At 37.9% G+C, this 288,358-nt stretch overlaps 1 pseudogene; it reads right to left on the bottom strand.

The window, feature by feature from the left end:
- Window positions 1–32,167: 32,167 nt before the first annotated feature.
- LOC149229023 (subtilisin-like protease SBT1.7 pseudogene) lies at window positions 32,168–35,221 on the bottom strand (annotated as a pseudogene).
- Between the last annotated feature and the right edge of the window lie 253,137 nt (window positions 35,222–288,358).

Here is a 288,358-nt window from a genome sequence, read left to right as displayed (position 1 = left end):
TACAGGATGAGGGGCCTTCAGGAGGTCAGGAGAAAAATTTTATTTAGGATGATGACACCGATTTGGGCTCACAAAGCTCAAAGCTTAGAGAGATCATCTAGGAGAAAAGAGCTGACATTCAGCATTTTCCTCTCAACCTACAAAAAGCCAAGTGGATATTCAAATATCTGGAGCAAAGAAACAAACAACTAGAGGATCAGCAAACCATAATGGAGCTACGAAACATACGAGAAAACTAGCCAGCTACCAAAAGGAGGAAGGTCAAGTTCACAACACTTGAACAAGAAATCAATGTTGATCGTGAATATTGGTTGTAGAGGATAAATATCCACTTGGAGAGGATTTTGGAGAACGCCATCAATGAGAAAAATATGTTGAGAAACATGGCATACCACTACTTGTCAAGAAATATGGTGTGCCAAGCAAGAATCAGGAACTTGAACCCCAAGTTGAAAAAGGCATCAAGGAGGAAAAAGAGCAAGATAAACTTCAGATCTTGGCCGAGGCTTCCTTGGCCCAACTTAGAACCCAATGGAGGACACTCAGCCCAAATTTCAAAAAATTTGGGACACTTTTTGCAATTTTGGAATTTTTGCCTTAAAAAACAGAGTTTTCTGCCCAATGTGTCGTGCCACCTGGCGCTCACTTTTGATGGAGACATCCTTTTGAGGAAAAATCAACATATTTGGATTTTTCATGAAAAAATATGCATTCTCACAAATGGCCAAGAAATTTTGACAGGTTTTGGGCTTCCAAAAAGGTCAAAAACACCCCAAAAATGACCTTTCTGCCCCTTTTTTGACACACAGGAAGCAGTCTTGGGAGAACTTAGTTTTGGAGGGGAAAATGGAGGCCAAATTCAAAAAATCCACTTGCGCTAGAAAATATATAGGTATACCTTTCCAAAAAGCCCACTTGGAGAAAATTTTGACACCGGAAAGGCCTCCAAAATCAGTTGCAAAAAGGCGCTACGCATAGGGAAATCGGCGCGGTGCATTGGAGGAATTTTGCTCATTTTTTGTCAAAAACTCTGTTTTTCGCCTAGTTTTTTTCACAGTTTGATTTTTTCCTTTTAAATTTTCAAATTCATGATGTAATTTAATGTGACATGATGGATTTTGATGTAATTATGCTAAATTTTCACTCATAGAGGTAGATTCATCCATCTAAAGGTAGTTTGCAACTGAATGAATCAGTTTCCTAGTTTCTAGAGGCAAGTTGTTCCACTTCCTACTTTTTAGTTCTCAGTTTAGATTTTGCTGGAACAACTCCTAATCTTATGAGATAGACCCCTAGAGGCTAGGATGAGTTGTTGGTTGACTATATATTGTAATTTTTCAGTCATTAGCATGGTTGGACTTTTGGGAAAGCTTGGAGCTTATTGTATACTCATTTCAGCAATTTGGCTAAGGAATAGACCAGTGGTTTGCAGCACTTTATGGGATTCATGTGGCATCTTGCTTTGGTATTGTGTTTTCTTCTGTACTTGTAAGTCTACATGTGTTTTATGTATTCCATAACTTTCTTTATTTCATCTTAACTAAATCAAACAAGGATAAAGGTAGAATACATTGAAAGTGCAGTACTCTACCTAGGGTTTGCTTAGTTATCTATGTTTTCAGTTGTTTGAAAAGGATCCCTGAGTTTTTCATGCCCTTTTCAACTCCTCGTCTGTCTAAAACCTCTCCATCTCATTCAATTTGAAGTACCAAATCACTTTCCTACCTTGCCCCATAGAGATTTCTGCAAAACTAAGCGTCATTCCCAGATCCAAATCTACCTTTCACATATGAGCCAACAAAACATCATCAAATTCAATCAAACACCTCTGTACACACACCTAGCCTAAAATCAGTCATTACATCAGTCATCTCAAGCTTTCATTAGCCATATTTTCTGAGAATGACAAGGAGAGAGCCATCTCCCAACCTAGTAGGGTTAGCTACCAGGTTAAGCGTGGTTTGATGTTACCCTAGATCCTACCTTTCTCAGCCTGAGGTAGATTTAGGCACTAACATACTGAAGGGAACCCACCAGAACAACTAGAATACATCAACATCCTCTTGTGTTACAAATATTTACAAGGCATCAATGGTTGGGATTCTTCGAGCTACTTAGGGGATATGATGATGATATAGCTAGGGAATTTGCAATGTCACTCATACCTCTAGCTAGAGTCAACGCCATTGTTGTAGTGAGGGGATTGTTAGTGACAATCACCCCTGAATGAATTAGCAAGATCACTACATTTCGTCTAGGTTTGCAATGGAGAAAGGAGGATAAAGTTAGCAACATACTTTCCAAGAAGAATTTTTTTCTTGGAAGGAGAGGGACCAATTGAGGACAAAAATGGGATTAGGAGGGGGAGCATTCCATATCCTTGGGATGAAGTAAGATATCACATTCTCAAGTATATTTCTTGTGAGGGTAGGATCAGTATAGTCTATGGTTACCAATTTAGACTCCTCCATGATTTGATATCTGGAGAAGAGTTACCTCCTCATAAGATACTTAGCGTGCCTTACTTTTTGTTGCAATCAATAATAAACATGAGCATCAAAGTACAAGAAGGGAAGCATCGACAGCTGGTACATCATGGACTGATCAAGCTCATACTAGAAGATGACCTAAACAAATTAAGAATCCCTATTATGTGGTCAACATTTACAGACATGAATAGAGAATATGTAATTCAAGCCATTAAGTATGAAAGAGACCCTACTTCTAGTGGTGAAGAAGAGGGAGAAGAGCCTGAAGAATAGGAAGAAGAGTCTGAAGAAGAGAAAGAAGAACCTAAAGAAGAGGAGCATGAAGAAGAAGAAGAAGAACCATAGGCAGAAGAGGAGATAGAAATAAATGAGACAGAGGATGAAAAGGACAGTAGGGAAGAAGCAAAAAAGAATGGATCAAGTTGTGAAATACATAGCAAGGAAGGAGAGGAGTCCCAAAAAGTTTCTGTTGAGCCCATAGAGAAGGAGGTAGCTACTCCCTTAACTACTCTAAGTACACCTATAAAATCAAAAGGAAAGAGGTAGAGGCAGACTCCCCTATACTTCAGAACAAAGAGGAGCAACAAGATAAAACAAGGGAGACCTCAAACACCTACCAAGACTCCTATAATCATTGGAGACTCACCAAGAGAACAATAAAGTTACTCCCTCTAGGAATAAGAGGTGAAGAGGGCACATCACAACAAGATTCCCCAAGGTCACCAATCACATATGTTAGGAGTCTTATTACTAGGTCAACCCCAGAAAAAACAAATTAAAGAACCTTTGACCCATTTTCATAAAGGGAAAGGCCTCCTATAGGAAACACAGATATGCCTATAGGAAGAATAGACAATCCTACAGGAAACCCTATCAAAACTACAGGAAACATAAAAATAGGAGAAAGAAGGACAGTAGGGGCAAAGGGAAGGAAAAGAAGTAGCAACATAAGTACAAGGGGAGACATATACTCAATAGACAGTAAAGGGAGAGTCCCAGGAGCTACAGGGACCTAGCCCACAACCAAACCTTAGCTCCTATTACAAATTCATTGAGGGAGGTAGAGTAATACCACAAAAATTTGCCATCCCTCTATTCTTTGAGCTTGAAAAGGAGAGAGAAAGGACACATCACTAGATGCAAAGTTCTAAATCAAGAAGTGTAGAGGATGTGGGCCATATGAAAGAAATGTTGCTAGAGATGGGCATAGAGTTGAGTAGGATAAGAGATAGGGAAAGAGTGATGAAATCTCAACTAGAGGCTGAGAACACATGGTTGAGGAGGCAAATACAGGAAAAAGAGAGCCAATTGGCAACTATGTCAAGTCTCTCCATGGAGGCACTCCAGTGCAGGATGCCAGCAAAATCATATGCCTTATACCTCAAATAATAATGGTTGCAGTTTCAGATAAAAACCCTAGCACAATGATAAATTATGCCTTTCTAAGACTATAGGTAATTCATTGACCTCTATGACCAAAGCACCCTGGAGGATAGGGCCAAGATATCTTAATTCTACCTACATAACTTGGCCCTAACAGATTTGAATATTTGGGACCCCAATCCAAAGCTAGGGGACTTACAATTGATGGCCTTGGCATAATCGATGAGTCATGAGGAGGTCAGGGCTAAGGAAGTAAAAAATGGTATTGGAAAGAGAAGAAACAAATCCCCTTTACATCATAGTAGAACAGATCAACTCCATGGCTATCATTAACACCCACAACCTCATAGCCAATGATCCCTAGCTTGCACCAAGATACCTAGCTACACAAGAGAAAGCAGTCACTCATTTTGAGGGCACTTTGAGATTGCTAGGTGATGAAAGCAAATAAGCATGCCAAAGGAGGTGGAATACCTTACCCTATAGCCTAAAGATTAGGGAGTATCATTCCCCTAAAAGAATGAGGGATGCACTAGAAAGGACCCCACTGTATAAGAAGGCATTGCAGAGACTCAAAGTCAACTGGATTGGCTTGAAACTCAGTTCACTGTTTCTATTGGGTATGTTAGAAGGGAGAAAGGAAGAAAAAGAAAGAAAGCAGTGGGAGGAAATATAAAAGCATGCAAGATTTTATCCAGAAGAGGAGGATACTGCAACAGAGGCCTGGAATGTCAGGGAGGCCACCAAAGTAATGAAAGACATGGACATAGATTTAGTTGCTCATAGGGTGAGAAACACTTTCAGTAGGGGGTGATGATGAGGTTCACCAATGGGTAAATTTTATGGACCTTAATGATACTCTCCAACTTATTAAAATTAACTTTTCTCACATTTCTGTACATGTTTTGTTATATTTTGCTTAATGATAAGGGTAAAGATGAGATGTCGTGTCTTGTGGTCTAATGTGCATTGATCTCTAGATTTTGGACAAAATTTTGGCTAATTAAAGTGCAAGAACTTGAATTAGAAAAGCAATATGGATTTTAGGAGACTAGATCTCCCTCCTTAACTCTTCACTCACTCGAAGATTCCTCCGCCAGATCTCATCAGATCGCAGTTACAAGCAGTGTAGCCATTAAGATCATTGGTATCCAAGCCAGTGATAGTTGAAGACCATTTGATCTTGAGTTTGGGAGCCAAGCCTCCCTAAATTTAAGGAAGTTGTTGGTAGCTTCAGTTTTATTTATAAAAAGGCCTAGAGCCTCATTAGGATTCAATTTTTTTTGTTTTAGCCAAGAGGCATTTTCGAGCTAAGACATTGTGACTCATGACTCTTGTGTATTTTTTATATTTTAATGAAAATGAGAAGCATTCCCTTGATCCAGCACTGAGTTGACTCAGAGGATTGAAGCTCTTGGGTTAGGGCCCAACACTAGCAGCAGAGGTTCCTATTCTTGTAGATGTATGCTTAGATTACTTTCATAGTTAGTTGCTGAAGTGATTTTGATTTTGTTAATTTGCAAGTATTTGGATGATTAATTAGTTTGCTTCCATTTGTGGATAGTTAGACCAGTTGTATCAGAGTGATAGAAGACCCTCCAGAAAATCTTGTGATAGTGGCTTTCACCACATCTCCCTTATGGGATCATGACTTGAGGGTTCTATTCACACAACCCAAAAACAAATTTCTCTCTTTACTGCATGATTTACGGTTTCTTGATGAGTAGGTCATTGTATTTGAGTTTCTTAGGATGATTTGTGTTGGGTGTGGTTTTCTACCTATTTTTTGCACATTATTTACCCAGTTTTGACCTTTCTGTCCTCCAGGCCTATTACTTTACATGATCAAATTCCTTGTTTCCTCACCTTTTTAACCTATTCTATTGTCATGTTACTTTGTTGTATTTTAACGAATAATACGAGGATTTATTCCTTTTTGAGGCTAACTGAGAGAGTATTGAAGAAGTATTTTGGAAAGCTCTTCTTTTTAGGTGATGGCTTGCAAAGAAAAAGCTATGAAGCAGACAGGCAGCGTGGATTAACTTCAGAAAAGGGTAGAACGGTTCGTTGTTACACCCTGGATGTTGTTATAGGTTGTTGTTACACATTCGATGTTGTTACAGGTTGTTGTTACACATTGGAAGTTGTTATAGGATGCCGTTACACTACGTGTTGATCTAAGAGTCCATCGTCACACCAAAAGTGATGTCGTGAAATCTCGAACTGCCATTCACTTGATGTTGTTATGCCGAAGCTGGGAAATGTGGGTACTATTCCACATAATAGCTATCGGCAGTAGGGATTATTTATTTTGGAAGCAATAAGACCCAAGCGGTTTCAATCATAACTAATGTATATTTGTAATTAGCAATAGGTTGTAACTACTTTTATTTTTTATAGCATGAGAATCGTGAGATTCTCATGGCTGATCTATTTCCAATTTCGGGTTGTAATGACTATAAAGGAACTCAATTTTTCATGTACAAGGACATGGCATATAGAAAAGTATTGTTACTCTGCTTCTATAATTCTGAGTTTATTTTTAATATTAATCAGCACGGTGATGTTGTTACTATTCTTCAACTAATTTGTTAATCACTTTTGTGTTATTCCTGTGCCCTGCTGAGGAGGAATGGCCCTACTTCTTGGCAGGGATTTCAGTGATAGAGGTAGTGTACATTCTAGTTTAGCTATTTAATTTATGGTTTCTCATTGTTGTTGTACAAATCATGGATTATATTCATTGTTGTTTCCATTTATATTATGTTATTACACTGAGTTAATCAACAGAATGGTAATAACCAGCTGGAGTAGATATTATTTCCTATGTGACGTGCCTTTATTTTGATAGCTACAAAGTGTGATTGAATTCTGTAGAGTGTTTTTATGTCTACATTCATGGTTTGATTCAAAAATTTATATCAATGACATATTTTACTGTTTTCTACATTTCCTTTGATCCGGACTTAAACAGGAACGCAACAAATTACAGAGATAACAATAAACACAGATATGCAGCGGAAAGAATACTTCATTTCATTAATGTAAAATACTGAAATATGCTTACAAACGGTAATGGAAATAAACTAGCTAGGGCGATGGTAGCTTATCTCTGAGAAGAGATGTGGTGGCTACATGCCTCTGAACTCCGTTACAATGAGGCTCAAAGGCCTATTTATTGTTGAGAAACAATGGAAAACCCTTAACATTCCAAAACCTAACCCTAGAAGATGAAATGCCAAACTGTGGGCCCCGTTTGGGTAAATTGGTACACCAAATTCCCGGGGTCGTAACTTTGGCATACGATCTTCGTTTGACGCATACAATAGCTCGTTAGAAAGATCTATCTGAGCACTGCCACTTTGGGAGGAAATGGACCCATGTTGCCCTAGATTTCCCAAAAAACGTCGTTTAGGGCCTCAAAACGGCTCCGGAAGTTCAGGACCCGAAAAACTGCTAAAAATAGTATGTTGTGCTATAATTAAGGAAAATGAAAATGCTGAGAGAAACAATGGAGGGGGTCCAGGTGGACTTGGTAGGTGGCTACCAGTATCCACCTGGATCATTCCTCCCCCCTTAGGAAGCAATGGTCCCCATTGCGTTGAGTTCCTCCATGAGATGAGGAAACTTTTGCTGAACTTGTTCCCTGGTGAGCCACTTGCCCTGGTGAAGGAGTTGGCCTGCTTTGACAACTCAATACAGTTGGATATTCTGTTGGCGAGTGTTCTTGATCTATGTATCCTTGATCTGATCAGTTGTAGCTTGTTCCATGCAATCTGGATTTAATTCTGTGGGTGTGAGCTGTTCTGCAATGTCGGATGTGTCTAGCAATGGTGGAAAGTATGGCCGAAGGCGGTCCACATTGAACACTGGGTGCAGGCCAAGGAATGGGGGAATGCTGAGCTCAAATGCATTGTCTCCCATAGCCTTAGTAATGGTGTAGGGACCATATCGGAGTGGTCTTAGTTTACAATAGGCTCCAGTAAGGCGTTCCTTTTGCAAATGCAACCAGACTTTGTCACCCACCTGAAACTTGTGTTGCACCTGATGTTGATCATGTCGCTGCTTGTACTTGGCATTTGATTTCTCCAAAATTTCATGGACCTGCTGGCGAATATGTTGGATGCGCTCAATGAAGCTAGTGGCCTTATCTATTTCGGACTGGACACGAGCTGAATTTATGTGAGTAGCTGCAAGCGGCATGGCCACATCAATGGGGCATAGTGGCTGGAATCCCAAACCCACCTGAAAAGGGCTATGGCCAGTGGAGCTGTGAAGAGCTCAGTTGTAGCTGTGTTGAACATAGGGGAGGATCTCGTCCCATGTGCGTGGATGCTTTGAGTTATACATGCGCAAAATGTGCACAATCATCCTATTGACAACCTCTATCTAGCCATCAGTTTGCGGATGGAAGGCCGTGGACTTCGTGAGTTTGGTGTCCAGCATTGACCAGAGATTGGACCAAAATGTGCTGAGGAACTGACTGTCCCGATCTGAGATGATAGACTGTGGGATCCCAAAGTGCACCCACACTCGTTCAAAGAAGAGTTTAGCAGTGGCTTCTGCTGTGATATTCTTCTTGCAGGCTGCCATAATGGCCATCTTCGAGAACCTGTCGACGACCACAAAAACACAGTCATTTCCATGCTTAGTGGAAGGAAGGCCTGACATGTAGTCCATGGAGATGGATTCCCAAGGTCGACTAGGGGTAGGAAACGGGGTATAGAGGCCTTGCTTCTTGATGGTCAGTTTGGCAATGGCACAGGCAGTACATGACCTGATGTACTTCCCAACATCCTGTCGAAGATTCATCCAATAGAAATAATTTTGCAGTACTGCCACTGTTTTCTCGACCCCGAAATGCCCAGCAGCCCGACTGTAGTGTGCTTCCCAAATCATCTTGGCATGCTCGCTTGAAGGAACACAAAGGTGACCCAGGTGGCATAACAGGCCATCTTAGAGGTGAAAATCTGGAACATGCCGACCCTCCAAGAGTTTCTAGTATGTGTGGCCGAATTCTGGGTCGCTTTTGTAGAGAAGTGGCCAATCAGAAGTCTCGTGCCCATAAGAGTTGAGCACGGTGGTTAACGCCATGATCGGTGGTCGATTGAGGCAATCTGCAACATTATTGGTGCTGCGCTTCTTATACTTGATATTCAAGTGGAAATGTTGCAGGTATGTTGACCACTTCTGATGGCGATCATTCTGCAATTTCCCTTGGGTCTGTATGAACTGCAGGGGTCGGTGGTCTGTGTGGATGACCATTTCCTTCCCCAAAATGTAATGCTTTCATTGTCGGCAGGCCTCTACAATGGAGTACATCTCTTTATCATAAGTGGGGTACTTCCGGACTGTGTCTGAAAGTGTTTCACTATGATATGCCACTGGATGTCCATGTTGAGTAAGGACTGCCCCAATAGCATAGTCAGAGGCATCTGTCTCGACCTCAAATGGTTGTTGTAAATCTGGTAACGTGAGCACTGGTGCCGTGCAGAGGTGATCCTTCAACTCTATGAATGCCTTCTGTTGAGATTCAGACCAAAAGAATTTTTCTTTCACCCCTCCCTTGGTGACTTGACTCAAGGGCCAAGTAATATGAGAAAAACCCAACACAAACCTGCGGTAGAAGTTGGCAAGGCCTAGAAAGCTGCGGAGCTCTGTTAGAGTGGTTGGAGATGGCCAATCCCGAATGACTTGGATCTTGGCTGGATCGACATGCACCCCCTGTTCATCAATGATGTATCCCAGATACTGAACCTGGGTCATGCAAAAAGTGCATTTCTCCAAATTGGCACATAGCTTGTGTTGCCGCAGTGTTTGGAGAACCTGTCGGATGTGGTGGAGGTGCTCTTCCCAACTCTGGCTGAAGATCAGAATGTCATCCAAGTATACTACTACAAAGGAGTTGGTGAATGGCCGCAAGATGTCATCCATTAGCCTCATGAAGGTTGTAGGAGCATTCGTCAATCCAAAAGGCATAACCAACCATTCGAAAAGGCCATCCTTGGATTTGAAGGCAGTCTTCCACACATCAGAGGGTTCGATTGGTACCTGGTGATATCCTGACTTCACATCGATCTTGCTGAAATATTTCGGCCCCTTTAGTTGGTCCAGGAGGTCATCAATCTGCGGGATTGGGTACCTATTACGGACAATGATCTTGTTCAGCGCCCGATAGTCAATACAGAATCTCCATGTCCCATCCTTCTTCTGTACCAACATGATCGGGCTCCCACAAGGTGATGAACTCGGACGGATGTGACCTTTCTGCAGGAGCTCCTAAATCTGCCTCTTGATTTCATTGTTCTCCAGAACGGAGTGCTGATAAATTGGTCCATTGGGCAGCGGCGCACCTGGGGTCAGATCGATGGAGTGCTTGACCTGACAGTGTAGAGGAACCCCTGCAGGGGACGTGAAGATGTCCTCATACTCCTCCACAACCTTTTCCATCTGTAGTTGTCGTGTGGAGGGACCCCGTCTGGAGGTCACGGCCACCGTCTTCTTCTTTCCTTGAGGGCGTATCATCAGGAAAACAAATTTCCTGGTTTTGGAAATGATCTTACTGCATTGTTTTGCAGTAATCAAAGAGATGGCGATAGGTGGTGCTACCTCTGGTATCCTGTACAACTTATTTCCCAATGTAATAATAACAACACGGGGCCTTGATTCATACACAGCATGTCGCTTCCACAATTATGGCTATCCTAATAATACATCACAAACTTCAAGGGGAGCAATGTCACACAATACCTCATCCGTGAAGGGCTTGATGTTGTATGGAATGTGACACTGCTGGCTCACGCGAAGATCCCGTCCTTCGTGAAGCCACCCAATGGTGTATGGTTGTGGATGTGCTGTGGTCGATAAGCCCAACCCCTTCACGACCTCTACCAAAATGAGGTTCTTTTGACTCCCGCTATCAATAATGCACTGTATCGGGGAGCCCTTTACCCACATCAGGGAGTGGAAGAGACGCTCCTCCTCCTCTGGATCTTCGGGTTCATTTTTCTGGATCTTGGCAGTAGCAACAGTGGCGTTGGGATCTGCATCAATGATCTGCTTCCCTTTGTGATTCCCGTTATCGGTTTCTGACTCAGAGTTGGAACATGCATCTGATTCTGAAACCTTTAGCTCAGCCACCAGTGACTGCTTGGCCCGACACTCACTTGTGTTGTGAGTGGAGCTCTTGTGGAACTCACACCATTTTCCCGTGTCCTTTTTCGGCTTCACGGCGCTGTTCTTTGCTTGCAGCTACGGCGGGTTGTCTTGGGTTGTCCCGCCTTGGCTTTGTCCTTTGTTCTGTGGTTTAGGGGCACCTTTCCCCTGCTTTGGATTCGCAGATCCAAAGTCTCGCTTCTTTTGTTTAAACTTCTGCTCGACCTTGACGGCATATCGGTATGCTACGCCGAGCGAGGAGATGTTCAGGAATTGTATTTCTTCCTGGATGTACTTGTGCAGGAAGCCATGGTATTTGAGTATCACATGTTGCTCCAAATCCTTGATACCCAACTTTGTGCGAAGGGTATGGAAAAGATTGGTGAACTCCGGCATGTCTTGGTCCCTTCCCTGCCGCAACGTGGTCCACTTTATGTATTCATCCTCATAGCTTCCGACAGGGTAGTACTGCTCCTTGATGGCATCCCGGAATGCATTCCAGGTGGGTGCGACTGAAAATCGTGAGCCAGTACTTTCATCCTTCTGCTCGCAGTAGGTTTCCCACCAGTCCTTGACGTGGGGGGGTGCTTTGAGAAGAGCGAAAACAATCTTTTCCCGACTCGAAAATTCATGAACAGAAAAATAACCCTCTAGCAGATTTAACCATTTATCTATGGCATCTGCGTCTATCTGACCCTCGAATATGGGGATTTCAAAATTAACTTGTACCTTAAAGGGCGTGGCGTTTCCAGAGTAGCTGCTGGAAGCCGATGTGTCGCTTCTGGGTAGCTACTAAAGAATATGGGCAAAGCTATCCATCATCGCGTTCCGTTGTCGCTCGAGGGCTTCTTCGAGCAAGATTTTGATGGGATCTCCTGCCCCCTCGTCTTTCTTCTCATCCGCCATGGGAGGCCATCGGGATTTGCGAGGCTGGTCTTGCAAAGGTTCGACCAGTTCAAGCCCTAACTCCTTATATCCCGACCTTGTTGGGGAGATGCAAAGAAAAACAGAGAAAAAGCAGACCGCTCTGATACCACTAATCCGGACTTAAACATGAATGCAACAAATTACAGAGATAACAATAAACACAGATATGCAGGGAAAAGAATACTTCATTTCATTAATGTAAAATACTGAAATATGCTTACAAACGGTAATGGAAATAAACTAGCTAGGGCGATGGTAGCTTATCTCTGAGGAGAGATGTGGTGGCTACATGCCTCTGAACTCCGTTACAATGAGGCTCAAAGGCCTATTTATTGTTGAGAAACAATGGAAAACCCTTAACATTCCAAAACCTAACCCTAGAAGATGAAACGCCAAACTGTGGGCCCCGTTTGGGTAAATTGGTACACCAACTTCCCGGGGTCGTAACTTTGGCATACGATCTCCGTTTGACGCATACAATAGCTCGTTAGAAAGATCTATCTGAGCACTGCCACTTTGGGAGGAAATAGACTCATGTTGCCCCAGATTTCCCAAAAAACGTCGTTTAGGGCCTCAAAACGGCTCCGGAAGTTCAGGACCCGAAAAACTGCTAAAAATAGTATGTTGTGCTACAATTAAGGAAACTGAAAATGCTGAGAGAAACAATGGTGGGGGTCCAGGTGGACTTGGCAGGTGGCTACCAATATCCACCTGGATCATCATTATTCTTGGCTGGAGTGTATTGGCACAAATAATGCGAATGCCATTGAAAGTCCCAATCAATTAAGATTAATTAAAATAGCACTACATTTTGGCGTCATTACTGGGGATGGCAGTTGACGATACAATCAACCAAGTTGTTTGTTTGATATAGAGTGTTCCTAGTCCACAGTTGCTGGGAGGTAAGACGAGAAGTAAAAACCTGTGCATCGCTCTAACATACCTAGGTGCGCTCTCCATTGTGATTACTAGGGCACTTAGGATATTTTGATGTTTTGTTTAGCGTGTCTTTATCTCCATAGTTGTTGGGCAGTAAGACGAGAGGTAAGAACCTGCGCATTGCTCTAACATACCTGGGTGGGCTCACCACTGTTGAAGATTGAGACACTTAGGGTGTGATTTAATACACATAGGGTCCATGTGTGCAATTGTAGGAATTACAGAGATACTGAAATCACCCCCACTCTAATAAGTCACAGGAAAAACAGGTCATAAAAAGGAAAGGAAGAGTGTAGATTTCGAAAGGAACACATTTATCCAGGAACTAATCTCTAAGGTAAAAAAATAACAATCCAGCTCTAAAAGGAATGCAAGGAAAACAGGGCTGCAGGAAGTTGTTACTCCCATAGCAAAAGAAGAAACCTTTGATTCCTCCATCTCGAGACGTATCATTCTAAAGCTAGTGCCGATAACCCTAAGACCAAGAATTTGGTTCATGAGTAAGAAGGGGAAGCGAGTAGCTAGAACTTAAGGACCGGGGGGCAAGGGGAAACTAAGGGGGAGTATCGAACACCTGAGATGGAAAAGAACTTGTTGGTTTATCAATATCCAGATACAAGTAGTGCGGTGAAACAACCAGCCCCAGGGGTATCTGAGGCACTAATCACATCTACAAGGCCATCACAAGAATAGTTTGAAGGACGTCTACTACAACAAGGGTTAGAAGAATTAGTCATGGGGGACAACAATGAAAACAATGCTAAAATAGATGCTACTATCACCACCTTTGAGTTCCCAATCGGGGATATCAGAGGTGAAGCTCCTATGAAGAATATTCCTCTATCATCCTTACCATCCTTTCAAGGGATGACTGTGGAAGATCTAGACACCTTTCTATTTGAGTTTGATGTCTTATGTAGAAGTTATGATTATACCGCAGATGCTCAGAAATTAAAACTATTTCCTGCTAATTTCAAAAGGGAAGCCTTGAGATGTTTCATGGGATTGGGCTCTGATTCTATTTGAACATGGAGTGATATGAAGGAGATATTCTTATCAAAGTACCAGGACTATTGCAGAACTAGGGACTTAAGGGAGAAGATATTTAGAATGACACAAAAGGAAGATGAAAGCCTAGAAGATTATGTGGAATGGTTCGACGATAATCTGCAAAGGTCTAAACACAACGATTTAGAACAGGAAATATTGAAGACTATATTTATCAGAGGATTGAGGGATGAAAACCTTGAAACCCTAAACCTATTAGGGAAAGGAGATATATCGCAAGAGCCATTTGCTGAAATTGTAAAGCCCTGCCTAAGATGCTCTAGAGGATCGTCCAATGGGAGGAGTACAATTTGAGATGCCTCCGCCCGGATACAAATATTTGCAGGAAGGGGATTAACCAGAGTAGAAATCGTTAATTTTTTTGAAAAATTCAAAACCGATATCCTCAGTACTCTCTCTGCCTAGATAATGACAACACAGATCAAGAAGACACAAGCTAAAGCTGACACACCCCTGGTTGTGTTCTGTCCAAATTGTCGGAAGAAACATCCTTTGAGGGAATGTGAATTGAACAACATCAACCTGTGTAATATTTGTGAGCTAGAGCATTCAATGGGGAGATGTCTAGAGCTTCCTATACTAAAGCCAGTATTCAAAGAATAAAGCGAGGAGGTGGAGTCCTCTTATTTCATTGCACCAAGGAGGCCATGGCCACCATGACCTCCACGTATGTCTCAAGACTTTTCCTCTTTCAATTCATGGAACAATGCATATAGTACTCAACAATATCCATGGCAATATCCTCCCCCTCCTTCTGCACAGTTTCCTTCACCCTAGAACCAATGGTCTCCATCTTCTCCTATTCAATATCCTCAATCTCAACCGTATCCTTGGAACTAGAATTGGAGACAGAATGCCCAGAATTCAGCTCTACCTAGACTACCCATGCAACAACAACTGCAGTTACCTCCTTTCCAAGCTCCTGCTCCTCCACCACCTGTGCAACCCCAACTACCTGTGCAACCTAACCCAAACCCAAACAATAAAGCAGTTTAGAGCATAGAGGCTCTGACTACCTTCCAGACCTACCTTATTACCCCCGTGGGACTTAATGAAATACAATTTCGATCGGGAGGGGTAATTAATCCAATTCACTCCCCTATCATTATAGAGGAGGACTGTGAACCATATATAGGAGATGTCAACATCTGCAATAGTTGACCTGCGAAGAACTGTTACTACTGTAACAACCAACTTGAGGAAGGTTGATACATCTGTAACAACAGATTAGATTGTTGTAACACAGGACCCCCTGTATCCACAGAGATTGGCTGAACCTAGGATGACTTCACAGGCCAAATTTGATTTTCTTAGGGAGTTGAAAAATTTGCATGTTTGAATCCCCCTGTTACAATCCCTTAAAGAAGTACCTATTTATGCTAAAACAATGAGATATTTGTGCATAAAGAAACCTGGGAGGAAGCCTAAAGACCCTACCACCATACATGTGATGGGGAAATTATCTGAATTAATGTTTGCTCAGCCTCTCCTAACTAAGCACAATGATCCAGGACATCCTACGGTCACTATCTACATTAATGATGAGTCCATAGCCAACACATTGATTGATATCAAGGCTGCCATTAATGCAATGACAAAAGACCTCTTTATCACTTTCGGGCTATAAGGACTCAAACATACTCCTACTGTGCTTGAATTAGTAGATAGGTCCTGTGTTAAACCCAAGGGCATGTTAGAGGATATAGTGATTAAAATAGCTTCCTAAAGGTATCCGACTGATTTTCTTATCTTACAACCCAAAACCAATTTGGAGGGACATCCTTTGATCCTAGGGAGACCTTCGCTTGCCACTGCGGATGCATTTATAGGCTACAAGTCGGGATCTATGGTGATCTCGGATGGCCAGGTAAAACAGAACCTTAATATTTACCCCCCAAAACCAAATGTGGATGTGTACAACCCTTGGTGGGATGAGTTTGAGCCTGAGTCAGCTCTTTCCCTACCACTCCTCACTTCGGGGAAAACCTAGTATTTTAAAAGTGAGACAGAAGATGTTGTCATTAATGGTTTTATTAGTAACTCACTTTCTGTCACTTCTGTTAAGAGTGCGAATGAGGAAGAAGAGGTGGAAGATATATAATTTAAAAAAATGAGAACCACTCTGAATATTGATAGAAATCCAATTGAGATAGAATCAAGAAATTTTATGAATGTTAACCCCTACCTAACTGCTAAGAAAAACCAATTGCTATTATAGTTGTTACAGAAATACAAAAAGGCATTTGAATGGGACTATACAGATATGAAAGGGATCCACCTTAACCTATGCACTCACTGCATTTATTTGAAGGATGGCTGCAAACCAATCAGACAGCCACAGTGTCGCATGAACCTTGCACTAAAGGAGGTTGTGAAAGAAGAACTACAAAAACTCCCGAGCGATAATTTTATTTATCACCACTTGTCATCGTTCCTAAAAAGAATGGCAAGTGGAGAGTCTGTGTTGATTACAGAGAACTCAATGAGGCCACTCAGAAGGACCATTTTCCCTTACCATTTATAGATCAGGTCCTCGATACCCTCTCTGGAAAGAAATTCTTTTAATTTTTGGATGGATTTAGTGGCTACAATCAGATACCGATTGCCCGAAAAGATCTGGATAAAATGACCTCTACTTTCCCATGGGGAACCTATGCATACAGAGTACTTCCTTTTGGACTCTGCAATGTGCCAGCAACCTTTCAAAGGGCAATACTGGAATTTTTTTCCAACTTGTTCAATGACTACCTAGAAATCTTCATGGATGATTTTACACCTTATGGAGATGATTTTGAAACAACATTAGTCAATTTGGAAAAAGTGTTGGAAAGATGTGTACAGACTAATGTTGCCTTAAGCAATGAAAAATGTCACATGATGATGACTGAAGGGATCGTGCTTGGACACTACATTTCTGTTGATGGAATTAAGGTAGACCCTGCAAAAATAGAGGTAATTCTAAAAATTCCAACCCCCAAAACGCAAAAAGAGGTACGTAGTTTTTTGGGGAATGCAGGGTATTATAGGAGATATAAAAAAAATTAAAAGCTTGCATCGCCATTATTTTCCTTGCTCATGAAGGATGTTGGTTTCTTGTGGACAGGGAAGTGTGAGCAGGCATTTTTAAAGATGAAATGTTGTGTATCAGCAACTCTAGTTTGGTGAGGACCTAATTGGGAACTGCCATTTCACATAGCTACGAATGCATCAAATATTGTTGTAGGTGCTGTTTTGGGCCAACTAGAGGATAAGAAACCTTATGCTATTTACTACATAAGCAAAAATATAACCCTGGCTGAGCTCAACTACACAGTGACCTAGAAGGAGTTCTTAATAGTCGTGCATGCCATCAATAAATTCCGATATTACATCACCATGTATTAAGTCTTTGTACACACTGACCATTCTGCCATTTGTTTTTTAATGAATAAACCAATTACCAATGGTAGGATTACACGTTGGTTATTGTTGTTACAAGAATTTGATATCACTATTGTAGATAAGCCTGGAAAAGATAATGTAGTAGCTGACTTTCTTTCTAGGCTAACTATTGATGACAGTTTCATTCCCATTGAGGATTCTTTCCCTGATGAATATCTTTTTGCTATTTCTACTTACTCACCTTGGTATGTAGATATAGCCAATTATCTTGCTATAGGGAAGTTTCCATAGTATTTGTCCTCCAAGGAGAAAGGAAGGATCATACAACAAAGTGCTACATATACCTGGATAGGTGGGAACCTCTATCACACTAAACCAGATTTCTAGATTAGACGTTGTGTTAGAGAAGATGAGGTATTTGATATCCTTAAACCCTGTCATGAGGAACCTTGTGGAGGACACTTCGCAGATAAACAGACATGATACAAAGTCCTTTCAACAAGGTATTATTGGCCAACAATATTTCAATATGCCAAGAAGTTTGTGAAGGGATGTGATAGTTTTCAAAGGATGGGCCAACCACTACAATTAGACGAAATGTTGTTATAGCCCCAAATTGTCTTAGAACCATATGAGAAGTGGGCTCCAAATTTTGTGGGACTAATTAATCCTTCATCTAGACAAAGATCCTACATCTTAGTCTGCACTGACTATGTCATAAAATGGGTTGAGGCAAAGGCAACCAAAGCCACAGAGTAGGTTGTCTTATACTTTTTGTTTGAAGACATCTTCATCCGGTTTGGCATACCTAGGCAGATAGTCACAGAAGGAGGGCCCCAGTTCACATCTCATAAGATCCAGGAGTTGGTCAAAAAATATAAAATCCATCACAGAATCACAACACTTTATCATCCACAAGAAAATGGCCAAGTGGAAAGCACTAAAAAATTCATCGATGGGATCCTTACTAATATTGTGGCTAGTCACCTAAGAAATTGAGCTGAAAAACTTCCAGAAGTGTTGTGGGCATATAAGACTACATGGAGGAATACCATTGGATTCTCACCATATGAACTTGTGTATCGTAAGAACCCTTTATTCCCCATTGAATTTGAAATCAAGACACTAAGAACAACATTGCAAGTCAATTTGGATTTGGCTACAACAAAAGTAGAGATTGAACTAGCTCAATGAATTGGAGGAGAAACAGTTAGCTGCTATCCAACAAATAGAGATGATCTAGTAGCAGAGAGCTAAGTGGCATGGAAAATTCATAATGAAAAAGAAGTTCCAGAATGGATATTGGGCTCTATTATATGACTCAATATTTAAAGACTTCAAGGGTAAGCTCTGCACCAAATAGCTAGGTCCCTATGAAGTAGATGCAGTCTTTGACAATGGGACTGTAAATTTGGTGACCATTGACAATGCGAGGACACCATTGATTGCAAATGGGCATTGTCTTCAACTATATCACAAACCTACTTCAAGGGATTCAATTGTCAACATTGTCACAAATTCGGATCTATAGATTACAGGAACAGGGGAAAGTAATAGTTGCAAATCAACTTCGGTTGGCGGTTTTTACACCTTCAAACTTAACAATATATCTACACACACACACACACACACACATATATATATATATATAATGATAATAATATGCCTATGAAAACCTTTCCCAAGCGCAGACAGACATTTTTTGTAGTAGTTGAATACCACCTGGTGGCGGCTGTTACACACTTTGTAACAACATCTGTTATTTCAAAGCATATCTTATGATAAGTGTTGTTACATGATCTTTTCCTCTTTATTCTTTTTGTAGAAATTAAAATAATATATATGAGTCGTCTTGGTTGTTACACCTGTATCAGTTGACGAATTTTCAGGAATAAACAAGACATTTTATTGTAATATGTAACAGACATCACTATGATCCTCATCGTCAGAATTAAGTTCACGCATCTCGCTGTCGGAGCTTGGTTCGCGCGTCGCGTCGCCCATTACTTCGCCCCACATCGCTCAGGTATGTCATCAAAAGGTAATACTGAATTTGCTTTATTTGGTAATTATGGCAACTTAACATGACTTTTGATGGCCGAGGACGACTGTCATATTTAAGTCGGGGGGGACGAATCATATTGTGACATGACCGTTGTATGATTTGTGATTATTCGAAAAATCCTACAATTAAAGCATGATGACCTAGTAGTTATTGTTACTTAATGTTGATCATGCCAAAAATGGTAAGTGTACCATCAAAAAGACCTCCCCATGACTCACCATTAAGGAAAATTCATTGTGCATTACGAATCATAAGTGAAGAAAAACAATTTAAAATCCTCACCTGCGCCACCCTACCACCATACCATTTACCCCTGCTGGAAGCAATGAACCCCCATTCAGAGTGCTCGAATAATTGGAAGATAACATTGTAGGATGAATTAGCTATGTTGTGTGTCGATGACCCGGAGTGTCTAGAGGAAGGGAGAAGGAGGTTAAACAGCACTGAATTTGCATAAGCAATGGGTGGAGCAGCAATACGGCATGAGCCAGGGTCCATAGAAACCTTGGAGGATTGCCCAGAAGCATGCCAAATTTTCAAGGATGCAGGCTGGTTTGAATTCTTCTGAAGGTTAGAAGGATCAGATAATGGTGTTGCCATGGAATTTGCAAAGAATTTGGAAAGAAACCAGACAGAGGTCAGAGGGTTGAAGATGGAGGTCATGGAAGAGGTGATTACTAGAGTAACAGGATTACCAATGGAAGGGAAGAGGTGGTTCAACAGGAAGGTCAATGACCCCTCACTGAAAGGGGATTTCCTCCAAGAAGAAGAGTCGATGGTAAAGAAAGGAAGGGGAATTGATAGAATGTCACTCCCCCAGCCATAGGCTGATGTTGCCCTCTACCTCATCAAGTACATTACTTGCGAGGGAAGGGAAAAAATTGTCTTTAATTACCACTTTCCTTTGTTGAACCACCTACGGCATCAGTAGTTGGTCAACCTTCCTTATTTCTTTCTAGGCAACATTAGGCATATGGTTGTAGTTGTGAAAACAATTGTGCATCCAGAAACGTGCATTACCAACCATGGCCTTATCAAACTCATTGTGCCAGATGCTTTGAGCTGACAAGGTAAGAATTGGGAAGAATTCATGAGGAAGAGGCCCAAGACCACCCACAGGAGGAAAACCGAGACGTTTGAGGAAGCTCCAGAGGTGACAAAGGAGCAACCCCAACCCTCAACAGTAAGGGTTAGAAAGAGTCTGGTTGATAAACCGATTGATGACAAGTGGTCAAAGCAGAGGATAAGGGTTAGCGAGCACCCAGAGTCCCCATCCATGACAAGGAAGAACAAAGAAGAAATAGAGCAGAAGATGGTGGCATGTGTCCTCTCCTACATGGGGGATTTACAGTTGCGGGCCTTCCTTTCATTCATGAGGAATTATATTGAGTGGCACCTGGCAAAGAAATCAGCAAAATCCAATGAGGAGAGAACAACATTGTGGGTCAGAGATGAACCAGGGATGGCTTATGAACTCAGGCGTGAGTTTAAACTATTCCTAAGCACTCCAAAAATCAGAGAACAATCGACCGCCTATAGGAAAATGACCATGAGGATTTGCCTCAACCTGTATACAGAGATGAAAAGTCGAGCGCTAGCAGGATGTCTCAAGTGCACTGAGGTCTGTAGTGTTGAATTACAAGAAGCGGATCCTTTTGAGTACAACAACTTTTTGGCTGTTGTTACATGGGTGCTGAAATATGCTCAGATTGTACAAACACTGGGGGCATTCTGGATTGGCCTCAAATTCAAATTTCCTTTAATATGGTTGCTAGTGGAGGAGTATCAGCCGGATTACCACCTATGTGACTATGAAGAGGAATCTTGGCCATGTCAGTTGATGGCCATTCAAGGGTTTAAAGCTCCATGCGAAGACACTGTTGGTGCCTACAATTTCACAGACTTGCATCGAAGGTACATTAGAAGCAGTTGAGACTCTACATGGGGACATGCAGTTGCTTCAGTCGGGGGGAGATGTTGGGTGTGGTTTTTTACCTATTTTCTGCACATTCTTTCCCCAGTTTTGACCTTTCTGTCCTCCAAGCCTATGACTTTACATGATCAAATTACTTGTTTCCTCACCTTTTAGCTTATTCTATTGTCATATTACTTTGTTGTATTTTACCGAATAATACGAGGCTTTATTCCTTTTTTTGGCTAACTGGGAAAGTATTGAAGAAGTATTTTGGGAAGCTCTTCTTTTCAGGTGATGGCTTGTGAAGACAAAGCTATGAAGCAAACAGGTAGCATAGATTAACTACAGAAAAGGGTAGAACGGTTCGCTGTTACACCCTAGATGCTGTTATAGGTTGCTGTTACACATTGGATGTTGTTACAGACTGTTGTTACACATTGGATGTTGTTACAAGATGCTATTACACTACTCGTGGATATAAGAGTCCGCCATCACACCAAAAGTAATGTTTCCAGTGATGCCATGACATCCCAAACCGCCATTCACTAGATGTTTTTACGCCGAAGCTGGGAAATGTGGATACTATTCCACATAATCGTTGTTGGCAATAAGGATTGTTTATTTTGGAACCAACAAAACCCAAGCGGTTTCAATCATAACTGATGTATATTTGTATTTAGCAATAGGTTGTAACTACTTTTATTTTTATCAACATGAGAATCGTGAGATTCTCATAACTGATCTATTTATAATTTCAGGTTATAATGACTATAAAGGAACTTGATTTTTCATGTACAAGGACACGACATATAGAAAAGCATTGTTACTCTACTTCTGTAATTCTGAGTTTATTTTTAATATTAATCAACATGGTGATGTTGTTACTATTCTTCAGCTGATTCGTTCAACATTTTTGTATTATTCCTGCGCCTTGTTGAGGAGGAAGGGTCATCCTCTTTGGCAGGGATTGCAGTGATAGAGGTAGTGTACATTATAGTTTAGCTAATTAATTTATGGTTTCTCACTGTTGTTGTAAAAATCATGGATGACATTCGTTGTTGTTTCCATTTATATTACGTTTTTACACTGAGTTAATCAACAGAATGGTAGTAACTAGCTGGAGTAGATATTAGTTCCTATGTGGCGCGCCTTTATTTTGATATCTGTGAAGTGTGATTGAATTCTGTAGAGTATTTTTTTGTCTACATGCATGGTTTGATTCAACAAATTAGATCAGCGATATCTTTTACTGGTTTTTGCATTTCCTTATTCTTGGCTGGAGTGTATCGGCACAAACGATGCAAACTCCATTGAAACAACAAGACCGACCTTGGGTTCACAATTAAATGTTGCAGTCTCAGTCAATTAAGATTGATTAAAAAATCCCTACAATTTTCAATTGTCATTTTTTATCTCCTAAGTTTTGCATTGGTTTTAAAGCACTTCCATTCATGAACTTAGCCACTAGATAGTAATAACTATGTTTTCTTCCATTTAATAAATCTTTCCCATGTATAGATGAATTTGTGCATAAATGAAGACAAGAATGTATGTTGTTGCAGGAGCTTCTAATTTGTAGGGAGACCTCATCGAAGCCTTATCCACCCATGTTGCCAAAGTCCACTAAACCCTAAATCTGAATCCTTGTTTTGTAAGCAAAATTTCCATTTCAATTGAGTAAATCCAACCATATTGAAGCATCTGATTGAACCTTGGATAGTGTTCACCTCTTCCATGCCTTATTCCCCCATCAGATACCTTTCCCACACTTCATTCTACCTTCCCTACCATATCATAAGCTTTCGGCTTGTTTCCTATAGTAAAACAAGGCATCATGTAGTAGAACTAGGACACCCTATAGTAGTACTACATGAAACCCTGTAGCAGCCTATTTTGAGCCCGAATTTAGCAAAATTGTCATCTAATATTAGATTAGGACTCCACTTTGTTTCCATACCCTTAAGATCAGTCCATACATCTTCCTCCATACTTTTCTCCCCTGCCAAAGAACAAGTGAAGATTAACATTTGCATTCATAAAATGAAAACATCAAAAAAGGGCTTTTTCTACAATTTCTAAATTAGCACATGCATGCAACAATTATAATACTTCCTAGATCAGATTCCATGCTCAGTTATCTTAGATCATCACATGTTATAAATGTTAAACACACATGGGAAACTTAGAATAGGAAAGATAAATCATGTGAGTTCATTTTTTTATTAACATCAGATATACATTTATAGTACAACATATGACTCTTCGGTTTCAGATCCCAAGGTCTCTTGGACTGCTTTTGTCCATTCGACTTCCACACTAACCCATTTAGGATTAGGTGTCCAACATTCCCCCCTTAATCCGAAGGGTTATGTATGAGTCCAAGAAGAGAGCTGTAATACAAAATGTGCAAAAAATGCATGGCAGCACTAGGCTGAATGTGCTCTATGAAATGTTGGTATAAAGGGCAGTGGTTTAAGGATGACCACCAACACTGGAACGCTTAGTGCAGTTCCTGGAACTCTTCCAAAACTGGCAAGAAACTGAAGTTTTCTGCTAGAGGAAGTGATCCTATTGTTTTAAAGAGGGAAACCTTCAACCATAAAAGGGAGGTCTCACCCCGCAAAAAGGTAAAACTTCAACCTGAAAAGGGAAGTCTCAACCTGTGATGGTTTAAGGATGACCAACAACTCTGGAATGCTTAATGCAATTCCTGGAACTCTTCCAAAGCTGGCAAGAAGCTGGTGTCTTCTGCTAGAGGAAGTGTTCTCAATTGTGTTCCTGGAATGCTTCCGAAACTGGCAAGAAGTTGAAGTCTTCTGCTAGAGGAAGTGTCCCAGATTACCAACTGAAGGCATTTTCAGGGGCATCTTTATTGCTGGCTACAACTCTGAAACTGGTGTGGCAGGTTGTGGCTCAGGCTCGCTTGATGTGACTTTGAAGCTTGTAGATGACCATCATTTCCCCCCCTGTCAGATACAAGGTGAGATGATGGAGAAAACTCAACTGCAAGACTGTTCAATATTCTGGAACAAGTTCTGACATGTGTTTGGAATATCTTCTTGGCTTTTGATGCCCATTTCCAAGAAGCGATCCATCCAAGATGAATCTTTTTTCTTGCAGGACGTTTATTTCTGAAGCATCTGTGTGAAGAATGGCCGGTTTTATGACAGTGCTTACATGGTTGAAGATCAAAACAGTGATCTTTCAAATGGCCAACTCGATCACAGTGTTGGCATTTTACGATCTGTTGTTTTTGTTGTTGTTGTTGTTGCTGTAGAAGAGGGGCAGAGTCTGGAACAGCTGAAGCTGAACTGTCATAAGGAGCAGCTGAACTGCCATGAATGAATCCAGCACTCTGAAACTGAATGGGCTTGGCATAGTCTGGAATATGAAAGGACAAGTCCTTATCATATCCAAGACCAGTTTTGTGCTTGTTGTGGACAAGCTGTTCCCAAGGTCTGATGATGGGCTTGGGAAGTGCAGACTAAGTTTCTGCATCTGCATATACAACTGTTGCTTTATTTGAATGAACTGTAACATTATTAACATGCTGCTGATGGGTGGTTGTCTCAATGTTCTGAACAAAAACAAGTTCAGAATGGTGTCTATTTTGATGTAACTCTTCTTGCTGTAGCTGTGATTCAAGCTGCAAAAAATCGATCTTTTCCTGGGCATTATATAAGCATGTCTGAATTTCTGAGAGAGATCTTTTGCTGATTTGTAATGTGTCATCAACAGTAGATTGTATAAGAGTTTTCATAAACTCTAATACTTCACTGATTCTGGCCATTTATGCGTTAAAAACTTATCAAAACTACTACTTAATGCAGAAAAGTAATACCCACTCACAGTACACAGAATATCCTTATAAATGTCAGCAAATGATCAGTGTGCAAAAATATTACAATCAGCTCACCAAAATCTTTATGCAGCAGTGGAATCAAGGAATCAATGCACTATATTGAGTTTTAAATACAATTCCACAATTGGGGCAGCAGCAACTGCAAACTTGTTTGGATCCTTCAAGTACTCCTTCAGAAATGATGGTTATCAAAACTTCAATAATTATAACACCATGTCATGGGCATTATTTGAACTGTAATTTACAGCGGTCAACCTCAGCAAAGCATTAAACATATGAATGGCACCAGCAATCAAATCGGATCCAACTATAGGAACAGAAGCACAGAATCTCGGTTGCAAATGGAATTCGAACTATTCAACGTGTATTTGAAACCAATCACCATACCATTGGATTGTATAGCAGCTTCAACGTATTTCAGGCAGCATAAATCACAGTTTTCGTTGCATTCAATACAGCTCCAGGTCAGCACACAAATAAATCAATGAGCAATATACAAAACTGATTTCTTTCTCTGCAATAGAGACTTAATGTCCAGCACATACAGTGCACATATTAAGAGCAATAATCTTCACAAAAAGAAACGACCTTTTTTTTTTTTTTTTTAACTGGAACCTTTCCCAAACAACCACAGAAAATACCTTATACAAATTAATCTCAATGTCATCTCTCAAGTATAAAGTCTGGACACTATTTCAATGAGAGAATTCACATTTGAATTTTACACCAGCACCTTGCAGCAAATAAAGATTTGAACCCCTGACTCTATTGAACTGAAAATATCCTTCAAATCCAATTTTCAAATACACAATAATAGAAGCTTTGAAGAAGGCCGAGCAAGCAAAAACACGAACCCAAACCTTTTACTGTCTGATACCAAAACCAGCGGTACAATTACAATGTCAGTTTGCACTGTAGTGGTCGGCCATTTTCTGGGTGTCCAGCTGATGACGGCTCAACGAAATCTAGAACAGGAGCAGCCTCACTCAGCCTCACTGTTAGATGGAAATCTTGATAGTATGGACACAGGAGCGTATCCACCAAACAAAATATATATATACCACCGCCTTTTTATAATAAGATTTGACATTTAATGAAGGATGTAAACAATTGTACGCATCATTCTTCAAAATATGTGCCACTACAACATGGAATTCTCACCGCTAAACTATGAATTATTTCGGCCACCTAAAAATTCGAGAGTTGACAGGTAAGATACCAAATAGTAATTGGGATTACCATTTATGACCTTTCAGCTATCCTGCGCACGGGGATCCTGTAAGCGCATTGGTCATAGCACATGATATGATATTTGTTGTTTTTGTTAAAGGCAACGAATCGTATATTATTCCATTCGGCCAAAAGTTTCAAAGCACAGTTTACGGTCTTCAAAACACATTCAACACATTGCGAATATCAGTGAGCAGGTTGTCGTCGGATTCGTGTTCGTTCCAGCGAAAATGTCTGATCCACTATTCAGAGTTTATTTTTTAAGTTCATCCCAGACTAAAATGTCTGATCCACCATTCAGAGGCCCAAACTATCTAACAGGGATAGAGGCCCAAACTATCTGAGATGTATAGCCAAAATCAAAAGCCTCAGATACGGGAAAGTACAGAGATTATTGATGCACAGAATAGGGATTAATCCATTTTGCCAATACTTACTTTTCACAGCTACAAAGCTGACACAAATCAAGCTTGAAATCCATGTGGGTCAGCACCACTTCATAGTTTTGTCAAGGAAACCAATCGTATGAAGTTGCCCTTTTTAATTCAGACTCTATTGCATTGAGCATTCACCAGGAGGGGCCAACGGATCTCATTGTGAGCTAATTAAAACGTAGCAGATGGATAGGAGAATCCCTCCATTACGTGGCCATAATAGACTTCAAGTGCCAATCTATTCCCATTATCTACATATATATGGCAACAAAGACTCGATAAAAAACCAGAGCCTCTGCCATCAACAATAGCACTGAAATACGCTTTGCAACAAAGCTGCCACAAAGTGTTACCAGATATTGATCAGGATTCTGTGATTAGAAAAAGGAAAACTTTCTGGCCATGCTCAGTCTGCTACTGAAGTTAATTGGATAATAAAGGTTGCCAGTATATTCACGGGAAATTCATCTTTTCTTCAACGAAATCAAAAGTCCAAAATACTCGAAGAAAATTTAATAACACGTTTAATGCATCCACTTAAAACAACTAATATGTAAACTATCAAGCTTCCAGAATGTGCACTAATCTACAAGAACGTCCGTCCGATTCTTCTGCTACAGCTTTGAAGTGCGCTCAATGCAAAAATGGGTATTGATTTGACACAAAGAGAATCAGGCAGAGCTGTCATATACGTTAGGGTGGCAAGGAGAATTTTGGTGTATCTAAGCGACAGAAATCAGAGAGAAGGAACACTAATGGACCGCTGACAACACTGTAGGAGCAGGTATTCGATGGGAATACCAAGCGTTACCCATTATCACGCAGAGGGCAGACTCTGATTATCACACAGAGGGCAGATGAGTGCAGGTGCGTGTCAGCCGGACTGTTTGCAGCATGAAATAGGCATGCACACAATAATGACAATTTTATCTGCAGAAATACAGAACTGACATGCACAGAGAGGCCACAAAAAGTGGCTCAAATTTGGGCAGGGCAGAAATTCGCCTGCTGCTCTGATACCATGTTAAACACATATGGGAAACTTAGAATAGGAAAGATAAATCATGTGAGTTCATTTTTTTATTAACATCAGATATACATTTATAGTACAACATATGACTCTTGGGTTTCAGATCCCAAGGTCTCTTGGACTGCTTTTGTCCATTCAACTTCCACACTAACCCATTTAGGATTAGGTGTCCAACAATAAACAAGGTTAAGTTAGGTTTCTTTTGCAAGAAAAATGTGTAAATGAGTAGCTAGATGATTTCATGTCACTTTATAAGAATTTTACAATTCAGTTTTCTAGTCCTTGAAGTAGGAAACATTCCTTTTCTTTCATTTAAGGATAATTTTCCCTTCTCCATTTGGTATTCAGACTTCTTCTAGTCAATAGAAGATTGGTTTGAGAAACCCTAGTGATCTATCACCCCACTTGAAATGTGACAAGAGTAGACCAGTACATCTATTGTGTATACAACACTATCACCTCCAAGTTTGTATGAACCCCGGGTTGATGAAGTAAAGTTGACAGCCCCATGATTTGCAGCATTCTTGCTGCAATACTAATGCTCATCACAGATATTGAGCAACAATTGCATACTAGTTGCAATCATATACTAAGGAGCACAAAGCAGTGTTTCTAATAGAGCGGGAAGCTCAGCAGTAGAGTTAGCAACAACATATATTTCCCAATAGACAGTGCTGAGACTAGCAGCAGTCAAATGCTCAGAGACATAGTTGATTTAGAATTTTGGATGCTTCTCAGTTGCAGTTGTTGTAGTAGCAATAACAAAAATGAGAGGTAGTGTTATTTGTTCTATAATATATTCCATAGGAGCTATATTGAGATTGTAAAAAATTATTTTCTTGCTAAAAGGAAGTGTTGAAATTGTAGTAAGAAAAGGCTTAGTTTGAATTGTGCTTAGACAAACAGAGAAAATGTGATTTTCCATGTCAGCAAGATGACTTGGATTGCAGTTAGCTAGAGTATCTTGGTCTTGTCTTCTAATTAAGTCAGTGAATTCAAGTGTGTAAGCTAGAAGTACAGTTGTGCATGAGTTGATTGCTAAGATATAGCGATATAGTGGAGTTATTATTAGTTAAACTCAGTTAACTAAGCTCTAGTACATAGTGGAGTCAGTAGGAGTTCAGTTGAGTAGTTATAGCAGTTGCTAACTCACTGATCTCTTAGTTAACTAGTCAATCAGCTAAAAATAGACCCATTCATACATGGAATTCAAATTGCCTATTTGAGTGGATGGAAAAGACACATTTGTATTTATAATTTATATTGTTGAATGTACAATTCTTTTGCATTGAGTAGGTGATCAATTTCCCTTCGATTTACGCAAGGAAATAGACAATTTCCCTACCTTTTAGGAGCTTAATTCCTCTAGGATTGCACATGGAAATAGGAGGTTGGTTGAGGCTTGAATTGGCTAAGTGTTGGCCAGAGTAGGTCAGTAAGCAGGAGAACAATTTTACAGTGCAGGGTGTGCTCCAGAGTTGAGGCAAGATGTTGTAATTGTTTCTATTTCTCATCTAAATTAATGCAAAGTAGCAGAGGGGTTTTTCCCAGTTGGGTTCCCCTGTAAAATCATTGTGTTCCTTGTGTTATGATGGTTGCTTGTTATTGCATGTGTTTCTATCACGTGTTTTCCTTTCTGCGGAATAGTAGAAGAAATTTTTGTCTCTTGATTTCAGTTCAATTTCATTAGTAGTAGCAAATTTCTTGCAATTTTTACAAAATGAGATATTGGAATGATAATTTTACATTTAGTGGCATCATATGTAAATAAAATTCAGCGACATGAAATATCTCATTGGTGCTTCCTAAGGAAAAAAAGATATACTCTTGATAGATGCCTTTGTCTTGGGTTGTGTTTTTATATTGAATGAAGAATGTATTAATAAAAATCAAAGTGGAATTAATAGACCAATATTTGATTGTTCTATAATGTAATTACATTGAAGGTGTCTCTCTCCAAAGTTGGGTTGGGCAGACACTATTCATCCCAGTTCATCTTCTTCCATTAAACCATTTTTTTACAAGTGGCACGCTTAACAATGCCCACCCTGGTTTTTTTCCAATGCTCGATGCTCGTATTTCTGTTACTAGACCCAAATCCCCAAACGAGAATCACCCTCCCGTTGTTGATGGGATCCCCCTAGTTTCGCTAGGGCTTCAAATGTTTGCAATACAAGATCGACGTTGATCTTGGGGTTCTTGAACTCACACTCAAAATAGTGGAAATCCTGAGACTTGAAGCTTTGTTTGTTGCTCTTGTCCCTTAACCGACTTGAAATACACAACTAAAGACGAGGAGCTCGGCTTTGGGTGCAAATTCTTTTTGAAAAGATCTTTCACTCCCAAATTCTTGAAAATCTTTCCGCCTTGCAACTTGAGCCTTCATTTACATGCTTTAGATTACAAAAACTAGGACTATGAGCTTTACTTTGGACATCAATGATTTTCTTCACAAACACTTCCTATGTTGAACTCAAGAAAATCTTAGGGCCTTGTGATTATAACCATTGTCTACTCCTCCTTTCGCTTAATCGACCTAAATTACCAAAAGCAAGACTAGAAGCTTTGCTCCAGACACAAGTTCTTGATCTTACCCAAATCTTCCATTACCAAACCTGTGAAAATCTTACGGTCGTACACCTCGAACCTTCTTCTGCTCCTCTTTTCACTGACTTTGCTATGGAAACAAGATCTTGATCAAGCTCTTTTGTCAACGAGCGTGTGAAAATCTTATTGAAAAATTTGACAAACTTATGCGCATGCATTCGAAAATGAACTATGTTTACGATAAGATGATTTTTCCAAATTGTATATTCCTTTAATGTATCTTTAGAGATAATTACTAGTTTAGTTTGATTTAATTGATGTATATGACATCTAATAACTTTCGAGTATCTCAAAAAAATCATGTTAGCGAAAAGATTATCACGGGAGCCTTTATAAAAGGGAGAAAAGCCTGTCCAATCTCTCCTGGTTCGGGAATATAAAAAGAATTGAGACATGATAGTTAATGTAGCGTTTACAAAAGAAAAGAAAAACGCAGATGGTTCAATTTCTCAAGGTTCGGTGAATATAAAAAGGTTTGAAACCGGATAGTTATTGTAGAGTTTGATTATAATATATTTTAGAGTTTTGAGCGTGGGGATTTTTTTAGAAATTTTAATTTTAGTGTTTAAAATAGGTTTCTGAAAAATTCAGTATTTTGAAATTTTACTGAATTTTTTTTCGAGGCATTTGGATTGTGGAAATTTTTCAAATTTGCGATTCTAATTGGTTAATTTGTGATTCTAATCAATCTCTGCTCAATTCTAAATAAATTAAATTCTAAACAATTTGAGAAAATCTCTTAAACATATGACAGAAAGACTATACTACGGCTATAATTGAGACCGGCTCAAGAATGGCAGAGTCAAAGTCAAGGTGGGCTTATCGTGTATAACCCGGCTCAAGATGAGCGGAGTCAAAGTCAAGGTGGGCTTATCGCCATCCACGATGGAGAGAGCATTCCTCAATGTGTAGTGGATGAAACTGCATTTTATCCCTTCGAAGGGCATCTCTACAAAACAAACCGTTCCGGGCCCCAAAGGGAAACCCGATGATTGAAAAGCCCCATTAAAATTCTGGGGCTCCGAATTGCCCTGTCACCTCAAGTCTCTTCAGAACCTCTCTATGCATCAGATTCCGATTTTCCAATGTCCGTGAGAGAACTAGTAAAGAACTTAAGGGACATTGGAAGAATGATAATAACCTCTCTATGCATCAGATTCCGATTTTCCAATGTCCGTGAGAGAACTAGTAAAGAACTTAAAGGAAATTGGAAGAATGATAATATTGGGAACATTTTTTTTACATATATTTATATAAGCGAGATTGAATTGGCAATGAATACATATTTACAGAAGTGTGATTGTACAATATATGCTTATATTTATATAAGCGAGTTTTAAGCGAGTTTTAAGGAAATTGGAAGAATCATAATATTGAAAACATTTTTTTATATATATTTATATAAGTGAGATTGAATTCGCAATGAATACATATTTACAGAAGCTTGCTCCTACAATATATGCTACGGAACAGCATATATTTATATAAACGATTTATATAAACGAAATTGACGAGTTTTAAGCGAGTTTTAAGGAAATTGGAAGAATCATAATATTGAAAACATTTTTTTATATATATTTATATAAGTGAGATTGAATTCGCAATGAATACATATTTACAGAAGCTTGCTCCTACAATATATGCTACGGAACAGCATATATTTATATAAACGATTTATATAAACGAAATTGAATTCGCAATAAATACATATTTAGTACAATATATGCTGCGGAACAGCTGAACAAGATTGATCAACATATAAGCTGCTGGAACAGCTAGAAACATGCATCCAGGGGTTTGAACCCAGCTGGAGAGGAGGCAAGCTGCCCGTCCCGACCGCGGGGTAAATGCCCAAGTGCTTAAACATATGAAAATAGGAAATTGCTGATCTGATTACATACACTTTTCAAACTAAAGATTTTGATTGATGTCCATTAACCAACTAAATCTAACAAAGTGTGCAGCATCTTGAAGGATTGCTCATATCAGTTTTTATTTAAAAAGAGAACTGTGTATATTGGAGGCATCCCATACAATTATGGACTAATAGAATTTTTATGTGCTTCTGAGACGGTTGTTTCACCATCATTTGTCCAGGTTATGGCTACCGGACTTCGGACAACCTGCGTTCCACCCTTGATGCATTTCCATGAAATTTGCCCGAACCTTTGGCGTCCGCTAGATTTGTGACCGAATGCTATTTTGCTTTCGAATCTCACTGTAAAATTCGCCTTCTCATTTTTCTTCCGAAAGGTCAGTGTGCTCGGCTCCACGATTATGTTTACGCTTGAAGGGCTCTCAACTGCGATCTTATACACAGAGGGGGCTGCCCCCACGTTCGTCACAGTTCTGGTTGTAACGCGAACTAAATTAGGCGGTTTAAACACCACGGAGAATGATGGGTAGTTGAGATCAACGGGATGCGCTGGTAGGTTGGGGCAGGAGCTCGCCTTCCTTGCTAGAAGATGAATTTGCTTGGTGGTGTAATTTAGGCTACACAGAAACTTAACGTACTCGTCAAATCCCAGATCGTAAACGAGGCCGGGATCCAAGGCAGCATTGGGATTCACATGACCCGCGCCTATTGCGAAGGCGTTTGCTGTTCGCCCGGTGATGGCGTCGCTGATAAGGCGTTCGGTGTTATCAAGTAGCCCGCTTGATGTCATGAGAGCCGATTTTATTGCAGCGGGTGTCCACGCCGGATGCGCAGCGCGTATGAGAGCCGCTATGCCGGTGACATGAGGGCACGACATCGAAGTCCCAGATATGATGTTGTAATCTACTCTTCTCTTATCAGAAAGCAAGTCGGTTGGAGCGGCGTCGCCAGTCCACGCTGCCAATATGTTGACGCCCGGAGCAACCAGGTCCGGTTTAAGGATCTCCGGAACAACCGGATTCGGCCCTCTGGACGAGAAGCTAGCTACCACCGGAGCTCGTGCTTTACCCACCACGGTGACTCCGTCGGCTTTAATTGATGCTGTAGGATTTTTGGTGCTGTTGATATACGCTTTAATGTCTTCCGCCGATTTGAAACCGACCCTCGTTGCCGGTAACACATGACAGTCGGTCAACAAATCCTCCCCTTCATCGGGCCCGTTGGTCAGAATCATCCCCGCACCGCCAGCTCGTCGCACGACCAGTCCCTTCTCCGCCCTTGTCTCTTCTCCAAGATCACAGACCACAATTTTTCCACGAACCATAGTGGGATCAAGGCTTCCCTCCAGGCAGAGATTTGCAGTCTCATCAGTGGTCGACGCGGTTTTCCCGTATACCAAAGGCAATTGCTTGTTGCCCGCCGTCTTGCCTTTGTAAAGGGACGAGCCTGTGTAGCTTTTGTCATTCCCCAGAACGACTGGAGCCGGGAACTCTCTGTCGATGGTGCTGGCGCCTACGGTGGTTATCCATGGTGCCGTATTGGAAATTGCAGAAGGAATCGGCCCTCTATTACCAGCGGAACAGGACACAAAAATACCCTTCTCAATGGCTCCAAGAGCTCCCATCGCTATAGAATCTTCGTAATAAGGGAGGACATGATTACTACGGCTGCCAATGGATACAGATATCACGTCCACTCCGTCGGAAACTGCCTTCTCCATCCCTGCGAGCAGGTCGGAGTCGGCACAACCCTCTGCCCAGCAGACCTTGTAGACGGCCAATCTGGCTTTGGTGGCCATGCCTCTAGCCGTTCCTTGGGCGAAGCCAAGCAGACTCGACCCAGGCACCTCCGACCCGGCGACAGTAGACGAAGTATGCGTACCATGGCCCTCGGCATCTCGAGCAGATCTGATATCATTATTTTCGTCGAGATCGGCGTACTGAGCTTCATATCCTTTGTGAAAGTAGCGGGCTCCAATGATTTTGTTGTTACAGTGGGAAGCATTGAACTCGTCACCCACTTCACACTCTCCCTTCCATCTGGAAGGCACCGGCGTAAGGCCTTGATCGCTGAAGCTTTTGCTTTCGGGCCATATTCCTGTATCCAGCACGCCCACGATAACATCGTCACCGTAATGTGACAGTGGCCATAGACCATGAGTAGAGCTCAACCCCAGAAATTCTGGGGTTCGAGTAGTATGGACTTGATTAACGGAGTCTGGAAGTACAGACAAGCATCCTTCCATATTCTCCATAGCCTGAGCCTCCATGCTGGTAAACTTGGCAGCAAAACCATGGATTACTGTATCATACATATATAGCATAGCAGTGGGATCCGACCTGGATCCAGAAACCTGGTGTATGATTGAAGTGTACCAGTGTTCATGCAGACTGAAATGATCGGGCTTCATGGACTTGTCCATGAAAACAATATAAGATTTGATCTTCTGATCATCATCAGACGCAGCCAACGCGACTGAACTCCGCATCACTAATACTAAAGTAATGATGACTATAATGGGGGCATAAGAAGCCTTGGGATTCTCCATATCGTTAGCTTAATCTCTGTGCCGGTTGAATACCGATGGAGAATTCATGTTAATCTCGCCCACATTTATAGAGTCTTGAGCGTGTTTTTTGTTTCAATGGAAACTAATTTTTTTACTTTTGAGGTCAGAAACGAAGAACCATTTGTGGAAATATCCAGGGAGATTCATTTACATCAACAGGGTGTGGAAATATTCAGGAAGAAGCATTGGCATGGACCGGGTGTGGAAATATCCAGGAAGAAGCACTGGCATGGACCGGGTGTGGAAATATGAGGTCCTTATTATTTGGCGGGCATTCCATATTCCAGGACTTTATGTGGGCGTTTATAAGCCAAGTGAAATTCCTCCACCATGATGACCGATGACACTACGAAACTTCTCATGCTCTGCAGAAGTCCCATCATGTAGTGGAGGAAATTATAATTTGATTTAATGGACACAACTTTCCAATTAAATAATATCTTTAAACTGAAATTGACTAATGGGTTAATCTTAAAAGCATTCTATATGTGAGCATTTTCGGGAGCTTTAAACTTTCTTTCGGACTATTAGGCTGCGATAAATTAGGCTGCGATAAACCGGAAAATAATGTGAATTCTAACGACGAGTGTCGCATCGGCAGTGTAGTGTGAATGTCGTGTTTTCAATGTGGTTTTCCTACTTAAGTCGATAGGTGTAATAGAAACGTAAGTAGATCGTTCCTCTAGATGCAGACACATGTGATGCAATAGTTGTGATGAGTGTCTATCGATAATTATGATTATTATAGTGATGGAGGATGGCACATGGTTACTCTCTTTTCTTTTCTCTTTGCTTTTTTTTCTTTAATGATACTTCAGCTCTAGTGAGCAATTTTTTAGAAAGAAGTTGAAAAGATAACGAATGTTTTCGTTTTAACACAGTTAAATTTTTGAATAGATATTTCTTCCTCAAGACTATCTAGAAATATGGAATATGTTATATGGTAGCACACATTTCGAATTAAATAAAATGATAATGCGCATGAAAATTATAGATATATATTAATAGATTATAAATAAAATATATTTTTAAGTTAAATTTTGGGTATTGAGGAGTGTTTAGTGAAGAGGGTTTAATTTTTTTTTAGCTCGAAGGTAAGAGAGAGGTTGTTGGCACAATAAAATTACTCAATTTCATAGTCTAAACATGTCAATTCATAAGACTTCAACTTAAGTGGCAAAGATAACAACTATTCCACCCAACCACCCAAACTAAAATCAAATGAAAATTTAATATTATATATGGGTGAGCGCATGGAGCTAGGTTACACTTTTTGGCAAACAAGGGTGCATTTTGGTGAAAAAAGGATGCTCAATCGAGCAATTTTAAGCGCTCGATCAAGCAACTTGTAAGCACTTGATCGAGTTGTTTAGGCGCTTAAAAATAACTCAATCGAGTATTTAAATGAACCCTCGATCAAGCCATTTTCTAACCCGAGTTAAAGGCTCGATAAAAAATTATGGCTCAATCGAGCTATATGGTTTGATTGAGCCCTATGGCTCGGTTGAGTGCTTTAGCTCGATCGAGCGTTATTTTTTATTAAAAACCCTAGTTGCAACCAGCACAAGTCATTTTGCACAAACCGCGAGATAGAAAGGAGTTCAACGGAAGGTTTCTAAGCTCGACTGAGGTGGAGGAACTCAATCCAGCTACCCATCAAAGCTTAACTGAGATTGAGGAACTCAATCCAGCTACCCATCAACGCCGCTAACAACCTAGACACTCAAGCCAATGTAGGCTTCCTATCATTTTTGTGTTTTCTATTTAATTTTTTTGTAAAAAAGATAAATTAATATGGAAAAAAACGTACCATACAAAAACTACAATTTTTTTTTACAAAAAAACACCAAGAAAACCTTTAAAAACCACAAAAAAAAAACATAATTTAAGTTTTTTTTTCGTTGTATAAGTTATCTGCAATAGTAGCTTGTTTATTATAAATATTTTCTATGGTAAAAACATTATTTTTTTAAATTATTTTAGGTTTTAAAGGTTTTTTTTAAGAATTTAGTGAAATAAATTTTCAAAAAACATTTGATTGGAAATATGCCAAAAAAAATTCAAAACAGAAAACAATTAAATTATAACCAATAAATAAATAAAATAGGAGCTTTAGATTGACATAAATGAATATGGTTTTTCATGTTGAACCTCTATTAAATCAAATAAGAAACTTTATTTCATTTTTTATTTTAAATTTAAATAAATTTATATTTTAAATAAGATATTAACTAAATTAAAAGTCCAAAACCAATTTTTTTGTTATTTAATTAAATTTTATTAACCCCTCTCTCTCTATATATATAAAACTAACATCACTAACATATATATGCTATAACATGTAACATGTAATATATATATATATATATATATATATATATATATATATATATATAACATCTAGTATAGAGCATTTAACATAACTATATATATATACATATATAAAGTTGTAAGGTATAACATAATTATATAAATATATATAATGTAGCTATAGTTATAACATTTTTTACATACTTTTATAACTATTTAACATACTTTGCTCTTCATAATAATATAAAATAGGTGATTTCTAGATGCGGGTGTTTAAGCATGTAGGTACTTGGGTTGGAAAGTGGTGAGGCCACCTGGCCACCCACGCTTCCACTCATAAGCATATACAGCAAGCCACTACTGTTATTAATGGCACATTATGAACTGAGCGGGTCGAGGCTTCATCAATTTGGTTGTTAAGATGGCCTCTTCAGACCATCTTCCCCCGTTCCGCCTCTTCTAAACTGCAATTGTCTCCCTACTGCTGCAGAGCTGAGCTCACGCACGACAATGGGGAGATGCTGCCAAGTTCTGTGCTGCATTGAGATGGTTGATGGTGCACATTTCTTGCAGAGTATTTTATGCTGCCTACGGATTGGTTCTTCATTCTTGAATCTCTGCTCTGAACCACTGATTACAGGTCCTTCTATTCCCATTGACCACTCATTCTTTGGCACTGCTCCTTCTCGTCCCCATCCACTCAATTTTGCCCAGGTGAGCATGCCTCGTCTATGTCATTGAATGCGTTGTAGGAGGGACAGTAGCAGAGGAAGATTGCCCCCCTCCTTGTCCCTCTCTGACTCATCCCCCTCTGACTCATCCTCCCCTTCGACGGCTCATTTATCTGAAAGCTACCCAGCCACTCACAGCGGTCGGGGGCAAGCTCAGACTGTAAGTCCTTAGCTCTGTCACACGGAAAGAGTCGTTAGTGCGGACACAACCGACCTTCCTAGAAGCCTAAGACTTTCTAATGACAAACAAGACAAATAAGAGCAATCCTTCCCTAAATATGCTTTTACAATATGAGAAATCAAGTGTTTAGATATCCTACCTGTAATCCAACGCTGTTGTAGTAGTCCAGCTTCGTTGATCCGGATGAGCTCCTCCTTCCCTTCGAAACCTGCATTCACTAACAATCAAACGGTTAAATAGCACCTGAATATCACATAAAATAAAACATATTTAACATATAGGCCAAGGAGCATATGAAACAACTCATAAATAACAAATTGTTGAGAAGAATGGACTAATTTATATTAAAAAGTAACAAAAGGAACCATTACAACCTGAGCCTTGGTGTTGTGCAAGCTCCTCCCAGGGTCCACAAGAGTTCTCCTTTACTCTGATCAGCTCACCCACCTCCCAATGGAAACAAGCAAAGATGGTAATCTCTCTTCACAAGGTTCTACAAGGAAGTCCTAATTCCAGCAGCATCTACCCTTAGGAATGTTCAGCTTTCAACCTCCCCTTCCTTTGGCCCAATGCCTGTATTTATAGTGCTCTAGAGGAAGTTATTCAGGTCCACCATCAATGGGATAAGCCCCTCTTTGGATGGGATAGCTCCCCTCTTGATGGGATAAGTTCCTCTTTGGTAGGGATACATGAACCATCTGGAGGCGCTTCATACACGTCAAACAAGCTTCTAGAAGACTCTAGAAATGACCACAAGTAAATTTTTTGGAGTGAAACTTGCGCCTTTTTACCTTTACAGGAGTACGCACCTACCCCTTTACATACAGAGCGTACAAGTACGCAGGTATTGTGAACTTGGGTTGCGTACACGCAGATAAGGCTAAGAGAAACTGCGTACCCAGAGATATATAGATTTTTAATGACTTTCTCTCTTTCTTAAAGTTTGACATGAAGAGCAGAGGCATGAGACTTGCCAAGGAGGACAGTATGACAGTGGATGGAGCCATACTAACTGCAAATAGTCATGGTGATATTTTTTAGTGTAACAGATTGCCCCCTAAAGTGCGAAGCCTGTAGTAGATTAGGGTTTTTATGATCTAGGAAGGGTGAAGTACTTTATCATTTCAAGGAGTATCTTGCGGAGAGCCTGGTCAGAACCTGTAAATATTCAACACAAAATACATATATAAGATGATATCATCGCTGAGGTAGGCATTCCCATACTCAGATTGAAAACTTTAACTAACAATCTAACTACTGCTCTGATACAAGAATGATTTTGCAGTACATCACAATCATAGACTTTTGTAGACACAGTATGGACGCAGCCATCTGTTTATGATTAGTCTACTATATACTGAATACAAAACTCCTCGCAGCCTGGATGGTGGAAACTAGATCCAGGGTCTTCATTTCTACTTCCCGAATTGGTACGATTCTATCCATGCGAATAAATGAGTTGATGTCGAGCATGGTAGAAACCACTTGATTACCGGTCAATGATGTAAACCGTTAACAAGTGTGAGAGAGACCACCAGGGATGTCAATGGTTCTCAAAGTACCCAGTACAATCCATGAAATGTGAATGAATGGGTTGATGTCGAACATGTCACGGATGTAAACTGTCGTCAAAGGCGAGAAACCTGCCATTGATGCATGCAGACTTCAAGGTACTGACGATTTCTAAGTCATCTTTCTAGATAATGTGTTGATGTCGATAGAAAGCGACCCGTTGCAGGCAAGCCCACAACACGAAATCATTGTTCAAGTTGAAGAAATGTTGCTGTAAGGACTGACTCAGGGATGGTCAAATGGATAACAAGTATTTTGCATATGAATGGTTTATTTGTAGAAACCTCTTGAACACATAACGACACGACAGATGGCTTGGTGACGATTGACCCAAAGTTAATACCCAGAAACGGTTGAAGACTTTCAAAGTGGTTTTATCAGCTTTAAGACAAAGGATTTCCCAACCCAGGTGAATGAAAAGTGTCGTGTTCAAGAGCAGTGATAAGGTTCTTCTGTAACAAAGGATGACAAATAGGTTCATTCTTCTCTCTTTTCCCCCACCATTTCTGGCAAGTATCTCTTTATTTTTTACAAGCTTGAGGAGGATAACATATGCTTGATTATAAGCTCATCCTTCGGATGAGTCCAACTTAGTTTAGATTCGGACCCTAAGAAGGAGTGGTCCGTTCCTGTTTGTAATCGAACAGGTACTTTACTGTGAAATTTTAACGAGTCCAGTATAGGAGAAACTCGGCGTTTTTCAATTTTAGAGAGTCTGAAAAAACTAAAGAAGACTCCAAGGTGAACTTTTTCGTAAATTTGTGTCTCCCAAGCCCGAAAAAGTATAAAATAATACCTAAGAGAACCGCTTGATCTTGTGACCAAGGAGTATTTTCATGATTAATGCCTTTGACCTGAAAAGTAAAAAGTGATCAGAGGCATGTCGTTTTATTTCCAGTATCGAATTTGAAACGACAAAAATCCGGCAATCTTTTCGTGTTTTCACGGTCAGAAAAGGGCTGTAAGAGGACCGTCTTTTAATTTCGTTTTAACGAGTGTAAAAGAAACGCTCGGCAATCTTTTCATGTTTTAAGAGTCAGAAAAGGGCTTAAAAGATGACTCTGATGTCTTGGTTCGTAAAAAATGATGATTTTACCCTAAAGTCCTTTTGTCCTGCACAAAAACAACACATTACTCATACCTGTTTAAGATGGGCAAAAATACATTGAAAAATATCCTTTCATGGTGAAAAATAAACAAACTTAGCATTCATTCATCCAAAAAACCTATAAAAAGACTTTTTACCATGTCATTTTTACCATTTTACTGTTGAGGTTGAGAAAAGGGCTTTTGACAAGAAACTTCCCGTGGACTTTGCGGAGAATCCGACCGTCAGAATCGAGTGCCGTCTCTTTCAGGTATTTCACAACATCCTCCTCTTCAATTTCATCCGTTTAGAATTTCATTTCAAGTCTTAGTTTGATTTTTTAGAGGGTTTTGGGTTTTAGGGTTCGCTTTTCGGGGGACGCAGGTGCCCCATGGGCGACCTGCGTACCCCGACTTTTTCGTATATGGGAAAAAGGTCGGAGTACGCAGCCCACCTTCAGAACAGCTACGTACCGCCGCTCTGTTTTCTGAACGCGGGGTGCGTACTCCGCGTAAAGCGGATTTTCAAACCCCAAACACAAAAATCAACCGTCAAATTTTTATTTTATGAATTCTAATCAATGTTTTTTGGTGTGTAGACTGCACACCATGCTAGATTGGCGTGAAAGAAAACACGAAGATGTTGATTTGGCCGCAATAGGTCATCAACCTTCCATTGATGCTTTAAAGGCATGCGGTCTCTACAAGTACTAGGCCATACCTGGCATGAGGGCCTAGGTGCCATTCTTAGAGTGGCTGGTTGAAAGGTGGAACATTCAGGATCAATGTTTTTACATCGGAGAACACCAGCTCGAGATAGAGTCCTCCGACATATACTTTCTCACTGGATTGCCTAACAGGGGCGAGCAACTTTCTCTATTCGGGACTAGGCCGGGTGGCCAATCCCTTGCTAGTCTCCGGCTAGAGTGGTGCAACAATCAAAACCAGGATAAGGGGATAGAAATCAAATACATATCCCGACCTGAACTTATGGTAATTGCCTTTACAGTTACCAGACTTTGCGGCGCTGCCGCTTTGCACACAGCCACTGGTTCCCAAATGCGGATGGCTATAGATTGCTTCCGAGGCACCATTTTCAACTGGTGCGATGCTGTGTTGGCCAATATGAAGGGCCAACTAACCAGGGCAAAGAACGGACAACTGAAGAACTTTGGATATGGGCCTTTAGTTGTGAGCTTTGCCCTAGAGAGAGTTCCAATGCTGATCCCCCAGCATCTTACAGTTCCAGTTGGGCCTCCTCGGGAGCCTAAGTTGACGAGATGGGTTGCGGTAATGGCCCGGCATCCTGATGAGGGAGCAACAGTTGTTCGATTTCCTGATGGTTACTTTCACTAGCTGGAGGGCCAGGTCTTTGCGATCCAAGATTTTCCTTATGCCGGAATGGATTTTCGCAATGATCCGGACATGGTTATTCCACAGGGAGAACAATGGGACGACAGAGGTATTTTATTTTTCACAAGTTTTTAAATTATCTATTTTTTTGTTTTTTATATATCGTCTCAAAACTGACAGTGACAAATTTTCAAAATGCAGATGTAGGCCCACGGCGTCCGGCCAATCTCCGGGCTTTTGAGAGAAGAGTACCAGCTGCACCGGCACCAGCCCCACAGGATGCGGCCGCAGAGACCTTAGCCGAGCTGGAACAGGACTTAGAGCGTCTCATGGCAGGCATACCAGAGACGACTATAAACGATATTCCTGTGGTCGCAGTCCCAGGACCTTTCAGGAGGTTCCTGTGTAGGGTAGCGCGGGCAGTGGTCTCATATAGAGAGCACCACCAGTGATTGGCTAGTCACTTTTGTAGACACATATGACATTTTCGGTTTTTTGTACTTATCATTTTTGCCGATCATAAGGCGTTTTTCAACCTATGATCGAAGACGATGTATATTTTTGACACACTCCTATCTATATATATCATTATTACCGGCTTATTTTGTTAAACATGTGTGATGAAATGTTTATAAATTTGCATTTATGATTGTTACAAATGTCTATTTAACATTCGAGACGCCATTGCATCTGCTAATGTATTTAAAGACCTTGAAATATGCTGATATTCAATGTAATCAAATTCACGTTCTAAGAGACGCACCCTCAAAAACAATCTTAATAACATCGGATTTCTAATGGCATAGACTCTATTAAGCTGTAATACAACGAGTTCAGAATCTAACCTCACTATCAAACTCCGAATCCCAAATGAAATAGATTCAGATAATAATTCAATCACTGCATTGTATTCTGCAATGTTGTTCGTTGTTTGACCAAGGCTCACCCCATGCATAGAAACTAACTCGTCAGAGGGCGAATAGATAACCCAAGCTGCGGAAGAGATATTTCGTGTACTACGACAAGCACCATCAGCAAATCCAATGTACTTTTGGAGAGGCATCGACATCTGCAATATCAAGAGTAAAACCAAGATAAGCCAGAATAACGACGAAAAACACACTCTCTAAGCTAAGCAAACTGTCTAAACTAAGCAAACATACCAGCTAGAAAGAAAAATTAACCTAACTAAACTAACTGAATCTCCATAACCACCATTTAAGCATAATACCTCTTTAGGTAAAGTCCATTTTTGGGCTTACCCAAAGAGTCCCCATCAAAATCTACCAGCTCATAGGCCCCTTTTGCTAGCTTTCGCTTGACAATGTAGGGCCCATGCCACATGGGAACGAATTTTCCAGCACCTAACTTATCGTTAGCTTGATCATATAATAACACTAGGTATCCTTCCGAAAAATTACGAGGGGTCACATTACGATCATACTGAGCTTTCATCTTTTTTGCGTGAGTCTTGATTGCCAAAGCAGCATCACGTCGTGTCTCATCTAATTTAGCTAAGTATAACAGACGCTTCTCCTCTTCGGAAGTAGCTGGAAGTAATTCGGTAGCCATTTGAAGTGATGGGATTTCGCATTCAATGGGCAACATTGCTTCCAAACCATAAACTAGTTGGAAAGGAGTGAACCCTGTTGATGTTTTTACTGAGGTTCGGTATACCCAAAGCGCTAAAAATAACATGTTATGCCAATTCGACCGATGAATACCAATGATTCGTCGGATCATGATAACTAGAACTTTGTTGATGGATTCAACCAAACCGTTTGCTTGAGGATAATAAGGAGTAGAACTATCATGACGTAAACCAAGCTAGCTTGTAAGTTCTGTCATCATAATGTTTCGAAAATGGCGCCCATGGTCAGTGATTATCGCTTGTGGGACACCAAACCTAGTAATAATATGATTGAATACGAAAATCGCTGTTGTCTTGCCGCTTGCCTCGAATGTAGGCATCGCCTCGGCCCACTTAGTAAAATAATCAACCGCAAGGATGATATACGCATGCCCCCCGGCCGAGTGAGGGTTACATGTAATAAAATCGATACCCCATTTAGCAAAAGGACCAACGACAATTATAGGGTGGAGAGGAGCAGGTGGTGCGCGCATCTTGCGATCAAACACTTGACAGTTGTGGCATTTTCAGACCGCAATGATACAATCTTTAAACATGGACGGCCAGAAATAGCCAGCACGCAACACCTTTTGAGCTGTGGCATACCCAAACATATGACCGCCACATGCTCCAGAATGGCAGTCATTCAAAACCCTTTCGGCCTCTTCATGAGTTAAGCAATGACGAAAAACCAAGTCCGCCCCATGACGATAAAGAGTATCTCCAATAATTTTGTACTGTTGGGACTGGAATCGAATTTTCCGGCGTTCCGACTTTAAAGCTTCGGGCCGAAAGGATTGGGTTTGGAGATAGAAGATTATATCCCCATACCACGGATCTAAAGTGCTGATAAGAAACAGTGATCCGTCCGCAATGGGTTCCTCTGCCACAGTTTCCGTGTCAGCACGCGGGAAGTCACACATCAATTCCGCAAAAACTAAGGATTTCTTAGACTTGGACTTCTCGAACTCCAAACGAACTCCTGCAGGATAACAATCCATTTGGAGTACTTGCCCCCTAGAAATTGTTTAGTCAAAATATAGATCATAGGGTTGCAATCCGAAATCACCGTAGTTTTACGGAGAAGAATGTAATGACGAAAACGCTGGACAGCTTGAACGGCTGCCAGTGCCAACTTTTCCACATGCGAGTATTTTAGCTCAGTTGGATTCAACGTCCGACTGAGGTAATATATCACATGTTCCGTTCCGAATTCGTCTTCCTGAACTAAGACCATTCCAATGGTGGAGTGGGAGGCGGCGAGATACAAAAAGTAGTCCTGATTGTAGTTGGGAGGATGCAGCAACGGTGCATGGGTCAACGCGTGCTTAAGTGCATCAAAAGATTTCTGAGCTATCTCATCCCAAGAAAATTGAGCGTTTTGTTTCAACAACCGGGTAAAACCCTTTGTAACCTCAGCGTAGTTAGGAATGAATCGACATAAAAAGTTTTCTTTCCCCTGCAAACTTTGGAGTTGGCGCAAACTCGAAGGAGGAGGCAATTTGATGATGGCTTCGACCTTCGAGGGATCGATGCGGATACCGGCTTTTGAAACGAAAAATCCTAGCAATCGTCCCACTTCTATGCAGAAGACACATTTGTGTGGGTTCAACCGAATTCGATAATGCCGACACGTCATAAAAATAGCGCGTAAGTGGACAAGGTGATCAGCTCGATGTAAAGAATGAGCAGGCAAATCATCGAGATATGGTTGCACAATGTGCTTGATGTCGTGAAACGCATAAGACATTGCCCGTTGGAAAGTGGCTCCGACGTTCTTAAGTCCAAAAGGTAATTTGCAGTAAGCAAATATCCCCCAAAGAAAAATGAAAGCCGTTTTTGGTTGATCGGCAGGTAGAATATTGATTTGGTTGTAACCAGAAAAACCGTCCATAAAGGAAAATATTGCACTGCCGGCACAATCATCAATTATTTGATCGATATAGGGTGTGGGATAGTTGTCTTTTGGACAAGAACGATTTATATCCCTATAGTCGATGCATATTCTTATTGTTCCTTGCTTCTTGTTAACCGGAACAATATTCGATACCCAATCCGTTAACGGGATCGGATAAATGAAACCTGCTTTCAACAACTTCTCGACTTTTGCTTTAATCGCAGCCGCTTTCCTAGGGTGTATCTGACACAGACGTTGCCGAACGGGTTTAGCGTCCGGGTAAGTCTTGATTTCATGAACAACAATGGAGGGATCAATTCCTGGCATTTCCTCATAAGACCAGGCAAACACGTCGCGAAATTCTTGAAATAGGACCTTGTATGTTTGAATTTCGTTATCTGTACACGAGGCACCTATATGAATGTTTTCAATAACTCCGGTTTTAACTGAGATGTCAATGGCAATAGTTTGGGAAATGTTTCCCAAATTCAACTCTGAATCAGGATGTTTCATGGGATTCTGAGCGTCTTTGACATATTCAGCTGTAAAAATTGATGAAAAATCAGTTTCAAAGTCATCACCCTCAGGTAAAAACGAAGATCTATGATGGAGATCTTCCCATGGTAGATCGTCTACACTTAGGATTTCGCGAAGTTGTTCGTCAGATGACATGACTTCAGGAAAAGTTATCTGTTCTGAGGTTGAAGTGAAAAGTGATTCCTCACAAACCACATTCATTTGGTCAATTTGGGTTGAACGCGAGTCGGTAAAAGACTGCACAGCTTCATAAGCAATTTTATATGGACTCAAAGGCATGGCATCATCGAATGAGTCTATCTCAGATTCAGATGGGACAATCCAAGGATCATCGTAAATAATAGTGTTTGAAGTAATCATATGAATGGACGCGAATGAAGGGTCTGCATTGATCGAAGGAAAAGGAAAAGTTCCCAGTAAACCAGAATCTTTGACTAATCCTACACCAACATCCTTGTAAGGGATAGTCGTTTTACCGACATGCTGGATACTCTCTGAAGAGGCTGGGTCGGATGAAAAGTAAGCCAGCTGATCTATCATTACGATCTTACCATTATGTGGAAACTTTATAACTCTGAAGACCGATGACACGACCGCTGTCATAGCGTAAGACCAACTGCGACCCAAAAGAAGGTTGTAGTCTAGAGGGGCATCAACCACCTCCACATCCAGACTAACGGTTTTTCCCTCAACCCCTATAGGCAAATCCTATAGAATGCCAAACGGATGGAACCCACGGCCATCAAAGGCCTTAAGAATCATCGGGGATTGGTTCAGTGAAGGAGAACCAAGCGATCTCCAACACTGAATCGACATAATGCACGTAGAAGCTCCTTCATCAATTACAGTCCGATGAATAGGCCTGTTTTTTACTATCACTGGAATCTGGAAAGCCATTTGATGAGGGAGACGCGGTGTACTATTTTCTAGAACAAAGATTATCAGGTTCAGGTCCTGAATATCAACAGCTCCTATAGCCGACAAGAGTAATTTTCGTTGTGCTGGGCATGATTGCAACACTTCCAAAGCCGACATTACTGAGGGTGAAACAGCTAAATCCTCAACAATGTTATAATTCTGAGCTGCTCTCGCATGTGGATTGAAAGCAGACTTTCGAAGTATACCCTTGGCGGGCGGTTTGATTACCAAGTCCGGGTTAGGTTTCTCGATCTGTAGTGGATCGGAACCGGGAGCTGAGGTTGATGGGTAGAATGAGAAGATTCTGCTTCTTTTCCATCAACAAGATTCTTACTACCATAATCTTGCGATCGAGTCGCAATCCGTACATGAGACATCATCAATATGGGTTCTTCACTGGCACTCGAGGAAGAACCTATCATTTTACTCTCCTGCTTTGGAAATGGATCTTTCAAAACAACAGGAGTTGGGGAACCTTTAACGATTTTCACAACCTCTGCCCGATGAGGGCAATCTCTTGTGAAATGATCTTCTTCACAGATTAAACAAGGATAGCGAGGTTTGCGCTTTTCGTCGTTAGATTCCGACTTCTCTTTTTTCTCCTTTGGAGCCTTATCTGCTTTATCCTTCTTCTTGCCTTTCTTTTTACCACCGTTTTTTGATTTAGCCGTAGATGACTCTACAGCGTGAATGTCGGCGGTAATTTCAGGAGAAGACTCTCCTGTCGGGGAATCTGGTAAGGTTATTATTGGAGAAGAATTCTTTGAGGATTTCTTCTTACTTTTAGTATTCACCGTACCAATCATGCCATCAGCAGCATGAGACCCCGAAGGAGCAGCAGCGATTTGATTCGACTTAGGAAGATCTGGGATCTTCTCGTGCAACGTACCCGACTGAGTGTAAACTAAGTGAAGGTACTGGGCTTGAGCAATGACTTGCTCCTCAGTAACTACTCTGGCCTTAGCTACATCTTCAGTAATCTTCGGTAATAATGATTTTACAAACCATTCAACTAAGATTTGGTCCGGGATAAAAACTTTCACTAAACGTCGTCGACGTCTCCATTCATGAATATGATCGGAAATATAAGTGGACGTCGATTGTTTTAATGAAGTTAATAACTCAGTACCATTATCGTATTTGACCGGCAACTAAAAATGAGTTAGGATCGAGGTAGCTAACTGGCTAAAATTGTAAAAAGAGGCCCGTGGTAACTCAATGTACCACTTGGCCGCGAGACCAATGAGCGTACGCTGGAAAAGACGTAAGCGGATCGAATCATCTAAGATAGAATTCGAAGCACACCAGAGGTGGTAAGTTATCACGTGATTGGACGGATCCTCTCCAGACTTACCTTCGAACTTGGGTATATCACTGGGCAACTTATTTGGCATTGGCGGCCAGAACGGAAGATATTGAATTGGATCGTTTGTTAGGCGCGTCAAGTCGGGTAAATCCAAAGTTGCGATAAACGGTAATTTCCGGTTAGGATCTCTAAAACTCTGGGTCACAATACGAGTTCCAGGAGGAGGATATCCAGGATAACTAGGAACAGGAATCGCATTCGGGATATTATATCCTCCTGGAAAACCAGGATTAACCGAACCGTACTGGGGTTGCTGAGGTTGTTGATAAGTGTACCCAGGATACGGTTGATACTGGTAAACCGGTTGTTGGACAGCAGGATCGAATTGGTACTGTCCCTGGTACTGTTGATAGGTAAATTGAGGTTGACTTGTTACAACAGTACTTAAACCAGGCTTTCCTATAGGCATCTGGACCGTGGTTTGAATCGTAGATCCGGACAACGGTAAAGATGTCTGAGGAGTGGTTGCAGAGACAGTAGAAACGGAGCTGTCAATACTCCAGAAGTAAGTGCGGTAGATGTCGCGGTAGTTGCAGCAGTCGTTTGAGATGGAGTACTAGGTGCAATTGGCGGCTGAGTAACTACCAAAGTTACAGAAGTTTGAACATTTGACTGGACAGGTTGCGGTTGCTGGGGTGAACCAGAAACTACGGGTTGTCCAGTTTGAGGTAACAACTGTATACTTGGTTGCAACACCTGTTGACCTTGTGATGGATCCCACACTATCATTCCGGGGTATTGACCCGTAACAGGTTGAGGATACTGAGATCCATAACCGGATTGAGGATAGGATTGATAACTGAAAGGCACAGTTCCCATACCTTGAACATATGACTGACCTTGAGGTGGTTGATAACCTTGACTCGAGTATTGACCTTGAGGTTGATAACCTTGGGGTAAATACTGATACTGGGGTTGACCTTGACCTTGAGGTTGATACCCTTGAGGTAAATATTGATACTGAGGTTGACCCTGGGGTACATATTGAGGCTGGGGTTGACCTTGAGGCATGTATTGTACTATGGGTACATACTGGCCTTGAGGTTGCCCCCCAGACACGATTTGCGTACCTTGAGGTTGCCCCCTAGGTGTCAACTGAGGCTGCCCCCCAGGCGGTAATTGGCCACCGTGAGGTTGAGAAACAGGAACTGAACCTGACATCATGTAAATGTCCCCTACACCCAACGGTTTATTACCATTATTTCCAGCTAATAACCCATGATCAATGGGTTGAGGAGATGCCCCCGCAAAGGTACCAGAAAGTGACTGATACCCGGTGGGAACAGAAGGACCGCCGTGTAAGAAAGATTCAGGAGATTGAGTGAACACGGACGACTGACCAGACATATTTACAGGAGTATAAATACCTCCAGGTGGAAAAGGAGTACGAGGTGGAGAAAAACCTACCCCTGAGTTGTCTAAATAATTGGTTAACGAAAGGTACCAAGTAGTACTTCTAGGAGGACTGTAAAATATAGATTCACGCTCCCTTAGATCAATAGTAGGTTGATCTTCAAGGATAGATACGCCTAATTCTTCCTCTGGACGAAGTTCTTCAATAGCTATCAAACCAGTGGGAAGATTTTCGGTGATGACTCTTTCTACCCTAGGTGAATCTGGTACACTAGAAGTTGGAGTAATAGGTTCAGATATTTCAGGTTCTTCGCCTATATCACTAGTAGATGAAAAACTACCAGCAATCTCAGAAACTGCAACAGCTTCAGGATTATAACCTGTCTCTAGACTTTGGTAATCTTGATGGACTACCAACGAAGACTCTCCTTCTTCAGGTGAACCTACTCTACTGCCACTAGGAGGAGTTACGAGGACCTTTAAACCTTCGTAATGACTCGGGACGTCTTGAGGAGGTTCACCCCGAAGTCTACGGGATTTCCTCAACAATTCGGCCACAGAAACAACCTCAGGAGACTTGCCCCGAAGTGTACGGGACTGTCTCGGTAATTCCGCCACAGTTAAAAACTTTTAACTACTGCACACGCAAACAAAGTAAAATCTCAAAGCAAACCACCTAAAGTCTCTAAAGAACCAAACAAATTTGAATCATACGCCTAAAGAATCTAGGGCGTCAAACCAAGCACAAACAGTAACCTTCCAGACCGAAAACGCTAGTTGGAGATGAAACCCAACATCGCCGGATTCAGTACAGAAGTGGCGGGTGGAACAGTTACCCCGGCAACCTGCTTAATGAATAGACCGGCACAAGTTCCTCCACTTTAACCGTCTCGAGTGAAGTGAACCCCCTGGAAAATCCAAGTGAGTCTAGCCGACGTCTACTCCAGGTACAGTGGGATCTTCCCTCCACCGTCACCTTTGTAGAATCCTAAAGGTAATGGTCACTAAGGTTACCAACTGCAACAAATGCACCTGGGGGAACAGTTTACACTCTGACAGCACGCAAGGGCAGAGTATCAAGCTCAATCCCCTTGCCGGCTCCTTGACAATAATCCAAGGTTTACCGACAAGTGACCCCTGGCTCCTCGACAATGGTTAATCCGAGGTTTACCGTTTGTAATACGTGCATGTCTGGCGTCATTCCCAACGAGGGAGGATTGATCCCCTCACTGGTTCGGACACGAGCTCGTGCTTCTCCTTTAAGAGGAGCTTTCCCAGAGTACAAATGAAACAATTGGATTTATTCTATCACAAGATAAGCTACTTGTTTGGTTTTGTTGTCTTGGAGAGTTAATTACTCTCCTACTCCAAGACACTAGCCTGATCTAAATTGGTGTTTCAGAGCCCTAGTAAATAAAAGTTACTAAGTTGGTTTTACTTTAAGCGTTAATTTTATGGTTTTTCTTAAAGACAAAAAGGTAGTGGAGATGAAACTGGTAGTGTGTAGACTCGACTCGCAACCACTACAAGGATGCACCTAAGATGATTTACACTACTTTTCTTTTTCAATGAATCTCCTAACTAAGAGAGTTGGAAAATGCAAATTTTATAGAAAACAACTTTCTTAGTAAAGACAATCAAAGAAACAATTCTCTTTATCTTTTCAAAACACACAACTCATGACCACTAATTACTCTACGAAATTTCCTTTTTCTCCCAAAAGTCTACAAATGCTACCAAAGCAAACTTTTTCCAAAAGAATTTTTGTGTTTTTTCTATATTAATAAAGCATGTAAAAACTATTTATCAAATGAAATTTAACAAATCTAAGACAATCAAATCAAATTCACTCAAAAGCAAATCAAAAGTAAATTTACCTAAAAGCAAAAATAATGAGGACAAAAGCCTACAAGGATAATTCCCGGATGTTTTACTCAGTCAAAATGAAACTAAGGATCAGTTCATGCAGAATCATAAACTAACCAAAAAACAAAATCGAAATCTTTTTGTTCTTTTTTCTCAAGAATGGAATTCAAGGCTTTAACAAACAAACTTTTCGAGATTCGCAAAGAGAAGACACAAAGGTAGGTCTCTCACAAGGGTGACTTCTATGACAGGCCCGACTCCTAAGAGGACTGATCAAAACCAAGGAGATCCAAAGTTTGACAACCTCTAATGCCAAAGTCACTACAGGACCAGTTAAAAATCAAACCCTAAGGCAAAATCCCTATGAATTCCACCAAAACCCTCGACACTAACGGGACAAGTTCAGGTGAAGATCTCTGACAGTAAACTAGTGGATCTGGGCAGTAAAAACAAAGTAAAAACAAAATCTAAAGAGTAAAAAGAGGAAAAATGAAATTTTCTCAAATTTGACAGGGGTACGCAGGTGATCTGTTGACACAGGCGTGGGTACGCCCTGTGCACAAAGACGCATTGCATACAAGTACGCACTGTGCCTAACTCAGAGACTGCGTATTGCTGGCAAAGCTAAGAAAAATAAAAATCTAATTTGACTCTAAGCTAACCCACCCAAATACACAGTTAGACAGCCAAAAATCAGAAAACAAGCGATTTTTCTCAGACCAAAATATCAAATCAAAAAGAACTCAAACACATTCATGGATTCCCCAGTGGAGTCGCCCTTTTGTCACACGAAAAGAGAGGTTAGTGCGGACACAACCGACCTTCCTAGAAGCCTAAGACTTTCTAATGACAAACAAGACAAATAATAGCAATCCTTCCGTAAATATGCTTTTACAATATGAGAAATCAAGTGTTTAGATATCCTACCTATAATCCAACGCTGTTGTAGTAGTCCAGCTTTGTTGATCCGGATGAGCTCCTCCTTCCCTTCAAAACCTGCATTCACTAACAATCAAACGATTAAATAGCACCTGAATATCACATAAAATAAAACATATTTAACATATAGACCAAGGAGTATATGAAACAACTCATAAATAACAAATTGCTGAGAAGAATGGACTAATTTGTATTAAAAAGTAACAAAAGGAACCATTACAACCTGAGCCTTGGTGTTGTGCAAGCTCCTCCCAGGGTCCACAAGAGTTCTCCTTTACTCTGATTAGCTCACCCACCTCCCAATGGAAACAAGCAAAGATGGTAATCTCTCTTCACAAGCTTCTACAAGGAAGTCCTAATTCCAACAGCATCTACCCTTAGGAATGTTCAGCTTTCAACCTCCCCTCCCTTTGGCCCAATGCCTGTATTTATAGTGCTCTAGAGGAAGTTATTCAGGTCCACCATCAATGGGATACGCCCCTCTTTGGATGGGATAGCTCCCCTCTTGATGGGATAAGTTCCTCTTTGGTAGGGATACATGAACCATCTGGAGGCGCTTCATACACGTCAAACAAGCTTCTAGAAGACTCTAGAAATGACCACAAGTAACTTTTTTGGAGTGAAACTTGCGCCTTTTGACCTTTACAAGAGTACGCACCTACCCCTTTACATACAGAGCGTACAAGTACGCAGGTATTGTGAACTTGGGTTGCATACACGCAGATAAGGCTAAGAGAAACTTCGTACCCAGAGATATATATATTTTTAATGACTTTCTCTCTTTCTTGAAGTTTGACATGAAGAGCAGAGGCATGAGACTTGCCAAGGGGGATAGTATGACAGTGGATGGAGCCATACTAACTGCAAATAGTCATGGTGACATTTTTTAGTGTAACAAGCTCGTTGATGCCGCTCCCTAACCTCTTGCTGCCACTATATCATCTTTGTAGCCCAGTCATTCTGCACAATTTCAATTTCGTTGCTCGCTCGAACATCCCTGCATAATAGCGACTATCTCTGTGGCATTTAGAGAGGAGCCACAAAACTCTGAAGGCCCAACCTGAAATACTCAGGCACAGAACACCACCAGCAAGAGAAAATCCCCTGGAAGTAGCTCTGGGATGCACAGAAGTAGTGAAGCAGCTCGGGGATGCACAGAAGCAGCTCAGGGATGCACCAATCCAGGTCACTTCAAGAACATGGAAGAAACTCTGAGAGATAAACAGGATGTAGAAGATGACATGGAGGCATACAGGTGTCTGATAGTGGAAGAACCTCCTCCTCTTAACGACACCTAGCTGGTCAATGTTTTCCAGGTTCTGGGTTCCCAACTCCCAATACTATGGGTCTATTTTGGTGTTTTTTAATGCAATGTTGTTAATTTTGATGATTGTTCAAAAAAATGTTCCACTCTATCATTACAAGTTGTTACCCCTGCGTGGGCAGCAAACTCTTATAGTTTTGGACTGGTTTCCCCGGTGCAGACAGTCTCTTTCCAATCTTTTGTTGTTAAACATGGCATAATTTGGGGCTTGCTCTGCAGAGGCCGGTGCCTCCTTGTACTATTTTTTTTACATTAATAGAATTAGTCTAATTTAAAAAAAATATATATAAGATGAGTGATTCTCAACAACTTTTTAAGACTCAATTTGATCTGCAAATTGTATTTTTTCTTAAAATTTCCACTACTTATATTTGTAGAATTATTTAATATAATAATATGACAACTATATATCTCTTAGTTCTCACCCTTATTAAATTTATTAGTTGAGTAATGATTTTGTAACTTACACTTCCTGTATTTTTATTTAACTATACAAAGCAACACTACACAACTATATATGTGTGTGTGTGTATGTTTTTTCAAGTTTCAACAATGCATCATTTATACATACATTATATCCATGATGAAAAGTGCATTCAAAGTGAATATATAAGCATTTTGAATATTTTCTAATTTGTACCATATTGTTGCATTATATAGTGTATTGTACTAGAAACATTGTCTTCATGTGCTTGCACCTAGTACATGTCACATGTTAAAATCAATCATTATAAGAACTTGTCTTATGGAATATTTGGTTGGCATGAAGTTTTATTAGTTTTGGAAATACATCTATTTCACCTTTTTACATATATTTACATATTTATGCTCTATGAATAAAATGCATTATTTATAAATGGGAAAGAGTGTAAGTTAGATTTGATCACATTTTTTATTGTGTTTACATGGAACTCAATACTTTGGTTAATAATTTATCAAAAAAATACGCTATTTAGTTTAGGACTTCAACCTATATTATTCCGCATGAGTTTATAAATGGTTTTCTTGTCAACAATTTTTTTCTTGGATTAATTTATATGTATTATATGTAATTTGAAAGCTATCTCCCATACGCCCCCCAACCGCAGCCCATCGAAGTGTTGGGGGATCTATTATACATGGTCAACCTAGATCACGTAGCCATACTAGAGTGTGTGTTCCACTCATATTTCCTCCCTCTGACACTAGTCGAAGTGTCAGAGACAATGTTTCTACCTCTATTGATGATATTGCTACAGATAGTGGACCTTCTTCACTTTTTGTAGGTAGACATTTTCATTTTAAATCTTTTTTAAACATTATGTGTTTATGTTTTGAAATGTTCTTTAGTCTTTAAATCATCTTCATTTGATGTGTTTGAATTTAATGTATATGTTATTATGCTTATAGTTTGCTATATATACTAAATTATGTTTATGATTTGTGGACCCTCACCAGGGCGAAGACACGGATCAAGGTGTAGTGTCAATCCCTCAATGGAACGACGCTATAGCTAGTATCATAGTTGAGGATTTTAGGGCCCAGCAAACATGGATCACACTAGAGTTGGATAAAATATCCGCTAGTTCGCCTACTAGGCATAGTTTGTCTTTGATGTTGGATAGTGCCAACAAGTTGATCAAGACATACTAGAGGGCAGGTCCACAAATCCACCTCCTATATTCCATACATAAGATTAGGAGTCTATAGGTTAGAGGTCCACATACTTAGAAGGTGGTGAAATACGCCACCAAGAACATTGATGTTCATGGGGAGTTGTTTGACATCCCTCCGGACTATCGTGCTAGACATGTTGGTCTGATTCCGCTAAAATATTTTAAGAATGTTAATGCAACCCCCTTTTTTATGATCGATTCATTAGAGCTTTGGGTCAATTCCCCCACTATGACTAGGTCCCCATTTACTTTGAAAAGAATATATATGTGGAGTTTGTGCTACATATGAGGCTAGATTACATCAACACCAGATCTAAGTTTTATGGACCTAGATTAGGATGTAGTTATGAATGTGTTGGGGCTCATAGGGACCCTACGCATGTACCACAACCTCTGAGATTGTTGCCATGACCATCTCGTAGGGTGTTATTTTCGACATAGATAGAATAGTCGTCATATCTTGGCATTGAGACTAGGCATATCATTGCATATATCATGCATAGGATGTTGGTCATTGCACATGTTGCATTGAGTGGAGATATGAGCAGACCACCTTCTCTACCTCATGGTCAACCAGTTGCATTACATGATCATTCATATCTCGAGATTCTAGGTAATAACCAAATTTTTTCATAGCACGTACGTGTCATGATACTATCCGCGACACTTAGATGGTGCACGTCCCACATGACACAGACTAGGTACATATATATAGAAATTTTGAATCTTATTGTCAAATTATACATTATTTATATTAATAAGTTCCTATAAGATTGCATTTATATTAATAAGCTCATGATAACATGCATGCATAACCCAACTACACAAATGAGTTTTTGAGGTCATCTGAGGGGGCAGGTAACCAACTAGAGCAACCTCCTCTAGCACATGTTTCCATGGCTAAGCCTCCTCCACCTCCACCTCTAGCTCATAACACTCATGTGGAGGAGAGTCACTATGTACAACCATATGGACTACCAGTTGAGGTAAAAAAATTATTCCTAAGATTTCAACATTTACATTTTTTAAGTTACATGTATGCATGTTAATTAATTTGTAGACTAATTATAATTTTTCTTTTCCATTATGTACACAGGCCTAGATGCAGAGGGGTGTCAATGTTGTAGTTATGTGGACACATGAGTGGGATGTTGGGTATGGAGGCATTGAGCCACATGCAGGGGAGCACCAAACCCAAATTGGTCAGGCCCCCATCCCACTTGAATTTCATTTTCACTTGATTGAGTCACATGTAGGGAACTATTTAAATGCATAGTTCAAAATCATTTATTTCCATATTGTTTATTTTGTACAAATAATATTCTAATTAATTTGAATTTGAATATGTTATATTGTAGTACCAGATTATGGACGTTCACCCTATGCAATGAAACACACTTAAAATTTCTAGAAGTGATACTTTCTAGAGCGGATCATAGATATTTTGTATATTTTCAAGCCCATTTCATAGGGCACATTCACATGTGTTGCACATACTTTATATATTTTCATACATGGACGGTTTATGGAAGCATGAACATTATTCCAGTTTATGGATGCTTATTATTTCAGTTTTTGGATGTTCATGTATAATGTAATTTGTATATATTTTCATATTGACAATTTATTATCATACATAACTAACAATATAACAATTTTTACTTCTCCTGAAATAAACTAAGAGAATAAATACAATCTTAGACTATGATGCAAGTCACTTTGATACTTAACATGAACTAAAGTACATGTTCATGGTTCAATTAAAAAATACAAATAGGATTGAAATATGTTTTAAATTCATTTTTAAAAGATGTCTTCAACTAGTGATGTTCAACTAATAAGTTTTATTAAATTTTATTTCTTTTGTGGTCATCTACACGAGCTTAGTCATAACAAGATATAAGTCATATGTTTTGGAATTTAATATACCAAAACACAATAAATTATATGTTTTGAGATAATTTTATATAATTTTATGAACTTTTCTAAATTTAGCTAGCTATCCAAATATTTCAATAAAATCCTTAACTTAATACCTTCAATTAAAAACATTCAAGAAGTAAAATTTTACAAAATAACAATTTTGAATTCTACTTTCATAGAGTAAGGAAATAAGTACAATCTTACTATGATTCAAGTCATTTTGATACTTAAAATGAATTAAAATATATCATGTACATCAATTTAAAATTGAATTTGTAGAAAGTGTATTTTAGTGCCATCAATGTATGTTAATTTAAACAATTAATGATATGTTTCTATAATTTTATGCACTTTCCTAAATTTACTTGCCTATCCAAGTATTTCAATCAATTCCTTATCTTAAGACCTTCAATTAAGAACATTGAGTAAAATTTTACAAAATAACAATTTTAATTGTCATATTATATTGTAGAAAGTGTATTTTAGTGCACAGTCAATGTCTCTTAAATTGCAATGATTTTAAAAGATGTTAAGATGTAAACTATAAATACGTTTTATTTGATTTTATTTATTTTGACGTTATCTAAAAGATGTTAATAGTCATTACATGATATATTGCTAAATATGTGAAGTTGGGTTACACTTTTGTGCGAAACACCCTCGAAAAATTCATAATCCCAAAATTTTAGTCGAACAATATTTTTTTTGGCCAGATTATTTAAATTTATTCAGCTGAACTATTCTACTAAAGTTTGGCCAAATAATTGGTCGTTTAGATTAACTCCTACCGTTTAACGGATTTTTTTTCCGAAGGTGAAAAAAACTGCAATAAGTTTTTTCAACCAAAAAAATAATTTGGTCGAGCTAGGTTTTCGGCTGAAAATTTGTCTATATATATGATGGCCCTTAGGTTGTTGCATAATTTTTTGTGCTTTTAGTTCGTTGGTTTGCAATTGTGAGTTTGTGTGGCCATGGTGCATTGGAGGTTGGTTTGCAACTAAGAGTTCAAGTGGCCCGAGTGTGTAGGAAGAATTTATGCATTGCTAGTTCGGGTGGCCTGTCTATGCATTAGAGGAATCGATTTTTCGAATAACTCTAACCACGTATGTCCTTGTATTATTCGTTGTTGCTTTTTGTGGTTTTATTTTTGGTTTTTTTGGAGCATATTCTAATTTTCTGTTGTTTTTTTTGCAGGATTGGTTAGTGTCGGGGGAGTTCTTGCAGGATTTTTTCAGGATTGGTTGCACCTTTGTTATCGTTGGGGGAATTTTGTTGGCCGCCTTGCCCGAATTGCACAACAACTGAAAACCAAGTATGTTCGGAACAATTTATGACTACAATATGTTTTTTCTTTTTTATGGGAATTATATTCATATGACTGAATGTAAGTGGCAGGTTAATCGATTTTAGTTGAAGCCTAGGAAAGAAATGCACATCAAGAATAAATAAATAATTATTGTCTAGCTACTTGGTTATTATGCTTCACTTAATTCCTCCTTTGAAGAATGTTGTGTGTAGTTGCCTGTTGTGCAGAGAATCACATTTCTGTACAAACAATAATTTTATGCAACTTTCACATCATCATAGGTATAGTAATACATGAAAATATTTCATTGTTTATATACGTTTGTATACAACATCTTAATACATCACCTATACAATTCCCTTGATACTCATGGTTGTTGGTCATTGTGAAAATATATGAAATGCTTTATGATATGTATTGATTATCCTTTAGGCTTTATCATATTTAAATCTATGATCATTCTAAGGAGATGAAGTGGAAGGGTGAGCTTATAAAGTTTTAAATATTTTAAATGTCATTCAAACTTTTAAAAAACTCGTTTTAAAAATGTATTGGTAGTAACTAGGTTTGTGAAGATCCAAATTTGACAGGTCACTTGATAATATGTTGGGTTAAAACACTTTATTAAAAAAGTTTACATGTGTTTTCTTAAAGTAAAAATATTTTCACTTTATCAAAATAGCTGTATATATATATTTTGTTGATATAAAATTATTTTACTTCATTAAATAAAAAACACTTTTACATCAGAATTATATATAAAATCACATACATTTTAATAACTTACAATGGGTTATTGACATAATTAAAAGATAATTTTAATACCTTACCGAAATAAGATTTTGGTGTTGCGTAAATCCATAGTAGGATTTACAATTTTAAGTAGCATGTTAATCGACAAGTCACTCGACAACATAGTATGATTTAAAATTTTAATTAGCATGTTAATCGACAAGTCACTCGACAATATGTTGGGTTAAAGAATTTTATTAAAAAAATTTACATTTGTTTTCTTAAAGTAAAAATATTTTCACTTTATAAAAATAGATATATGTATTTTGTTTATATAAAATTATTTTACTTTATTAAATAAGAAAAACATCTTTTTCATCACAATTATATATCCTTGGTTATAGAAAATCACATACATTTTAATAACTTGAAATGGGTTATTGACATAATTAAAAGATAATTTTAATGCCTTACCAAAATAAGATTTTGGTGTTGTGTAAATCCATAGTAGGTTTTAAAATTTTAATTTGCAGGTTAATTGATTTTAGTTTACACGTATCAGACAAAAACTAATGGTAAGATTAACAATTAATAACTAAAACATGATTTTATATATATACATGTAGACAAAAATTAATAGTAAGATTAACAATTAATAACTAAAACATGATTATATATATATATATATATATTGTCATGAGTTTTTAGTTACAGGTCATTTTATATATATATATATATCTTGTCATGAGTTTTTAGTTACAGGTCATTATATATATATATATATATATATATATATATATATATATATATATATAATTGCAGGTCATTGTTTCCAACCTGTAGTCTATTTCTTGAATTAATTCAGTTTGGATATAGAGTTTGCAAATGCATAGAAATCAATCTGCGAAGGAAATGAGTAGTAACACATGCTTATTTCTAAAAGTCAATATGAAACAATTCCAATGCCTCTCATTTGGAAGGACAATCCACAAATATCTCTTTTTTAAGCAACTGTTGTTTATTAATATGAGACCAAATCTGCTTGTGAAACTGCTTGTGAAAAACCAGTGCTCCTTCTCTGAAAACTGTGATTATTACAATTGGAGATCTTCATAAACCTGTTGTGAAGAATTATACAGTGCTGCATATTCTTATGATGACCCTCATGTATGGTTGCTAGCGTAGTTCTTCCCGAGATCTGCAAAAAGAAAAAGAGATGGTGCTACCTCTCATTTAGAAGGGAAATCTACAAATATCTCTTTCTTAAGTAACCCGAAATGCATAATATTACCATATGCACTGGGATGCTATACGAAACAAATTATCATATATGTCAATAAATTTTATAAAACCAAGAAGTCTAGGAATCATCTTTTATAATAAGAATACAATCTTCTAAAATAAAATAATTATTATAAGGACTTATACTACCAACATATTCCAAGGGATGTTTCAATATTGCTTTGTTAAATAACATATATTTATTATAAAATTTATGGTCCTAACATGAAGTTAAGGGTTAAACTACTATCTCTTTTATATGTTGTACTAAGTATTAGATTTAAATCTGTCACCCATACAATCTTCTAAAATAACATAATTATTATAAGGACTTATACTACCAACATATTCTAAGGGATGTTTCAACATTAGTTTGTTAAATAACATATATTTATTATAAAATCTATGGTCATAGCATGATGCTAAGGGTTAAACCCCTATCCCTTTTATATGTTGTACTAAGTATTAGATTTAAATCTTTCCCTCATATTTCTCTTAAACTTCAGAGTTCTTTGCATAATTAACTTATGAATTCACTTGGTTTATAGGTTGCAAATAGTTAGTTCAAGCGAAAATGCTTAACGAAAATACCTATGCTTTACCATGGTATATACCTTATTCACTTACCTTGATATAACTTTTGCCGGACTGTATTTTAAAATATTATGTTAATGTTTGTAATCTCATACATACATAGCCTATCTTATGCATTTAAGGCGGAAATGTATGGCACTAATGGTGTGTTCCTCTTGGTATTCGTGGCCAGACTTGATTTTGAAATAGACAAAAACATAATTATATTCATCATTGCAAGTTTTTCCCATCAACTTATGCAAAGTAACCAAAGGGAGGAATGTCAATGATAACAAGTTTGCATGCACCCTCGGTGTAAATAATATGTCACATATGCATTGAAATAGTGATTTATATATACCCGGTTCCTAAAATCAATAAATTTCTAACATCATAATTTATAATTGATTGATGAAATTATCAATCACATGTATAAATTCCAAAGGAGAACATAGAATATGATCCTGAAACCGCGTTACAATGTATTGCTTACTTTGTTTACTTAGAACATGATTCATATAATAATAAAGAGAAAAGTCATTAGTTTCCATGCTAATCCCATATATATATATATATATATTTCTTTTATTGCAGGTTATTGTTTCTAGCCTGTAGTCTCTTTTTTGAATTAATTCAGTTTGGATATAGAGTTTGCAAATGCATAGAACAATCTACCAAGAAATTAGTAGTAACACCCGCTTATTTCTAAAAATCAATATGAAACAATTACAATACCTCTCATTTGGAAGGGAAATCTACAAATATCTTTTTCTTTCTCTACCTTCTTTTTAATATTTAATATATATCTATCAACTAGAAATCATGTTAATATTTCATATATATATATATATATATATATAAACTAGAATGAGAAGTCTCTACTTAGATTGATATTATTAAGTTAGGGATAGTATCAAGAATTATTTATAAAGTTGTGACATGAGTATGAATATCCTTGGGAATTTTTTAGATATACATTTTGTTTATATTTAAAGTGGAAGGATATATTGAAAATTTTTTGCAAAGTAAGTTTACGATTAAAATTACTAAAGAGAAAGGGAAAGGAAAGAAACTGGAAATGTAGAACATTACCATATGCACTGGGAAGCTATATGATGTCAAACAACTTCTCCTATATGTCAATAAATTCATTATAAGGCTAGGAAGTGTGGGAATAATCCCTTATAATAAGAATAAAATATTCTAATTGAAAGAGACAAAAACATCATTATATTCGCCATTGCAAGTGTTTCCCATCAACTTATGTAGAGTAGCCAAAGGGAGGAATGCCAATGATAACAATTCTGCATGCACCCTTGGTGTAATAACCTATCACATATGCATTTAAGCAATGATTTTATATAGATCCAATTCATAAAATCAATAAATTGCTAACATCATAATTTATAATTGCTTGATGAAATTATCAATCACATGTATAAATTCCAAAGGAGAACATAGAAGATGATCCTGGAACTAGGATAAATTCTTGTAGTATTCCATTATTCAATCACAATAGGTATTTATTTATTATCGTTCTCCCATAAACCAAGACATTTGAAATAAATAAATATATTATTCATTTTATTGAATTTGTTTATTACAGGGATAAGAAAACTCATTAAACATGGTTAAAAAATGGACACTATGCATAGACATTTCTTGTTATCCCAATCTAGGGCAAGAAGTTATTACTTATGTGATATGCAATATTGTGACGAACAAAGTCCTCCAAAGGAAAAGGAATGTACCTGAAAGAACAACAAACAATAAAGCATATTATATTGCAATGATAGAAGGCTTAGGAACAATTAGGGAGTATGGATCCAATGGAATTGTAGTCTTCACCAATTCCGAACTTGCGTGCAACCAAATGCGAGTTTTCTACCAAGTTAGAAAGGAGAGGTTAAAACGACTACATGGAGAAGCAAAAAATATTTTTATTCAATCTCAATCATTTAGCATAAGACATTGCATAGATGTTAATAGGATGTCTAGTGATCTATTGTATGGGGCAAAGCCAATTCAAGATTTTTTTGTGAAAGATGAATTGGTGTTAAGAAGCTCTCCATCAAAGTTTATTGATGGACATTGTAAGATATATTTTATATTTGTGTGTTTTTTAGTTATAAATGTGTTGTTTTTAATGACCATGAGGCTTTTTCAATTCTATACTAAGTGTGCCCCCACTATGTAAGCATAAGTTGGTGAACTTGACATGTTTTACAAAATTTCGTATTTATTTTTCAAAATGTTCACTTCAACATTTGTCTTTTTAGTCTTGAGTATATTTTAAATGAAGAATTTACACCAAATAATTTTGAAGAAACCCTCGGATATTTACATCAATTTTCTGAATTCTTAATCTTTTTAAATAACAATTTTAAGATTTTTAAATACATGATGTAACTTGAAGGGCTACATCAATTAAATGCATGAGGTAACTTTCTATATATATATATATATATATATATATATATATATATATATATATATATATATATATATATATATATATATATATATATCTATATATATATATATATATATCATGGATGAGCATTTTCCACTTGATTCTTCGAGACAAGCATCAATTGAGTCTCATGCATCTACTAGAGGGGGAGGTCATGGATCAATGAGATTATCAAATGAATCGGGGGAGTTCCATCATTCATTACGATCATGGTATATATATGTTTATGTGCATGTTTTTAAATGAAATTTGAATATAATCATATTTACATACATACGAAATTGATTTTTTTTTGTTTGTTTGTTTTAATTTAGCTTTATTATTTTATAATAAATTTCATTCTTTTAGGAGCATCTCAAACTAGGTCGAAGAGAGTATCTACTCAACCAATGGAGGGCCATTGTTCACATCATCGTGGTATGGTATATATATATATATATATATATGTTTATGTGTATTTAATTAAATGATAAATATGTAGAATCATATGTACATACATATTGTTAAATTGATTTTCTATTTTTTTTAGAAGCTTCTCTCACTATGTCGTTGCGTGAGGGTAGTCAACATTCTCCCAATGGTCAACAAGCTCAATCAACTCATGTAATTGTGCATGATGGTGCTCAACCATCTCCAAATGGTCATCAATCTCAATCGGATCATCATGACCATCTTCATTTTGGTAAATTATATATATCTATATATATATATATATATATATATATATATATATATATATATATATATATATATATATATATATATATATATATATATATATATGTTAAAACAAATTTGTACATGTAAATTAATTGTATGTACATATACATGTACATTTCTATCTTGCATGTGTATGCATACATTTGTTTACATGTTTTTATATTTATGTAGGGGGTGAAAATGTTGCTCAAAGTAAACGTACGCAAAGTAGGGAAATTCAAGAAGAAGACCATACACCAACTACCACCTATCCATCTAACATTTCTGATGAGCTTCCTTGGGAAATAAACCTCCAACAATATATGTTACAGAGGTGCATAGGTTATTATTCAAAATTGAGGAAATATCTTGGGAGTTTGGAGCTCCCTGTAGAGAGTAGAAAAAGCTTAGGAATAGTTATGCACTCTCTAAGCTCATTTCTTGATATCTACAAGAAGCTTGGGCTAACCACTAACTTCTTTATAGATATGATGAGGTGTAGAAAGAAATCAGTATTGGGTCCCGATAAATGGGCTGAGGTAAGTAAAAGGCTTACAAAATCACATGAAAAACCTACGTTCAATTTCAAAGAAGGGCTCAAAAGATAGATGCTCAAGGTGAAATATTTCAAGCACCCTGATATAGCCAACCATTTGTATGATAGGTTCCTTGCAGAGTATGGAAAGTTGCCATGGAATGATGAAGTTCCAATTTATTTCGCAAAATTATTTGATGAATTTTTTTTTGGGCATGAGACCTGATTATAATGACCCTCCATCTGAATTTAATGGTACTGGGAGGGGTCGGATACATGAACGTAAGGGTGCATTACATGATACTAAATTTCCTCACCCTCTGCCACCTTTGGTACGTCAACCTCCTCATCTGGTACCTTTGCGATCAGAGATGGATTCCACTTCTCAAATTGGTCAAGAAGGAAGGGATTCCATTATAGACAACATCCAAACTGCATTGACTGGAATTGATGTCAGTATAAATCTAAAAAGAGCACGATCTAATGCTTGTGCTAATTTTGTATATAAAATAGATGAGGAGATAGATAATATGAATATTGAGGAGCTTAAAGCATATGCAAAGGGTTGTCATTATGTTTGGCAAGACCTAATTGGTTAAGAGGAAGAGGGTGTGGGATCGATATGCGTTAATGGTTAGGGTGGATATTTTAATGTAATGTAATGTATGTGTTAATGTCGATTCACATACATTTTGTTAATTTTTTCAGAAGTTCCAATCAAGATATGTTGAGAGATGTTAGTTTTTTTTTAAGAGTTCATGTTGATACAATTATTCTACTTTTATTATATCAGTATCGTGAAGACATATTCTTAAAAGAAATAATTATGTATATATAATTAAATGTTAACAGATTCTAATCCCGTCTGACATTTTCAACATAGTGCAACCCTATTCCTCCAAGTTAGGAGATGTGTCAAATATTTGCTTGTCAGATTCTATTCTCCAGGGACTTTAGCGATGGAGTCAGCAATGAGGATAGGATCATATAAACAATTTGAAAAAGTTGTTTAACATCTTTTTTAATATTGCGAGTTTATGCATTTTCATGTGCAATTTTAAACTATTAATAATACAGGGAGTCCATGAAGGAGAAATGCAGGGGGAACACCATGAGGTACTGCATGGAATTTAAAACTTGAGTCGGTTACAAGGATTGAATCATCTAGACAATTTGAAGAAGTTGATACTTGATTTTTTTAATATTTCGAGTTTATGCATTTTCATGTGCAATTTTAAATTTTTAATATATATACATGTACATGTATTGTACAGTTTATCCATGACGATGCAATTCATGGTGAACACCATGAGGGCACAATGGAGGGGGAACACCATGAGGTGTTTCATGAAATTTGAAACCTTTTATAATTTTGTTTTGATGATTACATTATCATTTAATTTTAAAACAGTAAAATTTAATTTTAAAGTACGTAATCTTATGTATATATGCAATTACACATGTTGTGAAGGACACCCATGATTCAGATGAGAGCACGAGGATGTTGATAGATCATACATTTCAGCGAGATTCTCTTTGATGCAGCTTTTATTTGACAATCTTCTTATATTATATTTACTTTTATCATGACATAAATTTTGGACATACTTAAAATAAAACTCTTTATTATGAATTGATATCTTTGATGCATATTTTATTTGACAACTTTTTATTATATATTTACTTTTATAATGATATAAATTTTGGACATATTTTAAATAGAACTCTTTATTATGATTTAATACATGCTATTTTTTGAGTTTATGTACATTTTGCATGATGATTCTTATAATTTTTCATTATAAAACATGGTACAATTTGCATGATGCATGGTTTGATGATTAAAGGTTTTACATATTTAAGTTCATGAATATGTAGCAATGAAAGTAAATTTGCATTTAATTGGTACATTTTGCATGATCATTCTTATAATGTTAGTAAATGGTTCTTAGGTTTTGTTTAAAGTTGTTTTGTCAAGTTATTTAAAATGAATATAGTAAAATTGCAAATTACAAAACATGGTACATTTTGCATTTGAATGAATCTTATAATTTGGTGTAGATGTCTAAAACAATCATAACTTAAAATTGCATTATAAAATATGGTATACATTTTTCATTCATGTATAGAAAGGCTACTATGGATGTCAGTTGATAGTTAACTTTTAATATAATTTTTTTCATGCAAACATACTATGAAATTGTGTTATAAACCTTGGTACTAAGATAGCAATAAAATATTTGAAAAGATAAAATGATGGTCCATAAAAAAGAAAAATGAAATGCAAACATGATAGTTGTACAATCAACAACAAACAACAAAATTGTGATATGCTACATCCTTACATTATAGTAGTATTTGGGAGATCTTTGAATTTCTTTTTAACTTAACAATAAAGTTGTGCCATATTAATGAAAATAATTTTGTAATACTTAGTACTAGCTAGAATGGACAACTTAAGAGTGCACAAAAAGAAAGGCTAACAATGTACTTGAACTCTAAGTTCTCAAAGATGAATACAAGGAGAATATATTATTGGGCAGTTCAATTAAAAAAATTCTAATGGAATGCCATCCTCAATGATCTGTTCATGGTCAACTTTTGACATTCTCCATTTTTTAACTTTCAATTTTTTTTAATTGAACTTCTATCAATTTTATGTGTGTTGCACACACCAAGTGACTATATTGAAAACTTATGGCAACAGATTGATAGTCTTGAAAGTAAACATTACTCTCAATTTGATGAATTTCTTGGGAAAAACAACCTTTCAGTATAATAGACCCTCTTTCATATATAAAATCATTATCATCATAATCTTCCAATAACTTCATTGATCTAGGTGGATATTGGTGGCCGCACACCTATTCCAATTGGACTCCCACCATTGTTTCTTTCAGTTTTTCAGTTCCCTTATTTGTAGCACAATTTACTATTTTTGGCAGTTTTTTGGAACCTGAACTTTCAGAGCCGTTTTGAGGCCCTAAACGATGTTTTTTGGGAAAACCAGGATCAACATGGGTCATATATTGATGTTGCTCACTCAAAAGTTGTATTCCTTGGATAGATCTTTCTAATGAGGTATTGTGCGCATCAAACAGAGATCGTATGCCAAAGTTACGACCCTGGGAAGTTGATGTACCAATTTACCCAAACAAGGCCCATAATTTGGCTCTTCATCTCCTAGGGTTAGGTTTTTGGATATTTAGGGTTTTCCATTGTTTCTCAACAATAAATAGGCCTTTGAGCCTCATTGTAACACTGTTCAGAGGCATGTAGCCACCCCATCTATTCTCAGAGATAAGCTACCATTGCCAGAGCTAGTCTTACTTCCATTCTATCTGTAAGCATATTTTAGTATTTGATGTTAATGAAATGTAGTGTTATTTCTACTACATATTTGTATTTATGGTTATATCTGTAATTTGTTATGTTCCTGTTTAAATCCAGATTAGTGGTATCAAAGCGGTCTTCTCTTTCTCTGTTTTTCTTTGCATGTCCCAAACGAGGTCGGGATATAAGGAGTTAGGGCTTGAACTGGTCGAACCTTTACAAGACCAGCCTCGCAAATCCCAACGTCCTCCCATGGCGGATGAAAAGAAAGATGAGGGGGCAGGAGATCCTATCAAAATCTTGCTCAAAGAAGCTCTCAAGTGACAAAGGAACGTGATGATGGACAACTTTGCCCAAATCCTTCAGTGGCTACCCAAGGGCGATGCATCTACTTTCGGTAGCTACCCTAGAAGTGCCACACCATTTAAGTTACAAGTTAACTTTGACATTCCCATATTTAAGGGTCAGATAGATGCAGACATTGTAGATAAATGGTTAAATTTGCTAGAAGGATATTTTTCTGTTCATGATTTTTCCAACCAGGAAAATATCACTTTTGCACTTCTCAAAGCATCCTCCCACGTCAAGGACTAGTGGGAAACCTACTGTGAGCAGAAGGATGAAAGTACGAACTCACTATTTTCAGCCACACCCACTTGGAACTGGTTCCAAGATGCCATCAAGGAGCAGTACTACCCTGTCAAGAGCTGTACTACCCTGTCAGGAGCTATGAGGATAAATACATCAAGTGGACAAAATTGCAACAGGGAAGGGACCAAGATGTGCTAGAGTTTACCAATGTTTTTCATACCCTTCGCATGAAGTTGGGTATCAAGGATTCTGAGAAGCATTTGGTTCTCAAGTACCACGGCTGCCTACATAGGTACATCCAAGACGAGATGGAGTTCCTGGACATCTCCTTGCTTGGCACGACATACCAATATGCCGTTAAGATCGAGCAAAAGTTTAAACAGAAGAAGCGAGACTATGGATTTGCGAATCCGAAGCAAGGGAAAGGTGCACCCAAACCGTAGAGAAAAGGACAAAGCCAAGGTGGGGCGGCCCAAGACAACCTGCTAGAGCCGCAAGAAAATAACAACACCGCGAAGCCAAATAAGAACACGAGAAAGTGGTGTGAGTTCCGTAAGAGCTCCACTCACAACAAAAGTTAGTTTCAGGCCAAGCAGTCACTTGTGGCCGAGCTAAAGGCTTCATAATCAAATGCATGTTATAACTCTAAGTCAGAACCCAACAAGGGGAATGACCAAGGGAAGTAGATTATTGATGCGGAGCCCAACGCAACTATTGCCACCACAAAGATCTAGAAGGAGGAACCTGAAGATCCAAAGGAGGAGGAGCACCTCTTCCACTCCCAGATGTGGGTAAAGGGTTCCCTGCTATAGTTCATTGTCGACAACAGGAGCCAAAAGAACCTAATTTCGGCATAGGCCGTGAAGTGCTTGGGCTTACTGACCATAGCACATCCACAACCATACACCATTGGTTGGCTTCACCAAGGAAGAGATCTTTGTGTGAACCAACAGTGCCGCCTTCCATACAGTATCAAACCCTTCATGGATGAGGTATTATGTGACGTTGCTCCCCTTGATGTTTCTGATGTATTATTAGGCCAACCATACTTATGGAAGCGACATTTTGTGTATGAGTCAAGGCCTCGTGTTGTTATTGTTACTTTGGGAAATAATTTGTACAGGATACCGAAGGTAGCACTGCCTACTGCCATCTCTTTGGTTACTACAAAACATTACAGTAAGCTCATTTCGAAAATCGGGAAAATTGTTTTCCTAATGATACGCCCTCAGGGAAAGAAGAAGATGGTGGCCACGACCTCCCGACAGGGCCCCTCTGCACGACAACAACAGATGGACAAGGTCATGGAGGAGTACGAGGAAATATTCACCTCCCCTGCAGGGGTGCCTCTGTAATGTTAGGTCAAGCACTCCATCGATCTGACCCCAGGTGCGCCGCTGCCCAATGGACCAATCTATCGACGTTCCGTTTTGGAGAACGATGAAATCAAGAGGCAGATTCAGGAGCTGTTGAAGAAAGGACACATCTGGTCGAGTTCATCACCTGTGGGAGCCCAATCATGTTGGTACAGAAGAAGGATGGGACTTGGAGACTCTATATTGACTATCGGGTGCTAAACAAGATCACTGGGTGGAATAGGTACCCAATCCCATGGATTGATGACCTTCTGGACCAACTGAAGGGGGGGAAATATCTCAACAAGATCGACTTGAAATCAAGATATCACTAGGCATTGATCGAACCCTCTGATGTGTGGAAGATTTCCTTCAAAGCCAAGGAGGGCATTTTCGAATGGTTGGTTATGCCTTTCGGGTTGACGAATTCTCCTGCAATCTTCATGAGGCTGATGGATGACATCTTATACCATTCACAAACTCATTTGTAGTGTTATACTTGGATGAAATCTTGATCTTCAACCAGAGTTGGGAAGAGCACCTCCACCACATCTGATAGGTTCTCCAAAGACTACGGCAACACAAGCTATGTTCCAATTTGGAGAAATGTACTTTTGGCATGACCTGGGTTCAGTATCTGGGATAAATTATTGATGAATGAGGGGTGCATGTGGATTCAGCCATGATCCAAGTCATTCATGATTGGCTAGCTCTAACCACTCTGATAGAGCTCTGCAGCTTTCTGGGTCTTGCCAATATCTACCGCATGTTCGTGCTGGGATTCTCTCATATCACTTGGCCCTTGAGTCAAGTCACCAAGGGAGGAGCGATAGTAAAATTATCTTGGTCTGAATCTCAACAAAAGGCATTCACAGAGTTGAAACATCACCTCTGCTCTACACCAATTCTCACATTACCAAACTTGTAACAACCATTTGAGATCGAGACATATTCCTATGACTATGCTATTGGGGCAATCTTTACTCAATAGGGGCATCCAATGGCATATCAGAGTGAGACACCTACAAACATAGTCCATAAGTATCCCACTTATGACAGAGAGATGTATTCTATTGTGCAGGCCTACTAAAAATGGAAGCATTACTTTTTGGGTAAGGAAACGGTCATCCACACAGACCATCAGCCCCTGCAGTTCATACATACGCAAGGGAAGTTGCAGAATGATCACCATCAGAAGTGGTCCACATCCCTGCAAAAGTTCCATTTTAATATCAAGTATAAGAAGGGCAACACCAATAATGTTGTAGATTGCCTCAACAGACCACCGATCATGGTGTTAACCACTATGCTCAACTCTTGTGGGCATGAGACTTCTGATTGGCCATGTTATCACCCCAAGAAACTCTCCTAGGTTGTATATCAGAGATGCTCGGGAACATTACAAAATCAACAAAAAGTTGGATAAATGGTGGATGAATGAAATAAATGTTGCATATTCAAGCCAGATAACCACTTCTACTATGCTTTAACCTAGACATGGGTGAACATCCCCAGACTACAAGGCTTTAGACCACCAATTACTCACAGTTTTAAGGAAAATGTGATGATGGAGAATACTGATCACACCAGCAGATGCACAGGACCCTGTGATGGCTAGCTACAACCAATTAAAAGGTCTACAAATCTATTTCCTAATGCATAGACAGGATGACAACTCTCTGGCATTAAAACAACAAAAACTTGCATACAAATTCAATGAAATTAACTAGATTCTAACACAGAGGTGGGATGACAGCCCCTCTAATGCTAAACATCAGAAGCACATGAATAAATGCATAACAGGCCTAGCCTCGAACAAGGAAGAAGAAGTGAAAAGTGAGCAATTAACAACAAAGAAGCTTGCATTAGTTGAAAATGAAGACCAGATGTTGCAGGTCTCACAGTAGTTACAATCTCCAGAAGTTGAAGCATACAACAAAATAACATTCATCAACCTATTACATTCTATCTTCTGGATATATATAGAGGTTATTTACAAAATTTCTCTACTAGGCAATGCGTGGAGGTGTCTTAATGGACCACCAGCCACATTAATTCTTAGATATGGGCTCTGTTATGGTCTGACTATCTTAATGAACAAAATAGGCATTCTCTGATGCTCTGTAGTCCTCGTTTGAGCAGGTGAAGTACTGATTGGTACAAGGCTCCATCACTGATAAATGGTTGAACTGCTCGAGGGTGTCCATTTTGTCCTTCGACCATTCTGTCATTTAAATGTGGTTGCTGAGGATTTATGGCACAAAATGCTGGATTTGGCCTTCTTTGTCCTTTGGGAGCGCAAAACAGGTTAAAGGTGTAGAAGGAATGGCAAAGGCATGGGCGGAAGGAGCAAGATCTACCATCGGATCACGTAGATCGACGGTAGAGATCAATTTGGAGGTGCTATCGGGAGACAATATGATCACACAACGAGGGCCGTCGGATCTGGATGTAGCAGATCCGACGGTGATCGAACGCGGAAGATGCACAATGATTAACGCGCGGGAGAACAGGTACGGTGGCAGGAAGCGGTTTCCCCGCACCACTTATGGGTTGTGGTGGTTTACTTACAGGGCAGGTGTGATCCAGTCAGGGTGAGACACGTGGCCAGTGGGAAACCGCTTCCCGATGGGCTAAAAGTCATGCAAGTTACGAGAGAGAGGGCTGCGACTATCATTGGATCTTGGTGAGATAAGATCGATCGGTGCAGAATGAATGCATGGGTCCACGTTGATTTGACGTGACAGGTGAGAGCTCGCCAGTATTAAATTTCTTTGTATGGTGTGGCTATAATGAATTAAAAGGTTAGTGCTGGGGATTAAATGAAGAATGCGTTTAAACGAGGTTTAGATGGGCTATGAGGGTTTAATAGAATTATAAACAAAAAGTGCTTGGGGGCTGAGTAAATAAGGGTTTGTGAGGAAGTTTAGCGTATAACGGAGGAATGGGGAGTCATAAGGCTGCAAGTGGAGTAATAAGGGAAAAGGCAAGTTATGGTGTGAGGTAACATTATCGGGGGTTTTATAGGGTTTATAAAAGAAAACACAAATAATGAAGATAGGAAGAATAAGGAGAATGAAAGGGAAGGAAGAAACGGGGATAGCGGGAGTTATAAGGGAATAAGGCAAATGAAGGAGAAGGATATAATAAATTGCTGCCAACCCTCTGCAACCGAAACTAGCATTGTCTGATCTGATTTTATCCATCAAATGTTGCAAAATGAAGCAGAGCTAACATTGGCTCCTTCTGGGGATGAGATCCTCCCTATGAGGTCTCAAGAACTGTAGACCAATGCCTTCATACAAAACTCAGCTTTTTTTTTTAAAACTATGCCTAGTATCCATTGGGCATAGAGTCAACTAAGCCTACTCTTAAAACTAAAAAAGAAATTGCTTACAATCATTAAGGCCCGAGGACCTTAGACAACATAATTACTAAAAAATTGGCCAACTGATGGGCCATAAAATTGTTTCTCCTGCTCTCGGCCTCTTCATCATGGAGCTGCAAAATAGGATTTATTTGATCCTCTACCTCAAATAGTTTAGGACATTTGAGCTTAATAGGTAGATATGGATCAACTTTCATCTCCCTTCTTTGTATTTTCCTCAGATGTTCTTCATGGGAGCCTTTGTACACTTGCTAAATAACCATGGTTGCTGTGTACTTATCTTTGTCACTTGTGGCCTACACAATAAATATGAATGGTGTACCAATGTGTTCATGTGTGGAGGACATAGAGACATTATCTTCTCTTGAATCTTTGTTTGAACAATCCTCATGCAAGGAGGAGTCCCACAATTGTACACCTTCTACCTCTGTCGTCTGATAAGTTGCCTTTTCATTCTGTGTGGGGGCCATCTGAGCAAGCTTCAAAAAATTGAAACTGAGGTGATCAGTCTTAGCCTTGAGCAATGAGTTATTTCCGGCCTCAGTGTTCAAGGGGAAACTTGGAGGGCTTTTCTTTTGAGCAGGCAGAGGGACAAAAGATGATGGAGAAGTTTCCTCTCCCTTATTGATCACTGGACTGGGGACAAAAGCAGGTTGGCTAATTTGAAGATCTGCATAACCATGTGAAGATGAGCCTACTTCGGGCACATATTCTTGGAGGATGAAGGGGTCAGCAGCTGATTGCTCCTGCTGATCAACTTGTTGTTCTGTAGCCACAACAAACTAGTAAGCAGTGCCTCTGGATAATGCCTTTTCATAAGCAACCCTTGTTAGGAAAGAAGCACCTTCCAAAACATGGACCTCCTCCTCATGTTGCAGTTCTTCCATGAATATATTTTGTAAAAGGGGCCTCACCCCTTTGTCTTCATCTGTAATCTTATTTCTTTGCAAAACCTGCAAATGCTCCTATGTTCCTTTATAAGTGTTTGTCTTTGAAAGAGTAAGGGAACAATAAGCTCCTACTTCTTCATAGTACTGCTTAGCCTTTAGTTTGGAAACTTCAGAGGCCAAGAACTCAATCATCCTAGCTAATTCATTGATCTCAGGCTCTGAGGATGATGAGGATTCACCTCCCTGACTTCTCCTTTCACCATCACCTTCGAGTGTTTCTGCAGCAATAATGTTTGCTTCTACCTCAAAGGCTACATTTTGCATATCAGCCAAAGAAGTGCATCTTCTTTCTCTTAACGGCAGGAAGAACTGAGCATCGAAGGCATCATCATAAGAAAGCATTGCAGAAGCAAGGGTAGGTCTTACTTCAGCTGGCATTCTGTTGTACATATGACTGAATCTGTGGTTAAATTCAGATAGCAGCTCACCATCTTCTCTCTACAAGTTCCCAAATTCATCATGGTAAAAGAGCAGATCTTTATTATTCCCCCAGTGCTTTAAGAACACATCATCTAAGGCCTCAATATCTGTAATAGACCTAGGCGGTAAATCTCTAAACCATTTTCTAGCCTCCCCATCTAGGATTTGGACAAAAACCCTCATTCAGACATCTTCTTCATTGATATCTAGGTTATCAACATAGCTATAAAAGGACTCTAAATTCTCTTCAGTTGTTACTCCTTCTGCCCCAGTAAACTTTGGCATAAATTCTTGATAATCTCCTACAGGCATGGCATTCAAAGGGGTAGGCAAGACTAAGGGCCCATACCTAGCAACAACTATTCTTTCTATATTTGTAAGGGCTTGCTGGCCTGCCATGACTGAGGTATACGAAAGGGATACTGGTGGACTGAGTGGAATGGGTCAATGAAAGGAATGACAGAAACAAAGGAATATGATGGACAACATGGAATGTTTCTTTCAACTGGGGTCCGAAAGGGAAATGAATAACAAGGAGCTAAATGAATCTCTGAAGGTGACATTCACTAACAGAGATACATGGAAATTTTAAGGCTTACTTGATCCTAGTGCTCCTTACTACAATATTTTCTTCTGCTTAACGATCTTCTCAGGATCAGGCACTGATTCAGTTGATGGTTTCTAAGTATTTCACTGAACATGCCTCACCAAATGCACCAGAACTGTAATGTGGAGTCGCCAAAGGATGGTCTTCCACCAGTGGAGTCACCACATAGATGATTACAACCAAATTATGTGTCCAAACCTTGTCTATCATCAAAATCTAGAACTGTGTCGTTCTCCCAGGGAAGCTGAGCTTCAATTCTCCTCTCCCTGGCAACGACGCCAATTAATTTTATCACCCCAAGAAACTCTCCTAGGTTGTATATCAGAGATGCTCGAGAACATTACAAACTCAACAAAAAGTTGGATAAATGGTGGATGAATGAAAGAAATGTTGCATATTCAAGCCAGATAACCACTTCTACTATGCTTTACCCTAGACATGGGTGAACACCCCTGGACTACAAGGATTTAGACCACCAATTAATCATAGTTTTAAGGAAAATTTGATGATGGAGAATATTGATGACACCAGCAAATGCACAGGACCCTGTGATGGCTAGCTACAACCAATTAAAAGGTCTACAAATCTATTTCCTAATGCATAGACAGGATGACAACTCTCTGGCATTAAAACAACAAAAACTTGCATACAAATTCAATGAAACTAACTAGATTCTAACACAGAGGTGGGATGAAAGACCCTCTAATGCTAAACATCAGCAGCACATGAATAAATGCATAACAGGCACAACCTCGAACTAGGAAGAAGAAGTGAAAAGTGAGCAATTAATAGCAAAGAAGCTTGCATTAGCTGAAAATGAAGACCAGGCACTGCAGGTCTCATAGTAGTTACAGTCTCCAAAAGTTGAAGCCTACAACAAAATAACATTCATCAACCTATTACATTCTGTCTTCTGGATATATATAGAGTTTATTTACAAAATTTCTCTGTTAGGCAATGTGTGGAGGTGTCTTAATGGACCACCAACCACATTAATTCTTAGATATGGACTCTGCTATGGTCTGACTGTCTTAATGAACAAAATCAGCCTGTTCTGATGCTCTACTGTCCTTGTCTGAGCAAGTGAATGATTGACTGGTACAAGGATCCATCACTGATAAATGGTTGAACTTCTCGAGGGTTTCCTTTTTGTCATTCGGCCATTTTGTCATTTAAATGCGGTTGCTGAGGATTTATAGTGCAAAATGCTATATCTGGCCTTCTTCCTCCTTCGGGAGCGCAAAACAGGTTAAAGGTGCGTAAGGAATGGTGGAGGCATGGACAGAAGGAGCAAGATCTACCGTTGGATCACGTATATCAATTACAGAGATCAATTTGGAGGCACTATCGGGAGAAAATACGATCAGACAACGAGGGCCGTCGGATCTGGACGTGGCAGATCCGAAGGTGATCGCACGCGGAAGATGCATGATGATTAACATGTGGGAGAATGGGTACGGTGGCGGGAAGCGGTTTCCCCGCACCGCTTATGGGCTGTGGTGGTTTACGTACAAGGCGGGTGCGATCCAGTCAGGGTGAGACACATGGCCGGCGGGAAACCGCTTCCCCGCGGGCTAACAGTCATGCAAGTTATGAGAGCGGGGGCTGCGACTATCGTTGGATCCTGGCGAGATAAGATCGGACGGTGCGGAATGAATGCACGGGTCCACATTGATTTGACATGACAGGTGAGGGCCCGCCAATATTAAATTTCTTTGTATGGCACGGCTATAATGAATTAAAAGGTTAGTGTTGGGGATTAAACGAAGAATGCATTTAAACGAGGTTTAGACAAGCTATGAGGGTTTAATAGAATTATAAACAAAAAGTGCCCGGGGGCTGAGTAAATAAGGGTTTGTGAGAAAGTTTAGCGTATAACGGAGGAATGGGGAGCCATAAGGGTGCAAGCGGAGTAATAAGGGAAAAGGCAAGTTATGGTGTGAGGTAACATTATCGGGGGTTTTATAGGGTTTATAAAGGCAAACAAAAATAATGAAGATAGGAAGAATAAGGAGAATGAAAGGGAAGGAAGAAACAGGGATAGCGGGAGTTATAAGTAAATAAGGCAAATGAAGGAGAAGGAGATAATAAACTGCTGCCAACCCTCTACAACCCAAACCCACACTGCCTGATCTGATTTTATCCATCAAACGTTGCAAACTGAAGCAGAGCTAACAGGCCACTTCTCTACAAAAGTGACCCAAAATTCAGCCACACATACCAGATGTTAGGGCCTAAATCTACCTCAGGTTGAGAAAGGCAGGATCTAGGGTAACATCAAACCACGCTTAACCTAGTAGCTAGCCCTACCAGGTCGGGAGAGGGCTCTCTCCTTGTCAATATCAGAAAAGATGGCCAATGAAGCTTGAGATGACTGATGTAATGACTGATTTTAGGCTAGGTATGTGTACAGAGGTGTTTGATTGAATTTAAAATGGGTTTGCTGGCTCAATTGTGAAAGGAAAATTTGGGTCCGGGGAATGGACACAGTTTTGCAGAGATCTCTATGGGGCGAGGTAGGCAAATGGTTTAGCACTTAAAATTGAGTGAGATGGAGAGATTTTAGACTGGTGAGGAGTTGGAGAGGGCATGAAAGTCTCAAGGATCCTCTTCAAATAGCTGAAAACATAAATAACTAAACAAACCCTAGGTAGAGCACTGCAATTTCAATGTATTCTACCTTTATCCTTGTTTGATTTAGTTAAGATGAAGAAAAGAGAGATAATGGCATACATAAAACACATGTAAACTTGAAATTACAGAAGGAAACACAATACCAAATCAAGTTGCCACAAGAATCCCATAAAGTACTGCAAACCTTGGTCAATTCCTTAGCCAAACTACTGAAAAGAGTGTACAACAATGCTCAAAGCATTCACAAGAGTCCAACCTTTCTCAATGACTGAAAAACTACTAGATATAGGCATCAAACAAATCATGCTAGGCTTTAGGGGTCGAGATCATGAGTTTAGGATCTATTTCAACAAGATCTAAACTAAGAACTGAAAAGTAGGCAGTGGAACAGCATGCCTCTAAAACCTAGGAAACTGATTCATTCAGTTGCAAACTACTTTTTCATGATGAATCTACCTCTATGAGTGAAAATTTAGCATAATTACATCAAAATCCATAAAGTCACATTAAATTACATCATTATTTTGACTATTATAAAGAGAAAAGTCAAACTGTGAAGAAACTAGGCGAAAAACAGAGTTTTTTGGCCAAAATGAGCAAATTTCCTCCAATGCACCGCGTTGATTTCCCTATGCATAGTGCCTTTTTGCAGCTGATTTTGGAGGCATTACCATGCACCAAATTTTCTCCAAGCGGGATTTTTGGAAAGGTATATCTATCTACTTTCTAAAACAAGTGGAATTTCTAAATTTGGCCACCAATTTCCCATCCAAAATTGAGTACTCCCAACACTGCTTCCTGTGTGTCCAAAAAGGCACTGAAAGGTCATTTTTGAGGTGTTTTTGACCTTTTTGGAAGCTCAAAACCTATCAAAATTTCTTGGCCATGTGAGGGCATTCATATTTTTCCATGAATAATCCAACAATGCAAGCCATTTTGTGAAATTCCTAGCCAAGTGATTTCATAGCACTGGTGGCGTGGCGCATTAGGCAGAAAAACCCGTTTTTTAGCGCAAAAATCTCAAAATTGCAAAATGTTTTCCAAATTTCTTGAAATTTGGGCTGAGTGTTCCTCATTAAGTGCTATGTTGGGCTAAGGAAGCCTCAGCCAAGATCTAGAGTCTATTTGTCTCTTTTCTCTTCCTCATGGCTTTCTTCAATTTTTCCTTCAAATTCCTGATTCTTGTTTTGCACACCATGTTTCTTGCCAGGTAGTGGTACGCCATGTTTCTCAACATGTTTTTCTCATTGTTGGCCTTCTACAACATCCTCTATAGGTGCATTTTTTTCCTCTCAAGCCAAGATTCACGATCAGCTTGAATTTCTTGCTCAAGTGTGGTCAATTTGATTTTCCTCCTCTTGGCAGCTTGCCGGTTTGCCCTTATGTTTTGGAGATCCATGATAGTTTGTTGATATTCTAGCTTCTTGTTCCTTTGCTCCAAATAATTAATGATACATTTGGCTCTATCCAGGTTGAGAGACAAATGCTGAATGTCATCTTGCTGCTCCTGAATGATCTCCTTAAGTCTTGAGCTTTGTGAGCCCAAATCGGTGTCCACATCCTGAATGAGGATGAAATCCATCTCATGACCTCCTAAAGGTCCCTCATCATGCAAGGGTTGCTTACCCTTGTCCTGTACCTGCTCTGCTAATGGAGGAAACGAGACCCCTTCCACCCTGGGTGGAGATAGTACTCGTTTTGCTGATGCAAACAACCTTCTACTTCCCTTTTGATATGTGATAAACACTGGCACACTAGTGGTTTGTGTCTCATGAATCTTCTGCTAATGTGAAGGCTCTCCTGCCTCATGAAAAATTGTTGGGGGTACTTGAGGACCTGTAAATACCTCATGTGAAATGAAATCCTCCCATGAGATGTTTCAGTAAACCAAGCTGATGCAAGAACACAATTTTGATTAGTGCAAGATGATATATGTTGTTATACTGCTGTTGAGGAGGCTTCTTTTGTACTAAGGAGGTCATCTTCTCAATGTTCCAGCAAATGAAATAAGGGAGGTTCATCATCCTCACCCTAGTAAAGTGCATCAACAATCTGATATGATAGGCATATAGACAAGAAAATCTACCCTCACAGTTGAAATATCTAATTATGATTTTCATCAAGGGAGCATATTTGTCCTGAAGATACTTGAAAGGAAAAACTTTGCTGATATGTCTCTGAAACCTAGCCTTGATGTAAGGCTCATAATGATCTCTGTCTATTAGCTGCCTCTTATACCATTGCTCACCTACATTTGGAATGCCGGTTGCTTGAGCAATAGTCTTAGGTGTCAAGGTGAATGTCACACCTACCAAAGTGACTTGGCCGTTATGAAGATGGAGCACAAACAATATGGCCAACTCAAGGTGATACTTGACTCTCTCCACCATCTCACAAAACTGATAACAAGATTGGTGTTGAAAGCATGTGACAGCAAGAGGACAGGCCAACAACTCGACAAGTGAAGTAGGCTCCTCCCTGTTATGTTTTCCACCCTTGTGAGGCCTCCTTGGTGCATGCATTTCTCTGGAAGAATCACTGACTGTCTCCTCATCTCTATCATAGGAAGATTTTGACTCCATGTTTGCCAATGTTTGAGTTTTCTTAGATGAGTATGAAGAGATTTTATGGCGTCTTTAGGTTTTTTGCTACCACGGATATGAATGTGTGAGGGACTATGGAGGGAGTGTGTATGAGGGATTTTGAAATGTTGTTGATAGGTTTTTGAGGAATAGAAGGGTTTAAGGGATAATGTTTAGAGTTTGGGAATAGTAATTAGGGTTTTGGGATAATGGGATTAGAGTTTTAGGGTTAGAAATTTAGGGATATGGGGTTGAGGTAATGGGTAGATGAGAATGTAAAGAGAGGGAGAAAATGATTGAGGGAATGAAGAAGTGAGGGAGTGAGAAATGGCTAGGAGTGGAATTAGCAGCAAAAAATACAACTCATAAAACCTATGCAATTGTTTTTGACACAAAATGCAAGGAAGCAGGGTTTCAATTTTTTCCCATTAAGTTAGCAAATTTGTGAGTTTGGAAGAGATTGGGAGTAATTTTGGGCCTTATACCCCTATGCGTCGTGCCACCTCACAGGTGTGCCGCACCTATTCAGTGTGTCGCGCCCGTTATAAATTTTCACTGCAGAGCGCAGTGCAATGCGCCACGCCGGATGAATGCACCGTGCCCATGACCCAATGTGTCGCGCCCTGATTTTCTCTTGTTTTTGGCACAAAACTCACTCTTTGGCTCTTGGAAGACCAATACACTTGCTCTCTTTCTCTTGAAGATACAAATGAACTTTTTAAACATGAAAATAGTTTATATACATATAGCTTTGATTTTTTCATTTACAAAAACCCACTTTTCTAATGTTTGCCTTTAACTTGCTTTTAAAACTCTGTTTTTGGGTAGTTTGATTTATTTTTTCCTTTGATGGACTGAATGGAATTTTTGCTTTTCTTTGCAGGTGGTGAAGTTGCAGAGGCTGGCAAGGTGACCAGGCCTACCTCTAAAGTTATTACATATGGAACAAATGAAATTACATCTAATTTGTACATGAAAAGATAAACAGCTCGTTTTTCCTCAAAATAGGGGTTTGAGGAAAAATCAATCACTGAGCATGTGACTATGGAAATTATTGTTGCTAAAACTTTATTTGACCTTCTCATGCCCCTGCTGACTGTTATTGAGCGTTTTGAAGACCTTATTGACGAAACCCTAGACCTAATGAGACCTAAAACCCTAACAATGACTTTTGTAAATTTAAAGACAAAAATTGACTGTAAATGATCCATATGTATGAAAATGGGCCAGAAGGTAAAGGAAATGAGGGAAAATGTACAATATACTGCTACCATCAGATGATCCACTACCCTAATGGAATGTAGTTGATAAAGTGAGACACCTAACATGCAATGCAATAAGAGAATTTGATCACCGATGGAGGGATGAAGATACCGACACTAACACCAGACACTCTTGGAGAGTCAAGAAGTTCCATATTTTCAACTCCGAGATGCCCTATTATTCCACCCAGGACACTTTTGTGTTCCTTCAAGTGAGCATGCCAAGATGATTTGGGAAGCACACTACAGTTGGGCTATTGGATATTTTAGGGTTGAGAAAATGGTGGCTGTACTGTAGAAATATTTCTATTGGCCGAATCTTCAATAGGATGTCAGGAAGTACATTAGATCCTGCGCTGCCTGCACCATTGCCAAACCGACCACCAAGAAGTAAGGCCTCTATACTCCACTGCCTACCTAATCGACCTTGGGAATCCATCTCCATGGATTACATGTCGGGTCTTCCTTATACTAAGCATGGACATGACTGTGTTTTTGTGGTCGTCGACAGATTCTTGAAGATGGCCATTATGGTGACCTCCAAGAAGAATATCACAGCGGAAGCCACTTCTAAACTCTCCTTTGAATGAGTGTGGATACACTTGGGATCCCACAATCTATCATCATGGATCGGGATAGCAGGTTCTTCAGTACATTTTGGTCCAATCTCTACTCGATGTTGGACAACAAGCTCACTAAGTCCACAACTTTCCATCCCCAAACTGATGGCCAAACAGAGGTCGTCAACAGGATGGTCGTACACATTCTACGCATGTACAACTCAAAGAATCCATGCACATGGGATGAGAGCCTCTCCTATGTCCAACACAACTATAACCAGGCTCTCTACAGCTCGACTGGCCACAACCCTTTTCAGGTGGGCTTGGGATTCCAGCCACTATGTCTCATTGATGTGGCCATGCCATTTGCAGATACTCAGGCAGATTCTGCTAATGTCCAGTCCAAAACCGATAAGGCAAACAAATTCATTGAGCACATCCAACATATCTTCCAATAGGTCCAAGACATTTTGGAGAAATCAAATGCCAAGTACAAGTATCAACATGATCAACATCGGGTGCCACACACGTTTCAGGTGGGCGACAAAGTCTGGTTGCATTTGCAAAAGGAACGCCTTACCAGAGCCTATCAAAAACTCAGACCACTCCGATATGGTACTTACACCATTACCAAGGTTATGGGAGACAATATATGTGAGCTTAGCACTCCCCCATTCCTTGGCCTGCACCTAGTGTTCAATGTGGACCGTCTTTGACCATAGTTCCCACCATTGCTAGGCACATCAGACATTGCAGAATAACTCACACCTACAGAGTTAAATCTAGATTACATGGAACAAGCCACAACTAATCAGATCATGGACACACAGATCAAGAACACTTGCCAACAAAGGATCAAACTATATTGAGTTGTCAAAGCAGGCTGTTGGGTTGTGTTATATTCTTTCCACGACTAACCTATGTAGTGAACCGGGGGGTTAGAGGGGGGGTGGAGCCCGCCCTTCATTGCGTAACGGGGGGGTGGTAGCCCCCCCTATTCGGGGGGTTTGAGGGGGGCGGGTAGCCCCCCTCTATGGGGTCTGGGGCAGTGCCTCGAGAAATTTTTTTTTGGACCCTATATTAGGTTGGGCGAACCTACCTATGGTTTTCGGTCCATGGTTTTGGACGCAATGGTTTTTCGGTCCATGGTATTGGATGCTTCGGCATGTATAAATATGTATTGTAACATTGAAACGAATATAATGAAAAATCAAGATGGTAGTCCCGGTCTTGGGATCCAGGGGAAAATCTTTGTGTATATGTGTTTTATGTGTTATGCTCTCGCATTGTTTATTTTCTGTGTTTTAGAATTCGTATGCAGGTAATTTCTGTACAGTGTTAAAACCTACATTTGGTATCAGAGCTGTTTTGGCTTCAAGGGGATGCCTTTGTTGCTGAGGGGTTTTGCTCGAGCCTGTGGTAGACCCTGTTCAGTGGGAGATCTGCAAGATCGATTCTGGTGGTGAAAGAAGTGGCGAGCAGTGAAAAGATAGCGATCGAGAAGTTCAATGGTCGGAGTTTTGAGTTGTGGAAACTCAAGATGGAGGATCTGTTGGTGGATAAAGATCAGTGGATCATGGTAGATCCAATTACTAAACCAACGGGAGTGATCGATGAAGAATGGAAGAAGTTGGATCGAAAGGCAAAGAGCACAATACGATTGTGTGTCTCAGATTCAGTATTGCTGAATGTATCAGGGGAAGCTACGACGAAGGCTTTGTGGGACAAGTTAAGGACTTTGTACCAATCTAAGTCTCTGGTGAATAAACTATTCCTGTGGAAAAAGTTGTATAACCTGAGGATGAAAGATGGAGACTCGATGACAGAGCATCTGAACGCATTTAATACTGTGGTAAGTCAGTTAGTGTCTGTTGATATTAAAATTTCAGATGAAGATAAGTGCATCAGTTTTTTGTGTTCTCTACCAGATTTGTGGGATAGTCTGGTAATTGCAATAGGTAGCAATGCAACTGCTTTGCAGTTTGATGAAATAGTCTCAGCCTTGCTAACGGAGGAGATGAGACGGAAAAATATGGAGAGCTAGAATGGTGATGCCTTGTCTGTACGAGGACGGTCCCAGAATAGAAACAAAAATAAGTCATCGAGTGGGAGATCTAAATCTAGAGGGAGATCTAAATCTCCACGAAAACCTGTAAAGGTGGTGTGCTAGAAATGCTGAAAGGAAGGGCACTTCAAAAGGGACTGTAAATCTAAATCTCCTGATAAAGGAAAGGGATCAGATGATGCTCCTTTTGTAGATGCGAAAACCACCTCAGATGAAGGTGGGGATGTGTACTTGGCTTCTTCAAGTACACATGTAGATCATGAGGCATGGTTGATTGACTCAGGTGCATCCTTTCACTTCACTCCCCATAGAGAGTGGTTCTGTGAGTATGAGAAATACGATGGTGGTGATGTCTTCTTAGGAGATGATAGGAAGGCTAGAAACATTCGTCGCGGAAAAGTAAAGTTGAAGTTGCAAGGTGGAAGGGTTAGAACACTTCCGGGTGTTCTGCATATTCCTGCATTGGCCAGAAATCTGATCTCTGTAAGGAAGTTGGATGATGCAGGTGTAAAAACAGTGTTCGAGAAGGATACCTGTAAGATGGTTCGAGGAGCACTAGTATTGATGCGGGGAGTTCGGACTGGAACTCTGTACAAGCTGCAAGGTAGCACTGTTGTTGATGGGTGCAACAGTTCTGTAGTTCCTGAAAGTGGAGCTGAAAATCTAGTGGTCTCTGGAGAGAAGACCATGCTGTGGCATCAAAGGCTTGGACATATTAGAGAGAAGGGCCTTCGAATACTTCATGGTAAAGGTATGGTAGAAGGTATGAGTAATAGCTTTCTGGATTTTTATTTCTGTGAAAATTGTGTATATGGGAAGCAGAATCGGGTGAGTTTCCCCTCTGGTTCTAAGAGGGCGAAACAAATATTAGAGCTTGTGCACAGTGATGTGTTTGGACCTGTGAAGGTTCCATCACTGGGTAAGTCTATGTACTATGTATCATTTATAGATGACCTCTCAAGGAATACATGGATATATTTCCTTAAGAAGAAATCTGAAGTCTTTGACAGGTTTAAAGAATTTAAGGCTCTGGTGGAAAATTAGACAGAGAAGAAGATAAAGGTGCTGAGGATAGATAATGGTGGAGAGTTTTGCAGCAAGGAATTTGAAGAATTCTGTAAGAAGTGTGGTATAGCACGACAGAAGACTACTCCATATACACCTCAGCAAAATGGAGTCGCAGAAAGAATGAACAAGACATTGATGGAAAGGGCAAGAAGCATGCTCAGTGGTGCTGGTTAGGACAGGAATTCGGGGCAGAGGTGGTGGATACTGCATGTTACTTGGTCAACAGGTCACCTTCATCAACGTTGGAGGATAAGACTCCACAAGAAGTATGGACTGGTAAGAAACCCTCTCTTTCACATTTGAGGGTATTTGGATGTGATGCATATGTACATGTTCCAAAGGAGAAACGAACCAAGTTGGATAGTAAATCTGAAAAATGCATCTTTATTGGGTATAAGGATGGTTTAAAGGGTTATAAGCTTTGGAACCCAGTAACAAGGAAGGTTGTGTACAGTCGAGATGTGGTGTTCAGAGAGGTGAAATATGTTATTAAACATGAAGTCCAACCAAAGGAACCTGAGAAGATAGAGTTTGAGCTAAAGGAGGAAGAATCAAACTCTACAACATAGGAGGAATCAGAAGATGAAGAGCCACAAACTCCGGCTCTGAGAAGATCAATTCGAGAAAGAAGGCAGCCAGAAAGGTATAGTCCATCTGCTTTCTGTTCAAATTTTGCTTTGTCTGTTACTGATGATGATCCCAGAACTGTGAAGGAAGCAGTGGATTCAGAGGATGGAAAACTCTGGAAAGAGGCCATGGTTGATGAAATGGCATCTTTGCACAAAAATGAGGCTTGGGATCTGGTGGAGTTGCCGACTGGAAGGAAACCCATTGGCAACAAATGGGTGTTCAAAAAGAAGACAAATGCAGAAGGGAAGGTGGAGAAATACAAAGCTCGGATGGTAGCAAAAGGTTATTCCCAGGTGCCGGGAATTGATTTTGGTGATATTTTTTCTCATGTTGCCAAGGTAACTTCTATTAGGTTACTTTTATCTGTTGCTACTGCTTTTGATTTTGAAGTAGAACATATGGATGTGAAGACAACATTTCTTCACGGGGATTTGGAAGAGGAAATCTACATGAAGCAACCTGAAGGCTTTGCGGTGAAAGGTAAGAAAGAACTGGTATGCAAGTTAAAGAAGTATCTGTATGGGTTAAAAAAGTCACCAAGGATGTGGTATCAGAAATTTGATACATTTATACGGGGACTTGGCTTCACTAGAAGCAAAGCAGATCACTGTGTGTATTTTCAATTAATTGGTGACCGTGTTATTTATTTGGTCTTGTATGTGGATGATATGTTGCTGGTTGGAAATGACAAAGAAATTATCCAGGATTTGAAGACCCAATTGTCCTCCAAATTCGACATGAAAGATCTTGGTGCTACAAACTATATTTTGGGCATGGAAATTAAAAGAGATCGGGCAAAGAGGAAGCTCTGGTTAAACCAGAGGAAGTATGTCGAGACAATACTGCAGAGGTTTAATATGCAGGATAGTAAACCGGTGAAGGTTCCTATTCCTGTAGGTGTGAGGTTATCTATTGAACAGTGTCCCAAGACACAAGAAGAGGAAGAGGACATGTCCCGCGTTCCATATGCGAGTGCAGTTGGTAGCCTGATGTATGCAATGGTCTGTACTCGACCAGACTTTGCACATGTAGTGGGAGTATTGAGCAGGTTTATTTCAAAACCAGGGAAGGAGCATTGGACAGCAGTGAAGCGGGTTTTCAGGTATTTGCGTGGCACTAGTGATTATGGTTTGTGCTACCAAGGAAGACCAGGATTGGACAGAGTGTTGGATATTCGTGGCTTTGTTGATGCAGACTGGGCTGGAGATCTGGATTAGAGAAGATCTACAAGTGGGTCTGTGTTTAACCTATTTCGAGGTGCAGTCAGTTGGATGAGTAAGAAACAATCTATAGTGGCACTATCAACTACAGAGGCAGAATACATGGCAGCCAGTCATGCAAGCAAGGAAGCGGTTTGGTTGCAGAGATTGCGTTCAAGTATGGGGTTAGTACAGGGAGCTATAAGAATAGACTGTGACAGCCAAAGTGCAATTTTCTTGGCAAAGAACCCTGCTTATCATTCAAAGACAAAGCACATTGATGTTCAGTATCACTTTGTGAGGGATATGATAGAAGAAAAAAAGGTGTTGCTGGTAAAGGTGGAAACTTTGAAGAATACTGCGGATGCATTGACAAAATCTGTGAGCTCTGAGAAGTTCTCTTGGTGTAGAGAAACAATGGGCATTTTAGGGCTAGAAAAATGACTAAGCTCTCCTGTGGCCCCCTGTGGAAAGAAAACAATAAGTGGGAGATTGTTGGGTTGTGTTATATTCTTTTCACAACTAACCTATGTAGTGAACCGAGGAGTTAGAGGGGGGGTGGAGCCCTCCCTTCGTTGCGCCGATTGCGCAGCAGGGGGGTCACAGGGGGGCGGGTAGCCCCCCTCTACAGGGTCCGGGGTAGCACCCCAGGAAATTTTTTTTTGGACCCTATATTAGGTTGGGCGAACCTACCTATGGTTTTCGGTCCATGGTTTTGGACGCGATGGTTTTTCAGTCCATGGTATTGGATGCTTTGGCATGTATAAATATGTATTGGAACATTGAAAGGAATATAATGAAAAATCAAGCTGGTAGTCCCGGTCTTGGGATTAAGGGGAAAATCTCTGTGTATATGTGTTTTATGTGTTATGCTCTCACATTGTTTATTTTTTGTGTTTTAGAATTCATATGCAGGTAATTTCTGTACAGATTTAAAACCTACATAGGCCAACTCATTCACTAGGGAAAGTGGCTCACCAGGGACCAAATTCAACAGAAGTTTCCTCATCTCATGGAGGAACTCAATGCAATGGGGATCATTGCTTCCTAAGGGGGCAGGAATGATCTAGGTGGATATTGGTGTCCACCCGCCTATTCCACTTGGACCCCCACCATTGTTTCTTTCAGTTTTTCAGTTCCCTTATTTGTAGCACAATTTACTATTTTTGGCAGTTTTTCGGGTCCTGAACTTCCGGAATCGTTTTGAGGCCCTAAATGACATTTTTTGGGAAATTTGGGAGCAACATGGTTCATTGATTGATTTTTCTCACTCAAAAGTTATAGTCCTCAGATAGATCTTTCTAACGAGGTATTCTGCGCATCAAACAAAGATCATATGCCAAATTTATGACCCTGGGAAGTTGATTTACCAATTTACCCAAAAGGGGCCCATAGTTTGGCGCTTCATCTGCTAGGGTTAGGTTTTTTTTATTTTTATGGTTTTACATTGTTTCTCAACAATAAATAGGCCTTTGAGCCTCATTGTAACATAGTTCAGAGGCATGTAGCCGCCACATCTGTTCTCAGAGATAAGCTACCATCGCCCAAGCTAGTCTTACTTCCATTTTGTCTGTAAGCATATTTCAGTATTTGATGTTAATGAAATGAAGTGTTATTTCTACTGCATATTTGTATTTATGGTTATATCTGTAATTTGTTGCATTCCTGTTTAAATTCAGATCATTCATCTTTCATTCAGTGCATCACATCAAATAATACTCAACATTTTCTATGTTGTTAATGGGTGCAACTACAACAAAATCATCTCCTGCATAATAAAACAAGTGTAAATTCAGATCATAATTAACAAGAAATTATATATCAACATAAACTTGATTTTATTATCTATTTATATCTATATTTTAACTATTATCTAGATACTTATACACAATGATTTTAGAAGCATCAAACATATATATCTCCTTTGAAAGCAATTGAAATTTTACTTTCTCTAACAAGATCATAAACTCGATCACTTTCAGATGACACTATGGTATCCTCTGATTCCATATTTTCAAAGCTTGCAACCGACATTTTTGCCTTTGTATTTAGTTTTGTATGTTGCCAAGCTTTTACATACATATTGTTTTCACAAACATCATTCGATTGTGTGTCCTCTATGCAAATAAGAAAATAACAAGATTATTTTCTTTTATCAAATGAAAACACATTTCGGTACTCCTTTGTTTTAATTGAATGCAATTTTCGAGTCCCTTTTACTATTTCAGCTTCATATGTAATCAATCTATCTACATCTTGGCATCCAGTATGACAAAAAACCTATAGTAAATTCAAACAAGAATTTAAATATGTTATTTAAAATACAATTCTATATCAAAGATAATCAGCGTGATATTATTTAAACTATATAATTTATAAATGCTTAAAATTAGAAAATTAATAAAAATGATCATATATTAAAAATATATGCAAGCTAATGTATATATGTACATACCTGCATACCTTCTTTGATGGGTTAGTCTCATGGATTAGTGCAACAATGCACCATTGAAAAACTTATTTAGCTGAGACAAGTCAGTTTGCAGAGTGGTCCATTTGATATATTCAAAGTGCTCATTTTATGCATGCCCCTGCACCATCATGTTCTCCTTTTCCATACCAGTGTCAAAGAAATTCCAACAATGTTTAATGTTGGTTTTAATATGAATATGACACAACCAAAAGAATGATCGTGCAGATTTGAATTGACCTACACATCTATCTGACCATATCCAATGTTCATTGAACTTTATTCCAAGACCTTTCAATGAGCCATAAATCTTATCAAAGTAATGTTGTACAAAATGGGTATCATGTGTATGATCATCGTTGATATAAAAGTGATATTCTTTAATAACGTGTCTATTCTCACTGGTGCTTTTTATATGATCATCATTTTGTTTAGCATGTCTATATAGAACATGGAAAACCTTAGGGACTTGGTCATAATGATAATATTCACTCTGTATTTCATTTTGTGCCACAAATGTGTAATTCTATGCAAAATCAACTATTGACAAAATGGTCCCTGGTGGAAAATTTTCATGGGATTTTTTGAATTGCAGATGTGCCATTGAGGTATATGAGAATGCTTGGTGTATTTATAATTTTTTGTCTCATAATTCTTCAAAAACTCTATCACAAAAGTGTCCTCTTCTTGTAAATCAATCCGTTTAGCACTTGTACTACTATTTGAACCACTCGATGTATGGATATATTCATATCTCTTCCATTTCACTTTTATGTTGGAAAATGATTGATCATTCATATCAATAGGATATTTGTCATGAAACAAATTCAAATTTCCACAATGATCACATGTTTTGCCACCAACACATTTCTTTTGGTAAAATAATTCATTATTTTCTCTTCCACATATATTTCTTATATGAATCATGGAGAGTGGATGGAGGAGGTGATTTTTTCCAAAACGTTTTACCAAAATTAAAGAAGGTGTCATAATATAATTGAATTTCCACATGATAACGACAACAAAAAGTGTCACATACAGTGATAGGTTTAACATACCATGGTTTTTATTACACAAAAGTATTGATTGAGACATTAATTCCACGATTCTCTTCTATGAACTTATTGAAAAACTCTATCTAAGTGGTGTCCAAGATATGCTTTGCATGTTCTTCATATTGATTTCATGTTATTCTTTTCTGCATCACATCCCTTACTTTTGGTGAAATACGACAAATTTTCATCTAATATTCATATATTATTCTTTTTAACATCTTCTCCAAGTCTATCTTTATATGGTTTCCTACAAATAATTGTCCAACAAACCAAATCATCATTTCCATCTATTTGAAATCGAAATTTCCTATGCTTGTGCAATGTTTTTTGTAAGGTCCCTAATGCTTTATGATTTTTTTTAGTACTTGATAAAACCAGTGCCATTTGTATTTCTCTACATGCATCTAAATCACTTTTGTTTATAGATATTCCAATTGATTTTAGAGCATTGTTTATATTTTAAATCACATTTTCCTTCACCTTTTTATCTTTCATTGATTTTCGAATACCCAATAGTGTTGTAACTTCTTTTAATTTCTTTGATGTTAAGAGACCTCTCAAAATTTGAGCTTGAACTATCACATTTTTATCTTTGAAGAACTTATCAATAATGACCTTAACACGATATCACATAACATGGTAAAATTTTTGTCTCCATATGTGCCTATGTCATCATTTTATAACATCTCATCATCGATATTGATTTCATCTGTACATATGAGAATTTAATGTAAATGGGTATAAATATACATTAAAAAATTAAATTAAAAAATAGAGTTTGAATGAAATTGAAACTAATAAATATGGATCATTTCAATAATACACATGACATATATATACATACCTAATGGTGATTCAACTTCTTCACTTGAATCTTTTTCAACATCTTCAACAAAATCATCAAGCATTGGTTCATTATCTTTTTCACTTTGTCTTTCAACATTTTCAATCTCATCATCAATGTTATGAGGAAAATCTCTCTTTGTCTACATTGCAAAATATTTTTCAAATTAGTTCATCAAATAAAAATTGAATTTCAGAATACACTATGTTTCAACTTCTTGTTGAGATTGATTTGTCCTTTCAATGTTTAAGCGTTCTTCATTCTTTCTTTTGTAATAGTTTCTTGAGTATTCTCTATAAGCCTCAATGTATCTTATTTGATCAAATTTTCCCCTGTCATTTCTTTTATTTCCCATGATAATTCAATCTATTTAGATTTTTAAAATCAAACCCAAAAAAGTCAATTTCAAAGTCCACAAAAAAAAAAAAAAAACTCATTTTCAAAATCTAGCAAAAAAATTTATCTTTCTAAATTCAGCCCAAAAAACTCACTTTCAAAATTCTGCCCAAAAGGCTTACTTTCAAAATTTAGCCCAAAAAACTCTCTTTTAAAATTAAGCCCAAAAATCTCTTCCAAAATTCAGCCCAAAAGACTTACTTTCAAAATTCATCCCAAACAAACTCACTTTAAAAATTCAGCCCAAAGTACTTGTACTTTAAAACTTCAACCCAAGTGAGGAATATGAGTGCAAACATGATGTTTCGGCCAAGTTTATTTATAGTTTTTGGCCAAAACAGTTTTTCATGGGGTCGCACCATTTCAATTTTGCAGCCGGCGAAAAAATAGGCATAGTTTTTCGGTCGAACTTTTAAAAAAATCCGGCCAAAAAAGTTCCCTTTTATTTTAAGGTTTGTCTGTGGCAAACAAAAATTTGGCCTAATATTTTTTTTTATTCAGCCGAACTACTTTGTTCGGCCGAAAACCAACAACTCTGCAATAGCTCGGATCTAATCACCTTTCTCCAACTTCGAAATGGTTAAACTCCATCAAATATGGTGAATTTACTTTCAAAACTAATATCAGCATTTGCATAGTTGAATCTACTTTTAGTAGATATAAATTTTATGGAATTTCATTGATATTTTCTAATTTTAATTAATTTTCTAATAAAATGTGTGCAAAAAAAGTCTGAAGGTCATTATGATTCAGTGAAATCAAAATTATGTACCTTCCAAAATACACTGTAAAAAATTATGAAAATGTTATGGTGCATTACGTTGGTCTGTCTTCTTTAATGGGTAGTTTTTAGATTTTAAGTTTTTAACTAATATATTGTGAAACACGACGTTATGTTAAACATCTTCAAAATCTGTAGTTTTTTCATATTGGTTCAATTCAAACAATTATAGTAATTATGATGTGCATCACTTGGTTTCGTAAATATAAAAATTTAGAAGTAGAGTATGTCTAAATTGTTGCAAAACATTTTTTTCTTCAAAAACTCAAGGTTAACAGCAAATAAACTAGTGCCAAAAAACATGTCTTTTTATGAATCCCTTGATTTTTTTATTGTAAGCTTGGTATGACTACATCTTCATCATGTCCAAATTCTCACCCCGATCAAGGGGAATAGCAAAAGATTTGAACCAAGGCTTTTGGTTCGATTAGACTTCATTTCCATGACCATTTCCAATTGAGATACCCCAAGCAGGCTGAATCCCTTGATTTTTAAAAAACACATAGTCAAACCATTGTTAAGTTGACATATCAAATGTGAACAAAAAAATTCTAAAAAATAATTAATAGAAAGCTAATAAAATTTCTAACAAGTTTGCTTTTTATTGTAAAAATTCTAAACAGAAAAATTGTTTTGGCTTGTCAAAAGTTGAATAACTTCTAAAAATGATATTTTTTTCTCAAGAAAGGGCAAAAAGTGTAACACATTTTCACCCATAGGATCCTTATGTGAACCCCATAGATCTAAAATTTCATTCAAATTTAGAATCAGTAGGGATTTAGATTTAGATTTAATTAAAAAAAAAATCTTAATTTCTTTAAATGTCATGTATAGTATTCATGTTGAGCATGCAAGAAATTTTATAGATCTATATACATGTCAAACATTTGGTTTCTAGACAATCCATTTCAGTATGTAACAACCAAGTTGATGTAATATTATTTTACTTAAAATGAAAATTCAACTATCTGGGTTATGAAACAACATTGAAATATTGTTATGTTATTAATAAATGTCATGTGTGTTGGCTTGTTGCGGCCTGACCGAGGTTCAGAAGTGTTTTAGCCAAACAAATCTTGAAACTACAAGCCCTTTCGGAAATAGTCTGCAAAGCACAAACTAAGGTCTCACCCGAGGTAGTATGGGAGGGTGCTGGAACCAGGTTTCTGCACCCTAGGGATGTCTTGATGAGATCTGGAATGGTCACGAACCGATCCTGCGCACTAGTACAGCTCTGCGCAGCTATCTGACCTTTGTGTAGCTCTGTACAAAGCACGAAGGGGTTCTATCTAGATCCTCTAACCTTACTGTGTTATTATTATAGATCTGACTTTATTTTGTGGGCTCAGTAATCTTTATCAATCATTCAACATTCATAACCAGTGCGCACAACCATAAACTGTAAAGAGATGCATAAACATATAACAAAAGCATAACCATACAGATCTGCGAATAGATGCACAATATTTCAGAATCAACTTAGCTTTTATTAACTTATGTCCCATTACAATCCCAACTCTGCCATGCGAACTCAGCTGTAGGGGTCCGCGCACACAACTGCGGACTCTACCAAGCATCTACACACACAGCTGCAAAGCCTCTTCTACTACTACGACCCACGACTCGGACTTATAGACTCAAAGCGAATATCGCATTCAACAACCCATAACCCTTAAGATCAAGACTAACCAAAAATTGACTTTTACACTTAGAGCCTCGCTCTATTTATACATTCCCATGGTTAGTGGACCATGGACAAGCCGACTCACTTTACATTACCTTACATCATTTTTGGGCAGACAACCCTTTGACTTGACTCATTACAATTCACGCTCCGCACACTTCGCGGAGCCTTTACAATACCATTACCCAAAATTGTGGGCTTTAAGCCCCAAAATCATTACGTGGGGGATCCACTGCCCAACAAGCCCCCAACACAAACATCGTGACTCACCCTCGAGTCACCCCGTCGGTGTGGTGAGTTGCGCTGCCAAGGCTTCGCGGTCCACCATCCCTGTGAGTGACGCACTACAATTTGTTGCTCCGTCATTGCCTCCTGCAACGCTTCTTCAAGCTCCTGCTCCATTTCCCCTACTAATTCGTTTAACTGATGATGCTCATTTTGCTTTGCTAGGTTAACAAAAAGCGACCACTCATAGGATTTTAGCTCTAGCTGAGATGTCAAATGCGTGAACTTTTTGTTCAAGAGCAACAATCTTGCGATCTCTGGTTCAGTATACGCAATGTCTGCTAAAGCTTGTGTTGCATTTTTGCAAGAGAGTTTTTGCTTTTTGCGAGGTCCCAATCTTCAAGTTTCGTCATGGGCAAACAACCCAGAGATGAAATTTTAAATGGAATTCCATATTTTGTCTCAAGGTTCACTATCTTACCCTTATCTTTTATAGATCGCTTACCAGACCATAGGTTTGGCGGTGACATCCGGACCAGTCCTGCTTCTTGTCTGGGAATTTCTGGTACATATCCCACCATTGGTGTTAGGCTTCGGCGGCATCCTTGGCTGTCGACATTACGCTGTCTCGAAGGTCCTATGTCTCTTTTGGAAATGTTGCAAACCCTGGGCTTACTCTCAAAGCGTCGAAGTTCAATGGGTCCATACCTATTGGATAGCGTAATAACTTAATTCTGAAGATTCCACGGTTTGTTCAGTGGATGACCATCTTTGATTTATAGGCCTGTTGAAATTCAAATTCGACCATTCCCCCCTTTTCTGGCTCATTAATGCTATATTGGTGGCAGATCGTTTCAAATCTAGTTCTGACTCTGTGTCTTAATTTCCCGCCGTCTGCTCCTCATTGTCTTAAACTGACCAGATTGTCATGAACAGTGACATCAACGGTCACTTTCCATCATTTCTGCACAGCAGCGTAGCCCCTTATGTGTGACCACGATCCCTGTGACATACTAGCCCTACGCGGAACCTCCTTTTCGCGCGTCTCTCCTGCAGACTCATTTATAGTCCTGTGCCTTCTTTCAACTACTTGGAGTGCTGAGATTGTGCTTCCTACAGATAGTCAGGTGGTTGCACCCCCGGTGCAAGGCTTAGATTTTCCTGCTAGCCCGGGCTATAAGAACCCTTCAAATAACCTTACGTCTGGTAGTGTGTCATGTTCTTCTTTGTATGGTACGCTCCCTTGTTTAGTAAGGTGCGATCGCAGCCATGATAGCAGGGTCGCAACTCTTTCTAACACAGTAGTAGGGCCAGCTAGACTTGGTCCCAGTATGCGTAGTTTCTTGTGGCTCACTTGCGCGACTTCAGTTTCCAGTTCGCTAATTTCTTCATCCAATGTCACACTTTTCTTTCTCAGTCGTGCCCACTCTTCATCGAGTTCGTGAAATTTCAAGCTCCCTCGCCGAATGGCTTCTTGTAACTTCCTAATCCTTTCTCCTAGGTCCTCGCATCCTGTCCCTAATACGGGAGCTGTGGTCTGGGGATTCTTCTCTGTCCTCCTAGTTGCATCTCTTCTTGTCAATGTTGGGGTCATTTCTACGCTCCGGTTTTTGCTTATGGTCCTATAGGCCCATCAAACCGCTGGTACATGTAGGTCCCAGTCAGTTCGTCTCATCTGGTGAACTCTGTTCATGACTCCTCATAGCTTTGTGAATGCTCCGTTACAGACTGTTTGTAGCGTGTGTCGCCTTCCCTGCTGCCACGTCGGGTTCTGATTTCTGATCCTTAGTCTAGGAAGTGTTTGCACAGCACGCGTCTGCACCCATCGACACAGGTGGGCACAAAAACTTCTTCATCCTGGGTGCCTAGCTCGCGTTCGACGCTAGGGACTTCCAAACCATAAGTGTATCCATCTTCTACAGTCACGCCAGTTCCCCATAGTCTTTTGATGTGTATTCCACCATTATGCGGGTGTCGCACACAATGCCCATTCCATCGCATTGTACCGCTGCTATTTCGGTATTGCACTTTCAAATTTGTCTAAGAATTCATCCACTCATATCTCCCCCTCATATGTTGGCAGTTCCCTTGCTTCGGTCGTCACGCACCACAGTGATATAATCATCATGTCGCAATTCAACGTTGTTACTTCATGTAACCGGTTCTGCCAGCATTCTATTTCTTCATCTGAATATGAAGTACAGGAACTGTTTTGTTCCCATGAGATTCTCCCATCTGCAATTGGGTTTACCCGATCCTAGTCTTGCGCTGTTATCTGGTAAATGCAATCTAGCTCATCGTCATTTTCATCTTCGCGCATAGGTTCGGTGTAGCACGCACCTTTGGCCGGATCTAGCGAAACTACTAGGCGAAGGGACTTTTTCTCGAATATCATCTTCCGCTTCTTCAGGTTGATGACTCAATTCATATCAGTGGCCCAGTCTATTCCAAGCAATGTGGGGTAAGGGTTGCTTTCATCAACAATCTCTATCACCTCAAAGTTTGTCTGCATGATCGTGCCTTCGATATCAACTATTACCCCTTGCAATCTCCCCATGGGCAAGATCTTTTGCTGGTTCACCATCCGTAATTGAATCAAGGAACACTATAATGAGACCCATGCATTCCCATGTTTTTTTTAGTAAAACAATCGCATCTGAACCTATGTCTAGGATTACTTGATCCATTTCATATTCACCAATCTGTGCCATTAATCTCATCTCCCTCGCGGTGCACAATGTATGATTTCCTAGCTTCCGGACTATGCGTAGTTCCCGTGACCCTATGCACCTAGTTATCAACTCTTGTAGTCCTTTAACTACCTTGTTATTGTGCAGCAATTTCATGCATGTCCCTAAAAAGGTAGTAAGCATAGAAGGATCCATTCCTGGCTTTGCTTGATCGTTACTACCTGAAGTAGAGGCCTTCGTGAAGCTCTTCTTAGCTTCCATAAACATCTCCTTTGCACACTCCAAGTCAAACTCAGGTTCCTTTGTAGGAGCCTTGCGAACCCATGTATCTTCCTCGGGTTGCTTTCCCTTATCTTCCCCTGTGATCACACCACTTTTGAGCACCATATTAACATTTGGGTCTTCCTCGCGTGGTTCAAACCTCATCATTTGAATATTTTGCGTTGGAGTAGGCTAAAGTACCCCTTTCTCTCACATCTGCGCGATCAATATAGGACAACCTACTACTTCATGATGGAATTGATCACAGTATGAACAAGATAGTATTGTTGGGTTGGTACAATCACGCGCGCAGTGCCTTGGTCCTCCACAATTGTAGCAGATTAATTGTCCGCAACCCTTTCTTGGTCCCATCCCTCCTCGTCCTTGACCTTGCCCTTGAAATCCAGCATGCGCCATCCCTGCGGCTAGGTCAAGACCTCGCGTTTCTGTTTTCATTCTATAGGTTCGGGTATGGTCCATCATTAACTCGTAGCTGCAACAAGTACACTCATCGTGGCCCACCGATCTACAAAAATTGCAAAATAGCTGCTAGGGAGTCTATGTATACTTCTATAGCAAATGACAATTGTCTGTCATGTGCTTTCCTCCCACCTGATAGATCGCAAACCAAAGCGTGGGTGCCAGACTTGGCCATGCCTATGCTTTCGGTCTCAATGGCATTGGTCCCCCTCCTAACAAGTAGTTCGCGAATACTAGACAGTGATCATTCTCGTGGCCCTGGCCTTTACATTTTATGCACCACACTTCTTCGCACACCTTTGGCCATGGTGCCCTATCCTCCTTTAAACTCTGCATCTCCAAGCATAGGTTCTGCATTTGCACGTGGATCTGTTGGAATCCCAATCCCGGATCCTATATCGGTGTTTCATGCAGCCTCATTGACATTTCCAATGCTTCTGCCTGGATCGAAAGCTTCTACTCTGACAATGTCGTCCCCAGGTGGGGTGTCAAAGACGCCACAAACCACGTGCGGTGTTGTGCATCTGTTAGCGTCATATTAGCCTTGCGAATCATAATTTTCAGTCTCTGATCCAGATCCTAGGGGGTCTCGCCTGGAAGCATCATGATCTCTTTAAATCTGATGATTGACTGTGTCTCTGAATTCAGCTGGCTAAATTCTCTGTTCAGCGCATTCTGGATCTCCGCTATTCCTCCATTTGGGTGATCATTTGAGTGCTTGATATACCATGTCAGCACGCCATCCTACAGTGCACTCACCAATTTGGCCTTCTTAATGTTGTCATTTGTGACCCCTTGTGCTTCCCACACTACTCCTACCATGAACCAGAACTGGTCCGGATCCTCATTCCCTACTCCTTTGAATATGGGTAGCTTGATCACGCTCGCCATGCTGAACTGTGGGGGCGGTGGAGGTGAGGTGGGTGAAGATGGAGGTGAAGTAGGTGAAGCGGGTGAAGGCGTAAGTGGAGGTGATAACTGTGGAATGTGTTGTCTTATCAAACTGACTGTACTCCTCGGAGAAACTTGAGTGTGCTCTTCCTCGCTCTCTCGTGGAGTTGAAACTAAAGTATTATTCCCTAATCCTTCGATCCCTTTGTAGATTTTTCCACTCCGCGTCGTTCCACTCATTAATGTATTCACATAGCCCGCTTTTCACATAACAACATCTTAATCCAGGTATCCAAGGATTTGATGTACCTACCTCGCGGTCCCTTGAGAAAACGTCGTTCTGCTTCGCTATAGCTCACAGTTGTGTCTATCGCGAACTCAGTGATGAATCCCCCTATTATCTAGTCGAGCCACTGATCCATGGCCCATGCGATCTTATCTTCTGATGCTTCTAGTCTGCACACAAGATCCAGAGTCCACACTATCGATTGGTTGAGTTATACCTTCCCTAGTTGTCAGCTAACATTGCAATCTAATCATACAGCTCTGAATAGAAAGACACGAAGAAGATCTCGTGGATTTCCGTATATATGTAGCGATCTAGCCACCTCTTCTCGGATATATATGAAGTTCTGTTTTCTTGTATCATGAACTCGTGAAGCTTTTGATCCAACCAATCTTCAATTTCCTTCTTCGTAGGGTTCCAATGTTCCAACATCAGACATCCCTTAGGCAGATCTCGCTCTCGGCAACGGAACCATTTGTTTGCTTGTTGGGGCTTGACCCAGGTTTAGAAGTGTTTTAGCCAAACAAATCCTGAAACTACCGGCCCTTTCGGCAACAGTCCACAAAGTGCGAACTGAGGTCTCACCTGAGGTAGTATGGGAGGGTGTTGGAACTAGGTTTCCACCCCCTAGGGATGTCTTGATGAGATCTGGAATGGTCGCGAACCGATCCTGCGCACTAGTGCAGCTCCACACAGCTTTCTGACCTTCACGTAGCTCTGTACAGAGTGCGAAGGGGCACTATCTAGATCCTCTAACCTTACTGTGTTATTATTATAGATCTGACTTAATTTTGTGGGCCTAGTAATCTTTATCAATCATTCAACATTCATAACCAGTGCGCACAACCATAAACTGTAAAGAGATGCATAAAAATATAACAGAAGCATAACCATACAGATCTGTGAATAGATGCAAAATATTTCAAAATCAACTTAGCTTTTATTAACTTCTGTCCTGTTATAATCCTGACTCTGCCTTGCACACTCAGCTGCAGGGGTCTGCGCACACAGCTGCAGGCTATACCAAGCCTCTACACACACAGCTGCAGGCTATACCAAGCCTCTACACACACAGCTGCAAAGTTTCTTCTACTACTACGACCCATGACTTAGACTTATAGACTCAAAGCGAATATCACATTCAACAACCCATAACCCTTAAGATCAAGACTAACCAAAAACTAACTTCTACACTTAGAGCCTCGCTCTATTTAGAGGCAGGCCGACTCACTTTACATTACCTTACATTATTTTTGGGTAGACGACCCCTTAACTTGACTCATTACAATTCACGCTCCGCACACTTCGTAGAGCCTTTACAATACCATTACCAAAAATTGTGGGCTTTAAGCGCCAAAACTGTTATGCAGGGGATTCGCTACCCAACAATGTGTCAGTTTGATATAAAACATGGAAAGAGTTACACACATGCTTCATATTGGATTGTAAAAAGTGCAACAAATAGCATATATATATATATATATATATATATATATCCCTAAAAATAAAACCTCTTTGAAATTTGGTGTACTTTATAAACTTAAGGACCTCAAGGAAACTAGAGCTTATATAACATATACGTACACCATTATGAATTCATCATAGATCAGAGGGAAACATTTCTCTATTCAAATTTTTTAAATTACAAGAGTATTCAACTGTGACATCTATAAATTAAAAAAATCACGCATTTGGGATCTCTTATACTAGATTAGATTACACTTTACTGCTATAGACTCAACTTCGGGGCTTGCCAATTGTATCATCTACTCATCTAGACAATGGCTCATAGGAATGCAAGTCTCCATAATACATTCATGGTCTGATTATGTCATCTTACATCTACTTGGTTTGCCCTTCCTTATTTTGATTTCTATGAGATTGATCTGAGCTGCTATGACTAGATGAATATATTGACAAGATATATATTCAGGCCTAAAATCTCTATAAATGATGTGATTAGCATGTTCTTTAACCTTTTCAAAAAAATGGCCCATCACAACGATGTCACCACTTTGGTATGTGAATTGTTCATCTTCATATGGTCTCACCAACCTACTTTTCACCTTTGTGCGTGACATAAAATAGTAGGCCATGCTTTCTTCATTTCCTGTAGTGGCAGTGACAACAAAAACATAACCTACAACCAAATACAAAATATGTATTAGTTAAATACGTTCAAGATTTCAATTTGTAGATGAAATTGTTAATGATATATGGGTCACATATCTTCCTTTACAAGATCAAAGACTCGATCATGGTAAAGTGAAATGACGGTCTCTTCATCATGCATCTCTTGCTACATTAGAATTGGATGAGGTCTGTTTGGATTAAGAGTGGCATATTTCCATCATTTAATGTACCTCTATTTTTCACAGTGATCAAGTCTACATCCATCAACACCAATGCAAAACTTGCAAAAATATGCAAGTTTTCTTATTTCAATGGCAAATATTTCTCCCATGTTTGTGCTCCACATTGAGTGTAATTCCCTTGTTTCTTCTATAGTATTACAATACCAATGAATGGATCTATTCACATCACCAAGTTCGACATTCCCGAAGAACCTACGCACATGATTAATAGATTCATGACCTTCATGTCCTAAATGGGATATGCACCAGTTGACCACCTGTTGTGGTAAAAACACAACCCCCCCATTATTTGATGTGTTCACTTCAATAATGGGGACCCTTTCTATAAAAAATTTGGCTAAACATATTTTTGGATCTTATTTAGTTGATTGCCCTACGCTTTTGTTAATTTTCATTTTCTTTGGATTCTTGTTTTGATTGCTTTTTTAAAATCAATTTTTTATAAGCTTCCCATTGACGCTTGTTTCGTCTCATTTGGTCAACTGGTTTGAAAATGGTACTCTTTTGAAGTCTCATCATTTATCTAGCCTGGGTTAAAAATGCATAAAATGTACAATACTGCATTTTGTAAATAAATTAGTTCAATAATGCATTTATTGTAAATATTAACCCCTAGTTAGTTCTCACTAACATTTTTTTCGTTTTTTAACTTATACTGCCAAATCATGAAGCAACTGGATTTTAGTAATTTACTCCAATAAATTACTAATCTCGAAAATCATAATTTCAAAGTGGCTGTAATTTATTTTTTCATTTATTTTCAAAATAGCTATAGTTTAATTTTCATTTTTCAAGTGGCTGTAGTTTATAAAATAAAACCTCATACAATAAAACCAAATTAAAAATTGATCTTTAATATTAAATCTTAAATTAATTAAATTAATTATTATTTAAAATATAATTAATTTAATTAAAATAAAATTTAATACATAAAAAATATATAAAAAAAATTCTTAATCGCATCGGGCGATCGGATCGGAGATGGTAATCGCATCGGGACTTTTTAAATGACACAGTTTTGAAACCCTCGACACCTCCCGATGTCGATCGTCGATTAACCAAAGGACAATGGAGCATTAACCAAAATTTTAAAAAATGTGTGTTTTAAGTTTCAATACGAATGTTCCATCGCATCGGGAGTCTTCATCCTATACAAACTTTATGCCCCTGACACCACACTTCCGCCGATGCGATAAGTCAAACTTTGATATTAGTTTTGGGCTCACGTATTAATTCTATTTTTAGAAATGGTTATGTTACCATGTGAGTCGTTATGTTAATGGTCTATATGAGTATGTTACCATATGAATAAAGGAAGTAGGTAGTGCTAGTTTAATATTAGTTGAAATATTAATATTTAAATAATTAATTTTAAATTAATAAATATGTAATATTTATTTAATTTAAATTTAAATATTATTTATATTCATATTAATTAGTTTATAAATAGTTGATATTTTAGTTAGTTATATATTAATTAATAAATAGATTAATATTAATTAACAATTAAGTTTAGTTTATGATTAACCATTAATTTAGAATTAATTATTACTCTAATTTAGGATTAGATTTTTTAATTAAAATTCTCATTTTTAGTCCAGTAACAGAATTTCCAGATTCATGCCAGATTTGATCCATCAACTTTGGAGGCTCATAGATTGAGTTATACTTGGCCAAATGAGGCCCAGGACGGCTCGTTGGAAAGAGAAAATCAAGGAGAACATTTTTGAGGAGGTTTCACTAACAGATTTAATCATTTATTGGGTCAAAAATCAGGCAGAAGATCAAACTCCGAATTTTGAAAACAAAATCAATTTTCTGATTTATTTTCTTCATTTTCATTTGTCCAATGCCTCTTCTAATTGCAGATCCATTGGTTAATAATATCTTTGGCCAATTAAACCACCCCAAACATCAATAAAAATCTTATGTTTTATTTTCAATTATTTATTAAAATAGAATTTGATTGGATTTGATTTAATTGCCAAAAATGATATTTTGATTGCATCTTAATTTATTTTGATTTCTTTTTGCAGGAAAACAGTGGAAGAAATATGGAGAAAATGATCTCAATCAGTGAGAATGCTCCAGCAAGTGAAGATCAGGATTTTTGAGCAAATAAAATTGGATTTGGCAGATTTCTCTTCACCAAACTTTCCTCTCAAGAATTCCTTCACAAATAGTATAAGTAATAGATTGCAGAATGTAATAAAGGGCTACTCTCCCCTGCAATTTTAGACTTCTAAAAAGCACTATTGTAATTGGAATTTAGAGTTGTAGGAGGGAGGAGAGAAAATCTCAGATCTGGGGATTATTGAGGATTTTCCCTTTGTATATTGAATTATGCATGAAAGGCAAAGCTTGCACTATTGTGGCTTTAGCTTTGAAAGTAGAAGTTCAAGCAAAGTAAAGAGCCGTTGGAGACCAAGGACAGAGAAATGGATGCAATAAATTGGTATTTCTAATACTATTGTTTCAAATATCAGTTTCATTTTATGGTAACAGGAATGTCTCATTTTATTCATGTTTGTGCACTATTGTCAATATGGATAATTTGTCTCAATATTGTTATTAGGTATCTCTGTTCTTATGAATTAAAATCTGATTTCTGAGTAACTATTTACGTAGAAATTTGTCTTATAAAACTGATTTATTGAATGGTAATGTGTTGTGAACTATTTCCACATATTATTGTTTAATTATCGGATTTACGGATTTGATAATTAATATCATTTTTGTGAACTACTTCCTGAATGTTGTTGGTTTATTATTTCAGTTAAGAGGTCTCAATAGGAGGTGTTTTGGTAACCATAATATCAGTTAATTGAACTACTTCATTAACTTGATATTCATTATAAACAAGACATATTTAAATCCCAATACTTTAATTATATTGCTCTTAGTTGGGTTAGATCTATATCTGCCTAATTAAGATAGGATTTAGATTAGTTTCTTTTGCTTGCATCATAGAATAAGCTTGCATTTAGAGTAAATTCTACATTCTTTTAAGTCCTCTCCTCAAAGAGGGAAAATTTTAGTTGTGGCTTGGCTGAACCCAAATCAGCTTAAGGGTCATTCTCTTGCCTAATCAGCAAGAAGAAGTGATCTGATATCCCTATCTATTGGTAGGTAAAGATACATCATAAATCAATAGTAATAAGGAGAAGGTAAGTGGACCTAGTTAAACCAGTCGGAGCCACCACACTAAACGGAAAAGGAGTCGCTTTAAGGTCTGGACCGGGTGGTCATCCCCCATTGTTGTTGCAGCGATTTTCGAGGCATCAACATTTTTGGTGCTAGAAGGAGGGCCTGAGACTTTTTGTCTGTTGGAGTCTTTTCAATTTTAATATTTTATTTATTGTGATGGCTCCTCTTAAACTTCCAATTTGGAGTTGTATCCATGGACGTGCATCTTCCAATACTCCACCCGAAGTGGTAAGACTCTTGTCTCAGGTAAAGTTCAATGGTAAGAGAAATTCTTCTGCTTTTAACCATGTCTTTCAATTTATTCAAAATGTTTCAAATTACGATTTTCAAGGAATTGATGAAGGCATTTTATGCAGAATTTTTACTCTCACATTTGCGGCAAAAGCCAGAAGCTGGTGTAGAACTCTTCCAGTTGCTTCAATTCACAGCTGGGATCAATTTGTTACAATTTTCATTTGTAAATTTGACAGCTATGATTATGAACATGTATGTGAAGAAATTGAATATCTACGAAGGTTTGAAAATGAGTCTGTTAATGATTTTAATATTCGATTTCACTTGAATTGTTTAAGTTTAAAGATAAAAATAAACCTATGGAAGAAGAATCATTAGATTGGTTTGAATATATTTGTTCTCTTCCAACCATTCCCAATCCATATGAAATTAATTTAAGCTTTGTTCCATCCCCTTCCAATATAAATGAGAATCCCAATTTGGATGTGCAAATAAATTTTGATGAAGTGGTTTCACAAAGCTTGAAAAATATTTCTATTCAAATGCAAGAAGACAACATCAGCAATTTTGGAGAAAGCACTGCCTTGGAATCTGAAAATTACTCTGCAGTTAATTCAGAAAATCAGATCGCAAATCAACAAGTGAAAGCAACAATCAAAGTAAATAATAGCATGCAAACTGCTGTGCAAATTTATGAATTTTTCCATAATGAGCAAATGTAGAAATCGCAGCAGCAAAGCAGTCTTCTTCAAGAAAGCATGAGCATGCAAAGGGATGATTTACAATCTGAAATTTATAATGAGCATAATGCACAAGAGTTCTCAAACAGAGACAATTTTAAATACATTGTTTCAGGTTCACATTTTTCCCTTTATCCTGATATTTTTAATGATGGTAATTTTTCCCCTCTTAGTATTAATGATATTTCAGAAATTAAAGAGGATGATTTAAATGAATTACCAATAAATTTTTATCAAGATAAAGAAACAATAATTGATCATTCTTTTGCCACTAATGAACATGAAATTCTTGTTCCGCCTTGTTTGGATATATTGGATGAGATAGAAGGGAATTGTAGAGAATATTGTGAAGTTATTTATGATAATTACTTTGACATTGAGGATGTTGATTTCTATTCTTTTCAAGAGAATCCTCATGATAAATTTTGGATAACATCTGAGAATGGGGAACGCTTCAATTTAGAAATTATCCCAACCAATCTTCATTTCAGAGTAGCAAATTATCTTCATGATTTAACTATTCGAGAAAACATCCCAATTTATGATTCATATCAGGATCAAACTCCCATTCCTATTCATAATCATAATTCGTTTTCTATTTCACAAGTTGGAATTCAAAATTACCCAAATTTCATAATTTTAGCCAATCCTTGTGAAAGAGAAATTATTTCAAAACAATCCCAATTGTGCTGTAACATTAGTTGTACAAATAGTGATTTCATTTTAGTTTTTCTTTCACAGTTATTTTGTTTAAATTTAGATTTATTTTCTGATTTTATTTTGCAAAATTTTCACACTTTTCGCTGGCATATTGAACACCTTACTATCAAACACTCAATTGATGCATTTCTCGATTGGGAAATTGAAGTTTCATATTATAATCATGAGCATCAAAAGATATTAATATTTCAATTTCAATCAATACTAATGTTCCAACAAAAGCTTCTATTTTTTCAAAGGTAATGTCAACAAGAGAATGTATTTTTGCAATCTGGTTAGCAATTCAATTCAATTAATAATTTTCCATTTCATTTGAAAGATTTCCATCTATTTTCCATTAATTCATTTGAAAAATATTTGGAAATTTTTCTCTCAAAAGAAATTGTTAATAGCTTAACATTTGTACCTAACACTAATAGTTTTTTCCAGCCCTTTGAATTTGAAAACTCATATCCACAATTCAGCCTGTCATCTCCTCTTTTGAACGTTTCCCAATCATTAATGGAAATCCATCCAGATTTTTGTGATCCAATCGATATTGAATTGGAAAGAAAATTTCAAGAGAAGGAGATTTTAATCAAGTTACTAACAATAACTGTACATTCTGATTTCAGATTTATTTTCCTAAGTTTAGTTAGATTTGTATGTTTATTACTAACATTTGAACTGTACATATATGCGGGAATAAGAATGAGAGAATGGTTACACTGGAAATATGATTATACCTAGTCATTTTCAAGTATATGGTTAGAATAGGAGTAGAATTAAATTAGTTAGTTTGTTTTATGTAGTTAATTTATTTTCAACGGTTCTATAGATTAAAAATAAAACAAAGCAATCAACGATTCTCATACATGTTCAGTGAAAACATTTTTTCCTTATTAGAAAATTTTAATTCTTGTTTTCCTTTTTAAAATTTCTTACAGCGATATCTCTGCTTTGCCTATTTTGAATAATGTCTTGATTAAATTCAATTAATATTGCACTTGACATCAATCGCCTCAAAGCCACTCTTCTTCATTTCAGGATTTCCTTCTAAGATTTTCTTTTGAAATTTATATGATAAAGTTTTTGAGGATATAAAAGCTTCATGATCCCATTATCCCATGAAATGTGTGACTGTCTATGATAAGCTTAATTCTAATTCAATCATTATTAGTCAGTCTAACCTTTCACAGTAATCATATGAAGTTCATATTATCTTCCTTGAAATTTGCTAAGGATGTCCATTCGGTTGTGCGCACACACTCAAATCTGTGTTGATATTCTTCCACAATTTGTGGCTTTATCCCATTCTGATCTTTAGTTTATTATTTGATGCTGCAATACGCATCATATTCATTTACTAAAGGCATTATTGAACAGTCGCTATAACAATATATATTCTTTTCAAGTTATTCAGAATAAGCATAAGTAATAAATTGTTGTTTCAATTCAAAAGGGAAACCTATTTTTATATTTATTTATGATAAATTATATATTTCTTGAACATGAATAGACAGATTTTATTTAGGCTGATTGCCCACTTAGATTTAGAATAAATGATGAGATGATTTTGAACAAAGTCAAAATTCTGATAAATCGAAAGAAGAATTTGAAGATTCATAAGGTAAAATCTACAGACAAATTCCTTCTAGGTACGCATTTACAAGTTTATTCTCATCCATTATTAGTTCATCTTTTCCTTAATTTATTTTTTATTCTATTCTGTTTTATTTGCAGGTTTTCATTTTGTTTTCAAAACTTGAAGTAAGCAGTAAGCCATTTCAAATTTGCAACAGGTTCAGGGAAATTTTATTTCTGATTCATTAGAATTTAAGCATTTTTGTAGCTTTGCTTTCATTCATTACAAAACCCAAGTGAAATTTAAAACATCATCATAAGATTCATGTCTGAAATGTTTCGACCTGATTTTCATATTGCTAATAAAAGATCTCCGATGTATTACCTCGCTCATATGCTATATCACATTTCGCATATCGGAGGTTTGCAAGTGAAGTATACTTCCATTATCATGAATCGCCGATCTCCGATAAATGACTTTACCGATATTGCGATGACCACATAATTCCGGACCCGATATGAAATTCAAATCAAATTCATAAAAAATATCGCATCCGTTTAATCACAATAATGGTAGGAGCACAACTTTAAAAGGGCCGATGTCTCGGATCCGATATGTTTTTAAAATCCCATCATAAAAGTTATCGGGTCCACTCTTCATCACATATCGGCGTATCGAGAATTGTTACATCAGGTGCCTAAGATTGCCGATCGCGATCGCCGATTAGCCACGTCATTCATCGCATATCGGCATCGCAAGAAACATATTGTGTTACATCAGATGCTTAAGATTGCCGATCGCCGATTAGCCACGTCATTCATCGCAATCGCCTCCTCGCATTTTTATTTATGGCCATACCATTATTCCGAATCTGCAATGCGCAATGTGCAAAATACAAATCACGAGATGCAGTGTGCGATTTGAGAATTACAGCATGACTGTCCCCGATTCGCAATATAACAGCTCTTCAATAATGTGATTGCTACATCTCATCACACATATTTTCTTCACATGATCTCATATCGGAAATTTGCTATTTCAACCGCCAATGCGATAAACTCCAATGCATGCCTCTACATGCAATGCAAATCATCCGATACGGCGATGTGTTATTTTAAAAGCGAGCTTGGGTAACCACTATGGGAAAAAAGCAATTGATGACAAATTTGCAACATACAAAAATCATTTCGATTTCTCATATATTTCAGTTTTAAATATATAATTCCGTAATTAAAAATGGAATTCAAGACCTCTCTATCTTTATATTTAAATTTTATTATTTTGAATTTGGTCTTGATTCTGGACAATTTATAAAATCATGGAATTTATATGAAACTTATAATATTTTGAGAAACAGTCATTACTGCAAATTCTCATTCTCATTTTTGATGCATTTGTTTTAATTTCAAATCCTTTGAGCATTAAGCATTCACTTTTTACATTTTACCGCTTGCTTTAGTGTAAATAAAATAAATAATGATTTTGGGTTATAGGATTTTGGTTAGTTTGACTTCTTCATGTTTTTAATATTAATTAAAAGAAGAAGCCAGCTAGTTTGAAGGAACTGATACCTTTCATGTAAGATCAGAAGCAATTATCCAATGGTAAGATTCATGTACCCACTTTCATTAATTTCTATTTCATTACTTTAGCTTCAGTGTTGTTTTTCTGATATATAAATCTGTTTTGCAGCTCTTCATAAAAAACTTTCAACCCTCTGCCAGATCATATTTTCGAAGTCCATACTCTTCTCCGCTTAATTTCAAGAAGCAACGATAGTCTTCATCGAAATAGCTACACCAGGGAATTTCTGAACCTTTAGTTTGTTTCTTTGAGCATTCATGTTATTAAAAAATGATCAAGATGATGTTTTGAAACAAGAAGAATAATATCAGACAGAAAGGTTTTCATTGTGGCTGAATTTTATTGTCGGTGCTATTCAAAAAGCCTAAAACACTCACAACCCTGCAATGTATGATTTACCCAAATCTCGACATGAGAATGATTGATTACACGATTATTTTCTTTTTCTTCATATTGTTGATACATTGGTATAAACATTCTTGTTTGAGTTTATCTTTTGAAACTTGGATTTTCCTTTCCACTTTTAAAATTTCTTCATTTTTGTTTTGTTTGTTGATTTTGTTTCTCACTTTAGCATAAAAATTCTTTTCTTTTGGTTTGCAATTTTGATTTTGGTGACTTTACCGTGATTTATATGGAAGACTTATTTGTTACCTAACAATGGTCAGCATACATGGAGAAAAATAGTTAATAGTTATCTATTAGCTTTTTCTTAAAATCTTTTAGTAAAGTTTGATTTTCTTATTATAAAGGTAAACATATTTAAGGAATAGATTACCAATCAAGAGAAGTTAGCAAAGTATCATAAAATCTGAAAAATTTCTTTTTCATCAAATTGTAATCATTTTGAGATTTTGAAATTTCATTAGGACCTTTCAAAGTTCTATTATCAGTGAAAAAAAAAAATTTATTTTTAACCAAATAAAGACACTTTACAGCAAAGCACCTTTAACTCTGAAATTGTCATTCTTAACTCTTAAGGAGTCAATGGTTCTCCCTGCCCCAAAGAGTCTTATTTTTTTGGAGTATAATCCAGAAATATATTTAAACTTAAAAGATAAGAGGCCTCATCATGAGCCTGCTTACCATGATCATAGGGGAAAAATAGGCTGACATTACCAACACTGCTAAACAAACCAGGGTAATGGCTTATGATTGCAAACAATTATAAGACAAGGGGTCTCATCACGAGCCAGCTTGTTCAGTCCAATTTTAACCAGTTAATAACATTGTCAACTATCTGGCTACCATACCAGGACAATGGCTTTTAAGATTTACTTACAAAAAAAAAAAAAAAAAAAAAAAAAGAAGAAGAAAGAAACATATATAAATGGATTTATCTCTAGGTCAATAATTCTTGAAGAGATGAGATTCTGAAACATTGATGATTAAAAGGTAACTCTGTCGAGACTATAGATGTTTGCTGGCAACAGTGGCTCTATCTGTGACAAATGAGTATATTTTAAAAGCTAACCTGTAAAGTGACCCCCGCTTTATCTGTTCAACTAATTAATGACTGATATAGAACTTTGAAATATTTTAATTTATGAGGAATTTTAAGGAAAATTACAGTTAGATGATTCTGGCGTTTATTCAGATTAATGAACCTAGTCGAACATTTCAAACATAATTTTCTCTTCTTTAATTATTTTTACTTAAATTTTGGGGAAACATCATTCACATCAAACAGAGATAACTGGTTCTTCTCCCGTGTGTCGCCATTGTTGTGGTAAAAACACAACCCCCCCATTATTTGATGTGTTCACTTCAATAATGGGGACCCTTTCTATAAAAAAATTTGGCTAAACATCTTTTTGGATCTTATTTAGTTGATTGCCCTACGCTTTTGTTAATTTTCATTTTCTTTGGATTCTTGTTTTGATTGCTTTGTTAAAATCAATTTTTTATAAGCTTCCCATTGACGCTTGTTTCGTCTCATTTGGTCAACTGGTTTGAAAATGGTACTCTTTTGAAGTCTCATCATTTATCTATACTGGGTTAAAAATGCATAAAATGTACAATACTGCATTTTGTAAATAAATTAGTTCAATAATGCATTTATTGTAAACATTAACCCCTAGTTAGTTCTCACTAAGATTTTTTTCGTTTTTTAACTTATACTGCCAAATCATGAAGCAACTGGATTTTAGTAATTTACTCCAATAAATTACTAATCTCAAAAATCATAATTTCGAAGTGGCTGTAATTTATTTTTTCATTTATTTTCAAAATAGCTATACTTTAATTTTCATTTTTCAAGTGGCTGTAGCTTATAAAATAAAACCTCATACAATAAAACCAAATTAAAAATTGATCTTTGATATTAAATCTTAAATTAATTAAATTAATTATTATTTAAAATATAATTAATTTAATTAAAATAAAATTTAATACATAAAAATATATATAAAAAAAATTTCTTAATCGCATCGGGCGATCGGATCGGAGATGGTAATCGCATCGGGACTTTTTAAATGACACAGTTTTGAAACCCCCGACACCTCCCGATGTCGATCGCCGATTAACCAAAGGGCAATGGGGCATTAACCAAAGTTTTAAAAAACGTGTGTTTTAAGTTTCAATACGAATGTTCCATCGCATCGGGAGTCTTCATCCTATACAAACTTTATGCCCCCGACACCACACTTCCGCCGATGCGATAAGTCAAACTTTGATATTAGTTTTGGGCTCACGTATTAATTCTATTTTTAGAAATGGTTATGTTACCATATGAGTCGTTATGTTAATGGTTTATATGAGTATGTTACCATATGAATAAAGGAAGTAGGTAGTGCTAGTTTAATATTAGTTGAAATATTAATATTTAAATAATTAATTTTAAATTAATTTTTTTTTTTTTTTTTTTTGCTTGTTAAGACTAACCTACGTACCCACGGGGGATTTGAACCAGTGACCTATCGCAAGGAGTTCCTTAAGAGCGCACCCATTCACCGTCAATCCAAAGCCCCGTGGGCTTTAAATTAATTAAATTAATAAATATGTGATATTTATTTAATTTAAATTTAATTATTATTGATATTCATATTAATTAGTTTATAAATAGTTAATATTTTAGTTAGTTATATATTAATTAATAAATAGATTAATATTAATTAACAATTAAGTTTAGCTTATGATTAATTGTTAATTTAGAATTAATTATTCTAATTTAGGATTAGATTTTTTAATTAAAATTCTCATTTTTAACCTAGTAACAGAATTTCCAGATTCATGCCAGATTTGATCCATCAACTTTGGAGGCTCATAGATTGAGTTATAATTGGCCAAATGAGGCCCAAGACGGCTCGTTGGAAGGAGAAAATCAAGGAGAACATTTTTGAGGAGGTTTCACTAACAGATTAAATCATTTATTGGGTAAAAAATCAGACAGGAAATCAAGCTCCGAATTTTGAAAACAAAATCAATTTTCTGAGTTATTTTCTTCATTTTCATTTGTCCAAAGCCTCTTCTAATTGCAGATCCATTGGTTAATAATATCTTTGGCCAATTAAACCACCCCAAAAATCAATAGAAAGCTTATGTTTTATTTTCAATTATTTATTAAAATAGAATTTGATTGGATTTGATTTAATTGCCAGAAATGGTATTTTGATTGCATCTTTTGATTTCTTTTTGCAGGAAAACAATGGAAGAAATATGGAGAAAAGGATCTCAATCAATGAGAATGCTCCAACAATTGAAGATCAGGATTTTTGAGCAAATAAAATGGGATTTGGCAGATTTCTCTTCACCAAACTTTCCTCTCAAGAATTCCTTCACAAATAGTATAAGTAATAGATTGCAAAATGTAATAAAGGGCTGCTCTCCTCTGCAATTTTAGACTTCTAAAAAGCACTATTGTAATCGGAATTTAGAGTTGTAGGAGGGAGGAGAGAAAATCTCAGATCTGGGGATTATTGAGGATTTTCCCTTTGTATATTGAATTATGCATGAAGGGCAAAGCTTGCACTATTGTGGCTTTAGCTTTGAAAGTAGAAGTTCAAGCAATGTAAAGAGCTGTTGGAGACCAAGAACAGAGAAATGGATGCAATAAATTGGTATTTCTAATACTATTGTTTCAAATATCAGTTTCATTTTATGGTAATAGGAATGTCTGATTTTATTCATGTTTGTGCACTATTGTCAATATGGATAATTTGTCTCAATATTGTTATTAGGTATCTCTGTTCTTATGAATTAAAATTTGATTTCTGAGTAACTATTTACTCAGAAATCTGTCTTATAAAACTGATTTATTGAATGGTAATGTGTTGTGAACTATTTCCACATATTATTGTTTAATTATCGGATTTACTGATTTGATAATTAATATCATTTTTGTGAACTACTTCCTGAATGTTGTTGGTTTATTATTTCAGTTAAGAGGTCTCAATAGGATGTGTTTTGGTAACCATAATATCAGTTAATTGAACTACTTCATTAACTTGATATTCATTATAAACAAGACATATTTAAATCCCAATACTTTAATTATCTTTCTCTTAGTTGGGTTAGATCTATATCTGCCTAATTAATATAGGATTTAGATTAGTTTCTTTTGCTTGCATCATAGAATAAGCTTGCATTTAGAGTAAATTCTACATTCTTTTAAGTCCTCTCCTCAAAGAGGCAAAATTTTAGTTGTGGCTTGGCTGAACCCAAATCAGCTTAAGGGTCATTCTCTTGCCTGATCAGCAAGAAGAAGTGATCTGATATCCCTGTCTATTGGTAGGTAAAGATACATCATAAACCAATAGCAATAGGGAGAAGGTAACTGGACCTATTTAAACCAGTCGGAGCCACCACACCAAACGGAAAAGGAGCTTCTTTAAGGTCTGGACCGGGTGGTCATCCCCCATTATTGTTGCAACGATTTTCGAGGCATCAACACCACCTCTAGTGATGATTTGAGTCAGTTGGACACCTAATTCTCTATGGGTTGGTGTGGAATGTGAACAGCCACCGGAGTCCAAGAGACCACTTAGAATATGAATCCAAGGGTCACACCATGTACTATAAATGTATATCATGTCAATAATATATGCAATCAAATGCTTATATTTCTATTACGTTGTTTACATTCCATGTGAGTTTAACATGGTATCAGATCTGCAGGCGAATTCCTACCCTGCTCAAATTTCAGCCACTCATTGTGGCCTCTTTGTGCATGCTAGTTTTCCATTCCTTCTTGTAGACTTCCATTATTGTGTGCATGCCTACTTCATGATGCACACCGTCCAGCTGACATCTCAACTAGATTTGTGCTGGGTTCTCTATCCACTGTCTCAAATAGCAAAAATGCCTCTATCATTTCTCCATTTCTCCATTCTTTCAAGCGATGGAATATGATTAATTCATTCTTTGCACTGTAACACTTGATCTCTACATTCAAAACCTCATTATTTCGCTTATCTTATCATCTCTACAAGAATTAAATAAGATATACAGCGCACCATGAGCCAACTCACTGGAGCTTTAGACACCTAGATGATTCCATGGGAAATGGTGACCAAAGGGTTGTTTTATTGTTGGAATATAGTGTAGTCTATGCATTTTTGAACTCCAAGAGTTTTGAAAGTTTCAAAGCTAATACCACTACTCTTAATACACTTTCCAGTCCGCATACATTGTCTGCAATTATCCCCACAACATTCACAGTCATACACCCCTCCTCTCACTGCTAATTGAACCCCCGACGTCTCCCATACATCGTGCTCTGCCAAAGCTCATTTTTCTAAGGCATGTAAGCTCATTTTTCTTAGGCAAAAGAACACTCTCCTTAAGGTGGAAAAAGGTCTGAAGTATGAGGCACTGTCTCTTTGTGGAATGGAAGCTCTGAGGCTCGAATTGTCTCTGTGGAATGTGGATCTGAGGTTGTGACAATGCACAAATCTAAGGCAGATGTATCTTTGTAATAGTGTGGGTCTGAGGCAAATATATTTCTATGGAATATAGGTATGTGGCACATATACCTTTGTGGAAAAATGCACATCTAGAGGACTTGTTTCAGTGCCATTTGGATCTCATATTTTTAGCATATAACTGTTTGAGTGTGCATCCTAAGGTAGAGTTGTAGGACATCTTGGAGACCTTATGTGAAGTCTCGAAGGCCGAAATTAAGGGACGATGCTCACTAACTTGAATGGTAATGCAATAACTTTAATATCGTGTGAATGTGTTGAAATCTATCCTTTCTAGACCGTGAATGTGTTGGTCATTTCTCTACATACAATATTTTGAAGCTGACCATGAGACTGTGAATACCGTGACATGTTGCATAAGTTCATGTGTGTGTTGATGGATGGTATGTTTCATGTTGTGCAAAGATAGTGTACCTCTTTTTGAAATCCATGTGTGATTACTAAGTTCTATGTGGTAAATTCCATGCCATGAATACAATGAATTATCTATTTTGTGTGATGTATAGCTTTTTGAAGACTGTTTATGATGAACGTTGCGTTAATGGTATGGATGATGGTATATTGGCTCTGTGTTGAAATTCTTTGAAGACTGTGGGTTCTTCATTATATGCATTGTGTTATATGTTGCTAGCGTGGTTGTTTTTTATTATATGCATTGTGCTATATGCTGACCACTCAAAACAGTAATTTGAAGACCGTATGTAACAAGGAGGTCATGTATGCTTTGAATGTTTTCTTATTTGGTTTGTTGGATTTTAAATATGAATGCGTTGGCCCATAATTTTAACATGTTGATACTATTCGATTGCCAAAGATATTGTGATAAGAATTTTATGCCACATCTCTCAAACTTCAACTGTGTCAATTGATTCCACTGTCCAAAAGAATCTGGCACACATTTCAATTTGGGTGAATCGTTGATTGAGGAAAGATTTAATCTTTGAAGTTATCCGAGCTATGGTGGCAACACTTCCAAGGAATTGTTACCTATTTCCAGGACTTCCAATTTTCAGGTCCCCAATATAGCTAGGCAATTATTTTAGCTTGGTCTCTACCTTTTCTCAATGCTTTGAAATTTAAGATGCTTATGGAAAATGCAAATAGTGTGTCTAGTTCTTGATGGATGGATTAGCTCCTGTATAATTTTCAAAAGGTTGAATCCATCTTCGTGGCCAACTCTAGCTATATTTTTTTAAATTGTTGCTGGTTGTACGTCTTTCTGTTGAATTTTTTATAGTAGCACCAAAATATTTTCTGTTTAGTTGGACAAAATTTTGGTAAAGGCAGGAGCATCATAATAGGTCACCCCAAGTGAAGCAGCCACTATGTTTGTGAAAAAAAAAATACATCAAAATGTTAGTGAACAATACCAACTTCATTCCTGGAGTAATGCTTGGTACAGAGTGTGCCATAACAGAAAAATAATGAAGAAGAAACAAGAGCAACTGGATCTAGAAGTGAACAGTTTGCGTTGAATTGTTAAGTTAGAGTGTTGAACAGTCTTAAATCTCCTGCAAACAATTGTTAAATATCCTTTCTCTGCATTGTGAAGTTGTAGACATTGGCATACACAGTGTTGAATTGGTATGTGTATTGAGATTTAATTGGATTAGTTTGTTGCCTATTATACAAGTATCATAAAGATATATTTTATGCTATAGAGAGAGTAAAGTTTTGACTGCAGTGGAGATCGGAAAATCTTTGTAATCATTGTGATTGTCAACTAATACCTCTTTTCTAAAATGGCTTTGATTGCTGATATATTAGAGTTATTGAATATTCTCACTTATTCAACTGTTGATGAGATGGTGAAAATCAACAAAAAAACTCTCTGTGATATTAAAACATGTCTGCAGAATGCAAAGTGTTTCAGGGAAAACTAGTGTTGATTCGAACTGTTAGTCCCACTAAGACGGGTAGCTATCTTAGAAACAAAAAATGAAAGCTTTTCAAGAGTTCCTTTAAGTGTGATAGATGGAAGAGGAAAAAAGAGGACCAACCTGGATCTTCCACTTTGATCCTAGCTTGATTTCTCCTTTCCTTGATAGAAGTTTCCATTCCTCTCCTACCTGTCCCACTTCAAAGAGTACCTGTAGAGTCAAAGTAACAAAAAACTATCAAAAAATCTCTATCTAAAATGTCATAAACAATGCGGAATCAGAAACACATTGATCATACAATTGCATTCATAAACAATAAGATTCATAAACACACGATTATAAGGAGGAAAACCCAAAGAACTTTATTAATAGTAGTGTAAGAGAGGATTACAACCCAGCTATCTGATCTAGCATCATCCTCCCAGTTGTAGAAGCTCTCTTCACCTCATGAACAAGAAAATCACCCAACAATGCAATGTCTCTTCTCACCAACAAACCAACAACACTTCCTTACAAAATACAAAATTCCTCCCTCCACATCTCTCAGATGAGGGATCCATTTATAGATGTCTTTCAAGGGTGTGAGTTAGCTCTGGGTTTTTGATTAGTGTCATTCCACTGATAGTTCTTGGTTCCACTTGGAGATTTCAATGATCTCTTACTCATCCCTGGGCGATTCAGAGAGGCAAGTGTCACAGGAGAAGTTTTTGGAAGATTCCATGATCATCCACTTAGAAAACTATCTCTGCCATTTGTCTATTCTCTCTCATTGCACCCCACAGAAGGCCATTTCAATATGCATCCCACCTGGCTAGTTTGGCAGTTAGTATGCATTGTACCTTGCCCATGGAGCAGTCTGTATGGTCTATTTTTGGCCAGTTCTGAGTAGTTTTTCAAGTGGAACTTCTGGGAAATGACGTAATCAATTCACCTTGATCCTTTAGGGTATGAAACAACACTTTTAGGGATTTAAGGAGCCATTAGTTTATGGACATATGAGTGTGGGGCTGCAGTGCCCAAATATTTCTATAACAGCTGCCCCCTAAACCATGAGGTCATAAATGTTTTGATGTCGGGTGAAATGCTTTATCATGAGGATCCGAGGTATTCGTACTGGAAGGTGACCTATATAAGATACAATACAATACATCATCATCATATTATTTCCATGATATAGCTGAGGCGGGCATTCCCATGCTCAGCTTTATAAATTCATTTTCATGTACATAGGACAAACAATCGTCTACTATTGCAGACTGGTGATTCTTCACATGAAGATTCATCCTCCCTGGTTTAGATGACTATTTATGCAGCTTCTATGTACAATTGATGTCTTTATTTTCCTGAATATATCGCAGCCTAGATGGATGAAACTAGATCCGGGGTCTTCAAAACTCGTCGAATCTTTGCGCGATGTAGAAGTCGATCCAAGTGAAAAGATGTTCTGAAGTCGAACATGGAAAGACATCCCCTGATTACCAACCAATGATGTGAGCTGTTAATAGACACGAGAGGAGCCACCGATAATGATGATGACCCTCAAGGTACTACACTACAATTCACATGGTGTGAATATATGAGCTGATGTTGAACACCATGCAAAGTCTTTCAATCGAAGGTAATTGATGTGAACCTGTCATCAGAAGTGAGAAACTTGCCATTGAGGCATGCAAGCTTCAAAGTATTGAAAGGGTTTTTTCTAAGTCAACTTCTTGGATAATGAGCTGATGTCGACAAGAAGTGACCTGTCGTAGGAGGGCCTTCATGTATCCCACATCTACGACACGGAACATAGCAAATTATTTTTGTGGAGGTGAAAACAATCTGATGATATAAGGTTCAGGAATGGCGGTCATGAAAAATGAAGGGTGGAAGCATTGTAGTGGATGAGGTGTTTGCTGGATGGTGAATTCTATGAATGACTTCTCTTGAACATATTGGCGACACTGATATGGACTTGGTAGCATTAACCCCATGGATGGTATGGAGGACCAATGGTGATGGTGAATGGAAAAACCCAACCCAACTCAATCACAATGATGGAGTGAAAGTGTCATGTTCAAGAGCGACCTGCTACCAATAAAGTTCTTTTCTTCCCATATTTCCCCAGTCATTGCTGACCAATATCTCTTTATTTTTGACAAGCTTGAGGAGGATAACATATGCTTGGTCTATAATTTTCCCTTTGGGAAAACCTGTCGCTTTGTGTTTAGCGAGCCTAGCATCAGTGAGACTTGTTCTTGTCTGGGTGGACAAGTTTGTCACCATTGTTTTAATGAGTTTAACGACAAAGATAACTTGGTCCTTTTCATGTTTAGAGAATTTGAAAATGGACAAAAAGGAGACTCCAACAGTCATTTTTTCTAGCATAATCCCTTAAGTCCGAAAAAGTATAAAATAATACGAAAGGGATGTATTTTCGATATCTTTAACGAGCGAACAAAGACAAGCGCTTGATCCTTTTGTTTGATAATCCCTCAGGTCTAAAAAGATTAAAATATATGGGTGTTCAGGGGCTGTTGGATCGCCAACGAACTTGTTGAACCAACTGGACTTCGAAACCAAGACCTTTTCTCCGCTTTCATTTCCGTTAATATGTAACTTCGATCGAGCTTTGAATTATCTACATAGTAAAAACTCGATTCCAACCTCTTTCTGCGCTGCTGAGAGCAACCATCGAAATGAAAGTGCAGTACCAAACGACTGAATGAACCACAAGCAAGGCAATGCCAGGTGATAGAGAATTGTTTGGCTTATAAAAACAACATCACTAGTCCTATGCCTTCAATTCGATCCCTAGGATATGGGTGTTCAGCCTAACCGAAAGCATTGTTCAGATGAATTCTCTTGAACATATTGGCGACACTGATATGGACTTGGTAGCATTAACCCCATGGATGGTACGGAAGACCAACGATGATGGTGAATGGAAAAACCCAACCCAACTCAATCACAATGATGGAGTTAAAGTGTCATGTTCAAGAGCGACCTGCTACCAATAAAGTTCTTCAAGTTTTCTTCCCATATTTCCCCAGTCATTGCTGACCAGTACCTCTTTATTTTTGACAAGCTTGAGGAGGATGACATATGCTTGGTCTATAATTTTGCCTTTTTGCAAACCTGTCGCTTTGTGTTTAGCGAGCCTAGTGTCAGTGAGACTTGTTCTTGTCTGGGTGGACAAGTTTTTCGCCATTGTTTTAACGAGTTTAACGACAAAGATAACTTGGTCCTTTTCATGTTTAGAGAGTTTGAAAATGGACAAAAAGGAGACTCCAACAGTCCTTTTGTTGCGGCATAATCCCTTAAGTCCGAAAAAGTATAAAATAATACGAAAGGGATGTCTTTTCGATAGCTTTAACGAGTGAACAAAGACAAGCGCTTGATCCTTTTGTTTGATAATCCCTCAGGTCCAAAAAGATTAAAATATATGAGAGGGATGGCATTCCCTTTACTTTAATGAGCTGGAAAGGCCAATAGCTTGACAATGTTTTTATATTTAACGACTCTAAAAAGAGTTTAAAAGAGACTTGTTTTTTGAGGAACGAGTGGTATTTTTGGGTAGGTATTAGTTCTAGGTAAGTTTGGAGCTTCTCGAAACATGGCGGTGTGAAGAGGGTGGAAATTAGAATCACTTGTCGCAGATGTTCCTCGAAAGGGTAAACAATCAAGTGGAAGCGTATGGTCAGCCAAATGAATGGAGGTGACAAAAGGAACACAACCATGGTTCAAAATGGCTGATAGCAAAGCGATCACAAAGGTTATTTACCAATGGAAGGTTTATTTTTTAATGAGCTTGAACCTTGTGCTAACATGTGCTCAGTGCAGGTTAATCTTTTAACGAGCTTGAACCTTACGGGAAAATTGCTCTTGATATTGGTCAATGATATTCAGTTTACAATTTAACACGTTAGATTCTTTCTTTAGTCGTTCAACCTGCTCAATTGCTCCATCAAATTGATTAGAAATACACATATATATGACTGAAAAATGAATTAAAAACTAACATTTTACTTAAACTATGTGAATAGTAACATAGAAGTAGTTTTACCTCTCATTTTTACCATTTCATTTCAAATTTGGGATTTTGGAGTTGTGGAGTGTTTTTCTCCCTCAAACTTCATCAGCTAATTCTAGGATATCCGGTGGACTATTCTCCATGCGATCGGGACTAGGTAGGAGCTAACCCTGAGCTCTTCATTTTCATTCCAGCTTTTTCTGATTTTGAGCAAGTTTTCCCCTTTTTCTAATCCCCTGGGGTTCGAAGAAATCATTCTCCCATCATTACACCTGCCCTATATCGAAAGGTGTGATGCATACTGATCTATTCACTGGTCAGTTAGTATGCATCTCACCTAGTCCAAAGGCAGGGTGCGATGGGTGCAGAAGGGAAACTTTGCACAGTAATTTCTCATGAAATTTTTGCCTGTTTTTGCTCAAATTTGGATCCTAATTCATCTTTTGTCTGTGACTCAGATATTTGTTGGATCAAGATGGTCATCAAGTGGTGTGAACATGAGCATGAAGAAGAAGACATGATTGCCTTACATGATCAGGGTACTGTTACTGCATTGCGAAACTGTGGTTTGCTCAAATTCTTCCATATATCTAGCATGAGGCAACAAATCAGTTTGTTGCAATATTTCCTCGATGCATGGGATCCGATCAACCAGGTATTCCAGATTAGAGGTAAATCTATCCCACTGACAGTCGAGGACATCTACTTTTTGACGGGGTTATCGAGGTGTGGTGCCCCTCTTTCACTGTCAGGATCCACCCGTGGGGGCGAATCGGTGAGAGATTATATCTGTTAGCTTTGTAGAGATGGATCTCAGCCTAGTAGAGATGGAAAGATCAATATCTAGGACGTCACTGATCGGCCTCTGAGGACCATTTTATTCACCTTTGCTAGATTGGCTAGTAGTGCGACTCTTCATTTGGCAAACAGATCTTATGTGCAGTATGCTTTAGAATGCCTGGAACCAAAGGTATTCAACTGGTGTGAGGCAGTACTTCTGGTGATAAAATAACAGCTCTCTAAGGTAAAGAATGGAAGATCCAAGAACTTTGGCTACGGTTCCATTTTGACTACTTTTACCTTAGAGAGGATCCCATTGATGCAGCCACAACATATTTCACTAGGATTGCCAACACCGCGGGAACCCAAGATGTAGAGATGGGTTGATCTCATGGCCAGACATGCTGGTCAGCCATAAATTACTTTCTCTAATGCCTTCTTTGAGTGGTTCAACCATCAGGAGATGGTCTTCTCAGAGTATCCATATGTTGGGATGGACTTCCAAGGTGACCCAGATTTGGCGTTGCCAGCTGGCAAGCAGTGGGGTGTGATAGGTAAAGATTTTGACCATATCTTTGTTTATCAGTTTTTATAATATTTTTGTGATTTATCAAGACTAATTGAACCCATGTATTTGTGTAGATGTTGGGCCAGTGTGACCAGCGGCACGCCCAAGGGCGACAGCTGGCGTTCCAGCAGGTTAGGATGTAGGGAGGGCTATCCTTCATGATTTGGACATAGCAGAGACCCTGGTAGTATTGCAGGATCAGATCAAGGGTCTTACCCTTGGTATTCAGGATGTGAGACCCTGGTAGTATTGCAGGATCCGATCAAGGGTCTTACCCTTGGTATTCAGGATGTGAGGACCGACAAGTTACCTCTGAGGCTACAGCGCCATACTACTGGTGTTCCGAGTCGATGGACTAGGCTCCTGCGTATGATCGCACAGGTGGTGACATGTTATCACCAACATCATTAGTATAGGATGATTTTCTGCATTTACTTTTGAGTTTCTTGGTCACATGACCGATTTTTCCTTGTACACAAAACATTATGTGAAACTGTAAACAGTTATATATTTTTGATTTTCGAAGTTTAGTTTGGTTAAGTTATGTGATCCAGTTGCAAATTTTGATATGAAATGATTTTCTTTACAAATGCTACAAATGTTTGTCTAACACTTAATTCACTAATGAATCAGTTAAAGTGTTTAAGTTTCTGGAAATTTCTTGATATTGAATGGAATCAAACTACCTTTCCAAAATCTTGACCCTTAGGAACATACGATAGATAGCTAGGTTCCGAACTAAATAGACGCCAGTAAGTTGTAGAATGACAAGTTGCGAATCTAACCTGACAACAAGTCGACGTATGCCATGTGAAATGGCATCAGAGAGAAGCTCCATCAATGTGCTATAATTAGTGATGTTGTTCATTGATTGATTGATACATATCCCTGTGAAACTCACTAACTCACCGCTTGGATCAAAGATGGCCCAGGCCGCAGAAGATAGATTTCGTGTTCTACGACTAGCTCTGTCGACATACCCAACGAATTTTTCCATAAAGTCCGACATCTACAATAAATGCAAAGTGGATTACTTAACCAAAATGACAACTCTTAACGAAAAAAAAAAATGAAACAAAAGCATATGTATTAAGAGATTACTACACTTGATCAAGCATAGTATCACTTAAGGTACAACCCATTTCGGGGTTGCGATAGTGGAATTCCATCATAATCTACCAACTCGTAGGCTCCTTTTGCTAATACCTGTTTAACAATGTAGGGGCCCATCCATAATGATTGGAACTTGCCTGCTCCCAATTTATCAAAGTCCTGATCATAGAGTAAGACCAGGTCACCTTCTGAGAAGACACGAGGCTTGACATTTTTGTCAAATTGTGCTTTGACATGTTCCTTATGTGCTTCGTTAGCTAGCGCAGTGTCACGACGGGTTTCATCCAAGCAGATTAGTTCCAAGAAACGAGCCTCTTCCTCTGAAGTTTCGGGAAGTAGATCGATTGCGAGCTTTAGAGATGAAATCTCACACCGAATCAGTAAGATAGCTTCCAGGCCATACACCAACTGAAAAGGTGTAAATCTAGTCGCATTTATCACCAAGGTTCTATATGCCCATAGAGTTGAGTACAGGATTAAATGCCAATCTCGTTTGTGGGCTCCAATCATTCTCTGCAGCATGCACTTAAGGATTTTTTTGATCGCTTCAACCTATCCATTGGCCTGCAGATAATATGGAGTAGAACTATCATGGGACAGTCCTAATTTTGCAATCAGTTCAACCGTCATGTGATTCCGAAAATGCGATCCATGATCTATGACTATAGCTTGTGGAACATCGAACCTAGAGACTACATGATTGAAAAAGAAAAGAGCAACCATGTCGTCGTTGTTGTTTAATGTAGGTATCGCCTTGGCCCATTTTGTAAAATAGTCAACAACGACTATGATATACCCATGCCCCGCAGCCGAGGTGGGGTTAATTGTCATGAAATCTATGCCCCATTTGGAAAATGTCCCAACAACGACTACTGGATGCAATGGTGCGAGTGGTAATCTAGTTTTTCGATCAAAAATTTGACAAGCATGGCAACTTTTGATTGTTATTATGCAATCTTTGAAGATAGTAGGCTAGAAGTAACCAACTCATAAGATTTTCTGTGCAGTAGCATAACCAGATAGATGCCCCCCACATGCACCTGAATGATAGTCATTCAGGACTTTTCGGCCTTCTCATGGGTGAGGCACCTTCACAGAATTGTATCGACACCACAACGCTAAAGTGTATCACCAACGATCATGTAGTCTTTTGCTTGGTATCGAGTACGTCACTATTCGGAGCGAGAGGTGTTAGGCCTAAAGGTTTAGGTTTGGATATAGATTAGTATATCTCAGTACCATGGGTCGCTTGATGATATCAGAAACAATGTTTCATCCACTATAGATGCTTTAGATGTTAAATCGTTGGACGGCGATGGGAGGTCGCAAAGTAACTGCGCGAAGACGAGAGATTTCTTTGATTTGGATTTGGTGAATTCCAGATCAAACTCTTGCAAAATGGCTATCCAGTTAGAATACTTGCCCCCTAGCAATTGACGCGACATGATGTAGGTCATAGGGTTGCAATCTAACAAGATGGTAGTTTTGCGAAAGAGTATATAGTGTCGAAATCTCTATATTGCATGAACGGCTGCTAAAGCCATCTTTTCAACATAGGTGTACTTGCTTTTTATATCATTTAAGTTGCGGCTTAAATAATACACAGGATGTTCTATTCCATTGTCTTCTTGTACTAAAATCATTGTGATGGTTGTATCTGTGGCAACGAGATGTAGGTTAAAGTCTTTTTGATAGTCAGGAGCATACATTAATGATGCTTTTACTAAGGAACTTTTCAAAGCATCAAAGGAAGCTTGCGCAACCTAATCCCAATTGAAGGGTACTTCTTTTTTCAAAATACATGTATAACCTTTAGCAAGTTTGGCATAATTTGGAATGAAACTCCTTAGAAAGTTTGCTTTCCCTTGGAGTTTCTGAATCTGAAGCAAATTTGAAGGTGGAGGCATGTCGATGATTGCCTGAACCTTACATGGGTTGAGTCAAATTCCATCCTTAGAAACTACGAAACCACGTAACCGACCAGAACCAACACAAAACACACACTTGTGTGGATTGAGTCGTATCTTGTAGTGTCAGCAACGTAGAAATATAGCTCTCAAATGCTGCAGATGATCAGTCCATTTTCGCGAATGAGCTGGTAAATTGTCGAGATACAGTTGAACGATGTGTTTGATTTCATGGAAGGAGTAGTTCATTGCCCTATGAAATGTTTCCCCTGCGTTCTTAAAACTGAAAGGTAGTTTGCAGTACGCGAATGTGCCCCATGGACATATAAATGCAGTGTTTGACTGGTCCTATGGATGGATATTGATTTGATTGTATCCGGAAAATCCATGCATAAATGAAAAGACTTTGCATCTGGCACATTCATCAATTATCTGGTCGATGAAGGGTGTAGGGTAGTTGTCTTTTGGACAAGCTTGATTTAAATCCCTGTAATTAACACACACTCTAATCATTCCTTGCTTTTTCATCACAGGAACAATATTCGATACCCAATCAGTGAGAGGAATGGGGTAAATGAAACCATCATGTAAAAGTTTTTCAACTTCTGCCTTAATGGCAATGGCTTTCTTTGGGTGAACCGGTCGAAGCCATTGCTGTACTGGTTTGACATCTAGATACATCTTGATTTCATGTTCAACGATGCTCAAGTCAATGCCTGGCATTTCTTCGTATGAACAAGCAAAGACATCTCTGAGTTCGCGAAAGAGAGCACAGTATATTTCTAGTTCTGAAGGAGAACAAGATTTACCAACATGTATATTCTCTACAACAACTGGTTTGGTTGAGATATTAATGGTAATAGTTTCTTCAATATTGGACAGATTTTGCTCTGAATCCACCGTATTTACAGTATTTGATAGAAAATCAAAAAATGAAGTATGATTAAGGTTGTTAGATCAATCCTCGTTGTTATCTTGAGGTCGGGAATGATGGTGGTGATCTTCCCATGGTTTCTCTCCTATCATCATTGACTGAATGATTCCTTCGTTTATAGAATGTACATGCGACCAAGGATAAGAAGAGATACCATACTCTAGAGACCTATCTATCCAAACACTTGCCGAGCGTTGATTTGGGTTTGTCACCCATGCCCAGAATATGGATTGCTACAACAATTCTATAGGGCTTGGTGGCAATACCTGGCGATGATCCATGTTAACAAAATGTTCGTAATTCTTCTTAATCTTTGACGACATAGAAGATATCATGTGACAAGTTTCCACTGTCGCCACTTTTGCCAGATTACAAGGAGGCGGAAGGGAAAAAGTACCCATTAAGGAAGGGTCTTTTAGGAGCCCTACTCCAATATTTTGAAGCGATTGAGAGTTTCCATAGATCAAAGGAATGCTTCCAGTAACTTGAGAACTGTTGGGGAGGAAGGTTTGTTGGTCAATGATTGTGATTTTGCCATGAAATGGGAATGCAATCTTTCTAAAATATGTTGACACAACAGCTACCATAGTATAAATCTAGGGTCTGCCCAGTAGGATGTTGTAGTCAAGATTTCCATCAATGACATCGACTTCAATTTCTACTATCTTTCCCCCAGTTCGATTTGAAAGTTACTTAATATCCCATATGGCGTGTATGTTCTTCCATCGAATGCTTTTAATGTCGTTGAAAATCGTGACAAAGGTGGAGAGCCTAAAGTTTTCCACCAACTCATTGACATAATACAGGTAGATGCTCCCTCATCAATGATCGTTCGATGAAAAAAAAATTTGAGGGCTTTTACCTGTATGAGGAAAGCGAGATGTGCTGGTAACTGAGGTTCATATCCTTTATGATCAAAGGCCACTAGATTGGAATCCGTTGGATCAATCCCACCTATCGCTGATAACAAAGCCTGTTTTTGGGATGGGCAATTCTACAGTACTTCAAGTGTTGACATAGCGGATGGAGATTGGGCCAGATCTTCCACTATATTATAATTTTTTGCTGCTTGAGCACGAGGATTAAATGTCGATTTATGTACTACTCCCTTAGGCAATTTTATTTTTAATTCAGGAATGATTGGTGGAACAACTTCTGATGAAGTTGTTGTCGAACTGCTGGGTTGATCTGTAGCCTTGTCATTCGACGATTTCGGAATTCCATAATCTTTATTCCTTGTAGATACCAAAGCATCATTTTGTTGTTTTGAGATGCATAGCATAAGCACTTGGGATGGGGAAGCATGATCACTAGCAACTAGGTTAGTTTCTCGAATTGTAAACGGATCATTCAATACCATTGAGGTATTTGAAGTCTTTTTGGAAAACTTCTTGACTTCAGCTTGATGTGGACAATCTTTTTTGTAATGGTCCTCATCACATATGAAACATGGTTGATTAGGTTTCTTCTTTCCAGTAGGGTTTCCAGAAGGTTTCTCAATAGTCGAATCCTCCTGTTTCTTCTTTTTGTTTGTCCCTTTCTTCTTGCCCCCTGATTGCTTAGGATTTTTGCCTTTGTCGGTTGACACAACATTGACCTCCGAGGTGAGAGGTTCTTCATCTTCTTTTTGACTAGAAATCGTACGGGCTTTTTTAGATGTAGCCTTTGCAGTTTTCATGCTTGTGGTACCAATCACACCATCACCGGCATGAGAGTCCTTGTTTGATTTAGGAGGGGGAGGAACGGAAAATTCTAGGCTAGAAGCGTCGGGAATTTTGTCGTAGAGCATGCTAGATTGAGTATAAATCAAGTCTAAATATTGTGCATGAGCAATGACTTGATCTTCAATGACAACTCCTCCTTTAGCCACATCCTCTGTAATAGAGGGTAACAATGAATTTTAAATCCATTTAGCTAAAATCTAATCAGGAATGTACATCTTTACCATTCTTTGACGACGCCGCCACTCGTGAATATGATCAGATATATGAGTGGCTATTGTCTGTTTAAAGTTGGTAAGGAGTTCTATCCCTGTTTCGTACCTTATGGGTAACTGAAAATGGGTTAAAAAGGTAGTGGTAAGGGTGCTAAAGTTATCAAATGAAGCTCTAGGAAATTATATATACCATTTAGCTGCCAGACCAGTTAACGTTCACTGAAAAAGGCGAAGCCTAATCGAATCATCATTCAGGGTGTTGGATGAACACCACAAATGGAATGTCATCACATGATTCAATGGATCTTCACCTAGATTTCCATTGAATCAGATGGAAGTTTATGAAGAATTGCAGGCCACCAAGGGGCATAAGCAATTGGATCATTCATCAGCCAGCTTAGATCTAGTAATTCTAGAGTCACTACAAAAGGCAACTGTTGATTCAGGTTAGGCAAAGCATACCCAGGATAAGATGGAATCACCTGAGCAGTAGGTCCTCGTGTACCAAAATAATGTATTTGATGTTGGTAACTTTGATAAGGTTGATGGGCATAACCATTATAGTATTGTTGTTGATAACCACTTTGGGAATGTGATTGCCCATTACTTACAAAGCCCTGTTGCTCAGGCCCTTGGTATGATTGCTCGAATTGCGGTTGTTGATATTGCACCAGGCATGGTTATTGGACCATTTGCTAATGTCCAATACTGGATGATTGACCAAGATGCAGAGTGATAGTACTTGTTTGATCCTGAGTCACTCCACATAATGAGGCACTAACCTAAGGTTGTGATTGAATCGCTGAGACAAGAGGTTGTTGTATTGCAACCTGAGAAACTTGAGGTTGACATACAACAGGTAGCACTTGTACTTGCAATATAGTCACAATAGCATGTGTAGTGGGAATATTCGACATAGGATGGACTGTTTGCATTGAATATACAACCCTTGGTTGTTGAGGCAGTATTGGTACCCAACCATTGGATGTAATTCCAGTTTGACCTGAATTTTGTTGTAAACTCTCATATGGTTGTTCTCTAGGATGGAACAATGAAAAGGCATACTACCCCCCATATGATGGCAATCCAGTACTTAAAGGGTAGACTAGCCTTTGAAAACACATTGGATCAACTCGTTGAGTTTCAACATAAGAAATACTAGATGAGATTCCGAATGAAGAAATAGGAACAGAGCATGTCGTCGAAACAGTCCCTAAGTGGAATCAGGCTTGTTGTTGATAACTAGTTAGGACAGATGGTATACCAACAAACATTGTAGGAATTGTAGCAAGAAGCTCTGCCATAGCTGTGTCAATTGACATAGTCCTAGATGTTGATGGTTATTCAAACATATTTAAGCTATCCAAAATATTTCATATCGATTCGACAGGAACATGCGATGAAGGATGATTACAAGGACTAACTTCTATAATAGAGGGATGTAGGTGGATCCCAGTTCCAAAATGCACTGGAGTACTGGGTCAAAGATCCTCTACTATCTCTTCTATAGCAATCAATCCAGGTGGAAGAGGTAGACCGTCAACTCTGTTAAATATTTCTGGAGCCAAAGAAAGTGTAGCTTCTACAGTAACAAATACTAGAGGGGTGACACCTTCTGAATTCTGGAACTCAACTTCCAGATGTTCAGGCTAGTGAACTTTAGGTTCTGGAATAGTCATAGGTGGAGCTGCTTCAGGAATAGAGGTGTCTACCATTACACTAGGATCAGTTCTAATGTCCTCTTGTAACTGCGGAACTGTAAAGGCAGATGTACCAGAGATAATTGGAGTAACTGTAGTCCCTGACGATGTTGAAACACAAGTTTCAAATAAATTAGGTGAATTGGACTCATTTAAATGAGACCATTTTTCCCGGGATGGTTTCGTTTCTGGGGTCAAAGACTATTGACTCGCTAGCCTCCATGAACGACGAGGTTTGGATTGACTTTCTTCCACGATTGTGGATTACTTGATCAACTCAAAAATTAAAGGGGAAAAATGTTATTTTGATTTAAATGAATTTTAAGACACTTTGATGCAACTTGGTTTTTCAATTTTTAAGAGTCAAGAAAATGCTAAAGGTGACTCTAGTTGCTTTCGATTTTTAATGAGCTTGAAGTGACAACTGCTCAGATGGACCTTTTCTTTTAAGGAGTCGAAAAGGAACAAAGGTGACTACTATGTAAATCTAGACAGGGGGTTTACCAAACCGATCGAAAAACTGCAAAATACACCTTGGTGATAAATGGTAGAGAAATTACCAAGGACTTATGTACGGAAGTCAATCTTCCCAAATGCTGTGTTCAATGCATTGCGATCGATAGGGCGGCAGACATGGCTTCCTGAGGATAAAGGATATCAGCCTATTGTGGTCTCCCAATATATACTCGACGGTATGGGGACCACAAGTCCGTATTGGCACTTGTCATATCAAAGAGGAGGAATCACCCAACCTTTGATGAAAATGATAGTTACCAGGTTTTACGACGCTGGAACACATCTCTAGCCTAGACTTCTAGATGTGTTGCGTTAGGTTCCAAAGCGTTTTTATGTTCATTGAGGTATATTTTAGAGTTGATCTTGCTTATAATTTTGTCTTTCAAGGCTCACCGCGTGAGGTAGATGTGAAATTCCTAAATATGCAATCTAAAATAATAAACAATCGTTTATGTTCTTTTAGCAATGAAAATCCTAGCTACAAAGGACATAAGATTATGATTTTCTTTCAGCGGAGAGCATAGAGCACACACTAAATGCACTTTCCTAAATCAAATTATGCATGCAGTCAAAATGCAGATGCACATGCATGCATTTGTTTTATGCTTTCTTAATGTTTGAATTCCAAAAAGTAAAGCTAAGTACAGATCTTAACTATTTTCTTTCAAAGCGACATTTCTAACAATTTCTTTTCAAAATGAAAGGAAGACTAAGATGACACTTTTCGATTTTTAATTGAAAACTATTTTTCGTCACTTCAAATACTAATAACTCAAATCAAGTACAATGACAAAAGTACAATCAACTATCTAGAAGAGGAAGACTTTACGACACTCTTCTTTTGATTCAAAATGACAATTATGACACTTGCATCAAAAACGACAGTTCGATTAGGCTACTTTCGTCAAAGGAAGATTGTAAATGATTGATAAATACACAAAAAAAATTTACAATTCCTAACTGATGGAGGCTGAAAAATGTGAAGGAAGAAGGTTTCAACAAGAAGGTACTGATCATGAACAACAAAACTACTAAATAAAGCTGAAAACAAGGAGACAAAACCAAAATTTCAGAGAAGAAAATAGTATCACTCAATCATTGCACTTGCAACATAGGGAAACAGGGATGCATCACACCTGTAACACACGAGAGGTGTGATGCATCCAGGTTGCACAGTTACAGATAGTGTGATGGACCAGGGAACGAAATTGAGCTTAGTTTTTGCTCAAAATTTGCAGCTAAGTTCAGTGATTTAGGTTGAGTAATGATGGACAGTAAAAACAAAGCATAAGGGTAAGATTTGATAGGTTCTGAGCTACCACGAGGGCACTTAGAATGCTTTGTAAGTCAGATGTTCAGTTCATAAACCAACCTGGAGATTGACTGAAGCAACATTCATCTACTTCGCAATTGCATAGCAAAGGCATTTCGAAGGCTAGCTAGTTAACTTCAGGCTTTGTCTGTAGTTTATAAAGCAAACAAAACAAAAAAAACAAACTATTCACTCCCAAGCAGAGTTTCCATTTTTGTTTCAGGGAAAACTAGTGTCGATTCGAACTGCTACTCCCACTAAGACTGGTAGCTATCTTAGAAACAAACAATGAAAGCTTTTCAAGAGTTCCTTTAAGTGTGATAGATTGAAGAGAAGAAAAGAGGACCAACCTGGATCTTCCGCTTTGATCCTAGCTTGATTTCTCATTTCCTTGATAGAATTTTCCACTCCTCTCCTACTTGTCCCGCTTCAAAGAGTACCTGTAGAGTCAAAGTAACAAAAAACTATCAAAGAATCTCTATCTAAAACATCATAAACAATGTGGAATCAGAAACACATTGACCATACAATCACATTCATAAACAATAAGATTCATAAACACACGATTATATGGAGGAAAACCCAAAGAACTTTATTAATAGTAGTGTAAGAGAGGATTAAAACCCAGCTGTCTGATCCAGCATCATCCTCCCAGTTTTAGAAGCCCTCTTCACCTCATGAACAAGAAAATCACCCAACAATGCAATGTCTCTTCTCACCAAGAAACCAACAACACTTCCTTACAAAATAGAAAATTCCTGCCTCCAGATCTCTCAGATGAGGGATCCATTTATAGATTTCTTGCAAGGGTGTGAGTCAGCTATGGGTTTTTTTTTAGTGTCATCCCACTGATAGTTCTTGGTTCCACTTGGGATTTCAATGATCTCTTACTCATCCCTGGGCGAATTCAGAGAGGCAAGTGTCATAGGAGAAGTTTCTGGAAGATTCCATGATCATCCACTTAGAAAACTATCTATTCCATTTGTCTATTCTTGGTCATCACACCCCATAGAAGGCCATTTCAGTATGCATCACACCTGGCCAGTTTGGTAGTCAGTATGCATCACACCTTGCCCATGGAGCAGTCTGCATGGTCCAGTTTTGGCCAGTTCTGAGTAGTTTTTCAGGTGGAACTTCTGGGAAATGATGTAATCAGTTGAACTTGATCCTTTAGGGTATGAAACAACACTTTTAGGGACCTAAGGAGCCCTTATTTTATGGACATATGAGTTTGGGGCTGCAGTGCCTAAATATGTCTATAACACAAAGGAAAAGATTGTTTTTTTGCAGCTTGAATCCCAACTTCAGCAAGATGAATTACAACAACATAAGCGTCATGACACCCATCAAAAACAAGAAATGGTAGATGTAGTACCCATTTTAGAAGCATATTTTCATGAAAATGTAGAAATTTAAACTGCATTTCCCAAGCCAATCATCAGACCTTGGGAAGGGCTTGTCCATAACAAGCACAAAATAGGTCTTGGATATGATAAGGAGGTTTCCTTTCACATTCTAGATTACTCAAAGCCCATCCAGTTTCAGAGTGTTGGATTTCTTCATGGCATTTCACCTTCAGTTGTTCTAGATCCTGCTCCTCTTCCACAACAACAACAACGAAATGTTAAATGCCAAAATTGTGACCGAGTTGGCCATATGAAAGATCATTATTTTGATCTTCATCCGTGCAAACATTTTGGTCAGCATACTCATTCTTCACACAAATTCTTCAAAAACCTCCTGTAAGAATAAAGATTCATATTAGATGGATCGCTTCTTTGTAATGGGCTTCAACAACCAAGAAGATATTCTAGTCATATGTCATCACTTGTTCTAGAGTATTGAACAATCTTGCAATTGAGTTTTCTCCATCATCTCGCCTTGTATCTGACAGGCGGGGAAGTGATGGTCATCTACAAGCTTCAAAGCCACATCATGCGAGCCTAAGCCACAACGTGCCATACCAGATTCAAAGTTGTACCCAGAGACAAAAATGCCCCTAAGCATGCCTTTGGTTGGTGATCAACCTTAAACCATCTATGCGGGGTTGAGACATCTCTTCAAAGAATTGGGGACACTTCCTCTAGCAGAAGACTTCAGCTTCTTGCAAGTTTTGGAAGAGTTCCAGGAATTGCATTAAGCATTCCAGAGTTGGTGGTCATCCTTAAACAATCACAGGTTAAGACCCCCCTTTTCAAGTTGAGGTTTTCCCTTTTTATGTGGGGTGAGACCTCCCTTTCAAGGTTGAAGTTTTCCCTCTTCAAAACATGAGGATCACTTCCTCTAGCAGAAGACCTCAGCTTCATGCTAGATTTGGAAGAGTTTCGGGAACATCACTAAGAATTCTAGTGTTGGTGGTCATCCTTAAACCACCCCCCTTATACCAAAATTTCAGAGAGCACATTCAGCCTAGTGTTGCCATGCATTTTTGCACATTTTGTATTATAGTTCTCTTCTTGGACTCATACATACCCCTTCGGATTAAGGGGGTGAATGTTGGACACCTAATCCTCTATGGGTTGGTGTGGAATGTGAACAGCCACTGGAGTCCAGGAGACCACTTGGAATATGAACCCAATGGTCACACCATGTACTATAAATGTATATCATGTCAATAACATATGCAATCAAATGTTTATCTTTCTATTGCGATGTTTACATTCCATGTTAGTTTAACAAATCCACATCATGAATCATTTGGTACCTCCTAAGTATTCTCTTCACACAAGCACCTACACCATCATGGTCATGCTTTCCATGTGATGTTTCAAAGTAGCTCCAAGTATGCTGAATTTTTGTCCTCTTATGTAGTTGACTCAACCAATAAAAAATGTGTCCTGGCTTGAAATTCCCTGCACAACCATATGACAATATCCAATACTTCTTGAATGAAATGTCATTTTTTTTTAATGATTCATAAATCAAGTCAAATCAATGTTGCACGAATAATTTTTCATGCTCATGATCATCACTGATGTAAAATTGATACTCCTTAATCACATCATGTGACTTGTTAGTGCTATCCCTGCCATCGAGATTTAATTGTGCATGCCTGTATAGAACATGTACGAATATGGACACTTGTTCTAAGTGATAATGCTCACTGTGGATCTCTATTTGAGGAGAAGATGTGTAATTATCAACAAATTCGACCACTAATAAGATTGTTTGTGGTTGAAATACTTCACAAGAATCCTTAAAGTCACATGCTTGCCACCTAGACCTATGAGAGTGTTTGATATATTTATAGATCTAGTTTTGAAACACCCCCATGAATTATGAAATAGGAACCTCATCCTCAACATAGTTGATCCTCTTAGGTGCTAGAGTTGAATAAGATGGTTTATTTCCCATGGAATACTCATAATGTTTCCATGTGATGGTGACATTTGACATTCTAGACTTGTTTTGATCAATAATAAAGTTCCTAGGGAACAATGCCAAATAACCACATCCAGTGCATCTTCTCCCACCTATACATATTTTCTTGTAAAACAACTATTTTGGATCCATTTTGCATAATATTGATGAAACAAAATCACACATTGTAGGAGGAGGAGGGTCATCGTGAGAGTTCTTGTAAAATTCCCAGAAAGTGACGTAATGAAGATTAAATTCAACATGATATCGACAAAAACATGTGTCACGGATTGTATTATGCCTAATAAATGATGGTTTCAATTTCTAAAACATCCTTATGGATATCTTCACATGGTGATTTATTTCTTGAAATTCCTCAAACAATGCAACTTTTGTCATTTCTACAATGTGCTTAGCGTGTTCCACATACTCATCTTTAGCTATGTGATGTTGTTCAACATGCTTTGTTTTCGGACTAGCACGATAATGATTATCTGAAAACTATACCACGAGTGTTCTAATTCTTGTTGTAAGCCTATCTTAGTAGGGTTTCCTGTTGATAAGAGCCCAACAAGAAAATTCATCATTTCCATTTATTCAAACCTTGAACTTGGTATGCTTGTGCAATGTTTTACTCGAGACATGGAACAATTTTCACATTGTTTCCAACTTTTGTTGTTTTGATGTACTTGGTGCAATAATAGCAGTTGTAATTTCCCTACGTGCAACTCGAACATCGAGTTTTCTTGATTTGAAAAACATAATGAATGCCTTTGATATCTTTTTAGCGATTCATATGTGTTTTCTTGCTTTTAGCATCTTGGACATCAAAAAACTTTGTGGCATGTTATAGTTTCTTATGTTTGATCAACCCATGTAGTGTCTCAACTTGTGCAACAACTAAATGTTTCTCAAAATATTGTCGAATGATGTTATTGACATGGTCTCTAATAGTGCAAGAAAGGATAGGCTCCCCAAGGTCCTCTGTTGTGCTTATATCCAAATTTTCTTCAAATGGTCCACCCCTTTCCAAACCACTACAACTCTTTGTTATTAGTTAGTTTGAGAGGAAACAATTAATTTTTCTGGTGGTTGATCAACGTGATAGGGAAAATATTCTTCCTCTAGTGGTTGATTAGCTTGAAGTGGCACATATTGTTCCCCTAGTTACATTTGATCATCTTGATAGGGCCCATTTTCCTCTAGTGGTTTATCAAGTCCATAGGGAACATCTTGATCATCATCTAGTTGACCAACTTTATGGGACACATATTCTACCTCATGTGGTTTCTCAATTTACATCCCTGCATAATGGAATACAAAATATGCTTGTAATTCAAGTGAATCATTATCATAATACAAGGGAATAGTAGATCTAGATACAGGTTCTTATTTAATAAATCACCTAGGTAAAAGGTAAAATAATTCCTCTTCAATTAATAAAAATCAAATTGGAAACCATAGGGTTCTAGTCACAAACCTTAGGATAAATTTATATGAAAAACAAGTTAAGACTTGGAATCTAGGTAGCATAAGTTGACATGTACCAGGGGTTCGAAGTTGAAATATGAAAAGAAAAGGGTTTCAAGCTAAGGGAAAGATGGGTTGAAGAAGAGCGCACTAGTAAAAGTAACATTCCATGTGTCAACAAAAAAGGTGATTCATAATATGATGAAAGGTAAAATCATTCCTCCTCAATATAAAAAAAAAAAACAATTTGGAAACCCTAGGGTTCTAGTCACAAACCCTAGGGAAAAGTTAAATGAAAATCAAGTTGACATTTGGCAACTAGGTATAAACATTTGACATGGACCAAGGGTGCTAAGTTGAAACATGAAAAAGAAAAGGGTTTTGAGCTCAAGGAAACCTTGGTCAAATAAGAGGGCACTAGTAAAGGTATTGGTCCCTATGTCAATAAAAAGGGTAATTCAAAATATGATGAAAGGTAAAATCTTTCCTCTTCAATTAATAAAAATCAATTTGGAAACTCTAGGGTTCTAGTCACAAACCCTAGGGAAACGTTAAATGAAAAACAAGTTGACATTTGGAAAATAAGTATAATAAGTTGGCATGGACCAAGGGTTCTAATTTGAAACAAGAAAATAAAAGGGTTTCGAGCTTAGGGAAAGATGGGTTGAAGAAGAGAGTGGGTCAGTAAAAGTATTGACCCGTGTATCAACAAGTTGGGTGATTCAACATATATTGACATATAAAAGTAGTCAACATGTATGAAAGGTAAAATAAGTTTCATGATTATGTGAATTGTATGCACCTGAAGATGATATAATCCCTATGAAACAGGTAACCAATGACAAGCATTCTATTTTGGTAAAAAAATCAGTTTGCAATAAAGGAAATAAATCAAAAACACCTAATATTGTTGCATCTGTAATCACACATGAACACATACATTTTCTTTAGGAAAAGAAAATGAATCACCTACATAAGAAAAAACAAAAAGTAAATGGTTAATTTTCCCTTTAATTTTATTGTGTGAAAAAATCAGCAAAAAAGGTTTATCTGAGGTTTTGTGTATGAGAAAAATTCCTAAAATTACCTAACATCCTTCCACTCAAGTAGTAACTGGGCCTTGTGAATATTTCAGAATATGGTATTGGGGCCATGTGATAAATGTCATTGGCGACACTTCTAGCAACCAAAAAACAACCAAGGTATGGAGAGGGTTATAGTGGCCAAACATATTAGGGCTACATCTCAAAAGAGTTGGCGACACTTCCAATAGCTTGACCAAGATCACCTTAGGTCTAAGTTCTCCCACACCTCAACCTATAAGGAAAGATTCCCTAAGATTTGGCCACTAAGTTACCCGTGTCCAGTGGGAATGGATGAATCTCAACTTCTAGTTGTCATTTTTTTGACCCATAACCCCTACCACGTGTCGAGAGACAACATGAAGGTTAGTGATAATCTGACACCTAAGTCTTACCCCCTTCACGGGTTTCTTTCCATGTACCGGATTTGTCATTGGATGATGTAGTATTTTAAGCTCCCTAAAAGATAACTTTCTATGTTTCAATATGAAAAACAACCATGACAGCTTATGTGTTTCCTATCACCATGGTCCTAGCCTACTTTATAAATTATCTTGTGGCCCTTGTGAGAAATTTAGTGTGTTCAAGTTAAAGCTATTTTTAGAAAGTATTTTCTTCACTTAGGGTGTGCAACAAAATATAAGCTCAAATAAATTAGGTAGAAATATTCTGGAAAGAGGATGCCCTTTATACAAAGTTTAAGTGAGCTTAGTGTGGGGTGAATGTGTGTGCAAGTGAAATTGTGAGCATACAAAGTGTGAACTGATGTGGATATGTGGTGATCCTTTACAAATCCCTTAATTAAACTATGTGACGTTTGTTCCTTGCAAGAAAAGAAATTATGTGTGGATGATGGTCCACTTACTTCTTTCCTAATTATACTATGTGATCATATGTTTGTGTGAAAAAATTCAAAGTAAAATATAAGCAATTAATATACTTGTAACAGTTAGTAAATCAAATTGGTTAGTAGTGATGGTGTGTGCAAGGTGAACCTAGTGCGCATAGAAAGTGGTTGAATTGAAAGTATGTTGATGTGTGGTTCATGATCCTTTCATACAATTCCCCTAATTACATTATGTGATGTTTGTTCCTTGCAAGAAAATAAATGGTGTGGATGATGGACCACTTACTTCTTTCTTAATTATACTATGTGAGCATATGTTTGTGTGCAAAATTTCAAAGGAAAATATAAGCTTCAATTACTCTACTTGTAATGGATAGTAAAGAAAATTGGTTGGAGTAGTGATGGTGTGTGTAAGGTGAATCTAGTGCACATACAAATTGTTTAAACTACAAGGATGTGGATAAGTGGTTCATGATCCTTTAATACAATTCCCCTAGTTACACTAAGTGGTGTATGTTCCTTGCAAGAAAAGAAAAGATGTGTGGATAATGAGCCAATTACTTTTCCAAATTATTCTATATGTGAGCATAATATAGGGAGATGAAAAATTAGTACTTTGGGAAACAATATATTTCCATTACTAACTAAATTGAATTACATAACTTGATTTAGTTAAATAACTAAAATTTGTTACTTATGCATAAATCATGATTTAAATTCAAGTGAAGCCACAATTGAGAACACCCAATAGAGGAACCCCTATTTAAAGGATAATAAATTTGCAAACTAGTTGAAGGTATGCAATTTGAAAAATATTTACACACTTAAAATTTTATATTTCACGTTCTAAATATGATCCAATATTAACAATGAAAAATCGATTCATTTATACATAAAAATTTTAAAGATAAAAAATGAATTATCTTTTATGTTAAATCATGAAGTTATGTTGGCAAAAAAAAATATTATATATAAATTTTAATGATTTTTTATAATTTAAGTGTTTAAAAATTGTCATTTGAAATATGTATTATATAGTTATAATGTGTGGTTAAATATATTTCTATAAACAGTTAATAAAATACAATATTGTCAATTAATTTAAAATAATTTATTTTAAATTTATTTTTATGATTTTTCCAATATCATAATTTAAATTTATTAATTTATATTTTAATCTTATTTATATAAAATTATTGTATTTAATCAATTATTTCAAGAAAATGTACCATACTACTAAAAAAATTGGAATTTATTTATTCATTTAATAATGTAATATATATATATATATATATATATATATATATATATATATATATATATATATATATATATATATATATATATATATATATATATATATATAGATACACTTATTTCTCCATTTACTCAGTGGAGCATTTGACCTTTTTCAAAATTAGTTCTTATTAGCAACAATTTTTCGTTCTTCAAGAGAATATATAAATCCTAAACTAAAAGTGTTTTCTACAACACAGATCAAGTTTTATTTTTGTTCATACATCTCATTCACCAAACATTTGAATTAAAATTCAAGCCAACTAAAAGGGATCGTGAGAACTGAAGGAAAGAGAAAAATGATTTTTAAAACAAAAGTGTTCAGAATAAAATTAGAGAAATTGGAGAGTAAATTGTCAATATATACCTATTTCCCAAGTAATCTAGTCCCACAAGCAATAATCTCTCTTCACTCGTCCCCCAACACATGTTTAAGAAATGAAAAAATTAAAACTATTTGGGCATAGGATTGAAGGGTGTGTGATAAAGGTGATTTATTTTTATATATATCCCCAAAATTTTAGTATTGAATCTAGGTTTCAATATTTGTTTGGTTTCACAACAAGTCACATTTACCAAGTGAAGCATTTCAAGACCGTTTTCAAAATTACTTCTTCGTAGCAACAATTTTACATTTCTTCGGAAGACAATATAAATCCCAAACTAAAAGTGATCCCTACTGTAACAAGGATGACATTATAATTTTGTTCATATATCTCATTTACCAAATATTTCAATTATTTAAATCGAATATTTAAATATACTCATTTGTATAATAATTTGCAAGGTTATTGAACTAAACACTGATAGAAATTAAGTTTAAATTCTTATATCTAGGAAACTTCTAAATACATATTTCAGAGAGAATTATTACTTATAACATAATGCTCTCGCAAATCTTTTGAATTTGAGAGAATGTGAGATTCTTGAAAAATCAAGTTAGTGATTACCAAATTGAAGGGCCAAGTTTATTTCATGAGGAAAAACAAAATATATATCTATAAATCGATACAAATTTAATCAAATATAAGATAAATTGTAACTAAAAAAACCATACAATACATAAATACACACTCCATGATACAATAAGGAACCTATTCAACTAGTTTTTAAGTATGTTAATATTTGAAAGCCTACTATACAAAATAAAATTAGTTGGAAAAGTTTTCTTCATTAGAAGCACCATATCATTTAGAGTTTTAAAGCGTGTAACTAAAATTACCATAAAACAATTATAGTAAGAATAACTTTCTTAAAAGAAGAACTTATCATAACTATAAAGAATTTCACAATTCCAAATAAAAAGTGGAAGAAATGTGGGTTGAGAAGTATGAGAAAGCCAATGATAAGGAAACAAAATGAAATCAAGTGATACATGTTTTAGTGGATTTAGAGAACAAGGAATATGCTTCAAGGTCTTATCAACAATGAATGTACATTGTTAACATTTGTGGTGAAGAGGGGCACAAATGATTTGTGTGTTTTTCGGGAGAATGTGCGAAGAAATTTTAACACAACAATCAAGTAGGGCACAAGGAGGGGTCAGAGGATTTTAAAAACTATATGTTTCTAAAAGGAACTTTTTTTATGCACGTGCAAAGATGGATATACAATGCCTTTTATGTTTTCAATTATTTTCATCAAATTTTACAGAGTTTAAAATAAGGAACTCCTTTTTTTTTTACATTTGAACCATATTTGCAATATATTTCACAAGTACATGTTGAGAAACAACTAGATGAATTTAATCGACATTATATTGTCACAGTCTAAGAAGATTAACATTGTAAACATTTCTAGCATATCATCAATACATGCATGCTAATTTATTTCTTTTTTATTTATGAATGTAATATTGATTAATCGCATGAGTCTTCTATGGAGAATTATAGTTATATGCAATAATACACTGCTTTTTGTGCAAGCATTAATCTACACTACACTTTGTATGCCTTTAAAAAACTTGTTCTCTTTACAAAAGTCTCATAATTTTAATGTGAGAATTGAAAGAAGAAACTTGTGACATTTTCAAAGGTAGGGATCATCATTTAGGATTCAAGGAACCATTTGATGTTGTATATGATGATGAATGTTATGAAAATATAATGTTGTTATATATGTTTAACAAAGAATGTATTCTTAGACCATGCACATTGGAAGGAGGGATATTCTTTCTGCTTATACATCTTGACACATTTTCTCTCTTTTAACTCCTACAAGGATATCAAACATTATTCAAACTATTGTTTATAGGTTTTGGAGCACCTATGTGACAAACATTTTTGCTAATCCCTCTTGTAAATAAATTATCATGAATTGTAATTCATATAAATAATATATATAAATTGTGTTCCAATGGTTTTATGTGGTTAAATCCCATCCTTAGTTATAGTGCGTTATCCTAAACCATTACAATTCCAAGGTGGTTCATAATTTGCATGAAATCAAGTGGTTTCGGAAAATTTCAATAAACCATGGTTTCAAGTAGTTTTTCAATAATTTTCATGGTTTCAATTGGTTTTCAATAAGTTACATGGTTTCAAGTCGTTTTCAATAATTTTCTAGCTTCAAGTGGTTTTCAATCATTTGCATGGTTTTAAGTGGTTTTCTTTAGTTGTTGTTACATGTCATTTTTTAGCTACATGGTATTAGTTTCAATGCTTATTTTATCTTAGTTTTATTGTTTTATTCTCCTTTTTTTTTAGTTTTCAATCATATTTCCTAATGCATACAATATGGAACAAGTAATATGAGAAGTGAGACAATTTGAATTACTTATATTTGCATGAATTTATTGAATTTCATGATCTTCTTGTTCTCTCAATGTCCGATGTCTTTTTCTCATCATTTCTTTATCTTTTTCTTCCATTTCCTCCATGGATGGAAATTTATTTCCTTTTCTAGATCCAAATCTCCAATTTTTCATGTTTGTTCTCAATCCTTGTGTAATTTTCATGCTCTGGTATTTCTCTATGAATGAATGTTCGCTATTTTTTTACATTCGAATTTAGACTGATTTCTCTTTTTTGGGTTGAGGACAGAGGCTTGATTTAAAAATGAATAATGGATTTTTTTTAATATTCAAATTTTTAAAGTTTAACATAATTTTAAAGAAGTTTAGAAATTTATTAACTAAAATAATTGTATCTTATCAAATAACATGTCTATAAATTCAAAACGTATTTTATTTTGTCTTATATCTTATCGAATAGCATGTCTATCAATTCAAAACATTTCTAAGCTTTAAATTACTAGTATTTCAATGAAAAAATAAAAGATAATTTTTCCCAAGATCCAAATTCTCCTCCACCAAAAAAGCACAACTCCAATTTCTTGAGTTCATATATAAACACTAATTGATAAGATATTTTTTCAAAATTAAGTTGGTTGTTTTTTGTTTCATTATGATGTTGAATAAATAGAACATAAACAATTTCAAAAAAAAAAAAACTATGGACCTTATAAGCTATAACAGGGAGAAAATCTCTCACCTAATTTTCAGTGAAAATTTTGGGGAAATATTTACACCTCAAAAAATTTGATTCCTATAGAGACTTAGTAGATTGGGGGTTAAAAAAATCTATGTTTACTCTTAATAATATTATTTATAATCATTTAGAATTCCACACATGCAAGCGCACACACATATATGGGGCATCCTACCCATCTAGTCATCCCTCCCATTCCCATAGAATGGAAGGTCATATGCCAAGGGTGTTATGTCACCCCAAAAGAACTTGGTACTATGTCACCTTAGAAGAACTTTGATTGAGATATTATCCATGTCATAAAATTGTAATTCCAATAATTTTAAAAGTGTATTTTCATATTTTTTTTCTTTACTGTACCCCTTTTTTCCTCATAGCATTAAAGTCGGTACAATATTCAACCTCCTAGGGAATTATTAAGATTCCCTCTACATTTTTATAGAGGTATTACTCCTCTTTCTCACATAGATTTTCAATGTACTTTTACAAGCAATAAAATCAAGCTTTGATTCTATCTACACCTATGACTTAACCATGTGGTTGAAAAGAAAAAGTAACAAATAAATTATAGTTGAAAGATGATAACGTCAAAAAACAAAAAAACTAAATTCATTCTATCACATACATCCATTCACACAATGAGGAAAATGGATTTGAAGCAATATTCATAGACAAAAAATAATAATTATGACCCATAATTTTAGAGAGTTTTAAATGATTTTATTCATTGAAATTCATAAACTGCATATGAGAAACATACACAAGAACTCATGCGCATATAATGTCTCAACACCACAAAAAATTTGAACTATTGGAATAGCTCTTTGTGAAAGTCAAAGAAATATTAAAAATTGAAGTTCAAGTTTGAATAAAGTGTGTGCCTAACACACAACAAAATGTTCTTGATACTTAAATGATAAAAAGAAATGCATTCATCAAAGCATACTAAGAGGGGGTTGTAGTTGACCAAATAAAATAATAGTAGTATGAGTACATGAACGTGAGGAGGAATTTTCATATGCATAGAAAAACGAAGTATGGCATTCTACACATCTTGGAAAATGACTAAGTGTGGTAAATGGAAATGAACTAGATAATGGAAATAACAAATCAAAATGGAAGTTTAATTTAAAAATGGATATGGGGAAGTTGGTGATATCTTTGGCATATGACCTTTGTATTTGATTTCGTAAAATGCTAGATGAAGCTCAGGCATAGGGCTATCTAATGATAAGATGAACATAGCCAATTCCTTTTCATTTTAAATATTTTGAAGGAGAAACCATTCATATTAATATTGTATGATGAAGTATTACAACATTGAAACTGACTCAAAATTATTGAGAACTTGCATTTTCCTTCATGATCAATAAGTGAGGATCATCTATAACTTTCCATATTTCAAAATTTAGTCTCCATCTAGAGGGATATAGGTTCAAGTATGAACTAAAATCACTCTAGTTAGTGTGTGACAAGAAAACATATCAACAAATTTTAAACTTGACTATACATTGGTTTTATTTTGGTAAGCACCTTTAAACATTGGTATTAGTTGACTTGTGTGCTAGAATTCATCATGGAATTTTTTTATTCCCTATGGAATATGATTTTTTTCAGTAACCCCTATTAAATTGCATATAGTGTACCACGAATCCCCTCTTTTTTTTTTTTTCATTCCCCTTAGAATTACATGTATAATGACCATTGTTTGGGGAGATAATAATTATCCCATCCATATTTTTCATTTATAACTCACCTAGAAGTATATATTTCCCACCATGGATTCCCTAGCTTAGTGGCCTTGTTGCATATTGTGCCCATGTTTTTGCATTCTCCTAAGGATGGGTAGTCTAGTCAGTTTACATCCCAAAGTTGAGGATCATGCATCTCTACATCAAGTTGATAGCCTCATCCCTACATTCACATGGTATTGGTTGGTATTTTTTAGATTATCACATATAACAAGACCCTTGCTTCATACATAATATGAAAATTATTCATTTTTATACCATCGTTCACTAACCCATGATGAGGTTTACATTCATGCCCTTGCCCCTTTTCCCTTCCATTTGCAATTTTCACCTTCAGAATTTCATTCAGCCCATCACTTAATGGGGCATATATCTCCTTTTTTCCCTTTGTTTACCCATATGGTTCCCCCACAAAATTCCTTTTGGAATATATTTCTTGAAACAATGGTTATATTATTTGGCGAGACCCTTGACTCTTCTTAGTAATCTTTCATATCTCCTAGGATCTTATTAGAAATACCAAGAGGATCTCATGTTTCTTTGGAACATAGCTTCATTTTGGAAACATCCCCTTGTTTCCCTTATATAGAGAGTCTATGATGTGTTACCATTTTTTCCCATGAAATATATTTAGTTCCTCTTGAATCCGATTACACTTTACCCTTATCTATAGATATGGCTGTGAGTTGAATAATTTGAGCTATTTTTTAATTAAACTTCACAATACTTGTTTGTAGATAGTTGGTTTCTCTATTTTGAATCACACTAATTCAATTGATCCACACCAATTTTATAATCTTGTTCATATATTATAATCGGATATTTCCATAATAAAGGAGTATTTTTCCCTTGCTAAAAAGTCACACATGGGATCTCATTCTTATTCTTAAGGGACAAACACTAGTTCACTATTGTTGGATTGTGCAAGCCAAAATAAAAGAATAAGTGTGAATGTTATTTTGTTAAACATAATACAATATAAATACAATTTTTTTACCATTAGATTCAATTTCCAAGGTCTGTTAGACTAATAAATTTTCATATTCCACACCATAACCTTAGTGAATTAGGTGTCCAACACTCCACTCCTTAATTTGAAGGGGTGTATGTGAGCCCAAGCAGATTGTTGAGGACAATTGCTAATGGATAAATGTGTTTTTTGAATATAGTGGTTTAAGGAATACCAAAAACCAAATGGGAAGTATAATTCGAAGTCTTCCACCAATGATGGCTTAAAGCTAACCACTAACTTGAAAAGTGTAACAAAAGCCAAAGTCTTCCACCGATGGTGGTTTAAGGCTGGCCACTAACTCAAAAAGTGTATCAAAAGCCAAACTCTTCCACTAGTGGTGGTTTAAGGCTAACCATTAACTCTGGAACTTGGCGCAACGTAGTTCTTGGAATAATTATAACTATGGATAGAAACCAATATCTTTTATGAAATGGATGTTCTCCCTGATGATGGTTTGAAGATAATAATAGAATGATAAGATGGTGGTTTGAAGTTAGGCCACAAATTGTTGGAACTTGGATCTAAGGCTCAACAATTGTTAGAACATTTCCAAATCTGGCTAGAAGTTGTTGTCTTCTACTAATTGGAAGTGCTCAAAAAGCTACAACTTTGATTCTAGTTGAGGATTGATGTTGTGGCTCAAGCTCATTGTACACATTTGACTGATAGGGCTTCAAAACTAAAATATTTATTGTCAATCACTTATATCGTTCTCCCTTATTATATAAAAGTTGAATATCTTTCCACGGTGCTCTCATGGATGAATATCAAATACTATGATCCTCCATGACGCCCAATCTATGAGGGTGTTAGGTTCTAATTAAAATGAACACACTTACAATTTAGTTAAAAAATGTATAATTAAACTTACAAAATAACTATTTGCAAATTACCAATGTTAAAAATTAAACATCAAAGGAACCCAAATTTAATAAATTGACATTGTGAAATAATCCTCCATATCATATTTCCCTCCTTCCAAACTTCCATTTCCATAAACCACTTCTGATCTCCAAATACATAACACTAGATATCAAGAAATTAACAAAATACACCATTCCATTAAACGACTCCAAAAATGTGTCCATATGAAACGTTTCACTTTAGTGTGTTGGAAAACATGCAAGTGTTCTCCTTGGTGTTTCCTTTTGGAATGTATATGACTCTAGGACCATAGTATGGGTCCTACAAACTCCATGAAAACGTTCAACATAGTCATAGAGCAACATGGTCATTGAGTGGTAGTTGTTGAGCCAATTCTCTCCTCGAAGAATGTGGAAGTTGATGGCATGTTTTTTCATGTCCAGCATCTCTAGGTGCTCTATGTTGGTCATGTCTAGAAGATCTGATATGGTGCTCACCCCTTTCAAATTCTTAATGGATATCAAGCTATTTTTTCTAAGATTCTTCTCTAGTACCTCATTTGGTACCCTACTTTGATCCTAAATCTACATGCCCCATGTCCATACATCTTTGGAAATGCCACAAAACTCATGTGAGAACATAGTCCTTGGAATTTATGGGAAAAATTCCTATGGAAAAATTAATCAATTCCATTGCATCATACAAATTTTCCTCATTACCACTACCATTTTCCCTCATAGATATCAAAATAAATGGAAAAAAATTAACATGGGCCACTCCTAACAACAACTCTTTCAATATCTCAAATCCCCTATAGATTATACATGTGAGAATCTCCATGGTTAGAACAAGGCACAAAGCATTTGAATACATGGACATGATGCCCATGATTAATGTTATTTCAGTGAACTCATGGCTAACCTCCAGGACGTCCAATTCCATGGTTCTATCATATCTACATTTTTATTCATATAAATGGTGCTTCCTGCTAAGAGAATTATGTCTATATTTCCTTAACCAATGACATCCATTCTAGGGGCCCTTTCTATGATAATTAGTTGTGCATGTCTAGAAAATCAAGAAAAGAGGAAATGGAATGAACCGATGGGGATGGAGAAGATATTGTAAAATAAAGAATAAGAGATGAGAAACCTCATTGTAGATTATGTTGGAAATTAACAAGAATAGAAACTTTATTCTCGAGGATAAAATAGAGATGTAGTAAATAGAAATCTGAAGGAGGATAATATCCATGAAGATAAAAAAGCCAGTTTTTGTGAAGATTGAGGATATTTGATTTATTTCTGTGATAATGAGATGACAAGTATAGAGTGGAGGTAGAGAAAAAATGGAGGATACACTTGAGGGAATGTCATAGCAAGACACAAAAATGGCCAAGGGTTTTAGGACTACTTAGAGTGGCATATATAACAAATTTAAAGAGGTAGATCTTATGATTTTTTGAGTGAGACTTAATCTAATACCATTGTTGGAATGTTCAATATAGAATAAAAGAATAAGCATGAATGTTATTTCATTAAATATGATACAATCTAAATGTAACAATGTTCTGACCATTGGATTCAACTTCCAAGGTCTCTTGGAATCCTCGTAATGGTTCACGTTCCATACCATAACCCTAGTGGATTAGGTGTCCAATAGCTATAAATAGGTCTATTGAACCAATATATATAAAATGGATTTATTGATAAGAATAAGGCATGTAATGTGGCCAAGGGATTTTCACAAGTTTAAGGTAATGATTATTTTGAGACCCTTTTCCTATTAGAAAGAAGGATTCCACATGCCTATTTCTTTCTCTTAACATATTTGAAAGGTGATTAAATATATCATATGGATGTGAAGAGCGTTTTTCTACATGCTATTTTCGTGAGGAAATCCACCTGAGTAGCCTTGTGGTTTTGTACAAGATCTAATCTTCAATATGTGTTCTCAAACAAGCTCCTTAAGCTTGGTATGAGAAGATTGCCAGTTTTTGGATTGCTTAAAATTTCAAACATTTCTATTTTAATCCTATAGTATACACTAAGAAGTATGGTACAAATGTATTTATTCTATTTTTATATGTGGATGATTTAATTCTCATAAGCATTTCTTCATCCATGATTCAAAGCTTTTTGCAAGCATTACTGGACTAGTTTGATATGATAAACCTTGGTCCTTTGCATTATTTTCTTGATGTGCAATTCCTTCAATATTTAGAGGGGATATCCATTTTTCTAAATGGGTATTAATGTTATTTACTTTAGTGCTTTGGGTTTGCTAATTGAAAAGCTATGCCCACTACATTTAAGTCAATCATTCAACTTTCAGATAACTTGTCTACTATATGTGTTAATTCCTCACTATATGGGTAATGAATTACAGGTCTCTTGTATTTGACTCATACATTATCTAGAATTTATTTTGTATTTGGTCTTGTCTCTTGGTTCTTTCATGATTGTCATAAATCACTAGAAGGAAATCAAGCATATTTTAAGGTACAATAAAGCTATTACCAATTTTGGCATCCACTGTACTTCTAGTGTTTTTCATCCTATGGGTATCATTGTTCAAGTTATGTTGGATTAGTTAATGATTGAAATTCCACATATATTTTTATTTATCAACTTGGCTTTAGCCCTGTTTCCTAGCCTCTCAAGAAGTAATCGAAGATTTCATGATCTTCTATAGAAGCTCAATATCATGTTACGTTCTTTCTAGTCATTGGGTTCTTTGGTTTCTATAACTGATAATATAATTTGGAATTCAATAGGATGATCCCATTATTTATAATCCCTATATAAGCCCCATATTAACCCTAAAACCCCTTATTAAGCCCTTGATATTGAGTGATTGCATTTCTATTATTATATTGTTATGTAGTCTACAACCATTCATTGTTCAATTTTACTATAATTGTTCCCTTTGTCTTATATGTGTGTGTGTGTGTGAGATCCCCCTCGAAGTGAATTGTAATTTAGTATATTATCATTTCTATGATGCAAGGTTCATAAAATTTAGTATCAAAACATACAAACCTAAGTTTTTGTTTCTTTAAATAAGTCAACTTGAAATTTTCAATAATAACATTTTTTTATGGGACATTATAGATGGTGAAATTTCGAGAACATTGAGGAGAGATATCAAGGAATCTCTGGTTAAAATTTCATATTTTTGTTTGCTATAATTTCTGTGATATATGATATGGAAGTCATTGTTTTTTTATTGGTCCCAAAATATGTTTCAAATAAGTCATCTAAGCATTTTTTTTCCATAATTTGTTTTTTGGGATGTTTTAGACTATGAAATTTTGAGCATATTTAGAAGGCATAACAAAGTGCATCTAGTAAAAAAATCAGATCTTTGTTCTTAGATATACCATGTGGAAGGTAGGGTTTATGAGCGATCATGGAATTAGTTTAAAATGAGTGATGATTTTAAACTGAGAAATTGTTATAGACTTGAGGAGACATAATGAAGTAACTCATGTAAAAATTTCACAATTAGTTTTGAAGAATTAGGTGGGTGGCATGCCAAACAAGTTTTCTCTTTGGAAGAGGCCAAAACTTAGAATTTTTTTTAAAGTTACCACATCATTCACTTGCCACATCAAATTCTATTCAAACCTATGTAATTGTGTAGACCAAAATTTGATATTTATAAAAATCTCATCCAATTAAATATTCTCCAAAATAAGGTTTTAGAAGTGACATAAATTTTGACTAGAAGATTCACCTTTTTGTGATTGAAATTTGTGATAAGTAATAGTATGTACAATCATAAATCTCTTACACCAATTAAATCTTTTGAAGGCTCATTCAAGACTCATGAAGAGAGTGAAGACTTATAATTTACGTTCTCCCAATTAGAGAAGAAATTTAATGAAATAGATGGCAGTATGTTGAAAAAGGTGGATTTATTAGGTTCTCAAAAAAAAAAAAAATAGAAATGATGGAAGAAACGGAAAATAAGACAAATGAAAATAATGAATATATGGAATAAATAAATGAATTACAAACCATTATATTGAATAATATCACTAAAAGGGATATGGAAATCCCAAGAAATCATGAGCATGAGTGTAACAAACATAAATATACATTAAATGGTAATTAATTATTGAAGATACATGTCCCAAAAGATATGACTACTTGTTAAAGGGAACCTTGTCTAGTATGTAAGCAGGACCCTCATTGTAACATTCAATCATCCACACTCTAATACCAATGTAACAACTAAATTTTGTATACATTGGTATCAAAGCCTAAATAGCTTTGTTATTTACAATGAGAAGCATGGTGTTGAGACTCAATCACATATTGGGATTATTTTATCACAATTGGAGAACACAAATATTGAATCAAAGAACCATAGTAAAAAAAATTTCAATCCAAGATCCACATCTGCGGGTCATAAATTCAATGCTAAGGATGTTGGAAAATACTGAGAGGGGAGGTGAATCAATATTTTTTAGCAATTAACACTTTTAAATCTTTTCAGAGCATTAGTTAATCTTCAATTATTATTAAAGTTTATGCAGTGATAACAGTAAATAAAAGAACCCAGGAGGCACACAGAGTTTAAGTGGAAATCCCCCCCCCCCCCCCCCCCCCCACGAAGTCAAAAACCACTAAACGCTTTTCTAATAAATTCTTTAATCTTCAGCCCCAACTGAAATAAAAGCAACAAATTCCTAGAATTCTAGAAAAGCATTCATCTCTAGGTCCCACTGGATGGATGCTCCAACGCCCAAGATTCTTCAGTAGTCAACTAAACGGATTCCCCAACACCCAATGAGCTAAAAATCACCCTAGCACCACCCTACCACCCTATAGAAGAATAAAAGAAGAATGGACTCTCGTACCAGGTAAAATGGTCCACTTTACAATGATATAGAATGATGTAGAAGAATAAGACACACTAGACCATAACCCCAACTATGACACAACCACCTAATGATGATCCTAGACCTCCTGACGCTGCCTCTTCAACTCTTGGCAGATAGACACTTGTACAACTTTTACAATGAATTTGTACAATGATACTTTTACAATGATTTGTATGCAGTGCTTCCCACTTGAAGACTTCATGTGGTGAACTACTTGCTAATGTTCTGCACCTTGATTGTTGCTCTTGTCATGCTAACATTTCTCACTCTTCAGAAAATTGGATTATGCATTGAGTCTTCTCTTGATGAATATATAATACCTACAAAAATTCTTCAAAGAAATACCCATGACATGATAATAGCAAAACTTACCTATGCATCCTGCAGAACATATGTCAGTGTTAAACAAAAACAACAAATTAAAATACAAAGAAAATAATGCAATTAAGAGATGATAATGCATATACAGAAGATACTTACCTGTATCTTACCTCTGCTGCATCCTTTTTCTGCACCTTGCTCTTTGCTACCCTAGAAAGTCTAGTCCTTTACACCCCTTGACAACACTTGATCTAGTTTTTCTTTCCTTCTAGGAGCACGATTTTTAATCTAATGTATCTCTGTGATTTCAGATCCATAACATTTGATATTCAGTCCTATAGAATCCCTCTGAGTCTTCCTTCCAATTCCATAGGTATGACCTAATTTGGACTCTTCAAGGAAAAGTTATGCCCAATCTCTCACAATGACCTAAGTATGGACTAGTTCAGTAGAGCGAACTTGTACGATGTACCACGTCTCATGGTTTTCTCCTTCGGCTCTAAAATTGATATACAAAAAACTACACTCCGTGCACTATTCACCACTTTTTACAGAATTCCAATCCTCTTCTCTGAGAGAGAGTTATGACGTTTTTCCCAAGGTCACGTCTTTGAGATGAAATTCGGTAGCCTACAAAAACCCTAACTTCCACAGATCATATCTCCGAAAATATAGTGTACCAATATCTGAAATTTGGTCATGATGTTCATCAAGATTGTGAATCAAACGGGTTTTAATTTTAGAATCTAAGACTTCGTGGAAATGAAGTTATAGCGAAAATGCCACAATCACTACATTTGGAGGATACATGAGATTTCTTTTTATAGAGTTGAGAGGGTCTTCTATAGAGAATGTTGGAGGGATTTTAGGAGCTTAAAAAATTATTAATTATTGACTATTCAATTACCAAAACCAATTATGAGTTCCATGCCACAACCCCATATGGTTTTAGCCCACTAACTAGGGTTACTAACTTCAAACATGAATATCTCTCAAACCGTGAAGAATTACTTGGCGTGCCATATATCAACGGAAACATCTCGATGAGTAGAATCTATCTAGAAGATCCTTGACTCAAAATAGAGTAAGTTGTCGAGTCAAAATTCCCTTGAAATATTAGGGTATCCCCTAGTGCTGCTTGGGTTGACATCAATGACAACCTCAGATCATATTTAGATCAACAATCTCCCCCTTTAACATTGATGGAAACACAAGTACTCCCCCTGTGATCAGGACACCTCTTCCTACTGCCTTATCTCCCCCTTTGACATAAATGGCAAAGGGTAACTCCCCCAGACACACAACCATCCTGTGGACTTGTAAACACTTCCACTTCCCCTTTATTTTCTGAATAAGGAAAATCTGATGAGAACTTGGGAGAATCCCAAGCTTCTGGCGAAGATATTCAAATGCTTCATGAGGTAAAGGTTTAGTGAAGATATCAGCAATTTGTTCTTTTGTACCAACATATTCAAGTTTGATATTCTTTTCAACAACTTGTTCTCTAACAAAATGATATTTTATCAGAATGTGTTTTGTTTTTGAATGCATGACAGGATTCTTGGAGATGTTGATGGCACTAGTGTTATCACAAAACATGGGAATAGGCTCACTAAATTGTACTTGAAGATATTGCAAAGTTCTTTTCATCCAAAGGATTTGAGTACAACAAGATGTCACTACAATGTATTCTTCTTCTGCTGTAGATAACGAGATTGAGGTTTTCTTTTTCTCAACCATGATACGAGACAACCACTTAGATAGAATGCTGCTACACTAGTACTCTTACGATCATCAATGCTTCCTGCCCAATCTGCATTTGTAAAGACTTGAATAATGAGATTGTTGCCCTTGGGAGACCACAAGCCATATTATGTTATTCCCTTTAGATATCGAAGAATTATTTTGATGACAATAATATGTGATTCTTTTGGTGCTGCTTGGAATCTTGCTACTTGTCCAACTGCTTGCCTAACATCTGGCCATGAGATTGTTACATATAGAAGACTATCAATCATAGATCTATACAACCTCTGACCCACATCCTTAGATGCGTCGTTTATGCTCAATTTGCAACCTATTACCATTGGAGTAAGGATGAGTTTGCAATCTTCCATTTTGAATTTCTTGAGCATTTCCTTGATGTACTTGGCCTGATATATAAATATTCCTTTCTCTTGCTGAGATATTTGACACCCTAAGAATTATGTAAACTCACCAAGTAAAGACATCTCGAATTCACTTTACATATTTGTAGAAAAGTTCTTACTTATTCGATCATCATTGCTACCAAATATTATATCATCCACATATACCTCAACAATTGTTAAATTATATTTATCTATTTGTACGTAAATATTGCTATCAGCAGTACCTTTCTTGAACCCTTGTTGACATAGATATCCATCAAGATGATCATACCATGCTCTCGGAGCCTGCTTGAGACCATACAAAGCCTTCTTTAACCTACAAACATAGCCTTATTTTCCTTATATTAGAAAACCTTCAGTTTTTTCAATGTAAACTACTTCTTCTAATTCTCCATTCAGAAATGCTGAATTAACATGCATTTGGTAGACCTTTATTTTTCTTGAACATGCATAGGCGAGAAACATCTGGATGGCTTCCATTCTCTCAACTGGTTCAAATTTTTTGTCGAAATCATTTCCTTCCACTTGTGCATATCCTTTGTAGACTAATATTGTCTTTTTCCTGGTAACCTGTAATCCTTCAATTGTTTTGCTCCCCCTGAACCTTTAATGAAACTACCATCTTGTTGAAACTACCTTCCTGTCAATCGTAGACTTGTGTCATATATTGCTGCATAGACTCCTCTTGTACAAACATTAAGGAGTCAACAAGCCATATTGTTCACAATAGTGAGTCACCTAACGGGCCATCTTGACTTGGGTCATTATCTGAAGCAACTGCTAATTCCTCATGACCTTTTTCTTTTACAAATCCTAAAAGAATTAATGTTGAAACATTGTTATTTGCTTTGTCTTCCTGTACTTGTTTCCTTTTCCAGACCTTCTTATTCTTACAATCTCGAGCCATGTGCCCATAGTTATGACACTTGAAGCATTCAATGTTGTCCATAAGTGATTCCATCTGATATCTGCAACCACGAGCGCTCTGGACATAGTTATGGAATTTGAAACATTCAATATTTGGCCCGTATAGCACGTATTTTCTTCTGACAAAATCATTGTGGAACCTGTCTCATGATCCTACAAACTTGCTTCAAGGGTTTTGTAGATAATGATTGTACCTGTCAAAAAATTCACAATCCCTAGCCATATGTCCATAGTTAGCACATACATAGTAGTAACCATTAAATAAACGAACATACCTGGAAGATTTTTCATTCTTCTTTGGAGGCGGTGTTGTACTTTCCTTTGGTCCTTTGTTCTTGATTGCTTTGGTCTTGTTCTTTGGAGCTGCAACATTCTTCTTTGGCTTTTCACTTTGATCAACTTCATTATTAGAATCATCCTGTGAAGCTGTGGAGCTTTTACCTTCATCAACTGGAGCTTTACCATATTTAATTACCTTCATTTTCTTTTCTTCATCTATCTTATATTGTAAGTATTCTTTTTGTGATCCCTTCAGTTTTTTGATCTCATCACGAGATGCATCAAGTTATTCTTGCTTTTGAGCAAGATCTTCCTTCTTTTTCTACCTCCTCAACTTGTAGCTTGAGAAGAGTGGTCTTCTCAACTTCTTTGTTGAGAACCTATATATTTTCCTTCTGCTTCTCATTTTCAATCCTGAGCCTGCTTATTTCTATTGAAGATGTTTCTAATTCCTTTTGCTTTTGGTCAAGGCGGATATGCATCTTTGATCAGATTCCTTCCTTTCAATTTCTACTTCCTGCTTCTATTGTGTGATCCAGCTAATCTCAGCAAATGCTGTGTCAAGTTCTTGTTGCTTCTCTTGCACTTCTCTCTTGAGGTCTCATGTCGTTGTATTATTGATTTCTTCCAACTTGTATTGAAGTGACTCTTCAATACATTTGTGTTCTTCAACTTCAATTTTGATACCATGAACTTGTTCTTCAAGAGTATTGGAACGGACCTTCTCAGCCTTGAGCTCTTTTATAAGCGTGATTGCCTCCCTAGAAAATTCTTCTATGGTCAACCCTTCTTCATTATACTCAGAAGGATCCAAGTTTTCAATAACATATTGACCTGATTTCTTTTTTGAATAGATATTATGAAGCTTTTCCCAAAGAGCTTTAGCTGTTAAACATTGACCAACTTTTGTTTTCACAAAATTTGGAATAATATCCAAAATTACATTCATGGCCTTTGAATTGTAACTTTTAGCTTCATCTGTAGATGTGTCTCTAGAAACAAATTATTCTGATACTCCATGTGCCTGCAAAGATACTTCCATCCTAGATTCCCATATCCATTAATTATCTTCATCAAAATCAGGGGTTGGTACACAATACTCACTTTCTTTAGATTTTGATGTACCTGTACCTTCCTTTGAAGTCCTTGTAACCCACTTCTTTGACTTTCCCATCTCTATGCTCTGAAAAATGGCTTCCAATGGTTAAGTTGTTACTGAAGGAACCAAGCTCTGAAACCAATTGTTGGAAAATACTGGGGGGGGGGGGGGTGAATCTGTATTTTTTAGCAATTAACACTTTTAAATATTTTCAGATTATTAGTTAATCTTCAATTATTATTAATGTTTATGCAGTAATAACAGCAAATAAAAGAACCCAGGAGGCACAAATATTTTAGGTGGAAAATCCCCTTCGAGTCAAAAACCACCGAATGCTTTTCTAATAAATTCTTTAATATTTAGCCCAAAATTAAATGAAAGCAACAACTTCCTAGAATTCTAGAAAAGCATTCTTCTCCAGCTCCCACTGGATGGATGCCCCAACACCTGAGATTCTTCTTTAGTCAACTGAATGGATGCCCCAACAACTAATGAGCTACAACTCACCCTAGCACCACCCTACCACCCTATAGAAGAATAAAAGAAGAATGGACTCTCATACGAGGGAAAATGTTCCACTTTACAATGATATAGAATGATGTAGAAGAAGAAGAAACACTAGACCATAACCCCAACTATGACACAACCACCTAATGATGACCCTATACCTCCCGACACTGCCTCTTCAACTCTTGGCAGATAGAAACTTGTACAACTTTTACAATGACTTTGTACAATGACACTTTTACAATGATTGTATGCAGTGCTTCCCACTTGAAGACTTCATGTGGTGAACTTCTTGCTGATGTTCTGCACCTTGATTTTTGCTCTTGTCATGCTACCCTTTCTCACTCTTCAGAAAATTATATTATGCAAAAAGTCTTCAAAGAAATACCCATGACATGATAATATCAAAACTTACCTCATCCTGCAAAACATATGTCAGTGCTAAACAAAAACAACAAATTAGAATACAAAGAAACTAATGCAATTAAGAGATGAACATGCATATACAGAAGATACTTAGTTGTAGCTTACCTCTGCTGCATCATTTTTTTGCACCTTTCTCTATGCTGCCCTAGGAAGTCTGGTCCTTTGCACCCCTTAACAACACTTGATCTAGTTTTTCTTGCCTTCTAGGAGCACGATATTTAATCTGATGTATCTCTACGATTTCATGTTCAAAACATGTGATCTTAAGTCCTATATAAGCCCTCTAAGTCTTCTTTCTAATGCCATATGTCTGACTTGATTTTGACTCTTCAAGGCAAAGTTATGCCCAATCTCCCACAATGACCTAATTATGGACTAGTTCAGTAGAGTGAACTTGTACGACGTACCACGTGTCACTGTTTCCTCCTTCGGCTCTAAAATTGATACAAAAAAAACTACAGTCTGTGAAATGTCTGCCACTTTTTACAGAATTCTAATCCTCTTCTTTGAGAGAGAGTTATGACATTTTTCCCAAGGTCATTTCTTTGAGATGAAATTCGGCAGCCTGCAAAAATCCTAACTTCCATAGATCATATCTCCGAAAATATAGCGAACCAAGATATGAAATTTGGTCACGACATTCATCGGGATTGCGAATCAAATGGGTTTTAATTTCAAAATCTAAGACTTCACAGAAATGAATTTATAGCGAAAATTCCACAATCACTACATTTGGAGGATATATGAGATTTCTTTTTATAGAGTTGAGAGGGGCTTCTATAGAGAATGTTGGAGGGATTTTAGGAGCTTAAAAAATTATTAATTATGGACTATTCAATGACCAAAACCAATTATGAGTGTCATGCCACAACCCCATAGGGTTTTAGCCCACTAATTAGGGTTACTAACTTCAAACATGAATATCTCTCAAACTTTGAAGAATTACTTGGCGTGCCATATATCAATGGAAACATCTCGATGATTAGAATCTGTCTAGAAAATCCTTGACTCAAAATAGAGTAAGCTTTCAAGTCAAAATTCCCTTGCAATATCAAGGTAGCCCTTGGTGCTACTTGGGTTGACATCAATGACAACCTCAGATCACCTTTAGATCAACAAAGGAACTACTACATTATGAATATTAATATGAAGAAATTTGATGGTAACAATCCTATAACATGGATATTACATATGGAGCAATACTTTGATCTACACCAAATGATAGATGTAGAAAATCTAAATATTGCAACCATGGTTTTAAATCAAGATTACCATGTATGGTATCATTAGATTTGATAAAGGAAAACGTATTATATTATATCTTGGTAAATTTTTATAGAGGAATTGATAGAAAATTATGGGGACATTAAGAGAAATACATTCTTTAGTCAATCATTAAATCTTTGATAAAACTGTCTAGTTACAATGCACATTCAATAATTTTAAAGTTGGGTCTCAAGGTAAAGAACATTTTAGAGGATAAAGTATTATACCTATTTATGGGAAATTTAATAGAAAGAATCCAACATGATGTGCACCTCTTTGAACATAAATATATATAGCATGCTTTCAGTCTAATAAGGAATATTTAAAGTAAAAATATGGCTACTAGAAAATTGTTCATTTATAAATATAGAGAAAACCATGCTTCCTCTCCTAAAATGATAAGGTTGACACCTTAACAAATTGATGAAAGAAGAGAAAGGGAGTATGTTCCAACTATACTAACAAGTATAGTAAAGGACATGAATGCAGTGAGAAGAAATTATTCTACATAGACAATGAATAATAAGATGACCAAGAAGTGGAGTTGTCACAAGATCTAGATTGAAAAGATATTGGTCCGACAATATATTATCATGAATTGGTTTCATCAATACTCCAAAAACCCTCAAAATAGAGAGATATATAAAAAATAAAAATGTAATCGATATTGATTCATTCAAGTAGTACCTATAAGTTCATCTAGTACAAATTAGCAAACCTTCTTAATTACTTTATATATCTATCACTAGAATTTCAAAAAAATATTGTAGATGGAGGTACCAATTTTTTTTAAGGAAGTGGCATAGTATTAAGCTAAATATGGGGGGTGGGGTGTTGTGGGGGGCATTGGGGGGGGGGGGGGTGTGTTATTTATTGGATAATCTCATGATTATAATCCAAAAAGGCAGTGTTGGTGTTGTATTAAGTGTCCAATGCTTACATCCATTTGGAATTGCGGCCTTTAATTTTCGATATATTTTCATAATATTTTCCATAGAACAAAAGGAAATTGAGCATAGAGGTATCCAAGGGAAACCCTATAAAGTGATAAGATATAATAGCATCACAAAATTGATAATAATAATAAAAAGACACAAAGGTGTAATTGCATAATTGTGTTCATTAGATGTTTAAACAGCTATATCCCCTACTCTAATGGATCTCCAAAAAGTTATCAACAATGATTCCAAGGTATTTAGAGAGATGCTTAAGGGTCTTCCACCTACTTTAGATCATAACCATACTATTCATTTGCAACCTCAAAGTTTACCACCTAACATTAGGACATACAGGTATCCAGATGCACTAAAAAGTGAGATTGAGCATATTGTTCAATAAATGTTAGAGGTTTCCACATTCAACCTACTAAGCCATAATGCTTTCTCTTCACCAACAGTGATGATTATAAAAAGGGATGGTTCATATGCTAAAAAATATGACCATCAAAAACAAGTTCCCTATTCATGTCATTAATTAATTAATAGAAGAATTTCATGGAGAAATATTTTACTAAGTTGGATTTGTGTTCTGGATATCCTCAAGTCAGAATGAGTCAAGAAGACATATCCAAAACAACATTTAGATAACATGAAGGTCATTATGAGTTTATGATTATGCCATTTAGACTTTCAAATGTGGCTTCAATATTTCAAAGCTTAATGAATTTTATTTTCAAACCCACCTTTAGAAATTGTGTTAGTATTTTTTTATGGAATACTTATCTATATAAAAAATTGGGAAGAGCATCTACAACATGTTGACGAGGACTCAAACACTATTGGAAGAGCAACAAGTATATGAAAATCCTTCCATGTGTGTCTTTGGGTTTCAAGAAGTGGAATATTTTGTTCATATTGGATCCCATGAAGGTGTCAAAGTCGATCCTAACAAAATCAAAGCTATGAAAGAATGGTCAATCCCCAAGACGTTGAAGAAATTTAGAGGATTCTTAGGATTGAAAAGACTTTACCAAAATTTTGTCAATATGGTCAAATAGCAACATATTTAACAAAATTATTTAAGAGGGAATCATTTTCTTGGGCTAAAGAAGAAACTAAATATTTTGAAAAACTTTAAGAGGCTATGTGTGCAACTTTTGTCCTAACGACACTTGACTTCAAAAACACCTTCATTGTGGAGTATGATGCCTCATATCATGCTTTTGGTGCAATTTTTATGCAAGAGGGAAGGTCCTTTTCCTTTTTTTTTTTTTTTTTTTTAACTATAAGGTTATATTAATTATTTAAAACTGGTTGGGTCGAAACCAAAACAACCATCATTACAATATTCAAAAGTAATTTTAGTTGCAGCTATCCCTTCCTTACATAGGTGTAGATATATTCTAGATTACGGGATCAGGATCCATGTTGGTTCTTCATCATTCTTGCTAAAAGCTCCTTGTGGCAGGAGGCATGCCAGGTTTTCTTTTGCATCTCCTTCCTTATTTGAGCCACGTAGAATATGGAAAAGAAGGTAGGGGGAGAAATATTTAAGCACGTATCTCATCCTTTGAAGTGTCTTGTTAAGCACCAGATTGCTGAAGTGGTCCTCCGAATTTAATATATTTATCAAAATTTCTGAGTCCCCGATGACTTGTCTTTCCTTATTACCTTTTTCACGTGCTATCTGATAGGCTTTTAACATCCCAAGGACTTCTGCCTATTTGTTCATTCATGATTATAATCCAAATGGGTATTGTTGATGTTGTATTAAGTGTCCAATGCTTACATCCATTTGGAATAGTGGCCTTTAATTTTCGATATATTTTCATAATATTTTCCGTAGAACAAAAGGAAATTGAGCATAGAGGTATCCAATGGAAACCATGTAAAGTGATAAGATATAATAGCATCACAAAATTGAAAATAATAAAAAAAGACACAAAGGTGTAATTGCATAATTGTGTTCATTAGATGTTTAAATAGCTATATCCCCTACTCAAATGGATCTCCAAAAAGTTATCAACAATTATTCCAAGGTATTTAGAGAGATGCTTGAGGGTCTTCCACCTACTTTAGATCATAACCATGCTATTCATTTGCAACCTCAAAGTTTTTAAGGAAGTGGCATAGTATTAAGCTAAATATGGGGGGGTGTGGGGGGGTGGGGTGGGGTTATTTATTGGATAATGTCATGATTATAAGCCAAATGGGTAGTGTTGATGTTGTATTAACTGTCCAATTCTTACATCCATTTGGAATAGTGGCCTTTAATTTTCGATATATTATCATAATATTTTCCGTAGAACAAAAGGAAATTGAGCATAGAGGTATCCAAGGGAAACCCTGTAAAGTGATAAGATATAATAGCATCACAAAATTGATAATAATAAAAAAGACACAAAGATGTAATTGCATAATTGCATTCATTAGATGTTTAAACAACTATATCCCCTACTCTAATGGATCTCCAAAAAGTTATCAACAATCATTCCAAGGTATTTAGGGAGATGCTTGAGGGTCTTCCACCTACTTTAGATCATAACCATGCTATTCATTTGCAACCTCAAAGTTTACCACCTAACATTAGGACATACAGGTATCTAGATGCACTAAAAAGTGAGATTGAGCATATTGTTCAAGAAATGTTAGAGTTTCCACATTCAACCTACTAAGCCATAATGCTTTCTCTTCACCAACAGTGATGATTATAAAAAGGGATGGTTCATATGCTCAAAAATATGACAATAAAAAATAAGTTCCCTATTCATGTCATTAATTAATTATTAGAAGAATTACATGGAGAAATATTTTACTAAGTTGGATTTGTGTTCTGGATATCCTCAAGTCAGAATGAGTCAATAAGACATATCCAAAACAAACTTTAGAAAACATGAAGGTCATTATGAGTTTATGATTATGCCATTTAGACTTTCAAATGTGGCTTCAATATTTCAAAGCTTAATGAATTTTATTTTCAAACCCACCTTTAGAAATTGTGTTGGTAATCTTTTATGGAATACTTATCTATAGAAATTATTGGGAAGAGCATCTACAACTTGTTGACCAGGACTCAAACACTATTGGAAGAGCAACAAGTATATGAAAATCCTTACATGTGTGCCTTTGGGTTTCAAGAAGTGGAATATTTTGGTCATATTGGATCCCATGAAGGTGTCAAAGTCAATCCTAACAAAATCAAAGCTATGAAAGAATGGTCAATCCCCAAGACATTGAAGAAATTTAGAGGATTCTTAGGATTGAAAAGACTTTACCAAAATTTTGTCAATAATTGTGGTCAAATAGCAACATCTTTAACAAAATTATTGAAGAGGGAATCATTTTCTTGGGCTAAAGAAGAAACTAAATATTTTGAAAAACTTTAAGAGGCTATGTGTGCAACTTTTGTCCTAATGACACTTGACTTCAAAAACACCTTCATTGTGGGGTATGATGCCTCATATCATGCTTTTGGTGCAATTTTTATGCAAGAGGGAAGGTCCTTTTCCTTTTTTTCTTTTTCTTTTAACTATAACAATTATATTAATTATTTAATATCGGTTGGGCCAAAACCAAAACAACCATCATTACAATATTCAGAAGTACTTTAGTTGCAACTATCCTTTCCTTACATAGGTGTAGATATATTCTAGATTATGGGATCAAGATCCATGTTGGTTCTTTGTCATTTTTGCTAAAATCTCCTTGTGGCAGGAGGCATGCCAGGTTTTCTTTTGCATCTCCTTCCTTATTTGAGCCACGTAGAATATGGAAAAGAAGGTAGGGGGAGAAATATTTAAGCACGTATCTCAGCGGTTGAAGTGTCTTGTTAACCACCATATCGCTGAAGTGGTCCTCCGAATTTAATATCTTTATCAAAATTTCTAAGTCCCTGAATACTTGTCTTTCCTTATTGCCTTTTCCATGTGCTATCTGACAGGCTTTTAACAGCCCTAGGATTTCTACCTAGTTGTTTGTTCTCTGTCCAAGACCCCAGTTGAAGCTATCTTCTCGGATACCATCCGGGGAGTAGATCACTCTACCTGCTCTTACTGTCCCTAAATTGCCTTTGGAGGCACCATAAAAAAAGATTGTTGTTTTACCCTGTTTCCTCCACCAAGCTTGAAAATCTGGGTTTGTTTCTCGTAATCTCCAAACAAGAGTTTTAATGGGGCTAGTGATTTCCTTTATCCTGTCTCAAAATATATTTGATCCCAGCCATTTCTTTTCTTCAGGGAGAAGCAAGTTATCGTTTTTAAAGGGGTGATTGGCCATAGTCTCTAAGAGTGGTGCTTTTGCTTTTGCTACCACCTTCAAAGGGGAATTCAGAATGTTTTTGAAGATCTGATCGTTTCTGGTGAGCCATATTTTCCAGCAGACGTATTTTGGTAATGCTTTCCAGATTTTGTTCCATGTTGTCTTTCTTTGGGTCACATGGGGATATCGCATTCTCCAGGTGCTAAAAAGAGTAACTACTATGACTTGCGATGGGGCAGAGACATTGAGGCCTTGAAGGATGAAGTCCCAAACTTCTTGAGCAAATGAGAAATCCATGAACACATGCTCCATGGTTTCCTGGGCTTTGTAGCAAAGGTAACACTAATGTGGCCCGTGAATTCCTCTTTTACTCAAATTTTCGCCAGCTAGCACTTTCCCATGCATTAAAACCCAGTTGAAGAAGTTTATTTTAGGGAGACCTAGAGGGTCCTAGACCTGTTTCCATAAATATGCAGTGTGTCTCGGAGCTTGTTGTGCTTGAAGGGAGTCATATCCATGCGTTTCTTTGTAGGTTCCAGTCTTTCCCCATCCCCATTTATCCATCGAACACAAGTGTACTAGTGCCAGGCCCATTAAAGCTTCTTCCAAGAGTGTCTTTTGAATACGCAATTGCTCAGGAGCTCGAGGAATATCCCAGTTTCCCCAGTTTTTGTATTTGTCCCATGTTGAAATGTTTGCTAAGGTGAGAATTCCTTGTTGCATGAGCCAGTTCTTGATTTCTTTAATTGTTGCATAATTTCCAAGGGGCAATTGTCCCATTATACTGTCTTGCCACAGCATCGTGTTTTTCCATTGCCAAGGATACGATACAATTTCTTTTAGAAGAAAACAATCCCATGATGGTAGAGCTGCCATATCATCATCACTTTGATTCTGTTATCTATCTGAATGTTTCTTAATGTGGAGCCATTTAGATATTTTTTCTTTATAACCTGACTGACATGGTGTTTGCTATTTGAGAAGAGGGTCCAAAGGATTTTGCCTCTAAGAGCCAGATTGGTAAGGCCTGGGTCTCTTATCTGCAGGTCTGCTTCAGAGATGGGGTGTTTTACTGTGTCCTAGTTCTCTAAGTGAAATTTTCTTTGATTTCCTCTTCCTCCTCTCCACAGAAAATCCTTGATGAGTTTGGAGATCTAGTCCGTGATCTTCTCTGGATCCAAAAGAAAGGAACCATGATAAATTGGTAGGGAGGATAAAACAGATTTAATAAGGATGAGTTTTCCATTGTTTGTGAGCCATTTCCCTCCCCAAGCTGCAATCTTGGACTTAATTTTTCTTATTACCTCTTTCCACAGTGAAGATTTGTTAGAGCCCACGGTTATTGGTAGCCCGAGATATTTGATTTTATCCCAAGAAGCGAAACACAAGAAGCCTAAGGAGAAGGATATTCTCTAGATTGCATGTTGATCCACATTCCACTCGTACATTGCATTTTTCCTTTTAAAGTAGTGAAATTAAAGGAAATAACTTACACAATCCTACCTATGAGAAAATGTGTTGATCATACTACATGCAATTAAGAAATAATATCCATACCTAATAGGAAGACACTTAAAAGAAAAAATAGATCATGATAGTTTGAAGTACCTCTTGGAACAAATAATATATTTAGAATAGCAACAAAATGGTTACAAATATGCTTGGTTATGACTTTGAAATTACATATAAAAAGGGAAAATAAAATATTGTGGTAGAGGAAGAGAAAAAGGGTTTACTATGCACTATTTTCATTCCACAATCTAGTTGGGTGGAATAAGAAAGGATAGGATGGAAGCAAAATGAGAAGGTATGAAATATCGTTCAACAAATATAGGAGGAACATGATATAATAATAAAAAATATGTGAAAAAATGATTTTTTTGGTATTAAGATCGCTTATATTTATGTAATAATTTTCAACTCAAATAGAAGGTAGTCTTGGAATTACACACTTCTCCTGTAGGACATTCAACATTCTTGAAGACATACCATAAGATAAAGAAATATTTTTTGGGGTTAAGGCCTCAAATTAAATGTGTAAATTTTTTTGGTTGAATGTGTGATATGCCAACAAATTAAGGGAGAGACAAGACCTATGATCATACAACCATTATACATACCAAGCTAACATTGGAAATAAGTTTCAATGGATTTTATTACATATTTATTAAAATATAAAGGAAATATTATCATTATGGTAGTGGTAGATAAATTGATTCTCATTATTGTTCTCTTTCTCATCCCTTTAATGCAAGAACAATGAAAAAAACATTCTTTGAAACAATCCAAGGCTACATGGAATATTGAATATTATTGTAAATGATAGAGATCCAATTTTCACTAAAAATTTTGGACTAAGATATTTATTTGGGTACTCAATTGGCTCATAGCTCTGTTAGGGTAAACTTGACTCAATGAAAGAGTTAATATTATTAGGTCCATAGTAGTGGTTTTAGGCCCATGGTTTTGGTGGTTGATAGTATTAGAGCCCATGGAATACATGTGATGAAGCCTTTAAAAGCCCTAGATATTATCCCTTGTAATGTTCTTATGTTGAGCGGAGGTCTCAGTTGGCTGGGCCAAGATGTTGGTTGGCTTGGTTGCATTTAAGCCATATGATAATAAAAGATATATTTTGGATAGTTTTTCCCCAATTAGGGTTTTCTAGTTAAATCACGGTGTGTGTGGTTTATGTGTGTTGTTGTTATGTATGATTTTTTATTAATATATCTCTTTTATTATTTTTATCTCTAATGGTTGATGTTAAAGCCAAGGAGTTATGTAACCATCTCATAAAATAGAAGAAAAGATAGATCAACGACTTCAAAATTAGCCTCTTCAGGTGGGAAACCTCCTTTACATTACACAAATGAACAATTCTTGGATGATACAAATGATAAAACCTCTTTTCTATATATAGGAGTCTAAGGGGCCACAATATAATCAAATCCGACATAACAATAATAATATAAGGGCACAAAAACAACAATAGTGGGCTTCTATGGAGCACAATAATAACAATATGGGGACAATAGGGGCACAACAATAACAATAAGGGATACAATGAAAATAGTAATGGGGGAATCACTAGTATTATAGCGACCTAACATGCCCCTCTCCTTGAAAAAAGTGTTCTCCACAATGCTTGGGTAGTTATAGATGCTTTTGTATAAAATTATCATCCTCCCATGTGGAATCTTCAGTGGTTAAGTTCTTCCACTTGATGAGATACTCCGAAATTGATCGATTTCGTAGTTGTCGAGTTCTTGTTTTTGTGACTACTTCAAGTTCCAATACGATTTTTCCTTCCTAGTCAAGTTCTGGAATATTGTTTGAACTGGGAGCTTGTCACATATAACCTTCTTTAAGCATGAAACAGGGAAAACTGCGTGCACTTGGGAAGCTGCAGGAAGCTCCAATTTGTATGCCCTAGTACCAATCTTTTGCAACACCTTGTTGGACCATAATACTTTGGTGATAATTTATTATCCTTCTTAGCTTGCTTTAGGGACATTTGTTTATATGGTTGTAGTCGTAGGAATACCTAGTCATCAACATCAAAACTTATTTTGCTACGATGTTGATCTTTCTGTTGTTTCATTCTATTATGTGCCAAACTGAAGTTATCCTTTAAGAGTTGGAGAACTTGTTGTTGATGCTTGATGTGATCTTCCACTTCTTGAACCTTATAATTTTCTCTTAAATATGATGTGATGGATGATGGATGATATCCATAAAGTGCAATAAATGGGGTCATTTTTGTTGTAGTATGGAAGGAAGTGTTATACCACCATTTAGCCAGAGGCAACCATTTGACCCATTATGTATGTTTATCATATACAAAGCAATGAAGATATCCTTCCAGACATTTTTTTACTATCTTAGTTTTCCCATCAGATTGAGGATGATAAGATGAGCTATGAGCTAACTGAGTACCAAGACAAGAAAATAAGTTTGTCCAAAAAATTTCATTGAAAATGGGATCTTTGTCACTTACAATAATATTTGGGTTTCCATGTAGCATTTGAATGGTTTCCATAAATCCATCAGAAGTTGTATTGGCTTTAAATGGATGAGATAATGCACCAAAGTGTGCATACTTGGTAAGTCTGTCAACTACCACCATGATAACACTCTTTCCTTTGGACTTGGGTAAACATGTTATAAAATCCATTGGAACGTCCTCCCAACATTGGTTTGGAATGGCTAAAGGTTGTAATAGACCTGGGGTCTTAATTATTTCAACTTTTTTTTGTTGGAAAACCAAACATTCCACCACAAACTTTTGAATATCCAATTTAAGGCCATCCCAAAAAAATACCTTCTTAACCCTACGGTAAGTTTTTAAAAATCTTGACTGCCCTCCTAAGCAAGAGGTGTGCAATTCCATAAGAATATTTTGTTTCAGTTGGGAATTATTACATAGATATAAGTGATATTTGTACCATAATAAATCATTTTTCCCGTTAAATGTATTAGATGTACTAGGATCTTATTGTAACTTTTGAATGAGTGCCCTTGCATCATTTATCCAATCTGGTTGGATAATAGAAATGGCGCAAATCAATGCTTCCATATCCCCATCCTTTCTTGAGAGTGCATCTACCAGAACATTTTGCTTCCCTTTTTTGTAGATTATTTCAAAGTCATAACCCACCATCTTTGTGACCCATTTTTGCTGCTTCTTTGAAAATAATCTTTGTTATGTTAGCCACCTATTGCAATAGGTTTCATATTTCATGATTGACTGTTTTACATGCCAAATATGTCATCTTTTCATGCTGCAAGGTTCCATATTTCCAAGAAGTTCCATTTTGAAGAATCATACCATTTTTGAAGAGTTGTACAGATAAGGGAAAGCCAAACAGCTTAATCTTGGCCTCCCTAGGTTTAAATTGCTTGTTATAGAAGATAAAGAATGAATATCTGTCCAAACAGCTTAAGCTTGGCAGATGATTAGATAGGCAGAGAAACAAGGGCGATCAACTGTTTAATCTGAGCCCCGGAAGAGATAAGGGTACATTTAGATAGGAGGGCAGTCAAAAGAAAAGAAGATAATTAGGGTCTGCAAGTCTAAGTGCACCCAAACCAAAAAGAAGAAAAAATGTTAGGTAAGTAGGCTGGGTAAGTAGTTTTGAGGATGCAGAATGAATAAGTGTGATCAATTTTATATCTCAAAGTGTTATTTTACTTCAGATCACAAGTGCAAGGCAACTTTCCCTTGGAGCAACTCAAATGACTAACTCCCCCTTCTTCTTGTTACCCAAATCATTCACTAACCTCCCCAAAGAGGTCAAGATCTACTTGATATCTCTTAAGTTTCATCATTTTTCATATCATTGCCTAAGTAAAGATTTGCTTTGCTTAAGGATGCTTATATTTCTTATACAGGTCTTGTTTCCCTCTTAAAGCCTAAGATTTCTATCCTTAGCGCTTTCTTTGCAAAATTCATATTAAATCCTAACTCTATTATGTAAATCCCTCCTTATTTCCCCTTCCCATACTAAAAAATATGGTAAAAATCCCCATTATTTACATATCCCCTCCTCTGGTTGAAATATAACCATAAATATTGCTTGGGAATTACTAAGTTTACTTGAAACTTAGTAAGAACCCTCATTTTGCTCAAAAACCATCTTCCTAAGGTGTTTGTACTCCTTCCAAAACACAAGAACCCCCCTCAAATACTATCGGACCCCTTCTGATGCATTAAGGACCCTTCCTAAAAGCTTGAAAATCTTCATCGGATGCACTAAAACCCATCTCCGATTGCATTAAGCCTTCTTCCAATCGCGTTAGGCCTTCACCGATTAACAAAACATTCCTTCGATCCGTATCCCCCTCCCTCCGACGTGATATCGTTGTCGGAGGTGGCAATGACTTTGTTGGCTCATATATATTCACGCTCCAATAGCAAACCGCCGATTGCGACATCGCAATCGGCAGTCGCAAAGGTTTCTTTGCCTATATATATATGCCCCCCTCTCATCCGTCGATGTGATATTTCTATCGCACTCGAAAGCATATCGCATCGCAATCCACTCTTTATCGCAATCGCATCATTTATCCATATATACCTCCGCTTCCCCGTAAAACTTGGTTATATTGCAGAACTTGAGTTTTGCCGCTAAACTCATTTTACCTCAATATATGGCATTTCCGCAAATATTTCCCATTTTCGCACAGCCGCATGCCTTATCGCTTTTCCGATATCGGCGATCGCTCCCATCGCATCACATATATAAAAGCGATCGGCCCATGTCCCCGCCGATTGCCGATCGCCGATTTAATCCCTGCCGTACTGCCACGTCACTGCCGTACCAGGACCCACCGCTGATGTCATCACTGAAAGAAGGCGCGAAGCGCGAAAATCGTGCATCGCTAAGAAAAAATGACCAAAATGGAAGGCTTTATATTGCTCGGCTACCAGCAGGCCCAAAAATTCGCAATTTGACAAGATTTCTTCATTTTTTTCATATTCAAATCGGCCAGCGCCGATAGCATTCCAGAGGCCACGAAAAGTATTTGCGGCAGCCACTTTTGCCTTGAAAGGGCAGAAAAGGGGCGATTTGATAGCTTCAAACACATCAAGGGGGAGAAAGTGGCCCAATTCAACTGTAAAAGAGTATCAGAGGAAAGATGAAGCCCAGATTAATTTGAAGAGTATCATTGAAGCGGCAAAGAGTATCAGATCAGCAATACCAAAGAAGGTGAACATTAAAGGCCTCCAAGCAAAGTCAAAGAAAGCGGTGAAGCCATTTAAAGGCTCTCAGATCACAGTTAATGCACATCAAAACCACTCAAGAGTAGGGGATCAAAACCCAAAGCACAGTTATGGCTAAATGAACAGCACAGAGCCATAAGGATAGATTTTCAACTCATTTTTAAGGCGGCTGCCCCAGCGCAGCTCAAAAATATTTTCTTGCATTAATTCCAGGACAAGGTTAGATTAAAAAACACATTTGCCTCAGATCTGTTTAAGATCTACTGTAATAGATATTTTTGGATATTTTCTCTATATAAACCACCCTAATTCATTGTTTAAAGGGTTGGTTGGTTGATAATCTTCATTCTGGACACGCACTGTATGTTTGAAGATTTCTATAATCAAAGATTGCTGAAAAGCTTGGAGGATGGACTGTCTGTTGTGTTATTAGTGGCTGAAGAGTGAAATATAGAATTATTGTGCTGCTACATGGGCCAATAAGTGTTTCTTACCTTTGTTTTCAATTCGTATATGTTTATATCATACATATATCACCATATAAGTTACAGAAAGAAAGATTAGCTTAGAATTTGCTTGGCTGCACTCTATGCTCAGTTTCTGTGGCTTCTATATGTTTTCTTCTTATTTTAGGCATAATTATGAATTCCTCATGGCTCATATTTTCTCTATTTCATTCGTGTATGACTGGTATTTAGAAATTCTTGACTGCTCCTAGATATAGCTCACTCACCTTCCCCTTGTTAAGCTGAATGAGAGATTCTTAGTTGCCTTTCATTCCTTAGCCTTCATTTCATCCTTTTAGCTTGAAATATTGTTTCATGTGTAGCTATCCTACTCTATATTCCTCTTGTGACCAAGAAAACGCACCAGCAGCTCTACTCCATGACTCCATGCCCAATGGTTTGAACCTCTCACACTATGCATGCCTCCCTACTTGAAAACATCAATCATCCCACCAAAATTAAAACAAAACCCTTGTTCACCATAACTAGCCTAAAATCAACCCAAAACAAAGTTAAATCATAAAGAGAGATCCCTCTCTAACTGCAGGTAGGCTAGGACCTGTAGCCCAAAGATTGGTTTGTGGTTACCTCGGCCGTATCCCTTAAGGAGCCAAGGGACAACCTGAGTGATAGCATCATTGGCGACTCCGCTGGGGAACTTATTTAGAAAATTCCAAAAAAAACAAGTTAGAGTTTGTCTCCCAAAAAGAAAACACATAATACCAAGTCAAACCCGGACCCAAATCCACCAGCTGTTTTTGAAAATCCCAATTTAATCTCTAAAAACCTTAGCAAACAAAAACAAGAAAATCTTGCTGAGTCTAGTCCTGAAACAGTTCATCCAAACTGTTTGCCAACCCCTGTTAAAGTTTTGTTTCGTTCAACCCCTACTTCCCCTTGTTCATCATCCACTTCTCCAAGCACCTCCTCCACACCGCCATTCACTGTGCATACTACCACTACCACCACTGTTATTACAACTCTTCCAGCTGTTCCAGTCGTTCCACTTATCCCTGTAAATATGGCTAACAGATATGCACCCTTATAGTTACCTGCAAATCCAGGGGCTATGCCTCAGGACTATCAAACTAAAATCACATACTTTGATGCTACTGGTTCTGGCACAGCCCTGCAACATACCAAGAAAATGCAGGACTATTTTGAGAGTTATGAAATAGATGATGATAGTGTAAGAATGAAGATTTTTGTCCAAAGTTTAACAGGAGATGTAAGGCCTTGGTTTAGAGCACTTGCTGCAAATTCCATAGCTGACCCAGAGGCCCTTTACCAAGCATTTCTTAACAGATGGGAGAAGAAGAAGGACCCTCTGTACATATTATCCGAGTATGACACTATCAAAAGAGGCCCTCAACAAGCCGTCTTAGACTATTGTGCCAGGTTTAACAATGTTTATAACGCTATTCCACAAAACCTGAGACCTCCACCTGATCTTGCTTTATAAAAATTCCCCGTTGGATTTGATTCAGACATGGCTTATCAGTTAAGGGAAAGAGCCCCTCAAACTTTAGCAGACATGCAGAACGTAGCTATTAGTGTTGTTGTAGGGAAAAGTATCCGATTCGGATGACCCTATCCCACTCTAAGGGTGATAGTACCTCAGCAACAACTGTAAAGAAAACTACTTAAGGTTTACTTCTTTATGAAAGCAAAAGAGAATGAAGGAATGCACTAACCGTTGCCTTGCGCTTAATGTCGAATCCAAAACTCTTCTCTTAGCTGCTTGCTCCCAACTTCTTACTCTTTTGCTGGCCCAGCTACAATGAGATCCTGCAAAATAACAAAGAAGGAAACTACAAGAAGCATGCAATCATAACTGATTCACGGATTAGCATAAATCAAATATACAATTATCACAATACATTATTGAAACAAGTGCATATAGAAGAACCTCAATAGCTTTTATTAATGAAGAAGTAAAGTTCTGAGAAGGTTACAACCATTGAAGGCCCCAATCCAGCAACACCTCCCAGCAGAAAGAATTTCTCCTCTTCACCTCCTTCAAGCAATCACCCAATAGTTCTATAGTGAAACCAACAGCATATCATTACTTTGCACAAAATTCCAGCCTCCTGAGCTCATAGGAGAGAGCTCAATATATAGATGAATTGAGAAAGGATGAGTCAGCTTGCAACTGATGTGTAGCTGCCTTGTGTCCTCTCTCTCTTCAGTTGATCTTCAGTTCTTGAGTCCACTTGGAGAACCTTGCTTCCACTTGGAGAAACAGAGCCTCTGACTCATCACAAGGCGAAATCCCTGATCCAAGTGTCGTTTTTGGAAGATTCCAGAGCAATGACTCAGTGTGCCACTTGTCCCATCTCACTCAGCGCAGGTGGCCTTTGTTCTACCTGCTTTGCAACGCAGGTACACCATGGAGGAGTTGAGTTTCAGCGCAGAAGCCTAGTGGAGCACCTGCTTTGATTTCAGGATTGCTTGATTTTGAGTGTTTTCAGGTGGAGAACTGATCTGAGAGCTGTTGGTTTGCTGACCTTGTTCCTCTAGGGGTAGGAACATCATGTTTAGGGACTTTGGATCCCTTGGATTATTGACAATTCATGCAAGGCACAAAATTGTCTATAACAGATGCCCCCTAAAGTATGAGGTCGTTTATCGGGTGAAATGCTTTATTAGGAGGATCCGAAGTTCATTCAATCTGCTGAGAAGTGTCCTGTAATAAGATACAATACAATACATTATTTTTCATACTTTTTCATGATCTAGCTGAGGCGGGCATTCCCATGCTCAGCTTTATAAATACATTTTGGTACATAGAACAGACGATCGTCTGATGACAGACTGATAATTCTCTGCTGAAATTATCATCCTTTGAGAAGGATGATCATCTGCTGCAATGATGTACATATCAAATGTCTTTATATCCTGAATATATATCGCAGCCCGGATGGATGAAACTAGATCCGGGGTCTTCAATCTCTTCCGATCTTCACTCGATGCACAAGTCGATCCATGTGAGAATTTCTTGAAGTCGAACATGGAAAGACATCGCTTGATTACCGGTCAATGATGAAAACCGTTAACAAGCGCGAGAGGAATCACCGATAAGGATGATGACCCTCAAGGTACGGCAGTACAATTCACATGGTGGGAATAAAGGACTTGGCGTCGACCACCATGCAAAATCTTCTGGTCGAAGGTCATTGATGTATACCTGTCGCCGGAAGTGAGAAACTTGCCATTGAGGCATGCAAGCTTCAAAGTACTGAAGGGGTTGTTCCTAGATCAACTCCTTGGATAATGAGCTGATGTCGACAAGGAGCGATCCATCAAAGGAGGGCCTTAATGAATCCCACATCAGTGACACGGAACGGAGCTAGTGATTGTGATGAGGTGAAAACAAACTGTGATGTATGATTCAGGGTGGCGGTCATGAAATGGATGAAGGGCAATGTATGGCAGTGGATGGGACACGGTTGACTCTCTGCAGAACAACATCTCTTGAACATGTAACGACACTGATGTGATGGATTGGTAGCATTACCCCAAATGTGGATGGTGTGGCGAGGACCATGGTGATGAGACCGGTGAATGAAACAACCCAACCCGATGTGATACGGAGGACAAAGTGTCATGTTCAAGAGCGACTTGCTACCATTAAAGCTGTGAGGTTCTCCCAATTTTTCCCCAGTCATTGCTGACCAGTACCTCTTTATTTTTATCAAGCTTGAGGAGGATAACATATGCTTGTTCTATAACCTGCCCTTCGGGCAAGCCCATCGCTATGTTTTAACGAGCCTAGCGATAGGGAAACTCGTTCTCGTCTAAAGACAAGTTTGTCGCTATTTAATGAATTTAACGAGTCTAACGACAAGGATAACTCGGTCCTTTTCATTTTTGGAGAGTCTGAAAAGGTACATAAAGTCAACTCCAGAATTCCTTTTTCGTCATCTAATCCCTTAAGTCCGAAAAAGTATAAAACAATACAAAAGGGATGAATTTTCGATTTCTTTAACGAGCCGAACAAAACAAGCGCTCGATCTTTTTGTGCAATAATCCCTCAGGTCCAAAAAGATTAAAATCTAGAGGAGGGATAGCTTTCCGGTCGCTTTAACGAGCTGGAAGGCCAAAACTCGGCAAACTTTTCATATTTTACGAGTCAGTGAAAAGAGCTCAAAGAAGACTCGTCTTTTGAGGAACGAGTGATAAACAGGGATAGCAGCAGATTCCAGGTACGGGTTGGAATTTTCCAATCACGGCAGTGTCACAAGGATGGCTAAGTGAAATCACTCTTCGCAGCTATTCCTCAAAATGGGTAAACAAACATATGGAGATGAACGATTGGCCAAATGAACGGATGGAGGTGATGGCATATAAACACGACCAATGGCTTTTAATATGGCAGTCAAAGGTTACATTTCTCAAGGTTATTTACCGGTTCATTTTTTCTGGGTGAGCTTGAACTCTAGGGGAAGATTGCTCACAACTTATGTTTATTTTTTAACGAGCATGAACTATGTGCTAAAACTGCTCGGATCTTGCGTTTATTTTTTAACGAGCATGAACTGTGTGCTAAAACTGCTCGATTATACCAGTCATAATACAAGAAACGCCTCAGGTGAGATAGCTATTTTTTAAGGAGCTTTATCTCACGAAGCTATGCTCCTATTTTGCAAGTTTTAACTTTTTCCCCACATCCTTTCTTTATGCAAGCTGGAAACAGCTAATCCTACGAGTTTAACGGGTTAGACCTATAGGTTTAAAGGGAGGACCTAAAAATTTAAAAAATAAATAGTCGTCCCGTGCTTGCACTCCAAAAGGTTCGCATGCCCCCAGGTATAAAGTATAATTTCTAGGGTCTTCCTCTTACTTATTATCCGAAAAATGGTTCGGTTTGCTGCCGCAAACTAAACTCTTTTTCCGGCGATGTCTATTACTAGGTTGCTAAGGATGGTGACTACTTGTTGCAGCAATTTCATCTCTTTCTTTGGAGGCTGCCCCTACTTATCCTTCAAAACATATGTTTTAATGGGTGAGGCTTGCCTTCAAAGATGGTGGCTACTTGCCGCCACAAATGGATCTCCTTCCTCAGGAGAGCCTAATTTCTAGACAAAGGGAGCCGATTATTTCGCTCACATAACTTTGACAAAAGAACTTTATCCTAGAACAACCCTCTCTTCCTTCCTTCGGACAGGGTACGGACTAGTCCATTCTTCTGCGGAAATTAACTTTATACCCAAGGTTTTCTCTGCCCAAGGCAGGCCAGGGTGCATGCCCCCTGGGTCCCAGTACTTTCTTCCGAATCACTCGCATTCATCGGGAAGTAGAACCGGGGGTGGAGGCATTGCTTGAGTGAATAAACCGTTAAGGGATGGTATTTGACTATTTGCGATGCGTGATCCTGGAAATGAAAGTTGGTCTACGAGCTTGACCATTCTTCCTTCATGCGGAAAACACATAACTCTAAAGAGTGAGGACACTATCGCCTCCATGCAATATATATAGTCTCGTCCAAGGAGTAAGTTATAAACCAAGGGTCCCTGGACGACCATGACGTTCATATGAACTGTCTTCCCTTTCAATGTAATGGGAACATTGGGGAGAATCCCTAACGGGTGACTGGTTCCTTTATCAAAACTCGATAGATTTCTCATCTCAGGTAAAAGCGCCGGGGAACCCAGTGCTTTCCAAGCAATAGAGGAAAGGATACTCAAGATGCCCCTTCATCAATGATAGTTCCAGCCATCACCATTCTGTAGATTTGGACGATGATTCTGAATGGGATACTGGCTGGTAACCGGGGTCTGCCTAGTTGATTCCAATCAAAGGATACAACCAGGTTGCTTGGAGGTGGGACCGAATACACGGCCGGATACGACCCTGACGATGTTCCTTCCTGCGACAAAGGAATGGGCGCATTGCCCTGATGCTCATCAGAGTCTGTGTTGATGAAAAGAATATGGACGGTGTCATCCTTATCCTCTTTAGTGAGGGTGTCATTTGAAGATGGGTCTTCAATGACGGAGTCATTTGAGGATGAAACCTCTGAAGGAAGAGCCGGGTCAACTGCCGTTTCGACTTTTAGACTTTCGTCTGGTCTGGATTCAGCAGGTTCATTCTCAATGACTGACACTTCAGCTGACCACTTGAGCGGGCCAGCTGGATTTTCAACTATCGAGGGATTAGGCACGAGTTTTTGGTATCCAGGAGGAAGTCGTAACGGTGAAACCGGAGGATCTTCCAAAACTCTCTTCGCCTCATCTAAGAATGGACATCGGTGGATGGCGTGATCGCCTTCACACAACATACAGGGTGATCTTGGTCTCCCTTTTCGTCCTTCACTCTCGCTAGTTGACGGACTGCAATCAACATGACTACCAGAGGTTGATGCTACCGGATTGTGCAACCTGGGGGACCAGTCCCTTAGTATCCGGGGAATACAAGGACAATCACGATGGAAGTGGGTCCCTTTGCAAATGACACATGGTGATTTAGGCCCGGTCGGTGCAGTGTGTGGATTTTCGTCAGATGTCTTTTGCTTGCCCCCAATCGCCTTCGCCATAGGCCCCTTCTGCTTCTTTTCTCTCTTCTTCTTTTCCTTCTTCTCCATGGGAGGCTGACTTTTGCCGGCTCTACCTCGCGAAGATGAAGGATCAGAGGAAGAATTGTAAGAAGTGGAAGGCTGGTGGGTAGCTCTAGACTGGTCTGACCGTTGATTCGACTGCTCAGGATTAGTGGCGATCTGAACTACATTAGTTGAAAAGAGCCATACAGGTAGGCCAATTGTCAATCCTGGAAGTGACAATGTGGCCATATGAGGCGCACCAACATCTCCCCAAGAGGAGAAGGGATTGGGACTTCCGCCAAGGTGACTTCCTTGGTTGGTGGGCTCCATACTTTTCAACTGAAAGATCAACGTGGGAATAACAGGTGATTATGTTTCGATTAAAATAAATTTTATTAACGACGCTTTAGACACAACTTTGCTTTTTCATGTTTTAAGAGTCGAGAAAAAGCTAAAGATGACTCTAGTCTCCTTCGATGTTTTAACGAGCCCGAAGTGACAAATGCTCGGATGGACTTTTTCAGTTATAGAGTTTGAAAAAGGCCAAAAGAAACTTCTCTGGAGTTCTAGGCAGAGGGTGTGCCAAACTTTTCGCGAAACCACAGAATACGTTTTATGGTACGGGTGGTCGATCTTCGTGAATGCTGTGTTCACTGCATCGCGATCAGTAGGGCGGCCGACATGGCTTCCTATGGATAAAGGCTTTGTTCCTATAGGGGTCTCCCAATATATACGCAACGGTACGTGGGAGCACAAGTCCGTATTAGTGCCACCGTCTCTCAGGAGGAATCACCCACCTTCGTAGAGATCGACAGTCACTATGTTTAACGACGCCGGAACACGTCTCTACCTAGACCTCTATGTGTTTGCGTTATGTTACAAAGCGTTGTTATGTAAATTGAATTTATTTTAATGTTGATCTTGTTTAGAAGTTTGCCTTTAAGGATCACCACGAGATGTATGTAACAAATTCCTGAATGCAGTCTAAGATGAGAAGCAAACTTTTCAATCTTTCAACTTTGAAAATCTTAACTACTGAGGAGAAGAAAGGCAAATCTTTTCACACAGATCATAGAGCACACACTAATGCAAAATTTCCTAAATCGTCATGCAAACAGTCAAATGCAAAATGCACAATGCATGTATTTTCTTTTCCCTTTCTTAATGTTGATGTGTTACAAAAAGAAAGTTGTTATATAACTTTGATTTCGATTTAAAGCGAAAACAAACAAGTTTGTCCAAAATCAAAAGACACCTTAAGATTTACTTGTTTAATCACTGGAAATACATGAAATCAAACCATAATGACGAAAGTAAAAAGACCAATCAGCTATGGACAACAAACAAGCTAACTCTTTAGACCAGCAAAATGCCTAACACGGGTTCAGATCTAAGAGGCCAAAGCAAGACTAGTTTACTCTTCATTATGGTAAATTGTAAATGACGTAAGAAATAAAAAAGAACAAGTACAATTTCGTTATATAACAGAGGCGGAATGATGGCAAGTAAGGTTGGTTTCAGAATAGGTACAGGAAAGACAACTTGCTGCAAAAACTATAGTGAAAACAGGCAAGAAAAAGGGAGGAAACCCCAACTGCACTAGGCAAAATTGGGCCAACGCAGGTGCTGCTCAGCCAGTCTGGCTCTCAGCGCAGGTAGCCCCTTTGGGACCTGCGTTGCAAAGCAGGTAGCCTGTGTACTACCTGCTTTGGAAAACGAAAGTTGCGTTTTCTCAGTTTCCGGGTCACAATTTTCTCAAAAATGCACAGTTTTTGCTCAAATCAGAAGCAATCAGTCAAGCACACACAAAGGGATGATAAGGAGGATGAAAAGCTATCACTAAGAGCTTACAAGGATCCTTGTAGATCAGCTCTTAAAATCATGAACATGCTCAGAAATGAGCTAGAGTAGCTGCCCTCTACTTCGCTTTTGATATAGTCAAAAGCTTTTCGATTTGGTACTCTTTTGTTCAGGAAATGAATAGCAAAATACTACAAACAATCAAACAGATACGATCCCCAGTGGAGTCGCCAGTTTGTTGTAGGGAAAAGTATCCGATTCGGATGACCCTATCCCACTCTAAGGGTGATAGTACCTCAGCAACAACTGTAAAGAAAACTACTTAAGGTTTACTTCTTTATGAAAGCAAAAGAGAATGAAGGAATGCACTAACCGTTGCCTTGCGCTTAATGTCGAATCCAAAACTCTTCTCTTAGCTGCTTGCTCCCAGCTTCTTGCTCTTTTGCTGGCCCAGCTACAATGAGATCCTGCAAAATAACAAAGAAGGAAACTACAAGAAGCATGCAATCATAACTGATTCACGGATTAGCATAAATCAAATATACAATTATCACAATACATTATTGAAACAAGTGCATATAGAAGAACCTCAATAGATTTTATTAATGAAGAAGTAAAGTTCTGAGAAGGTTACAACCATTGAAGGCCCCAATCCAGCAACACCTCCCAGCAGAAAGAATTTCTCCTCTTCACCGCCTTCAAGCAATCACCCAATAGTTCTATAGTGAAACCAACAACATATCATTACTTTGCACAAAATTCCAGCCTCCTGAGCTCATAGGAGAGAGCTCAATATATAGATGAATTGAGAAAGGATGAGTCAGCTTGCAACTGATTTGTAGCTGCCTTGTGTCCTCTCTCTCTTCAGTTCTTGAGTCCACCTGGAGAACCTTGCTTCCACTTGGAGAAACAGAGCCTCTGACTCATCACAAGGCGAAATCCCTGATCCAAGTGTCATTTTTGGAAGATTCCAGAGCAATGACTCAGTGTGCCACTTGTCCCATCTCGCTCAGCACAGGTGGCCTTTGTTCTACCTGCTTTGCAACGCAGGTACACCATGGAGGAGTTGAGTTTCAGCGCAGAAGCCTAGTGGAGCACCTGCTTTGATTTTAGGATTGCTTGATTTTGAGTGTTTTCAGGTGGAGAACTGATTTGAGAGCTGTTGGTTTGCTGACCTTGTTCCTCTAGGGGTAGGAACATCATGTTTAGGGACTTTGGATCCCTTGGATTATTGACAATTCATGCAAGGCACAAAATTGTCTATAACAAGTGTGGAGGCAAATCTGATTGCCAAGCGAAATAGGGCAAGAGTTGAGAGAAGAACCACTTTCAAAGATGAACCTTCAGCCTTTGAGAAAAAATTGGACACAATCATAAAAGGTGTGGACAACTTTGAAAATAGAATGGGAACTATTGAAAGAAAATCCATATGGGAAGGACAACAAAACAATCCTATCAGAAATTCAAACTTTAGAAAAAATCAGAACCCAAAAGTTGGAAGGACAAACCCTGACCATGATGTAAGACCTCCTTTTCATGAAAACTATGCTGAAGCATCCACATCTAGTGAGCAGGTAGAGGACATTCACATAAACTTGATGGGTTTGAAAAGTGAACAACAAGTATTTCTAACCCAAGAAGACCAAGATGACCATGATATAAAGCAATTTCAGACCAAGTCTGGAGAATCCTTTGACTTCAAACAAGGCTATGATTCAACTGTTTACGAATTCCATAAGCAATACAAATTGAGAACAAGAACCATTGATGTGTTTGATCCCATCAAGCCAAAGGATGCCAAGCAAGCTAAGAAAGTAAAAGACAAGGCCGCTATCATAGAACCTGCTGATAAAACAGACCCAAGATTAAAAGAAGTGACCATAGAGGATGTATCTGACATACAGCCCTCTAATAACCAGCCTTTTGTATCCTTTCCCTCAAAAGACAATGTAAATAGCATTCCTCAAAGCCTTCCCAAAACATAGCAATCTCAAGAAATCACTGATAACCATGAGAATATCACTAAAGATGCATTTGAAAAGGGAAAATCTGCTAGTCACAATAGTAAAACACAGTCAGAAAAATCGTTTAATTTAGAAGCAGAAATTGGTAAATTAAAGATATCTATTCCTCTCTCCGAGCTTGCCAAACACGATGTGTACAGACAGCAAATTAAAAGATCACTGCAAATACCAGAGAACAGGGATGATGTTAATGTTTTAGATAATCAACCAGAATTACTTTTTGGTCCTGAAGTCAATGGTAAATCAGGACATGGAGTTGTTCTACCCTTTTATGCCAATTTTCACATTCATGATAAAGTATTGCACAATGCTATGTTTGATTCAGGTGCTTCACACAGTATGATGCCCAAAGCTGTAATGGAGAAGCTAAACCTTGATGTCACTAGACCCTACAAAGACTTATTCTCATTTGATTCTAGTTAGGTCAAGTGTTTAGGCTTAATCAAAGACCTTTGTGTGTCTTTAGTCCAATTTCCCAACAAAACGATCCTAATGGACGTGGTGTTTGCTAACATTCCACCAAAGTATGGCATGCTCTTATCAAGATCCTGGGGAGAAAAACTCCAAGGATCTCTCCAACTAGACCTCTCCTATGCCACCATTTCAGTCTTTGGGCAACCAAAGAGACTATATAGAGAAACATTGATGAAGTATGTGGTAAGTAGTGAGGAAAAACCCCAAAACTTTCCCATTTACTCAATCCATTCTGATATGGATTCCTTTATATTGTTCAATAATGAAAGCTGCCCTCTCACTGATGAGAAGCCTTTGCCTTTAGAACAAGAAACATGTATCAATAAGGAGTCAGTTGCCCATACCTGTCAAACTATTAAAACAATTAGTGCAACCAGCATACAAGAAGAACCATATGAAGCACAAAACCTAGGTCCACCCAATTCTAAAATGACTGAAACTCTTAATACTAACCACAAGCAAGAAATCACATGGTATTTTGAGTTTGATGGTTCTGTTAATAAGCTAGGAGTAGGGGCAAGAATATGGATTCACAATACACATAACAGCCATGCAGAGGGTCACGCTTACAGATTAAACTTTAAATGTACCAATAACATGGCAGAGTATGAGGCTCTCTTATTAGGCCTTAAATTGCTCAAAGCTCTAGGAGCTACAAAAGTGTCCATTCTAGGTGACTCTGATTTGATCATTCAACAGATGAGGGGTAACTTTGTTATTAATGACAATAGGCCGAGAGCTTATAGGTCTGTAGCCACAGAAATACTCAATTCCTTCACCGAATCCAAGCTTGCTAAGATTCCTAGAAACCATAACATGCATGCTCATAGTCTAGCTACTTTTGCTAGCACTTGCAAGTTGCCCTTTGAGCCCAATTACCACTTTACTACTGAGATAAAGCACATGCCTGTTATCCCTAACAATATCAAAGATTGGCAAGTGTTTGAGGATGATGCTCAAATAAACAATTTTCTTACCTTACAGCAAGAATTCTCAAGTTTAAACATTGATGAAGATGCCATGGATGACCCACAACAGAAAATGAGCAAACTATAACAGCTGAAGCAGCAAATCAAATGCTGCACCCAACCATTTTTGAGGAGAAAAACATGCAAGAGCTGAAGCAAATGCATTCAGAAGAAATAGCTGAAGCAGAGGCCGAAGTGATTGATTTAAAAGACAATTTTCTACTTGCTGGCCTCACTCCATTAGAAGACATATTTGATTCAGACAATGTCCCCAAAAAGCCAAAGATGCAGCCCTTAAACGCTGTTGTGGAAGACTGTAATATTGGGACAACAGAGAAGCCCAAAATGATTAAACTGTCCAAGTCTTTGCCTCCCGATCAAAAACCAAAATATGTTGATTTATTTAAAGAGTTTCAAGATGTATTTTCCTAGAGTTATGAGGACCTTAAGTCCTATGACACCTCTATTATTCAACATATCATTCCCTTAAAACCAAATCAAAAGCCCTTCAAGTAGAAACTAAGGAGAATCAATCCTGTGCTCCTCCCTTTGATTGAGAAAGAAGTGAAAAGAATGTTTGAGGCTGGTATCATAGCACCCATTAGATTTTCAAAATGGGTATCCAATCTTGTTCCCACAAGGAAGAAAACAGGGGAGATTAGACTACGTGTGGACTTAAGAAATCTGAACCAAGTCTCCCTTAAAGATCACTACCTGCTGCCAAAAATGGACCACATTCTACAAAGAGTAGTGGGGTCATCAAGAATTTCTTTGCTAGGCGGCTTTTCAAGTTTTAATCAAATACTTGTTCACCCGGATGACCAAGACAAGACAGCCTTTACAACACCGTGGGAAACATTTAAGTATGTGAAGATGCCTTTTGGACTAAAGAATGCAGGTGCTACCTTTCAAAGGTCCATGGACATTGCATTTTCCAAAGAAATCCATGATTTCCTAGTGGTTTACCTTGATGACCTTACTCCTTTCTCAAAATCTAATCAAGAGCACCTAAAACATTTGAGACAAGTGTTCCTAACCTATAGGAAATATGGCATTTCCTTGAACCCCAAGAAATCTCTCTTCGGCCTTGAAGAAGGCAAATTATTAGGCCATATCATTTCAAAAGATGGGATCAGAATAGATCCGAAAATAATTCGAGCCATCCTTTAAATCCCTTATCCAAGAAACATCAAAGAGTTGCAATCATTCCTAGGAAAGATCAATTTCCTAAGGAGATTTATCCCAAATTTGGCCAAGCTGATAAGAATGCTAAATAAAATGTTAAAGAAGGATTCCAAGGTAAAATGGACTTTAGAGGCCAAGAAAGCCTTTAAGGGCATAAAATCTGCCTTAACACAAGCCCCAGTCCTCACAAGTCCTCAATTTGATAAATATTTCATCACTTTTTCATTTGCATCTGAACACACCATTGCTGTTGTCCTTTTGCAGAAAGATGATCAGGGAAATGAAAAGTCGATAGAATTTTTCAGCCGAGCCCTTAGAGATGCACCCTTAAAGTACCAAATCATGGAGAAGCAAGCATATTCCCTTGTAAAAGCAATCAAAGATTTCAGAATTTACATTTTATATTCACATGTGATTGCTTATGTACCAAATGCTGATGTAAAAGACATATTAACTCAAGAGGGCATAGAAGGAAAAAGAGGCAAATGGATTGCCAATATCCTTGAGTATGACATTGAGATAAAACCCACCAAGCTGATAAAGGGACAAGGTTTAGCCAAACTGATGTCCGAAACCAATTTTCAAGCCTTAGACATTAATCAACTGGACAATGGACAGGAGCTGGCGACTCCACAGATCATTCAAGATTTTTTACAATCCCCATGGTATACTGATATATGTTTTATATTGTTAAACCTGTGTGCTCCTCCAGGGTTGTCCAAAACCAAAAAAATATTTTTAAAGATGAAAGCATCAAAGTTTTGTGTCTCAGATAGTGCCCTGTTTTGGAAAAATCATGAAGGAATATTGCAGAATTGTCTAACTATGAATGAAACTGACAGTGTCATGAAAGAATTCCATGTAGGGGACTGTGGAGGGCACTTATATTGGAAGTCCACTGCTGATAAGATACTCAGGGCTGGTTTCTATTGGCCCTCTTTGTTTGCTGATGTAAGAAAGTTTACTGTTGCATGCCACAAATGCCAAATCTTTGAAGCCAAAAGAAAGCTTCTCCCCTTGCCCCTTAAGCCTATTTCAACCAAGAGGCCTTTTCAACAATGGGGTCTTGACTTCATTGGAGAAATCAATCCATCCTCTTCTGGCTAGCATAAGTGGATTCTAACAGCCATATATTACTTTAACAAGTGGATTGAAGCCATTCCATGTAGGCAAGCCAATGACTCCACCATTATCCAATTCCTTGAAACCAACATTTTTTCTAGATTTGGCTATCGTAAGAAGATCATTACAGATAACGTTGTTGCCTTCAAATCTAAGAAAATGATCAGTTTTTGCCACAAATTCCACATTACCTTAGGCCACTCCATAGCCTATTACCCTCAAGGGAATGGCTTGGTCGAATCATCTAACAAAAGTCTGATTAACATCATTAAGAAGGTCTTGGAGGAGAACAAGAAGAACTGGCACAAAAAGCTTGTAAATACCCTATGGGCAGACAGATTGTCAACCAAGAGGTCCATAGGGATGAGCCCATATGAGTTAGTCTATGGCATGGAGGCCAATTTCCCCTCTTCTTTGGGAATCCCTGTTATCAAATTGTTGTAAGAAATGCACGAAGAGCCAAATGATATCCAAAGCAGAATAAACCAAACCATCCATTTGCAGCAAACAAGAGAGCAAGTGTACGACAGAGCTCAAATTTTACAGGAGAAGCTCAAGAAAATGTTTGACAAAAGAACCAAGGTTTAAGATTTCTGCATAGGCAACAAAGTCTTGAGATGGGATTCAGGAAGAGAGGACAAAGGAAAGCATGGCAAGTTTGATTTCCTGTGGAAAGGCCCCTTTATTATTTTTGTTGTTCAAGGTAACAACACATATTTTCTGAAGAATTTGGATGGCAGCACAACTGAAGAAGGCCCTGTCAATGGTTGAATGCTAAAGCACTATCATGATCCCTTTTGCTGAATGCAACAAGACTCTGTATACTATCTGTACATTAATATTTGAATTTTCAGCACTTTTTCTTATAGCAAGCCAATAAGAGGGAGCAACGCAACAAATTTTGAAGGAAAGATCAAATGAAGCTCTATCTCAGATCTCTGTTTTTGAAATAATTCCAAAGAAGTGCTCAAGCAAATTGCAATATGTTTACAAGCACCCAAAAGGCAAGAAGCAGAGATGTAATTTTTCTGCAATTTAGCTCAAAAGGATACTGCATACCAGCTTATAGAAATTCAATCAAAGGCATTGAGCAGAAGCAGAATTTCAGTTTACAACAACAATTGAAGATCAAGGCATTCTGACCTGCTGTTCTTGGCTTTTCATCCTGAAAAACCATCCCCAAGTGGAGCCACTGTTAGCCTCCTATTGCAATAGGTTTCATATTTCATGATTGACTGTTTTACATGCCAAATATGTCATCTTTTCATGCTGCAAGGTTCCATATTTCCAAGAAGTTCCATTTTGAAGAATCATACCATTTTTGAAGAGTTGTACAAATAAGGGAAAGCCAAACAGCTTAATCTTGGCCTCCCTATGTTTAAATTGCTTGTTTTAGAAGATAGAGAATGAATATCTGTCCAAACAGCTTAAGCTTGGCAGATGATTAGATAGGCAGAGAAACAAGGGCGCTCAACTGTTTAATCTAAGCCCCGGAAGAGATAAGGGTACATTTAGATAGGAGGGCAGTCAAAAGAAAAGAAGATAATCAGGGTCTGCAAGTCTAAGTGCACCCAAACCAAAAAGAAGAAAAAATGTTAGGTAAGTAGGCTGGGTAAGTATTTTTGAGGATGTAGAATGAATAAGTGTGATCAATTTTATATCTCAAAGTGTTATTTTACTTCAGATCACAAGTGCAAGGTAGCTTTCCCTTGGAGCAACTCAAATGACTAACTCCCCCTTCTTCTTGTTCCCCAAATCATTCACTAACCTCCCCAAAGAGGTCAAGATCTGCTTGATATCTCTTAAGTTTCGTCATTTGTCATATCATTGCTTAAGTAAAGATCTGCTTTGCTTAAGGATGCTCGTATTTCCTATACAGGTCATGTTTCCCTCTTAAAGCCTAAGATTTCTATCCTTAGCGCTTTCTTTGCAAAATTCATATTAACTCCTAACTCTATTATGTAAATCCCTCCTTATTTCCCCTTCCCATACTAAAAAATATGGTCAAAATCCCCATTATTTAAATATCCCCTCCTCTGGTTGAAATATAACCATAAATATTGCTTGGGAATTACTAAGTTTACTTGAAACTTAGTAAAAACCCTCATCTTGCTCAAAAACCATCTTCCTAAGGTGTTTGGACTCCTTCCAAAACACAAGAACCCCCCTCAAATGCTATCGGACCCCTTCCGATGCATTAAGGACCCTTCCTAAAAGCTTGAAAATCTTCATCGGATGCACTAAAACCCATCTCCGATTGCATTAAGTCTTCTTCCGATCATGTTAGGCCTTCGCCAATTAACAAAACATTCCTCCGATCTGTATCACCCTCCCTCTGACGCGATATCGCTGTCGGAGGTGGCAATGACTTTGTTGGCTCATATATATTCACACTCCGATAGCAAACCGCCATTCGCGACATCGCAATCAGCAATCGCAAAGGTTTCTTTACCTACATATATATATGCCCCCCTCTCATCCGTCGATGCAATATTGCTATCGCACCCGAAATCATATCGCATCGCAATCCACTCATTATCGCAATCGCATCGTTTATCCATATATACCTCCGCTTCCCCATAAAACTTGGTTATATTACAGAACTTGAGTTTTTCCACTAAACTTATTTTACCTCAATATATGGCATTTCCACAAATATTTCCCATTTTCGCACAGCCGCATGCCTTATTGCTTTTCCGATATCAGCGATCGCTCCCATCATATCGCATATATAAAAGTGATCGGCCCCTATCCCCACCGATTGCCGATCGTCGATTTAATCCCTGTTGTACTGCCATGTCACCCTGCCACGTTACTTCCGTACCAGGACCCACCGCTGACATCATCACTGAAAGAAGGCGTGAAGCATGAAAATCGTGCATCGCTAAGAAAAAATGACCAAAATGGAAGGCTTTATATTGCTCGGCTACCAGCAGGCCCGAAAATTCGCAGTTTGACAGGATTTCTTCATTTCTGTTCATATTCAAATTGGCCAGCGCTGATAGCATTCCAGAGGCCACGAAAAGTATTTGCAGCAGCCATTTTTTCCTTGAAGGGGAAGAAAAGGGGCGATTTGATAGTTTCAAACACATCAAGGGAGAGAAAGCGGCCCAATTCAACTGTAAAAGAGTATCAGAGGAAAGATGAAGCCCAGATTAATTTGAAGAGTATCAGTGAAGTGGCAAAGAGTATCAGATCGGCAATACCAAAGCAGGTGAACATTAAAGACCTCCAAGCAAAGTCAAAGAAAGCGGTGAAGCCATTTAAAGGCTCTCAAATCACAGTTAATGCACATCAAAACCACTCAAGAGTAGGGGATCAAAACCCAAAGCACAGTTATGGCTAAATGAATAGCACAGAGCCATAAGGACAAATTTTCGACTCATTTTTAAGGCGGCTGCCCCAGCGCAGCTCAAAGATATTTTCTTGCATTAATTCCAAGACAAGATTAGATTAAAAAACTCATTTCCCTCAGATCTATTTAAGATCTGCTGTAATAGATATTTTTGGATATTTTCTCTATATAAACCACCCTAATTCATTGTTTAAAGGGTTGGTTGGTTGATAATCTTCATTCCGAACTCGCACTGTATGTTTGAAGATTTCTATAATCAAATATTGTTGAAAACCTTGGAGGATGGACTGTCTGTTGTGTTATTAATGGCTGAAGAGTGAAATATAGAATTCTTGCGCTGCTACATGGCCCAATAAGTGTTTCTTACCTCTGTTTTCAATTCGTATATGTTTATATCATACATATATCACCATCTAAGTTACAGAAAGAAAGATTAGCTTAGAATTTGCTTAGTTGCACTCTATGCTCAGTTTCTGTGACTTCTATATGTTTTCTTTTGATTTTAGGCATAAATATGAATTCCTCATGGCTCATATTTGCTCTATTTCATTCGTTTATGACTGTTATTTAGGAATTCTTGACTGCTCCTAGATATAGCTCACTCACCTTCCCCTTGTTAAGCTGAATGAGATTCTTAGTTTCCTTTCATTCCTTAGCCTTCATTTCATCCTTTTAGCTTGAATGATTGTTTCATGTGTAGCTATCCTGCTCTATATTCCTCTTGTGACCAAGAAAACGCACCAGCAGCCCTACTCCATGATTCCATGCCCAATGGTTTGAACCTCTCACGCTATGCATGCCTCCCTACTTGAACACATCAATCATCCCACAAAAATTAAAACAAAACCCTTGTACACCATAACTAGCCTAAAATCAACCCAAAACAAAGTTAAATCATAAAGAGAGATCCCTCTCTGACTGCAGGTAGGCTAGGACCTGCAGCCCAAAGATTGGTTTGTGGTTACCTCGATCGCATCCCTTAAGGAGCCAAGGGACAACCTGAGTGATAACATGTTCTAAAAAGTATTTAACACTATCATGATCTGTTTTTACCTTGAAGTGTCTTCCCATTAGGTAGGGTCTCTATTTCTTAAGTGCATGTAATATTTCCAAATTTTCCTTCTCATAAATATATTTGTGTCAATACTTTCCTTTGATTTGACGACTTTTGAAAGAATTGAGTCTTTATTCTTGAATTACAACAACACCAATTCCATTTCCTGAGGAATCACATTCCACAATAAAGCTTTTTGTGAAGTCTGGCATAGCTAAGACTAATGCTTGGCACATTTCCTCTTTAATATGTTCAAAGGCCTTCATTGCTTCTAGAGTCCATGAAAATGCATATTTCTTTAATAATGTTGTTAGAGGTGCTGCTATTCTCCCATAATTATTAACAAACTTGTGATAATACCCTGTCAACCTGAGAAATTCTCATAGATGCTTTTTGTATGTGGGATTTTCCATTTTTTAATGGATTTAATTTTGCTAGGGTCTACCTTAACACCTTCATTAGATACAATATGAACCAGATATTCCACCTCTTATACTCCAAAGAAACATTTGGAGCTTTTTGCATATAATTGTTTCTCCTCCAATAGTTTGAGCACCTTGTCAACATGTTGAACATGATCCTTCCAAGACTTGTTGTAGATTAGTATATCATCAAAAAATACTAACACAAATTTTCTAAGGAAGGATTTGAAAATGGGATTCATCAAACCTTGAAATGTAGAAGGTGCATTGGTAAGGCCAAAAGGCATGACAAAAAATTCATAAAGACCCTCATGAGTTCTAAATGTTGTTTTCAGAATGTCTTCAGTCTTCATTCTAATTTGATGATATCTTAAATGAATATCCAACTTGGTGAAGTAAATTGATCCATGCAATTCATTCAATAATTCATCAATGACAAGATTGGGAAATTTATCTTTAATAGTGATCTTGTTGAGCTCCCTATAATCTAGACACATGCACCATGATCCATCCTTCTTGTGTACCAATACTACTGGAGCAGAGAAAGAATTTTGACTAGGTTGAATTATACCATCCTTTAGCATTTCTGCAACCATACGTTCAATTTCACTCTTTTTGGCATAGGGATATCTGTAAGGCCTGATGTCTGGAGGAACACTTCCTCGAATCAAATGAATATCATGATCATGATCACGAATAGGTGGGAGGCCTTTCGGAGTCTCAAATACCTTGGAATGATTTTCCAATGACTTTTTGGAGATCTGGAGAAATAGATCATTTCGATGTGGGAACCTCTAGCGAACATAATTGTGTAATTACACCTCTTTGTTATTTCTTTAGAATCTTTGTCATTCTATTAGAGCTAATTATATTTCCTGGTTTCCCTCTGATACCCCTTAATTCAAATTCCTTTCCTTCCGAAAAAAATTTCATGTAAATTATTAAAAATTAAAAGCTATTGTACCTAAGGATTGTAGCCATTGGACTCCTAGTACAACATCAGCACCACCCATTGGAATAGAGAGCATTGGGCTATTCAATACATATTTGCCCATGGATAGCTTGATATTATGGCACTTTCCAAAGACATTTATGGTTCCTCCACTTGCAACCATCACTTGACATTCTGGTGTTGGATATAGGAAGCAATTCAATTCCTTGGATATCTTACAATGAATAAACTTATTGGTACTTCCCGAATCAATAAACAATATTACCTTTTTCTTCTTGATATGTCCTTCTATCTTGATAGTTTGAGGAGTGGTAATTTCGGCCAATGCATTACAAGATATGATCGAATTCATTTCTTCTTTCTCTAGGGTTTGTTCTTGGTGTATATCCTCTTCTTTTGATGTTTCTTGTTCCTTTTCTCCCTCTTCTTCACAATCTATGTAAAATAATTTCTTCTCAGCACACTTATGACCTTTAGTGTATTTGATATCACAACTGTAACAAAGACTTTTTCCTCTTTTTTCTTCCAATTTTTTTGGTATCAACCTTGTAGGTTGTGGAAGGCTAGGGGAAACAACACTTCCAAATTTATATTTGTGAGTGGTAGGCTTCCTTGTTTCCATAATTTTGCTTCCCATTTTTCTTGCCAACCTGAATGAATTCTCCAATGAATCAAGTTCCCAAAGGTGAACCTCATGTTGGATGTTATCCTTTAACGTCCCTATGAACACATCAATCCTATGCTCCTCTAGAATATATTTTACCCTTATATTCAATTTTTGGAAGTCCTCAATGTGCTCCATTATTCAACCCTTTTGTTTGAGATTTATCAATTGGCTAAAGAATGTGTTTCTTTTTGTATCTTCGTAGTGTGCTATCATTTGTTCTGTAAAAATTAGCCAGGTGACAATTTTTTTATGAGATCAAAGCCATCGATACCATACAAACTAATTTGGTTCCAGATATAAAGTTGCAATGCGTACCTTTTGTGTGTTTTTCACATTATGGAGATGGAAATATTGCTCCATTTGTAGTATCCATGTTACAGGATCCTTTCCATCAAACTTCCTCATATCGATCTTTGGAACATGGTGGGTCTTCAATCCAACTTTAGATTCTTTGAAATCATGATTAAAATTTCTTTTTTTCTCATCATGAGTTTCCTTTACTACCCTTTCACCATTAGTAAGAATTTCTTGTAGCAACTTTGTCAAATCTATCTTCAAATCTTCCATGTTGTGTATAAGTTTTTCTTCTATACCATCCATCTTAGTTTGCACGTCATTCATCTTAGCTTCTGTTAGTTTCAGTCTTGTTTTCCTGTCACCGGTGATCAAATATGCTTTTACCAAGTCTGTCAGAAGTCTCAAAGTCAAATTTTACCATGTCACTAGGTTTACAGAGTAAAATTTGGTCACTGATTAGTTGGTCTAGGAATGCTTTTATTCTTTTGGAAAGTCAAACATGTTGGTCATGTACCTCATTCAGATGAAGATATCTTAATAAAAAGAATGTTTTCATTATATCAATCATCATCATCATTCCATTCAGTTTCAGGTCTTCAATAGGTCATTAGGGTTTCAAAGTCCATCATCATCATGTGTAAATCCAACATTAAATAAAGCATGACAAGCAGCGCTTTGACATTAACTTGATGAGTTTTCACAAGTTCATCATGATTTCAGTTTTGAAGGCTCCAGAAGAAGAAGTTTCAGTGTTCAAAAAGTGAAAATGTAGCCCAGGTTTCAGCTCTCTAAGGTGACTCACTCTTAAAGGTGAAAAATCAGTTTGTAAAAGGTTTGTGGGGCCCATTTCTTTTCAAAAGGAAAACTAACTTGCCTATATAAAATCAAAAAGCCCCAAACTCACATTATTTGCTTTTTATTCCCCTTTGTGCATCGAGCTCTCTCTTCCATTGGTGAGAAAAACTTGGGTTTTCAGCCAAAATTAGCAAAACATTCAAGGCACTACGCTTCTAGACACTGTGATGCGCTTGTGCCAGAGCAGCTCAAAACCATCCAGAACTCACCCAAATTGAAATTTCAAGCTTGCAAATTGTTTTCTTGCTAACCTAGAATCCTCTACATGGTTTCTATCATCATGGAAGGAGATTCTTCACCAGAAAGGAAGAAACACCATAAGGGAGGCAAAATTCTCAAATATGAACCAACCAACTGCGATGAGATCAATACATCACCCTTTATCAAACAATGCTTTGAAGATGTGAATTATCTAGACTTTTGAAAAAAGGTGTGTGAAGTGGATTTTCGTGAACAGTTGACAGATTAGGTTGCTACTCATTTGAAAGGAGAAAGTTCCATTATTATTGTGGTTGAGTTCACATTTTCAGTGGATTCTATTTCACTTGCTACAGGGATACCAGATCATGGAGAATATTGGTTTAAGGGCATGAACTTAGATCTTGTGCATTACAAGACCTTCTTGAAAACACCATACAGGGAAACCCATACACATATCATACCTTTTAGGGACCTGTTGGAGAAGTATGATCCATTGATTAAAGTTTTCATGAAATTTTTTACTTGTGAAGGAAGTTTTTCTAGACTATATGCCTATCACATTTGGCTTCTAACCCACTTTATAGCTCAGAAACCTCTCAACATGTGCAACTATCTATGTAGGAACCTTGTCAAGATGTCCGAGAAGGTACAGGTGAAGAACAAAGAACACTTTCCTAGTCTCTTTCATCATATTCTAATCAAGACTGTATTGCTCCATCAAATTGCAGAGAATAACATGAAATGGGATTCTTTCTTGGAGATAGCTTTGAAATGACATGAATCCAATGTTTCAGTTCAAGATTCAAGCATGCCAAAACAACAAATGGAGATTGGGTCCTTAAGCAAATCAGTGGAGATTCCTAAAGAGCCTTGACATGAGGTGACTAGGATGTACAAAAGATGGAAAAGGCTTGTGTTTACTTCTCATGGTGAGAAAGGGGCCAAGCCTTCTACATCAGCAAAATAGGGGTCACCAGTGCAGGATAAAGATTTTGTTGAGCATGAGCTTTAGTTATTAGACTTAGAAGTAGAAAATGAGCCCTCAAGCATGCAGCAGATTATCAAAGACAAAGACTCTCATATCAAAGAACTCATGGACAATGGGCAAGGTTTGTCATTTCATTCTTAGAACAAGAAAATAGTGATCTAAAGGCAAAGCAACTTATCATGGAAAAGGAGAAAGCTAAACTATTGAAGTAAGTAGGCAAGGCAAAAGCAGTCTTAGAGATCAATGAGCCTGAAGGAACTAAAGGACAAGTTAACAAAAAGAGGCCAAGAACCAAAGGGCTTAAGAAGGCGTTGAAAGAGGAGAAAATACACATCTTGCTAGATGAGGAACTAGAGTTAGAAGACATAATTGCCTTAGAGGTCAATGAAGAGAGGGAGTATTGCTTAGATAAGGTAAATGACCACTTGGAGAAGCTTCTGGACAAGGCCAATAGAGACAACCAGCTTCTAAGGCACATGGCACATCACTACCAAGCCAAGAATATGATTTGCAATGTCAAGGTCAAACAGTTGCAAAACAAGCTCAAAGAAACCCTAAAGGACCAAAATGAGAAGCGTAACTTAGAGATGCTTGCTGAATCATCCATGAGGGCCTAAAATACTTCATTTTATAGCTCATGACCAATTTTGAAGGAATTCTGATCATTTTTGTTTTTTTGGATATTTTGGCGCCTTATTCAGAAATTTGGCAAGTTACAGAAGTGCATCGCCTTGACACTACGCTTTTTCCTCGGGAAATCAAATAAGAAATGGCTTGCATTTTTGGAAAGCCCTTGGCATCCTCTCAAAACCCATTTCTTCATACTTTCCAGAAAGGACCCAAATTTTGAGAAAAAGGGGAAAAGTGGTCAAAAATTAGCTTTCTGGACCTCTTTTTGACAGGCGTTGCACTTCTGGAGAAACCTTGGGAGATTGGATTTTGGAAGGCCTTCCCATGGGCCATTTTCAAAAATTCAAGGTGTTCTAGAAACTAGACTTGAAATTATAGTTGAACCAAAAGATATCCAAGTGGATTCATTATGTGCGCGAGAATTTCCAATATTTTGACTCATGATCGCATTCACTAAAAAAATAAAAGTGACCTTATCCACATACCTAATCGGATTGAAATAGTTATTTCAGATCTTCATTTATACCTTAGGAAGGCACCTTAAAATGGGCTCAAATTTGTCACTGCACTTTTGCTATTTCCTGTGTTTTTTATTTAAAATTTCACTATGTAAATTTCCTAGTTTTCAGTTTGACTTGGTCAAAGTAAAAAATCTTGATGTAATTGAACTTGGTTCGAGGTTAGATGATTTAAGCATGAATAAATGAACATGATAGGTTTTTTTTTTATGTTTAATAGGCCTCATTAAGGAATCAAAATCCAAAACAAAGTCTACAAGAAGTGTTTGTGTTTAACCTTCTCACTCTCACCTGTTGGTTGAGAGAATATTGGAATCAGTTCAACCACATAGGAATTTGACTCCTGAAGGTGGGGAAGTGGTTCAATTGAGTCTATATGTATCATTTCTCATTCATAGATAAGGGTTGGATTTTTGTGGAGGAGGCTTGTATATTATGGTCTTTTCAGCTAATATAGGAACAGTTGCAATTATTTTTCAAGAACTCTAGTTCTGTGAGGCTATCGTGTTTGTTTACTCTTTCTATCAATTTATAATGGATAAATCATCTTCCTTCACATGATTTGTCTTATTTGTACGAATTATCTTGTATTTATATAGACATGATTCTTGATGTCAAGCTACGTTTATGTGGAATTCATAGTTGTGTTTATTTCTTCTAAGGCTAATGAATTCATACTTACATATGCTCATTAGTCTCTTCAAAAAATTCTAATCTATGCTACATTGACAAAATTTCAAGTATATCATAGCCCACTAATATCTAGCTCCTTTATATAATTATCTCTACATTCCTAGAGCCTAGACCTCATCACTTGCTCTAAAACCTAGTCCAGTGAACCCTAAATTCTTAAATTCACAAATACACAAACAAACATGCATATCTAGCCTAAAAAATTTGTTCTTTAAAGCTATTCATTGTTAAATACTTTGAGAGATCCCTCTCTAGATCAGTAGGGCGAGCTACTGAACTGAAAGTGGTTCGAGGTTACCTCTTTCAATCTCCTCCTTCGCCTAGGAAATTGTAGAGGATAACAGCTTCATCGATTTTCTTTAAACCATCCATCTTAGCTTCCATGTCATTCATCTTAGGTTCCATGCCTTTCTTTAAACCATCCATCTTAGCTTCCATGCCTTTCTTTAAACCATACATATTATCTTCCACACTATCCATCTTAGCTTCCACGTCTTTCTTTAAACCATCCATCTTAGCTTGTGTTACTTTTTGTGAAAGTGAATTTTGTTGCATTTGGTCTCATAATTTTGATATATCATGTCGCATTTCTTCCTCTTCTTCATGAGTCATGCTAGATCTTTCAGGTTGCTTATTAGGTGTTTCCATTTTCTTTCTTTGTGGCAACAATTAATGATAATAATGTTTCACTATGCCCTTTGAGTTCCTTCAAACTAATTTTCCAACCAAACTTATGCAAAATTAAAAAAAAAAACTACACACCTTTTTTCACTTTGTAGGAGCTCGATATTGAATCTATTGTATCTCTAACATTTATGATCTCCAAGGTCTAAAATTTCATCCTTTTGTATCCCTCTGAGTCCTATTTCCAACTCTGCAAGTCTTATCTAGATTGGATTCTCCAAGGAATAGTTATGCCAAATCTCCTACAATGACCTCATTATAGACTAGTTCAGTATAACAAACTTGTACGAAGTCCCACGTGTCATTGTTTTGACCTTAGGACTTGAAACTGATACACAGAAAACTAACACTTGTCCTCTTTCTGTAAATTTTTACTAAATTTCAATATGATAATCAAAGAGAAAGTTATGACGATTTTCCCCAGGTCACCTGTTTGATATATAGTTCGGGAGCATGCAAAAACCCTAACTTACTTGGATCCTATCTACAAAAATATAGTGATAAAATATCTGAAATTCGGACCCGAGGTTCATCGTGATTTCAGCTCAAATGGGTTTTAATGTCAACCTCTTAACCATCATAGAAAAAAAATTATAGTGAAAATTCCACGATGCCATTTTTGGAGCAATGAAACCCTAGAATCCAAAGCTCTGATACCAAATGTTATGTAACCAGCTCACAAAACAGAAGAAGAGATAGATCAACGACTTCAAAATTATCCTCCTCGAGGGGGAAACCTCCTTTACATTACACAAATGAACAATTCTTTAATGATACAAATGACAAAACCTCCTTTTTATATATAGGAGTCTAAGGGGTCACAATATAATCAAAGTCGACATAACAATAATAATTTAAGGGCACAACAATAAAAATAGTGGGCTTCTATGGGCCACAATAATAACAATATGGGACAATGGGGGCACAACAATAAAAACAAGGGCTACGATGAAAATAGTAATGGGGGAATTACTAGTATTATAGGGACCTAACACAAGGAATCATGGCATGTAGAAGGAGATGATGGTTGAAAATGCTATCACATTGTATGTTGAGGCTAAATCTAACATAAAGAATGTCAATCAGGATTTGACCTACACATGTGAATATTTCCTTAAAGGAAAGAGAGGTCTAGCAAGTTGATATGTAGCCACATAAGTGAGACAGATGCGGAGATAACCCGGTGTGAGAAGGTATGTAGATGCAAGATAATGGTGGCATAAATGTCAAGCATAAATAACAGGAATAAATGAATTTTATTTGGATATAATTTACATGTATATGGGTATATGGTTGTAAGACCTAGTTAGGCATGGGTACCCTTACCATTAAGTATTTGGAGTGATCATGTGGATTTTCCCAATCAGTTTAAATTGGGGAATATTAGGGTAAACTTGACTTGGTGAAGGATTCAAAGTTTTAGGTCCATAGTGGTGTTCTAGGAACATGGTTTTTGTGGGATGTGGTATTAAATCCCATGGATAACATGTGATGAAGCCTTTAAAAGGCTTGGGGATTCTCTATTGTAATGTTCCTGAGATGAGCAAAGGGCTCACTTGGACAGGCCAAAAGTTTGGTTATGTTGGCTATGTTTAATTCAATTCATGGCTAATTTTAAGCCATAAATAATAGATCTATTGTTGGTTGGTTTTTACCCAAGTGGGGTTTATACAAAATTGGGGTTTTCCAGGATAAATCATGGTGTGCATGGTTTATGTTTGTTCATGCTATGTATGATTTTTTATCATTATTTCTCTCATATTTTCTTATATCTAACAAGATTATCTCATCATCCTCAATATGATGGGAAAATTGAGATTGTGAATAAATGTTTAGAAGGATATCGATGTTTCTTTGCATCTAATAAATAAACACAATGGTTTAAGTGATTTCACTCGGCAGAATGGTGGTACAATAATTTGTAAAAAGTGTCATCATTTATGGAACATATGGATATCATCCTCCATCCATCACATAAAATTTGAAAGGGATTGTAAATTCTCAAGGAGTAGAGGACCACTTATGCAACCAAAAAGAGGTTCTCAAACTATTGAAGGGTAACTTGGTTAGAGCATAAAATAGGATGAAATAACAAGTGTATCAAGATTGTAGCGAAAGGGAATTTGAAGTGGGGGATTGGGTATATGTGAGAATACAAGCATATAAATATATGTCCCTCAAGCAACACAAGAATGAAAATAAATTAGAACCAAGGTATTATGGTCCCTACAAGGTATTTCAAAGGATTGCAAGCATGGATTACAAATTGGAATTGCATCAATTTTTATGTGTACAATGAATCTTTCATGTTTCTTGCTTAAAGAAGGTAATTAGTGATAATATAAAAATCTAGACTATTTTACAAAATATTAATTAAGAAGACAAAATCATAATAAAACCATAAAAAATAACAAAAATAAGGATTAAGTAGTTGATAAATTAAACAATTAATATGTACCTCATTAAATGGAAGAACATATTAATAGAAGAGGTGACATGGGAAGATTATTTGTTCATGTAGAACATTCACAAATAGTAAAGTTTTGAATAAAAAACTTGTTTGAAAGGGATGTGCATGTTAAGCCCCATATAAGGCCCATGTTAACCATAAAACCCCTTATTAATCCCTAGATATTAAGTGATTATATTTTTATTGTATATGTTATGTAGACTAGAAACTTTCATGGTCCCATTTTATTATAATTGTACCCTTTGTCTCCTACACACACACACACACATGCGCATGCACATGACACCTAGTCTTAGGATCATAAAATTTCATATTATATATTGTATTCATTGTAAAAGGAGGTTTCCCACTCAAAGTGAACTATAATTATTGGTTTCTCATGTTTTTAAGGTGAAAGGTTCATCGTAATTACTTTGGTGTTCAATAAAAGTCTCATACATATTTCTCATAACCTAGTGGATCATTATATTGAGATTCACATGCCCTTCGTTTAATGACTTATCTAAGATGGTGATCTTAGCTTGGAGTATTTTCCCATAGAAGAGAAAGTTTCATACACATTCACTAAGCCTTTGGAATCACCTCATTTTATTCAATTGTGATATATGTTTGTGGTAAAGGAATTTTTCCACGGGTGACCATCTTGAGTCCTTATTCTTTCCTATGTGTGTCTGTATTATTTATCTCTCTTTTGGGGAGGAGTCTTTTCCTATGGTTTTTTTTCTTTCTCTCTATAATTAAAAGATTTTCTACATAGGTACCTTAATAATCATTTCATTGGGACCCATTTTTTGCCTTTTTTTGTTTACTCTCTTCATTTAACTTAAGGGAGTTTGTTAGTGTACATAGAAAAGTGTTCAGATTTTGTAGGCTAGTGATAATTTGCAAGGTTGGTATACATTACTTGCTAGGAGAGTTTACCTTGTTTTCTTAGGTGGAATATTGGCTAATTATGAGTTGGGCATCTTCTAGTTTTTTTAAAACGAAGGTGTTCCTCTTGTGTTTTGATATGACATATCTAATACATCTAACTTTCCCTCTCATAATATTTATTTTGATATTGCAGAGGGTTCCTACACCTATGGTGTTCATTTCAAAACACATACACATTGTATCTCCCATTATTCATCATTCATAGTTCCTATTTCACATATTTTTGGGTGGGATAATAGTTCATTTAGTGCTTCATTATTCTAAAATTGTATGAACAATACCAAAAGTGGAAATAAGATATCAAGAAAGTAGAATAATTTGGAAATAACATTGAAAACACTCTGGTATATGTTTGTTGAGGCCCATGACTTATGGTTATGAAGAATAAGGTCAAATAAAATATTGTTCTATCAATATGGTTGACCTCACTATGATCAAAATAGAAAACATAGGAAAATAATACACATCATACTAACTCCAAGTAAGGAAGCTAGATTTTGTTGGGTTGTGTTATATTCTTTCCACGACTAGCCTACGTAGTTAACCGGGGGATTAGAAGGGGGACAGAGCCCCCCCTTTGTTGCACTGATTGTGCAGCGGGAGGTCATAGGGGGGGGTGGCATCCCCCCTTGTCCAAGGGGTTTGAGGGGGGCAGGTAGCCCCCCTCTACGGGGTTTAGGGCAGCGCCCTGGGAGATTTTTTTTGGACCCTATATTAGGTTGGGCGGACCTACCTATGGTTTTTTGTATGGTTTTCACACATGGTTTTGGACACGATGGTTTTCGGTCCATGGTATTGGATGCTTTGGCATGTATATATATGTATTGTAACATTGAAAGGAACATAATGAATATCAAGCTGGTAGTCCCGGTTTTGGGATCCAAGGGAAAATCTCTATGTATATGTATTTTATGTGTTACGTTCTCGCATTTGTTTATTTTCTGTTATTAAAATTCGTATGCAGGTAATTTCTGTACGAGGTTAAAACCTACATTTATTATCAAATCTACTTTGACTTCAAGGGGACGTCTTTGTTTCTGAGGGGTTTTTCTTGGGCCTATGGTAGACCCTGTCAGTGGGAGATCTGCAGGATCAATTCTGGTGGTGAAAGAGGATGTTGAGCAGTGGAAAGATAGAGATCAAGAAATTTAATGGTCATAGTTTTGAGTTATGGAAACTCAAGATGGAGGATCCGTTGGTGGATAAAGATCAGTGGATCGCGGTAGATCCAGGTACTAAACCAATAGGAGTGTCCGATGAAGAATGGAAGAAGTTGGATCGGAAGGCAAAGAGCACAATACGATTATGTGTCTCAGATTCAGTATTGCTGAATGTATCAAGGGAAGCTACGGCGAAGGCTTTATGGGACAAGTTAGGGACTTTGTACCAATCTAAGTCTCTGGTGAATAAATTGTTCCTACAGAAAAAAAACTATATAACCTAAGGATGAAAGATGGAGACTCGTTGACAAAGCGTTTGAATGCATTTAATATTGTGGTAAGTTAGTTATTGTCTATTGATATTAAAATTTCAGATGAAGATAAGTGCATTAGTTTGTTGTGTTCTCTACCAAATTCGTGGGATAGTCTGGTTATTGCAATAGGTAGCAATGTAACTGCCTTGCAATTTGATGAAATAGTCTCATCCTTGCTGACGGAGGACATGAGACGGAAAAATATGGAGAGCCAAAATGGTGATGCCTTGTCTATACGAGGACGGTCCCAGAACAGAAACAAAAATAAGTCTTCGAGTGGGAGATATAAATCTAGAGGGAGATATAAATCTCCTGGAAAACCTGTAAAGGTGGTGTGCTAGAAATGCAGAAAGGAAGGGCACGATAAAAGGGACTATAAATCTAAAGCTCCTAACAACGAAAGGGGATTTCTGATGATGCTCCTTCTGTAGAGGCAAAAACCACCTCAGATGAAGGTGGGAATGTATACTTGGCTTCTTCAAGTACACATTTAGATCATGAGGCATGGTTGATCGAATCAAGTGCATATTTTCACTTCACTCCCCATAGATAGTGGTTCTCCAAGTATGAGAAATATGATGGTGGTGATGTCTTCTTAGGGGATGATAGGAAGGCTAGAATCGTTGGTCGTAGAAAAGTAAAGTTGAAGTTGCAAGGTGGAAGGGTTATAACACTTCCGCGTGTTCTGCATATTCCTGCATTGGCCAGAAATATGACTTCTGTAAGCAAGTTGGATGATGTAGGTGTAAAAATAGTGTTCGAGAAAGATAACTACAATATGGCTCGGGGAGAACTGGTATTGATGTGGGGAGTTCGGATTGGAACTCTATACAAGATGCAAGGTAGCACTGATATTGATGTGTGCAACAGTTTTGTTATTCCTGAAAGTGTAGCAAAAAATCTAGTGGTCTCTGGAGAAAAGACCATGCTATGGCATCAAAGGCTTGGACATATTGGAGAGAAGGGACTTTGAATACTTCATGGTAAACGTATGGTAGAAGGTATGACTAATAGCTCTCTGGATTTTGATTTCTGTGAAAATTGTGTATATGGGAAGTAGAATCGGGTGAGTTTCCCCTCTGGTCGTAAGAGGGCAAAACAGATATTAGAGCTTGTACACAATGATGTGTTTAGACCTGTGAAGGTTCCATCACTGGGTAATTCTATGTACTATGTATCATTTACAGATGAATTCTCAAGGAATACATGGAAATATTTCCTCAAGAAAAAATATGAAGTCTTTGATAGGTTTAAAGAACTTAAGGCTCTTGTGGAAAACCAGACAGAGAAGAAGATAAAGGTGTTGAGGACAGATAACGATGGAGAGTTTTGCAGTAAGGAATTTGAAGAATTCTGTAAGAAGTGTGGTATAGCACAACAAAAGACTACTCCATATACACCTAAGCAAAATGGAGTTGTAGAAAGAATGAACAAGATGTTGATGGAAAGGGAAAGAAACATGCTTAGTGGTGCTATTCTAGGACAGGTATTCTGAGAAGAGGCGGTGGAGACTACATGTTACCTTCTCAACAGGTCACCCTCATTAGCATCGGAGGATAAGACTCCACAAGAGGTATGGAGTGGTAAGAAACCCTCTCTTTCACATCTAAGGGTATTTGGATGTGATGCATATGTACATGTTCCAAAGGAGAAAAGAACAAAATTGGATAGTAAATCTGAAAAGTGAATCTTTATTGGGTATAAGGATGGTTTAAAGGGTTATAAGCTTTGGAACCCAGTGATAAGGAAGGTTGTGTACAACCAATATGTGGTGTTCAAAGAAGTTAAATATGTTATTAAACATGAATTCCAACCAAAGGAACCTGAGAAGATCGAGTTCGAGCTAAAGGAGGAAGAATTAGACTCTGCAGCAGAAGAGGAATCAGAAGATGAAGAGCCACAAACTCCAGGTGTGAGAAGATCCATTCGAGAAAGAAGGCACCCAGAAAGGTATAGTCCATTGGCTTTCTGTTCAAATTTTGCTTTATATATTATTGATGATGATCCCAGAACTGTGAAGGAATCAGTAGATTCAGAGGATGGAAAACTCTGGAAAGAGGCCATGTTTGATGAAATGGCATCTTTGCACAAAAATGTTCAAGCATGGGATCTGGTGGAGTTGTCGGCTAGAAGGAAACCCATTGGCAGTAAATGGGTGTTCAAGAAGAAGACAAATGCACAAGGAAAGGTGGAGAAATACAAAGCTCGGTTGGTAGCAAAAGGTTATTCCCAGGTGCCATGAATTGATTTTGATGATATTTTTTCTCCTGTTGCCAAGGTAGCTTCTATTATATTACTTTTGTTTTTTGCTACTGCTTCTGATTTTGAGGTAGAACAGATGGATGTGAAGACAGAATTCTTCACGTGGATCTAGAAGAGGAGATCTACATGAAGCAACCTGAAGGTTTTGCAGTGAAGGGTAAGAAAGAACTGGTATGCAAGTTAAAGAAGTCTCTGTATGGGTTAAAATAGTCACCAAGGATGTGGTATCAGAAATTTGATACATTTATACATGGACTTGGCTTCACCAGAAGCAATGTACATCACTGTGTGTATTTTAAATTAATTGGTGATCGTGTTATTTATCTGGTATTGTATGTGGATGATATGTTGCTGGTTGGAAATGACAAAGAAATTATCCAGGATTTGAAGACCCAATTGTCCTCCAAATTCGACATGAAAGATCTTGGTGCTGCAAACTATTATTTTGGCATGGAAACTAAAAGAGATCAGGCAAAGAGGAAGCTCTAGTTAAACTAGAGGAAGTATGTCGAGACAACATTGTAGAGGTTTAATATGCATGAGAGTAAACCAGTGAAGGTTCCTATTCTTGTAGGTGTAAAGTTATCTGCTGAACAGTGTCCCAAGACACAAGAAGAGGAGGAGGACGTGTCTCGTGTTCCATATGCAAGTGCAGTCGATAGCCTAATGTATGCGATGGTCTGTACTAGACCAGACATTGCACATGCAGTGGGAGTATTGAGCAAGTTTATGTCAAAACCAGGGAAGGAGCACTGGACAACAGTGAGGCAGGTTTTCAGGTATTTGCGTGGCACTAGTGATTATGGATTGTGCTACCAAGGAAGACCAGGACTGGACAGAGTGTTGGATATTCGTGGCTTTGTTGATGCAGACTGGATTGGAAATCTAGATCAAATAAGATCTACAAGTGGGTATGTGTTTAACCTATTTGGAGGTGCAGTCAGTTGGATGAGTAAGAAACAATATATAGTGGCACTATCAACTACAGAGGCAGAATACATGGCAGCCACTCATGCAAGCAAGGAAACAGTTTGGTTGTAGAGATTGTGTTAAAGTATGGGGTTAGTACAGGGAGATATAAGGATAGATTGTGACAGTAAAAGTGCAATTTTCTTAGCAAAGAACCCTTCTTATCATTCAAAGACAAAGCACATTGATGTTCAATATCACTTTGTGAGGGATATGATAGAAGACAAAAAGGTGTTGCTGGTGTTGGGCCGCTAATTTGTCATTATTATTATCACTTTTTGAAGCCTATTTCACCCATTTCTAACATTCTTTATCACATCATTTACCATAATTTATCACATAATTCCATTTTATAATTATTTATGCTCTTATGGATAAATATTATTTTCTCCTTTATTTTTAATAAATTGATGATTATTATGCATGATTTCACAAATGACGGTTTATTAATGGATTTGTTGTAACATCACTTGTGATTTTAGCCTCCAAAATCTTTTCCAAATTGAAAATTTGATCTTCAACTCACAATTAAATATTCCAACTCAGAAATTTGTTGGAATAAGAAGTGAAATTTTTCATCAAATGTTTCGGGCAAATGAAGGAGAATCTGGAAAATCTGAAACATGGCTTTTTTCCATAACGGACCGAATTAGTTTTGCAATGAACAGTTTTCCAAAATTTGGTCTGTATTAAGAGAAACGGAAGGTTCTTCAAAGACGATTTTCTCATATTTGTTGTTGCGACCGTTTTCCAAATTCTTCTAGTTGCAATACCAAATTCGACTTGTTCCTGTTGAATGTTGATGGAAAGATATTTCAGATATGATCTTGTTGATCAATTTGTTTTGTAAAATCCAAATTTGTAATGGAAATCATTTTGTAATCAGATTTGTTGTAACTCCTCTTTGCTCTCTGTGTATTTAAATGAAAACAGAGATCAAAGAGAGGAGGATAATATGGGAAGAATTGGAGAATAGGAGGGAGAGAATAGAGAGGAGGAAACTTCTCGCCTTTTTACTTCAGTTTTAATTTTAATATACAGAGCGTGGTTTTGAAGAACACATCATGTTATAATGACATTTGGATCTGATGAATAATACATAATTCGTGTTGTTGTTCATTGGTGATATTCTGAAGTAGTTAAGCAGTATTCACTGGCAGCTTGGGCCCTGTCACTGGTGGATTTCACTGTTATTTCTTGTTTTATACTTTTACTTTTCCTTTACTACAAGTTTAATTATTCTTCTTTACAGTTTTACGATTGATTTACTTTCATCGGCGTGGATTTTGTGTATTCATTTCATTAATTCGTAATTCTGTCAATTGATTTCATTTATTTATGTTGTGGAGTGAATTAATCATTAGATGAGAATTATTTCTTGTTCATTAAAATGAAGGGTATTATTGATTAGATTAGATACTTTATTTCTGTGCAGTAGTTTAGATTCAGCTGAAAGAGCTATTTTATTGCTACGATGCACTCGGTTGATGTAATTGCAATTAGAATCTCTTGATCAAGATTGAGTCTTGGTTTTGATTAAGATTGAGTTTTGATGCTTAGATAGGTTACTTTCCTTGATGTTATAAGCTTGAGATTTATGGTTTCACCTATTTACTCTTGTATTGAATTTAAGAAATTATATAAGGTATTACTCTCTATAGATATAACGATTTCCATCACTTGCACATATTGTGTACACTCTTGAAATAAAAAGACTTACCCAAGTTGATAATTAATCTAAGGCAATTAGGAGTTATAAAAGACACCTTATATGCACCCAAAAGCTGGTAAAGGTGGACACTTTCAAGAATAATGCAAATGCATTGACAAAATCTGTGAGCTCTGAGAAGTTCTCTTGGTGTAAAGAAACAATGGGCATTGCAGGGTCGGATAAATGACTAATCTCTCCTGTGGACCCCTGTGGAAAGAAAACAACAAGTGGGAGAATGTTGGGTTATGTTATATTCTTTCCACGACTATTCTACATAGTTAACCAGGGGGTTAGAGGGGGGTGGAGCCCCCCCTTCGTTGTGTCGATTGCGCAGTGGGGAGGTCACAAGGGGTTTGAGGAGGGTGGGTAGTCCCCCTCTATGGGGTTCGTGGCAGTGCCCTAGGGAAAAAAAATTGGACCCTATATTAGGTTGGGCGGACCTACCTATGGTTTTGTGCATGGTTTTCACACATGGTTTTGTACACGATGGTTTTCGGTCCATGGTATTGGATGCTTCGGCATGTATATATATGTATTGTAACATTGAAAGGAACATAATGAAAAATAAAGCTGGTAGTCCCAGTTTTGGGATCCAGGGGAAAATCTCTATGTATATGTGTTTTATGTGTTATGCTCTCTCACTTGTTTATTTTCTATTCTTCGAATTCATATGCAAGTAATTTCTGTACGGGATTAAAACCTACAGATTTCATTTCAAAAAATAAAAGGTCAATGAAGCATAGATCTCATGATCACCCCTACAAGATTATTAAGAACATTAAGGATGATTTATGATAATTTGTTTAAAATAAATGCAAGGATATTACAACTACCATATGAAGGAGTAGTCAAGCTTTTTTCATAAGCAACTATAAGAACTATTAGTAATCTAGTAAATTGCGATATTACTTGGAATAAAGGTTTTTGGAAGTGTTTGGGTTCATATGCTCAAGATTTTCATTGGTGTTAAGTGTGTACTTCTTAACTCCTATATAGGAATTATAAATTATTATTTTTGAAGTAATGTCATTAATTCCATAGAAATCAACACAAATGGATTTGGTCTATTTCAAGTTGTTAGGATTTTCTTTCTCCTACTAAAATTGTGCTTGATTTTAGTAAGTATAGGTGTTATCAATTGAAGAAACAAATATAAAGAAAATAAAAACTTAGGAGAGAAAAAGAGACATTGATTTAGCATAATATATAATGTGAATAATGATGTTATTGATTGTAGAAGAAAATTTCACTCTATACAACACAACGCATTACATTATAGGTATACTTTATATGCTAAATTTTCTTTAATGGGTGAATCCATGAATCTTAGTCACACTTTTTCACAAATTGAGCACACAAAATTGTATATATAAACCCTCAATAATGATTTTACTTGAAATAAAAATTAAAATTGTCTATATAGACCCTCAATAATGGTTTTACTTGAAATAAAAATTAATCACTTGATTTAGATTTCAAACCTTGATTCAGAGCTTAAACCCTTTATAAAATCAAAAAATTGACTTAATATTTTAAAACACTAAAAATACATCAATGAATGGTTTTAAAACGCCTCAATCAAGGGCTTCAAAGTTGAGAGTCATTTTTCATTTTTTGTATGTTTTTGTGGAGTTGTAAATTCCTGGAGTTGAAATCTTTTCATTTCTTCCATGAAAGGTGGTAAACATTATGGAAGTAGATTATTTAATGAATCTTCTATCCAACGATATGCAATTTTCTCATTTTCTTTCATACTATATTATTTTTATATTTTTCTAAACTTATATAAAATTGTTTTCCGTATAAAGGCCCCCACTGAAAAATAAACATCTCAACAATTACAAAACCCAAAAATTATTTAATAAAAACTTAGCAATTTCTGAATTTTACCTCCTCAAATTATTTTTTTGCTTTTCTTTTTACATAAACCTGGAAAAAAAATTATTGAAAACACAAACATGTATAAAATGAGATTCAAATATTAATTTTATCTATTTTTAGAACTAACAAATTAATATTTGAACATAATTTATTTCTGATATTTTATATTTATATATATATTCAAAAAAACTAAAATGAGAAGTCATAATATGTTTTGAAAATATTTAGTTAAAAAAACAAAACATTTCTTACAAATTGTTTTTCCACCTGCATCGAAATTCACAAATCTTATATGATTTAAAAATATGTAAAATTTCAAATTTTCATCACCTTTCACTAAAATAATATCATATTTCCGTGGATATATCTTAACCTTACAACTAGTATTATTATATGTTATTTTTCTTTTCTTAACTTCCAAATTTGTTTCTTAGAAACTAAAAAATATGAAAGCCTTCTTTAATTAGTTAAAGAAGGTTTTAATGTTTTAGGAATTTGTATTCTTTATCTCACATCTCTTACAAGTAAAATAATTGAACATTTTGACAAGATCTTGCAGTAAAATTCCAAATAGATAAGAGAGAATCCACTCCAAAACTTTTAAATGAACCCTTAAACAATAAAGTTAGCCAAACATTCACGATGAGGAACATAAAATTATACAAAGACGAAGCCTTACGGTAGGGTAACACCATTAAATAGTCATTGTGGAATGAATCACTCTAAAATCCATGCATGTACCATTATACCCATGTGTATTTATATTTTCTCATGAGTTTTACTAGATTGGTATGCCAAATAACCTTTATTACTATATTATTTCCTTATGATTACATAGTGGGTTTATTTGATTACTATGACCATATTACATTCATTATCCTCTAAAGTACCTATTAAGTACCTTATATTATGCTCCATGGGTAAAATGTAGATCTTGTATATGATATTTAATATATTTATATAGTTATTGGTTTCAAATACATATTTTTACTATATGATGCATGTGAACTTAAAGAATGAAATTCAATGAAATATCTTGTTATTACTCCTCGTGATATAATTTTTTAAATCTTTAAACTTTTAATAATTTATAATTATTTCCATAACTTGTAGAAAATTATATAAAATTATACAAAAGTAACTAAGTAATGTGTTGGGACTTTATTAATAATAAAACTACTACATGTTTGGAGAATTTATTCATGGTGAGTAAAAACTCTCCCAGTAATGGAAAGGTTGAATTACAAGTAATGTGTTTGGACTTTATTAATAATAAAATTACTACAACTACAACTCTTTCAGTAATGGAGAGGTTGAATTACAAATATAAAATAGTCAAAGATAACATTGTTAGGGAGTCACCATCTTATATCATAAACATAAATAAGAAAAATAAATACGAAAAAAATCAAATTACTAAGCAAGTTGACACATTGAATAACAAAACAAGAATATATTTATTGAATTAATGGTAAGGAAAAAAGGCATTCTGAGATACTAAGTATTAGGGGAATTTTGAGGTCTAAAATGGGTCTTTAGGGAAAATAACAAAATAATAGTTAAAATAATAAAATAAGAGTTATAAGTTTTTAAAGGAAAAGAAAGAAAACTATTTTTTTATTGCATTTTTGACTTATATTCTTACATGTTTACTCAAATGTCAAGTATAGGCATTTTTTGGATGCATAATTTAATTATGCATCTAATGAGTGATTACATTTGAATTTGAGTAAACATTTAAGAAAATAAGCCAAAAATACAATTAAAAAGGTAGTTTTCTTCTTTTCCCTCAAAAAATATTTACAAAATTGAAGTGTTCTCGATGGCATTTTCCATAAATTATGGTATATGCCAATTTTTTCATGTTTTTATTGACTCGTGTGGCTATCAAAGGATATTCCATGAAAATTGTAAGCTTTATGAGGGAAACCCACACAAGTATAGAAAAGTTAATGTTCTATAGTTTTTTAGCACTACATTTGATGAGTAAATTAATTCCATAGAACACCTTAATGACGATGATTACATTAATAACATGCATCTCACCATGACTAAGTTTTAGGTTATAACAGTTTCCCCCCTATATGTGAGGTAAGAAGCATATATATATGAAAAATACACCATCACTTTTGAGAGAGAGAGAGAGAGAGAGAGAGAGAGAGAGAGAGAGAGGATGGCTTAGGGGAAAGAAGAAGAACCCACTTGCAAAACCATAATCTTTTTAACAACTTTATTTCTATATATAAATGAGGTAGCATGTCCCATGCTCATGATATACAAAAAAATTATTTACTATAGTAGAAAAGAGGTTAGAGGGGCGAGTCTAATCATAACATAATCTCAAACATAACTAATGCCATTGTCTATAGAAAATAAATGAGGCAGATATCTGTATCAACCTTATGGGTTTTGGCAACAACAAATAACTACTCTAAAATGAATAGTACCTAGAACCTTATTTAAATGTTGTTTAAAAAGTGTTCTCATGTGATGGCATTGATATCTTGCGTTGGCCTAGGGGTCTTCAATTGAAATGATAGATGCAACTATCACAAGGTATGACTTAAGTTGATGTGGAGATATGTTAGATTTGAGAACTGAACATTAGATAAGTCAATCGAAGTAGATAGAAATGATGAATCTCTATATACCATCTAGGAGTCACCATTTTGATGGTAATGGGAATTGAGATACCACCAAATTCCTAGAATGGATGAGCCAATGACAATAAGAATAATGACATTGTTGAAGTAACTAGGTAACAAGTGTATTGAGATAACTTTTGGGAACAATGGATGAGGTTATAAAGGAAACCTTCCTTGGTTAGAGTAGTTTTGACAGTAGACATGGCCAATAGTCCATAAACCAATTAGATACAAATGATCTATCTTGGTAGGAGGACAAGAAGATATGGAAAATTTATGTCAAGTTGTCATTGGAGTTTTAGTAGCTACATAGGTCATTTATAATTTATGTTTCCATCCCTAGGGATCATAATGTAGGATACTAGGATACCAAGGTTTCAACAAATAGTAATTAGCATATAGGCATGAGTAATTTAGTGTAGATTATTTGAACCAAGGGTGACTGAGACTGTTCCTAATGTCTAAATAAAATGGTAAAAATTTCTTCAATGAAATAAAATTGTACAATTACTCATGAATTAAAGCATAATCCCTAGTAGTTAAAGGACTCATCTTTGAGAGGTGAGTAATGATAGTAAAATTAGAGAAGGAGATCCCATGGTTGAGTCTAAATGGAGGTTGATGAATGGAGGGTTGGAATGAAAATGGTCTACTATATTGGGGGAATCATAGGCCTAACAAAATGTAGGAACATAATTAACATAACCAACCAACATTGTGAAGTAATGAGATTCTAATGATATTGTTTCAACATAACAATGAGAAATAAATATCAAGTTCATTTTTTGAGATGCATATTATCGAAATACAATCCTATGGGATTAAGAAACATGATTTCCAAAACTGTGATTGTGCTATGTAATGAGGCATCTAATGGAAGTAGAGTGCTACTAGCTAGTTTCTACAAGTGCATGTGGAGTTGGATGAAGTAGTGAGAACAACTAAGAGAAAGAAACCTAAAGGCATACTTAATGGGAAGGACTAGTTAATGCATTGATATTGAAGAGAGAGTTTCACATTCCAGTTCAAAGAAGTATATAACTACGAAAATAAATAAAATTTTCCATACTTTTAGCATCGTTAGTATTGAACAGGTCTACGAGTAGGTATCTACACACATGAAAATGAATACGCTAAGTGATAATACTAATAATTCATATAGAAAGTAACTAAAATCATTGAAAAGGGAAAGTGAACTTGCATACCTAACTAGCAAGTGATTATACAAAGGGCCTTAGGGTTCCCATTTCGTGAGAGAAATGGGTGTTACAACACTTAAGGTGGCATAGTCAGATTCCAATAGGGAAAATGGTTTTGAAAATGGAGGCTACCTCAACAAGGAGTTAAACTGCATTATAGCCAATTCCTATACATATTAATATATTAACCTGAGCTCCTAAGAAAATTTTGGGAAGTCTGAACATGGGGCCATATGAAAAGGGATCTGCATACCACCTCATTTGGACAACAGTGTGTTGAAATGTGACCATGAGAAGTAAGATATGTGACTACTCTTTGCTACATAAAAATGGTATGAATTGGATTTGGATGAGCTACTACCATTATTTGAGGAGTGGTGGGTAGAAGTGAGGGGGAAGAAGAAAAGATTCAGGTGCTTCACTTAGGATATCAAATTGAGAAAATGATGCTAAGAGATGCCATGGTTCCTCATCTCACCAAATTCAATTCTCAATGATAGTGGGGCATTTATAGGTGTAATGGTTTTCTTGCATATATAGAGCATATGGGTGAGCAAGCCGCTCACTAATGGATGTGAATATTTAGTAAATGTTGAATAACTCCAAGTTATGCTTCGGTGGTATTTATTACATATGTGTGACTTATGTAGTAGAGGGGTTAGGGATTTGTATATGATGCACTTCCTTTAATTTCCTCGTAAACCTAATAAGATATAGCAAATGACAAGTGTAATTCCCAAATGTAGAGAAAATGGTACAAGGGTGTTTCATCCATGACCCTTTGTTGGTGTTGAGAAATCCATTAGGGCAACAACTTAGGGTTTTATTTTAATTTATTTATCTTATTATGACATTATATTGTAACCTTTAATTATTAGTTCTTCTTCCAGTAAAATTTGGTCACTAGGTATTAGGTCTAGGATTTGTTTTCACTCCTTCCAATGTTTCCCAAGTGTCGGTCCATGTCACCATTCAGCTGAGTGTACCATCATTTAAAGGGTTTTCATCATCATTTCAGGTTCCAATGGGTCATTTTACACATTGTTCGTGTTTCAGTTGTGCTTGGGTAAGGCTCATTTCCCTCTCCTAAGGTTTTGAAGGTAATTTCTCTTCTATGGTCAAATCATCAAAAAAAATTGTATCCTGAAGTTCACAAACCTTCCCCTATCCTTAATGTACCTTATTAAACATTTCCCATCACTGATATCCCTCAAATTCCTCATTTTTCCACAAACCCTAGTTTCTTGCTACAATTTGACAATTTTCTAGGCTAAGCCTATGTTTTGTCCTTTTGGACCCCTTCCTCTCACTAAATATTTGAAATTTCACCTTCCCCTACTTCCTAACATCCCTCCCTACTTCCCAAAATTTTCTCAAGAATTTAGAAGCCCCTTGTCCCCTTCATTTTCCGTAATTTCTACAAATCCCCTGTTCCACGCATCGGGATAGGTTTTACTAAAATGATTTTTTTGAGCAAGGAAAAATGAATTTGGAAAACGTGAGAGAGGTTTTTGTCCATAATAGGCCAAGGAAGAAAAACCTCCTTCAATTTTTACATAGGTGTCATGGTTTTAGAGAAATGTCAAAAATACAGTTGCCTCAGGAGAATTGATGCACCTCTGAAGTGACCTCGGGAAACTCAAGATTTCTCCTAGCTTGGTTGTCCAAATGACTTTCTTGATGAGTCAAATGATAACTAGACACAAATTTATTTCCAATGAGCTATTATTAGATCAATTTGGAGTTGAGGAAGACCTTCAAAAGTTGACTGCAACAGCACTCTGCATTTAGGCAGCCTCATTTTGCATATTTTGACTAGTCATGGGAGATTTGACTTTTGACAGGGAAAATGACCTCCAAATTGAAAAATTCAAGATATTCTGGAAAGTAGACTCGATAAGATTTCCAACAATCTATCACATGCCTAATTTAGACACCGGAAAGGCCTCCAAAAGTTGTTTTCAAAAAGGCGTTGTGCACCTGGCAGCTGGCGCTACGCATAGAAAAGGCGTTGCCCACCTGGGAAGTTTGGGCAGTGGAAAATTACACTGGCGTTGTGCATAGAAAAGGTGCTACACACATGTGTGAGGGAATTGCGCACCTGTCAGACACACTCAAATTTCTCCAAATCACTTCAAGCTACCTCAAAACTCCAATTTCCTCCTCTTTACAAGTAAGTACATTGATCCTCCTTGTTGAAGAGTGTTCTTGCATAAAATCTTGTTGGTCTTTTACCCATAAAAACAAAACCCTAGTATCCATTGTTCATCATAATGGTTCAAGGTTCACTCATTTATCTTTGTTGTTGGTTCCTAAAACCTCATACACTACATATTAAAACCCTACCCTCCATATATACCCCTACACACATTCCCATTCCCATTCCCATTCCCTCACATGACACTTCTCTAAAAACCTACTTCCCATTCCCATTCCCTCATATACACTTCCCTAAAACTCTACTTACATACATAACCCTATACCCTCAATTCTTAAAACCCTAGTCATCCCCTTCATACCCTATTCCCTCAAACCCTACATTACATCAAATCTCACTCATATCCCTGTCTCATCCCACTCATTCCCTTTCTTTTGAAAGTCTCTTCATACTCATCATTCACCCACACTACCTTTCTTTCCTCACTAGAATTTATAGTCAATCAAGCCAATGGACAGTGATTATGGAGATTTTGTCCTTGTGGACCATGAGGTGGCACAAGAGGTGAGTGTCATGGACTTGGATGCTCAAAATCCAAGGAGTGTCAAAGATTTGATCATCAAGGAAAAAGATTTGTAATGCAAGGACAAAGAGGCTAAAGGCCAAGCTAAGACAAGTTTTGAGGAACAAGAAAGAGCAATAAAAACTCAAGATCTTGGCTGAAGCATCATTGGCTCAAAAAATCACCTAACAAGGATCACTCATGCCAAATTTCAAGAAATTTGGAGCAATTTTTGTCATTTTTGAAACTTTTAATGTAAAAAACAGGCATTTCCAATAGGTGGCGCTAAGCTTTTGCTGGGGACATCTTCTTGAAAGATGGTTTACATTTTTGGAACCAACGTGGAAAAATATGAAATCTCAAAAATGGCAAGGAATTTTAGACAAGTATTAAGACTCCAAAAGGGAAAAAAACACCCAAAAGGTGCCCTCTCTGCCACCTTTTTCCACACAGGAAGCAGTCTTGGGAGAATGAATGTTTGGAGGAGCAAACGGACTCCAAATTTAGAAATTCAAGTTGTTCCAGAAAGTAGATTCATCAAGCTTTTCAACAAGCTATCCTGCACCTGATTTTGACTCCGTGAAGCCTTCCAAAATTGGCCTAGAAAAAGTGTTGCGCATAGGATCAGTGGCATTGTGCATAGGATGAACTTTGCTAGCTTTGTTCAAAAATCCAAATTTCGCCTAGTTTTTCTACAAGTTGACTTTTCCTCTCATCTTGGATGAACTTATGATTGTAAATGATGCTATGTTATGTAAATTTAATTGCAAAATGACCTTAGAGGGTAGATTCATCATTTTGAAGTGGTTTAGGGATGAATGAATCAGTTTCCATGGTTTTAAAGGCAAGTTGTTCCACTGCCTATATTCATGTTCCTAGTTTAGATATGGTTGAAACCACCCCTCTTCTCATGGATTCGACCCTAATAGATAGCTTGAGTAGTTTCCTTGCCTATATCATGTACTTTTGATTCATTTGTAGAGGTTGGACTTTGGCAGAAGTGTTGGACTCATTGAACATTTGTATCAGCAGTTTGGCAAGGAATAAAACCAGGTTTCAGAGCTATTTTTGTGGGATTCTTGTGACAGTGAGTTTATCTATTGTTTATTTTTTGTAATGAGTTTTTTATAATGTTTTATATGTATCCACATCTCTCTCTCTCTTCTAAACTAAATGAATCAAGGTGAATAGACAAAATACACTAATTTACAGTGCTTTGTCTTATGAATGCATTTGGTTTTCAATGTTTTCTCTGTTTGAAGAGGATTCATAGTTTTTTTTATGCCCTCCTCAAATCCTCAGTTATCTTAATCTACCATCTCAATCCATTGCTAGTACATAAACCCTTGTCTACCTTTCCCCACAGGACATGACCATATCCCTGAGTTGATTTCCCAGACCCAATCTGCCTTCTCCAATTGATCCAGCAACCAAAACCTAAAATCAAACAAAATGCTCTAATCTACTATACCTAGCCTAAAATCATCATTCATTTCAGTCATCTTAAGCCCTAGTTTCCAATATCTTAATTGAGATTGACAAGGAGAGAGCCCTCTCCCAACCTGATAGGGCTACCTACCAGGTTAAGCGTGGTTTGATGTTACCCTAGACCTGCCTTCCTTTAGCCTGAGGTAGATCAAAGCACTAACACATACCTTTCTTATAAATAGAACTTTGTAACACAACTTTTTAGACATACCCTGAATTTTCCTTTAACAAACCTTGTAGGTCATCAAATCTTGATAGGCTTCCTTTTGAATTTAGCTATAATTTTTATACGTGCAATAATTATTGAAAAATACAACCAAGAAAAATATGTGATACTAAAGGCGTAATATTTAATTTGATAATCTAGAATTTTTATGTGTCACCTAGAGTTTACAAGCTTAGATATTAATATCAACAATTTTGATAATGAAGACAGCAAGCCCTAGAATCATATAAGAAACTAATCATAAAATATTTTTTGTTAGATCCTTAATAAATGAATAAATTATACATACCTTATGATTGCATACCTTTATCCTTCACGAATATAGAAGCTACTCTAAGACATTATTTTGGATTCCATGATGGACAAACATTTTTTTTGAGACCTTGACTTGATTCAGGTTTTCTTCTTCCAAACAATAGTATTGGTATCCATTATTTTATGAAAGCTTTAAGATTTTCTATCACTGCTTTTAGGGAGATTATTATTTCTCAAAAATGTCTTCTAAAGTCCCTCAGCTTTGCTATAGGTTTCCAAGATATGATTTGACAAATAATGAGACTTAACAGTTTTGCATCCCTTGACTGTAGCTCCTTTTGATGTCAGGGAATTGATATAATATTCTACAAAAATCAACTTTCCTTTAGGTGAAAGTTCAGGCTTGGATTACATATATATGAATGTTAGAGGATTGTTAGCTTCATGTTATATCTTTAAATATATACTTTTGCATGGAACTTAGTGATAAGTACCTTGGATTCCTCTTTAAATCAGTTTTGATCTTAATAAGATGATGGTGCTTAGATTTCTAAGAGATTGCAAAATTTGGATCCCACATTCAGATCATGAAAAATCTACCTAGAAATACATTATTTTCTTCAATTATTTCAACCTTCAGAGGGTTATTTTCTCACTAATTTGTACCTATCAAACACTTGAAACTCCTTAATATGAGACACTTCAAATTTCGGTTATCCCATAAAATTATAAGGTTTGGATTACTAAGGAGAACACACAGAATTTGTATCACTTCAAAGGTGATTTCAGACCTTTCATTTTATGCTCAGATATTCATTTTATTTTGCAATGGGCTCGACCTTGAATGGGATGCTTTGCTAGCCCCTTGATGCTTCAGAATATGGTTTATTTGTTCTTCAACAAATTTTGTTCTTCCTATATATACCTATGACCTAATCACTATAACTAGGGCTTATGATTATGCTCAAAATTTCATTTTTCTATCTTCAAGGAGTTCAAAATTATGAGAATGACTTATTTTCTTGTCTTGAAGTTATTTTGTGATCTTCTAACTGCCCTTTAAGCAAGCGAACCTCGCTCTCATACCATGTTGGAAAATCCATTAGGGCAAGAACTTATGGTTTTACTTTAATTGATTTCTCTTATTATGACACTATCTTGTGACTTTTAATTATTAGTTATTCTTCCAAATTATCTTGTTCTCATCATCAATACTAATGCCAATCAATAAACAAAATAGGACACAATATGTAGGCACACAACCAAGGAAAAACCCGTAGGTAGGGGAAAACCAAGTCAATAACTCTTCCTTTAGTAGATTCAAATCAAGTTGATATGACCAACGCCCTTAATACCTAGACCATGGAAACCTTCCATCCATCAAGTAAACCTTGTTCCTAAGTGATACATCATGTTGTAGTTTTATAATCATATCATACTTCAGTCGCGTAGTCATACCTTATTTCGGTCTTGTGATTATAACAAGCTTTGGTCTTGTATTTATACCATGTTTCGATTTCTGTAATCATATCATGCTTTGCTCCTGTAGTGACATCATGCTTTGGTCCTGATTCTTATACTCAACACTTCATTCCTCAGTCCTAATACTTAGATCCTACAATATTGTGATACCTCAGTCTCAGTTCTTTGTTGTCCTAAATATGATCTAAATTACTTTTATGACCCAAACTCCGATGACCTAGAATGGACTTAACCTTGTTGTCTGTAATCCATCTGAATTACTTGACTTAGTTTTCATTGGGTCAAGTTCCCTTGGATATAAATATATCCATTTTTTCCTATATGTTGAGCTGACATAAGTAATAGTGGAAGGTGACTTGTAGAGGATCAATTTTGAGGCCAACTTGCAAGGTGACTTGATGGAGGAGGTTTTGACATGACAAAATAGCTTTTTTATCTTTCAAACCATGAACCCAAGAAAGGTTTCTTACATCATAAATTTTACTTTGACTTAAACAAAATTCATATAGCACTGTATGGGTGCTTTGACCTATTGACCATTGACCCAAGCATGAAACCCATGCTTTAAAAAGTCAATAAAAAATTATTTTTATAAATAATTTATCTTTTATTTCTTTGGATAGATACATGACTCGAATTCAATTATGAATATTGGCACTAGTTACATTCTTCAACAGTGGGGTGCTAAGGGATTTGTTATTGATAGGGTAGAAGTGACACCAGTGGTGGAAGGATGGGCTACAAGGGTGTTGCACAAGGTGCTTTTAAATTTTCCTTAACTCCAGGAGATTAAGACATAGGTGAGTATGGTTACCAAGGGAATCATAAAGACTGCAAGTAACAGGGACTCAAGGTTTTTTCTAAGTAGCTTCCCCTACTTGCTTCGTTTACCTACAATAGCTATTTGGGTTCCTCCACAACAACATCGCTATATAATTCACATCATTAAATGTGACAGTGTAGCATTTAACACAATAAAAAGAAAAAAATATTTATTTTTTAAAACTTCACCATATGGTTACACATCTAAGACATTCCTCACAGTTGTAGATGTTGAAAATAGCAACAAGAAATGTTAAAAATAGAAGTGCTAAAAATAGCATTGGTATAAATAGAATTTCAGGATACATTCCAATTTTAGTTAGTCCCTAAACAAAAATTGAGAATTAAAATTCGAATTTGATCTTAGTAGTTGTTTGTAAAATAATTAATTAATTCATATTGGTTAATTAGTTGTAGGAAATCAAACATGAAGTCTATGTGAAGACACGCAAGAGTTTCTCCATTGATTGAGGAAGTTATCCCTTGATTAAAGGTGATCGGGATGAGTTGCACTTTAAGTTGTAATTAGTTAGCTCAGTTAACTGAGTTAAGTCCAGTTAGATTAGTTCAAATAGTTTGTTGAACTAATTGTGAGTTCAGTCAGTTATTACATGCATGCATGCAACTAGTGTTCTCCAGATAACTGAATATTCTCGCATAAATAACTCATGCATGTCAGTTCAGAGAAAGACCTAGTTGAGATTAAAGGAAGGGACAGTGTACCATCAGTTGGAGGAATTTTCATATAAAGGAAACTTATCCATGCAGAAGGAATTATCTCCGTCAGAACTGCGCAGTTACTTCTGAGTTTAGTGAGCAGTGCGAGAGGTGAATTCACACAGGTGGCAACATTGGACCCCAGGAGAAACTACGCAAGGAAATAGGAGGCTTCGAGGGCTGAGGGAAGGCATATCTTGTGTCTATTAATTATGTGAGCTATATTGAGGGATTGTACTAAGAGCAGGATAGCTTTGAGCTAATGCTTTGTGTAATCCGGACATATTTCAACTTTTATGATAATACAGAGATCGGGGTTTTTAGCTGAGGCTTTCCCCATAGTATTCTTCTATGTTCATGTGTGATTGATTTCTCATTCTCAGTTATATGTGTTCTATTTGATCTTCCTCAAAATTGATTAAGCTTCTGCAGGGTTGTTGTAGAAGTAGATCTTGTATTTTGCTTTAGTATATTGCATAATCTGTTGATCTATAGTGGGAATTTCTACATGGTATCAGAGCAAAGGTGATCAAAGCAAAGAACAGTATACAAAGAAGGGAGAAGTTCGAAGTTTGTGGGCTTTCGATTCACTGTGGAAAGCTTCCTTCCATCCAATCAACCACCTCCTTCTGTTGACCAACCTCCCCCACGCATCATCAATCAATCTAGCAAGCAAACGCAAGAAGCCAACCAGCCAGCAATACAAGCTAGCGATCTACGAGCAATCCCAAGTAAGTCTAATCAAGCAAGCATCGTTGCAGCGGCAGCCGCTTCAGTCGTTTCTGTTGATGGAGCAGTTAATTAAGCACTTGAAGCTTTTCTGATCACCCAATATTTCCAATTCTTTAGTTATGGCCCAGTTATGAATCAATCAAACCTGGAACAAAGTGTTATTCGCCAGAACTTCTGCTCTCTCTCTCAGCTCCCACTTGGATATCTGGTGGCTTCTTGATTATAGAATTTGAATCCTTATCGCATCTCAAATTTCACCAATGGCATTCAATGGTTTAAGACTCGAGTATGCCCTTGATGGCAGCTCAAATTATATAGCCTGGAAGGATCGCATGGAAGTAGTATTAGAGGACAACAGTCTAAAGGACTTCATTGATCAATAAGTCCCCAAGCCAGCAGTAGCTAATGCTATAGAATTGGTATAATGGAAGAAATATGTGGCTAGAGCGAGGAGAATCTTCCTGGAGGGAGTTCGAGACCACATTGTCTCGAGCCTCCATGGGAAGGAGACACCGTTTTTAATGTGGAAAACATTGAAAGATCTATATCAGAACAACAGCAATTAGAGGAAGCTGGCACTGAAAGACAAGCTTTGTAAAATCAATTGTGAAAAGGGCGACACGATCTCTACATATCTGAACAAGCTCACCACCTGCAGGGATGAGCTTGGAAGTGTAGGGATCACGACAATCGATGATGACATGGTGAGCCTTGCTCTCCTCAGTCTTCCTAAGAGTTGGCATAGCTACCAAGACTTGGTTAATGGAAGAGAGAAATTTCCAGATTGGGAATGACTTTGGTCGGATCTGATGCAGGAGGAGATAAGAAGAAGCACCAGAGATGGATCTTCATCAAATCAAGATGATGAATAAAATCTAGCCTTAGCGAGTAAGGCATGAAAAGGGAAAGGGAAGGCGTCCCATCCCAAATCTAGTTCTTCCCATGGTTAGAAGAAGTTTGACAAATCAAAAGTGAGATGATTTCATTGTCATGAGGTGGGCCATTATGCTACAAATTGTCCACAGAAGAAATCCAAGAAGGGATCCTCGAAGGGATCAGATGGTGAGGCACTGGCCTCATAGTTCGAATTGGATTTCTCTCTCATCGCATGCATGGTTTCATCCATGGTGGGATGTTTTTGGTACCTGGACAGTGTATCCTCTTTCCACATGTCCGGTGACAAGAATCTTTTCACTACCTTGGAGGAGAAGGATCTCCAGATGCAGATCGAGAAGGGTGATGATGGAAAGTACCGTGTTTCAAGTGAAGGTACGGTTGTGTTTCATAGGGAGCATGGAGCTCCTCTCACCCTGACCGGTGTAAAGTATGTTCCAGGTCTGAAGAAGAATCTTATGCCTATTGTTATGCTAGAAGACAAAGGCTATGATGTAGTCTTTAGTAAAGGAAAGGTATTCCTGAGGCATATCGGAACTGGACAAACTAAGAGGATTGGGATTCGAGTAAAGAATCTCTACAAGCTGGAGGTAGATGACTGTGCTGCATTGAGTTCCAAAGCAGAGGTGGTGCAAAGCCAAGATGTTGGCAAGCTATGTCATAGAAGATTTGGCCACTTGCACCATGGGTCCTTGAAGGTCATGCAGCAAATTTCTACTAGACTTCCCAAGGGAAAACTGGAGCAGATGGATACAAGCAAAGGTTGTACCTTAGGTAAGTATGCGAAATATTCCTTTTAGGATTGAGATAGTAGAGCTGGAGCAATCCTAGAGCGAGTTCAAACAGATGTTTATGGACCATTCTCTACAACCTCCACAGCTAAACAAAGGTACTGTGTTATTTTTATTGATGATTTTTCTCGTAGATGTTGGACTACTTTATGCAAAATAAGGATCAGACCTTCTTGATGTTTTGTGAGTTTAAAGCCTTGGTAGAGAAAGAATCTGGAAAGAAAATAAGGGCCTTGCATAGCGACAATGGTGGAGAGTATGTCTCCCAATAGTTTAAGTACTTTTGCACTGCAGAAGGAATTAAACGAGAGTTGATGGTACCCCATAACCCATAGCATAATGGGGTGGCTGAAAGGAAGAACAGATCAATTGTGGGAGCAGCTCGAGCAATGTTTCATGACCAAATACTACCACTTCATTTGTGGGCTTAGGCATGCAATACAACAATATACTTGTAGAAAAGAAGCCTGCACTGTATACTGGGAATGAAGACACCTATGGAGACCTTTTCCAGGAAGCGACCATATGTGAGTCACTTTAGGATCTTTGGATCATTGGTTTATTTCCATGTGACCAAAGATGCCCTGAAGAAGATAGATCCAACAGCTGAGTTGGGGATACTTGTGGGGTACACTGATACACATCACAACTATCGAGTGTTCCTACCTACTAGTCAGAGGAAAGTGGTACACAGAGATCTGAAGTTCGACGAGCAGAAATCCAAGCGAGTATCACTTGAGAGGGAGCTCAAGTTTCCTACAGAGGAGGAACTTTCAGTTCTAAGGAGGAGGAGACTCAGATTGATGCAGAGTAGCCGCATGTAGAGGATCCAGGAGTGGAGACATCCACTCATGATGAGTCTTCCAAAGATGGGTAGAAATGTCTAAGGGAAGTTGGCAGGTTGATGATGGATGCGTGGGAGAATGTGGGACAACCATCTTCTCAGCATAGACAGAGGAGGTCACCTGAGTGGTACACTGGTTACATGGCCCTGGTTGGGGAGTGTGTAGAGTCCAAACCTTCTTCATTCGAGGAGGTAGTGCAGCAACCAGTCTAGGTTGATGCAATGGTGGAGCAGTATGACTCCATCATTCGTAACTATGTTTGGGATGTTGTCCCAAGACCTCAGGACAATTTAGTGGTGAGTTCTAGATGACTTTACAAGGTAAAGCAGGTAGCTGATGGTAGTGTTGAGAAACATAAGGCAAGGTTTGCTGCCCGCGGTTTCTCACAGGTCGATTGGATCGACTATGATGAGACCTTTTCTCCTATAGCAAGTTACTCATCTATCATATCGATGTTGGCACTATCATCTCAGATGGGTTGGAAGATCCATCAGATGGATGTGAAGACCGCGTTCCTCAATGGGAATATTGAGGAAGAGGTGTACATTGAGCAACCAAAAGGTTTTGAGACCTTCGATCATGAGTCGCATGTGTGCCAACTCAAGAGGGCTTTGTATGGGCTGAAGCAAGCACCTCGTGCTTGGTACACTAAGATCGACAGCTATTTCATCGGGTTGGGCTTCACCAAGAGTGAAGCAGATGCGAACCTTTACCACATCATGGTAGAAGGTAAGCCATTGATCATTGTTCTTTATGTGGATGATCTGATTTTGACAAGTGATGATCAGTTGATCAAGTTTTGCAAGGAGAACCTTGCAAGAGAGTTCAAGATGAAAGACATGGGTCTTATGCACTACTTTCTAGGCATGGAAGTGTGGCAAAAATATGGGGAAGTATTTGTATCTCAAGGCAAGTATGCCAATGAGATACTCAGGCAATTCCACATGGAGAAGTGCAAGCCCATGTAGACTCCTCTAGCTGGTAACTAAAGGAAAGAGGATGCTACTTCAGGTGAAATAGTAGCTTCTACTATTTATCGACAGCTTGTGGGTTCACTGATGTATCCAGTGAACACATGACTAGACTTATGCTTTGTTGTGAACCAGCTGAGTCAAGCTATGGTTCAGCCTACCAAGCTGTTTTGGAAGGCAGTGAAGCATGTGCTGAGATACCTCAGAGGCACATCTCGGTATGGATTGTGGTACAGACGGACAGAGGGAGTAAAGCTTCAGGGCTTCATAGATGCAAATTGGACAGGGAGTCCATCAGACCGGAAGAGCACTTCTGGAGGAATCTTCAACCTTGGTTCAGCGGCAGTTTCCTGGTACAGTAGGAAATAGAGGTCAGTTGCACTTAGTTCAGCAGAGGCTGAATACATGGACTGGCAGCATGTGAGGCCATTTGTATGCGGAAGATTCTAGTGGGATTGTTTGGTTAGAGGATGGATCCAACTATTATCTACTGCGATAATCAGAGTTGTATCAAACTCTCTAAGAATCTAGTATTTCATGATAGGTCCAAGCACATTGATATCTGGTACCATCATCTTCAAGACTATGTGGTGAAGAGGATCATGTTGTTGTTGTATGTTTTGACCGAGGAATAGGATGCGGATATTTTGACTAAGGCATTGTCAAAATGCAAGTTTGAGTTCCATAGAGACAGGATTGGGGTGACTGATAATCCCTTTCTTGTTGAGAGGAAGTGTTGAAAATAGAAATAATAAATGATAAAAATAGCATTGCTATAAATATCATTTCGGGATACATTCGAATTTTAGTTAGTCCCTAAACTAAAATTGAGAATTAAAATTCGAATTTGATCTTAGAAGTTGTTTGTAAAATAATTAACTAATTCATCTTAAGTTAATTAGTTGTAGGAAATCAAACATGAGGTCTATGTGAAGACATGCAACAGTTTCTCCATTGATTGAGGAAGTTATCCCTTGATTAAAGGAGATCAGTATGAGTTGTACTTTGAGTTGTAATTAGTTACCCAGTTATCTAGTTTAGTCCAGTTAGATTAGTTCAAATAGATTGTTGAACTAATTGTGAGTTCAGTCAGTTAATGCATGCATGCATGCAACTAGTGTTCTCAAGATAACTGAATGTTCTCTCATAAATAACTCATGCATGTCAGTTCAGAGAAAGACCGAGTTGAGATTAAAGGAAGGGATAGTGTACTATGAGTTGGAGGAATTTTCCTATAAAGGAAACTCATCCATGCAGAAGGAATTATCTCCTTCAGGATTGCGCAGTTACTTCTAAGTTTAGTGAGAAGTGTGAGAGGTGAATTCACATAGGTGGTAGCATTGGACCCCAAGAGAAACTGCGCAAGGAAATCAGAGGCTTGGAGGGCTGATGGAAGGCATATCTTGTGTCTATTCATTCTGTGAGATGTATTGAGGGATTGTACTGAGAGCAGGATAGCTTGTCAGCTAATGCTTTGTGTAATTCGGACATATTTCCACTTGTATGATAATACGGAGATCAGGGTTTTTAGTTGAGGCTTTCCCCAAAGTATTCTTCTGTGTTCATGTGTGATTGATTTCTCATTCTCAATTATATGTGTTCTATTTGATCTTGCTCAAAATCGATTAAGCTTCCGCAGGTTTTTTGTAGAAGTAGATCTTGTATTTTGCTTTAGTTTATTGCATAATCTATTGATCTACAACGGGAATTTCTATAATAGACTCCACTACTCTACATATATTAGCAAGTTGAGGATGTGACTCTATAAGGGAAGAGGCTTATATAAAGCTAGATATGGCCCATGGTCAATGCCAAAAATGTTCAAGGCCAAGGCACCAAACCACAACAACACTCTAGCATACAACTTCTCCTTTCCCATCAACCCACACAACCTAATGTAGTGCACCCCCATCTATGCCTCTACCTTTAGGCTATGAAACTACCCTTCTATGGATCCTACACAAGCTAGCTAGGAATTATCAGGGCCCTGTGGATCTAAGAGCTCCAGCGACCCTCAGGGGTCTCTAAGTACCATCCAAGCCCTACGCTAGTATATCAATCACTAGACTTATTACTCTAGGGATTTATACTTTCCCAAGGAAACCTAAGGATAAGTGCACTCACATTGGGTAATAGTAACAAGGAAATTTTCCCCTCAAATTAAAATATAAGTCTCTCTAACTTTAGATGATATGAAAGGATGAGGATGAATGAATAAATAACTCTCTCTCTTCCTTTATTTAAGGCCTTTTCATGCATGTAAATTGACACTTGCATCTACCCAACTAACATTAAGGAAATTTAAGCTAGAAAATAATATTTTATCTCATAGCTTTGGTTTATATCCCATAAATTTACTTTATGAATATTATAATATTTATATGGATTAGGAACCATGTTTTGGTCTTGGCCCTCACCTTTCCCTCTTGTAGGTTCCTATCACCTTGTACTCTTTTCACCCCTAGTCTATATCCATGGTGTTAATCTTATTAATATGAGTGTAATATAGTAGGCTCACTATCCTTTCAAAACATAGGCTCTCGTGCCCATTTAAGGAGAGGACCAAATGGGCTTTCGTAACTTGATGGAAGTTCAGACTATTACTTTCCATCAAGAAATTTTTTTGCATTATAAGGATTATTTCATCCAATTTCCCTAGAATTTTTTTAATACATAAATTTCCATGGATATTTCACTTCGACATTTCTTCATAATAGATGTAATAAAAACATACTGAAATCTATACAGTGAGAATTAACTTCCTTGGATTCCATATTTATTAACTGTTTTTTTATTCTTATGCACATAATAAATCAAATGTGGAAAATAGAGAAAAATAAAATGCAATCACACAAAAACTACAACAAGAAAAAGATATTCTCTAAGAAACCCTTATCATATAAAACCCATCTAAAAGGTGAGGCCTCTTTCATCTCTCTCTCTTTGGAACTCAAATAATGCAAGTACAAAAGGAGAATGCATTCTCTATGGAGTTAAATAATACGTATAGCCTTAGACACCAAACCCCCTCTATAATTCTCTCTCACTCCCACTCCTGAGTTTTTCTACTCTACTATGGAATAAGATACAATAAAAAAAATGGAACCCCTACTCCTCCTAGTGGTCCGGTATAAAACATAGCCTAATAACCTACTAGGGGTTAGATATGAACCTTTCAACCCTAAACTTGAGTTACAACACAAGCCTCCTATATTATTCTTCATATTTCACACATGGATATACTAATACATATAGATAGGACAGGTTTGCATGATATGGCATCCACTCAACTTGCAAGAGGCATAGCTTTTGAATACCAAGTTCAATTGTTGTGATATTGCACTGCTGGAATTGTAACAAAGTGTAGAATAGTTTTATGAGGTTTAAAACTACAATGGGAAATTTAACATCCAAAAAGCATCATTTAAGGCCTAAAAATGGCCTTGAAAGGTTTGAGACCCCAATTTTGCAAATTGGGTCCCACCAATAAAATTACTTCTACATGTTGATTTCTCCAAATTTTCCACTCCAAAAGAATCAATATAGATGAAAAAGTATATAATGATTTATATGGATCATACCTTCCAATTTGTTAGGCTTTTGGTACCAAAAAGTTTTATTGACTAATGTGAGGAAAATTTTCTTCTACCTTCTCTCTGGAGTACCATTTATCCTTGCCTATAATTTTTCCTTTCAAACCAATATGCCAAGCGTTGCGTTCCCATCTCTTGTAATTATGAACCTCTTCTACAAAAACATATCCTCTATCAACTCTTCTTAAGCATATCGTGCTAAACACTCTATTGAAGGTAGGACCTACTCATTTTCCTTATCTAACATGGAAGGCCCATAGAGTTTGGGATTTTCTACATTCACTTGTTGCACTAAAAATTGTCGCCTTGACATTCTGCAATCTGTGTGAGTCCATTACCACTCATACTTTCCTCCTTTGCAAGTCTTAAGCCTTAGTTCTTCATATCAAGCCTTGCAAATAAGAGAAAGCCCTCAAAATTCTTTAAAACTCTGGTTCCGCACTTTCTCTTTGCATTACCTGTGGTCCCGCACCTAATGGTCATGTCCCCTGCGCACCTGACCACTCTGTCCCTGTGTTATGGGTGTGGACCCCTATAAAATTTAAAAAGGCACAAGTACATTCTAAAAAACTCACTTTTAGTCATTTCTAGAAGCTTCTGGAAGGAATCTTGAGGTGGCAAGTTCGCCCTCTTAAGGTTCATGCATCCCATACCTTAAGTAGCTAACCCCTTGATGTGAGGAGCTTATCCCTTTGAAGGATAATTCTATCCCTTCATAGATGGACCTGTAACCTCATCCTCTGCACTATAAAATGAAGCATTGGGCTGGTTACTTGGGAGGTTGAAAACTGAATATTTTTGAGGTGAAACGCTGCTAGAACTTAGTCTTCTTTAGTTGAGCTTTTATGAGGAGAGATTACATACCTCTAGGATCTCATTTGGAAGAGTGCAAGGCTTGTCAAATTAAAGGAAATTCCTATTTCGGACCCCAGGAAGAGCTTATTCAACATCAAGGCTGAAAATGTTGTAAGGTTCTTCTACTTCAAAGTTAATGCAAATAAGTTTGTTTTTCTCAATAAGTTGTTCATTTATGGTTTATTTTATGGATTCCTTGATCACCATAATAGACATGATTTATGATATTTTCTATGCAGGTGCTACTTAATGTTTGCTTGATTGTGATTGAAGGTCCTTAAAGATAACTCTTTCGAATGATTGAGGGATGACTACAACGAACAAGTGTTGGATCTAAGGTAGGATCTTAAAACCTTTATAGTCTTTATTTGTAAATTGCATATGTCTAGAGAAACATAGATTTGTTTGTCTATTTGTTGCTAGAATATCTTCTGATACTAGGGAGATCATTCTTATCCGCAAGATTGATTTATCGGGCCAGCAAATTGGCGACTCCACTAGGGAATGGTTTTGGTTTTTGGTTTTCCTTTGTTTTGACTTGAGAAAAGTGTTTTCGTTTCTGGTTTTTGATTGATGTATACTGGCTTGGATAGTTTTTAAATCTGGGAATATTTTTTGTTTTTTTTTTTTTTTAAGTTTTCGGGCGACCACACTTTCTCTTCATAGACAATGCGGGCATCTCCGCACTTTTCCTTTAGTAAACAGAGCAGGACTGCACCTGTTACTTTTGGAGGCTGCAAACCCTGTAAATTTTTTTGAAAAACCTAAAATACCTTCTTCTAGTTAGGTTTAGGTTTGATTTAGATGTTTTAGTGTCTATCCAGATCTGTGTTTTTCCTATCAAAAACCTTTTGTGAGTGAGTTCTGATAGTATTTTTGTTTTAGATGATTTTCTAGAAGTTTGCATGCTTGGAGTAGTTTTCACTTGGTCTTTGTAGTGACACAAAGATCAGAAGCTTGAGAAACCTTAGATTACCTTGGTGTCTTTTTGTCTTCTTGATGAGTCTGACTTGGTTGTGAAATCTATCTTTTGTGAGAAATAGATTCAGTTTTCTTGTTGCAAATCTTTGAACAAACTTTGTTATAAGTTCTGAATTTCACTTTTACAAAAGAAAACATATCTGGATGTTTTTTGATTGTTTTGTTATTCTGAAAAAATGAATCCTTAGTTTACTGAACAACTAAGTAAAATGTCCTAAAAAAGAATTGAAGCTTTTATTCAATTTAAATTTTAAACTTTTAGATCTCAAAAGTAGTTCTGGTAGTTTCGAGTGCTTTTCTAGAACTTGTAGATCTCTTTTGAATCAAATTGTTTTTCTTGTAGTTTCGAGTTTTGAAAAGTGAAAGGGATTTATTATGAGCATTAATTATTAGTCTCGTTTTGAGTTCTTATTGAAAAAGACAAAAAAGATTTTCTTTTCATTTCCATGTTGAAAGAAAGAATTGTTTCTTAAAAGAATTGCATTCTCGAACTCTTTCTTTTAGTTAGAATTTCATTGAAAGAAAAATGAATTGCTTATAATTTTAGGTGCATTTTTTAGTGTTTGGAGTCGAGTCTTCACACCATAAAAGTTTCATCTCCATACCTATTGACTTAAGGAACAACCCATAAAAGCAACACTTAATTAAAATTGATCTAGTAATCTTTTTTATTTCTAAGGCTCTTATCACCAATATAGCTTAGGCTAGTATCTTGGAGTAGGGAGTAATTAACTCTCCAAGATAGTTAAAACAAAAAAGTAGATACATCTTGGAGTAGAAAATAAATGTAATTGATACATTATGGGAAGCTTGTCTTAAAGGAGTCAATCACGAGATCATGTTCGAACCTTTGAGACAATCAATTATGTTTCATTGGGAAAGATAGAAGATTTGCGCGTATTATAAACGGTAAACCTCAGATTAACCATTGTCAAGGAGCCTGGGGTCACTTGTTGGTAAACCTCAGGTTGATCATGTCAAGGAGCCTTCAAGGGGATTGAGCTTTGTTACTCTACCCTTGCACGTAGATCGGATCGTAGACTATTCCCCCAGTTGTATTTGTTGTTGTTGGTAACCTTAGTGTCCATAAACATAAGATTATTTCCTAAGGTGACGGTGAAGGACGGGTCTCACTGTACCTGAAGCAGATGTCGACTAGACTCACTTGGACTCTCGGGGGGGTTCTCTTCACTTAAGATGGTTTTGTGAAGAAACTTGTGCCAGTATGTTTCATTAATCAGGTTGTCGAGGTAACTGTTTCAATCGCCCTTTATGTATTAAACTTCTACTAAGTTGGATTTCATCACCAAGTAGTGTTTTTAGTATGGGAAGTTATTGTTTGTGTGTGGTTTGAAGTCTTAGATTTTTTAGGCATATGCTTCAATTTTTTGTTTCTTTGGATACTTTAGGTGTTTTTTGAAATTTTCTTTGTTTGCGTGTGATTAATTAATATTTAATCGTGGCTGAATTACCGAGACAATCTTGTAGACTTTAGGGGAAACCTCCTGAGTATTCACCAAGCCAGCTTGAAGGGCTACGAGCTCTTGTATCACCTAGTGATAGTAGAGTTGGATCACCAGAAGCCAGAGAATCATCTTTAATTGTTCATCCTGATTATCAAATACAAACAACAGAGTCTATTCAAGAGCCAATTTCATTTTCTGAAGTTACTGGTAGTATTTCTCCTTCTAGTGAATTCGCTGAAGAACCTGAAATTTATGAGCCTGACACTGAACCTGTTGTTACTCCAACTTCAGGATTTGCTTCTCCAGCTTCTATTAATCCTAGTTCACCTAGGGTAAGCAATATCATTACTCAAAACCTTCCTTCTGACCTCATTTCTATTGAATAACTTGTTAATCCAGAAGAAGACATAACTCTTCCTGAAAACCAACAGATTTTAAATCTTAGGGAGCGTGAATCAATATTCTACAGTCCTTTTAGGAGTGACGCTTGGTATGTATCATTGACAAATTTTTTAGAAAACCTGGGTCTTAGTTTTTCACCACCTCGAATTCCTTTTCATCCTACACCAAGAGGTTATTATCCTTCATCGATTATGTCAAGACAGTCATATATGTTTTCCCAAACACCTGAAACATTTTTATCCGGCAGTCCTTCTGTTCCTTCGGGGTACCAGTAACTCTCTTGTACTTTTTCAAGAGCATCTCCTCGCCCGATTGAACAAGTGTTATCATTTGAAAGTAATGGAACTCAAGCGTTTAATGCAGAACAAATCCTTATGATGTCTGGTAGCATTCCAAATCCTCAACCTCAAGGTAGTCAGTTACCGCATGGGGGGAAACCTCAAGGTAGTCAGTTACCGCCTGGGGGACAACCCTAAGGTAGTCAATTACCACCTGGGGGGCAACCCCAAGGTAGTCAGTTACCACCTGAAGGACTTCCTCAAGTTTATCAACCTTCAGGACAGTACATACCTCAAGGTCAACCTCAAACTCTGTACATACCTCAAGGTCAACCCAATTTCAGTACATACCTCAAGGTCAACCCCAGTTTCAATATGTGCCTTAGGGTAATCAACCCCAAGGTCAGTACCCAACTCAAGGTTTCCAACCGCCTTCTAGTCAACCATTTTTTCAAGGAGCTGGAAATGTACCACTTAATTATCAGCCCTACGTTCAACTAGGTTATGATCCTCCGTATGCACAACCTTTTGTGGGTCCATACTCCGGAATGAACATGGTGTGGGATTCGTCTCAAACTCAACAAAATTTGCAACCTAATGTGCAGTTGCTTAATAAATATGGATAGCCTTTGGTTTCTGGTTCCACCCAGCTCACCTCGTACTCCGCCTCAAACTGCTACAACTACTGCAACTTCTGTTCAACCTACAACACTTGTTTCTAGAGTATCAGCAGCTCCAGTTTCTACTACCCCTACATCGGTGCAAATTCCTTAAGTCTTTGTGCCACAGTCAGGACCTACGGTTCAGACTTCAATCCAGATGCCTGTGGGACAAGCTAGTACGATTGCACAATTGCCACAAGTCAACCCCAATTTACGTATCAACCATACCAGGGACAGTACCAATTTAGTCCTACTGTACAAAACCCAGTTTATCAGTATCAACCGTATCCTGGCTATACTTATCAACAGCCTTAACAACCCCAGTTTGGTCCAGTTAATCCTGGTTTCCCTGGAGGTTATAACATTCCTAATGAAAATTCGATTCCAAGTTATCCTAGATATCCTCCTCCTGGAACTGGTCTCGCTACTCAAGGTTTTTGCGACCCTAACTATCAGTTACCATTTATTGCAACTTTGGATTTACCTGATTTGTCGCACCTTACGAACGATCCGATTTATTATCTTCTATATTGGCTGCCAATGCCTAGTAAGTTGCCTAGTGATATCCCGAAATTCGAAGGTAAGTCAAGAGAGGATCTGTCAAATCATGTTATGACTTATCACCTCTGGTGTGCATCTAATTCCATCACTGATGATTCAATTTGTTTGTGTCTTTTTCAACGAACTCTTATTGGTCTTGCCGCTAAATGGTACATTGAGTTACCACGAACCTCTTTTTATAATTTCAATTAGTTAGCCACGCTTTCTTAACTCATTTTCAATTTCCTGTCAGATACAACAATGGCATGAAACTATTAACTTCACTAAAACAATGCACGTCCACATATATTTCTGATCATATTCATGAATGGAGATGTAGAAGGCGTTTAGTGAAAGTTTTCATTCCAGATCAAATTTTAGCGGAATAGTTAATTAAATCATTGTTACCTAAAATCACTGAAGATGTAGCTAAGGGAGGAGTTGTTACTGATGAGCAATTCATTGCTTAGGCTCAGTACCTTGACCTCATCTGTATGCAGTCAGGTACTTTACATGAAAAAATCCCTAATCTTTCAAAACATGGTCAAATAACTGCAGCTCCTTCAGGGTCTCATGTCACTGATGGTATGATTGGTTCAGTTAGCTCTAAAAGTAAGAAGAAATCTTCAAAGAATTCTTCTCCTATAATAACTTTACCTGATTCCCCGACAGGAGATTATTCCACTGAAATTTCTACAGACATCCATGTCATAGAATCATCTACGGCCAAATCAAAATCCAATAGTAAAAGGAAGGGGAAGAAGAAAAACAAACAAAATTTAAAAGATAAAATAGATAAAATGAATCTACTAATGAAAAACGAAAACCTCGTTATCCTTGTTTCATTTGCGACAAGGATCATTTTACCAAAGACTGCCCACATCGAGCAGAGGTTTCGAAAATCGTTAAAGGTTCTCAAATGCCTACTATCTTGAAGGATCCTTTTCCTACTCAAGATAGTAAGATGATTGGTTCTTCCTCAAATGCCTCAGAAGAACCCACTATGATGATGTCTCATGTCAGGATTGCGACGCAATCGCAAGATTTGGTAGTAAAAATATTGTTGGTGGTAAAGAAGGAGAATCTTCTAATTCAAAAACATCAACTACACCTCCTCCTAGTTCTGGTTCACTACAGATCGAGAAAACCAACCCTGACTTAGTAATCCAACCGCCCACTAAAGGTATTCTTTGAAAATCAGCTTTCAATCCACATGCGAGAGCTACTCAGAATTATAACATTGTTGAAGACTTGGCTATTTCCCCTTTAGCAATGTCGGCTTTGGAAGTGCTACAATCGTGCCCAACACAGCGTAAATTACTATTGTCTGCTATAGGATTTGTCGATATTCAGGATTCGAACCTAATAATCTTCGATTTAGAGAATAGTACACCCTGCCTCCCTCATCAAATGGCTTTCCAGATTCTAGTTTTAGTCAAAAATAGACCTTGCTTTCAGACTGTGATTGATGAAGGGGCTACGTGTATTATGTCGATCCAGTGTTGGAAATCGCTTGGTTCTTCCACACTCAATCAGTCTCTGACAATTCTAAAGGCTTTTGATGGTCGAGGGTTCCATCCTTTTAGTATTTTGTGGGATTTACCTATAGGGGTTGAAGGCAAAATCGTAAATCTAGATGTGGAAGTGGTTGATGCCCCTCTAGATTACAAACTTCTCCAAGGTCGCAATTGGTCTTATGCTATGACTGCTATTGTTTCATCAGTCTTTTGGCTTATCAAGTTTCCTCATAAAGGAAAGATCGTTACGGTAGACCAGCTAACTTATTTTTCATTTGACCCAGCCTCCACAAATAATATTCAGTACATCGATAAAACAACTATCCCTTACAAGGATGATGGCGTAGGTTTGATTAAAGATTTTGGTTTACTAAGAACTTTTTCCTTCCCTCCTCCTAACATATTGCCTTCTATTGCAACTATTCATATGATTTCATTGAATATTGTTACTTTTAATGATCCCTCGATCATACCTTCTGATTCTGAGGTGGATTCATTTGGTGGCGCGATGCCTTTGAGTCCCTTTGAAATTGCATATCAGGCTGTACAATCATTTTCTGATCCCTATTCAACCGAAATTGATCCAATGAATGTGGTCTAAGGGGAATCACTTTCTATATTTAGTTTAGCTACAACAACATTTCCTGATCCTGTTCATACAGATGAGCAGATTCGTGAACTATTGTCTGTTGATGATTTACCATGGTAAGATCTACATCACCGATCTTAGTTTTTACCTGAGCTTGATCATTTTGAAAATGATTTTTCTTCTATTTTTACGACTTACTATGTCAAAAAACCACAGAATCCATTGCAACATTTTGATTCTGAGTTAAATTTGGAAAATATTTCTCGAACGGTTCCTATTGACATTTCGGTTAAGCTTGGAATTATTGAAAACATTCATATAGGTGCTTCCTGTACAGATAATGAAATCCAAACTTATAAAGCCCTATTTCAAGAATTCTGTGAAGTGTTTGCCTGGTCATATGAAGAAATGCCAGGAATTGATCCGTTAATTGTTGTCCATGAAATTAAAACATACCCAGATGCTAAACCTGTTTGACAATGCTTATGTCAGATACATCCGCGAAAAGTTGCTGCTATCAAAGCTGAAATTGAAAAATTACTTCACACAGGTTTCATTTATCCAATTCCTTTAACCGATTAGGTATCGAATATTGTTCCTATCAACAAAAAACAAGGAACAATAAGAGTATGCATCGACTATAGGGATATTAATCGAGCTTGTCCTAAAGACCATTATCCAACCCCCTATATCGATCAAATTATTGATGATTGTGCTGGTAGTGAATTGTTCTCTTTTATGGATGGTTTTTCTGGTTACATTCAAATCAACATACTCCCTGCTGATCAAGCTAAAATAGCTTTCATTTGTCCATGGGGGAAATTTGCTTATTGCAAATTACCCTCTGGATTAAAGAACGTTGGAGCAACTTTTCAAAGGGCTATGTCTTACACATTTCATGACAACAAGCACATTGTGCAGCCTTATCTCGATGATTTACCTGCCCACTCGTTGCATAGAGCTAATCATCTCACTCATTTACGAGCTATCTTTATGAGATGTAAACATTATCGAATTTGGCTGAATCCACACAAATGTGTATTCTGTGTAGAAACAGGTCGCTTACTAGGATTTATCGTATCAAAGGCAAGCATTCATGTCAACCCCTCGAAGGTGGAAGCTATCGTCAATCTACCTCCTCCTTCGACTCTTCGCCAACTCCAAAGTTTGCAAGGGAAAGAAAACTTTTTACGTCGTTTTATTCCTAACTACGCCGAGATAACGAAAGGTTTTACCAGGTCGTTAAAACAAAACATTCCATTCTTTTGGGATGAGATCACTGATCGATTTTTTGATGCACTCAAACACGTATTGACCCATGCACCGTTACTGCATCCTCCCAATTACAACCAGGATTACTTTTTGTACCTTGTCGCTTCTCATTCCACCATTGGGATGGTTTTAGTTCAGGAAGATGAATTCAACAATGAACATGTGATTTACTATCTTATTCGAACTCTGATTCTGACTGAGCTTAAATATTCGAATGTGGAGAAATTAGCCTTTGCAGCTGTTCAAGCTGTCCAAAGGTTTTGTCACTACATCTTATTACGCAAAACCACGGTAATTTCTGACTGTAACCCTATGATGTATATCTTGAACAAACAATTGCTAGGGGACAACTATTCCAAATGGATAGTTATCCTGCAGGAATTTGACTTGGAATTTGAGAAATCCAAGGCAAAGAAATCTTTGGTTTTTGTCGAACTAATGTGTGATTTCCCGCGCACTAATACTGAAACTATGGTGGAAGAGCCCATTGCAGATGAATCCTTGTTTCTTATCAGTACTCTTGATCCATGGTACGGAGATATTATTTTTTATCTCCAAGCCCAATCTTTTCAGCCTGAAATCTCACGATCTCAGCAACGGAAAATACATTTCCAATCCCAACAATACAATATTATCTGTGATACACTTTATCGTTGTGGTTTTCCGACATTGTTTAACTCATGAAGAAGTTAAAAAGGTTCTGAATGACTGTCACTCTGGAGCATGTGGTGGTCATATGTCTGGGTATGCCACAGCCCAAAAAATATTGCGCGCTGGTTATTTTTGTCCATCCTTATTCAAAGATTGTATCTATGCAGTCCGGAAATGCCACAATTGTCAAATCTTTGATCGTAAGATGCACGCTCCACCCGCTCCTCTTCACCCTATAATTGTTGTCGGTCCTTTCGCAAAGTGGGGTATTGACTTTATTACATGTAACCCTCACTCGGTCGAGGGGCATGCGTATATTATCCTAGCGGTAGATTATTTTACTAAGTGGGCCGAGGCGATGCCTACATTTTCGGCAGACGGCAAGACTGCTGCAACTTTCATATTCAATCATATAATTGCTAGATTTGGTGTTCCTCAAGCTATTATTACTGATCATGGAAGTCACTTATGAAACATCATAATGACTGAACTAACAGATCAACTTGGCCTGTGCCATGATAGTTCTACTCCATATTACCCGCAGGCTAATGTTCCAGTTGAAGTTATCAATAAAGTTTTAGTCACTGTGATTAGACGATAATTGGTATTCATAAGTCGAATTGGCATACCATGCTATTTTCAGCACTTTGGGCATATCGGACCTCAGTGAAAACATTGACTGGTTTCACTCCTTTTCAACTGGTCTACAGTTTGGAAGCAGTGTTACCTATTGAATGCAAAATTCCATCATTGCAATTAGCCATAGAATTACTCCTAGCTACTTTTGAAGAAGAGAAACATTTTTTTTACTTAGCTCAGATAGATGAGCATTGATGCACTGCTGCAATAGCAAACGAGACTCATGCAAAACAAATAAAAGCTCAGTACAATAGAAATGTTACACCTCGCAATTTTTCGGAAGGAGACCTAGTTTTACTCTATGATCAAGAAAACGATAAGCTAGGGGCTGGAAAAGTTGTACCTATGTGGCATGGTCCTTACATTGTTAAGCGAAAGCTAGAAAAAGGGGCTTATGAATTGATAGATTTTGACGGTGTCTCTTTGGGTAAACCTAGAAATGGATTTTATTTGAAGAGATATTATGCTTAAATTCAGTGTGGAGATTTTTTGCTAGATTAGTTTCTTTACAGCTAATGTGTTTTATATTAGAAAAGTGTGCCTAGTTTAGAGAGTGCTCTTATCATTATTCCTACTTATCTTGATTTTACTCTTGATATTGCAAATGTCGACGTCTCTTCAAACATACATTGGTTTTGCTGATGGTGCTTGTTGTAATACATGGAACATTTCTTCTGTAGCCTGGGTTATCTATCCACCCTCTGACGAGTTAGTATCTATGCATGGGGTAAGCCTCGATCAAACAACAAATAACATTACAGAGTATAGTGCAATGATTGAGTTATTATCTGAATCCATCTCATTTGGGATTTGGAGTTTGATTGTTAGGTTGGATTCTGAACTCATTGTATTACAGCTTAACAAAGTTTATGCCATTAGAAATCCAGTGTTATTAAGGTTATTTTTTAGAGTTCATCTCTTGGAACGTGAATTTGACTACATTGAATATCAACATATTCCAAGATATTTAAATACATTAGCAGATGCAATTTCTTCTAGTATGATAAATAGACATTTGCAATAATCAAAATAGTAAATTTAATAACATTCGACAACATGTTACACAAGATAGCCGGAAATAATGATATATCATAGCATAGAAGTATTGTTTCAAAATATACATCATCTTCGATCATAGGTTGAAAAACACCTTATGACTGGCAAAAATGATAATACAAAATTCAAAAATGTCATGAGTCTACAAAATCGATCATCCTATCCCTGGCGATGATCATGATAAGAAACCACTGCTTGAGCCACCCTACATAGGAACCTCCTAACCGTCTCTGGAATATCTAACATCAAGCACTCTAGATGATGCTCCATGTCGGTCAAGATCTCTACTAATTGGTCCTGTGAGGCTGGTGCTGCTACAGCTAGGTGTCTCCTCTCGAAAGGCTGGAGAGTGGATGGTCGTCGTGGCACCAAATCTGCATTTAAACTTTTTATTGTCAATTTTGGATGATTTAAAAAAAAAAAAAAAAAAACTTAGAAAGTGTTGAAAATGATTTTACCTGAATCATCCCATTGTTCTCCTGGTGGAATAATCATGTCTGGGTCACCATGATAATTCATCCCAGTGTATGGAAAATCCTGAATCACAAAAATTTGGTTGTTCAACCAACGAAAATACTCAGGTGGAAATCGAACAACTTCTGTAACCTCCTCAGGGTGGTGGGCCATCAAAGCAACCCAGCGAACTATGTTAGGCTCTCGAGGAAGACCAGCATCAACAAGAATATGCTGCGGAGCTAACATGGGGATCCTCTCTAGATCAAAGCTAACCATGATTAATCCATATCCAAAAATTTTCAGTTTTCCGTTCTTTGCTATGGTTAGTTGGCCTTTCACATTTGCCAACACAACCTCGCACCAGTTGAATATTCTACCTCGAAAACAATCTACTACCATCTGCATCTAGGATCCAGTAGCCACATGCAATGCTGCACTCCTGCATAGCCTGGTAATAGTGAATGCAATTACCTTAAGCTCGGGATGGCTAATAGTTTTAATATCAATCCGTTTGTCCTTTGTTTGATCATCGCAAAACTCTAATCGAAGGCTAGTGACAAACTGGCCACTTGGCCTAGTCTCGAAAAGAGATAATTGTTCGCCCCTTTTGGACAAACCAGTCAAAAAATATATGTCCTCCAGCTTGATTTCAAGCCGGTGGCCACCAATCACGAAACACTAGTCCTGTGTGTTCCATCTGTCTACCAGCCATTTCAAGAGGTCTACTTGGGCCCTCATACCCTGTATGCCCCAGAACTTTAGCAATCTGCATGCTCTCAATGCCTGCATTGTGGGCATATGGTTTAGTGCGGCAAAATCCACATCCTCATGCTCACATTCTCGCCAAATAAGCATTTTTAATGTCCTACAATGCATAAAAATACATATTAGAACAATCTTGTTCGGAAAATTTTGGGCAAAAATGGAGAAAAATAAATTTTAAAATTAATTTCGCTGGGTCCACACCCGCCACTTACAGATAGTGCGTAGGTCCGCATGGGCTGTAAGTAATAAGTGCAGACCCGACTTTTTTCTTTGTAGAAAAAAGTCAGGGTTTGCAAGGGCCATGTGTTGCACCTGCAGACCCCCACGAGCGAATTTCTAAACCAATTTTTCCCTTAAAAATTAAATCTAAAGCCTAAAATCAAAATGTAAACAGATGAAATGCAAGATAAGGAGGACGTGGATTACCTAGAGCTGACGGTTTTCGATTCCAACGGACGGATTTTCCAAAATCTTCACAGGAACTTTCTTACCCAAAAGCTCTCACTTTTCACTCTGAACTCAAATGGTAAAAATGAAGTTAGAAAAGCCCTTTTTATAAGTTTTTTCGAATAAATGAATTTTTAATTTATTTATTTTTCACTTTAAAATGGAAATTTTTAAATAATTTTTATTTATCTTAAATAGGTATGAGTAATGTTTTTATTTTTTGTGCAGAATATTGGATTTTTCGGGAAAATTGATCATTTTTCAACAAAGAGTATACTTTTATCACTTTTTTGGACTCTTTCAAAAATTTACAAACAAGTGAAACATTGGAGTCCTCTTTAAGCTCTTTTCAGACTCTCGAAAATTGAAAAGATTTCCAAGCACTTGATGTTCGAACTCGTTAAAATAAATGAATAACTATCCCTTCAGTATAAGTTTACCCCTTTTACGGACTGAAATGGACTATTTACAAAAAAAGTACACATTGACTAAATATGGTCAATAGAGTCCTCTTTAAACCATTTTCAGACTCGTTAAATATGAAAAGATTATCGAGCACTTGTCTTTTTTAGCTCGTTAAAGTATTGAAAAGTCATCCCTTTTGTATTATTTTATCCTTTTTTGGGCCTAAGGGATTATTTTACGAAAAAGTACCCCCATGGAGTTTTCTTAAGTTTTTCTTTTGACTCCCTAAAATTGAAAAACACCAAGTTTTTCCTATATTGGACTCGTTAAAATTTAACAGTAAAGGACTTGTTCAATTTTAAACAAGAACAAACCACTCCTTCTTAGGGTTCAAATTTTAAACTAGGTTGGACTCATCTGAAGGATGAGCTTATAAACAAGAAAATGTTATCCTCCTCAAGCTTGTCAAAAATAAAGAGGTACTTGCTAGAAATGGTGGGGGGAAAGAGAGAAAAAAATGAACCTATTTGTTACATTTGTTTTGTAAAAACCTGTCAACCACTCTTGAACACAACACTTTTTGTTCACCTAGGTTGGGAAAATCCTTTGCCTAACAGTTAATCAAACCATATTGAAAGTCTTCAACCGGTTTCTGGGTATTAGCTTTGGGTCAATTGTCACCAAATCATCTGCAATGTCGTTATGTGTTCGAAAGAACAGTTCAAATAAACCATTCATCTGAAAAATATATGTCATCCATTTTGACCATCCCTGAGTCAGTCCTTGCCAATATATTTTTTCAAAACTTGATCTATGATTTCGTGTTGTGGGCTTGCCTATGACAGATTGTGTTAGAAAATTATATATTACGGAGCAATGGAACACATAAAATATTGCAGAAATATAAACACAAAAACGCACAAAACAAGAGAGACACAGATATACGTGGTTCACCCAGTTTGGGCTATGTCCACCCCGAATAGCCAGTCCTTCCTTTCTATTATCCAGCAAAATGAAGAGACACAACCTACAGCAAATTCATTGTAATATCCTATGTTTTCTCTCACACTCTCACCTTTCTGTTTCTCACTCACAGAATACAGATCTATATCTCAGCCTCCAATACAATGCCCTCATACAAAGAGAGGGGTTTCCTTCTAGGGAAAAAAACCCTAAACTAAACATAAGTTCTACCGTTAGATCATCCGCCTAATGAATGGCCCAGATTGACTAGAAATTACTATACTTTTACAAGGCAATTTTACATTTATTTTTAGCTTCGGGGGCGTTGGGGGCCGAGGGACTGTTGGCCCCCGGACCCCCCAGCCGGGGGGGATCGGCCTCCCCGGACCCCCACGGGGGGGACAAGTCCCCCCCGCACCCCCCCGCATGGAGGGGTGTACAAACTTCCTGGGGTATACATCCGGCTGAAACAAAGACCTCTGAACAATCATGCTGCACACACAACAGATTGCTTTCTATCGACTTCAGCTCATTATCTAGGAAGATGATCTAGAAATTGTCAATACCTTGAAAGCTACATGCACTAATGGCAGTTTTTTCACCTTCGACGATAGGTTGCATCACTGACCTTCGATCGAATGATTCTATGACATGTTTGACTTCAGCTCATTTATTCACATTTCATGGATTGTACTAGGTACTTTGAGAGCCATTGACATTACTGGTGGTTTCTCTCACACTTGTTAATAGTTCACATTATTGACTAGTAATCAAGTGGTTTCTACCATGTTTGACTTTGACACATTCATTCACATGGATAGAATTGTACTAGTTCGGGAAGCGGAAATCAAGACCCTAGATATAGTTTCTACCATCCAGGCTGCGAGGAATTTTGTTATTCATTATGCAGTGGATTATTCATAAACAAATGGCTGCATCCATACTGTGTCTACACATGTCTATACTCTTGATGTATTACAAAATCATTCCTATATCAGAACAGTTTAGTCAGTTTTCTAGTCAGTTTTGACCTGAGTATGAGAATGCCTACCTCAACGATGATATATATATATATATATATATATATATATATATATATATATATATATATTGCATTGAATGTTTTTACAGGCTCTGACTGAGGTGTCCATAGGATTATCCTTGAAATGATAAAGTACTTCACTCTTCATAAATGACAGACTCTATCTTCATCTATTACAGACTTCGCACTTTAGGGGGCAATCTATTGCACTAAAAACTGTCACCTTGACATTTTGCAATCTGTGTGGGTCCATTACCACTCATACTTTCCTCCTTTGCAAGTCTTAAGCCTCAGTTCTTCATATCAAGCCTTGAAAATAAGAGAAAGCCCTCAAAAATATTTAAAACTCTAGTTCCGCACTTTCTCTTTGCATTACCTACAGTCCCACACCTAATGGTCATGTCCCATGTGCACTTGACCGCTCTGTCCCTATGTTATGGGTGCGAACCCCTATAAAAGTTAAAAAGGTGCGAGTACATTCTAAAAACTCACTTTCAGTAATTTCTAAAAGCTTCTGGAAGGAATCTTGAGGTGGCAAGTTCACCCTCTTAAGGTTCATGCATCCCATACCCTAAGGAGCTAACCCCTTTATGTGAGGAGCTTATCCCTTTGAAGGAGGATTCTATCCTTCATAGATGGACCTGTAACCTCCTCCTCTGCACTATAAAATGAAGCATTGGGCTGGTTACTAGGGAGGTTGAAAGCTGAATATTTTTGAGGTGAAATGTTGCTGGAACTTAGTCTTCTTTAGTTGAGCATTTATGAGGAGAGATTACATACCTATAAGATCTCATTTGGAAGAGTGCAAGGCTTGTCAAAGTAAAGGAAATTCCTGTTTTGAACCCCAAGAAGAGCTTGTTCAACATCAAGGCTGAAAGGGTTGTAAGGTTCTTCTACTTCAAAGTTAATACAAATAAGTTTGTTTTTCTCAATAAGCTGTTCATTTATGGTTTATTTTATGGATTCCTTGATCACCATAATATACATGATTTATGATATTTGCTATGCAGGTGATATTTAATGTTTGCTTGTTTGTGATTGCAAGTCCTTAAAGATAACTATTTCGAACAATTGAGGGATGACTACAATGAACAAGCATTGGATCTAAGGTAGGTTCTTAACACCTTTATAGTCTTTATTTGTAAACTGCATATGTCTAGAGAAAGGTATATTTGTTTGTCTGTTTGTTGCTAGACTATCTTCTGATACTAGGGAGATCGGTCTTGTCCACAAGATTGATTTATAAGGCCTAAAAATGCCCTTGAAAGGTTTGAGACCCCAATTTTGCAAATTTGGTCCCACTAATAAAATTACTTCTATATGTTGATTTCTCCAAATTTTCCACTCCAAAAGAATCAATATAGATGAAAAAGTATATAATGATTTATATGGATCATACCTTCCAATTTTTTAGGCTTTTGGTACCAAAAAGTTTTATTGACTAATGCGAGGAAAATTTTCTTCTACCTTCTCTCTGGAGTACCATTTATCCTTGCCTATAATTTTTCCTTTCAAACCAATATGCCAAGGGTTGTGTTCCCCTATCTTGTAATTATGAACCTCTTCTACAAAATATATCCTCTATCAACTCTTCTTAAGCATATAGTGCTAAACACTCTATTGAAGGTAGGACCTACTCATTTTCCTTATCTAACATGGAAGGCCCATAGAGTTTGGGATTTTCTACATTCACCACTGAGTAAATGTGCATGTATAGGAGTAGTTTGAGTCTGCAAGAATTGTATCCTACGTTTTCTAGTATCTAAAAAGAACTATATCACAAAGCCTTGATTTTATTACCAAGACCCTATAGCCTATCCTTGTTAAATTGTAACCATACTCTATATCCCACTTTGAATGTCTATCCTTTGTTGATCATGCCTAGCCTTATATACTTCCTGTGACTTCTTTTGTCTCATGTACTTGAAAATGGATTTGCTTGATATTCTCAATGATTTTTTCTACTCTTAAATTATCCCATGTGTTAGCTTAGTGGGTCCTGACCCATGTTCAGAGTTAAGTTTTCCAAACAAATCCCTACACTATTAGCCCTTTCGACATCAATCTGCATAGCACGGACTGAAGTCTCACCAGAAGCAGTATGGGGGGATGTTGGAACCAAGTTTCCACACCCAAAGATGGTTGTGATTTCGTTTTGTGCCCTAACCCACCTTCGCGCAGGTCGATAAGCCCTTAAGGCTTATCGATATAACTTCCTCTTACCAGCCTCTCAACCTTCACGAAGGTCTATGGCTATCTTTCGCGGAACTTAAACAGGCAACTCAACCACTTACGTGCCTCTGTAATTACTCCTAAGTCTGTTATTACCCAAATCGGCTTAAATGTCTAATATATTTAACATGTATTAATATATTCTTCATGTAAACAGATATTAGCACTTGCGTTCATATAACAATGTAAACCATGTAGAATCGTGCATCAATACAGCATTAAATCATAAACCCATCATTCATCATAATATAAACACGTTTATTCATAACAGAAGTAAATGGACAAAAACACAGATATTTCCAAAATAACCTCTTTATTGATACTTCAAATTTTCTTACAGACTCAAGACTACCCTGCGCACTCAGCTGCAAGGGTCCGCGCACTCAACTGCGGACTCTACTCTAGGCCTCTACACACATAGCTACAGAGCCTCTCTTCTATGCTAAGACTCTTCACTCTTTCCTTATTAATAACCCATTACATCAATATCATCTACTATTGTGCCTTAGAATCTCTAATACTCTCCTTTTTATACAATCTCGTGGTCCGCAGACCATGGGTAGATCTACTAAAGCTGACACAACTTACATAAAAGAAGGGAAAGTCCCTTTATGACACTTACTATCTACATGCTTCGTGACCACAACTTGTGGAGACTTTACACTTTCCATAACAAAAGATTGGGCTTTTGCCCCAAAATTGACCACAGGGACCCTGTGCCAATAGGCCCCCAACACAAATATCATGACTTGCCCTCGAGTCACTCTGTTGGCGTGGAGATCTTGCTGTGGAGACCTTCCAGCTCAACTTGCGCCACTAATACCCCAACCGCGCTCTACGTCGTTGCCTGCTTGAGTTGTCCCACCAACTGCTCTATTTTTGGTCACATGCTGTCCTCCTTTACCTTCTGTTGTGTCCTCTGTAGGCCTTTCAGCTTTTCTTCAATGGAGGCAGATATAACATAGGCCTTGTCTAGCCAAGGCCCCAATCTGACCTTGAGGACCACCTCTTTATTTTACGCTACCTCCACCGATTCGAGCAACTTCTTTTCCTCATGCCGCTTAGCCAATCACTGTGATATAGCGACGATGTGCATCGTCATTCTTGCTTTGTCATATTGTTGTTGCAATTCCCAGGCCTCTGTGTTTAACCTCTACAGGTTAGGATCCTCCTGCAGAGTCGTAACGACCTCCATAGACTGCTCAAGAGCGTGATGCAATCTGCTACCACAGCGTCTACTATTGCAACTGCATCCTTTACAATTGCCTCGCGTTGCACTCTGAACTCTAATGGAGTTGAAGGCTATGGCTTTAAATCAAGCTCTGTGATTTTAAGGTTTAGTTCAAACTAAACCTTGGCCATCTCTATCCTCGCATCGTGCACACCTGCAGCCAAATTTCGAATCTTGGCCTCCAACGGCACTTCTTCTGGTATGTGCAGTTCTGGAATGGTTCTGCATGCTTCGGCTACCATGACCGCGGTTTTCTCATTCTTCTCTTGAAAATTATTCCAAGCTTCTAACATTGTTGTATTCTCAACGAATATCTATTCATTGTTGACTTTCTACTCACTGATCATGCTCAGTGCGTGCTGCTCCTGAGCCCTGAACTCTGCAATCACACCTGCTTACAGCGTGTGAAGGAATTCACTTGGGAGCATGGCCATGTTCATACCAACATTCTTCAAAGCACTGATAGTATCATTTTTAGCCTCTAATTCCGCACTTATAGCACCATCAGGTAGTGCGACTGCCCGGGTATCCAAGGATCATACCAACTTTGCCGCTTGAGTGGTCCTTGACGCCAAACTAGTTGATGTTGCGCTGCGCTACCGTACACCTACCTGCAATCAAACCCATCTGTATAGCAACCAGTGCTTTCTTATGCTGTTACTCAAACTACTACAACAGTTCCATTGTCATATCCCTTAACTTGTCTTCATTATCGTCCAAGTCACCCTCCGACAAGGTGATTGGATCTAGCAATGATTTGGAGGCTTTGATCTTCTTTTGTTGCCCCTCCTTTTCATGTTCTCTATGTTGCTTTATGCGAAAAGGAGTGCTCTCCAAATCTCCATCGCCCTATTCCAACTGTTCGTCTTCCTTCGTTTGTGGCAAAGGAGATTTCTGACTTCTGTTAGAGCCACGTTCTTTCTGCTCTGCTTTTTCCTTTATGGTGCACTCTGCTTCTGCACGGGCCTTCTCCTCAATCTCCTCCTTCCTTTTTTCTACCAATTCTTGCACCTTCAGTCAAGTCGCTTCCTTTTTCTGATTTTCCGTGGACTTTCTAGTCCCAGCGGCCAAATCCGATGGTGTGTGCCAATCTGCTGGCCATTGCTTAAGGACTTCTGCAATGGCATCATCCGTAACCAGGTATGGAAGATCATACCACTTCTGATCTGGATCCTTTAGTGCCCATATGTAAACATGGTGGAAGTCCACTTTGAACTCCACGTAGCCAGATAACTTCTCAAAAATGGTTGGTGACAATCATGGCATACGGTTGATGGCCATATGAATGCTCATCTCCATCAATACTCAAAAGACTTTACTTTCTCGAATCCGCGTAGTGTCATTTGTGGCCCATAGGGAAGAAAACTTCGCTGCTACTGGTAAATCTATCTAAATCGAAGGAAACTAGTTGTCCTCCAGCAACCCCCATGTGACCAAAACAGTGGATAGTAAGTAATAGCAAGGAATAATGGAAAGTCTTGCTTTGGTCTTGTGCCTCTCGAGAGTTCACGAGGAACTCGTTGCACAAGTAGCGTGCCCAGTTAAACTATATGCCCTCTATGCACTGGGCCGCTAATGAAACCACTGTTGCCAGCACCTCATCTGTGTGACACTTTCTCATCACTTTGCCAGGCAAAATTTTTGTGGCCACCTTCACCACAAGGTCAATAATATTGGAAATAGAATACCCGCGCACTTTCTTGACAAGTTTGAACTTTTCCTTCATCTTCTCGGCGAGTTCGCGCTTGCCCATATTTCCACCAAAATCCTTTGCTGGATTCATTCTGGAGTGAGGTAACAGCGTGATCCGATGGATCATCATATCAGTGATTGGTATCTTCCCACTCAACCAAAACCACCCGTCATGCACAAGGCATAGAAACTACTTAATGACTGTAAAATTTATAGGGGCATAGTGTTAGTGAGGCACCCATGGCAGGTTCAACAACCCTGCCTTGTTTACCCCACGAATCCATTCAACCAACTCTAGCGTGGTAACACCAGACTCCTTGTAGAATAATCACTTCATGAAGGTATCAGTATCCAGGTGGGGAAACCACTCAATGTCTCCCAAATCCCAATATTCAAGTTTCATATGTGGGACGCGTACCTCCAAGCGCGGACCTCCAAAAGTGATTTTTTCTAGTAGCAGGGGTGTGTTCAGGAGCAATTGTCCCTCATCTGGATCCTTCAGGACCTTCACGTTTCCTTGGCATGGAGGGATGTACTCTGGCAGCTTCGAAATAGGGTCTACCCCTTCAACATCTATGTCTTCCATGCCCTTGTCGGCCTCCAGGTCTACCACTTTGCCTTTCTCCTGAGCGGTTGGCTTTTCTTTCTGTTGCACCTGTGTAGCTACATGTTTCCTTGGTGACTCGCGCACCGTCAACATCTTCTTTTGTTTATCCTTCTTTGGCTTGGGAGCCTCTCCTGGTGACGTAGGCTTTTGCCTAGGCAGCCTCGACATCTTAGGCACTGCTATGGGAACCTCCATACTCACGACCTCAGGGGCAGCTTCCTCAGAGGTGACAGTGCCCCAGTACTAGCGGTCTCAGTTGGTGCAGAAATGATGCTGTTAATGAAGTGAATATCAGACTCAAGCATAGGGCTTGGAAGAAAATTCACAAAGAGCTCACGCAACAGACATAAAAACTCAGAAATTCTCATAATGCAAAGTGTTTCTCGCTGGATGACCATCTGTAATCTATAGACAATTTTGAATTCAAAATCGACCGTTCCCCCAAAAATCCATCCATAAGTGCGAGATTGGTGGCAGATTTTCAAATATTTCACACTTGATTTCAGCCTTAAATGCCTTAAATGTCAGTCACCCACTCCTGTTAGATGTCTTCTGCCAGTCAAATCATGAACAGTGACCGTAACGGTCACTTTCTGGCTACGTTGTGCGGTCTCTCATCCTGTAGCGTAACTTCCTTCACGTGTTGGCTGATACTATGACATCCTCATATTCTGCACAGACCCCTCCTCGCACAGCTCTATAACCTGGATAGTGTATTTTATAGTCCCGCACCTCCTTGCAGCTGTTTGGAGTGCTAAGATTGTGCTACCAGCATATAGTCATCTGGTCGGATCCCAGGTGTATGGCTTCAATCGGCTTCCATTTTCCTTTCCTGGAAATGGTTCTCCATTCAATTTCACAAGTTGAACCGCTCCACCATCGGTAATCTCCTTGGTCACATATGGCCCCAGCCAATGCATCTGAAATTTTCCGTAAATTTATCAAACTTTTTGTCATATAATAAAACTAAATCGTTTGCCTTGAAGGTGCGCATTTTGATATGCCGACCATGCCATGCATTTTCGTGCTCCTTCTGAACTTGTTGATGGAATCCAACCAAGAATCTATCTTCCTCTAGCTCTGTTAGCTGCACGAGCCACTCTTCTAAGGTTCCACGGTCCGCCATTCCTATGAATGCCACTATGCATAAGCTAGGCACAATATACTCCATAGGCATCACAGCCTCTATGCCATAAACCAACCTAAACAGTGTTTGTCCAGTCAGCTTCTTACAAGTAGTTTTATACGCCCATAGCACTGCTGGTACGTGCACGTCCCAATCATTCCTCTATGTATTGCAAACCTTTTTCAGTGCATTCTCCAATATCTTATTAAATTCTTCCACTATCCCATTAGCCTAAGGATGATATGGCATGCTCTTTTGATGGTACACTTGGAATTCTTCCGTCAACACGCTGATCATTTCATTAACGAAATGTGTACCGTGATCACTGATCAAAATATTCAGGAAACCGAACCTGGTCAGCACATACTCAAATAGGAACTTCGCTGCAGTTGCCTCCGCCCATCTGGTCAAATACTCAGTCGGGGTGATGATGTACCACGCACTCGTCTTATTTCCTGGACGTTGAATTGGTCCTACAAAATCAATTGCCCAATTTTCAAATGGCTACAATGACACTTGCGGATTCAAAGGCAGCTCATCCCTCCACAATGGCTTGCCTGTCCCCTGGCATGCATCGCACGCCCTACAATATGCTTTGGAATCCTTGTGCAAGGTTGCCCACCATAACCCAACGCATAAAATATTTTTTGTTGTCACTTTTCCTACAAAATGGCTTCCCGCAGCTCCTCCATGAGCTTCAACTAGGATACTACTATGTTCAAAATAAGGCACATATCATCGCAATATCTCATTCGATCCCATTTTATACAAGTGACCTGCAATAACAGTAAAATAGTCCGCATGCACCACCAATTCCTTCATCTGTTGACTCGTGTATCCTTCTAGAGCCATTCCCATAGTTAGGAAGTGGATGATGTCTGAAAAATGAGTGTCTACCATGCACATCACAAAGAGATGTGTGTCAGGCAGTCCTTCCTCAAAATTAGTAGGCTTCTCTCATGTTTCTATGTGCAATAAATGATTTGGTCCTGCATTCAATCACTCTGGCTTCACAATGACTTCGAAATCACACTCCTAAAACCGCAACAACCATCTTCATATTCCCCCCCCCCCCCATAATAGGCTTGTTGACTAGGTACTTTAATGCAGAATGGTTTGTGTACATCTTACAGTATCCACCTAGCAAGTAATGCCTGAACTTCTGGAGCACATACACCATAGCCAACCCTTCGTGCTCCGTCATCGAATAGTTCTTTTCAATGTTAGACAGCTTCCTGCTTGCAAATGCGATTGGGTGATCCAATTCTGCTTCATCGGCCTGTGTCAGCACTGCCCCCAACACAATGCATGATGCATCCACATGCACATGAAATTCCTTCTTCCAATCTGGGAAGACTAGGATCAATGGGGTGACCTTATTTTCTTTTAACACATCGAGGCTCCACTGACATTCCTCATTCCAACAGAATGTAGCATCCTTCTTCAATAGATTTTCCATCGACGCGGTAATCTGAGCATAACTCTTGATGAACTTCCGATAGTAACCAATATGACCTAGTGTTGTGCGTAACTGTTTAACACTTCTTGGCGCCTCTAAATTAATTATAACCACAATCTTAGCTAGGTCCACCATTAATCCTTGTCTACACACCACATGACCCAAAAAGATTCTGAAAGGGATGTGAAATAAATACTTCTTCAAGTTTAGTGTGATTTGATACCTCCGGCATGTATCCACCATCCAGTGCACACTAGCTACATGGTGCTTTACCAGCCTAAACATCATCCAATCATCAAAGTATACCTCCAAAAAATTATGAATGAACTCTCTGAACACCGCACTGACTATGTGTGAAAAGGTTGTCGGTGCATTCTTCAGTCCAAAAGGCATTACAGTATACTGAAAGCATCCCCACTCGGTCATGAAGTTCGTATTACTCCTATCTTCTGGCGCGATCTTTATTTGTTGATATCTCGAGAACCCATCAGTAAATGAATACGCTTCTTGTCTGCCAATATTATCCAATGCCTCATTTGTGAACGGAGTTGGAAAGGGATCATGAATGCAAGCATCATTCAGTTTCCTGAGATCTAAGTAGATCCTTATCTCATCCTTCTGCTTCTTTTCCTAAACTGCCATGGGGCTTACCCAATTGGACTCCTCCATTGGTTCAATAATTCCTGTTGCAAACATTTTATCCTACTCTAAGCAAACCTTTTCTTTATAATTCGGATTAAGGCAATATGGCCTCTACTTCACAAGCTTCACGTCTGGTTTCAATGTTATCTTCATCGCTCCTAAATCACCTATTGTCCCCTTCAAATCTAAAAACTTTGTAGGGAACAAATCCTGGTACTTTATATGTGACTCAGCGACCTTATCCACCATAGCATCATACCAATAGTCCCCTATATTTGCAAACGTTAGTTCTGCCTCTATTCTAATGTTCACTTGTCTCATTTTCAGTGGTGCGGTGATATTAGGATTCTCTATCTGCAGTCCCTCAACTTCACAGTGACCTTCTATCTCTGGGATATTAATGTTCCTTGGGTCCTCCTCTTCTTCTTCAGCAATCACATTGTAGCACTCTAGCGCATGGCGCAGCTGGGTGGTCCAATTTGGTTTAATCAAATCCAAGGGGTCCTGTGGTATACTAAAGATCGCTACTTTGATGTCCTACAACACTTCATCGATGCATTCAAATCCATCCTCAAAGCTGAATGTCACTAGGAACCCCTGCCTCAAAATATCCCATTCATCCATGCCGTGGCGGAGCTCTATTTCTAGGTACCAATTCATTGGGATTATGTCCAAAGTGTGACAAAATAGATGCACCCACTATGGTCGTGGTTTTGCTCCATAAGCATCAATCCATTTTGCTAAGTGATCGTGTGGATCACTCCTCCCATCGTATTTCTCTCTCAATCACACTTTTGGGTGACCAAATCACACCCTCATCATCCTTATGTATTCACGCCATCCATCAAAATTATCTTTATGCGTACCCCACCATCTTGCAGGCGTAGTGCACAGCACCAAGTCCAAGGCTTGGAAGTGATGCTTCTCTGGCACTTCCCTTTCAAATGCATCCAAAAATTTATCAACATCATTTAAACCATCATAGTAAGGCAAACTTCTTACCTCCAACGATACACAGTGCAGCAATTTGGTCATCATGTTACATCATAGCGTAGACACTTCGTGCAATCGATTATGCCAGTGTTCTAATTCCTCATCTGAATATGATGTGCGAGAGCTTTTGTGGTCCCATGCAATACATCCATCAGCTATCAAATTCACCCAATCTTGATCTCACGTTGTTATCTTATAAAAATGGTCCCAATCATCATCACTTTCATAATCACAAACCGGTTTAGTATACTGCGGTCCTTCTGTAGGGTCCAAAGGCACTACTACCTGGAGCGATTTTCTTTCAAATGGCATAGGCCACTTCTTCAAATTGATCACCCCATTCATGTCAATAGCCTAGTCGATCCCAAGGAGCACGAAGTAAGGATTTCTGTCATTGACACTCTCTATCACTTCGAAATCAGCCAATGCGCTCACGCCTTCAATATCTATTGTCACTCCGTGCAATCTTCCCATGGGGATAATATTTTGCTAATTCTCCATCCTCAAATGAATAGGAGACCATTACAGCGTAGGTATCCCCATTCTCTCCCATGTTTGTTTCGGAAAAACATTTGCATCTGACCAAAGATCCAAAATAACTTGGTCCATTTCATACTCTCTTATTTGTGTGGTGAACCTCATCTCACACCCTATTCTTGTCTTATGCTTACCAATTTTCCTGACCATGCACGGTCCCTCAGGAGCATTTTCTTTACCATCACATTTATTGATCAATTCCTATAATCCTTTTATGGCCTTGCTCTCACGTAGCAGCTTCATATAGGTCTCCAAAAAGGTAGTAAGCATGGATGGGTCCATTTCTTCAAACTGCTTATCCTGGCTTCCTGAGGTAAAAGCTTCAACAAAGCTTTTCTTCACTTCCATGAAGGTTTCTTTCATGTGCTCTAGATCAAATCCAACCTCCTTATCTGGAGATTTGTGGACCCATTCACTTTCTTCATGCTACTTTCCCTTATCTTTTCCAGTTTTCATTCCACTATGCAGCGCAATATTTACATTAGGATCCTCTTCGTGGGGTTCAGATCTCATCATCTGCAGGTTCTGTGTAGGTTGCTAAGGCTCCATCCCCTTTTCATGCATCTTAGCTATTAATACAGGGCAGTCTTCTGTTGTGTCGTCAAACTAAGTACAGTATCAACATGACAAGTGCATTAGGTTCGTACATTCTCATGCGTAATGTCTTGGCCCTCCAAAATTGTAGCAAATAACTTGCCCCCGACCTCTCGCAGGTCCTCCTCCACCTCAACCTCATTCACACCCATGATATCATCCTTGCACTCCCCTAGCCCCTTGATTCGGAGGCCAAGTTTTAGTTTGCATCTGATACGCGGGTGTTATTTCCATCATCAGCTCATAAGTATGGCAGTTACGCTCATCGTGACCCACTGATTTGCAGAAGTTACAGAAGAGTTGTTGTGGTGTATGTACACATTTTTGCATCAAGTGACAATTGTTTGTCACATGTTTTCCACCTACCTGACAGATAGCACACCATAGCGCGGCCCTTGTACTTGGCACTGCATGAGCTACCGACCTCAAAGGCATTAGCCCTCCTCCTACAACATAATTTGCAAATATAGGGCAATGATCCTTATCATGCCCTTGACTCTTACATTTCAAATACCAAACTTCTTCGCACACCTCAGGCCGAGCCGCTCTATCCTTTTTCAGACTTTGTAATTCTAGGAAAAGATTCTACAACTCCGTGTGAATCTGCTGAACTCCCAAAGAAGCATCTTGAATTGGTGTCTCATGCAATCTCATCGCAATCTCTAGAGCTTCCATCTGTGTCCCAATCTATTGTTATGATAAAGCAACCCTTAAATGAGGCAAGAGCGAAGCCAAAAACCATTCGCGGTGCTTCCCATCCATAATATTCACGTTAGCTTCACAGATCTTTCATTTCAATCTCTGATCCAACTCCCAAGGTGTCTCACCAGGCTTCATCATGATATCCTTAAATCCCACGATCGATTGGGCTTCAAACTTGGGCCTACTAAATTCCTTATTCAACACAGCATGAATATCTGCCAACGCAGCCATTGGGTTATCCATGCAGTATTTGATGTACCACATCAGTGCGTGATCCTATAAAGCAGTAACCAAATTTTCTTTCTTCATCTGATCATCTGTAATATTCTGAGGTTACCACACAGCCTTTGCAATGAACCAAAAATAGTTCGAGTCCTCATTTCCCAAGCCCTTAAAAACGGGCAACTTCACTTCATTCGAAATATTGAATGGTGGTGGAGGTGATGGCGGTGTGGGAGAAGTTGTATGCAGTGGAGGTGAAGATGGAGGTGGTGTGGGCGGGTGGGGTATTCACAGGAACCCTCGCCTTATTAACTGGACAGCGCTTTACAAAGAAGCATGTGTTGCTTCTTTGTCATCACTCAGAGGAGGCTCAATCAGTGGGCTATATTCAAGTCATGTTCCCCTTCTATCCTTGAATAACTTTCCACTTCACGTAGCTCCAAACATCAAGGTAATTTCATAACCCGCTTTTCACACAAGAGAATTTTAATCCAAGTATTCAAAGATCTTAAATACTTACCTCGTGGTCCCTTGAAGAAGCATCACTCTACTTCGATGTAGCTGACCGAGGTATCGATCGCGAACTTTGTCACAAATCCTCTGATGATACAAGCAAGCCAGTGATCGACAACACGCGCAATCTTATCTTCAAAGGCTTCCAATATCCGCACTAACTCCGGGGTCCACACTATTGGACAATCAAGCCTCCACCTTCCCTATCCGTTTGCTAATTTAGTGATCCACTGGTATAGCTCGACCGGGAAGGAACAGAAGAAAATTTCATGTATCTTTGTGTATGTATACCTGTCCAACCACTATTCTTTCATTAACTGCAGATTTCTATTTTCTTGCACCGCGAATTCGTGGACCTTTCTATCCAACCACTCCTCAATTTCTTTCTTTGTTGGATTCCATTGATGCGACATCACACATCTCTTTATGCAGATTCTTGTCCCAACAATGGAACCATTTGTTGGCTTAGTGGGTCCTGACCCAGGTTCAGAGTTAAGTTTGCCAAAAAAATCCCTACACTACTGGCCCTTTCGGCATCAATCCATGGAGCACGGACTGAAGTCTCACCTGAATCAGTATGGGGGGGTCCTGGAACCAAGTTTCCACACCCAGAGATGATGGTGATATCGTTTTGTGCCCTAACCTACCTTCGCGCAGGTTGATAAGCCCTTATGGCTTATCAATATAACTTCCTGTTACTAGCCTCTAGACCTTCACGAAATTCTATTACTATCTTCGCAGACCTTAAACAAGCGAATCAACCACTTATGCACCTTTGTAATTACTCCTAAATCTGTTATGACCCAAATCGGCTTAAGTGTCTGATATCTTTAACATGTATTAAGATATTCTTTGCATAAACAGATATTAGCACTTGCATTCATATAACAATGTAAGCCATGCAGAATCACGCATCAATATAGCATTAAATCATAAACCCATCGTCCATCATAATATAAATGCATTTATTCATAGCAGAAGTAAATGGACAAAAACATAGATATTTCTAGAATAACCTCTTTATTGACACTTCATTTTTCTTACAGACTTAAGATTACCCTGTGCACTCAACTACAGGGGTCCACGCACTCAACTTCAGACTCTACTCTAGGGCTCTGCGCACACAGCTACAGATCCTCTCTTCTATGCTAAGACTCTTCGCTCTTTCCTTCTTAATGACCCATTACATCAATATCATCTACTATCGTGCCTTAGACTCTCTAAGACTCTCCTTTTTATACAATCCCATGGTCCGTGGACCATGGGTAGATCTACTAAAGTCAACACAATTTAGATAAAAGAAGGGAAAATCCCTTTATGACACTTATCTACATGCTCCACGACCACAACTTGCGGAGACTTTACACTTTACATAACAAAACTTGGGCTTTCTTCCCCAAAACTTGGGCTTTTACCCCAAAATTGACGCCAGGGAACCCTGTCTGAACACCATGTGATATCTTCCTTCAATCCTCCTTGTCATCCATATACTACATCCAAAGGTGAAGGTGGAAAATATCTAAAAACAAGTATCAAACGGCGACTTACCAGTAGAAGTATGGACTAATCTATTATAAGAGCATTGTTTATAAAAATATGTTTTTATCTTAGGCTTTTTTATGCTTTTGATTGTAACTCCTCAAAAGTTGTATCAAATTCCTAGTGATTACTATTCTACCATCTGTTTATGGATGGAATATTGTAAGCCTATTTAATTTTTTGACCATTTTATCCCAAAACATAGTCCAAAATGCTCTAAAAAATATAGTGTCCATGTCTGAAATAATGCTATTTGGTATCCCAAAGTGTGCCCAAACATGTTAAAAGAAAAATTTTGCTACTTCATACCCGTTAATGGTGCTTTTATAGGGAATGAGAATGCATATCTTGTTGAACTTTTAAATTACCACAAATATATCATCATGTTCCTTGTTGGTAGTTGGTAAACCTCCCACAAAATCCATGGAAATACTTTCCTAAGGATGAGTGGTTACAGTTAAGGTATGTTATGGAGCCTACTTTCTATTATTGGGCTTGTTGTTACAACAAAGTATACATACTTTAATGATCCTAGCTACATATTCTTGCATCGTGGTCTAGTAAATATACCTCTGTAAGTTGGAAATTGTCTTTCCAACGCCAAAAATCCATACAACCTTGGAGGTATGAGCCTCTCTAATCAATTTTAGTCAATTACCTTTAGGAACACATAGATTGTCCAATTTTTGCTAGAGTGTTAGGTCCCTATAATACTAGTGTAGCCCCTATATTGTTATTTGTGTGCCCCATGTAACCCCCATATTGTTATTTTTGTGCCCTAGACAAGCCCACTTTTGTTATTGTTGTGTATTTATATTATTATTGTTATGTAAGCCCTGATTATATTATGACCCTTTAGATTCCTATATATACCAAGGAGGTATTGTCATTTGTATCATCTAATAATTTTTCATTTGTGTGATCTAAAAGGAGTTTTCCCCCTTAGAGAGGCTTATTTTCAATTCATTGATCTATCCTTTCTTTTGTTTTTGCGATCTTGTTACATAACATTTCATATTAGAGCTCTAGATCTTAGGGTTTTCCTGCTACAAATAGGTCATCTTGGAATTTTAGATATAACTTTTTTTATGCGAGGCTTAAGAAGTTGAAATTTCAACTACGTAGATTCAAAATACTTATGAACTTTGTGTAAAACTTTCATAGCTTGGTTCACGATATTTCGAAGATATGGACCAAGGAATTTAGGGTTTCTTCATGTTCCAAAATTCAGTCTCAAATAGGTGTTCCGAGGAAAACCTTCATAACTTTTGCTTCGTGCATCATATTTGAATTTCATAAAAAATGACTAAGACCAAATAGACTGTAGTTTTTGTGTATCAATTTTAGGACCAAATGTTAAAACAATGATATGTGGCATCTCGTACTTGTTTCTCTACTAAACAAGTCCATAATCAGGTCATCTTGAGAGAATTGGCATAACTTTACCGTGAAGAATCCAATCTTCGTCTAACTGGTGGGGTTGGAAAGAAAACATAAAGGATACCACAAAACACAATTTCAACCTTGGAGAACCTAAATCATAGAGAAACAATAGTTTCAAGGTCATCCTTATCAACAAGCTTAAAATCAAGCTCTAAAAGGTGTGTATTTTTAAATTTGCATAATTTCTATTTGGAAAATCAATTTGAAGTGATTCAAAGGGCATAGTGAAGCATAGATATAATTAATTGGTTCCAAAATTCCTCCCAAACAAAAAAATTCTACACCCATTAATCCCTCATAATTCTCTACTAACACAATATATCAAAATTGCGGGAACAAATTTTTCTCTCATAAAGAGAAACCGAAAATGAATTGGGAGTTATGAATGTTAAGATGGATAGTTTAGATGGGGGGTTGGGGGCCGCACGGGTGGGGGTGTTAACGGGAAAAGTTTCTACTCAGAATGACCCTATCCCACTAAGGTGTGACAGTGACCTTAGAAACAAACAAGGAAAACTACTTTCGTATTCTTCTTTATAAACTATAAACGAAGAGGAATAGGATGAACCAACCTGTGTCTTGCGCTAGTCCTTTTGATCCAATCTCTCTCCTCTTTGACAGCTTCCAACTACCTGCTCCCTTACTTGGCCAGCTTCACCAAGTTCCTGTAAGATCACAGAAGAAGAAAACTACACAAAGACATGGATTTATATTCATAAATAGCTTAGGATCAGATTTAAGCTAAACATGCAAATATAACAAACATCAATGATATACAAGCATGTAGGAGAAACTCAAATAGTTTTATTGATATAACAAGAAGGTCCAGGAGGAGTTACAACCGATGATTCCTGATCCAGCATCAACCTCCCAACAAAGGAATCCCCTCTTCACCTCCAACAAAGCATAAATCACCCAATACTCTGATATCTATCTCAAAACCAACAGCAATTCTCTGCAATGTACAAAATTCCAGCCTCTGGATCTCTGGGATGAGGGATCCATATATAGATGTATGCAAAGAGGATGAGTCAGCTTATGATCTGACTAGTGGCTTCTCTCTGTCAGTTCTTGCTTCCACTTGGAGACTGAGAGCCTCTTACTCATCCTTGGTCGAACTCAGTGAGGCAAGTGTCATTGGGGAAGATTCTGGAAGCTTCCATTGTCTATCCACCTCGCGGAATGACACTGCCGTTTGTCATTTCCCGCTCAACGCACCCTGGTAGTGCATTTAGGTGCGTTGCAACACACCTAGCTAGTGTACTTGGGTGCTATGCAACGCATCTAGCTAGTGGAGCAGCTAAAATGATCCTGATTTGACTGTTTCTGAGCAGTTTCTGGTGGAGAACTTCTGGGAGAAGCTGTAATTTGTTGACCTTGTTCCTTTAGGGGCTGGAACAACACTTTTAGGGACTTAGGATCCCTTGGTTTATGGACATTTCATGCTTAGAGCTGTAAGGCACAAAAATGTCTATAACAGTTGCCCCCTAAAGTATGAGGCCGTTTATCGGGTGAAATGCTTTATTAGGAGGATCCGAAGTTCTTTCAATGCTGGGAGGAGACCTGTAATAAGATACAATACAATACATTATCTTCATACCGTTTTCATGATCTAGCTGAGGCGGGCATTCCCATGCTCAACTTTATAAATTCATTTTCATGTACATAGGACATACAATCGTCTGATGGTAGACTGATGATTCTGATAGAGCCATCATCCTTTTGGTAGGATGATCATCTGTGCTGCAGTGCTATACATTTCAATGTCTTTATTTTCCTGAATATATATCGCAGCCCGGATGGATGAAACTAGATCCGGGGTCTTCAATCTCGTCCGATCTTCACTCGTTGTACAATTCGATCCATGTGAGAAATTTTTTGAAGTTGAACATGGAAAAGACATCGCTTGATTACCAGTCAATGATGTAAATTGTTAACAAGCGTGAGAGGAATCACCGATAATGATGATGATCCTCAAGGTACTGTAGTTCAATTCACGTGGTGTGAATAAAGGACTTGGCATCGAACACCATGCAAATTCTTTCGGTCGAAGGTCATTGATGTATACCTGTCGCCGGAAGTGAGAAACTTGCCATTGAGGCATGCAAGCTTCAAAGTACTGAATGGGGTGTTCCTAGATCAACCTCTTGGATAATGAGCTGATGTCGACAAGAAGCGATCCGTCAAAGGAGGGCCTTGATGAATCCCACATCAATGACACGGAACGGAGCAAATGATTTTGATGGAGGTGAAAACGATCTGATGATATATGGTTCAGGATGGCGGTCATGAAAGAATGAAGTATAATGTATGGTAGTGGATGGGACACGGGTGACTTATCTGGATGAATTCTCTTGAACATGTCGGCAACACTTATGTGATGGATTGGTAGCATTTACCCCAAATGTGGATGGTATGGCGTGACCATGGTGATGTGACTGGTGAATGAAACAACCCAACCCGACTCAGGCACGGAGTGGAAGTGTCATGTTCAAGAGCGACTTGCTACCAATAAATATTCTTTGAGTTTCTTCCCAATTTTCCCCAGTCATTGCTAACGAGTACCTCTTTATTTTTTTCAAGCTTGAGGAGGATAACATGTGTTTGTTCTATAATTTGCCCTTCGGGCAAACCCATCGCTATGTTTTAACGAGCCTAGCGATAGTGAAACTCGTTCTCGTCTAAAGACAAGTTTGTCGCTATTAATCTTTTTAACGAGTTTAATGACAAAGATAACTCGGTCCTTTTCATTTTTAGAGAGTCTAAAAAGGTACGTAAAGGTAACTCCAAAATTCCTTTTTCGTCATCTAATCCCTTAAGTCTGAAAAAGTATAAAACAATACAGAAGGGATGAATTTTCGATAGTTTTAACGAGCCGAACAAAACAAGCGCTCGATCCTTTTGTGCAATAATCCCTCAGGTCCAAAAAGATTAAAATCTAGCGGAGGGATAGCGCTTCTGGTCGCTTTAACGAGCTGGAAGGCCAAAACTCGACAATCTTTTCATATTTTACGAGTCAGTTGAAAAGAGCTTAAAGAAGACTCGTCTTTTGAGGAACGAGTGATAAAATGGGTAGCAGCTGATTCCAGGTAAGGGTTGGAATTTTCCAATCACGACAGTGTCACAAGGATGGCTAGTGAAATCACTCTTTGCAGCTGTTCCTCAAAATGGGTAAACAATCAAATGGAGGTGAATGATCGGCCAATGGAAAAGTGGAGGTGACGGTGCAAACACGACCAAGGCTTTAATGGCTGAAATGCGTCATTCACAGTGGTTATTTACCGGGGAATAGTTTATTTTTTAACGAGCTTAAATGCGGGTGGAAACATTTGCTCATGTCTTATGTTTATTTTTTAACGAGCTTGAACTATGTGCTAAAACTGCTCGATTAATCCAGTCATATGATAAGAATGTCTCATATAAAACGGCAACTTTTAGATTTTTGCCCCGCATCCTTTCTTTATGCAAGTTCGGTGACGACTAATCCTACGAGTTTAAAGGGTTAGAGGTCCTAAAAATTTAAAAAATAAATAACCGCCCCTCGCTTGCACTCCAAAAGGTTTGCATGCCCCCAGGTATAAAATAGAGTTTCGAGGTCTCCCTCTATTCGAGCTGACAAAACATTCGTTTTATCAGGAAGGGTCACCCTTTATTCGAGCTGACAAAACATTCATTTTATCAGGAAGGGTACTACCTCTTACAGGTTACCCAAAGATTGTTCTATTTACGGTGCAAACAAAACACTTCTTCGCCGATGTCTACCGAGATAAAAAAAGGTGAGCGACAATGCCCGCCAACTCACATAACTTTGACAAAAGAATCTTATTCTAGAATAACCCCTCTTCCAATCACGGACGGGGTACAGACTAGTCATATTCTCCCGCGGAAACCTACTCTATACCCGAAGTTTTCCTGCCGAAGCAAACCAGGACGCATGCCCCCTGGGTTTCAGTCATATCCCTCCGAATTACTCGTGCTCATCGAGAGGACGGACTGGGGATTGAGACATTTCTTGCGTGAAGAGACCATTTAGGGATGGTGTATGACTATTTGTTATGCGTGATCCGGGAAATGAAAGCTGGTCCACGAGCTTGACCACTCTTCCTTCGTGCGGAAAACACATTACTCTAAAGAGTGAGGAGACGATGGCTCCCATGCAATAAATATAGCCTCGTCCAAGGAGTAGATTTTAATCCAAGGGTCCTTGAACTACCATTACGTTCATTTGAACTGTCTTCCTTCTCAATGTTATGGGCACATTGGGAAGGATCCCTGAAGGTCGACTGGTTCCTTTATCAAAGCCTGTCAGATTTCTCATCTCAGGCAAAAGCGATGGCGAACCAAGCGCTTTCCAAGCAGTAGAGGAAAGGATACTCACAGAAGCCCCCTCATCTATGATGGTACCAGCCATGACCATTCTATATATTTGAACGATAATTCGGAATGGTATGCTTGCTGGTAAACGGGGTCTGCCTAGTTGATTCCAGCTGAAGGAAACAACTAGGTTGCTTGGAGGTGGGACCGAGTAGACGGCCGGGTATGGCTCTGACGGACTTCCTTCCTGCGGTAAAGGAATGGGTAGATTTCCCCCATGTTCGTCGGAGTCTGTGTTGATGAAGAGAATTTGGATGGTGTCATCCTTGTTCTCTTCAGTGACTGTATCATCCGAAGATAAAACCTCTGAAGGCAAGACCGGGTCAACTGCCGCCTCGACCTTTTGACTTTCGTCTGGTATGGATTCAGATGGTTTATCTTCAATGGTAGGTGCTTCAGCCGACCACTTGAGCGGGCCAGCTGGATTCTCAACTAGCGACGGACTCGGCAAGAGTTTTTTATATCTAGGAGGAAGTCGTAACGGTGAAACCGGACGATCATCCAAAACTCTTTTCGCTTCGTCTAAGAAGGGACAATGGTGGACGGCATGATTTCCTTTGCACAGTTTACAGGGGAATCTAGCTTTCCCTTTTTGTCCTGGGGCTTCACTTTCGCTAGTTGACGGTGTGCTTTCAACATGATCAACAGAGGTTGATGACACCGGATTGTGCAAACGAGGAGACCAGTCCCTTAGAATCCGAGGGATGCAAGGACAATCTCTGTGAAAGTGGTCTCCTTTGCAAATGACACATGGCGATTTAGGCCTGGTCGGTGCAGTGTGTGGATTTTCGTTAGACGACACTCGTTTTCCCCCATTCGCCTTTGGCTCCTTCTTCGTCTTCTCTTTCTTCTTCTTCTCCTTCTTCTCCTTAGGAACTTGACTTTTGGCTTTGTCAGCCCCATCAAGTGAAAAGGAAGGAGGAGAGGAAGAATTAGAGGAAGTAGAAGGTTGGTGGGCAACTCTAGACTCGTCTAATTGCTGATTCGATTGTTCAGGAATAGTGGTGTTCTGAACGACATTGGTTGAGAAGAGCCATACTGGCAAGCCAATTGTCAGTCCTGGAAGCGACAATGTGGCCATATGGGGTGCACCAACATCTCCCCAAGAGGAGAAGGGACTAGGATTTCCACCAAGGGGAATTCCTTGGTTGGTAGACTCCATTTTCTCAACCTAAGATCAACGTAGGAAAAGGGGTATGAATATTCCGTTTAAAATAAAATTTTTAGACGCTTTGACACAACTTGTTTTTTCAATTTTTAAGAGTCGAGAAAAAACAAAAGATGACTCTAGTCTTCTTCGATTTTTAATGAGCCTGAAGTGACAAGTGCTCAGATGGACCTTTTCCATTAAGGAGTCTGAAAAGGAACGAAAGGGACTGCTCTGGAGATCTAGGTAGAGGGAGTAACAAACCAATCACAAAACTGCAGAATACTTTTTACGGTACATCAGTCAATCTTCCCGAATGATGTGTTCGGTGCATTGCGATCAGTAGGGAGGCCAACACGGCTTCCTATGAATAAAAGGTTTTAAGCCTATAGGGGTCTCCCAATATATACTCGACGGTACGTGGGAGCACAAGTCCGTACTGGCACTTATCGTCTCAAAGTGGAGGAATCACCCAACCATCAGTGAGGACAACAGTTACCAGGCTTTACGACGCCAGAATACGTCTCTAGCCTAGACCTCTAAATGTTGTGCATTAAGTTCCAAAGCGTTGTTAGATTCATCCAATTTATTTTAAGTTGATCTTTCTTAGAAGTTTGTCTTTTGGGATCACCACGAGATGTAGATGTAATTCCTAAAATGCAATCTAAAGATGATAAGCAAACTTTTATCTCTTTTCAGCAATGAAAATCCTAGCTACAAGGGGAAAAGAAAGACACAACCTTTTCTCAAAGAGCAAAGAGCACACTGTAAATGCACTTTCCCTAAATCAAGCCAAGTAGACTATCAATATGCAAATGCACATATGCATGTATTTGTTTTCACTTTCTTAATATTGATGCCTAAAAAGAAAGTTGATGTACAAATCTAAATTTTCTTTTAAGTGACAAACACAAACAAGTTTCTTTTCGAAATCAAAAGGTAGAGAAGATTACGACACTTTATGATTTTGAAATAAATACTCGTTTCGACACTAGAAAGTCATAAATTCAAACCAAAGGAAAAAGTAAAAGCATAATCGACTGCCAACAGCAAATAAACTTTCTCCTAAGATCAAAATCAACACTTACGACAGATCTAAATCAAAGGATGACAGTATGACTATTCTACTTTTTCAATGGAAAACTGTAAATGATGTAACAAACACACAAAGAACATCTACAGCCTTTTTGTACAAAGGAGGCAAAATTAAGGCAAAGAAAAGGGGTTTTTAAACAGACACACACTGATCACTGGCTGCAAAAATCAGAGACAAAACTAAAAAAATGAAGCAAAGAACCTCAGCTGCACAGGGCTAGGCTGATCAGCGCACCTGTTACACAGAGAAACTGGATTGCAACACAGGTAGCCCTCTCGGGAACTGCGTTGAAATGCAGAATCTCTTCACAGAGCCTATGCTGGGGCAGAAACGAGAATTCTATCCGGGTTATGGGTCACGGTTTTCAGTTTAATCTATGGTTTTTGGCTGAGTAAAAGCAATCAGTAATGCACAATCAGAGGGTAGATTTAAAGGAGGTCTAAGAGCTATCACAAAGGGTAATCAGATCATTTGTGAATCATCTGTTCAAATCATAAACAAATCCAGTGAATGGATTGAAGTAGCAGATGTCTACTTTGCATTTGATAATGGCAAATGCAGTTCGATTGCTACTTCTACATTTATGAAACAAACAACAAGAGAAACACAAACAAACTAACTAGACACGATCCCCAGCGGAGTCGCCATTTTGTGAACGGGAAAAGTGTCTACTCAGAACGACCCTATCCCACTAAGGTGTGACAGTGACCTTAGAAACAAACAAGGAAAACTACTTTCGTATTCTTCTTTATAAACTATAAACGAAGAGGAATAGGATGAACCAACCTGTGTCTTGCGCTAGTCCTTTTGATCCAATCTCTCTCCTCTTTGACAGCTTCCAGCTACCTTCTCCCTTACTTGGCCAGCTTCACCAAGTTCCTATAAGATCACAGAAGAAGAAAACTACACAAAGACATGGATTTATATTCATAAATAGCTTAGGATCAGATTTAAGCTAAACATGCAAATATAACAAACATCAATGATATACAAGCATGTAGGAGAAACTCAAATAGTTTTATTGATATAACAAGAAGGTCCAGGAGGAGTTACAACCGATGATTCCTGATCCAGCATCAACCTCCCAGCAAAGGAATCCCCTCTTCACCTCCAACAAAGCATAAATCACCCAATACTCTGATATCTATCTCAAAACCAACAGCAATTCTCTGCAATGTACAAAATTCCAGCCTCTGGATCTCTGGGATGAGGGATCCATATATAGATGTATGCAAAGAGGATGAGTCGGCTTATGATCTGACTAGTGGCTTCTCTCTGTCAGTTCTTGCTTCCACTTGGAGACTGAGAGCCTCTTACTCATACTTGGTCGAACTCAGTGAGGCAAGTGTCATTGGGGAAGATTCTGGAAGCTTCCATTGTTTGTCCACCTCGTGGAATGACACTGCCATTTATCATTTCCCGCTCAACGCACCCTGGTAGTGCATTTAGGTGCGTTGTAATGCACCTAGCTAGTGTACTTGGGTGCTATGCAACGCATCTAGCTAGTGGAGCAGCTGAAATGATCCTGATTTGACTGTTTCTGAGCAGTTTCTGGTGGAGAGCTTCTGGGAGAAGCTGTAATTTGTTGACCTTGTTCCTTTAGGGGCTGGAACAACACTTTTAGGGACTTAGGATCCCTTGGTTTATGGACATTTCATGCTTAGAGCTGTAAGGCACAAAAATGTCTATAACAGGGGGGTGGGGGCCGCACGGGTGGGGGGGTGGGGAAGGACATGGATGGTTTAAAAGGGGAAATGGAAGGTTTAAAAGCATACATGGGATGTTTGGAGGAAGGTTAAACAAAGTTGTTATAGGAAAGGTTTCCCAATGGTGACACGGTAGTCCATGAAACTCATGGTGAGAACAAAAGGAATGTGAATCATGATTTTAGAGACTGTAACTCAGGGTTGAAGACCAACCATATTCCAAAGATCGATATGAGGAAGTTTGATGGAAAGGATCAAGTAACATGGGTACTACAAATGGAGCAGTTCTTTGATCTACACAATGTGTGTCACACACAAAAGGTACGCATTACATATTTATATTTAGAACCCAACAAATTTGTATGGTATCGATAGATTTGTTTTGGTAAAGTAATTTTCACTTGGACATTTTTTATGGATGAATTAATATCACATTATGAGGATACAAAGACCAATACCTTCTTTAGCCAAATGATAAATCTCAAACAAAAGGGTTCAGTGGAGCACATTTAAGACTTCTAAAGATTGAATATATAGGTAATTAGTATTCTAGAGGAGCATCTTATTGATTTCTTCATAGGGACTTTAAAGGATAACATCCAACATGAGGTTTTCCTTTGGGAACCTAAGTCATTGGAGAATGCATTTAGGGTGGCAAGGAAAGTTAAAAGAAAAATTATGGCAACAAGGAGTTCTACCACTCACAACTATAAATATGGAAATGTTTTCACTCCTAGTTTGTTGGCATTATGGCACAAGTTTGGAGCTATGGCATAGGTTTTGTCCTTGATGGCAACTCTCTTTGGTAACAAATCTCAGTTCAGGCTTTCAGAATGAAGGAAAAGACATATACGCAGGTTCATCTAGACGAAGACGCGTATACATGCAGGTTAGACGTTTCAAAGGCGCGTGTGCGTATACACGCACTTTCATGCAAGGAAAAGTGCGTATATGTTGGAGAACTTACCTTTGGTCCGTGGTAGTTAGTCCTTGGTATTCGAACCTATGGTTTTGGACCATGGTACCTCGTCAGACGTGTTGATCCCAAGTATTGGGTCCGTGGTATTGATTTATTATGGTTTTGGACCGTGGTATTGTAGAAGGCCTAAGACTATAAAAGAGGAAGGAGATCATTTGGCAAAGGATCATTGGAATTATTGTTGAATATCTGATAAAGTGCTACATCTAGAATACTGGTAATTGGGTTATGGTGCAGATCTGGATCTGAATGAAGGAGGAACCTTAGCACAAAGAGAAGGATAAGTTCTATTGATGGATCATAATATTTAAGCTTGAATGATAGTATCTTTGTATGATTTTGATATGTTATATGTGGCGCTTGCTTGATCTATAAAACTGATAATCTGGGTTAATTAGAATATCTAAAAGAGTGAATTATCCTTTATAGATCTGTACGCAGGTTCAGTGAAGCGAAGGCGCGTATATACGCTGGTTCAGTGAAGGAAAACAGCGTATACGCAGGTTGTTCCATATGCAGAAGCGTATGCACGCAGGTTTCAGGCTATTAAAGTAGCGTATATATTTTGAGTTGTGATCTTGCTGCTTCTGTTTATTGCTGCAGTGTTTTGGGTTCAGTTTTGGTGTGTGGTTACTGTTACTGTGATCTGGGTACAGTCGTCAGAGAAGTGTTTATTTTGATTCAGTTTTGATTGGTGAAAAGGTGATTGGTTGATGCAGAAACTCTTGATGTTTGATTGATGCTAATTGTGGATCCAGTCTGAAAATTCATGAAACGTGGTCCCTGAAAGAAAGAGAAGGTTGTAGCCTTCTGTAGGCCAGCACCTACGTACTAGTATCTTGGCTAGTGCAAGAGCTAAGGGGGTTGTAGCTCCCTTCCAGGAGAAGCTGGAAAACGAGAGAGGGTTGTAGCTCTCTGCAGGTTGCAGCCTACGTACTGGTAAAGGACTGCACCAGTACAATTGTAAAAAGAAGTTTCTAATTAAAGAGAAGATAGAGACGAATTGCAGCAGGTGGTTTTCACCCACATTGGGTTTCCACCTTATATCTTGTGTTCTTGTGTGCGATTGTCTTTCTACTCTGTTTTACTGTTTCTGGTTATTGGTTATTTGATTCTCAAACACAGATTAATAATCATCATCAGAAAGATAAAGTCATTTAAAGGTTTGCATTGTATACGCAGGTTTCCTTCTGCATAGTTGCATATATACGCGGGTTTAATTAACTGAAGTAGCGTATATCATTTTTTTTGAAAAAAGGAATATTTGACTTGATAATACTGATTCACCCCCCCTCTCAGTATTATTTCCAACAATTGGTATCAGAGCAGGTCCTTCAAAAGAAGCTTGATCGCTTGAAGGAAGATCTTTCATCATGAGCAACTACGAGAGGGAAGCATCAATCAGGCCACCGATTTTTTATGGGACAAACTTCGTATATTGGAAGGTAAGAGTTACTGCCTATCTTCAATCTCTTGGTACAGAAGTCTGGGATATCATAGAAACAGGGTATACTTTTCCATCATCAACTCCTACAGATCCGGATAAGAAGAAGAAATATGAAACAAATGCAAAGGCGGTCAATAATCTATTAGGATGCCTATCTCAATCAGAATTTGTCAAGGTAATGCAGTTTAAATCCGCAAAAGAGATATGGGACAAGATTGTTCTGAGCTATGAAGGAGATGATCAGGTAAAATGAGCAAAACTTCAAACCCTCAGGATTCTGTATGAAAATATCAGGATGTATAAAGTGTGGCTAACTATTTCGTGTAGATGAGATTGTTAATTGTATGAAAAAATTGGGTGAAGAAATAAAAGATGTTGTTGTGGTTGAAAAAGTTCTAAGATCTTTATCCCCTAGGTTTGAATCTAAAGTTTCTGCAATAGAAGAAAAGGAGAATCTACAAAACCTTAAAATGTCACAGCTGCATGGAATTCTAACTGCTTATGAAATGAGGAAAGGAGGTCCATCAGACAGGAGAGAAGCTGCCTTCAAGGCTTTAGGCAAAGGAGAGTACTATGAGTCAGGACACGTGTCAGAAGAAGAAGAAGAATCAAATTTTGTCAGAAATCTTCAACGGGGTACTGGAAGATTCAAAGGTAAGTTACCTTTCAAATGCTTTTCTTGTGGAAGAGAAGGTCACTATGCTGCCAAATGTCCTCATAAGGATAAGATTGACAAGGGAAAGGAACCTATTAGATGGAACAAGAAACATAATACAAATAAGAAAAGCTATTACACTCATGAAGACAGTGATGGACTATCAAATAGTGATGAAGATGAACGAGGTAATGACTATAAACTTTTAATGGCTTTTGAAGATGATGATTATATGGATGCTATAGAAATGGATAGATTTTATGAAGATATTTCTAGACTCAAGATATGTTTAGAAGAAAAGAATGTGATCATCGATACCCTGCAATTTCAACTTGATGAAAAAGAAAAATTTCTTGAGAAGTTAGAATGTGAAATTGTTGGACTTAGAAAAGAAATTGAGAAAACAAAGGCTCTTAATCTTAAATTTGTTAAAGGATCTGAAACTCTGGATGAGATTATCACTGTACAGCGTTCTCCACTAATCAAGACAGGTCTGGTTTATAATGGAGAAACATCTCAAGCATCCACCTCAAAGAGTTATCTTGATGCAACAAGGAGGAATGAGCAAAAGCCCAATGGAGATCATCAGGTAAAGCAGGGATGAATTACATCAAGATCAAACAAAGACTACCAGGTAAACCAGGGGCAATCCATCTTAAGGGTAAACAAAAGCTACAATCAGCAACAGGTAAAAACTTCTCAATTTGCTTCAAGAATGGATGAAAATAGAAATTACAATCATTTGGCTGGTAGATTTGATAATCGCAGAAGTTTCTTCAATGGCCAATGTTTCTCTTGCCATAACTTTGGTCACAAAGCATCTCAATGTGTTGCCTATAAGACAATCATGACTAGAGAATCTCAAAAACAAAGAAGTATGACTGGGATTACGAAAAGGACCTATAACAACTTTTCAGCCCTTGAAAATGAAATTGAATGTTCTATTTGTAATAACTTCGGTCATGAAGATTCTGAATGCAGGAGCAGGTTTCGGCAGACAAAGGAACAAGCCTCAAGCACCAGAACATGGAGAATAAAGGAACCACAACCAGAAAGATGTGGGATAGCTTTTTATGCAGAAGGAAAAGAAAATCTATGGTACATCAACAGTGGATGTTCAAAGCATATGACAGGTGATAAAGAAAAACTTGAATCATATACGGCTTTAAAAAGGGAAAGAAAGTCTCCTTTGGAAATGATACCCCTGCAGCTATAAAAGGAAAAGGCACTGCTCAGTTGAAAGAAAAGGTCAAAGCTGGAAATGTTTTGTATGTTGATGGCTTGAAGCATAACCTACTGAGTGTCAGTCAGATGTCCGATCAAGGAACCGAGGTAATATTTCGATCAAATGGATGTAGTGTTCGTGATCTTGATACGGGAAAAACAGCGATCAAAGGTAGAAGAACTCCAAATAACTTATACATATTTGAAAAAGGACAACAACAATGGTATTTGAGCAAGGATGATGAACACTGCTTATGGCACCGAAGGTTGGGGCATCTAAGCTTTTCACAAATAAGGAAAGCATGCAAATACCAGGCAGTTGTGGTCTTCCAGATATCAAAATTCTAGACAACACAATATGCAAATCATGTCAGTGTGGTAAGCAAACCAAAACTAACTTCACTGAGAAGGAAGGATCAGCTAGCAGGCCTCTTAAGCTAGTCCATACAGATGTATGTGGTCCATTTAGGACAAGGTAACCTCAAGGAGAAGAATACTTTATATTATTCATTTACGACTTCTCCATGATGGTTTGGTTAGGACTTATGAAGCACAAAGACGAAGCATTCGAAAAATTCAAATCCTTCAAAGCCTTGGCTGAAAATGAATCAGATCACAAAATTAAGTGCCTCAGGTCCGACATAGGTGGGGAGTTTACCTCAAATGAATTTTTCGATTTTTGTGAAGAACATGGAATAAGAAGGGAATTCTCTACAGCTAGGACTCCTCAGCAAAATGGAGTGGTGGAAAGGATGAACAGAACGGTCCAACAAATGGCTCGTGCTATGCTTGATGAATCTGGAACTCCCGCAACCTTTTGGGGTGAAGCTGCATTTGCTGCCATTTTTATTCTTAACAAAACAAATGTCCGAGTGAACAACACTCAAACTCCTCATGAGCTCTAGTATGGTGAGACTCCTTCGGTAAATCATTTCAAAATTTTTGGAAGAAAATGCTATATTAAGAACAATGATGAACAACTTGGCAAACTTGAACCTAGAGCAGATGAAGGCATTCTCCTTGGTTATTCTCCCCACAGCAAAGCATATAAGTGTTACAATAAAAGACTTGGAAGAATTGTTGACGGCATTGATGTAGTGGTTGATGAAAAAGGATACATTCCTAGGCAAGTAAATTATGAAAATATCGAAGAGGATGAAGACTACTCTCCAAATCAGACTGATGATGAAGAATAACCCCAAGAGGCACCAGAGGAACAGATAAGGATAGAAGAGAAGACTCCATCCAAGTACGTTCAGAAGAATCATCTAGAATCTCAGATTTTGGGGCAGAAAGAGGCAAGTGTACAAACAAGAAGAACAATTGCAGAAGCCTCAAGCTATTTGGCATTGCTCTCCTCCACTGAGCCATAAAATGTAAAAGAGGCATGCAAAGATGAATGCTGGGTCAAGGCAATGGATGAAGAACTTGAGCAGATCGAAAAGAACAACACTTGGGAGTTGGTTCCTAGACCAAAAGATAAGAATGTCAAAGGGAAAAAATGGATCTTTAAAAATAAGTTGAATGAAAATGGAGAATTAATCAGAAACAAGACCAAACTTGTGTGTAAAGGGTATGCTCAACAAGAAGGAATAGACTTTGAAGAAACTTTTGCTCCCATTGCTAGACTTGAGGCCATCCGAATGTTCCTTGCTCTCTCAAGCTTTCAAAAGTTCAAAGTATTTCAAATGGACGTGAAATCAGCCTTTCTGAATGGGGACTTAGAAGAAGAAGTGTACATTGAGCAACCAGATGGTTTCATTCTTAGGAATGATCCAAATCCTTTATGCAGACTAAAAAAGGCTCTCTATGGTCTTAAAAAGGCTCCAAGGGCTTGGTACTACCGTTTGGACAAACTATCTTCATCAACAAGGATTTTCAAAAGGATCAGCAGATAGCAATCTCTATATAAAAATTGAAAATGACAAATTGCTAATACTTGTTGTGCATGTAGATGATATTATCTTTGGAAGCAATGAAGAAGCTATGAGTCAAAGCTTTGCCTTGGTGATGCAGAAAGAATTTGAAATGTCCTTGCTTGGAGAACTGACATACCTTCTTGGATTGCAAATCCAACAAAATGAGGGCGATATCTTCTTGTCTCAAACCAAGTACCTCAAGAAGATTCTGAAGAAGTATGGCATGGAAGATTCAAAACCATTATGTACCCCCATGGTTACAGGATGCAGCCTTAGTGCAAATGATGAATCAACAGCAATGCATCAACCAACCTATAGATCTATGATTGGAAGTCTACTTTATTTGACAGGTACCCGACCAGACATCATGCATGCAGTGGGAATAGTTGGAAGATTTCCGGCAAATCCAAAGGAAACTCATCTTCAGGCAGTGAAGAGAATTTTCAAGTATCTTCAAGGAAGTCAAAACTATGGCTTATGGTATCCTAGAGATACAGATCTCACTCTTTATGCTTATACAGATGTAGATTGGGCTGGAAGAGTGGATGACAGGAAGAGCACAAGTGGTGGTGCATTCTTTATTGGTTCCAGATTAGTATCTTGGTTTAGCAAGAAACAGAGTTTGATTGCTTTATCTACAGCTGAAGTGGAATATGTGGTTGCTGCATCTTGTTGCACCCAACTTCTTTGGATGATGCAAACCTTGCAGGACTTTCAAATCACTTGTACACCTCCTATCTCCATCTTATGTGATAATACAAGTGCAATCAGCATTTCAAAGAACCCAGTCATGCATTCAAAGACCAAGCACATACCGATCAAGTATCACTTTCTCCAGGAACAAGTGTTGGAACAAAAGGTCAAATTGGAGTATGTTCCTTCTAAGGAACAAGTTGCTGATATTTTCACCAAACCACTACCCAGGGAGACATTTGAATACCTCAAACAGAAGCTGGGAGTAGTTGATGCATCATCCTGCTGTTAAAACTTGTATGTTTCGGAGAAAAATGGGTGTACGCGAGTTGCCTGAGGACGATCCATGTACATACACCGGTTTATGCAGAGGCAGTCGCGTATATGGAGGTTTGATGGATATCAGTAGGAACAGGCTCTGGTTGAAGATATTCTGATATGGGTTTGACAGAGACCATCTGGCACAGGTTCAGGGGGAGCAGATAATCTTCTAACAATGCATTGTTGGCATTATCTTAGAAGCTTTTGGTTCTAGTTCTCAGTTGTTGTTGGTTTCAGGTGGAACAGAGGCAGAGGGAGAACAGAAGGAAATCTTGGTTGCTGATCTGAATGGTGATTGTCAGATGCTGTTGCTATCAGTTATTGGTGACTTTCATAAGTCTTGTTCTAGATATTTCGTCTCTATGTCATGTATCTCTTTTGTGGTATCTCTTTTATGGTGTCAAGGTCATGTAATGGCCTATTTTGGTTTCCCCACTATGCCTGGGATGAACATGTAATGAACTTGGTTTTCATAAATCCCCACTTGGTTGGGTGATGGATGTATGTATTGAGCCTTTTCGTGATAGGAAGGTCTTTTATGATCTATAAGTCATGGTTCTTCTTGAAGAACATCTTTTGCAGATCTTGCCTACAGTTAGGGGGAGCATGGTCAGCACAGTAGGGCAGAAACTTCAGCATGTACTCAGGGGGAGCACAACCCTTTGCCCTTGATGACAAAGGGGGAGAATGACCTTGAGGATGTTGGGTTGCCATCAAGTCCAAAGGGGAGATTGTTGGCATTATGGCACAGGTTTGGAGCTATGGCACAGGTGTTGTCCTTGATGGCAACTCTCGTTGGTAACAGATCTCAGTTCAGGCTTTCAGAATGAAGGAAAAGACATATACGCAGGTTCATCTAGATGAAGACGTGTATACACATGGGTTAGACGTTTCAAAGGCACGTGTGCGTATACACGCACTTTCATGCAAGGAAAAGCGCGTATATGTTGGAGAACTTACCTTTGGTCTGTGGTAGTTAGTCCTTGGTATTTGAACCTATGGTTTTGGACCATGGTACCTCGTCAGACGTGTTGATCCCAAGTATTGGGTCCGTGGTATTGATTTATTATGGTTTTGGACCGTGGTATTGTGGAAGGCCTAAGACTATAAAAGAGGAAGGAGATCATTTGGCAAAGGATCATCAGAATTATTGTTGAATATCTGATAAAGTGCTAGATCTGGAATACTGGTAATTGGGTTATGGTGCAGATCTGGATCTGAATGAAGGAGGAACCTTAGCGCAAAGAGAAGGATAAGTTCTATTGATGGATCATAATCTTTAAGCTTGAATGATAGTATCTTTGTATGATTTTGATCTGTTATATGTGGCACTTGCTTAATCTATAAAACTGATAATCTAGGTTAATTAGAATATATAAAAGAGTGAATTATCCTTTATAGATCTGTATGCAGGTTCAGTGAAGTGAAGGAGCGTATATACGCTGGTTCAGTGAAGGCAAACAGTGTATACGCAAGTTGTTCCATACGCAGAAGCGTATGCACGCAGCTTTCAGGCTATTAAAGTAGTGTATATATTTTGAGTTGTGATCTTGCTGCTTCTGTTTATTGCTGCGGTGCTTTGGGTTCAGTTTTGGTGTGTGGTTACTCTTACTGTGGTCTGGGTACAGTCGTCAGAGAAGTGTTTATTTTGATTCAGTTTTGATTGGTGAAAAGGTGATTGGTTGATGCAGAAGCTCTCGATGTTTGATTGATGCTAATTATGGATCCAGTCTGAAAATTCATGAAACGTGGTCCCTAAAAGAAAGAGAAGGTTGTAGCCTTCTTTAGGCTAGCACCTACGTGCTAGTATCTTGGCTAGTGCAAGAGCTAAGGGGGTTGTAGCTCCCTTCCAGGAGAATCTAGAAAACGAGAGATGGTTGTAGCCTGCGTACTGGTAAAGGACTACACCAGTACAATTCTAAAAAGAAGTTTCTAATTAAAGAGAAGATAGAGACGAATTACAGCAGGTGGTTTTCACCCACATTGGGTTTCCACCTTATATCTTGTGTTCTTGTGTGCAATTGTCTTTCTACTCTGTTTTACTGTTTCTGGTTACTGGTTATTTGATTCTCAAACACAGATTAATAATCATCATCAGAAAGATAAAGCCATTTAAAGGTTTGCATTGTATACGCAGGTTTCCTTCTGCATAGTTGCGTATATACGCGGGTTTAATTAACTGAAGTAGCGTATATCATTTGTTTTTGAAAAAAGGAATATTTGACTTGATAATACTGATTCACCCCCCCTCTCAGTATTATTTCCAACATAGTTTCCCACAACCTACAAGGTTGACACCACAATAACTGGAGGAAAAAAGAGAAAAAGGGCTTTGTTACAATTATGATAACAAATACACTAAAGGTCATAAGTATGTTGATAATAAATTATTTTACATAGATTGTGAAGAGGAGGAAGAAAAGGAACAAGAAACATCAAAGGAAAAGGATATACACTAGGAACCAACCCCAGATAAAGAAGAAATCAATCCAACCATATCTTGTAATGCATTGGTAGGAATTACCACTCCTCAAACTCTCAATATAAAAGGATATATCAAGAAGAAAAAGGTAATAGTGTTGATTGATTTGGGTAGTACCCATAATTTTATTCATTGTAAGATAGCAAAGGAATTGAATTTATTTCTATATCCACCACTAGAGTGTCAAGTGATGGTTGCAAATAGAGGAACTATACATTGCCCAAGAAAGTGCCATAATATCAATCTAACCATGGGTGAATATGTATTTAATAGTAAAATTCTTTCCATTCCAATGGGTGATGTTGATGTTGTATTAGGAATTCAATTGTTAAAATCACTGGGGATGATAAGCTTTATTTTTTAAGAATGTTTCTTGAAATTTTTCTAGGAATGAAAGGAAATTGAATTAAGCGGTATTGCAGGGAAACTAGAGAAGATAATCATCTCTATTAGCATGACAAATCTTTTGAAGAAGGAACAATGAGGCGCAATTGCACAATTATGATCACTAGATGTTCAAAATCAAAGTCATCCATTTCTCCAGATCTTCAAAGAGTCATAGAAAATAATTCCAAGGTATTTGAGACGTCAGAGTCTAATCAAGCTACTTTTTCTCCCTGAAAATCATGAAAATTCTGGCAATATTTTGATAAATTCAGGCAGGGATTTTTGTAAATCCAAGTTACAGTTGTCAAACTTCAATATTTTGGGTGCCCAGAGGTTTTTGATGGTGCTTAATCCATTTCCACCTTAAAAAACATGATTTAAACACTTCTTCTACAAGATTTTTTGAAACTATTTTGCCCTGATTCCAACCACTTTTAACTGTCTAGGCAATTCCTCTGCCTCGGTAGACTTGTCCATTTGAGACTCCCAAAGGTCTCCCACCTATTAGTGATCATTATCATGATATTCACTTAATTCTAGGAAGTGTTCCTACAAACATTAGACCTTATAGATATCCTTATTCCCAAAAGAGTGAAATTGAACACATGGATACAAAAATGCTAAAGGCATGTATAATTCAGACTCTCCAAAGTTATTTTTCTTCTCTAGTGGTATTGGTGCACAAGAAGGATGGATCATAGCATATGTGTCCAGATTATAGAAAGTGTTTAGTCAATTCAATATTCTTAAATTTATTACATAAATTATCGACCAGAGTTTGTAAACTTGTGAAGTGCAGGTACACTATATATGCTAGAAGCATTTTTGAGTTTATTAATATGATGATCATGTTTGTTTTAAGGATTTTCTCTATTTCCATGTTCCTAATGAAAACTGAATATTTACAATTAATTTTTTACAATCAACTCTAAAAAAAATTAAAGTAAGAATAGCTATCATGATCTTATTTAACTGACTATTGTTAGTTTTGTTAGCACCTAAATCTGCCTTAGGCTGAATGAAGGCAAAATTCAGGGTAACCACAAACCACGCTCAATCTGGTAGCTAGCCCTACCAAAACAGGAGAGGGCTCTCTCTGAGTAACGCTCAGCGAATAAGTAATAGAATGGTCTGAGATGACTAATAGTGAAATATTGATCTTAGGCTAGTAAGTAAATATGGATACAAGAAAGCAATTTTTTATAAATGGCTGAGTTTCGAGGATGGTATGGGACCAACGGACAGCAATGAGTAGAGAATTTAATACAAAGGCACAGATTACTTCTTGAGGCAAGACAGGCGGAAAGTCTAGCAATTTAGTTTGAAATAATGCAGAATGGAGGAATTGCTTAGGAGGGTGAAAAGGGCATAAGTACATAAATCCTTTTCAACAGAAGAAGAACACTGAACATGAAATTTTCCCACAGGCAGAGCAATAAAAATGAATTCTACCTTATCTAACTTAGAAAATTTCACTGGAAATGAATATGAAATGAACTGTGAAACATTACGAAATGCATATGAAACATAAGAGACACATTTCCTACACTCACAACCACATGAATCTCATGAAACAGAGCCGCTGCCTTTCATTAATCCTCTGTCAAAATATACAATGAAGAACTGAGTTTCTCTCCCACAGTCTCCCAGAAATTACAAGCCAACCAACCATTTGCAAATAGTTTGCATACAATATATAGAATGTTCCATGAAGAGATAGAACACCCAAGAGTTGGAGAGTTACTCGAATCATTACAAAATGGATGTGGAAAGCCAACCATTAGCTACAGGTGCAGTGTTACAAACATGACAAATGGCTTCGGTGATTGTTTGCCTTCCTTTGCCACTTGGATAGAAACCAATCTGGAGTGAAAATACTTTAAATTCCACCTTAGGTACTGAACAAGTGAAGTGTAGATGAGAGGGCCCACTTTTGAAAATTCGCGAATCGAAATTTCGCGAAACGGAGGTGAAATTGGCCTTTTTTCCTATATGCGCTGCGCCACTTTCTATATGCGCCGCGCCACTTTGGAGCCTGTTTTGAGGCACTTGCAGGAGTCCAAAATGTTCCCAAGTGTTCTTTTTGAAAATCTTGTCCTATCTACTTTCCAACCCAAGTGGACTTTCTAAATTTGGTGCTCATTTTCCCCTCCAAATCTTCATTCTCCCAAGACTGCTTCCTATGTGTCAAAATAGGGGCAGAGAGGTCATTTTTTGGGTGTTTTTGACCTCCTGGATACTCAAATCATGCCCAAATTTCTTGTCCAAGCACCAGTAGTCGTGATTTTGCATGTTGAATCCAAAAATGCAAGCCATTTCCAATTTGGAGCTCCCAATTTTTAGCGTCGCGCCACACAGGGAGAAAAAACCTGTGTTTTGCCCAAAAATTTGTCATGTGACCAAAATTTCCCCAAATTTCTTGGAATTTGGGCTGGAGGTCCTCTATGAAGTGCTATGCTGTGCCAAGGAAGCTTCAGAAAAGATTCGAATCCGACCTTGCTCTTTTGCCTCTTTTGTTGCTTTGCTCAATTTTGCCTTCAAGCTCTTTATCCGGGCCCTTGCACTCATGTTTCATGCCCTGTAATGGAAAGCCATGTGTCTCAGTAAGGCATGGTCCTTGTTAGACTTGTCCAACAGCCGCTCCAAATGCATGTTAACTCTCTCTAGATTGGCCTCTCGATCCTCATTGATCTCTTGCTCCAATGACGTGAGCTCAACTCTTCTTCTTTGTGCAGCTTGGCGATGCTCACGAATGTTTTGTAGCTCCATGATTGCTTGCTGATCCTCCAGCTATTTGTTCCTCTGCTCCAGGTATTTCATGTTCCACTTAGCCCTCTCCAAGTGAAGGGATAAGGCCTCAATCACTGATTGCTACTCCTGGATGATCTCTCTAAGCTCTGCATTTGTCGGTTCTGTATCTGTCTCATCATCATGAAGGAGAACGAATTTTGTCTCTCATTCACCTGATGGCTCACCTGAAGGCCCCTCATCATGCATTGGCTCCTTACCTCTGTCCTATTCCTGTGTCGTCGATGTAGGAAGCGAGGCCCCTTCCACCCCGGGTGGAGATAACACTCGCTTTGCCGCTGCAAACAAATGTCTACTGCCTCTCTGATAGGTGATGAATACTGGCATAGTAGTGGTCTCATGGCACTCATACTAATGAGAAGGACCACATATCTCATGCTTTGCCTCTGATACTACCTGTGGAGTGTTGAAGAAGTCACAGGACATGAAGTCCTCCCAAGCACTGCCTTGCAATCCCAACTGATGATCCACCAAAATCCAGATAAGAGCAAAGTGATAAACATTGTTAAGCTGCTGCTAAGGGGTCTTATGCTGCATGAAATTGTTCATCCTCTCTATGTTCCGAGAAAAGAAAAATGGGAGGTTCATCATCCGAACCCTGGTAAAGTGCATGAGCAACCTGATGTGATAGGCATATAGGTGAGAGAATCTACCCTCACAACTGAAGTACTTCATGATCAACCTCATGAGTGGAGCATACTCATATTTCAAATATCTGAATGGGACGACTCTTGTGAGGTGCCTCAAACAACTGGCCTTAATGTATGGCTCATAGTATTGCCTATCCACCTTCTTCTTCTTATGCCATTATTCTCCAACATTTGGTATGCCTATTGCCACTGAGATAGTTCCGGGTGTCAATGTGAAGGTGACCCCAGCCAAGATAGACTGACCTCCATGTAGGTGAAGCACAAAAATACGGGCCAACTCATGATGAACTCTAACGTTAGCCACCTTTTGACCAAATTCAAAACATGCTAGGTGCTGGAAACATGACATAGCAAGAGGGCATGCCTGCAATTCAGTGAGGGTGTTTGGCTCATCCCTAACATGTTTTCCGCTCTTGTGATGTTTCTTGGGAGCCTGTTCTCCTGAAGCTGTATCATTGTGAGTTTCCACCTCATACTCTGATGAACCCTCAGATGCCATGACTATTGTTTATGTATTGTGCTTGGACTGCCCTTTGATGATGTTGAAACTAGGTGCTGTTGCGATATCTGCAACCAAGGGGAAAAATGAAACAAAAGGGAGTATTAGGAGGGGAATAATGTGATGGGAATAGGGTTTATGGGGAGAAGTTTGTTTAGGGATATGTAGGGGGTTTGGGTATTTAATAGGGTAGGGTTTTTGGAGTTTTGACAAGGTAGGGTTTGGGGTTTGTATTGACCAAATAGTGGAGGGATAAGGAATAGGAGTTTGGTAATATTTTAGGGTAGTGATAATAGGAAAAATGGCATAGGGGGATAAGGAAAAATGGTAAGGAAGGGAACATGGAACCTTGGCATCAACACCACAAATATACAACCCTAGCAAAAATGGCCCTTTTTGTTTTCTTGTGGTTGCTTTATGAGTTTTGTTGCATTTCAAACATTTCCATAAATCACCATATCATTTACAAAATTTGAGGAACCAGTGGTGTTATAGAGCCTACTTTGCAATTTGATGGGCTTCACAAAATATTTGAGGAAGTTTGGCAAAGGTTCTGAGAGTTTCCTCTATGTGCGTCACGCGTAAAACCCAGTTCGTCGCGCCCTGGGTGTGCGTCGTACCCACTGGAAAATTGCGTTGCGGGCCGGCTTTGTGTGCGCCGTGCCCTCTGTGTGCACTGCGCCCCTGTCTATATGCACCGTGCCCTGTAAACCGCCTCCAACTTTGCTCCAAACACCACGATGCACACTCAAACAGCTTGATATGTCTCCCTACGCACTTGATTTGCATAATGACTTTGATTTTGGTGGAAACTTGTATATAAAGTTTTTGAAGTCATGGGTTAAATTTTTCTTTTTCAAAAACCCATTTTTCTAATGTTATATTTTGACACTTTTTCCTTGACTTAAAACAACCCTGATTTTCACTTTTTCTCTGAAATTTTAGCTCAAATGATGAAATTTTCGGCACTCTTTGTAGGGATTGCATGACAGGGCATTTGGCCACGGAAACCATGACTGTGCCTGGAAAAATCAACTGTCGATCTCTTTGAAAATTTTATCACCAATAACACTGTTTGACTTTTCTTCAAAACAGAGTTTTGAAGAATAGTCGAAGTTTATCAATATGACGATGAAACTCTCTGAATCATTACTTTGTAAGGGCCTCTCTCTGGCCTGCATGGCTTTAATGGACATATTTAAAGACCAAACTGATAAATCCCTAGACCTAATGATTGAAAATGACCTTTGTCCATCAAAGGACCAGACCTTGACTATCATGGACTTTGGTGATCATTGACAAAAGACCAAAGCCAGCAGGAGCCAGACATGAGGGGAAATGACTAGCATGACCTTTCTCCGTCAAATTATGGCATGCCCGTAGTGGAATGCATCTGAGTGAATGGAGCGAGACACCGAAAAATGAGATGCAGAAAGAGTTTTGATCTCTGATGGAGGACTGACAAGACGGACCCTAACAATTTTCAAAAGAGTTACTATGCAAGGTAATAAAAACAAAACTACCTAAACTACTTATGTTCTAGAAAGACTATTATTTCTTCTCTACAAAGAATCACTTATATTCAAGAATAAAATTTATAAAGAAACCTATGTTAAGATCTATGCATTGTAATTAACAATCTTACTTGAAATAATAAAAACAAAAGCAAAAAGAATGTGATCTAAACAAACATATTTTCTTATATCTCTCAATACCTCTATTTTTAAACCATTTTTCTCCAATTCGAGGCAATCCAGTAGCTTCGGAAACAAAGGATTTTGTCACTGTAAATTTTATGTCCCCTATCTCGACTTCCACCCCATCAAAGGCTCTGGCGAAGGACTTGGTTACTTCTTAGTGGAAATTGTCAAATTTCTCCACAAACTCCAACCACTATGCTTTTTGCAACAATTTTCTTGTTTGTGGATATCCTTCTCAAAATTTTCTTCATGTTGTTTCTGTTTTGACTATAACTCCTGTTGGGCACCAAATCTGCCTATCCTTTCCTTACATTTTCACCTATCCTTTCATCCCTTTTGCACCAATGATATGCATTAATTGTGATAAACTCACAAGGTAAACCTCCCTTCTAACATCTCTCAGAATATTTAATTGATGAAGTAAGGTCAAGGGTTTTGCCTATGCGAACTACTAAACTTTGTTATTTCCACCAGATTTCGGTGAACAAGCATCACATTCACATCTCGCAGCAGTAGTCCCATGTTTACAACAGTTGTTCGGCAATGCCGCAACAGCATAACCAACTCCCAGTTGCTCATAGGCTTATTTCGGATCTTTATTGTTCTCTCTCTCAGTAATTATTTGTTGTTTTAATAGTTGTATATTTTTGGGCATTAGTTGCTAGATTTGGGGGAATATGTCTTAAGCATGTATTTTTATAAAAGGGGTTTTATTCCTATGCAAAATGGAGGTTGTGAAAATCCAGACATTGTAACATTTCTTCATATATTAATTGAATGTGAGCAAGTTTGTTGTTCTTCTCCTAAGCTGTGAGTTAACATAGCCCTGATCAAAGATTTGGACCCGCTCTCCTGATCAGGTGCTGCATATTTTCTTTATGTGTGTTGTTTCTTCTGTTGTGTGATAATTTCTTATTGTTGTTACAACTTCTTAATTAATTGTTGTGATTACCTTTTTAAGTCCTGTTATTTATTTCTAATTACTGTTACAGCGATGCTTTGATTCTTTAGTTGTGAATCCTTTGTTTATGTTACATTGTAACCTTCCCCTACATATACCTTGCTCATTACCTTGAAAAATGTACACACCCAGATTGATAAATTAATGTGGAAAAAGGGTGGAATAGTTTAGTCACACTCGAACACCAACATTTTTGTGTCGTTTCCAGGGAAGGCTAACAAGGTGCGAGACATGATCCGCATTGACCAAAGGATCAATCTCTGATCTTAGGGAGGGAAGTGCTAAACTTCTCTAAGTCCTGAGCTTAGTATTTCTATTTTTGTTGCTTTTTATCGTTTTTGGGCCTGAGTTGCTTTGTTTTGGTTGATTGTTCTGAATTTTCCTAAGTTGTTAAAACCCAATCTCTCGTCTTGGGGAGGGAATGTTATTTTCCTTAGATTTCCTTTCAGTTCATTTCTTTTCTTGTTTGGTCTCTCGTCCTAGGGAGGGAATGGTCTTTTGACACCCTGCTCCAGGTCCCGAGCCTTAGATTTCCTTTTAGCCATTTTCTTTTCTTGTTTGTTAAAACCCAACCTATTATCCTAGGGAGGGAATGGTATTTTGACACCCTGCGCCAAGTCCTAAGCATAGTGATTTAATTTAGATGTTTCCCTCTTACCAATTTGCATGAACAAAGATTCAAATAAAAGGGGCAGAGGAAAAGCCCAGAAGAAAGGAGGATAGGATTTGGGAAGGAACACTTACATCCAAAAAATCATCGCAAGAGCTGAATCAAGGCATCATCTCGTGCTGCTGTGAGGGTGAGGATTCGAATGAAATCAAAGGGACAATTTTTTGAGTAGCCAGTGCTATCTACAGTACCCCTTGTTGATTTAACATAGAAAACCCTTCCAGCAACAGAAGAAGTATGCAGCAATGTACCTGATGGAGGAATACTGCTGCTGGTAAGAGAGGAAGAAGAAGTTGTAAGCAGAAATTCTGAGGAACCAGCCCATTCCAGTAGGGAAGAAGAAGTTCCAAGGAAGGGTTCTGAGGAATTAAGCCATTGTGGCAGGGAGGAAGGAGTTGTAAGGGTATTCCTATCACCATGGGATAGGGGGAGTGTTGTTAAGGCAACTCAAACCTCCGTGGTAAGACCCCCTCCATCATTCCCTGCAGAACCTGTTGAAATTTCTAGTGATTATTGGAGAATATTTATGGCACCCACAACCTATACTATTGACTTCTCAATTGGGGATCTTGGGAGTGGCGCACCAACGAAGCCCATTCCTTTGGAAACTTTACCTAGCTTTCATGGGTTGACTTTTGAAGACCCCGACATGTTCCTTTTTGAATTTGATATTGTGTCTCGGGGATATGACTACATAACCAATGAACATAAACTAAAAATATTCCCTGCTACATTAAAGGGGACAGCCCTGTGATGGTTTATGGGTCTAGGATGAAAAACTATCTCCACATGGGAAGAGATGAAAACCTCTTTTCTAGAGAAGTATCAGGATTACTGCAAATCTCGGGATATTAAGGAAGAGATTTTTAAGTTCATGCAGAAGGAAGACGAGAATATGGAGGATTATGTGGAACATTTTAAATACACACTACAGAGGTTAGGTCATTCTAACCTGGATAAGGACATTTTGAAAATTATCCTTCTCCGGGATTTTCGAGAAGACTCTTTGGAACTGTTAAACATAGTAGGAAAGGGAGATATATCAAAAGAGGACTTCGATACCATCTGTGAGCTATGCATCTAGTGCTCGAGGGGAGTTGCAAGGAATAAACAAGGAATTCAGTCAACAAAAGTATCTGGTGGAGGTGTCACAAAAGTAGAAATTGGAAACCTACTGGATAACTTAAGGACTGATATATTGAGTACCTTGTCTGCACAGATGGACACACTGCAAGTAAAATAGAAACAGATGGAATTGGAAAAGACTATGGCTATATTTTGCCCGAAGTGCAAAAAGAAACATCCACCTAGAGAATGTCCATTGAACTCCGTGGAAGAATGTGCAATCTGTGAGCTGAGTCATGCAACAAGTTCATGCCCCTCCTTGCCAAGATTGAAGGCAATCTTTCAAGGGACAGGCAAAGAGCTGGATCAACTATACTTCATGGGATCCAAAATGCCATGGCAATCTCGGCCACCGACCGTAAATCAAGGTATGTTTCAGCATCCATCTTAGTATTTTAACAATTTTAATATGGGTCCTCATTCTATGCTTTATTCACCTATGTGGCCTCAATATCAGTTTCCACCCTTGGAAACAGTGGGCTCCTCAAACTAGTTCGAATTCTCCATGGGCCCCAAGCTGGCGTGGACCCTCTCCTCTTGGATAGTTTCCCCAATCAATACCACAATAGCAACTTCATTTTCCCTCTAACATACCTCCTGGTAATCCGCCTATTTTCCCTCAACTTCCTATCCAACCCAATTTGAATCCTAACAAAAAAGGGGCTCAGCAAGATGACACCCTCAACCTACCTTCCTACGATATCTCTATCGCAAAACTTTATGAGATGAACTTGAGATCTAAGCGAGTAGTAGATGCTCAACCCTCACCTATTATTATTGAACAAGCTAACAATGAGGTTAAAGAGCCAAAAACAGTTGAAGAGAAATCAAACCAAGCTAGTAATAATCAAACACCTCCTTAATTGCCAATTACTCAAGAATGTTGAGTTGACCTGCCCTATCCTGAAAGGTTGGCCTTGAGTAAACAAATCCCTCAAGCTGAGTTTGACTTTTTAGGGGAGTTACAAAATCTATTTGTTAAGATTCCACAATCTATGAGGGATGTACCTATATATGCGAAAAATCGTAGGGAATATTGTGTTAAAAATCCTAGAAAGAGATTAAGGGACCCACTCACTATTCATGTGATGGGAAAGTTATCATATTTTATGTTGGGAAAGGTTATGCTTGTGAAATATGGGGATCCGGGGAATCCAATTCTAACTGTACAAATTAATTGAGTGGAAATTCTGAATGTACTGGTAGAATTGGGTGTCGCTATAAATGTCATCACTATTGAGGCTATGCATACATTAGGTCTTCGAAACATCAAACATACACCTATTGTGTTAGAATTAGCAGCTAGATATCCATTCAACCTAGTATGAAAGTTAGAAGGCATTACAATCTTAGTTGATTCATGGCATTATCCTGTGGATTTCCTAGTGCTGCAAACACAGTCCCCAGCTAGTGGCCACCACTTGATTCTAGGAAGACCGTGGTTGGAAACTGCACATGCCTACATTGGGTGTTGTTCTAGAAATATGGTTATCTCAAATGGGCAAGTTACTAACAACCTTGTGTTATACCCTCCTGCAGAACCTAACCTATTGAAAAGTGTGCAACAAGAAATGCTAAATTTAGAATGTTCTAAAAATAGACCTGTGAAAAGTAGCATGTCTAAAAATAGTAGTTTGGCCAGTGAGGTCATTGGCCACATTGGGTGAGAGGTGAAACTACTAAAAATAGAAAGTTCTAAAAATAGAATTTCTGGGTCCCTTCCTATTTATAGCAGTCCCTAGTCTATCTATAGGAAGTAAAATTAATTTTGGCCTTAACAGCAGTTGGAAATATTAATTAATTAATTCAGTTGAGTTAATTAGTTAAGGAAATTCGAATTTGAAGTCTTTGTGAGCATGCACATGAGTTGTCCCACTGATTGATCCTTAATTTCCTCCACTAATTGAGAAAATATATATGAGTTCTATAATGAGAGAATCAGTTGACTTAGTTCTAACTAGTAAAGTCCAGTTATATTATTTTAACAAGTTGTTAAAATAATAAAATATAGTTTGTTAATGCTTGCATGCATGTGACAAAAATTATTTTAGATAACTGAGAATTCACTCATGTATAACTGTTGCATGTCAGTTCTGTTAGAGACCCAGTTGAGATCAGATGTGGGACAGTGTACTATCATATGCTT

Source organism: Pinus tabuliformis, chromosome J (genome assembly GCF_031772625.1).
Source record: "Pinus tabuliformis cultivar Carrire ecotype Pingquan chromosome J, CPIR1, whole genome shotgun sequence".
Classification (NCBI taxonomy): Eukaryota; Viridiplantae; Streptophyta; class Pinopsida; order Pinales; family Pinaceae; genus Pinus; species Pinus tabuliformis.
This window is presented reverse-complemented; position numbering and strand designations above follow the sequence as displayed.